Genomic DNA, 288,358 nt, shown 5'->3' on the forward strand with positions numbered 1-288,358 from the left:
ATCACATTTATTGATTTGCGTTTGTTGAACCAACCTTGCATCTGCGAATGAAGCCTACTTGGTCATGGTGAATTAACTTTTTGATGTGCTGTTGAATTTGGTTTGCCAGTATTTTGTTGCTTGTATTAAGTACTTGCTTGTATGCTCATGAGGGATACTGGCCTGTAGTTCTCTTTTCACATTCTGTCTTTGCCAAGTTTTGGTATCAGGGGGTTGCAAGCTTCGTAGAATGAGTTAGAGAGGAGTCTCTCTTGATTTTTTGAAATAGTTTCAGTAGAATTGATAACAGCTCTCTTTGTATGTCTGGTAGAATTTAACTGTGAATCCATCTGATCTGGGGCACTGTTTTTGGTTGGTAGGTTTTTAAAATTATTGATTTAATTTTGGACCTCAATATTAGTCTGTTCAGTGTTTTAATTTCTTCCTGATTCAATCATGGGAGATTGTGTGCTCCCAGAAATGTATCAATTTTCTCTAGATTTTCTAGTTTGTGTGTATAGAGGCATAAAATCTTTTCCAGAAAATCAAATGCTGAGGGAATTTGATACCACTAGATCAGCATTACAAGAGATCCTTAAGGGAGTTCTAAACACAGAAACAAAGGAATGATATCTGCTATCACAAAAACACACCATACATAGCCTGCAGACCCTATGTTAAAACAATTTATAGAAACTTTGAAGGAAGCAAATAGCTGACAACTTCACAATAGGATCAAAACATCATCAATATTAACCATGAATGTAAATGGTCTAAACTCCACACTTAAAAGCCACAGATGTCTTCAAGAGACCAATCTTATACATAATGACACCCATAGGCTCAAAGTAAAGGACTGGAGAAAGATCTACTAAGTAAATAAAAAAGTAGAGGTACCAATAGCTCTTGAGGATCTTTGGGCGTTCAGGGATTGGCTAGGCCGTCACCTTTGTCATATCTGATTGTTCTTATTTGGATCATCTCTCTCTTTTTCTTTATTATTCTAGCTGTCATTCTAGTGATTTTGTTTATCCTTTCAAAAAACCAACTTTGGGTCTTGTTGATTCTTTGTATGGATTTTTGGGTCTCACTTTCATTCAGTTCCACTCTGATTTATTTATTTTCTTCTCCTTTGCTAGCTTTGAGGTTAGTCTTTCTTGTTCTTCTAGTTCCTCTAAGTGTTATGTTAGATCATTGAGACCTTTCTGACTTTTTGAAGTAGGCATTTAGCACTATAAACTTTCCTCTTAACACTATTTTTGCTGTATCTCAGAGATTGTGATATGTTGTGTCTCCGTTTTCATTTATTTCAAAGATTTGTTTGATTTCCCCTGGCTCGATCATATAGTTTACCCAAAAAGTCAGTCTAGGCAATAATTTGTTTAATTTCCATGTAATTACATGGTTTTGAGAGATCTTCTTGGTGTTGATTTCTATTTTCATTCCACTGTGGTATGAGAGCATGGTTGGTATTATCTCAATGGTGGTCAGTCTTGGTTCTGTGGTTGATAGGTGGAATACTCTGTAGATGTTTATTAGGTCCAACTGGTCAAGTGTCGCAGCTCTAAGTCCAGAATTTCGCAGCTTTTGGCCCAGTGGTCTGGGTTCATCACTGTCAGTAGGGGTGTTGCAGTCCCCCACTGTTATTGCATGGTAAGTCTTTCTGTAGATCTAGAAATATTTGTTTTATGGACTGGGGGTGCCAATGTTGGGTGTATATATATATTTGGAATAGTTAAGTCTTCTGGTTGAATTTTATTTGACGTAACAATGATGACTTCTGCTTTTTTCTTCCATTTGCATAGTAGATCTTTCTCCAGTCCTTTACCTTGAGGCTATGGGTGCTTGCCACGTGAGAAGATTGGTCTTGAAGACATCTGTATTTTATGGGGAGTTTAGGACTATTTACATCTATGGTTAATACTGGATATTTGATGTTTTGATCCCATTGTGAAGCTATTGCCACGCCTGTCTTGTGCCTCAATGGTTTTGGCTTTTATATATCCTGTGGCACGTAATTTAATTGTGTTTTGTGATAGCAGGTATCATTCTTTTGTTTCTGTGTTTAGAACTCCCTTAAGGATTTCTTGTAACACTGATCTAGTGAGATCAAATTCCCTTAGCATTTGATTTTCTGGAAAAGATTTTATTTCTCCTTCACTTGTGAAGCTTAGTTTGGTGGGATATGAATTCTTAGTTGGAATTTCTTTTCTTTAAGAATGCTGAACATAGGCCCTCAGTCTCTCTTGGTTTGTAAAATTTCTGCTGAAAAGTCCACTGTTAGCCTGATGGGATTCCCTTTGTACATGATCTGCTCTTTTTCTCTACTGTCTTTAAGATTTTTTCTTTAGCATTGATCTTGGACAGTCTGATGACTGTTCTTGGTGATCTTCTGTTCTATATGCCTTGGTGATGTTCATTTTATATAGTATCTTGCAGGTACCTAGAGTTCTTATATCTGGATGTGTGCCTCTCTAGCAAGATTAGGGAAACTTTTTTGAATTTTTCCCTCAAATATATTTTTCAGGTCGTTTGCTTTTTCTCCTTCTCTCTCAGGAATGTCAATAATTTGTATATTTGGTCGCTTTACATAATCCCATAATTCTCAAAGACTTTACTCACCTTTCAAAAATATTTTTTTCTTAATTTTTGTCAGATTCAGTTAGTTCAAAAAACCAGTCTTCAGGCTCTGAAATTTTCTTCTGCTTGGTCCAGTCTATTGATAAAGCTTTCAGTTGTATTTTGAAATTCCTCAAGTGAGATATTTTAGTTTTAGAAGCTCTGATTGATTTCTTTTTAAGATTTTATCTCTTATTTCCTGAATTGTTTTTAGAAGTTTCTTTGCGTCGATTTACAACCTTCTCTTGGATATCAATGAGCTTCCTGCAATCTATGCTTTGAATTCTTTGTCTGGTATTTCTGAGTTTCCATTTTGGTTAGGTACCATTGCTGGAGAGGTAGTGCAATCCTTTGATGTGGTCACTATGTTCGGATTTTTCATGGTGCCAGAATTCTTGCACTGGGGTTTCTTCTCATTTGGAGATGCTGGTACTTCTAATTTTTATAATTATTTTCATGCAGGTAGGATTTTTCTTTTTCTTTCTCATCCTATACTGTTATGATTTTTCTTTTTTTTTTTCTTTCCCTTTCTCTTTCCCCCAATTCCTAGGAGGCGTGACTATAGAGAATTCTGGGTAGAATCTTTTGACTTTGCTTCTATAGTCATATGCACTTCTTTCAGCAGGTTTTATATTGGGCTGTGCAGCTCATCCTACAAGCCTATAGGTAGCATTTATAGGTATGAGCCACCTGTGGGCAATGTGGTTGGGTATATATTTGATCCTTGTTTACTGGCAGAAGCTCTCTGTTGCCTCAGGCAATGGGCTGATTTGTGAAATGTCCAGTGGTCTGAGGTCCCTGCTCAGCCTTGAAGGGGCAGGAGCCACAAAGTACAGGGCTGGACCAGGCAGGTCCTCCTGCAGTTCCCCTAATGGCAGGCGTAAGCACCAGTGTCAAGGGAGAATCCAGTGGTTAGCCACCAGGCACCCAGAGGTGTGTCTAGGCGTGGAGCTGGAAAACCTCCTTGGCTCCAAGTTCTCTGCATGGGGGTGGGGGTGTGTAGTAGCCTAAGCTAATCCAGGAGAGTGAGAGCTCCAGATGCCTGGAGATCTGCCTGGACATGAAGCAAAGAGGGCCTCCTTGCACCAGGATCTATGCACAGGAATGATAGGACTGGTTAGGGTGTTGATCCAGGTGAGCAATACTCCAAATGCCTGAAACTGCCTGGGCCTGAAGCAGAGAGAGTACCCCCGAAACAAGATCTCTGAACAGGAGAGGTGGGGCATCTCAGGCTGCTGGACCAAGCAAGCAGGTGCCCTGAACGCCTGGAGGTCTACCTGGGCATAGAGCAGAGTCTTGCTTTACCACAATCAATGTCTAGTAAGGGTGGGGCAACTTAGGCTGCCGAATGAAGCGAGCAGGTACTCTGAATATCTGGAGACCTGCCTGGGCGAGGAGCAGAGAGCCCCATTGCACCAAGATCTGATGTCCAGGAATGGTGGAGCAGCTCAGGCTGCTGAACCAAGAGAATGAGTGCTCCTAATGCCTGGAGATCTGCCTGGGCATGGAGTAGAAAGGGCCCCACTGCACTATGATCTCAGGAGAGCAGGGTAGAGGGCCCAGCAATGGCACACACAGATCAGTTTCAGGTCTCCAAGCTGGCTGTGACTACAAGTCTCACCACCCAGCAGAAACTGCAGCTGTAGCTCTCCTCCCACCCCAGGCTTGCAATGAGGGAGAGCACAATTCCAGCACCTACTGCTGAGGTGCCTTCCACAGTTCTGGCTGTGGAGGCTCCTACTCTGCTCCAGAGCAGGTACTCCAATCTCTGGCCTGAGACTGCAATGCCTGCACAGCCAGACTGCTGGGTTGCCAAGGAATGGCTGACTTAGTATGCACCCAGATTAAAAATGGCATCCTGCTCTAAGTCCCAAGTCTAAGAAAATGTCTACAGCTTTTCTTGGTGTCTTTACCTCTCTGGATCTCCATGCATCTCCCCAAATTAACTCCAGGGCTTAGGAGAAGCAAAGTGCAATCTCTTGGCCTCAGTTGCTCCGATCCCCAGGGGAAGGATGAGCCACAGATGAAGGCTTTCCGCCTCTCTCATGTATGGGGCTTCACTCACTTTTATCAGCTGGATGCTGTCACAGGGGCTGTTTGCTGCTGTTCTCCTCTTTGAGATCTGGGGTGTCCATGATTCTGGTACATTCCCAATTTCCTTTTGGAATTGAAGCTCACAGAGTTCATCTTTATGTTCTCTTTTGCTATTTCCAAGTGGCTGAGGCATTCTAAAAGCCTCTAATCTGCCACCTTGGGAAAAAACAAACCAACCAACCTATAACTGTGCAGTTGTCTTTTATGCCTGTTACTAAAATATTGTCAGCATTCGCCTGTGAGTTCCAAGATTGGGTGGCATGTTTGTTTTCTTCTCTGTGCAGCAGGGAGCCCTGACACACCTATCATGGCCATTTTGCAGGGCAGCAGGTAGTGTGATCTGACCTTGCACAGCACTGAGAGTGAGTTTCTTCTGTATTTCATGCCCTCAGCACCTAACTTGCTGAACTCCAGCCCTAGCCTCTCACCACTGCTCCCAACAGGGAGATGGAGCATCTAGAATAGACTCCAGGAGACAGAGGATGTGGAGAAGGCGGGGAATCACAGGGGGAGCCATGGCAGCCCTTTTGTTTCCTAGAGGCCAGTTCAAATTCTGTCTTAAATCCTAGCTCAGGTTGGGCACCAAAATACCTTGTACCAAAGGTCAGGTATTTGCAGTTGACTACATTCAGCCATACTGCTTATGCTGCCAACGCTTGGTCACTGCACACAGGGCACCCCTTCTCCCCACCCACCTCTGATTTCCCTTTCTCTATTGTCCTCTTAACCTCTTGCTTCTCCTTGCTTCACCTGTGGCTCCGCTCCCTCTTTTTTTTTCTTCCCCAACTGTTGCCATTGCAGTTTTAGGAATCTACAGTCAAGCCTTTTTCATCATCCTCTACCATTACAAAGACCACTTGTGACGGTGAATTTTGTATGTTAACTTGGTCAGGCCATAGTGCATGGGTGTTTGGTTAAACTTTAGATGTTGCTGTGAAGGACTTTTGTAGATTTTAGAATTTAAATCAGTAGACTTTGAGTAAAGCATATAACCCTCCATGATGTGTTTGGGGGGGCCTTGTGCAACCAGCAGAAGGCCTGGCCTCAATAAAAAAGACTGCAGTCTCCAGAGTAAGAAGAACTTCTGTCTCCAGACCACCTTCAGACTCAAACTGCAACAACTCTGTGTCTCTCTTAGGTCTCCAGCCTCAGGCCAGCCCCTACAATCGCAGGAGCCAATTTCTTAAAATTAATCTCCCTCTGTGACATAGTTTGGCTGTGTCCCCACCCAAATCTCATCTTGAATTGTTGTTCCCATAATCCCCATGTGTCATGGAAGGGACCTGATGGAGACAGTTGAATAATGGGGGCAGGCTTTTCCCATGCTGTTCTCGTAATAGTGAGTAAGTCTCATGAGATCTGATGGTTTTATAAAAGGCAGTTTCCCCACACACATTCTCTTGCCTGCCACCATGGAAGACATGCCTTTGTTCCTCCTTTGCCTTCCACCATGATTATGAGGCCTCCCCAACCACATGGATCTGTGAGTCCATTAAACTTCTTTTTCTTTATAAATTACCCAGACTCTGGTATGTCTTTATTAGCAGTATGAGGCTAGACTAATGCTCTCTCTCTCTTTCTCTCTCTCTCTCTCTCTCTCTCTCTGTCCTATTGGTTCTGTTTCTCTGGAAAGTCCTGTGTAATATACCACTCTCTCCACTCAAATATTTTAATGGAAATGCACTTTCTCGTGGGAGGATACTCATTTTCGGATTTACATGCACTGGATCCTGGAGTGGAATATTTTCTCAGTACCCAGCACTCCCTCCAGATGTTCAATTTTTTTTTCTTAATAAAAGTTCATCTTCCATCATGGCCCATACTCCCCAGTGAACCAAATTTCAGGTTGTGTTTCCTCATTAGCTGAGAGTTTGGACCTGTCTTAAAATCTGCTTCTCTACCTTAACTCCTGTTTTAGATCTAGCACAGGGCCTGTTCTACCAGCCTGGCTTCCCAGTCTTGACCTCCTGCTCCAATGACCTGCGTCTCCTCTCTTCTGCTTTCCAGCCCCAGAATCCTGACCTGGATCTTGGCATCACTGCTTCCCATAGGAAAGTTGATGTTCTAGTCTTAGACTGGTCTCTTACTCTTTTAGTTTTCTTATAAGTAAGACCGGTCTTTGATCTCACAGATACCTCTGATCCCTTGGTCTCCCTGCTTCCTTCTTGTCTCCCCTATGGTTGATCATCTGGACCACACTCCCATCAACATTACCCTTGGCTTTCTTGGGTCATGATCATTCTTCACTGGATTTTATGGCTTATAAGGGCAGAGTTTGTATTGCTGTTTTTCACCCTGCATATTCAGAGTAGTGCATTGCAAAACCAATAAATATTTGTCAACTGAATAAATTTCATACACATCCAATGAACTCCCAAGCCTGGCTCAGTGCTACAAGTCATTGCTTTTGATCTTACACCTAGAGAAGCAGAATAGGGATAAAACAAATCACACAACCATGCTGACTTAAAAAAAAAATAACTGTAGTTTTTTAACAACTACAACTTTACAACTAAAATTCATGGTCTTTTAACTCAGCTAGAATTCAGAACTTCTCATCAACTCTTTCACTTGTTCTAGGTCAGCTTTTTCTTGCATGACCCTTACTACCTAGTTCACACCTCTACCCCCTCACTTCAGACTTTCTTTTACTATTTCAGCCCCTGTTCTAACGGCTCTTCTAATTCCCATTTCATGAAAAAAAGTGAGTCTATCAGGAATTGTCTTTTCCATGTGTCTACTTGGCTACTGACACACTTTTTTTTTACACTGTTCTGCACCTATTCTGGCCTCTTAACTCCTAATAAGTGGCCACTCTACCTGTTCCCAGCCTGGCAAGAACCTTTGAGGCTAGACCCCTTCAGGACATCAGGGAGCCTCATTTTCTGCTCCTTCCCGGAAACAGAGCTGTCACTGGGCAGTCAGCATTATGACGCAGCAGGGGTGGGGACCCAGGGAGGCAGCCCGCGACCTGACTTGGAGCCCCTGCATGGTAACAGGAGTTTTGAGGCCATCTGCTTTCCTCCACTGAGCTTGTGGGAGAAGACAGGGTGTTCACGAGGCTGACATCAGTGATGTTCCAGGTTTCGGGTTATCCCCGGGGACTGGAGGCAGAGGTTTTCAGGACAATGGTGCCGCTTTCTAGACAAGCAGAGCAACCCTCTGGTTGGTTCTTTTTGCCAAATAGACTTTCACTCTTCTCTCATGGACCCAGGCTGCCCAGAGCACAGGAGGCAAGGCCCAGAGCCCAGGGAAGCCCCCAGGGGTTATTGCAGGACCAGAGACTTGCCAGAGCCTGCTGTGGCCCAGCCCCAAATAAGCTGGGACTTGGGCCTCTGATTCCATTGGGTCTCATACGGACCCTTGTTTTATGGATATTTAAAAATCACAGAAATGCTAAAGGTCAGGCCTGGGACCCTTGCGACTTCTTTACTGGCCCAGCAGTCACGTCTTCCATCACAAAGGTCACTGAGTGTGGCTGGGCTGATGTGATTTACCTACCTTAAAAACCTTATGTGCTGTGAAGGAGAATGTAGTAATGCCTTTTTTCTAACCTCCTTTTTTTTTAACCTTCTCCACCCCTGTTTTGTTATAAACCACCTCTGAGTTGGACTCTGGTCTCCCCAGAAGTCCTGGGTGGGGGAGGCTTTTCTTGTGGTGATTATGGGCTCTCAGTTAGAAATTAAGAGAGGCCTCCATAGCCAGCCCCTTTGGTCGTTAAGCCATCATCTCGTCCTCTGGAAAGAGGTGATAAATGACACTCAAACAGAAAACTAGCTCTGCGGGAGGGCCCGGCCCTGTGACTCCTTCTGTGTCATCCCAACCTCAGGCCAGGTGTGCACATCCCGCAGGAGCTCCAGTCATCCTTGTGAATGGCCCTCATTCTCTGAAAACCAAACAGCCTGCGCATGACTAATAGGACAAGCTACAAACCCCCCAGAGGACTCACAGGGCCCTTTCCAGTCTGGCTCCCCACTTCCCACCTCATGCCTCTCCTGGTCCCTGGGAGTCCCCACCCCAGGCCTCTGTGCTCTGTACCCTCTTGTCTGCACTGCTCCAGAGCAGCTCAAATAACTCCCCTCTGGAAGGGTCCTCGGTGTGACCCTCTGCCGCACATTATAGGCATGTACTCTCAGTGCTGTCCTGCAGCCTGCTCTGAGTGGCCCATGGAAAAGGGGCACCACCTGCTCATCCGTGTGCCCAGCAGCTCCCAGCACAGTGCCTGATGCCACACGGGAGCCTGGGAAGAGTTTGCTGAACATTGCAGGGGCCCTAGGTGTGCATGTGAAGGTCTGAGCAGTGCCCGGACTTGTCAGAGACTAGAGGGGTCTGCCCAAACCCAGGGTGGCTTTGGGTGTCTGCCTCTTTCCCTGCATCTTTTGGGAGATGCAGCGGTTAGCTGCATTGCACCACCAGCATTTGGGCAGAAGGGGTCTCTGTAGGTGCAGGACACAAGTTCTCAAGGCAGCTACAGTTGAAGGAAGCTACTTCTTAGTTGAGTAGATTCAGACTTCTTGAAAACCCAGCTCGTGCTCATTAACTGCTATCCTGGGAGGCACTCAGCACCTTTAGTTTCTTGAAAGCAATGCCCCCCCTCCATTTGGTCTCCCGTTGGAAGATATGTTTCAAGATCCCTCTGCACATAGAAGACAGTTTTGCCCCTCTCCTCGCATCCCAAAACTCACCTGTCCTTTTCTTTAAAATATTGTATGCAAAGGAGTTTCTCCTTGTATTTGTTTCTCCTTGCATGTGTAACAGATATAATTGGAAAGTGCTTCCCAAATTAACTTTTTCTCCTGTTGTTAACAGGTTAATGTCAACAGTCAGAATACTAAGAATTTACAGTAAGAGTTAATTACTTTTTTGGATTCATATATAATTTTTAAGTGGTATGCCAACTGTCCAAACTATGTACTGGTTTTCTTGCCCATTAATTTGATACTTCCTTTTCATATAATTTTTCTCCATAATGAGATATCACCTTACACTCGTGAGGATGGCTGTTATCAGAAGAATGAAAGATAAAAAGTGTTGGTGAGGATGTGGAGAAATTCAAACTCTGGTGCAGATGGTGCGAATGTAAAATGGTACAGTCGCTATGGAAAACGGTAGGGAGGTTCCTCAAAAAGAGAAAAATAGAACTACCATAGGATCCAGCCACTCCACTTGTAGGTATTTATCCAAAAGAACTAAAATCAGGATCTTGGAGAAACATTAACATGCTCATGTTCATTGCAGCACTGTCAATATGAGCTAAAATGTGGAAACAGCCTAAATGTTCATCAACGGGTGAATAAAGAAAATGTGGTGGATACAGACAGTGGAATATTACTCGGCCTTAAAAAAAGAACGAAAATCGTGCCATATGTGACAATATGGATGGACCTGAAGGACAGTATGCGAAGGGAAATAAGCCGGTCCCATGAGCGTTAACTGATTTTCCTACACGCAGTAAGCATCCTCTTAGTCATCTCTTCTTACTGATTCCCTGCCTCTATGGTAGCTTTTATTAGCATGGTCAACCAAGAATGGGAATAACTATGGCTACTGTTTGTTGGGCATTTATTCTGTGGCAGTCCAGGGCTACGTGGTTGACATTTCTCTTTCTAGTCCTCACGGTGACCCCGCCTGGTAAGTATGGGCATCAGTGTGACATGTGGGGGTGAGTCCCGGCTCTGGACCACACCACATGGGTTCAGCCCTGTGTTTTTCAGTTAGCAGCTGTAAGGTTTCTGACTCACTCTAGGCCCTAGTTTTCTGATTTCTACAAAGTGGGTACTAACAGCACACAAACTAGAGGGTTTTAGCAAGGACTAAATTGGCTAACACATGCTAAACACTTAGGACAAAGCCTGCCACATAGTAAGCAATAAAAAAAATTACTTTGTATTCTACATTATACAGAAAAGGAAAGTGAGTTAGAGAGATTAGGTAACTTGTCTGTGCTGGAATTCAATCCAAGGCCCTTGACCTGTTTTATGCCAAAGCTCAATCTCTTCTCAACTATGTGGGAACATGCAGAAATAGCTTGTTGGTGTCAGAACTGGGTTTTGAATGCAATTATTGGGTTTTGCTACAAGCTGACCTGCCTTTGGGCCTGGATGGTGGTTTGTCTTGGCTGGTCGGAGAGGGAGGGCTGGAGGTTCCTCATTTTATCTTCTTTTACTGTACCCCTCTATGTTGGCCTTCAGGGGGCGCCATTGAGCTGTATTCACTAGGTTCCAGGAGGAAGGACTTCAGTATAATCTGAAATTACACACGATGAAAAGAAAAACTCGAAGGCCGAAATCCAAACTGCTAAGACTTTTGTCTTTATGAAAAAACAGTTACTAAAAAACAAAATTCCTCCCCTGCAAGAATGAGAGGACTTTTCAGAAGTCAAGGTTCTTGCAATTTTTTTTTTCTGTGCTCAACATACCTGTACTAAAAAAATAAAAATAAAAATAAAAATTTTTTAAAAACCTATAAAATTACCTTAAAATAGAACAAAACAAAAAAGCACCGAAGACACTGAAACACAAAAACTCTGGAGACAGGAGATAATTGTCAGAACCTGCAGCCTTAACCTTGTCAGGGAAGATGTTCTAAAACCTGTCTCTCCACCGACAGAATAAAACAAATGTTAATAACTCTGGTTAATGCTAACAAGGATCTAACACATCAGAGAGCATGGAAGCCCTGGAAAATAATTGCGACCAACTTTCCTGTGCTGATTTGCCAAATCTGAGGTTCCAGACGGTGTGGTTTAGCTGGAAGCATTCAACAGGAAAGCCCACCTGTCTCCATGGTCAGCCTGAGCCCACCTGGGGCCTTGCCACACCTACTGTCTGACCTCTGGCCTAACCCCAATGCCAGCCTGTGAAGCCAGCCTCTGTGTGGAACTCGTGCTCTTGGAGAATTGTCAGAGCCCTGTGATGACCCTTTGTCCACAAATGGTGGACAGTCTGATCATTCTTCGTCCCTCTCTCCTCTCAGGCATACACTAAGTGTGGGAGAGAAATATCCTGCTCAAAAGAGAGTGCTCCCTAGTCTGGCACATCTGGAAATCATCTGGCAAATATCTTCTGACCATCTCTGAGTGAAGAAGCCTTCAAGTGCATCAGCCCTTTTCAGCTCCCACAACTTTCTCTTGTGATCATCCCCGTTTTACAGGATGTGGAGGGGTAAGGTGACTTCAATGTCACCTAGCTCCTGGAGTCACTATGTTGAGGTTCCGGCTCCTCCGATTTAAGTCCGGGAGTCTATAAATGACCAGATCTTCAAATTTTGCTGCTCAGAACCTGGGGCTGAAGCTGAAATTCACTCAGCTTCATCCTTCATTGGCTGGCTGTCTTCACCTTTGCAGGACTTCCCAGGGCTGTGCTGAAAAGAGAATCTTTGCTCTGATGCCCTCAAATCCCCCTCAAATCCCCCCTTTGGCAAAATGGTTAGGGCCTATCTGATGGAATGTGAGGTACACTCAGGAGGACTCTCCAATCTCCCCCAGGGCCCCCCATTTTGATCTTAACCTTCCTGGTTTCATGCTCACCACTCACGTCCTGTAGCCCTGACCAGAATCCTTCCATTCTGTAGAATGCAAACACCTTCAGAAGGGGATGGCTACTTTCTTCCCTAAGGTCTTAATGTGATCTGGTTTAGAACTCTTTTCTTTGCAGGAGGGGGAAAAATAGGAGTAGGAAGCAAAAGGAAAAGGGTCAGGAAGCGCTAAGGGGAAGGGATGGGGTGCCGCCTTTCCATGTGGCTGATGGCCGACCTTGGTTCTGGGTGCGTGGGTTCTGAGACCACCCTCAATGACACAAAGTGTTAAATACAGGGTGTCCTGATGCGGGATGCAAAACAACACCCACTGTCTCCCCCAGCCTACCCCTCATAAGGCGAATATTAATTCTACGCCCCACAAACACTTTGATGGCATCAGTGCGGTCTAACAGTACGTTCTGTTTTCTGCCATGCAGTGTGGGTAATCGCTCAGCGCTCTTCGGTAGCGATGAAAGAATCAGACTCCACTGCAGAAAACACCTCATTCTATTCTCAGAAGGTCAGTCATGAGAAATGGAGCTTTCTTTAAAATGGGCTTACAAAAAACAAAAAACAAAACAAACTTTATAGCTTATTGACTGAAAAGCTCTCCATATGCTTAAAAAAAAAAAAAAAAAGCAGAGATATAGTTAATAGTTTACAGATTTTAGCTGGGGTTTTTCCTTTTTTGTTTGTTTATGAAATGATTTTGCTTCTCAGTTTTAAGAAGACATTTCACACCTCCCTCTGAATTTCTCATGACTTTGACTGCTGAACTAAACTTGACACTCTTGTACCCAGGGCTGTGCTGATAAGAGAATCTTTGCTCTGTAACCCTCAAACACAAGTATCTCCCAAATGTGGAGATATTTCAGGATCTCTCCACAAATATGATCTTTAAGACTTACACTTTGGCAAATCTTCAAGCCCCAAATACCTTGCAACTCCATCAGTGACCCTAATTCAGAGTGTATACCTCTCTGAAGGCCACCGGGCTGTGACCATGTGGGAGACATCTGAGCAATCACCAGGGTCACTGAGCAACCCCCAGCACACACAACCTGCCCAAAGGGGCCTGGTGTATTTCTTCCCCAGGCGGCAGCTGGATTCTAACTTACTGCAAACAGGTCACATTCAGTGACTTGACGCACAAATGGGGCATGGTGATGTCAAGCAGCACTCTTCCCTCATCACTGTCCCTATTCCTTCCCTCAGTGTTTCAGCCAGTGTGGTCCTGATAAGAACTCTGTGGGCAACCAAGTTCAGCTCCTGAGCTCATTCCGGGTAGGTGTGGAAAGAGCTAGATGAGGAAGTAGGAGAGCAGGCTCTGGAAGGACGTGGCAGCCTCCCTGTCATTCTTTCTCTCTCCTCCACTTTTCCTCCCTACTATCCTCACACGAATGGTTTTTCTGGGTTTATCCTCTTCTCTCATAGGTGATAAAATATCCCCCACCCCTCACAACACCTCCAGTACGGATAAAGGAGGGCTGGCATGCTCCTTCTGGTGGTCATTTGTTGCAGGACACCAGTATAGACCGTCACCCAAGTAGCAAGAAGAGAAGGGTCTCTTGATTTCTGGGGCGGGCTGGCACTGATCTGGCTGGCTTACATGAGTCAGCTGGGCTCAAGCTCCCTGGGGTCTCAGGGCACGAGAGTGTTTGCAGCTGTGAGTAGATCCAGTCACAGTGACCCCAGCAACGCCAGATCAGGGTGGGCGGTGGAGCGGAGGGCGGGGGCGGGGGCGGGGGCCTGACAAGCCCCAGTTTCTGCTGTTGCATCTGCGGGATTCGAGTCTTGGCAACGAACCCCACCCGCTTAACAACAATTCATGGCATCTAATTGCTCTTTCCTTTCCATTTTATTTAGTAACTGGGTTCAGCCCAGGAAACTCTGGCTTCCAATCCTTGAGTGTTTTGACTTGGGGACCGTAAACTGTCTGATTTCTTGGACAAACATAATCTTGAGGAACTTTTCTCTTCACACAATGGCCGGGCTCTGTGAATGTCATGGCTCCCCATTCAGGTCTTGGTAGATTTTTTTTCCCCCTTCCTACAGACGTCAAACTACTTAAAATAAATATTCCCTTTGGTTTTCGGGGCTCTTTCCTTTGGATTACTCACCTTTATCTTGGATTGGAGGGCAGCTGGAAGGCAGAGATAGGGTTCATGGTGACTCCCACACAGAGGAGGAGTCGCCTAGGCCGGGGAACCCAACCTAGGATTTTGTTTTTAGTGATTCTGGGGTTCACCTTTGACGCTGAAGATTGCACTGTTTTGCCGATGGTACCATCTATGCATGTGTGACTTTCCTCTTTTGAGTGACTGCTAATCGTCTCCTTGCTCCAACTTCCCCTCCTCTGTGTCCCCCACCCGGCCACCATAGTTCTTTCCGGAGCAAATCTGGTCATGTCTCCCCACTCCTGCTACCAGGAACCTCTGAGGCCTCAGAGATAAAGTCCCATTTCTCAGTCAGGCAAACCGAGCCCTTCATGGTATGGCCCCTCCTACCTTCCCAGTCTCTTTTCCCACACTCCCCTGGGCGGCCCCACCTTGAGCACCCCTGCAGACATGGGGTGTTGGCTTACCGTGTGTGAGGCCTTCTGCCTGACATTTCCTTCCTTGTCAGAGTCTAACTCATCCATAAAGTCCTATTTCAGGTGGTACTGTGTGAGGTCTTCCTATACAGAGAGTGCCCTCCACCCCTCCTCTCTGCCTCATATATATATATATATATATATATATGTATGTATGTATCTACTATAGCAATTACGGCATCATATTGTGGTTTCAGCCATCCAAATAGCAGCTAGCTTACTTACTGTTACAATTATTATTTCGGTGCAAATAGACTAATTACCTTAATTCTTTTTCTTCTCCTTTTTTGTCCTCCCTTTTCTCATTCTTTTTGGTGGCTAGTAATATTATTTTCGCAAGCTTTGCTGAATCTGGTATCGTGCCTGGCATTCTGAAAAAAAAATACAGTTTTGCATGCTAACTTTTGCCCTATCAAATACCTGCAATGCCTAGCTGCAGACCAGGCATTTTGTGTTTGCTGCTACCTCATTTAAATATCGCACACACTCCGTAACTAGATGTTTTGTTTTTCTAATTTTCACATGAGAAAGACCAAGGCTTAGTGAGTTTAAATCCATTTTTCAAGGTTAGCAGTGGCATAATGTAGACTCAGGTCTCTCTGATCCCAAATCCCGGGTTGGGTGGGACTACCCCACAGAATTGCACAGGGACTGTGTGTGTGGGAGCCGGGCCAGGAGGACTGTGCCCCAGAAACATACGGTGAAGGTTGACCTTTCTGTGCCTTCATGCTCCGTTTGTGGGATGGAAATGGAAACATTAACTTATAGTCCTCAGGATGGTTGCTAAGGGCAACAGGTTTGCATGAAGGCACCTGCAATTGTTAGACATTACAAAAAAGTAAGATCATTGGGTCTTTGCCACCCTTCTCCAGTCTTATTCCCATCCCACCCTCAAATGTATTGTGCTTTCCCAGTACGAGAGATTGCCCCCTGAAGAAAGTCAGCTGCGGTTAGACTGATTGCTAGGTAAAACCAAGGGTTTCGTGTCTTTAAATTGGGGGCAAGAGCGAGTGGGTCTGGTGGACTTACGTGTGGGAATGTCAGAAACCACGTGGCGACCAGGTCACACCGAGAGTAGGGTGGGGAAAGCCTGTAAACAGAGCATCCGAGGAAAAGGGAAGTTGGTGGGGGAGGAACGTGACTGCAAGGCAGCATTCTCTGGGCTGAGGCAAGCCGAGGTCCAGGCACAGGGTGTTGAGCGAGCATCCTAAGCGTCAGGATCCTGGTGACAGGCGGGTTCTCTGTAACACTCAGCATCACTGAGTGTGGGACCTCCTGCCCTCTGGGATCCTGTCCTTTGTTCCTTTCTTTTCATCCAGGCCTAGGATCCACTGGAATTGATCTGTCAGTGCGTGTTTATTAAAACACCTACTGGGTACAGGACACTGAGAAGAAACAGAATTGTATAACTCTGATCCTGGGCCTTATTCATGAGAAGCTTGGCTGGAAAAACATAGATAATAGATTCCTACACTGATTCACTCTTTTAGCCATTATTTATTGGATGCTTTTTTGTGTTTCAGAGTAAAATGGAGGAACGCCAGTGAACAAACAACACACCAGGGGTGTGGCAGTTGTTGCTATTCAGAAAAAGAACACCTGCGGGGGGAAAAGGGTGAGTGGAGGAGGGGATCTGCGAGCTGTTTGGTGGAGAGTGGTTGCTGAGCCGGGGGCACCCCCATGCAAAGTCAGACCCAAGCTCACACCTTTATTGCTGCCTATGGTGGTGGCAGCCTCACTCTCGTTATTGAAACAGGACACGTGGTCTGATTGCTGGGTTTTATTGACGGAGGTATTTGAAACTGGGTCTTACTGAAAAAATTCAGTGTGGGTTGTTGCCCTACTGAGCTGATTGTGCGCCTTAGTCCTGTGGTCCCTGCAGTGAGCGGCCGCCCTCTGTGAGTTCCCCTCCGGCGATTAAATGGGGGAATAAGTGCAAGAAAGCCAGCTGCGGGCAGTAGCAGCTAGTGTGTCTCTCTGATTCTCAGTCACCTTCTTTTAGCACTGTTTTTTGGTTTCCTGCTGAAGAAAGACAACTGAAGTCAGTCACCCTGCAAGTTCACCGGTGCCTGACACCTCCCTCTCAGGCCCGGGAGCCCCGCCTCTGCATTGGCATCCCCCCACCCCGCTCCCCGCTTTCCTGAGCACGTGGCTCGCCTGCTTGTGAAACTTCTTGTTTGGGGAGTAATCCTATCTCGCCCTATCTGCCCCAGTTACGCTGAAGTCAAGCGAGGACTGTTTTGTCAAAGTCGACTGGTGCCCAGAACCCATCTCTGAGCTGCTCCCCACCTCTTCTCTTCAAAAACAGGAAGTCACCTCAGGCCAGAGTAAATCAGTCCTAATGCCTTGGGGTGTGCATTTTGTTAGAGCTCAGAAGGTTGGTTTAAAACTTGGCAAGTGACATCCCTGGATGGCCTGGCCATGTTCTTTTTGTCTCCTCCCAAGCTTCTTGATTTCTCCTTCGCCCTGATCTTTACTCTATGATTCGGAGTCAAGCTTCTTGGGTGAGACCTTCAAGAAAAGTCAACGGTGGGTTTAGAGCCCTCCCAGGGATTTGAGGAGCCCATCCTGCAAGTAGGCAGTTGACTTTGGGGGTTGGAATAAAGGATAAGGCCCCAGATTCTGGAATCCTTTTTTTTTTTTAAATCTTATTTGGTTTTTATGTTAGTTTTATGTTAGCTGACACTACTGCCTCAGAACCAAAGTGATACACTTATTTATTTTATTTATTAATTATTATATAATGTAGAACAGTCTGGTTTTGTTGCTTTTAAGTGATGAAGAGCCTTTCTTTGCTCCCCACCAACCTTTTTTCTTTTCTTTTTTTAGGACTTACATTAAGTTGTGAATCAGATGTTAAGCGAAGTGGAGACGGAAGGAAAATTGATGACTTCATAATGTTTTTACAACTTTACAACAAATATAAGTCTGAGTCTGTCGCATGTACCAGGGTCTAATAAGGGCAGAAAGCAAAGGCAAACTCAAGTTTATGAGCCCTCCCCCTACACACAGAGGTGCTGGGGGACGGGGAAAAATTCTTAAATGCAGAAGACTAGCTCAATACATGTGGGCATTTTAGGGTTAACACTGCAAGTAATAGGTTGTGGAAAGCAGGAATGTGGGATGTAAGTTTTGACACAGGTCTCCTTAGCACAGCTGGGGCAGTGATGGCCACAAACACGAGACAAGACAGCAGCTCAAGTCAATGGTGGGCGTGGCACCTTCCGAACTCTTGGGAGTCAAACACAAGGGGCAGGGTGGTGTCCACCCATCACTTTCCTAAATCCTGCATTTCTAAAGACAATTCAAGGAAGCAAACAATATCTTGGTTTCTAGAAAAGATTTCAGGGTTCTAGGGGACAGAGTTCATAGGATGTGAACATTGATTCCACTACAAAAACAAGTAAAAAAAAAAAGAAAACAAAAAAACAAAAAAACAAGTAACAACAACCACCTAACCTAAGCAACAGCAAAACTGCAAGGAGCTTTTGGAACAAAGGGCTGTGCCCTCAGCCTCCAACTACATACTCAGGCCTCAAGGTGACCTCTCTGGTTACGGAGGCATCACCTTTTCACTGCAAAGTGATACATTTATGTATTTCATCATCAAGAAGGAAAATACCAGTTTTACTTTTTAGGAGGCATGCTGTTAGCTTTATCCTAAGCTGCTATTGTAATTCGGGGACAGATCAAGACACAGACACAAGGACTCATGTGACTGGTGATCAGGGCCACCCGAATGGAGTGTGTCCAGGGAGTTGCCTCTATAGCATCGTTGACTGTGTTCATGTCCACACAAGGACACTTTTCGTAAAACCCCTGCACACAGAGGTCCCCCAGCACCTCTGTGTGTAGGGGGAGGGCTCATAAACTTGAGTTTGCCTTTGCTTTCTGCTCTTGTTAGACCCTGGTACATGCGACAGATTCAGATATATATTTGTTGTAAAGTTGTAAAAATATTATGAAGTCATCAATTTTCCTTCCTGTGCTCACCCGTGATGCTGCCCAGCACAGATGTCTGATACCTGGAGCTCTTCCCTTCCCTGTCTAGTGTCTCAGCTGCATTGCCTCCCGCTTCCTGTCTTCTTCTAATCGTCATCCGTTCTGATCTCTCTCCCTCTTTTAAATCTGAATTCCTTCCTATTTGGAAATAAGAGACCTTTAGGGCTGATAGACTTAGTGAACAATGAATGAATGTGTTCTCTTACTCCATCATTGATGAGATATCCCTACCACCCTGCCCGCCATGTGATTGTCAGCTGCTGAAGAATGTTGAAACCTAGAAAGGAATCCAATGGTGAAATCAGTTGCTGGGGAGGGGAAGGTGGAGTTTAAGCTAAGACCCAACGAATGCAGGACAGGAGTGTCGTGGGAGGGACTTGTGCTGGGTGACCTCCAAATCCGGCCACCTAGGAGTCCATGCTTCTCCCTCCTCAGCTTCGTCTTGGAAGTGTCTTGGGCACCGAACATCCTGCTCCAAGCTCTTTGCTGCCCCTTCGTCTGCCCCAGGAACATCCCTGGAACTCCCAGCATGTGGTTTCTTGGAAACACACGTGTGGCATTTCCTCGAGGCAAGAGCTCTGTATTTCCCCAGGCTCTGACACGTGTCATGGCCAGAAGGAGGGATGCTGGGTTGGGTCCTGGAGTTCCCTCTGCGAGAGAAGTTAAGAAAGTTTACAGCTTTGTCTTGGGACATTTGCTGAAGTCATGTTTCAAGAGGCAAATCACATCTGCTGCAACATGAACCGACCACCAGGCAGTGAGATGCATAGGTTCTCAGGCTCTGAGACCCTATGGGAAATTGCCTATAGGGCCCCACAGCCTGGGAAACTGGCCTAGAGGTTTTATGGAGTGACTAATATCCTACAGGGAACAGCCGGGTCCCAGGACTTGCATCAAGGTCAGCAGACCGGCCCCTCTCTGAGCAACACTCGTGGGATTATTCATGTCCATCTGGAAGAAACTAGTCTCTGAGTTTGATTCAGGGCTTCTTTCTCTTTCCCACCTCTCACCCCAGCCATGTAATTTACACATCGTTTTATATTTTCTGTTGGGAGATCACAAAGCATCTAAAAGGCAAGCAGTGGTTCTCAAGCTGCAGCCAAAGGTGTATGTGTGGGGCCAGAGGAGGGAGAAGGGCATTGCTGTTGAGAAAAGGGAGGGAGGGAGAGAGATGGACAGAGAGAGAGGACATGGGAGAAGGGGCCAGGAAGCTGGGTCTTGTCAGTTTGACACTGTAATCTTACACTTGATGATCCTGTCACATTGGACACTACATGACAAAATTCAAATGAATTTACTTTTAAAAATGTGGATGATAGAATTGGGTGAAATCTTGCCACAGACACAAAATGGTTTTTTCTCCATTTGGAAGCGTTGGCCGGCAGAGATGCTTTGTGTCTAGATATTTCACAGGCTCAGCCAAGCGTGGGGTCCTGCTTGGTGACTGTTGTCCGTAGTGTGAAGGCTCTCCACATCCCTCATCACTCTGAGCTCCCCAAACACTGAATTTTACCCTGCCAGCCGGAGTACCTGGCAAGTGGGTAATTGTCTAAGATTTGGTTATTCTTTCTTCTGCAATGAGGGCAGGTAACGATTGGGGCTAGAAGAGGCCCAGGGAGAGTGAGAGGTGGGGTGGATATACTTGGGATTTGATGACACCAAAATGATTTTAAATCCGGATTTCTGGGCCATGCGACTCTATTAATAATTTGAGATCCAGTTTCTTCCTGTGAAAGAAACGTCAGTGTTTCTGAGTATCTAGTATGTCACGTTGCATGTGGTAATTGTTCAATAAATACAGCCATTATTATGATGTACTAGGATCAGCTGGTTTAACTCAGGTGAAACCAGAACCCAGGCTGGAGCCTCGCAGAGAGGAGGGATTTGGAAAATACTCCTTGAGTGGGATTAAGTGATTTGCTTAAGGTGACAAGCCTAGAACCCAAGTCTCTGGCCCCCAGTACAGGACTCTTTAGAAACAGTTTCACCTTGCTCATTTTCTGAACTGGCTTGCTCTCTGTTTTCAATCACAGAAACACCAGAGGCTTTCGCACGATCCCTTTTTCCTGAAACTGACTCTGCTGAGGATGTGATGTGGATACGGGTGAGTTTAGCTCAAGTTGCTGCCCCAGAACAGCTGGCTTCTCTGACTGAAGCCTCCTGGGTTGGAGCAGCTGAAGGCTGAGCTGGAGGTGGAGGGGAAGAAGGAAAAATGTCCATCCAGAAAAGAAACTGTCGGATAAAGCTCTCTCCCCTGTAGGCCTGGCAAGAGGTTGATAAGCCATCTTCAGGGATGTGCAGGGAGTGTCTGGCCCTGCTTCCGTGCAAAACCATGACTCAGGAATATTGTTCACATCCTCAGGATGGCACAGGGGCTAAAAATAAATCATGAAATGCCACCCAAAAAGACCTGATGAGGGGGCAGTGGCGGTGGGAAGCTTCAGAGAGTCTAAAGCTAGGAGCCCAGATGGACGGTGCCTGTGCAGCTGGGAGAAGGAAGAGAGAAAGAAGCAAAGGAGACAAGGAGGCTGTGCGCTGGACCAGGGGCACGTAGAAAGAGAGGGAGAGATGGAGTCAGACAGAATCTGATACAGGAGAGGCAGTGCAGGAAGCACAGTCCCGAGGAGGAGATGGTGTCTGTGGCACTGTGTAGCTGGCATTTGAAACGGCAAAACAGGGTGGGTGGTTAGTGGGAGCCTCCCCACCACTCAGCACTGCACCGCCTCTGTCCTTCTGGCTGATGCCATACGTGTCTTTGGTTATCAGCTGCATGCTGGCGACCCCAGATCTTCATCTCTGACCCTGATCTCTGCCCCGGGGTTGGTCTGCGACCTTCAGCTGCGCTAACAGGGACTTTCCAGCCTTGTTCTGGGAAGTCCTCGAGATCTGAGTGTGAGGGTGGGGGACTAAGGGCTAGGGCTCATGGTGCCTTTACTTTCAAACCAGTGCAGCTCCCTTTAGTTTATTTTGTGCGTTGGGTTTCCTCAAAAGTGACCCTTTCCCCATCTGCTCTCCTGGCCTCCCCCAGCCCTGCCTGCCCTTCTGCACTGAGACTGCCCATGGCTTCACCCAGTCACTCAGACCCGGGAGCCAGCTTTCCACCGACACCCCCAGTCCGTGCTACTGCTCGGAAATGCTTGGACTTGGCACTTTCTCCCCTGCCTGCGGTGGTGCACCCCCTCAGTCCCATCCTGCCCAGCCTAGGCTGCTGTGACCCCTGGCTTGCCTCCCTCCTCTCCTTCCCTTTCGGGCTGTACACCACTGTTGGATTAAACTCTCCCCCACCTACACTGTTTTGCTGCTCACCTTTCAAAATCCTCCAATGGCCCTCTTTGACCTCTCGTGGACGTCCCCTGACCAGAACTCAAAGGCCCTCCTTGCCCGGCGCCCTGCAGGTCCTACCCATCCCCCTGACCAGCTGCCCCCTACACAATCCGGGTGCACCCTCCCTCAGGCTTGCTCTTCTTACCCCACCCAAGAATACCCTCCACCCCATTTACCATCCTTTGGTTTTCTTCAACTCCAGTCTTCTCTGCTTCCTTCTCCAAGACTCCCCTACTTATTTGAGCTCATTCCTTTTCCTGAACACTTGCCATCTTTGCAGTCTGGGACACAGAGCTGAAATTGGCTATACACAGCCTAACTCAATGGTGAGTGCAGAGCCTGGACTTGCTCTCTGCATCCCCTGATGCTACAAATGCTGCTCCCAGCCCCTAGCTGGGTCTTCCGGCTCTGGTTCTGTGGTGCCCACCTTCCTTCACTCCCCACCTTTCCTAAGGCACAGTGAGCCTCCTCCACCCAACTCATATTTTTCCTGAGTCACTACAGGTCTCAGGTGGTTTCACGTACACAGGCCTCGATTTTGCATGTATGCAGGCCTATTGCTTTGGGTCACTATCGGCTTCCAGGGCGGTCTTTGTGTCCCCAGCCTTTCTGTTTTCTCAGTCAGTGGAGCTGCCTAGGCCCATTCTTATCTTTACGCTTTAGCCATAGCAACCTCTTTGTGGTTGAGGCAGGCCAGGCTTCCTCCAACCAGGGCTGCCTACCAGGCCCGTGCCATCCCTTTCCATCATCTCTGGGCTCCTCCTCCTTGCTCCTCAGCCTCTTTCTGAAAGTCACTTCATAGGAGATGCTTTCCCCGACCTCCCAGGTGGAGCCAGGTGCCTGTTCTGTGCTCTCAGAGCTTCCTGTGCTTTTCTGCCACAGTGCTTAGCACAACTGCAGTCCCGCATCTCCCTGCAGGCCATATGCACCACTGGGATGGGGACCTAGGCTGTCTATGTTGCTCTCTGCCCCGATCCTAGCACTGAGTACTATCTGGTGTAGCTCAGGTCAGAATATAAATTTGTTGAAAAACCACAGTAGCAGTGCCTTGGATTTGGGAGTGAGGGGCCAGTTGGTACTGGACCCAGGGATCCTGCCTTTCAAACACACCACTGGTGTCTTGACATCACTTTCCACTGCTGCCTTCTTTTTTTCATGTTGAGCCAAGGGTCAGCTTGGAAAAGACATTACTGTCCCACTACATTCTCTCCCATTCCTTGCAATAAAAAGGCAGTCTCTGGCTAAAATTCTCTACTCCTCCAATATTCATAGAGCCCCTTCTCCACCTCCTACCTCCCATCCCTCTCCCCACCTCCCCGAGCTGGGGCACAGATTGGAGGCAGCAGACAAACGCAAAGGCCACACTTCTGCCAACCTTGCGCTTCTCGTCTCTAAGACAGATCTGGAGGCAGAGCTGGAAATCAGGAGGGAAGAGAAGCAGCCCCATACACACAGCGCAGAGCCTGGCGGGGAGTAGGGGTGGGACCCCTGGGAGAGACCTGTGGAGGATCAGTCATGTTGGATGAAAGAGCCTCCTGCATTAATTTGTCCATCCACACCACCGGTGACCCCTGAGTGCTGACCTGGGGTGTGAGACACACCTACTTTCTCATAGAGCTCATGGGCTGGTGGGGAACTCAGGCACTATAGAGGCCCACAAACCACAGCTTGCAAAGAGATTGTGCGGCTATGAAAGGGGCAGCTGGGGTCCCAGGCTGGAGAATCGTGTGCCCCTGCCTTGGTCCAGGAGGTGGAGGACAGGAATAAGGTGGGTTATAGATGTGTCTTGCTACCCACCTCCATCCTGCTCACTGTTCTATCTTTGGTGACTTTTCTCTCTTACTCATCTCAGAGCCTCTCTCATGTATTCACATCCCCATTTTCTGCTTTCCACATTCTCCCCGAGATGCTCCTTGTCTATCCTAACCCTAGAGACCTAGAGGCTTCCTTTTCTTTCATGCTTGGCTTTTCCCAGTGAAAGCCCTGGAGTCCCAACTTCTGGCTCACCCTTTCTCCCCTAATCAGCAGACCTCATACACGTGGGGGGCTGGAAGAAGCCTTCAAATGAAGCATGCCTGGTCTCCTGGCCTTCTGGACCTACCCTGTCTTCCCCAACTCTCTCCCTCACTCCATTCTTTCCACTCCTCCCTCTGCCTCTCTCCACCTCCTGCTGCTGCTGTTTCTTCTGCCGGGGCGGGATGACGAGTGGTCTCAAGGCAGGAAGGAGAGCCCCTCCCCTGGGCAGGTCCTCTTTCCAGGCACGCGAAAAGACCTTGCTTCAATCATTGACTTTCTGACGCGGGGCAAGTTGATCAGCCATAGTTCTGCGGCTGTCACTTCATCCTTCCCTGCTTTTGTCCTATGCTTCTTTGTTCTGTCAAACTCACAGGAGAAGGAAGTAGGCAATTTACTGTCTTTCTGGAGAAAGGAGAATGCAGGGAAGTGGGCACCCAGAGATGTTTGGGCTGCGCTTTTTGATACGTGGTCTGTGGTTTTGTTAGATCCCCCTCCCTTTCTTTCTTGATGCAAAATGCTTTAGAAGGAGGAAAATTGCATTTAATGTTTGAGTGTTCTCTTTCTCCACAGATGTCCGGGAAGCTGGTGTCGGTGGCGGGCCGTGTTCGCAGGCCCAGGGATGCCGTGGCCGGGGCTGGATGGGAATGCAGGGTGGCCGTGTATTAGCTGTGCAGCCTTGGGAAAAGTACTTCATTGTGCTGAGTCTCATTTTCTTATTTGTCTGTTCTGATTGCCTTTCAGCGACACCATAGAGGTTATTTTTCAGCTTGCTCCTCTGTGAGGATTAACTCTATTGAAGTATCTAAAGTACCCGGCACAGGGTCCTGCACATACACCTCATTTAAATGATCAAGTGTATACTAAGAGCTCATGTTCAATTCTGAAAACTGTCCTGGGCCTGGGCCATGTGTTCGGAGTGTGGAGAAGAGGGAGCCAGTAGTCCCCTCCCCTGGTCAGGGGGCCTGGGTCTCTGCCAGGGAACAGAAGGGCCGGCAGCCAGGCCTCCGTCCCCAAGAGCTGGGGCGCACATTAAAGCCTGTCATAGCTCAGGAACTGGGCCCGCTGCGGCGGGCATCTGGATGCTCTTAGATCTCGGTCTGGATTCCTTCTGCTTGTCTTGTGTAATTACTTATCGGCAGTAGGCAGACCAGACCTTGGGCTTTCCTCTCCATGACCCAGCCCCAGGCCTTCCTATCCATAAACGCTGGTGCAGGGGATGGGGAAGTTGCTCCAGGACCTGTGGATGAGGCTTCCCTGTGTGCTCCTCAGCCCCCTACGTCAGCTGCTGCTATCTCTGTGCAAAAGCAGGACCTCCAGCCTGTGCCCAGCTGCCCTCAGCAACCTGCATCTTCAGATGAGAGACGTATAGGAATTGGAAGGGAATTTCAAAATTATCTGGAAAGTGTGACTGTTGAGGGCTGCCACTTGTGTCCACTCCCTGGACCATTTTTCCGCCACAATACTCATGTTATCACCCTCTTCCCTCAGGGTTGATTCCACTTTCTGTGGTTAGACCCATGGTGATATCCCTTTGCATTTGTGAATCCGAGGTGGAGGCAGGTTGGTGTTGGAAACCACACCCTGGACTTTGCTGTTCTGTTCCAATCAGCAATTCTAGGCAGGAATTTCAGGGATGCGGGGAGGGAATTACCCCCAAACAGGAAACTTCTGGAGGTGGAGGCCTTTGGGCAACCCTCGGATCCCTCTGAAATGAGCATGTTGATACTTGGTCCTCATCTTGTTTTGGTATTCTTGGTGGCGGGTGACGCCTTCTGTCTCGCTCTCCTGCTGTGCTTCCTCAGTGGGCCTTTGGGCTGCCACTCTCCCTGGCTCTCCCTACTGCTTCTCTGGTCCCTACTCAGCCGCTTCGGCTGGTTCCCGGTCTTCTCCTCAATCTCTTAGCTTTGGAGCATGCTTGGTTCTCTGTCCTTTTTTCTCTTCTCCTCTAGTCTGTGGGCTTCAGAAGGCATCTATGTGCCAGTAACTCCACATTGTAACTCCAGCCCCGACTCCCTCTGACTCCACACACAGGGAACTCACAAGACAGTCGTCTTGGAATTCACATGGCCACAGCTGAACGCCTGGTCTCCGCCACACAGCGGTTCATTACAGTCCTCTCCTGCTCTGCAATTTCCCTTCCAGGCTCCCAGTTTCTGAGGCCAACGCCCCTGCGGTGGTGCTCCACATCTCTCTGTTTCTCACAACTGACATTTGTCAGTGAAGCCTGTTGGACCTGCTTACAACTCTCTGGGGCGGCCAGTGGCTTCTGGCTCCTCGTGGCCACCCTGCCAGGCTGAGCCCTTGCTGGGCCTCCCTGGGAGTTCTGCAGTGGCTCCGTCGCCCTTCTCAATACCTTCTTGATGCAATTCCTGCTTTCCTAGCAGCTGCTTGTCCTCCAAAGAAGCCAGAGCAGACAGATCATGATTTTCTTCTTCCCTCCCCATCTTCAAATCTTTTCTCAAATGCCACCTCCTCAATATGCCTGCCTTGACCACCCTGTGAAGTTGCAGCATGCTCCCCCGCCCCTCCCATCTGCCCAACTCCAGGACCCTACTCAACGCCCATTGCAGTTTCTTATGCCCTTGGTTCGTCGTCTGTCTCCCCTTACCAGGTTGCAAGCTCTACTTTGAGTCTCAAGAGCCTGGGGACACATGGCAGGCACTCTGGAGTGTACACAGCATTGTCACTTTTGACAGCTGTCCCCTTTGTCACCCTCGGGTTGTGACCCGAATGTCCCTTCCTCAAGGACTGTCCTTGGCAGAGCCAGGCCTCCCTCTGCCACCCTACTGCTCTGTCCCAGCGCCATCTTTCAGAGGTCGTTGTCAGCACGTGTGAATGCACATTTGCCTCATGCTCACGTGTTTATTGTCTGTCTCCTACACCCGCACCCCCAGCCGCAGTGTTTACTTCATTCTCTAGGGTCTTCCTAGTGCTTGGCATAGACCTACATGGAATAGATGTGAATTAAGTAAATATTTGTTGACTAACTGGGAAGCACTTTTTATATACTCTTGTATTTGATGATCACAGCCATGCTGTAAAATGAGTAGTATTTAAGTGCCTATTTTTGTTGCTGTTGTTGTTCTTGAAAGAATCTGAGGCTCAGAGAGGCTGAGCAATTTGCCCATAGACACAAAGCTAGGTGGAGGAGCCAGCCTGAAGGCTGGGGCTGTCTGACCGGGGGGGTGAGAGTGAGGAAGCGAGTGTGTGTGCATGCACGCATGAGGCTCTGTGCTCTTGCTTCAGCACTGCACTGTGCAGGAGGCTGCCTCCCCTCTACGGAGGGCTGTCCGTGGCCGCCTTCTCTCCTTATCGCTAGATTTAAGCCCAGTCAGAAGCCTGCTCTGGAGGGCCCGATGCCCATTACTGTGAGGTCCCAGGCTGCCTGCTGCCCTCTCAGCCCTATAAGCTCCATTGCTTCCAAGAAAATGCGGGGTCCAAAGTCCTGCCCCTTTGCACACACAGCATGAGGGCTTGGGTGAATTTGAATATTGCATGGCACCCACAGCCACCTGAGCCCCCTCTGAATGTAGGATCCATCCCTATCCAGAACTCACAGCTGCCGTGGTCTCGCTCAGTCACGCAAGCCCACCAAGGGCGCAGCTGAGACGGCCCAACCGTCCTCCCCTTTCCTTCCTACCCACAGCAGGTGTCTTGGTCACATCTGCCTCCCACAAGGAATGGACTGGTCTTTTCTACAGGAAGGGAAGGGTGAGGCAGAAGCAAAAAAGAGGGCTCCCTAAAAGCAGTTGGGGAGGACCCAGGGGGCTGCACTCCCAGGCCAAATGCAAAGTACCCTGAACCTGCTGAGGAAGGACAGATGAAGATGAACACTGCGCCCAGAGCCCACCGCCAGACCCAGCTGTGCCTGCTGTTCCAGCTGCCTAGCCACAGCACAGCAAGAGCAGCAGCAGGCCCTTGCCAGGGAGGCTCGGCCTGCTTCCTGGGGTCCGGGGACAACTCCACGTGTGTCTTGTGCACATCACAGCCACAGCTAGGCTTGCTGGAGCACGGCAGCATAGAGGCTGGGCAGGAGGGCTGGCTGGGACAGGAGCCTGGGACCAGAAGTTGGGCAAACCCAGAATCTTACTCAACTTTATTGTTATTGCATGGCCTAATATAATATTTGAAAACTGGGGGCCGATCTTTCGGATCCCTGGATAGGCAGGATGAGAACCAAATGGCAAACTGACTGAATTCATTTTAAAATGATCATCTGTGAAGCTTTTCCCCCAGTTACAATATTGGATGCAGCCATTTTGGCCCACCTGATGCCCCACTCCTTTCCTCTTCCTGGCTAAGCTTTTGCTTTACTAGTAGCTGACATGCTGCGCTCATCAGAGGCACTATGCAGATCCAAGTTCTGGTCTGGAAGTCTGTGCATGGCTGCCAGGAAAGAGTGAGGGGTAGGTTTTGAATGGGGTGGGAACTCAGGAGCTATGAGCACAGTCCAAGCTATTCATTACTGCATCCCAAGTTCACACACACACATGCGCGCGCGCGCACACACACACACACACACAGTTCATTTGCAACAGGCAATCCCTAAAGCAGCCCATTCAATGCTATTCTATCAAATAAATATAGATCTATAAATAGACCTCACATTTTGCTTCAAAAAGTGACAAGTGTGCAGAAATAATTTCACAAACAAGCTAAAATGTTGGCAGGCTTTGCATCCTTTGCTCAGATGTTGCGTGCATCTCCTAGATGATGCCTTTTTGAGCAAATTTGCACCATATCTTCTGGTAGCAGTAGCTTTAAGTGAAGGTTTTCTTCACTGTGTCAGTGTATTTTCCTTTACCTTAACTGTTTTTTAGCTTCACTGTTTTGGGTAAAATGTTAATCTATTTTTTAAATTAAACTCTTCTCAGAGTGCTACTAATAGAAACTGGCATGAGATAGAGAATGGAAGGAAGGAAGAAGGGAAGGGAGAGAGGGCGGGAGGGATGAAAGGAAAAGACAGAGGGAGAGAAGGAGATAGGAAAGAAAAAGAGAAAATGAGTCAGCATCTCCCCTGTCATGACCATTACCTGGCTATGTTCAGGGAAAACCCACAATGACAAGGACGTGTTCACTCCCACTCCTCATTTTGCTCTTGCAATTATAGACCTGGTATCCACCTAACTGTATTCACAGATTACAGGGACCATCCTCCATTGTTTTATGAGTCTATCACAAATTATGACGGACATGGAACATGGAAACCAGTTTCTACCAAAGCCTGTGAGGACCATTCTGTACAAATTGGGAGAGAGTGCACAGAAGCCTGGAGAGCTGACCTGGGAGGAGGGTCACAGTGCATCACATCCAGCCCTCTTCCAGCCTTGCACTCCTAGCTGCTCTCATCCCCATCTGCTTACACCTTGCTTACAGGTGGGTTCATCTCTACTCTGAGCCAGCTCCGACAATGGCATTGAATGTTTGGTGACTTTGTCCCAGTCACCCGTTTTAAGATAGTATGAAGTCTTGGGACCCAAAGCATGTGCCATGTGAGACCTACAGACAAGCACCACAGATACACTCCCTGTGCTCTGGAATCTCTCAGCCACGACAGGCCCTCACCTGTCGTGCTGGCCTCTTACTCCTTGGCATCAAGAGGTTGCCTTGATGTTTTTGACCTAATCCTCAAGTTCACTGTACAGACTGAAGTCTTATCCTAGATTAACCAGGCATTCTAAAGCCTGTTTTCTCCCAGGGGCTGGATCCAGTTTCATGTGTCCTCAGCCCCTGATTGGGTCTTGTACACACGGACAGGGGTCTCAGCTCTAGCACTGCCATTGACTTGCATGTCCCTCAGCCGACCTCCAGCACTGAGCTGCTCTTAGTGCCTGACTGCCTTGGCCCCAAGGAGTTCCTCTGTCTGCATCGTACCAAGGCCTGGCTTCCTCCTGCCGTATACAAGGCCCAGCAGTTCTCGCACTGATGCCTGCCACACAGACAGGGTCAGGGAGAGAAAATGTCTTGCCAAAGACGCTTAGCTACTTGGAAGCACAGTCTGAACAGAACCTACTAGATCTTTCGACCTTGTGTCTGTGAGTTTTCCCCTGGACTTGCTCAGGTTGCTGCACACCCCCATGTTCTGTGCCACCTGAGCAAATAGGAGCCCAGTGAACAGCACAGACACAGCATAGAGAAGGCGCAACCATACAGCCAGATGCCAGTCCACCCCCACACTCACTCCACATGTGTGGCTGCCCCTGCCAACGCAGGATGAGACTTTTACCGGTCTCTGCTCTCTGCCAGCCCTGAGCTGCACAAACCACACCGCCCCACCACTGCAGGTGGTAATTTGCATGGGGGAACAGAGCGTCTCCCAGGAGGCTAGGCCTATCTAAGTTTCTCTTCTGTACTTGGGAGATGAACAGCCTCTTTTAAAAGAGAGAAAAACAAGACACTAGTAACTCTGTGCTTGGACCCGGGCCTTTAGGTGTTTCAAAGCCTCCTGTGGCTATTTCTGGCCCCATTGTCGTCTGGGTCTGAGAGGAAGGCCTGATGGCGATTCTGTACTTTAAAGGCAGAAGCAGAACATTGTTTTTGCCAGCTTTGATTTAATGGCCAAAAACAGTTATAGGAAACTGTTCAGCAGATGTTTTATGAAACTCAGAAAAGATTGGGTCTTTTAGAAGGGCTATTTTTAGACAAATGCTTCCTACCATTGCGGGGTTGGTGCTCACAAAAGGGACAGAAAATGGGAGAGAGACTTGGAGGGAGCTTTGAACATTTTGATGATCACATTTTATTTTTCCTTGCGTTTTCAGCATGAATTAAACGTACCTGGGAATCTCTGGAGGGTCAGATAATTGCAGAGGTAGTTCTGGGAGGAGGAGTTGATTTTAGAGCTCTCCTTCTAAAATGAGAGTTTCTTGGGTGCTAGGAAAATCTATATTTTTCATCATTTTCCACCTTCTGATGTTCCAGCAACACAGAAATGCTGTTTTTCCTTACTCCATTTTCTGAATTAACTCTTTGCCTGAATTAACTTTTTTCCTCTCAGCTCATCCCCGCCTTTATTATTTATTTATTTATTTATTTATTTATTTTTTTGAGACAGAGCCTCACTCTGTCACCTGGCTGGAGTGCAGTGGTGCAATCTCAGCTCACTGTAACCTCCGACTCCCAGGTTCAAGCAATTCTCCTGCCTCAGCCTCCTGAGTAGCTGGTATTATAGGCACACGCCACCAGGCCCAGCTAATTTTTTTATTTTTAGTAGAGAGAGGGTTTCACCACCTTGGCCAGGCTGGTCTCTAACTCTTGACCTCAGTCATCTGCCTGCCTCAGCCTCCCAACCTGTTGGGATTACAGGCGTGAGCCACCGCGCCCGGCCTCATCCTTGCCTTCTTTTCCCTCTGCCTTTTTTACCTATTACACTCTAAGCTGTCATTTCACGCCCAGAGCAGGCATTTCCTCACTCAGGATGCCCTTCCTGAGCTCTCTAGGTGCACTGTGCTTCCCTTCCTCATCTGCTGGGCTGCTGCTTTCAACACCGCAGCCACTCTCCTGCTTTACCATCTGTTTCTCTGTCAGCCTCCTTCCCAAGGTCTGAATTCTCTTTCAGCTCTCCTCACTTAGTGCTACTTAACACAACAGTAGGCTCAGACTACATGTTTATTGAGTGAATGGATGGCTGGAGGAATGAATGGAGTGAGCTAGTTAAGGAATTTTACCTGGTTAAAAAAGTTTTGCTTCATCTACAAGAGCAGAAATCAATTCTTCTTGTCTCTGATGTTCAAATCAAACCCAAGTCTGTTAACTACTATAATATAATAAAATAATTACCTACTATGGGGTGGTTATTGCTATGTCCAGGAAACTGAGGCTCTGGTGCAATCAGATAAGGACTGGCATGTGAACGCGTTCAGATTTGGATATGTGTCTTTTAATTCCAAGTCTCTTGTTTTCTCTACTCCGCTGGAGGGAATAATTGTCTCTGGAGCAGAACTTCAGGAAACACGGGGTGCCCGGGCGCAGGAAAATCCCCTGGTAAGGGAGGGGGCACAGAAAAGGGAGGTGGGGAACCTCAAAGCACATGTTTTTCCTTTACTGCTATTTCTGGGGCTACTTCCAGCTGGAACAAAAGGACACTGAGGCTGTCCCAGGTGGAGACAATAGACTTCCACCTTCTCCCTGCCTGTCCCAAGTCCTGTGGCCAATGTTCAAAGTCAGCTGAGCAGACCGAAGACCAATCACTTCCATCTCTCTGGAAAGTGCGGGAAATTAGCTTAGACAGAACAAGGCTCTCACGTTATTTGACATCTCCTCCATCAGGGTCTCCTTGGTTTCTCAAGCCCTTGTTGAATACTTTCCAGAGCGCACTTTTAAGTGGCTGAAGGTTCGTTAGGTTCTGATATCTGGTAAAAGGATCATCATGGCCTGCGTGAGGTTCCAAGGGCTACATCACGATGCTCTGGGCAAGAGTTTGAGAGTTTCCTGGAAGCTGAGCCCAGGCAGACCCTCTTTTATGTTCTGCAGCCCTTCAGTGAATGTTTCCACATCCTTTGCTTTCTTAAGCTGTCATTTTTTGAACACTTTCTATGTTGTCGTTACTGTGCTAAGTGCGCTGGAAAATGATCTCACTTCTCTTTATTTAAGGCTCCTTTTAAAAGCACATACTATAAAAATGCGTCCTTATTATTAAGGAAAATTACTTTCCTATGTTGTCAATGGCCCTATGTTTGACAGATGAGGAAACTGAATTGGATAGAAAAGTTCAGTAACTTGCTCAGTCACTCAGTAGGTGAGTGAATAGCTGGGATTCAAGGTCAGGTTTGGCTGATGCCAGAGGCCAAGCTCCTAAAGGCATCAACATCTATCTCAATTTCCTAGTGGTTTTTGACTGCAATCCCTGGGAAGCTCTGTCTCGGCGGAACTTTTCCTTTCCAATCTTCACACGCTTTTTCAGACAGTCTCTCATCTTAACTCTTCCCCAATTGTCTACCATTTTCCAGGACTGCTTATTGCATTGTCTCTTCTGACTGCAAAAGTCTTGAGGCAAAGATAGAGACATTCACTGCTAAGGTTCACAGCAAACTTAAATCTGAGTTTGAGCAGCCACAAAGCAGCCTCAGAGTAGAAGAAATGCTGACAGAGATGGAATGTCAATGGCCTTTTGTGGTGCTTTGCTAGAAATATGAACAACGGCATATTAGAAAGAGCTGGGGAAGTATTTTTTCAGTGGAGGTAGCCTTCTCCTAGGGCTGCTGCCAACTTACTTTATTTACTTCCTTACCTATCTGCTATAATCGAGGCATCGGTACAGAGATCAGCAACTATTTGTGGAACACTTCTGCACCAGACAGACTGGACTAGGTTACACTGTGGTAACAAGAGCCAAACCTCAGTGACTTGAAGCAACACATCTTACTCAGCTGCACCAACACTAGGCTAGCAGGGGGTTTTGTTCCATGGTATCAGAGTTACTCCAGGCCCAAGTTGATAAGCAGCTGTCACCTGACACGTGCCAGAGAGAAAAACAGAAAGGCCGAAACTCTTCAGTGGCCCTCTAATTTTCTGCCAAGTGACCCTGTTCGGATTTCATCCTAGGACCACCTCCTAGGACCACTCCCAATTTCAACAGGGCAGGGAGCGGGATTCTACCTCATGTCCAGATTGGGGAAGCACTCGTCCAGATTAGTGAACAACTTTTGATGTGCTTAATACTGGGTGAGGTATCGCTGAACAAATAAACATGAGTCTTGATCCTGCCCTCAAGGAGCTCCTTATGTAGTTGGGGAACTAGGATTTCCCATGCATCAGATGGGTAAAGAACGTCATGAGTTGGTATAAAATAATGTACCCTGCCAATCCACATAGAACACACATATCGTATTTTTCTCATCTGGTGTTTTGCAAATTTCTGCTAAAAATTCACATCATTTCTCGTTACTTGTTCCTCGGATAAGCTCTTTAAGAACAGAATCTTACTTTATCTTTTATTTTCAGTTCTTATCAAATATCTGGAACACAAAAGAGCTTATTACATGTTGTGTGGATGGATTAAGCTTGCTAAGCTATTTGGAAACAGGAAGAAAAAGCGTGCCCGGAATTCGGAGACCACCCATGGAAAGGCACGACCTCCACTGGGTGTTCAGGACTTGAGGTGGTCAGTATTTCTGCTCCTTCCCAGCAGACCAGCTTGCTCCCACTCAACCCCATGGCTTGCCTTCTCTCCTTGGAAATCTTACATGCATCTTGTTGACTGACCATCCCAGGAAGGAAGCACCCATGTCTTCTACAGTCCCAGCTGCTTAAAACAAATATGCTTCCGCTGCTCAGATAACAGTCAGCAGGGCTAAGGATCCTACAATCCATGGGTTTTCAATACTGGGAAAGTGCTACTCTGTAGGGATCCTCTAGCCCACCATTGTTTCCTTTATGGAAACTGAGGCTTGGAGAATGTAAGTGGCTCTCTCAAAGCTTCATAAAATTCACTGAGATCTGGGCTGGAGTCCAGGTGTTTTGACTCATTTGTTATTGCTCTTTATAGCCTGGATTTATAGATGCATATTTCTGTGTAGACTTGTTGATAAACTTTACATTGACACCTAAGATCTTGTATTTCCCTTTCTATCAAGACAATGTTTAAAGCAAGACAAACAACGAAAGAAAACCAAAATAATGTGGTTTACATGCTAGGAGAAGAACAGTCTTGTAGCCAACATAAACGAGCTCTCGTGAAAACCTCTGCCCACCAAGAACACTTAAACTCCACGAATGACATCTGTGCCACAAGGGTGCAGCTCGAAGTCCCAGGTAAAGTAAACCATCTCTTTAGGGTGGCATGAATGGGGCAGCTTCTCATTCTCAGAAAAGGCTGCCATTATTTTGTAGAAAACAGTTGGGATTTGAAACCGGATCTGGCTCAACTCTCAACTGCACCTGCTTTCTGAGCTTCAGTTGCATTATCTGTAAAGTAGTATTATCTGACTGGCCTAATTCATATGGTTGTCCCACACATCAAAGATGACAACGAGAGTGAAGATACTGGATGAATTGTACCCAAATATTAGTTGGTGCTAGACCCTGATTCATGGAAGGTAGCATCCCAGAGATTATTTTCTTCCCTAATCCCTGTTTGAGGCAGGGGTTGAAAGAAAGTGGAGTTATCCAAGGTCATTGGTCATGACGCTTCTTAGTTCAACCATCACTTAATGTTCTGATGGGAAAGAGGCTAAAGAGATCAAGTGGGCGAGGGGAGCCATGGAGACAAAGTGGGAGTCGATTGAGGACCAGGGAGGGTGGAAAAGGAAAATAACTACCTCTCAGAAATAAAGGCAGAGTTAAAATTATCCGATGAATAACAGCAATAATATTACCTCTCACTTTTCTTCTCTGACAGCACTGGTTCTCCAAAAATAAACCAAGAGCAGAAAGGCAGTATGGCATGTGGTCAAGAATACAGGCTCAAGAGTCAGATTAATTCCAGTTTGAATTCAGGTTGCCCTTTACCTGTATCTTTACCTGTATGTCACCTTGGGCAAATTGTTTAACCTCTTGTACCCTCATTTTTTTCTTTCAGCAAAATAGAAATAATATCACTACTTCCCTTAAGCGTTGTTAAATGTTATGATGTATGTTGAATATTTAGCTCAGTGCCTGACAAGTAGTAAGGGTCTAATAAGTGTTAGCTCTTAGTATTATTAACAGTGCAGCTATTAGCAGGGAAATACTTCTTGAATTTAAGGTGAGACATTATTCAACTTAGCTTGCTTCATACAAATGAGCCAGGAATCCTTTGTGCATTCTCTTTCCCTTCCTTCCTGATCAACTGGCTCTTTTTCAATCTGTCTTTTTTGTTTGTTTCTGCTTTTTATCGCTATGTAATTGTTGTTCAGATTTTGGGGTACATGTGATAATTTGATACATGCATACAATGTATAATGATCAAATCAGGGTAATCGAGATATCCATCACCTCAAGCATTTATCTTTTCTTTGTGTTGGGAACATTATAATTCTTCTCTTCTAGGCATTTTGAACTATACAATAAATTATTGTTAGATATAATTTCCTTACAAAAATGCAGTTAGAAGGAGTAAGTTCTAGCATTCCATCAGTCTTAATTAAACATTTTATTGAGTGTATCTTAGTGCTGATCCCAATGAAAGGCAAATGGAACAATTAATTTGCCCATAAGGAGCTTCGTAAATTAGGACCAATCTAAGAATGTCACAAGCTGATATAATTATTTTTATTTCTCATAGCCCTAAGGGATGTGAGAGCAGGAGTAGCCAGTACTCCCAAGGTCCTATGAGGGTTGTCACAGCGACACACTTCGGCTCCCTGACAACAGATGAGGTTCCAAGGTAGCCTTGTATGGAAATGCAAGCTCTGCTTCCACAACGCCTCCACCTCATTGCTATAACTGGTATCATAATCAACAAGATGAGACTGTCTTTCCTGTTTTTTGAAGTAATGTTTGCTGTAACCTAGGATAAATAAACCCCGACTCAGTCTTTAGACCAGGAAACACTTTCAAGGCCTATATCCTGTCCTGGCAGGGAGATGGGATCAAATGAGCGAATGGGTCTTTCCATGGCTAACTGCTGCGACAGCTGCCGTGCTAAGAATGGCAGGAGCCTCTAAACAGCAAGCTGTCCAGTGAGAGGAGGAGGGAAGGTCCACTAGGCTATGTGGAATTTTCATTTCCGGCAGCATTGGAAAATGAGATCTTGAGGCAGCCATGTTTATTCTGATCATGTGGAAATTAAAATTAGAATAGGGGAAATTTGAACCCACCTGGTCTAGGGTATGCAGCAGACTCATGACCAGAGGAGATAAGTAACAAAAAACAAAAGACAAACCATAATAATAATATAAAAATAAAGCTATTGGAATAATATTTTAGTCTGGAGGAAAAACGTGTAGTCTCCTATCTGAGGCAAAGCCTCAGTGGGATTGAGGATCTGGGAGCCCTGAGGGGTCACAGAATCTCTGTAAAAGAGAAAGCAGGCACCGTGTGGGGAGGGCACATGAGGCCCAGGTCCTCAGCTCTGGGTGGGGCAGAAGCAAAGGAGCTGGGCACACTGGCCTTGATTCCCTCCATCTCTTGCAGATGCTCCCTGAACCTGAACTTTCAGCCAAGTGGCTAGAATTTCTACTGTCTGGCATTTGTCTGCTGGTCAAAGAATGACATCTACTGGTAATGTGGTCTAGGAGAAAGACCCTGAAGCGAGAAGGCCAAGGAATAGAATCTGGTGCTATCTATGCAAACTGACTATGATCCAAATCGAATCTGAGCCTCAGTTTCATCATTTATTAAGTGGAGAAAATACAGCTTGTCCCACAAATTTACTTGGAGGAGAGATGATTTAAAAGCGTAAGTGCTTCGAACGTAGAAAGGAATCACCACACATCTGATAGGATTCATCTCCCTCCCTTTCAACCCCACAGTCTTGTCTCCAGTTAAGCTCTTGTGCTTGCCTGGACTGTGGGATTCTCTGGCTGCTTTCTCCAGCTATATTTTGGCAGCAGGGTGCCTGGGAAGCACAAGTTTGGCATTCAGAGAGTGTATCTAGCCCATGGCTGTGGGTGGCATAGAACAGAGCCAGGAGAATTATTTCTCTCTCGGCTCCCTTTCTCAGTTCCCAGGTCTGTCCATGGGACCATTTCCCCAGCTCCTTTCCCATATTTTGGTGGGGTGTAAAGGCACTGCACAGAGTTTGCCCGTTTCATAAAAACTGACCACAGGGTATCCAGCTGTATGGTCATCTTTCTTAATCTTTCTGGCCTGGCAGGAGGAGAATGGACCTTGGGCAGATTTTAAAGCCATTTCTGTAAAACTGATGCTGCAAGTCAATGAGAAGCCTGCACTCAGCTTTCCAGGCAGGGTTTGCCAAAGAACAAAGATCCGATTCATACTAACTCATTGACTGCCTTATTTGTAATTTCCCCGCCCCCCCCTTAATATTATAAATGCAGGCAACCAGGAATGCAGGCTTCGCAGATGACGATTTGCACAAATCAGTTTTGTTTTCCATTTTCTGTATATTTCTTATCTATCCCCTTCCCCAACCCAATATAACCCATGGAAATACCATCAGTGCAGGGGTAGAGGAACCGGGGTGCCCTTGTCTAGAATAGAGGAGAGCCATGTGTGTGGAGGATGAGGCTGGCTCTGTAGGCCTCTGCAAAGAAGGCTCCCCATCCTCCACCCTGCCACCTCGGTGTTTTCAAGGTGTGCTGTGAGTTGTGTGGGTGTCTGGCTGCAGAGTGTTCAGTAAGTCAGCAGTTTCCTCAGATCTTCATGCAGAAATTTGATTCTACCACAGGGAGCACTGAAGCTGCTGACTTAGAAATCACACAGAGTAATTTAAACATTTGGCACATTTATTTGCATGCCAGAAATGTGTAAAAACTGCCCGGCTCTTGTCCATAACTCGTGGCTTATCGACTGAAAACGACCACTGGCGGGGTTTCCTATAGCTTAGGATTTGAATGCCTCATCTCCTTGGGACTCAAAGGAGTAAAACTATGGGCAAGAAGCCCGTTGAAGGGTAGGAAAACTGAGGCACAAAAATTTATTAAAAGATTTTTCTGCAATTATCCTGTTTCTTTTGATTCCAAATTCTACAATATTTCCAAAGGTCCTCGTAGCCTCTTTGTAAACCATCTCAGAAAAAGAAGCCAGGTTTTCATGAAAAAAAATGTTGTGGTCTGATTTATCTCATCCCAACATAGCAAGTGTCATAGGAGAAGTGGCTATGGGTCAGCAGTTTCCAATACAAATAATCTCTTCCTTTAAAAAGCAGATTTAAAAAAAAAAGTGTAAAAATTTATTTAATTAAAAAAAGAACAGAATATTACGAAAATGTGCAAGTTAACTTTCCCATACTACAGTTGGTCAAAAGGTAACCACTTAAACCATTTCTGTTTTTATTATTTGGTAGTTATTTACATATTTTATGTATTTCCACCTCTTGAAATATATACTTATATATACTTTTTGATATAATTACTTTAAATCATATCAATGAACCATCAGTACAAGACATAAAATGTGGCTCAATTACTCTACACCCAACCCCTTCAATTTCCAAATCTTTAAGTTATTTTTTTAAATTTTAGTTTTCTTTTAGCTATTATTATAACTTTAAATAATATACTTTAACTTTTATTTCTTGATTTATCATCTTTAGATAATTTATCTGATCTCATGTCATGTAAAATGTAGAAATTAGCACCCCCATATTTCTTTCTACTTTTTTTTTTTTTTTTTTTTTGAGACGGAGTCTCGCTCTGTCGCCCAGGCTGGAGTGCAGTGACGCGATCTCGGCTCACTGCAAGCTCCGCCTCCCAGGTTCACGTCATTATCCTGCCTCAGCCTCCTGAGTAGCTGGGACTACAGGCGCCCGCCACCTCGCCCAGCTAATTTTTCTTTTTTTCTTTTCTTTCTTTCTTTTTTTGTATTTTTAGTAGAGACGAGGTTTCACCGTGTTAGCTAGGATGGTCTTGATCTCCTGACCTCGTGATCTGCCTGTCTGGGCCCCTCAAAGTGCTGGGATGACAGGCGTGAGCCACCGCGCCCAGCTCTTTGCACCTTTTTCCATATATCTCCACCTACTAATATCATCATTATATTTACATTTCATTTTGTAACCAAAGTTAAGCCATTCATACTTTGACTGTAGGTTGATTCTAAAAATTAAAATCTCATTTAAGATACTTATGTATTCATATTAAGATTATTCACCACAGAACCAACTTGTATAACTAGACTTTACAGAAAAAGGTATAAATATGTGTCACTAAACTTGTGTACTGATAAAAAATACTCCAAGTTTTAAGGTCAAGTGGACTCTCTTTCTTGTACATTATGAATTGGTTAAAATCAGACCACGTTCTAGTTTTTTTCATATTACTTTCTTTCATAGTTTTTTGTTTTCCCTGGTGTTTCTAATAGCTTTTCTTTCTTCTTGTTAATTGAAGCAGTTTATGGCCTCACCTGTCATCTAACTTTTTAATAAGTATTTGCTATGGGATAATCTACCTTCTTTTAAAGACAATAGACAATTTGCTGTTCTAATTTGGATGACTTCTTTTAATACCTCTTATATATCTGTCTCTGGGATAAGGTTCACTGTTACCTGGATTTCATTTTCTTTTCTTTCTTTGTTTCTATTTTCATTTTGTTAAACAACATCATCTTATTTCTTTAGACCTTATGGAAGGTAAACTTTCATATTCACTGTGGGTCTTAAAATGTTTGCATTTTATTCTACTAGATTGATGGTTTAAGAACAGAATTTTAGGTTCAAAATTATTTTTCTTCAAAAATTTAAAGATATAACTGTCTTACCCCTTAGCATCCAGTGCTGCTAATGTAAAGGCTGATGCCAATCTAATTATTCTCATTCTTTTGTAGGTGACTTTCTAACTTTTCTCTAAAAGCTTTTTGTATTTTCTCTTATCCTTGGCTGAAACTTCAGTTTTAAGATTGGTGATTTTCTTCAGCTCGCACAAATTTTCTTCTAATATTTTTCCCTATTATTTTCTCTCTTTTTTGGAAACTTCATGAAGGGAATGTTGGCTATCCTGGATTAATCTTCTATGTCTCAGCTTGTATTATTTCACATTTTGTATTGCAAACTTTTGCTCTTTGTTCCAAGAGACTTCTTTGACATATTTTTCAATCATGTTATTGAATTTTTATTGGGCAACTCTGTGTTATTTAGTTTCAACAATTCTCTTATTCACTACTCAATTGTTGAGTAAATGTTTGTTGAGCCCTTCCTTGCTCCTTACTGTGTGCCAGGCACTCTTCTAGACCTGAGGAAAAAGCAATGAGTGAACCCACAAAGTCTCTTTCTGCCCAATGAGAGGGAAGACACACAGTGAACAAACGAGCAAGTAAACACAAGGTATGTCAAATGGCGATAAGTGCTATGGAGAAAAATGAAGCAGAGTAAGGTGAGTAGGGAGTGCTGGGGATGGGGATGGAGATTTTATTTTATATAAGATAGTTCGGCAAGAACTCATTAACAACTTAACATTTTCATATGACCTTCGTGAAGTGAGGGAGAGAACCATGTGGAACTGCAGCCGGAAGAGGAAGTACAAAGACCTTGAGATAAGAGTTTCCTTACTCTGTGCTCCTTTTCCATAGTCTTCCAAAATGGCATCTTGGGAGATTTTTAATGATATCTACGATTTTAAAGATACTCATGTTTTGTTGCATTGGAGACTGTCCTCGAATCCATTTGTAACTAACCTCAGCTCTAAAATAAAGCAAAACATATCCATATTTTCAACCAAATAAACCTATACTGAGAAGTTCCTAAGAACTTAGGCACCAAACAAAATGCTAAGAATATGAGGATGAGTAAAACATAGTCATCACTCTGAGTGTACACAATTAAGTAATGTGCACAGTAGTAATTGCTCATTGGATTTATCTATAGGGTCATCAAGAATGTTACTGTCTGATCCCACAGTGATGCTGCTGGTGATTCTCAGAAGGGTGAAGTCAGGCAGAAAAAATTCTAAGTGCAGAAGAGACAGAGACTGAAAAAGATTTTGCTGGCCGGGCGCGGTGGCTCAAGCCTGTAATCCCAGCACTTTGGGAGGCCGAGGCGGGTGGATCACGAGGTCAGGAGATCGAGACCATCCTGGCTAACATGGTGAAACCCCGTCTCTACTAAAAATACAAAAAACTAGCCGGGCGAGGTGGCGGGCGCCTGTAGTCCCAGCTACTCGGAGGCTGAGGCGGGAGAATGGCGTGAACCCGGGAGGCGGAGCTTGCAGTGAGCCGAGATCGCACCACTGCACTCCAGCCTGGGCAACACAGCGAGATTCCGTCTCAAAAAAAAAAAAAAAAAAGATTTTGCTATAGGATCAAGTTGGAGAGGGCATCCTAGATGGTAGTAGACATGTAAAACACCCACGACAAAGAAAAAATTCCTCGTTAAGGGTTTTTATTCCATTCAGTCTAGTTTCTGGAGGCCTGAGATGAGCTCACGCATAATAACTCAGTTTTCCCCCTGAGAGAGAGTCTGAGAAAGGAAGCAGTTACAAGGGAGCAGGGTCGGACAAGGATTGTCAGCAAATGGTCACTAATGTATGGCTTTCCTCTAATTTTTAAAAGACTATTTGCCAAGTGAGTGAGGCCTTAGATTGGAAGGGGTATGTGAGACATGGAACTCAGAACAGTATGAATAATCTAGAGTTTGAGGTCTAACGCTGGTGGATTAGCTTTGGTCAGATTATTCTCACATCTACCTGATTTTGAAAAAATTAATTATATGGCATTTCTAAATGCCATGAATATTGTGAATATTGTTTCGCATTGTGCCAAAGTTCATCTTCCTATACTTTCCATCAACTGGGCTTAGTTGGATGCTTTGAAAGAAAACACTTTCTCTTCTACATTACCACCTTTTACCTATTTAAAAGCAGCAGTAAAAGTCATTGTGGTAGTGAATTCCCAGATCCTTACTGGGATAGAATGATAGATGTTGTCTGGTCCAGTGCAAGAAACTTTTCTACAGCATCCCTGCTAGCTGGTCCTATAGCTCTGTTTCAACTTACACAGTGCTTTTCAGGCACTCACTTCTTTTTTGAATGGCTCCAAATGTTCAAAAGCTCTCTAAATGTTGAAAAGCACTTCACCATTTTGATTTGAAATAGGCTTCCCTGTAGTGTTTATCTACTGATCCAAGTCCTATGACACTTGTCTATTATGAGGCAATTTCAGTTCCAACAATGAAATATTATAACAGGCTGCTGCAATGAGACAAGGCAGGATTCATCTGAGCTATCATAAACAAAATTTCCAACTCTTTCATATGCAAAGTGTTCTTCTTTCAAAGCATTTTCTCTCTCTATTATCTCATTTTATTTTTCACCATCTCAATGAGAAGAGATCTTATGCTAAAAGCCCAGGCCAACAGTAGGGAGTGGTGCCTAGTTCAACGAGTACCATTGCTGTGTTTGGTAACAGTGACAAGGAGGGGAGAGAAGTAATAAAGAACAAAATGTCTCAGAAGATGTTCAGTGATCTGATGTCATCATTCTTTGGAATACTCCTTGCTGATACGTGGGAATATCAGCACCTACTGAGATAATTAAATAGCCAGGACTATTCCCTCTCCCCTCCTATTTTACACCAGAATCACAAGTTTCCAGGGTCAATGGAATTCATGATAAAAGTAAAACATCAAAAGCTTCTTGTATCTTCCCTGTGGATGTGCTTCAGAAGACTCTGGTGAGAGATGTCGAGTCTTTTTGAGATACCCAAATTGACAGACTCCGGAGATATGCAGAGATAAAATTCAAACCTGTGCTTAATCTCCTAGCATTTGTTAGTCTCAAGTCAGTTATGTTAGTAGCTTAGTTAGCCTGGGGGCAGGGAAGAATCCTTTCTTTCAAGCAACTGGCGTGAAAATTTTCTCAAGAATCCAGTTGTTGCCAGGTGCAGTGGCTCACACCTGTAATCCCAGCACTTTGGGAGGCCGAGGCAGGTGGATCACCTGAGGTCAGGAGTTCAAGACCAGCCTAACCAACATGGAGAAACCCCATCTCTACTAAAAATACAAAATTAGCCAGGCGTAGTGGCGCATGCTTGTAATCCCAGCTACTCGGAAGGCTGAGGCAGGAGAATCGCTTGAACCCAGGAGGCGGAGGTTGTGGTGAGCCGAGATCGCGCCATTGCACTCTAGTGTGGGCAACAAGAGCAAAACTCCATCTCAAAAATAATAAAAATAAAAATTAAAAGAATCCAGTTGTGCAGGACTGCATATGGAAGCTTTAGAAAACCCCATAAATGTTTCTATGAACTACTGTATCCGACCTGAGGAATTTCTTTATCTTCCAAATTGTGGGCAAATTGAATCCTCTATCCATTTTTAGAGACTACAGTGGAAAAACCTTGTCTCTTTGATGTGGAACACAAAATCCTACTGCTCTTTTTAAAACAGGAAAAATCAACATTTCTGTTTGAGTGTGCCTTTTACATTTCCTCCTAGTCTGTCTCTGGCTGGAGCCCTCTAGAAGGTAGAGACCTGCTTGAACTTCCAAGAGTCAATTTTCTACACCGGCAGCATAGCGGTCAGATGAATCTGGTGCAGGAGCACCTGTAAAGGTACCTGCTTATCCCTGGGGCTCAAAACAGGCTCTCACTTTCAGTAGGAGACTGGTGCCGAGTTTGCAGAAGCAGTGGAAGAAGAAGCCAATCACCCACCTTCTAATAAAAGATAAAAGGCATCACATGTCATTGTTTCAGGGAAAGAAAGAGGAACCAATTAGAGAGAAAACAAACCAAAGGATGAAGGGGAAGAGGAAATGCCTCTCATATGGAACAGACATGGAGGCAAAGTTGAGCAGGTAGGCAACTGTGCATTATGTGATTTATGTGTCAGATACTCCTCCTGGACATTCAAGAAATCGTCCATGCAATCCTTTACTTCTCAGATGGGACACCTTGCCCCCAAGCACACAACTAGTTAGTAAAACTAGAAATTAAATCTAGGGCTGATGATTCTTCTCATTACTAGAAAAGTTAATACGAAATGAAGCCGCTGTCCTGTGCTCAATTTCTGAATTACAGAAATACACGTGAGAATACCAGGCAGCTATATAAAAATACACTGCAGAAGGCCCATTTAATGATATTATAAGAAAAAAATAGGTTAAAATACCATGTATGATATAATCTATTTTATTTTGTATAATGTAAAAAATACCTATCTGCACAGAAAAGACAGCAAAGACACTATCCATCAAAATGTTATCGTTGGCTACCTCTGGGTGGGGAATTATGGGCGAATTTAATCTTCTTGTTTTGATTTTTTCATATTTCCCAAATCTGAAACAATTTACATGTATTAGTTTTAGGTTAAAGAAGAATGACTATTTGGAAAAAGAGATAGAAGGCAGAGTTGCTTTTGGATTAAAGATGGAAGTCCCTACATTTCAGTCTTGGAAAGTGATTTTAAAGGAAGTGTGTAATTTCAATATAAGTTATTCACCCTAAGCTTCTTTGAATTTTGATCGCCTTTAGGGCTGACTTTCTCCACAATCTAGACTAATATCAGTCCTTCTGAACCTCTCACATATCGGAAGATTTAGCTCTACTCTGAGCAAGGGGCAACAATACCTTTTCCACTGTTACTCTGTTTCTGTTCCTTTGGCTCTCTCTCTCTCTCTCTCTCTCTCAATCTCTCTCTTTTTCTTTCTCTCTCTCTCTCTGTTTTTTTTTTTGTTTTGTTTTGTTTTTTTTTGTAGACAGAGTCTCACTCTTTTGCCCTGGTTCCATCACAGCTCACTGCAGCCTCAACCTCCTGGGCTTAAGGGATCCTCCCACCTCAACCTCCTGAGTAGCTGGAACTACAGTTGACAGCCACCATGCCTGGGTAATTTTTGCATTTTTTTGTAGACAAGATCTCACCATGTTGCCCAGGCTGTTCTCAAATCCCTGGGCTCAAGCAATCCTCCTGCCTCAGCCTCCCAAAGTGCTGGGATTACAGGCGTGAACTATAGCCCCCAGTGGCCCTCTTTAAAAGTATCTGTTATCCAAACACCCAGAATTTCTAAAAACTATTTTTTGAAATGGCACCAAATATGATTAAAAGTACTGGACTGTATCACGTTGTGCCTTGGCCCGGGATGAGCTGTGATACAAGTTGCAAAAAACAGCCTTAATTGGGAGTTTAATTCCGTTAGATAATGAGCCAAATTCTCTCCAGGCACAAGCTGCTCCTTGGGAACAAGGTCAGTATCCCTGGCTATTCCGGATGCTTTCTGGTTGGTGCAAAGGTTGAGTTCAAGTTTATGTGATTTTCTCAGCTGGTTAAAAAAAAAGTGCCTTTTTTTTTTTTTTTTTTTAACATTTCCAGTTAAAAATACTGGAAACCAAAGTGTTTCTTGCCATACTCTATGCTTGTTCCAAATCAGGACTGGGATCCCATCTCTACATACGTGTACAACGTGAAAAGTTTCTCGTAACTGACAACCACTGATAAGAATGAGTAACATATTTCAGGTGTTTTTCAGTCTTGAAACTCGGAAAATAAGCTAGGTGGGCAATCAAACCCTGAAGTCTAGGTTCAGTCCAGAAATCACAAGTCAATTTTTTTTCTATTTTATTCCTCCTCAAGGAAAAATAACATGAGGGATGTATTGAGACAACTACTCAAATAGAGAAGGAAAAAGACACCAGATGTAGACTGAATTACCCAGATAACAGACAAAAAGAAATCTGGTGTGAAGTAGTGACTCATTCTGTCTGTTTATGCAGCCTGAATTTTCTGGTTAATTATCAGCTCTTCACTTCACTTTGTGCTACGTAAAAGATAAATTATTCTCCTGACAGATTTATTTCTGTATTGACCGGAAAAAGTTCATGCTAAAATAGTTGTGTGATGTGTACTAAAGAGACAGTTAGGTGACAGCATTTGGTGTTATGTTGTGGAACACCAGCAGAAACAATGGGAAAAGGATGAATGCTCAAAGAACCAAAAGTTAAGAAACTGTTAGATAAATTAGATCACATATATCCAACATTCAAATATCTATTTTCCATGTCTCCATCCATGCATCCATCCATGCATCCATCCATCCATCCATCCATCCCTTCTTCCATCCATCTATTTTTACCCATTCACTCATCATTCCATCTGTTTATCCATTCATCTATTCATCCACTCATCCATCCATCCATCCATCCATCCATCCATCCATCCATCATTCTAGTCATGTATCTATCCACCAAATATTTATTTAGCCTTTATGTTTCATGCACAGTGGTAAGTGTTGCAGGAACAATGGCAAACAAAGCTGATCCATTCCTTACCCCCATGGTTTTACAATAAACAAAGAAAAAGGACAATGCACAAATACAATGTAATTCTTGCTACAAAAGGGAAAGTATTACACTACTGAAACATGTGGTAGAAAGACAGAATCTAGTGAGAAGAGGGAGATAGGGGTAGTCAGTGAAAACCTCCTTGTAGTGGTAGAATACAGGTCAAAACCAGATGTATGATTGTCTGATACATCTGGATCTTCTGAGTTTGTCCCTGAGCCTCTGAGTACACAGATAGTCTTGGCTATGTTGAGGAAGTAAGGGAAGTATCCAGGATAAAGATGTCAGCAGCAAACCTGGCATTTGGTTGAAGTGGTGTCCTAAAAAGGCTCAAAAACACACCATTCTATATCCAATCATTCATCAGCATCAGGTCAATATAATGAGTATATTAACAACTGATGAATGTGGCTTTCTATAAATCTCTCACCACATTCATGGATGCAGCTGACTGTAGTTACTGGACTTCTGGCCCTAGGCATGTTTTGAAACAGCAAAATTTATGATGATTTTTTGTGGTACATTGAATTGCTCTATCCTCTTCCTGGTCTACTGGGGACTGAGCTATCCACTGATGCCCAGAAATTTAGTGTGAAAATGGGAGAATTATTCCTTTGACAGGTCAATTAATCTGAATGTTGCTTCTTTAGTATGGTTACCCTAGTCCCAAACATAGACCAATAGACTCACGGAAGGTACTCAATATGCAGCCCAGCCAACAGGCTAACCACTTAGTGTTGATGACATTTGGCAAGTTGATTTATCCACTTCCCCTTAAGGGAAAAGAGATCAATCTCTCTGATTCTGTTTACTTTTCTGAAGGGTGATGAGGTTGCAGAATCCGTAACGATTATTCCCAGCTCACAGACTATGGCTTCTAGAATTCTTGGTCATGATGTTCTCCCCTGGAAAACGTATCTTATCTGAGCAGAAGCTACTGAGTTAGTTAGTCCAGGTGCAGGGCAAACATGGAAAAGTCCAAGGCACACATACTGTGAAACTGGAACTAGGGCGGTGGCTTCCTGCGCACCTTGGAGAAAGGGGAGCCCAGACACCTCCCAGAAGCCCTTCTGGCCTCCCATGCATGTAGAAGGGGAAGTTTAGGACCAGTTTATCTAGTACAGGCCCGGTAATGTATTAATGGTTTTCGTGTCCCTCCAGTGAAAGTGGGCTGCCTTCTAAAATTGGGACTAGAAAACATGCTTGGGGAAACTCAAAAGGTTGGCTCTGTTTCAGTTGCGTTGGGGAGGAGGGCTTGACTCCAAGTCTGGGTTCCACCTGTAATCAGTGGACTGCTGCATAAGGAAAAATTAATGCAGTTGGCATGACTTGGTGTGAGCCACTGAGACATAGCTGCAGCTGTCTGTCCTTCCACAGACTCAGCAGGACACCCTTCCCCAGAAAGTGTGTCTTAATTATGTTACTGGGGACTGCAGCTGTCTTCTCCCTCTGGATTAGCAACCAGCATTCCAAGTAGCAGGGACCGTCAGCCCCTGGGTTTTTCTCCCGAGAAGATTCATGGATTATGGTGAGAATGACTCTGAATTGGGAAATGGGAGCCTTGGGTCCATCCCTGGCTGTGCCATTGATAGTAACAGTCAATAGTCATTGAGTATCAAGTCTGTTCTAAGCACCGAATTAACAACTCAGGTCTCACTACCTCTTTAATCGTCACAATCATCTCAGAGGTGTACAGTGCCGTTATCTTCATTTTATATATGAGGAAACCCAAAATCAGAAATCTTAACATGTCCTTGGTAACCAAGAAAGGACAAAGGCTAGGATTTAAATTGGGAAGTTTGATCTCAGAGCCTGTGCTATCGCTCTATGATAACCTGTCATCTTCTTTGGACCAATAAAGTCATGTACTTAACTGTAAAATTTAGTTTTTTATTCTTGTTACTGGTGCAATACAGCATTGTACAAAAATCAGAAAATACAAACGTAACAAGAATAAAACAAAAAATCTTCCATACCACCAGAAATAACCTCTCAATATATAGTTGATTTATGCTTTTAGATTGTAAAAATGGCCTTATGCTGTACACAATGTATTTTGAGCTGTCAAGCCCTACCTTTTTATATTTATCCAGTCTTTTATATTTATCCATAGTATGTTCAAGGGAGTGTGCTGGGGAGGCAGTTTATGTGACTACTGGTAATAAGGAAATGTCAAGAGCACAGACCCTGCACCCCCAGAATCACATTCTAGTGGGGGAGATAAGGCAGGAAAGACGTGGACAGGAGATACGGGAACTTAAATAGCTCATTGTGACGACGCAGGAGCGAGACAATGGCTGCGTGGAAAAGCGCAGGGAGAGAAAGAAAGAACTGGAGCTGGAGCTTAAGGGATGCCACAGGGGATTACGGGGGCTGGCTGAGATGATTGAGGCAGCTCTGAAGGGGCCGATCTGGAAAGATGTAGCTGCTGAACGTACTGCCGGATGCATGGTAGCAAGTCCCAGAGCAATACATCGAACACAATCCCATGAAAAAGGCATAGTGCGGGTATAAGAATAGAGGAAAGACTGGAGACTGCATATCAAACCCTAAATAGTAGTTAGCTTTTTGGTGTTAGATTGGGTGGAAGGTTGGTGTGAGATTGGGTGGAAGGGGACTCGGGGTGGTGATTCTCACTTTTGAATTTGTACCCTTCTGTATGGTTTGAATATGCTACAACCACATACTCATCCTGTAATTAAACTGAGATTGAAAAATAACTTTGGAGGAGTTAGATTGACAGAGAGAAAAAGTGAGAGGTATTTCGAGGGAGAAGTGACCAGGGAGACAGAGTGACAAAAAGTACATAGAAAGGAATGGGGGTGGGAGGAGGGGGTGGTAAGAGATGGGGTTTGCGGTGGGCTATCACGCATCCCACAAGGGTCCGTTCTGCTGAAACCCTCTGAGTTTGTGGAGTCCAGAGGATGTTTAACAGGCCCAGTGGAACCAGGATGGAGAAGAATTTTTGACTGACATTAGCTAAGCTACTTTGCAGGGAGTTTAGCTGGGGCCCTGTGCCCAGCTCATTCTACTTTCTAGAGAGGAAGAAAAAACCAGAAAGTTGGTGCAAGGACTAATTGAGCAGCACATCAGGGGTCGTGGGAGGACTACGCCAAGAAATCTGGGTCTCCATAGGCACTCTGGCGCACACAGAAGGATGAGCACCTGTGTGCCAGATGTGTGTACACGTATGTGTGCCATTGCAGTCTCATCTGTGGCTCAAGACAAAGGCTTTGCTTTTGATCATGGAAAGGAGAGAGTCATTACAAAATACAGGCTAAGAAGTTCCAGAGCTGGAGTGGGAATACACAATGGTTCTCTGCTCTTTGCTTTATTCTCAGTGTATTTTCTTGTTCTCTTCAATATTCAGTGATAACCACACTTATAATGGTATCTGGGTTTCACTCCACTTGGTCTTGGTAGTTTATTTCGATACTACTTCCCTGCACGTGTGAAGTCTTCTGAATTATCATGAGGCTTTTTTCTGAGATGGAAGGAAAGTTAACATGTAAAATGCAGTACATGCGTAATGTTTTGCTTTGCTTTTCCTTAAATTTAATGCCATTTTTAATTTCAAACTTCACACTTTTCATGCAGTGGGTGGTTTTAAAGAATCATTCTAAGTCGCTCTGAAGGGGACTTGTGCACTTTAGGGAGTTGGGGTGGCAGTGAGGGAAGGTTGCTGGTGGGAGCGTTGAAGACCCTTGCAGAGCTAAGATTCTGGGAACTTACTTCCATTTTTCCTCTTAGGACATACGAACTTACAATGTAACTTGTTATACTGAGAAAAGGAAAAAGGTTTCCTTACAGTAAGAAAAACTATTCTAGAAATTCCTTCATGCCCTGTCTCAATTGTGTCCAAACTATATTGAAACTACGATTGTTTAGGTGAGGCTACAGAGATACTCCTTCAAAGAAGCAAACAACTCGTTTTGCATGCCCCTTTTACATGGGGTCAACAGGTACCCATGTCCCTGGATCACTGAGTTTTAATTTTTTCCTTGAGAATCATAATGGTCATATTGCCCTGTCAACTGAGGTCTTTCCTCATACAGTTATCTGTGGACATGGAAAAGAAAAGCATTGCTTCTACTGTTTACACAGTCATCCAATCACATGGTGATTTCAGCACCCCTGTGAAGTTGGGCTGGTATTACTACACCCTCTGGGGACCACCACTGTGCAGTGGAGGGATCCTCCAGGGACTTCATATCTTCTTCTTTTAGAGGATAATTTTCTTTTGTCCTATATCATCCATGTGGATCAGAAAGCATTCTTCTGCGGAAGCCTACTTACTCCTAATGCTATGTATGTATTTTTTTTACCCTTGGGACAACATATTCTTTTATTGTGGTAGAATACATGTAATGTAAAACTTACCATCTGAACCATTTTTAAGTGTACAAATCAGGGGCATTCAGTACATTCACATGTTGTGCAACTATCACCCACATCCGTCTTCATTCCTTTTTTATCATCCCCAACCGAAACTCTGTCCCCGTTAAACACTAACTACCCATTCTCCTTTCCTCATCCCCTGTTAACTTCTATCCCTTTTTCTGTCTCTATGAATTTTACTATTCTAGGTACTTCATACAGGTAGAATTACACAATATTTGTCTTTTCTCTATTTGTTTTATTTCATTTAGCATAATGTCCTCAAGGTTCATCATATTGTAGCATTATTGGAATTTCATTCTTTTTCAGGGCTGCATAATACTCCATTTTATCTACATACCACATTTTGCTTATCTATTCATCTGTGGATAAATAGTTGGGTTGTTTCTACCTTTTGGCTATTGTGAATAAAGCTGTTATGAACAATGGTGTGCAGACATCTTTTTGAGTTCTTTCAATTCTTGTGGCTATAGATGTACAGGTTGAATTGCTAGATCAAATGGTAATTTTATATTTAATTGTTTTGAGGAACCACCACACTGTTCTCTACAGTGACTGCACCATTTTACATTCTCAGCAGCAATGCACCCTTGTTCCTGTTTCTCCTTATTCTTGCCATTATTTTCTGTTTCTTTGATAATAGCAATCCCAATAGATGTGAAGAGGTATCTCAGTGTGGTTTGAATGTGCATTTCTATGATGACTAATGATGTTGACCATCTTTTCAGGTGTTTATCGGCCATTTCTGTATCTTTGGAGAAATGTCTACTCACATCTTTTGTCCACTTTTAAATCAGGTTATTTGTCATTGTTGCTGTTGAGTTGTAGGAGTTCTTTATACATTTGGGGTATTAAGTCCTTATTAGATATGCGATTTGCAATTTTTTTTTCTCATTCTGTGGACTTCCTTTTCACTTTCTTAATAGTGCCCCTTGATGTACAACATTTTAAAACTTTGATGAAGTCCAACTTCCCTATTTTTCTTTTGTTGCCCAAGATTTTTTTCCTGGGATAAGCTGTCATATCCCAGGAAATCATTGCTAAATCCAATGTCATAAAGTTTTCCTCTTTGTTTTTATCTAAGAATTTTATAGTTTTCGTTCTAATGTTCAGATTTTCATCTATTTTTGTTAATTTTTAAGTATGGTGTAAGGTAGAAGTCCAATGTCATGCTCTTGCATGTGGATACCCATCTAATGTTATATTTTTGACGATACTGTTTAAAACCAAACTTATTGTTTTCCTGGGCATTCTCTAGGCAATTTATGACAGTGGTGGCTTACTTTGCACCATTAAGATTTCTTATGTTCTACCACACCATAAAAGGCAGTGGCAGACGAGGGAGCTAAGGTCCTGAAGAGTTCCTGTCTATATAAACTCAGCATAGACAAATCCAGACTTCAGAAGCCCTCGACAGCCACACTGTACACCCTTATAGAGCAAGAATCCAAGTCTTCTCAACTTTGTTGTTTTCAATTCTCCTGCAAACACAGTGAATACAATTGTAATTAGTTATGATTGGTATAATTGACCATGGGCTCTTTAAATGGGGCAATGTGCTGAAATTGACTGGGCTACAGGGGCAGGCTGAAGCTTCCCTAGCTCTCCTCGTAGACTTCTTTTGTAGCTTGTATTACATTTTTGGGGGGAGATGGTTGATTTATGTGTCTGTCTTCTCACTGCAATGCAAACTTGCTATCTTTCTAGTGCCTAGAACAGTGCCTGGCACAGAAAATTCATTAAACTAAACTGAACCAATAGCACTACCTTCTTTCTTTCTTCCAAGTTAATGTGCAAAGGCGGAAGATGAGCAGTAAAATCTTCCTTTACTTACAATGTCATCTTAACTGCATTGCCAGCTTTATACAATGAAGGCTGATGATGATGTTGCTCCAAATGACAGTTATTAGATTTTCATGGATTTTCAAAATTTGTATCTTCATTAAAAAGAGAAAGAAGCCAACTATGACAAATCTTAACTCCCGCCTCCTACTCAAAGAAGATGGAAGCTTTTAGGATAAAAGTCTTAGATTAAGCAGCCAAATACTGACTTTTCAAAAAAAGAATTGCAATAACTCCATTCATAGAAATGAGATTATGCTGTAACATTCTTACCATAGTCCTGAATATGTGAATAAAAGATGCTATGTATTTTCACTTAGGACAGATGTAAGATTTTCATATTGTTTACATTTTCCCTAAATGAGAAATGTATGAACACTTCTGCCCTTTCATTCCTACACCACAGACCATGAGTCAGGGCTGCTAAAGGTAGCCTTATTTTAGAGATTGCCTGAAACCAGACTTACATGAAAAAGGGATTTTAGCTTTACTTTTCAGAAATCACAAGTCCCCATCCAGTCAGCTCTCTTCCACAAAATTACTTTATTTTCTTTAGAAAATATCACATTTCACATCAAGTTATTAGAGAGAAACGGGAAGCCTGAGCAGGTGACTGGGTGGTGGACGTCCTGTTCGCTGACAGTCTCCAGATCTGTTTCTAAAGCAATCCCTTTCCCTCACCTGAGCCCTTGCCTAGGTTAATGGGGGCTCCATTGAGAAAGTCAAGGAACACGAAGCATGAATATTTACATATTCAGTAGAGACTAAATGCATCAGCAAATGATGAGGCGAGATACAGTGTTATCCCACTGAGCTAGTTCCCTTTTGCTCATCTGCCTCCCTGTTACTCTCCAAGGCTGAGTTATATTCAGTTGAAGTGTAATTTGAAGAATAGAAAATAAGGTGTGGTTTGGTGCCGTCACCATCAATAAACACTGCTTTCCACCTAGACTGCTGCGCCTGTCCCAGTGGCTGCTGTCCTGATGCCAGGCGCAAGAGGAAGACTGCCTTTTTTCCAGCTTTCCCTGCCTTGACCACACCCCCCCAATTTAAGGAGGCAGCACTATTAGAAACATTATGGTCTTTGCATCCTCTTAAGCTACTGAGCAGAGGATTCCCGCAGGTAGTTGGAAAGAGACCACAGACTTTGAGGGAAGCTCACTCAGGATCTGCTCTCCGGCAAAGTAGTAAGTGAGGTGTGTGTCAGTCTCTGCCTAAAACTTTTCAGTCCATTTTCCTTTTCCTGCTTTAAAAAAATTTCTGCGGAATTAAAAAGTCAATAGAGACATTCAGGATACAAGTGAGTTTTCTCTTTCTCTTTTCACATCTTTCTGTATTCCCATTTAATTGCTTAACAACAATTTTCAAAAATACTTCCTAACCTTGTCAGAATAGTCTGAACGCAAGACCATGTTTTTAAAAATGTTCCCTGCTTCATAGAAGCAAAACCATGCACGTTTTAGATACCCGTAGATTACTTGTCAGAAACCCCGATTTTTTTTTTTTCAAATTGGAGCACTTCCAAAGAAATAAAGCTGTAGTTAAACACAGAAATTTCTTTTTTTTCTCTTTAACTCCTAGTAAACCTATGGTTTTACTCTTTTCCCCCCTAGTAGCTTAATGAATTGCTTTTAATAGAGAGGAAATTGCTACAGGTTTGAATCTTGCAAGCCAAACTAGCCTGTTTGGTGTTTTTCTCTGTCTTGGAACTGACTTGCAGACGTTCAAGGATCTACAAGTTCTTAAGTCTGTTGTTGAGACGTGGTGTGGGTGTGGGCTGGGGTTGTCTCAGAGTTAGGGAGGTATTTCTTCTCGCCACGGTAGAGCTGGACTCAGTGGCAGGAGATGTCCACGGCAATTCCTCTCCCTCCAGTGATTTTATCTGGCCATGACACTTTGTATGTTACTTCTCATCCGTGGTTAAAGGCCTCTGTTACCAACTTTTAAAGTAGCGTTTGCTTTGGGCAAACTTGAAAAGGTGCTGGGTCAATGAAATCAATGCATTCTATTGCAGGATTTCCTTATTACCTTTTGGGTAAGTTTTTGTTTTTAATCTCAAGGCCATTTTCCTTCTTACTTTAGACCACTGCTATGCAACTGAGAAAAGAGGTATTTGTTAAACAGCCGGAAATAACGATTCTAAAATGATAACTCGCGGCAGCTCCATTTGATTTGTAAAATTACTGATACTATAACTCTTTCATCAGTTGTGGTTCTGGATTGCGGGGCCTCTTTTTTATCCGAAGAGAAAACCCTTTTTTTTCAGGGGCTGCGGGCTGTGCACGAGGGCGGCAGGGTGGCCACGGTTGCTGTTGAGAGTCTTGCTCACCTGTTGTTCCTGAATGGAGGGAAGGGAGAGCTAATGAGTTAATGTCTGCAAAGTGCTTTGAAGATGAAAAGGTCTTTTCATGTGTTCGGTAGTGCAGTTATTAATATTAATATTTGAAGAAGCGTGCTGCTTCTAATTGTAAATCAACTACTTCCATCCTTGCCAACTCAGTAGTGAAATAACAAACAGTTCAGGCAGTCATGCAGCCTCTTCCGTCCTGGTTCCGCTGCTGAGGATGTGGGAAGCCAAGCCGAGAGCCTGATTATGAAGGAGGCATCTTTGCCTGGCAGGCTTCTTACACGGAGGTGCTGGTTGCTGGCTGTGAAAGGATGTCCTGAGGCAGAGCCCGGGGGAAGCTGGTAGAGGGGTGGGATCCTTTGGCATCTGGCAGTCTGTGGCCCTGGAGAACAAGGCAGAGCATGGACTTGGGTCAGTGGCTGGTCCCAGATGATAATGGAGTTCAAAGGCAAGTAGGGTCAGAACTTGAACCAGCACTGGGTCAGGGTAGGAAAAGTGGCTGTGCACTTGGATTGTGTCAGTGATTAGCTTTGTAGCAGAGAACAGGGATTGAACGTGACTGTGCCTCTTTCCCTTCATCTCTAAAAGGTGAACAATCATTTGCGCCCTGCCTGGTTTACAAAGATGAGAGAATAGAAGTAAACAGCATAGGGCTATGAAAAATCATAGTGCCACGAGGTCAAGGAATGTCTGAATAAATACTGCAACAAACTGGGTGTGTGAGTGCAGGTCCTCTCACCTAGGGGAGGGTGAGGCAGAAGGCAAAACACTGTGCAAACAAATAATCAACACATTTCTCTCTTTGATTGCACTGGTGAATTTCTTACTGATAACTGAGGTTCTGACATACCTTGTGATTTTATTTATTGGTGAATGGATCTGTTCTCTAATTACCGGTTCAAAATTCCCAACTGTTCACATCAAACAGCAGAAGAGAATGATTACATCCCACAAGCTGAGACATCCCTTCCTTCCTTCCTTCCTTCCTTCCTTCCTTCCTTCCTTCCCTCCTTCCTTCCTTCCCTCTTCCCCTCCTTCCTTCCCTCCTTCTTTCCTTCCTTTCTTCCTTCCTTCTTCCCTCCCTTTCAATCTTTCTTTTCTTTTCCTTCTTTCTTTCCTCTCTCCTTCCTTTCTCTTTCTTTCTTTCTTTCTTTCTTTCTTTCTTTTCTTTCTTTCTTTCTTTCTTTCTCTCTCTCTCTTTCTTTCTTTCTTTCTTTTTCTTTCTTTCTCCTTCCTTCCTTCTTTCCTTCCTTCTTTTCCTTCTCTTCTCTTCTTTTCTCTCTCCTCCTTTCTTCTTCTTCTCTCTCTCTCTCCTCCTCCTTCCCTTTCCTCCCTTTCTTTGTTCATTATGGACATTATAAAGTATTTAGCATTTGAGCAAAATTAATGTGGTATGCAGCAACTTAGTGGCATTTCAGGCAAATCTTATATGTTTCTTCAATCCTGGGGAAAATTAGATGTGAAGACATAACTTACTTTTTCTTTCCTTATCTCCTTTATCCCTGCTGTATTGAAAGTATAGCTTATCGGACTCCACCTTTTAATTTAGATGATTCTCTGGTTATCATACCCATTTTTCTTCATTTCACCTAAGGAAGGATACTCAGCCCTAATGTTTACTGAGCACTTAGTATATGTTCCAACATCCTTGCTAGGTGCTTTGCAGAGACTGCTTCATTTCATCTACAATGAAGTTTTGAGGTGGGCACTCCACTCTTGTCATCCCCATTAACCAGGTGGAGACTCTGAGGCACAGTCATATGACCACCTTAACTCATGGTGAACCCTGATTAGAGCCAGTGGAATGTGAACCCAGAGCTTGTGACTGGAACTGCATGTCATAGGAATCTAAGTAACTCTGAGACACACACATTTAGGATAGATTTTTCTGCTTAGACTGATTTGCTTGTCTCGGAGAACCCTGGATTAAGCCTGTTTTCTGAAGTGGTATCTGTGGATTACTGATTCATTGTTATGAAGATACTGACTTTGAAGAAAGGCTACCCAGGCCTAGTTTCCTGGGTAAGTCAGTCAATCCCTTCTGTGACAAATATCAGTTTTATTTCTACTCCATGCCCGGCCTTGTGCTGGAGACTGTGCCAGATACAGAATAAGCAATATGTAAGCTCCATTTAAAAAATTAACACAATTATCTTTACTAGAAAAGAGGATAAACATGGAAGACAATGTAAGTATTAAGTGGTGTAGTATCATCTATACATGCTTTGGGGGTTTCGGTAGAAAAAAATGGCATCTAGAGCAGCGAGGGAAGGATGCTTCTCATCCGTCTTTTTCTCAAAAGAGGATAGATTTCATATTCCAGTGATCAAGTGTTGGTGCTGCCTTCAGAACTCAGAGGGAACAGACTGGGTAGTACTTACTAGCATGAGAGTAAGCAACAAACATTTAGTGCAAATGTCAGGAAAATATTTTCAATGGGGAGGAAAAAAATATACATTTTCAAGAGATGTGGAAAGGTAGAAAACTCCAGAGTTTTAGTCTTTTTAGAGATTTAAAAGAGATTTATTCTTTTTAGAGATTTAAAAAATAACTTTTCACTTTGAAACAATTTCATATGCATAAAAGTTTGCAAAACAATGTACAAAAAGTTTCCAAAACATTTGAGTCTTTTACAATTGTAAAAAAAAACATAAAATGCAAATAACTCTTTGAAATGATCTCTTGGTACCTCTGGTAATCCTTAATCCAAATGACTCCTGTCGATGGAAGACAGCACCATTGCCAGTTTCTTGATCAAAGGGACCGAATAACTAGAACCATGTCTTCTTAGGAAGAGCAAGAAGCCTTGGCAGATGTGCATCTGGCATACGGCTCCTGAGACACCGACAGGTCCTGAGTTACTCAGTTCTCCCCAGCCGGGTTTGCATTGCACCTGAGGTTATCAGCATCTGCTCAGCCTTGGCCCAGAAATCTTGCCTGTTCTTCCTTGGGCTCTGCCTCCTGAACACCTACCTTGTTATAATCACTCATGAGTTTAACCAAGTTAGTCCAGCGCTGCCTTGCTACTCACAGTGAAGTCCTTTGACCTGCGGCATCAGCACCACGTGGGAGCCTGTTAGAAATGTGGAATGTCTGGCCAGACCTCAGACCTACTGCAGCAGACTGCATTGTAACAGGATCCCTGGGTGATTCACATGCACATTACAGGTTGGGAGGCACTGCTCTAAAGAAAAAGCAGAAAGAGACAAACGAAACTGCAAAAACAAAAAAAATGAACAAACAAGAAATTGTGCACTATTTTCCGCAGCGCTTTACTACTTCCTTATATTTGTATCTAGTTTCTAAAGCGTTACTCCACAAAAGATTGACATTATATCAAAAAGATGTTGGTTTAACTCAGGAAGCTGCAATATTTCGCCATTTGTGCTATGCAATCTTTCAATGAGTTAGTTCCCCAGTGTAAGAAAAATGCTTACTTCTTGGTTTTATGCATAACAATGGTACAAACAGACTACCATTAAACAGAAATTGTGGCTCTTTTCTCCTGCAAAATTCTTGACTAATGCTACTCAACCTATGATTATGAAAGAGAATCCTGTTTTCATGACTTGAATACAAGTCTTTAGAAAAAGAGATGAGGGATTTAGCTATCCGTGTTCTAGCTCTAACACTTAAATAACCTCTGCCATGTTGGGCAGTAGAAAAAAGTAATTAATGTAAATCAGTAGTGTTACTAATTAGTAACATTAGTAAGCATTTATTATTTATTAATTATTATTAGTAAGCATTTATTAGTAAGCATTTATAATTGCCAGGTACTATTGATAAAACAGCAATAATAACAATTATTATTTATTGACCATTTTTACTATGTATACAGCATGCTGCTAAGTATTTGTGTTTTGTTATAATCCTCCTCTATAATCCTGAAAGGGTTGGTATTATTATCTGCATGTTATAGTTGAGGAAACTGACTGTGAGGTTAAGAAGTTTGCTCATGGCCATGCACTCAGCAAGCAGTTCTATGTTCACCCATAGTGTGTAACTCCAGGGTTCTTGATCACTGCTAAGCACGTAACCTCTTGGGCCTCAGTTCATTGAAATAAATGAGAAGATTGATGAAGGTTTTCCAACTCCAAAAATTCATTGGATTTATACAATCCTTCTTTATATAAGAATGCTGGCAAGCTGTTTAGCCTTATACTGAGAAATTGGAACCTTACAATTTGGGTAATAAAACAAATGAAACTCCACCATGAAAATCACAATCAGACCTAGTCCAAGAAGTTGCTTGCTGGATTTGAGAGATCTAAGGCAGCTGGTATCTTGTAGTTCAATTTTAAAGGGGTGTTATTGCAACTATCCAGTCCCTTCTCATTGTTCTTAATAAAATCTCTCTCTATTCATGGTGCCTCTCAGTTTTGTTGAGAATTCCTTTAGAGCCAGAACCAAGTCTAAACTCTGGATTATGTCTGACATGCTTCACAGGCTAAGAGTCAAAATGTGATTCTTTAAAATTCTAGGCTCTTCAGAGGTTTCATTGGCAGCAATCATTGGGTTAGAGTTGACATGTTTAATCTTGTGGCCCTTCTTTGCGTTTGACTTGGAAAATAATCTCTTATTTCATGGCCTCTACTACAACCATTCTTGTGAAGCACAGCGTACTTTACATTATTCCTCCAGCTTATTCCTTTTTCGTTTTGAGGTTCTAAGCAAAGCACAATCCTCATTTATTTATTCAGTTATTTATGAGTACTTACCATGCTCCTGTCTCAGGACTACATCCTAAGGCCAAGTGTGATCATTTGTTGAATTTCATGGTAAAATACAGGATTTGTCTTCCCTGACATAGCATAGCGTTTGTACACAGGCTATGGCCATTTTTACTGTAAGGCAGTGTATTGAATACCACCTTTGATCTTCAGGAAGATGTTCTGACAGAAGCATGATTGGCTAGAAAACTAGATTGTTAGTATTTCAAAGGTTTCAGAGACTAGAATTGGCATTTTCTTAGTTAGATTCCTAGACCTAAGAGTTGGCAGGTTTTAATGTATTTCCTTGATGCCTAGGAGAAGCAAGACCTTTCTGTCCATTGTTGACAATGCCGTTTCAGTACTGTATGGTGAGGGATTTGTTTCCACTGAGAGGGAAATGCATAAAATAATCCATGAAGCATTCCTTATTTCTTAACTGCTGTGGTATACCAGCGTAAAACATCTTCTAGTCCTTCTCTTTTTCAGGAGACAGTAGTGAGCTACTCCTCAACGAAGGGTAAAACAATATACTCTTTAAAATTATAGTGACATGAGTTCATTTGAATATTCTAAGAAGGATTCATTGAGCTATGTCAATTCATGTAGGACTTGAAAGTGTTACGCTTAATTAGGAGATGAGTTTATTTTTAGAGAAATAGGAGATGGATATGACTCATTTCCATTTAAGCAAGGGTTGGGGGAATAATTATAGTGAAGTTGGGAAGAAACAAAGACTGAGATGTTAATTGTACTGTGAGTTGCTGCTCTGTGACCTTAGTGAAAGAATAAATGCACTTAGCTTAAGACACAGAAGCCAGTAGCCCATAATTCGGAACACTGCCTTCATTTGTCAGTGCTGGCTACTTAAAATAAGAAGGAATATTTACTACTACTGTAATGTTGGATTACTTAGTCAAGCAAATGAGGTTCTTATAGATTTAGTAGTGAGACAGAAAAACCATCTTCAGTTCTTCTAATCCTTCTTCTTTTCTACGTGTTGTAACCACAAAATATCCATGGGGAGTGAGGAATATTCAGCTTTCCTAGATATGATGGATCTTAAACTTGAGTTCTTAGAGAATTGGACTTGAGAGCTTTTGTTACAGTGACAGGTCAGGGAAGACATCTACTCAAATGATTTGAGAAATACGTGGGCTACTCACGAGAATCAGAAAGAACACACTGAAGGAGTATAGATGAACTCATCAATCTGGTACATCCTTCAGTTTAGAGAAAAGTGCCATCTTGCTTGTAGTTAATGCTTGAGAAGCCTAACCTCGGGGTCACACAAGGACACACTTCATCATAGGGATAATTTTTTTTTTTTTTTTTTAATGTCCAAACGATACCTTCACTCTCTTGGATAAGCTCAGGATGCACAAGGATTGTACACACCAACTCTGTTTCAAGTACTTTAGGTACTTTTCCTCACTTAGTAAACAGACACTTGTTGCATGGCTACTATGTGTCATCCGAAAAGACACCATCCTTACTCTCAAGTTACTCATCATGCAGGAGCAGAAACAGGCATAGATACGGGAAGTGTCATGAACTTTGTTACATTGTTACAGTAATCCCACAGAGGGGCATCAAGGAGGTGCATGCAATTGTCAAAGAGGGTAGGGGGGAGGGGAAAGCTTCCTGAAAGAGGAGATACGCTGAGTCTTCAAAAATACATTTCCAGAGTATTCAGAAAAAATAAAAGTCTATACGTTGTAGATTAAAGATGTTGCCTTGGTAACCCAGGTGTTGCCTTTAGTTTGGCAAAAGCACTGTTGTTTGGAGCAGGTTTTCTTTACATGGCTAGTTCTTTTGGAAGCCAAATTCTTTTTTTTTTTTTTTTTTTTTTTTGCAATGGAGTTTTGCTCTTGTTGCCCAGGCAGGAGTGCAATGGCAACATCTCAGCTTACTGCAACCTTTGCCTCCCAGGGTAAACGATTCTTCTGCCTTAGCCTCCCAAGTAGCTGGGATTACAGGCATGCACCACCACACCTGGCTAATTTTGTACTTTTAGTGGAGATGGAGTTTCACTATGTTTGTCAGGCTGCTCTTGAACTCCTGACCTCAGGTAGTCTACCGGCCTCGGCCTCCCAAAGTGCTGGAATTATAGGCATGAGCCAACGGGGCCGGCCCTGGAAGCCAAACCTGTATTCCAAGCCAAAAGGACATGCTTTTTGTTTGAATTGATAGGAATCCTAAATTATTGACATTAGGATAAATGCTCATTGGAAATTTATTCAAATTTTGCATAGCTTTCAAAGAGGAAAGGCTGGGGCGAGGCGTGGTGGGGAGAAATCTACATTTTCTGCCACAGCTTTATTGTGATTTTGAATTCCCCATGTGCCATCTTCATATCCAGGATATGTTTTAACCATAATTCCTTGCCTATGAAGCTAACATGAAGACCAGAGGGCAAGTTGAAATTTAAAACACGATGCCTTTGTCAGTGGGAGTCTAATTTTGGCTTGTCTATTATGGAATGCAGTTAGTCAATATGTATTCAAATATGGAATGCACATTTTCTTTGTCCCCAAAATGCTCCTTTTGGGCATTTAGTGGGAATGTAAAATATTTTAGGAATTTTTATAATGACAAAGAATTGGGGACAAATTAATTATACAATAATAAGAGGCTTGTTAAAAGTATGATACATACATACAATAGAATACTTGGCAGTCGTCATCTTTAGGATAGAGAGCCACATTTATCAACAGAGAAAAATGTCCATAGCATTATGTTAAATGTCAGTGAACAAAGCAGGTTACAAAAGAGCATGTGGAGAATAATCTCATGAAGGTAAAATTGTAATCACGTGTGTGTGCGACATCTATGTTCGTTTAGATACATTAAAAAATACTCATAAGAATATTGAACAAATTATTAGTATAATTATCTCTACATGCCGAGGTTTCAGGTGATTCTAATATCCATCTGTGACTTCTTTGTATTTTAATTTTTGCGGTAACATTGTATTAGCTTGACAAAAACAATTAATTTCAAAAGAATTTTTTTTCAAAAGAAAAATATTTAAGGGTAATTTACTTGGTATTTACCTAAAGGCATAGTTTTTCTTTTAGGAATACATAACCCCAAATGAAAAAGGCTTAACTGATGTCAAAGTTATCTAGAAATACAGCCAAGCAGGGTCAGAGTTGATGTGAACTGGATCCAGCCTTGGTTCAAGCCTGGCCTCTTTGGGATTTCTTGATCTTCTGCTGCCTTGGCCTGAACCGTCCCTCTCCTCCGTAATTTTTCGTTTATTCTGTGTCTCTCTCAACCTGCCCTGCCCTGGCAAGCCCCGGGTGAAAAAAAGTGACATCCTACAGGTCCCGGCTGGGTTGCCAGCTTGGGGAGGGTAGAAAGTTGGAGAAGTGGTCACTTGCTCTATGAAGAATAGAATTCTGGAGAATCAAACAGAACCACAGTTTTAAAGTGATTTTTTGGACATGAGACACCCAGGTAAGCCAAAGGGTTGACTTTTTTGTCTTCTCCATCACGTGCTTGTTTCTGTCCCTGCCATCCAGGGTGACGAGGGTGCTTAGAGAAGCATCTTCTCTCTTTCTTTTTTTTTTTTTTTTTTGGTTTTTTGCCAGAAGAGAATTCCCTCCCACGTGACAACTGTTTGAACATCAGCAGCATCAACATTTTTCTTAGTATTGCACACATTTATTGCATAAGTACCAAGCAACCGTGGCATCTGAAGATTTACTCCCCAGCCAAGAAGCATCCATGAGACCTGTTTGGGTGCAAAAATGATTTGGACACTTGGTAACAGAGGGTCTAGAGAAGCATCTTCTCTAAGCACAGGAGGAGGCTGAAGACCAGGAGTCTGGTCTCAGCTTGGCCAATTAGCAGCATCGCCTGTCTTCCTCCTCATGTATAAAAAGAAGGGCTTACACGAAAAGAGATTGTACAAGTTTTCCAACTTACACTATTTTATTTAGCAGTTATCTATGTGCCAGTTACTTTCCAACACCAGACTAGGATCCAGGGATCTGGAGTGAAGAAATGAACTAAATCTCCTCTCTGGGGAAGCTTAAATTCTAACAGAGTGGACTTTGGAGAAGATAATGCACAAACACCTAGGTGTCAGAGTCGGGAGAAAGGTACTGCTATTCATATGCGGTGATGGGAAAAGCCTTCTTAGATGAGGTGGCATTGAATAGCTATATGAATAGAAGGAAACGGTTTTCCCTTAGAAACGGATCATGAAGCAAATGGATTATTTCAAGTGGTTCTTTATCTAGACCTGCAATCTATTCAGATTCTCTATTTTGAGGAATAAATATATTCACATCTGATCTACCTCTTACATTTTTAGTCTTGTGAGACCAATTCATTCATTTATTCATTCACTGATTTAAAAAACAATGAGTTTCCATTATGCCCCATGGTCTGTCTTAAGTGCTGAAGACAAAAAAATGAAAAGGCATGGTGCCTGCCTTCGAGTAGCTCAGAATTTAGCAGGAGAGACAAACAGAAACAGATGGTTATAAAACAATGTGATACGCACCGTGATAGAAATACACTCTGGGAACATGGACAAGGAGCCGCTAGCCCTGGCTGGGGTGAAAGGTGGCTCAGGAAGGATTCCAGGCTGCAATAACCTCTGAGCTGAGCCTAAAACCCAGAGGAGGCAGGGTTCACTCATCTTGAGGGTGGGTGGGCATTCCTAGCAGAGGGGGGAACACGAGAAGGGCAGGGGCGCGAGACATGGCACCACATGCCTAAGAAAGCAACAGAGTTTATGTTGCAGTGGAGGGTGCAGGGGGCACGGCGAGACGGGGCTGTAGAGGTGGGAGGGAGCACGGGGGGCACAGCAAGCCACAGTCCAGAGCAGGGCAGCCTCATTCCGACCCACTTATCCTGCGGCTCATGTGGCGCAGGTCCTTTTCAAGAAAAATAAACTCAGCTCTGCAAGACCCTCTGTTACCAAGCGTCCAAATCATTTTTGCACCCAAACAGGTCTCATGGATGCTTCTTGGCTGGCGAGTAAATCTTCAGATGCCACGGTTGCTTTGTATTTATCCAATAAATGTGCGCAACGCTAAGAAAAATGTTGGTGCAGCTGATGTTCAAGCAGTTGTCATGTGGGAGGGAATTCTCTTTTGCCAAAAAGCCAAAAAAGAAAAGAAAAAACAAACACTACTAAAAAAAAAACCACCTAAACACTTCATTTACTTCTTCTGAGAAGGTTTACGTCTCTAGCAGCTGTTCTGTGTCACAATCTACAAGTGGAAAAAGGGCGGGTTCTTTTTTTCTTTCTCCAAAAAAATAATAAAGCAGCAATCCATTTCTGTCCCAGAGTTATTTCCTGAGACGAGAGCCCTTGAGAGCCCTGGCAACTCCCTCTTGTCAGTTTCCTCTCTGGGCAAAGGGCTTTTCCCCAAGGGAAGTGTCATTCATACAGTCATAGCTTCAAGAATACAGTCCAGCACAGAGTGCACCAGATGTTGGGCCAGAGCTTTCCTCCCTCACTCTGTCAATGAGAAGAGAAAACATATTTCCACTGAACCCTTTTCCAGGAGTGTTGCTATGAGGGGGAGTGTTGTCTGGCCGGCAGACAGAAACCCTTGGTGTCTTTGAGCTGGGCTTCAGGATGTGGCTGCCAATTCCAAAAGTCCTTTCTCTTACAAATATGTAAGTAAAACAGACATTTGAAAGGTGAAGGTCCTTTGCCGCTTGTGGGACTCTAGGGATGATTTATAGGGCCATGTGGTTACACCTTGCTCTATGCAATCCTTCACAATTTCCTATTCACTGCACCCAGCAGAACTGACTGCTTCCTATTTCTTTTTCCATATTGTTGGCCAACTACTCATCACATTATGCTATGGTTATATGTGAGCCTGTCGGTTCCGCTGCCTGAAGATAAGGACCCTGTCTTTCTCAGCTTCTTCCCCAGTCAGATAGAATCTAAGGGCCATGAGGTCAGGAATCTTTGTTTACTGGTGTGTTTCAAGTGCTCAAGGCCGTGCCTGGCACATAGTAGGTGCACAGTGATTATTTACCAAATGAATAAACAGGTCACTAACAAAGGACGCCTATTACATGATTGTTGGATGAATACAATCGTACTCCCTTATCTGTGGTTTTGCTTTCCCAGGTTTCAGTTACTCTCCCTCGACCAAGGTTTGAAAATAAGTGAGTACAGTACAGTAAGATATTTTGAGAGACAGAGAGAAACCACATTCAATAACTTTTATCACGGTGTATTGTTATAATTGTTCTATTCCCGTACTAGTTATTGTTAATCCCTTACTACATCTAATGTATAAGTTAAACTTTATCATAGGTGTGTATGCATAGGAAAACGCATAGTATGTATAGGGTTCTGTACTATCTGAGGTTTCAGGTCTCCACTGGAGGGTTTTGGAACAAATCCTATTTGGGTAAGGGGAGACTACTGTAATCTCCTGAGGTCCGTGAGGACTCAGGAGATCCTTGGGGCTTTTTTTCTGGAGGAAATCAGAGGGATGAATGTTTACGTGAAACAGCATTCCCACATCACTGGGGGGAATTCCAAAAAGTACTAATTTCTAAAAGGTATTAGTTGCCCTGCAGGACCCTGGAGGGATGATCAACATTTCCCTAGGGAATTTGATTGTGGTTAAGCCATTGTCAGTATGACACAATCAATGTTGTTAACTTTTATGTCTCCTCCAAAGATCTCAAAGTAGATCAAAAACTTTGAAGTGGGATATAGGGTTTGATGATGATTCATCAGGACTTTAAAACTTGATTCTAAGAGTGAAAATGAGGAACGCTTTGGTGGAAAAGGAGCCATGGAGCTCAGTGAGATGATCCTCACAGTGTATGGTCAGGACAGGCCGACCTAAACCATGTGACATGCATCTTACTCTTAGTTTCATGCTCAGTGCCTAGTACAGAGTCAGACCCATCATAGGTACTCACTGTTCTTGGAAACAAACACTGAATAGTGACCCCTGATGCAGATGTTAACAATGTCCCTGGCCTAGGGTATTTTGACCTTTTCCTACTATTCAGCTTCACCACTGAGGAGCTCTTCCTGGTTTTGCTGTAGCAGAGATCAATTTCCTGAAAAACTAAAGGACAAAATCTTGATTAACATAGTCTAGCTATCCAGACCCTTAGTTAATTTTTAAAAATGAATGTTATTTTGACTGCATTTGGAAGAAAAGACATAAGAAAAAGGCAAAGTTTTAGTTAAAAACACAAGGCGTAGTTCTAGGATAAGATATGTCTTCAGGAGATTTGTAGCTTATATCCCTTAACCATATGATATTAGTAGTTTTGTGGTTGTAACTCTTAGGCAGTATAGTTTTATGTTGCCGAGCCTGTTTAACTATATCATTTAAACATTTAAATATATTTCATATGAAAGAAGGGATCAAGATGGTGAACCAAACTGCAAATTGAACATAAGACATTTCTTAGTACTCAATGTTTCTTGAAATGTATCAATTGCTTTAAATGTTAAGAATTAAGGAAAAGGGCAGACAAATACGAACTGGAAAGCAGTGAAGTTAAAGCGTCACTTCCTAACAATAAGAATTTGGCCTCTGAGTGGTATGCCTAGGAATTTAATCTTCGAGATTATTCAAGAATGACTTTTTAAATGCATAGTATAACGTTTATGAAAGTGTGTAATGCACTTTCGAAAGTATTTAGGTCAACAGAGATGTTCGATATATAACGATGACCAGTAGCTAGCTGGAAAATCCCTTCAGCCAGAAAATTGCTCAAGCATTCTAGTCACTCAGACTTCCAATGTAGAAAATAGCTCTCAACAAGAGTTATTTTAATAGCTCTCCTCCTTTTTTCAAGATGAATAATGTTCAATCCCTTTTGCAGGGTTTCTCTGTTTATCTGTTTCTTGGGGTACTGGGTAACATACCTCTTCAGGAGAGCTTTTTCCATCCTTCCCTTCTCCAATCCTTTCTTTGTTTATTCCTTTATCAATTAATTTATGCCCCAACTATGTATTGTATGTCTACTTATGTGCCAGGCCTGGCTGTGGGTCGGGGAGACACACAAAAACTTGTTCCTGCCCAGAAACCCTACAAAAATGTGCCTCTTGTGCACTGGTTTGCTGCTTGTTGTCTGCAGTGTGTAGACATGATCTGTTATCCACGTTACCTTGCAACCAGGGGACTGGTTCTGTCTGAGGTCTGCTCTTACCGGTGCCGGGAGTTAGTCACTTTATCTTTCTGAATTTCCATTGTTTTCCCTGCCACGCAAAGAAGTGAACTGGTTGGTTCCTAAGGAGACTCTTAGTTCTAAGGTTCATGTCCTCCTTGTGGATTCTAGTCCACAAACCTGTGAGCATCCAGAGGCTCAGTGAACGCCTTCTCTCACACAGGTGCTGAGAGCAGGATGAGCTACTTTGTGGATTCTGCTGGGAGCAGCCCTGTCCCTTACTCAGCGGCTCGTCCTGCAGTGGTGGTGAGTGGTGGCCCCGTCCCCGCCCCTTTGCCCACGCAACCTTCTCCCCTCCTCCCCGTACTTCCTGTATCCTGACTGCCAGTAGACAGAGAAGCCAGAAACCTGAACTCCAGGGTTTGAATCAGCTTTGAATCTTACTCAATTGTAAGATTATCTATGATTTTATCAGCATGTAATAGAAAACCAAATACTGATGAATTTGCTGAAGAAGTTTTAGTATGTTTGAGTTTGAGAGAAATGACTCAAATATGATGAACATTTAAAGCCAGTTGATTTTCACTGCACAGTTCATTTGATGAAGATGTTTTACATATTGATGTACCTTATTCCTATACATATTATAATTTAACTTATTTTTGACCTCAGACATAAAAAGTCAATAATGCAAGTTTTCTAATCACAGACTTTAAAAGTGAAAATGGAATATGACAATAAGTTTATGGGAAAATTTCATAACTCCTAGAATAAGAGGGGACAAAGAAATTTTAAAATAGGACTGGATAAAGTTTATTGTCCATAGGTGAGAAGACCCTTGCCCAAGCTATATGCTGATCAAGAGAAATGCTTTGACAAATTTCTCAAAAATGTATTGTGTGAGGGATCTTATAATGTTGTCACTGATCACTTCCAATGTTAAAAGTAACTAATATCAGCAACTGTGTCATTAATTATTCTTTCTAAATTCTGTTATGTTTTTATCCAAAGATAGCCATCATAAATGTTGAAATTTTTTTATATACTTATAGCAAAATACAGACAGCTAAGTTTGTTTTATTTATTTTTTTTCTTTTTCTTTTTTCTTTTCTTTCTTTTTCTTTTTTTTTGAGACAGAGTCGTCCTCTATCACTCAGGCTGGAGTGCAGTGGCACAATCTTGGCTCACTACTACCTCCACCTTCTGGGTTCAAGTGATTCTCCTGCCTTAGCCTCCCGAGTAGCTGGGATTACAGACCTGCACCACCATGCCTGGCTAATTTTTGTATTTTTGGTAGAGAAGGGGTTTCACCATGTTGACCAGGCTGGTCTCAAACTCCTGACCTCAAGTGATCTTTCTTTGAGATGGAGTCTTGCTCTGTTGCCCAGGCTGGAGTGCAGTGGTACAATCTCTGCTCACTGAAACCTGTGCCTCCCAGGTTCAAGCAATTCTCCTGCCTCAGCCTCCCGAGTGACTGGGATTACAGGTGCCTGTCACCACACCCAGCTACTTTTTTGTATTTTTAGTAGAGACAGAGTTTCACCATGTTGGCCAGGCTGGTCTCAAACTCCTGACCTCAGGTGATCCACCCACCTCGGCCTCCCAAAGTGCTGGGATTACAGGCGTGAGGCACTGAGCCCAGCCACAAAAAAGTTTATTATATTGTTATTATTATTATTAACTTTTCCAAGTACATTTATGGGTCTGAATTAACACCAATAAACACGAACTCATTTCTGACTTGTCTTTGACTCTGTCTTGCCAGAGATTCTGTATAGTTTTTAACACTGGTTAAAGTTAACTATGACACATAGTTAACTATGACCTCTCACTGTAATTGTATATTAAAAGACCCGAATTGTTTGAAGTTGTTTTTTTGGCATTAAAAAAAAAAAATCTCTCAGTAGCTATTTTATGTTCAAGGGAAAAGGCACGTTTTAAGGATGATTGAGACATCTCTTTTCAGTAGCTGTTTTTACCACATTTGTCTTCTTTTTAAAATGGCTTCTGTGTTCATGTAAGCACCATTTACTAAGACAAAAAATTAGAATCAGAAAAAGGTTTTAGATAATAGTATACGTCAGAAATATGTTTAAACTGCCCCCTCCCCAACACTCCACTACACGACAAGTCCAGGCAAGGAGTTACTCAAGTTTGCTTAGTAGCGATTGCCAAAGGACTTGGAGCTTAAGATCATATAGAGGGCTGAAGAAGTTGCCAGAGAAGGGCTCCTCCTCCTGTTTCTCACATAGAGGTCATCATTTAAGGTTAACACAAATGACATTAAAATTTCCTTAAAGATAATATTGTAGAGATTTGCTAAAATAAATAAGGATATTGTGATTTCAGAGCAAAATGTGCCATTGACTTGAAAAACAAGATTTAAAAGCCAGTCCATGTTAATTCTATTTACAGGTATTATAATCAAATTAAAACAGATTAATATCTTGGCTAAGAATGAAATGCCATGGCTGGGCTCAGTGGCTCACACCTGTAATCCTGGCACTTTGGGAGGCTGAGGCAGGCAGATCACTTGAGGCCAGGAGTTTGAGACCAGCCTGGCCAACATGATGAAATCCCATTTCTACTAAAAATACAAAAAAAGAAAAGAAAAAAATTAGCTGGGCGTGGTGGCACATGCCTGTAATCCCAGCTACTCAGGAGGCTGAGGCATGAGAATCACTTGAACCCAGGAGGTGGAGGTTTCAGTGAGCTGAAATTGTGCCATTGCACACTCCAGCCTGGGTGACAGAGCGACACTCCGTCTCAAAAAGAAAGAAAGAAAGAAAGAAAGAAATACCACACAAATATGTACTTAGATACTGAAATAAAAAGCCTATTATAAGTATAAAAGTTGCAGATATAATATAATGTTATCCTGGACAGGGTATCTCAAAATTGTAGGGGAATAAAAAAACCCCAAATCAAATAACTCTAAGTGCATAATTTCAACTAAAGACACCTCCCTGCAATTGAACACCCTGGATATTTTAAATAAATTCTGAATGGTTTCCATTGGTTTCCAACCAAATAATCCATTTACGCCTGCCCATGACAGCCATATCTGAAAAACATTAACGTGTGAGATCCTTTTCACTACAAAGTTCGAAGTTGCTTGAGTGAAAGCAGAAGGTTGCCCAAAAGAGCTGCTGGATTATTGTTTCTCGCACCTGCAGTCCTAACTTCTCTCTGGGCCTCAGTTTCTCTGTCCCTGAAACGATTTAGGCCACCTTCCAGAGCAGGCAGCGAAGCCCTTTAATTTTTTCACATACTCTTTCTCTAATAAAAATTAAGAAGCAAATAACACTTATTAGTATCAACTCAAGTTCAATAAACCAACTCAAACCATAACCTCTAACTTTGGACTGGGCTGTAATAAACAGAGTATCTGTAAATTGTCTACAAAATATAACCTTAGGACATTGGCGCTAGAGACATCAGCAAACAAACCTCACATTCAGTTGCAAACTAAGATACCCTGGAGGGGTGAGCACGGCTTCATTAACTTTCCTAGATAAGACAGTCAGAGCCCCAGGCAACCAGCGTCTTCTCAGTTCTTTTGGAGCCTCCCTGTCTAGAGCTCAACCCATAGTGCTTAATCCAATAATCCAAGTCCTCCTACCTGGTGCCCTAGTCTCTGATTTAGTTAGTCTGACACACCAAAAGAAAAAAAAAAAAAAGAAAGAAAGAAAAAGAAAGAAAAGAAACTCTGTCCCATGTATGGTAAATTCAGAGTGAAAAGAAAACCATGAGAGTAGTGGGGTTTTCAGTAGGGGGTGATTTTACCCCACAAAGGGATATTTGACAATGCCTGGAGACTTGTCTCCTTGTTAAAATTTAGGGTGTGCTCCCGGCCTCAGAGAGTAGGAGCCAGGGATGTAAGTAAACATCCAGTAGTACACAAGACAGCTCCCTATGATAAACAATTATCCAGCCCCAAATTCTGGTGGTGCTGAGGTTGAGAAACCTGGTCTGGAGTAGCCACAGGTCAAGCTTGAGAGCAGAATGGGACTGTGTGTACAGACTGCTCTAAGCAGGTCTTGGTTACTAGTAAATGATTGCCTTAGAAAGGGAAATCTAACAAAAGAAAGTGAGACTGCGTTCCTGCTCCGAGGGGCTCTTATTTAGCAGGCTGCATTAGTTGGCCAATAAACAATATCTTCTAATATAGGATGTCACTATTTTCTAGCGCCTAAAGATAACTAAGTCTGGCAGTCCTTGCTTGTAAATTAGAGGTCACATTAACGTTATCTGGTCATTTGCTGTGGAAGAATGCTTGGAAATCACGGGAGCCACAGTGGTTAAAATCCATGCCGGCCTCAGGTAATCACGGTTTTGCACAGAATTCACATTCTCTGCCTCAGGGTCAGTTTCTGAAAAGCAGGACTCACGTTTTCCCCGGGTGTAAGGTCAGCGCTTTGGGAGGCCGTAGTGAATGAGGTGATGTCACAGTGGGGAGGTGGAGAAACAACACTCTGGGAAGTCGTCTGGCCGTTGTGTGGGAGGGATGACCTTTCCAGGTACTTCTATGGGCTGTGTGTCAGGGACCCTTTCATGCATGGGGAGGAAGCGCCCCTTCCTGTTATGCGGCCTCTGCAAGCCCAAGCCCTCTGCGAGCCTGGAAGTCCCTCGCAAGCCCAGTACTTTTGTCCTCTCATGCGTCATTCTCCCCTTCACAGCACTGTGCTGGCCCCGCTGAGAGTGGCGGTAATGAGCGGGCTGGGCTGCTCTCAGTTTTGGCTGAACGTGGCCCAGCCTGGGCTGCCTCACTGGCAGGGAGGATGTGCGGAGGAGTTCCTGGGGGATTAGTGACCCATTTGGCCATGCGGGCTTTAGGAAACACCTTGGACTATACAGAGGAAAGGAACTGACCACTCACCTCCTCCCAGAGCCACTGACTTTGGGGGATAGAACAACATGCTCAGGCAGGAGTGGCCCACTGTGCTCGGCCTCAGGGAAGGCACCTATGCCTGAGAGGCTAACTGCGTATCCCCAAGTGCCAGAATATCCTATGATAAGACTCTGGGCTTAGGGGACATCCCTGGTAATTCGAGGGTGAAGTAACTGTATTAAAAACTCCCCACTCTTGGTTGGCCGCAGTGGTTCACGCCTATAATCCCAGCACTTTGGGAGGCCAAGATGGGTGGATTACCTGAGGTCAGGAGTTCTAAACCAGCCTGGCCAACATGATAAAACCCCGTCTCTACTAAAAATACAAAAAATTAGCTGGGTGTGGTATAAGGCGCCTGTAATTCCAGCTACTCAGGAGGCTGAGACAGGAGAATTGCTTGCACCCAGGAGGCGGAGGTTGCAGTGAGCCGAGATCGCACCACTACACTCCAGCCTGGGCAACAGAGTGAGACTCTGTCTCAAAAAAAACAAAAACAAAAATGAAAAAATAAAAAACTTGCCACTCTGTCGCTCTCCCTAGATCAAATGTGTTTCTCTGAAAACATGGTCCCTATGTTTTTTGAATGAAAACAGGGGTTCAGAAACTGTCCAACAAAAGGCTGTTTTTTGACTTGTGAATTTATGCCATGAAAGCCTTCAGAGTTGTATAAATGGGATCCCATTTATTAGACACTTAATTTCTTTCATTGTACAGAATAAAATAGTATGAAACCAAGGATATTGCAGACATATGAGCACTGAATGAAAAGTGCACTGGAAATAAGCCTGAGTTCATGCTGGATGTCACCTTGGGAGGTATCCCAGGGAGGCTGTCAGTCATTGCCAGCTCTGGGCATTGGCCTCCAACCTTCCTGTGCAGTTCCAGTGGGACTTGGGTACCTGGGGGTCAGCTGAATCTCTAGTTGGTGCCAGCATAGAGGGTAGTCCTGCTGAGGGTAGTCCTGCTGAGCCATGAGGCTTAGCTAAGTGCATTGCAGAAAAAGAGCTCCAAATTCACCACGGCCCTCAGAACAGCTCCCTGTCACAGAGACTTTTGGGCAATTCCTCTTTTGTACATTTTCTTTCTTCCTTCTATAATTGATTGATCGACTGGTTGACTGTTACACAGAACTCTATTTCTGCCGTCAGGCCCTCTGGTGAGGCAGAAGCCGACCCACCGTACACGGTCTCCTTGACACCAGACATGACATAGAGCCTTTCCTCCTGGTCCAGGCAGCTGTGGAATGGATCCCAGCCAAATTCTAGTGGAAAGCACTTGGACTTTAGAATCAGAAAGGCCTGGATTAAATTCTCTCTGGTGGTCTTTAGCTATTTGATCTTGGGCAAATTACTTACTCCCTCTGAACCTCAGTGTCTTCATCTGTAAAAGAGGCATAGTATAAGGTATGTGGAAGGTCACTGTGACGGTTCAGTGAGAACATGCGTGTCAAGCGCCTCCACAAAGATGACCTCCATCAATTCCCTTTTCCTTTTAGTCACTATCTCATCTCTTTCTGTTCTGGACTTTTTTATTGTGTTAGATGGATACTGGGGCTGGGAAGGGGCGAGGATTTCCACTTGTCCATACAAGGGTGTTGCCAGAAGAAGATGGGGCTACTGGGGTGAAGATGGAGACATCCTCATTGGGAAACCTCCTTGTTTCATCACTGCCCTGCATGAGAAACAGCTCCCTTGCCACCAGATCAAAGTTCTCTTGTCATGGCTGGTGGTTTACAACCCCACTGTGTAAACAGACCTGGTTTTCTTATCTTGAGTAATTGCAGTTTAATTGGGCCTCCTTGGGATGCAGTTCCCTTCTTACCCAGGGCTCTGGCTGTTGGCACACTCACTTCCAGCCCGTAGGCCTCCAGACTCCAGCCATTGGATGTGTTCACAGAAGGGTCACTGTGCTGTCCCTGCACTTCTTGTGCAGTGAGTGTGCTTGCTGCCACGAAGCCTAGTGCAGGCACCCTTTCCTTCTCTCTGGGAATCCTGGAGAGCAATGGGCAAATTATTTGGGACTAGAGAAGTGGGAATCCACAAAAAGAAATTTAAAAACTAAGTGGGAATGAGACTGCTGACACATAATGTTTAGGAAAATTATTTATGCTCATAACTCTTAGTGGTTGTCATAGAAATTGAAGGAAAAAAGAAAATAACCTATATTTTTCCAGCATCTTGGAATGCGGGGCTTCTCTAAGCTAAACTAGGTTCAATCATCACAAGCTAGAGAATTTCAGAGTCAGACCGAAATGTAAAGACCATCTTGCAATATCAGGAAATTAAGATCCTAAGAGGTTAAATGAATTACTGGAGTTTCCTCTGGTATTTTGTTATAGCACTCCTGTCTTGGTCCATTAGTGCTGCTATAACAAAATACCTGAGACTGGGTAATTCAAAAAGAATAGAAATGTATTGCTCACAGTTCTGGATGCTGGAACGTTCAAGACGAAGGCATTGGCAGGCTCTGTGTCTGCTGAGAGTCCTGTCTCAGCTTCCAAGATGGAACCTTCTTGCTGCATCCTCTGGAGTGGATGAACGCTGTGTCCTCAGTGGTGGAAGGGTGTGAAGCGGCCAAACCCACTCCTTCAAGTCCTTTTAAAGGGCCCTAGTCCATCCTTGAGTGCTTTGCCCCGACAACTTACTCACCTCAGAATGCCTCTGCCTGTTACTATTACCACACTGGTGTTTTACACTTCAACATATAAATTTGGGGGACACATCCATAGCAACTCTTTACAAACACGTATAATTAATTAATTAATTAATTAGATATTTGGTGATATGTAAGAACTTATAACGTATTTTCATTCATGTATTTATATGCCTTGTTTATGAAAACTTAGTTTTTCCTGATTCCAGGAAAACAAAAACAAACAAAAAAACCCAAACTCCATTGTGCAGATTGCTGAGCAAATTGAAATTACTGGATAGTCTTCTGGCCATGGCAAATTCTACCAACCGTGTCCGTAACAAGGTTTTGAGTCAGCCTCAGCCTCCATCTCCATACCACAAGATGCCTAAAGCTGTCACCCATGGTACCACTGGGCGTCTGAAGGCTTCATGCTAAGCGAGGGGCAACCTGAAACCTGCAGATCTAGAAGCTGCCAAATGCCTCTCACCTAAGACCTCTCAGCAAGAGAGTGTCAACTGCAGGCCCCCAGGACTGTGGCCTCAAGTCCCACCCCCTCCCTGTCCTTCAGCCTGTTTCAGTGAGTGTTAGCTGTGAGTGGAGGCTGTCCTGGTCTCAGGCTGGTATGAGATGTAGTGCTGGTGTTGGCTGCACCACCTCTGACTTTGTGTGCTTCCCCATGGGGTCCCTAGGGAAGCCAGCACAGCTTTGCATTAAGAGCGTAATTAGACATCCCCTTCTCTACAACCCTCTGTGCTTCAGACTTTTTTCTGCAGAAACCTGCAGTGTGTCAGGCCTGCACTTTCACCAAGGCCCAAGCCCATTACTCTTATTGTTTTAAAAAGAATTTCCTGGCCTTGAGTCTAAAATTAAACTGCCTTTGAGAGTTTCCTATTTTGTCTGTTCCTGCTTCTCCTGGTGGCTGCACCCCCTCACCACCCTCAGGCTTGATCAGCAAACTCCAGAGAGCTGGGGAGTGGTTCTGTTTGCCTCCTTCCCTTTTGCCTCTCAAGAGAGCAGAACAAACGTGCCCTCCGAACAGATGTGCCCAGAAACCACACCCTTGCCCGTGTCCTTCTGAGGCCAAATACGCTCTGACCAAAACTGTTCCTCACCATTGCCAAACAGCCCATCCGTAGAGGGGCTGGCAGGGTACGGAGGTGCTAAAGTGTCTTTTGAGGATGAGGAAGTCCAGACTTTATCAGAAGTGTGTGGAGTCGCATAAGGGTGACTACATGCAACTAGGAGGAAGGGTTTAAGCAGAGAAATGGCCTAGGTATTTCACACACTTTAACTGAGCACCTGGCAGGTAAGAGCCCCTATAACTGTTCAGTAGCAAGATTCTTCCTGAGCTTCACTGTTCTCTACTGAAACGTGGGCAGATGGTGACAAAACTGTTGGAGCGGGGCTTCGGGAGAGAATGAAGACAAACAACGTAAGGCCTTTCATGCATTTCAAGGGCACATTGTATGTCATAGACCCACATGATGACTCTGATAACTTTAGGCTCTCCAGGCTTGCCCACCGTGGTGTGGCTGTTTATCCAATGAAGGTTGTCTGTCATAAGGTCAGGAGAAAGAATGTGGATGGATCAGCAAAAATGACACAGAGTTGTCAAGGAACTTGGAGATCATGGAGGCCGACCTCCTTAGGAAGCAAAGGTTCAGAGAGGTTAAGGAACAGCCCGGAGGTTACACAGCTCCTTAAATATAGAGCAGGACTTGAACCCCCAGGATGCTTGATTTCTAGTCTTGTGTCTTTCTGTTAAAGTGCATGAGCATCTCTGACATTCCTAGAAAAATAATACAAAGTTATCTCCATGGTGCAAATCACAGTGCCCATCCACCCAGTGTTGACTCAGCCTTGCTTCTGAGTTTAAAACATTTTTAGAAAGCACTAGCATCTAGAAATATCTATTGTGTCTTACGTGTTTATGGCCCTGTACTAAGGCTAAGCCCTAGGATTCTGAAGTCAAGCAAGGAAAAGACAGATTTGCTCCTATGGAGTTTAGGCTCCAAGTAATACATACAGAAGGTGAACAATGAGGGAGTTACTCACCGCATGTGGACATTGAAGATGTTCTGCTACAGACAGAAGCGGACCGAAAGACTAGATCACCCACTCCACGGGCACAGACTCCTCGTGTTCATGATTTGCTGTTGTAAAAATATTCTCCTATTTTATTTTTTCAATTTTGGGGGACTTTGGGGAGCGGAGAGAGGGAAAGCTATGAGCAAAAGGAATGACTTTAAGATGTGGCTGGTTGGAGGGGACAGGTGAATAGGCAGTTCCAGGGAGATGACCATGGGCAGTGGAGGAGGGAATGGGCTAGCAAGGTCCAAGTTCCTGACTTTGAAGCACTGGGAAGTGGTGCTAGGGAACAGTCACAAACCAATGAGCGCTTCCTTGCAGGAATGGTGGTGGTGGTCGACCCAGGTGGTAGCTGTGGGGCTGGCTCACCTCAGAGCAGAGCAGGACCAAGGGTGTCCACTGTCCAGCTAGTTGCCAGACTTCTGGGGCTTCATTTCATTCCCAGGATTAGATGGGTGGAGCATTGAGGCTGTGGGCTCATGTCCTCTGGTAGCCTCTTTCCAAGAGGACAGGGAGAGCCATGCTGTTTCCTCCACGGCTCAGCACAAGGTGTGACTAGCAGAGAAGAGGTGTGTGTTTTCCTAAGATGCCCACGGGAACCCCTTGCTCCATGGCTGCCTGGGGACCACCCTTTTCTTTTCTTTTCTCTTTTTTGAGATGGAGTCTCGCACTGTCACCCAGGCTGGAGTGCAATGGCACGATCTCGGCTCACTGCAACCTCTGCCTTCTGGGTTCAAATGATTCTCCTGCCTCAGCCTCCCCAGTAGCTGGGATTACAGGCATCCACCACCACACCCGGCTAATTTTGTACTTGTAGTAAAGACGGGGTTTCACCTTGTCGGCCAGGCTGGTCTTGAACTCCTGACCTTGTGATCCACCCGTGTTGGCCTCCCAAAGTGCTGGGATTATAGGTGTGAGCCACCGTGTCCGGCCGAGACCACCCTTTTCTTAGTGGCCTCTTGTTCACCACCCCCGGTGCTTAAAGCTCTGTACTTGGCTTCCATGATCCTGTACTCTTGCTTGTTTTTCCTCCTACGTCTTCAACCAGTACTTCCTTGTGCTTTTTCCCCCCTTGTTTCTCCTCTTAACTGTCAGCAGCTTTACAGATCCACTTTCGATTCTTACCCTTGTTGTCCTGACTGCCATTTTCCTTGAGCTGTGCTCTAACTCCATCCTTTTTGCTGCTAGATCTAGCTTGACTCTTTCCTGTCTTCTCCCATCGTGCATTCTCCTTAGGGACCCTCCACCAAGTTGCCATCACTCCATCTGAACTCAACCAAAGGCGACATTGTCTTCCACTCTTCTTAGTTATGTCCCCTAGATTCACCATTTTCACTACATAAACATAAGCAATCTAAGTAGCATCTTGGATTTTCCTCTCTTTATCTCCTATGACCAATCAGTCATAAAATCATGTCGATTTTTCCTTTAAAACACATCCAATATTTCTTATTTCCTCTTCACCTCAACACCCATGGCCCACCTCTTTCTTCAGAACTGGACCACAGTGAGGTGAGTGAGGCACCCACATGGGGTGCCCCCAAACTCAGTAGTCAAGTTGAGTAATATCTTAATGTAATATCTTTTAAAAATCAGAATTAATGCAAACATTATTATGAAAAAAATCAAAATTTTAAATAAAGTCAGGAAGAGTGTTACTGATTTTTCCCAATGTGGCTCAGCAAGGCTCTGCTCCTGACCTGTGTCAGCCTCCTCGCCTTCTTGCCCTGCCCCATCTGTCCTATTCAGCACCATCAAATAGGTCTTTCTTGAAGGCATTGCTTCACCATGTCCCAGGCCTCCAGCATGGCCTCTAGTGGCTCTCTCCTGACGCCAGATTCCTGTTTGGACTGCATGGTTCTCTACACTGTGGTCTTACCCTGCCCTCCAGCTTGAAGTTTTACTCCTTACCCTCGACTGATACCATCCTCAATGCCCAAGGGCATACTTTTCCCTTATGCTTGTCACCTCCAAACAATACCGTCTTTATCTCTCTATAACACCTCCCTGAATCTTTCTTATTCCTCCTTACATAGCTGTCTATGTTCTTTTTTACCTTTGGATGGATTATCTTCCTCTTCTTTTGCTCACATGGCCCTTCATCGAATGTTTTAGGGCAAATCTTACTCAATCTTACAGTTATTACCTTATACTGCTTCCTCCAGGAAGGCTTCCCTGCTGCTATTCCCCTCCCCCTACACATTGGTACTTAATTCTGTCACATCCCTCACTGTAATTTCCTGTTTACTTGTCTGTATGCTCCTAAGGCTATGGTTTATTTGTTGCTTATATTGTATTCTTAGCATCTAACATAATACTTGTCATAGACTAGGTGCACCAAATATATTAGTCCATTAGTGAGCATTGCCATAATTCATTGAGTACCTATTATGGAACAGTAACCACCATTCTTGAGCAATTTGTACTTAAGCCATGCAAGCTGCATGTTGTGCATGTAGCAGAAAAGACAATCTGAAATCAAATAGACTTGGGTTAGAATTCTGTCTCCATTATTCTTTTAGCTGCATGGCCTTGGGAAATTTACTTGACCTCTTAAAACCTCAGTCTGCTCTTCTGTAAAATGAAGATGAAAATGCTAATCTTGCAAGATTGTTGTGAGGATTAAAAGTGACCAGCACGGCCGGGCGGGGTGGCTCACGCCTGTAATCCCAGAACTTTGGGAGGCCGAGGCAGGCTGATTACCTGAGGTCAGGAATTCAAGACCAGCCTTGCCAACAGGATAAAACCCCGACTCTACTAAAAATACAAAAATTAGCTGGGCATGGTGGCACATGCCTGTAATCCCAGGTTCTTGGGAGGCTGAGGCAGGAGAATCACTTGATCCCGGGAGGCGGATCAAGGTTGCAGTGAACCGAGATCGCACCACTGCACTCCAACCTGGGCGACAGAGTGAGACTCTGTCTCAAAAGAAAAAAAAAAGGAGACCATCTCTGGTGCAGAGTGCCGGGGGCACTGAACAGGTGTGTGATGTTTGGTAGGTCCTTTGGGCAATCACCTGTGGGATGGGTAAGTGAGAACCTGTCAGATGGTTTTCTCAAACCTGTGGCAGAGATGGGGAGTGTTGCTTGCATCTTGTTGACTCATCAACAGTTGCAGCCAAGAAAGGAAGATGCCAATGAAGAGGACCGGTAAGCAGGGACCTGTTTGGTGTGGTGGCTTTTTCAAGCAAAGAGGTGGGGGCTGGGCTGCCCAGATTTCTGACCTGTTAATAACCTGCTTTTTTCTCCTTAACTGAGGCAGTTTCATAATGAATTGGAACTGGTGATGTGGTTCTCTTGAGTAAAAATATCATTTTCATACTCTATGAAATAGTTATTAAGTCGGTTCATGAAATGTCTAACAAACAGGCAGGTGTCTAGATAACAAGACCATGAAAGGCTTCTCAGGAGCATCCCCTAGTAAAGATTCTCGTGGTTAATGGTAGGTTTTGTACATTATTGCCTTCTCATTCTTAAAAATAGGATCTGGTGGCTCCACAGAGGACAGTTACAGAGGAACTATGCCTTAAAAATATACAGAGGGTTTCATTTATAAAATAAAAAACGTGTTGACCAAGAGCCCAGCTGTGGGCAAGAGAGACTCGAGGAAAAAAACCAACCATGTCAAATCAAGCTGATTCTGTGCATGGTTGTTACTCAAAGGCTGTGAGTTGACCTACAATATGGCTACCCTGTTATCACCCAGGTGTGGACCCACATTATTTTGTACCCTACAAATTTACTGATTATCTACCTTCTCTCTGTCCTCTGCACATTGTTCCCAGATCACTTTTCTTCAGCCCCTCTTTGCCAATTACATGTTACCTTCAAGTGGCTTTTCTTTAGCAGAGAAAACCCAAACTTTTAAATCTGAATTCAAGTTCTTAGGTTCCCACCACCCTAGCAGGGCCTGTAACAAACTACCTGTCTACCTACTTACAAGAACCAACTCATACTACCTACTACCACTTTACAAGGATCTTTTGTTTTTGGCAAACCATGCATGCTGTCCCAAAAGAAGACAGATGTGGGTAACTTGGAGTTCTTCATAGCATTTAGAATCAAAATTTTCTTGCTCAAGACCCTATTCCTACAACTCTGATACTTGACATTAAATTTTGAAAAAGGCTCTAAAGGAATATGAAAAAGATGAGGATAGAAATTGAGACCACAAGGCTTGATTTATAAGACTAAGAAGTGTGTTTTGAATTGATTCAGTTTCAAAGTTTTGTTGAAGACCTGCTCATTGTTGGGAATCCAAAAGAAGTATTTAATGTAGCTGCTTCAGGAGCGTATAGCATTAAATAAAATTCCAGCAAAATGGTTTGAATCCAAAATTAAGGAAACATTTTCTTTTCTTTTTCTTTTCTTTCTTTCTTTTTTTTTTTTGAGATGGGGTCTTGCTCTGTCACCGAGGCTGGAGTGCAGTGGCACGATCTCGATCTCGGCTCAGTGCAACCTCCACCTCCCAGGTTCAAGCGATTCTTCTGCCTCAGCCTCCCTAGTAGCTGGGATTACAGGCACCTGCCACCATGCCCAGCTAATTTTTGTATTTTTGGTAGAGACGGGGTTTCACCATGTTGTCCAGGCTGGTGCCGAACTCCTGACCTCAGGTGATTTACCCTCCTCGGCCTCCCAAAGTGCTGGGATTACAGGTGTGAGCCACCGTGCCTGGCCAGGAAACATTTTCCGACTGATGCTCAGTAGTGTACTCTCGCTGATGGTTCCCCTGTCTCCTGGCCCCACACACGTATAGGTGGCAAGTCTGCCATTGCTCCATTTACATTCTCACAGTGCTCATCAAGGCCCCTGGCAACAGCAGGCTAAGGATGTTAGCCTTTGATGCAACACAACTGGCGACGTTTCCATTGAGTTCCACTTACATCCTCAGTACCTATAACACAGTTGGAAGATAAACAGCCCCAAAGTAAACTTCATCCAGCTCTAGTTTGAATGATTTTATGAATGTTATAGAAAACCAGGTCCAATATCATGTGCATGGAACCTTCTTCTACATTTTGGGTCCATTGTCATTTTTCTCTGTGCCAATATATTCTCTTCTGTTATTTTTACTGAACTTAAGTGAATGGGCCATTGCAAATTGGGGAAGAGAGCAGATAGTGGGCAACTGAGTCTAACATAGTAGTACTGAATTCTTGTATGCTCAGAAGAAGAGAGGACATAAGTTCTCCAATTGGAGAATCTTCCTGGGAGTTGCAAGCTAGTCTTCAGGAGTGAGAATACCATCTTATGAGCTATATTTGTTGGGACCGTAATGTCAATAGATTTAACTATATTAAATTCTAGCAGAGTTTGGTTTTCTTAGTTGCGGTTTTTACAAAGGTGCAGGGGCCCAAGAGAGTAATAATAAGAAAGAAAAAAAGAAAGTTGAGGATGGGCCAGTGTAGATTAGAATCCTACTCTCAGGAAATCTTCTTTCCGTGAATTTGCTGCTTTTTCTTTTGTGTCTTGGTTTTTAACCTATGTGCCCATTTCCAGGAATGTTAAGGATCTCTTAAATTAAAATAATGTCTACCTTATATTGAAGACCAGGCCTTACATACTTATCACATGCATTTCATATAATATATAATTTTATTAAATGCAATTTTGTATTTTATTTTGCTTTATATACAATTATCTCATACATTATTTCATTCAATTGTCCTACTTCATGAGGTAAGTATTATTACTTCCATTTTATTTTTAGAGGTAGGGTCTTGCTATGTTGCTCTGACTGAGCCTCAAACTCTTGGGCTCAAGTGATCCTCTTGCCTTAGCCTCCTGAGTAGCTAGAACTATATGTACATGTTTCCAGTTTCTATTATTTTCATTTTACAATTGCATGAACTAAGGTTTGGATTAAGGATCAGGCCCAGGCTCCATGTTGGTAAGTGGAAGAGCTGGGATTTGAATTATGTATACCTGGCTTCAAAGGCTAGGGTTTTAAACATAGCAAAACATGACCTTCCATATAGCACATTTGTCTTCCTTAAGAGAGTGCTACGTGGATTGGGATCATATATTTTATGGAGTTCATAAAACTACTAAGAGTGTGGCACAAGTCCTCGAAAATTGGGGGAAATGGACAATTTCTGCCTAGCAACCAATGTCTTTAAAATCTATACACACTGATTAACCAAAAAATGAGGTGAATTTTATTACATAGGTCCATTTTTTTTCTTTAGTATTTATCATTTACTTGTTGTATGGTAGTGGAGTAAGTCTTGTAAGAATATCCTTTCATGATGTTTTTACAGAGTAAGGTACCATTAAAAATAAGCCAAAAGTGTATAAATGCAAGATGGTCAGCATTCCACCCTGCTATTAACCATGAGTTCTTATTTGAAGGCCAGAAAAAGTAGTCCTTAAAAACTTGAAGAAATGGAGGAAGATAGATGCATATATAGTCTGAGTCAGAAATTCTTCTCATTCCCTGTGTCTTTATGTGGGGGGTTAAGGGAAGAAAACAATAGTTGGTTCTGTTCATCTATAGATGATTCCTACTTACATGTGATTGGATGATATGAAGTCATAGTTCCTTTAGGGCTACACTGAGATTTTCCTCCTAATAAGTTTTCTTCTATTTTTTATTGCACAGAGGCAAGGACCTAGCAACACTTATGAAGATCCTCGAATGACCTGTGGTTTCCAGTCCAATTATCACCAGCAAAGACCTTGCTACCCCTTTTGGGATGAGATGGCAACTCAGGAAGTTCCTACTGGTCTTGAACACTGTGTCTCAGGTAGGAACATAAACAAAAGCTGGGAGTGAGGATAGAGTTGAAGGACAATGGAAATCTGATGAGGGCTGCATTCTTTCAAATAACAGCTGCCATGGCTTATGCGGGTACGGATGCTATTGTTCTTGAATGGAAAGTCCCGGGCCTTCTCCATAAATTTTGGGTTACTTTATTCCCCGACAGGAAGTCTAAACTCTAGGAATGGGCCCAAGAAAGGTTGCTTTAGGTCTCCACCTTGCAAATAGTTTTGCCTACCCTGCATTTCCTGACACCCGTTTTGGCTGTTGTCAGAGAGCCTAGAAGTTTTGCAGTCACAGAGTCTGAACTGGATAAACAGAGTTGTGTGAATTACTCGGCCTTCTTAAATAACATGCTTTCTTTCCATGGTCATCTGTTTCCACTGTTCCCGGCCTCTCTGTCTGTGTCCACCGGATCCCACTTCTCTGCCTCTGTCCCTCTCTCCCTTCTCTCCTTCCATTTGCTGGTGGCAGTGCTGCCCTCTGGTGAGCGGGAGTCTCCTCCAGAGAGCTCTCAAATCAATGGATCTACATTCCCAGGGACCTCAAGAGTCTGAAGTCCTCATCTCCATGCGGTTTTCAGGAGACGCTCTGTTTCTCACAATTCCATTAGTCCTTGGTTTACCAGCTAGTGGTGTTTTTTTTTTTTTTTTTTTTTTCCTAAACAAAAAAGATTAAATTTGAATTTGGGGATTTTGAAATGATCAATTCAGATATTAAGTTCACTTTTACATAAGACTATGTTATGATAACATATTTGAATTACAAATAGCCAGTCAAAATCTGTGTTTTCTCCCAGGATGAATTCTTAGTATAAAAATGTCATTACTCTTACATGTTGGGGAAACGTAATTCTAGGGAATGACCTGGGCAGGGCATGGCAGGGGGAGTCACTAACTTGAAGGCTACTTTTTGGTTCAGTGTTATTTTACCCCACAACATTCTTTGGTCAATTACTTAAATAACAGTGGAGAAGTAAAATAAATGTTTGCTTTGTTGTCCATGCTTTATTGCTCATCAGGAATAAACAGACAAAGGGCAAGATGCTGTGGCACTCCCTGGGCTGTGAGTGTTGTGGGTGAGGAGGCATGGGGAGTAGCTTTCCATTTGCCTGGTTTCTCTCCGGGGCAAAATGAAATCAATTCCTGTGTCCCATGTTCCCTTGACTCAATAGCCATTGATCTTTGAGGTATTCTTTGGCACTGCCCTGGATTGTAGACATAATAATATTTATGCTGTCACTTTCTGCTTGGTATCTCAGTTCCTCTAAGCATAAATACAAAAGTCTCAGCTACCTATCCATTTCACAAGGGAGCTGGGAGGATTTTGTACCTGTTCACAGGTTAGACTTAAGGAGTAAAAATTTGAGGACATGAGAAAAGTGATCCTTTAAAATTCTAAACAAAATAGATTTTGTTTGTATAAGCAAAAGGTCAAAATGGTTGTGTTTATATTTGTATAATTCTTGAATCCTATTAATGCCACAAGGCTTAAGTCTTATATCTCCCAGTGCAACTGAGATTAAAGCTGCCTTGATTTAACACTTTCAGCTCTGGAGGGTCTCTGCTTGCTACAAGTTACATCTTATTAATGGCTGAGACCTCTATTTGCTCGTAGCCTGAAGATCAGAATGTCTCTTCTTCATAGCAAAGAGACATGGCCTTCCTTTTCCTTAACTGAGAAGTACATGCACTCCCAAGTGGAGATGATTTTTCATGCTGCTCTTTGTTAAGTTTCTCAAAGGTAAAGACGTTTTTATTTCATGGCCTATGAGACAGTGTTTGGGAAGCATATGAAGAACAGCTTTAAAATGCAAGGACTTATAGCAGGATAATAGCATCTTCCTCTCATAGTTTATAGTTGCAAGAAGGAAGCTGGGGTCACCCCGGCTTTTGGTAGATTGAGAAGATTGGGGCATAGAATAACCATTCCTAGAATGACCTGGGTTGCCATCAACCGCAGCTCAGAGATGGCACACAGCTTCCATTGGGGTGTGGCCCCTACCAGTTGGGGGCAATCTCTTCACAAATGTGATGGTTGTAGTTCCCACTGTCCTAGACTCCCTCTGATGGAAATGTTTAGCAAGAACCCTGAGCCTTTCTAGCCCCTCCTTTAACTTTTGAGCTTCCCAGATGAAGGAGTTGGAGGGATTATTTCTGGGCTGTGGTCCAGCTCTCCTCAGCGATGGGTGTTGTTTGGATGGGGATCTTGGGGTTATAGGGAAGGGAGATGAAGACATAGACCAACCAATGATTTCTCCAGCTGTGGTACATTTCCTTGGAGATGTGTTGAATATAAAGAAAGAGAAAAAATACTTGACATTTTTTTCATCTTCTTTTATCCTATTTATAACTTCGGTTTCCTTCCCGTCCTCCGTCTCATGGCTACTGCCCACCCCTGCTCCCCCCTCACGTTTGTGCTCTCAGAAGGGATGAATGAACTTCTTTTCCAACGACTACACATCTGTCAGTGCAGAGAATACTGACAGGAGGGGCCATCAAGGAATGAGCAAGTCTTTTCAGAATGTTGTTCCTATTCACGAAGGGGCAGAGGCTGAGGAGGAGGAGGAGGAGGGGGAGGAAGAAGAGGAGGAGGAGGAGGGTGGCGGAAGGGTGGGAGGGAAGGGGAAGAGAGAATCAAGCAGAGAGAAAGTATGAATGAGGGAAAGCCTTACCAGGTGAGTGAGAGAGAATACTCAGGCGCCAAGGCCTGTTGGGAATCGATTGGACAAAATAGATGATAAAGTGGGTGTGGTGGAAGAAAGATGTGTGAAAATGGACAGAAAATAAAGGTGGATATTAGTGGCGTGGTAGGGAATAATTGGAAAGGAAGATGAAAGATGAATGGGAAAGGGAAAAAAAGTGGGGAGCCCAGAAAAAGACAAGGCAAGAACGGGAGGGGAAGATAACATGAAAGAGAAAAATAGATGAATCTGAGGACATTAGCTATACAGCTAAAAAGGGAAGCCACATTTGCATGCAATTGCCTGTGCAGCTGTACATTTCCTCACAACAATCTTGTAGTCATCATTTTCTTTCATTTCTGCCTCCTCCTACCGTCCGCCTCTTCCCCCTCCTCCCTATCAGCCTGGAGCCATTAGCGAGAGCCAATGGGGCTGAGTGCTGGTGTTCTGCATGAATGAATGGGTCCTTTCTGTCTCAGCTTCTCGTCATCCTTCTGTTAGGGAACCTTGTGAATCAATGGAGCCTCTTACACAAGACATGGCTGAAATGTCTGTTACTGTTTATAGTCTGACTGGAGTGGAGCCACTGACCCTGCCTCCTCTCTGCTCCCTTCCTCTATTCTGTCCCTCAGCCTCAGCCCTTTCTCTCCAACCATCATAACAAGAATCATTTTTATGTTTCAGTCTCTTGCTCCTGTCTCTAAGAGCTCACTGACGTTTTACTGTCATTAACTGTCATAACTAGTTCCTACCCACAGTCCTGTTGGACAGACAGGGTAGTAGCAGTGAGCTTCAGAGTGGTGCCCAGACCTAGCTGAAGTCAGACACTGCCTGTTTTCCAAAACTGACATCAGAGACCCAACTGAGCCCGCAGGACACAAGACCTCAATCCATCCCATCAATGCCAGTGGTCCATATTTGATTTTAGCCTCACAGTTTTGATGCTCATGAGTGGTCATAGTTTCTATCAGAAAATATGATGCTTACTTAGCACTCTTCCAAAGTGTTATAATATCAATTTTTTTTTTCATTTCAAGGACGGATTTGTCTGGAATAAGGCAAACTTACAGATGTGATGTTGTGAGCAAATTACACTTTTGCAAAATACTTGCTTAGAGCTGGGAAGCAGCCTGGAGCTAGAGAACATAGGAAGCACAACTTACCTTCGTGAGGAGGAAGCTACAGTCTTATTACCATGGTCCTTGATTTGAGAAACAAGACAACACTTTTTCTTCTTGTAGAATACAGTTTGCTATGTCTTCGGTCACTGAACACAGCAAAACCTTCACTGAACCACATTCACAGCCTATCTGCCACTTCCCATTCTTCATGAGAAAGGACATTTATTTCGTGTAGTAGGAAAGAACCTAGACACTGGACCCAGGTCGCTTGTGTTTGCATCAGTTCTTCCTAACTGTGTGACCTTAGACAACTTAATCTTTGTAACCCAGTTTTCGGATCTATACCAATGATTCTCCAAGCATGGTCCCCAGACCAGCAGCATCACTATCATCTGAGAACTTGTTAGAAATGCAAAATCTTGAGCCGTACCCTAGACTTATTGAAGCAGAAACTCCCAGGGTACATGAGAATCACTTTAGGGCTTGTAAGACACTGGTTATGGAGTTCTACCCCCAGCGTTTCTGATTCAGTGAGCCTAGGCTAGGGCTCAAAAATTTGCATTTCTAACAAGTTCTCAGGTGCTGCTGATGCTGCTGGTCTAGAGATCACACTTTGAGAACCACTAATACGTGTAAAACATAAAACAGTGCCGTCACTTAGCAAGCCTGATATGAATATTTGCTATTATGACTCATTGTCCCGAAGTGCATTTTGGGAGTCCAAACTGCGTTTCATTGAGTCAGAGAGTGACCCACTGATTGGTTGAACACGTTTGGTGACCAGTGCCACGCCCAGGATACTGAGAAGATATATGGAAAATGGGAAGCCTCAGTTCTCCTTTAAAACAACTTTTATGCAAGTGTGTGTGTGGGTGTACATTTACATACTAGAGCAAATGGTTTCCATATGAAATATTACACTTATTTATGACATAAAGTTTGGCAGTGTTAATGTGTGACTTTGGATCTCACTAAAATCTCTAAAACAAATTTACTAACAAAATGGTGGAACTAAAGAATGTCTTTCCCAAATAAACTTTGGAAGTTCAAATGGGAGATATGCTGAGGGTCCGAGTTCATAGTCCCTCCTGGGGCTCTCTCAGACGGCCTAGCGGCTGGGAGAGATCAAACCTGGGCCAATGTTTGGAAAGGGCTATCCACAACCAGGTGGGACGTCTCAGCAGGAAACACAGATGCCTCCAATTTGGCTTTTAAGTGTTGAGAACGCTGAGGGAGTGCCAGAAAGACTTGTTAAATGGAGACTCACCTTGCTCTGAAATGTTTATTCTTACAGCAGGTCTGTGGTTTTACAGAATGGTGTTTCAGACTCTGTCATCTGCTGCACCGCTCTCTTCTTTCCTCATTCAGGGTGGGCTTTTCTTTTCTAGAGGGTCTGTGTCAGGTTCTTTGTTCTTCAGAACAGTTCTGGTCCTGAGAGTGTGTGCGCTTTATGGATGTTGTAACATTGGACGATTACAATATTGGACTAATGCTGTCCCTGAGAAGAGGCTGGACTGTTCCTCTCGGAGAAGACTTATAGGGAGTCCAGGCGAAGTGAAGTGGAAGCACAACTGGGCCACTCCGGTCTCAGGGTTTATTTTTTATTATTCTTTCAATTTTCCAGCTCAATGAGGAATTGTCTATGCTAATGCCCAAATATTCTCTAGGGAATTAAACTCCTGTCTAAAGTCCAAACATAAAGGGAGATGGGGAAACGTGGACCTTTTTGGATTCTGCCTGGATGGCTGTGCTGTTTGGGAGGAACAAGCTGTAACCCTATCTTAGGTTCCAGCCTTTCACAGAAGGCAGAGGTTGGGGCCTAGCGGCCCTGACGAGCTACTCCCAGTGGACAGTACTGAGAGAAGCCTGATGCAGGAACAGCTTTGCCACATATCCCCATCCCATCTCTGAGAGGGCCAGAGGTTGGAAAGAGGAAGGAAAGCAAGGCCAGCCTAGCCTAAGCAGTCCACTAGGGAGAGTCCACGTAGCTGATGTCTCCCGCATACTCGCTCTGATTCAGTTTGCTCATCTGATACTGAGATTCTGCGAATGCCTGACTCTGTACTCAGTAAGTGGATACTCAGTAAGTGGAGGACGTGCCTCTGATCAGCTGTGGCCTGAAGTTGCTCCTGCTTCCTACATGGCCTCTTTCTTATTCCTCCCACCTCCTGCTGCCTTGGTAGCTTTTGAGCTGGTACTATTTCATATTCAGATTACAAGGACTTTGGGTATACATTTTGAGTATAATTGAAGAGTGTTAAGTCCAAGCAGAGGGTTTGGCCTGGTGTTGTGGGAAGAGCCAGCCTATGCCTCAGGAACCCATCAGTATTGCCCGGTAGGGGCCCTCGGCCTTGGCTTAGTCCACCACTGAGATTCCCAACCCTCACCTTTCACAGGTGAAATACACTCTTTCCAAAGAGTTCTTGTGCCCACTGCATGAGGGTAGTATACTTAAAAGGTCATGGCCTATCACAGGGGACCAATATATAAACGCTGCTTTTCTTCTTTTTCCTTTCACCACCGTGGGAGTGTGGATTTAGGTCAATCAAAGAAACCAGATGCCCACTGACGTCTGAGTCCTGCCCACTCTCACCTTGCTCAAGGCTAATGTGCTAGCATCTGCCCACTGTGCCTTCACTGTGCCTCATTTCACCAGTGAAAGGAGAGGCCAGCCTAGTGAGGACCAGAAAGAGCTGCACACCCAGGTTAGAGACCAGAGACCCCATGCTCTCAGGAGTGACCCCAACAGCCCCAAGGAAGGAGGGCTTGGAAAGGCCTTTACAAATGTAAATCACCCCTCCAGGTCCCCGGGAAGGAAGGAAACCAAGACAGAGAAACCCAAGCCTCCAGGCTGGGTTCGTGGAGTGACCATGGAAAGGCAAGCCTTCCGCAGGCCTGCGCTCGGACTCGCAGCTTCTCGAACATCCTAGGAAGTAACAGCATTGCGCTGGGACTCCCAGGGGGCTGCGGAGAGAAAAAAACGTTCTCTCAACTTTTTCAAACCACAAATATTTAGTCCGAGTTGGGAAAAGGTCCCTGGGGCACCGAGTTCTTATGCGATTCAAGCAGTTTGACCCCTCTCCTGGAACTCCTCGCACGGGGGTGGGACGGTGGACGCCGCTGGCTGGCGTCAGGCCCCGCTCGGCTTCGGTCGCGGCACTGGGTGAATGGACGTCTTCGGGTGGGCGGATGAGGTGGGAGCCGGAGCCCAGCAGAGGGGCGAGGGGCGCGTGAGAGTGGAGGGTGGGGGCGGACTGCGCCGCAGGGACAGCCTGTAGTGCTGTGTCTGGCCGCCTGGAGACACGGGCCCTCTCTCCAGATGTTCACTGTGTTTATAGCTGCCGAGGCAGGAGACCCAGCTCCCTCATTAATAAGTTGCTTTCTTGCACTGCAGCCAGGGGTCTCAGCCCGGAGCCTGCAGCTGGAGGAGGCGGCCCGCTCCCCTCCCCCAGCCTCCCGGTCCCTAACCCCACCCCGCCTTCCTCCCCTGCAATCCTCCCAAAATACACGAGCACACAAAAAGAAAAACACCAGCAGATTTTTTATTTCAGAGAGTAAACACTTGGGCCATGGGGGTCTGGAGGTTATGGGAAAAGAGGAAACCATCAGGCTAATCAGGCAGCACACACTTCCCCTGCTGAAATAAAACAGAAATCATTGCTCCGCAGGGCGGGCGGGTTAACCCCGGCGCTGCCAGCAACGCGGCCGCAGGCGAAGCCGGCCGGGAGCTGGGGCGTCCAGGGACGAGCTTGCCACTCCCAGGAGAGGAGGCAGCAGAGGACGGGCGTGGGCTGCCTCGGCCTGAACCTCGCCCTTCGGCCTGTGCCCAAGCGGGGCTGAAGAAACAGACGGTTGGAACAGAAGAGATTCTGGGCTTAGATTTAGTTTTGCGAGAGGTTACAGGGAGGTCTAGATAGGTTGTGGAGATAGAGAGATAGGTAAGAGTGTGTGTCGTTACCGTTTAACAAAGGATCAAGAGAGCTGGGTAGGGCTGGTTGGGGCACAGGTTTCAGCCCTGCCATCCACCAGCTGTGCAACCCTGGACAAATCACTGAACCCTCTGAGCCTCAGTTTCCTCGCTTGTAATATAATAGCGCCGACCTCACAGAATTACTGGGAAGGGAGAAATTTAAACAACAACAACAACAACAACAACAACACCGTATTGAATGTGGAAATGGCAAAGCACCAGGCATGGCGTGGAGAAGGCTCTTAACTCATGATTTCATAGGTTACCTTTTCATACATTACCGTAATTGCCCAGGGTTCCCCTCCCTTCTTTTCTTCCTTCCTCTCTCACTTCTTTTTCACTCCTTTCCCTTCCCTTCCCTTTGCTTTCTTCCTTCCTCGCTCTTTTTTTTTTTCTTTCTTTCTCCCTCTTTTTTTCCCTATTGAATGCCTCCGGGTTCCATCTTCACTGACTTGTTCCCTCACTGCTCTCTGAAGAACTTAAATAGCTCATGGGACAGAGGTCAACAGTCAAACATGAGGCCTAATTGTACTCTGAGAAAAATCACCTTCCCACTGAAGCATGGGGTAACCTTGGCTGTCCCCAAAGCTGCCAGTGTGAGTGGCCCCTCAGCTTTCAGTCCCATATCTTGATCTAGTCATTTGGCCACACCCTCCCCAACATCCCTATTTTTTAAAATAGGGATATGCTTTTCCCATTCCATTCCTGGACATCCCAGTTAGATTCCTCATGACCTTTGAAGAATTGTTTGCCTCTTTCAACTTTCTTGCTATTTAAGAAAACAGGACTTTGGGGTCTCTGTTAGGTGGAATTAAAAAAACAAAACAAAACGAAAAAACAAAGCCACCAATTTTCAAAGCTGTGTCATCGGTCTTTTCCATACCTCCTGAGACTTGCTGAAGTAGTGCTTGAGAGGCAGAAATACCAGTGATTTAAGTAGCTACAGAGTTCTTTTGCCGTTTTTACTGGGTATCTTACATACCTCATACATTTAAAAAAAAATCAATCTTGACAACTTTTTGCCATATCTTAGACCTGCTGTTTGTCATGGAGCCGGGGTTCTTGCCCAGGGGAGTTTCAGGAAAGTGTGATCCTGCTGAAATTTTGTGCAGAAATTTTTTTAAGGATCTTAAAGTTGTCTGAGACTCCCAAAGAGGTTAAAAACTACTGTTCCAAGGGAAAGGTACATTTGTACCTTCCTGCGGCACTTAGCACATTGTACTTCTAGAGTACGCAATGCATATTTTGTTGAACTGGGATGAATTCTCTGGTATAAACTTCCTTCCTATAAATCCCTTCTCCCTGCTCTGGTCAGTCCCAAGAGAGTGTATTTAAATCTGGAAGTTGTTTCCATTCCATTGTCTCTGAGACAGAAGCATGATGCCTTGCCCAAAGGCTAGCCAGATCTCTCCTTTTTCTTTAACATATTTTTTCATTTCATGCTCCTCAGGATGATCTCTGTAAACACCCCAGGAAAACTGTGGACCTGGGACCTCCTTAAAGTGAGCTGGAGGTAGGGATGGGGAGCTTCAGTCTGTGTCAAAGCACCACAGGAAAGTCACACTGTGACCTGCGTCTCATGGACTTTCTAGTGCACAATAGATTTTCCCCAGCATCCTTATGTCATGTAGGGAAGAAAAGATGTAGAAATAGTGCTGCTAAAGGGAATAGGGGTACAGAAATTCAGAGCTAACCCCTTCCCCACTGCAAACAATGTACACTTGGCTCTTCGTATCCATGGGTTCTGCATTCATGGATTCAACCAACTTCAGAGCAAAAAACAAACAAACAAACAAAACCGTTAATAATATTTGCATCTGTACTGAACATGTACTGACTTTTTCTTGTCATTATTCCCTAAACAATACAGTATAGCAACTATTTACATATCATTCACATTGTATTAGGTATTATGAGTAAACTTGAGATGACTTAAAGTGTATGAGAGGATGCGCATAGGTTATTTGCAAATACTACACCATTTTATATCAGGGACTTGAGCGTACATGAATTTTGGTATCTTCGGCAAGGGATTGTCCTGGAACCAATCCCTCATGGCCAAGAGACTGTATACAGGAATGACTATGGCAGAGAAACTCCTGGGGGCTACAGACTCTCTCAGCTCACTGCTCCTGAACCAAGGTCATTCTTTTGGAGTCTTAGCCCTCATTTCTGATCATCAGCTTCTGTTGGAACCATTGACTGTTACATCTACTGCTACAAACTCACTTAGAAAAGTGGAGGCCATTTTCAGACTTCTCCAGTCTAGACAGATTACCCAACCCGAGTCAACTACTTTGAACTTCCCAGCAATGTCTTAGCATTTTCATCTTTGGTCAGTACATCAGGTGGATATTCTTAGCTGAGCAGGGTTTAGAGTTCGCATCCTGGTGAATGTCCACTGGTTGAATTTTGGGTTTTATAATGAAAGTGGCTGGCTCCTTGAGACAGAAATGACTGTGGGCTGTTCCTGGAGAGTTGAGTAGAGATTAGAAATAATAGAAAGTTGTTGTGCTCACTTCAACCATACCTGAAATATTTGGACATCTCATCAATACTTTGGGTTTTGAAAACTCTGAATTTAAAGTTTCTGAACAATAAAACCAGCTACCATGATGCAATATTTTCTTGAATTTTAATCTTTTGTTGTGTTTTTAACATGGTTTAGATCCCTCTGAACTTCCTGTTAGATATCTGTGCATATTTCTATGTTGCTTCTTAACTGATCAATTATAAATTAAAATATAGATGAAAAATAGCTCATAGCCCATTCTCTTTCAATTCTAGTAATCTTACTCCAGAAAGTCCAAAATAAGGCCTGTTCTTCTAGAGCTGCTTGAGAGGTACAGTGGTTACCATTCATTAAACACCTTCTGTATGCCGAGGATCGCACATATGTGGTCTTTTGCTTTTACAACATTCCTATGAGGGTGATACTATTCTCATTTTACAGATGAGATAAATAAGACTTACCTCCCCAAAGAAGCCTAATTCTGGGAGGCAGATTGGTAATTAAACGTAAATATTCCTCCAAAGTGCATGTTCTTAACCACCATACACATTTTGCCTGCCCAAACATTTGTTCACATCTTCATTGCTGTCTCACCCTTTGTGACAATTGCCCACCTCCAGGATAAGAATAGATAAGATTTCCTAGCTTTCCCACAAAGCAGAGACCCATACAAATGCCACAGGGATGAGAAAGGGAAAACAAGACACTGTTACCTGATTTCTTTTGTATCTTCTCTCTGGTTTCTTGGAGTCCAATATTGGTCACTTAAGGGCACGAGGAAGCCTGATAATTTGCAAAGCTCCTCCAGAGAATGGTTTTTCCTTTGTTGGGCATTCAGTTAGGGTGTAGAGGGTTTGCTTACATCTTCACCTAAGCATCATACTCCCTTTGTCCCCTTACACCGCCTCCCCTTCCCCCAACCAGCCAGCTCCGTGAGCAGACAGAGTCACTGAGCAAGACTAAACCCTAAGAAGTTTCTGAAAGGTTATACCCTTGAAGCTACCCACAGTGTACATAGCACGTGCTGAAGTTTACACAGACTTCCCAGACCTCTGAATAGAGAGACTAATTGTGGGGAAGCTGCTTTTCAGCACACAGGATGGGCTGTTCCCTGTGGGTTTTACTATCAAAAGGCTTTTAAAAGTGCAGTGTAGCCATTGTTGACTATTTCACAATGAATTAAATACCATTTCTCTCCTCGCAGCTGTTCCATGTGAGTGAGTGTAGAGCGCTTTTTTTTTTTTTTTCTCTTTTCCTGGCAGAAGACGTCTGCTGTATAAACCTAAGCACTGGGGTAATGAGATTATTTGTGTGCGAATTCTTTAGGAAAAGCATTTCTTTATTTTAAACTCAATGTGATGCAAGGCTGCTGCTCTGGAGACGGGGAGAGGGAGAGCCTTGGAAAAGAATGGAATTGCAGTGTCTTTGAGCAGAACTGGGAGTAGGCAGGGGTGAGGGGCTCAGGGATTAGGCATGTAGCCTCAGTACATTTATCCACATTTCCCTACATTTCCCTAGGGCTGCCTGCATCTCTCAGCCCTACTAACTGGGCTACAGAAGAGGGAAATTCCATATATATATATATATACTTTTAGTAAACAATTAATCACTTTTCCATCTGCCCTTTCAAAATTCCTTTCTGATCTCACAGGTTTTTAAAGCAATTGAAGAAACAGCTTGCTCTATACCTATTTTTATCTCAAAGAGCTTTTAATATAAATTGTAAAATATACAAGGAACTGACTTTCTTATGACATTTAGGGCAGTTTCCAAAATTTGGACGTACTCAGCTTTAATAGTACCATACCATTAAGTGCTATAACATGTATCCACACATCTCCTGCTTGACTTTTCCTCTTCAGAGTTTTCATTTATTTTTCACAGACATTGAGCTTTAGGTGAGCAGTAAGTTGGAATTAAGTATAAGGTTAATTAAGATTAAATACAAGTGTAGACTTAACTCTTCCTAAAATGTCATTAGGGAGTCAGCAGCTGTTTTTTAGATCCACTGAGGACTAAGAACACAATGAGATTAAATGGAAAAAGAGGGATTTAGATTAGTGAGGGGAAAATATGACTCTGCAATCCATTATTAGAGTTTATAAATTACCTCCCCTCTCAAATATCTTTCAGGATATTTCGGAAGGAGAATGAGTAATTTTTTAAAATTATTATCCTTCTGGTTCTATCACGTAAGATAAAATTTTCACAACCTTTTAAGGGAATTTAAGGGAATGTTTTAAGAAATGATTGAGTGGGAAAGAGCAGGCCAGATGTGAAAGGAGAGTGGTTGAGTTTGAGAGTAATCTTTTAATTCTGCTGCAGCGAGAGAGGCAAAAAGGAGGCATGAGCTGGGCATGCTGATATGAAAACTCAACCAGTAGATTTTTGGGGCTGAGAGAAGGTCTGAAATGTACGTCTGCACCTCCCCCATTGTTACTGGTCACTTACTTTTTTCCTTTTCCAAACTTCCCAATGTCTATGTCAGAATGGGCAGGTGGACAGTGATCATTTTTCCCTGTCTTTAACAGAAGGGAAAGTTCTGCTGCAAAGATGGGGGAGAGAATTTACGCTGTTCTGGTAGCTTTGAAATGCATAATCTTTTCCCTCTTCCTGACTGTGAACTAGTACTTTTCTATGTGCATATATGTCACATTCAGTTTACTTTGAAAAATAAATTATTGTAAAAAAATACCTCTTTAAATAATTTTTTTTTTTTTTTGAGACAGTTTTGCTCTTGTCGCCTGGGCTGGAGTGCAATGGCACGATCTGGGCTCACTGCAACCTCTGCCTCCAGGGTTCAAGCAATTCTCCTGTCTCAGCCTCCCGAGTAGCTGGGATTATAGTCGCTGGCTAATTTTTGTATTTTTTTGTAGAGACGGGTTTTCACCATATTAGCCAGGCTGGTCCTGAACTCCTGACTTCAGGTAATCCACCCGTCTCGGCCTCCCAAAGTGCTGGGATTACAGGTGTGAGCCACCATGCTGGTCCTAAAGAAAATTTATAAACCAAAGAATAATAGGGAGGGAAGGCATTTTGGTGCCATCACTTAACGGTTAATACATGGAGGGTGTCTTCCATGGGTATTTTTTGTGACTGGTGTTCACCTGAGTCACACACAGATACTTCAGACTTAAAACTGAGCTCGCTGCTTTCTCTTGACTCTGTAACCTATAACTCTGTAGCTAGTGGAGGGGTTGTTGGTGTCTTTAACCTCTCTCTTGTTTTGATGAAGGTCACTATCAGCTACCAATCACCAGGCTAGAGAACTGGTAGTTATTGACTCCCTCTCCCGTTTTTTTTTTTTTTTTTTTAAATACGTTCACACTTGTGTTGGCCAAGGAAGGATCTTTTTGTTTGTAAGTGGCAGACGCCTGACTCAAACTAGCTTCAGCGTAAGAAAGCATTTCCTGACTTAACAGATGGGAAGTCCAGTAGAAGAGTCAGCCTGGGGGATTCTAGGGAATCCAATGCTCTTCTCAAGTCTTTTACCCTTCTCCTCCTCCCTCCTCTCCTCTTCCTGCTCTTCCTCCTCCCTCTTCCCCTTTTCCTTTTCTCTCATTCTAGCTCACGTCTGCTTTGGTGGAAGAAGAGAAGTCCATAGTCATAGACCTCATTAAAGAATTCCTTGTTCCTGATGGTTTTATATAAAATTCCTGGTCCGTATGCACATCCCAAAGGCAATGAAAGAAATAATGGGGGTGGGGCACTCTAATTCACCATGTGGGACATTACTACCTTTGTGAATAGTAGGTGTAGGGGTAATGTGATCAGCAGTTCCACCAGAGCTAAAAGAGACAGTTTCCTAAAGGAAAATGGGGGGTCCTGTACTGGAAAAAGAAGGAAAAGACTAGAGAGAGAAAAGCAGCAGACGGCCACTATATTTTCATATTCAGTCGCAAGTCCCATTACTTTATTTTCTACATAGCTCTCGTATGCAGCCCTTATTATACTCAATACCTGTGTTCAGACCCCAATTGTGTTCCCATGATACTGGTGAATACCTGTATTGTAGAGATCATTGCACCATACTACAATCATTGTTTTGTCTTTCCTCTGAGACTATGTACAGCTTGAGGGCAGGGGCTTTGTCCTTGTCATGTTTCTGGTACCTAGTGGAGTGCCTAAATTGCCATGGGCACTCAGTTAAGGTCTGCTGGAGAAGCAAACCAGGTTATTAAATTAATCTGTCAAGGTCATTGGGGGTACTACCCAAGATTTAAAAATCGGTTAAGAAGTAACAAAAATTAAAACAAAACAAAACAAAACACAAATTTTGCAGTAATTTAGAATAACACCCAAAGCTCAGCTCAGAAGACTTTTTGTGTTATGGCTCCTCTCCTTCTAAGGCAAAAGGACTTCACCATTTATTTCTGTATCCTCAATGCTTAGCCTAATACTTGCCACAGAGCAGAGGATTTGATAACTATTTGTATCTTGGTTGTCCAAACTTGTCCCAGCTAGTGGAGGGATGGTTGGTCCTCAATTAGATCATGGGTAATTCCAAATTAGTGACTGGTTTAGGGTGTTAGTGACATTAGAGCATCTTTATTTTGTCCCTTATTAATCAACACATATTTATTAAGACCTCGTTCTTCATGAAGCATTGGGGCTATAAAGTGGGGTTCAGTCTTATCCTCAAGGAACATCACGCAACGTGGCTGCCGTGCTGAGACAGACACAGCCAAGCAGGCAGAGCTGGTGAGCACCAGGGGACTGGGAATGATGAGAGGGATGGTCCTGTTGAGACTAGAATTATGGAGAGACCCTCCTGAGGCCTCCCAATCTCGTGAAACTCAGGGCGAGGGGGTTTGCCTTGAGGAGCACTCATTCATCCAAACTTAGTTGGCAGAATGAGGATAGAGCTCGATTTGGAAAGGGGTTGTTTTACTGGTGTTTGGAAGAGTGGCCACTCCGGCTCTGCTTTATGTATCCTTGAGCGTTGTTATTCTTTCTTCTCTCCCCTGTGTTGATTTTCACCTCCCTCACCCTGGTCTGGCCTCTCTGTGGCCTTCCTGCTGCTTTCAGAGATGAGCTTAGACTCCACACGGGGCTCCCAACCTGAATGAAATATCCCATTCCTGGGGCCGCTGCTCCCTCACTTCATTAGTGCTCCTTGCTGTTTATAAAGCCAGGAGATAATATTTTTAAATTCCATTTGGAGTTTCCCGGGCAGCCTCTCTCTAAGCCACTTAGGAAGTTTAGAAAAGAAGGTCACAGAAATGTTAGACGTTTTTCCACTGAACTTTGGTGAAGCAAATGATCTTAAGACAATGTTCATAGACCCCAGTAGGCAGGCTTTCCTGGATGATACGATATTCTCCCTCTTTTATTTGTCTTGCCTTCACCTCCAGAAAACCAACTTCTTTTTTAAAAAGAATTTATTGAGGTGAGCTTTATTGAGATATAATTCACATACTATACAATTCACCTATTGAAAGTGTACAATTTAAGTTCTTTTTAGTGTATCTATAGTATTGTGCAGCTCTCATCACAATTTAATTTTAGAACATTTTTCTTCTTCTTTTCTTTTTGAGATGGAGTTTCACTCTTGTTGCCCAGGCTGGAGTACAATGGCACAATCTCTGCTCACTGCATCCTCTGTCCGCCTTCTGGGTTGAAGTGATTCTCCGGCCTCAGCCTCCCAAGTAGCTGGGATAACAGGTGCCTGTCACCACACTTGGCTAATTTTTTGTGTTTTTAGTAGAGACAAGGTTTCACTATGTTGGTCAGACTGGTCTCCAACTCCTGACCTCAGGTGATCCGCCCACCTTGGCTTCCCAAAGTGCTGGGATTACAAGCGTGACCCACTGCACCCGGCAACATTTTTATTCTTCTTAATAGAAATCCTATATCCATTAGCAGTCGGTCTTCTTTCTTTCTCATTCCTCCTACCTCCACACCTCAACAGCTACTGGTCTAATTTCTATCTTTGTAAATTTGCCTATTCTGGAATTCTCATAAGCAGAGTGATACAATATGTGATCTTTTGTGACTGGCCACTAAGCATAATGTTTTCAAGTTTCACCATGTTGTAGCAGGCATCAGTATTTCTTTTTATCACCAAAGTAATATTCTATTATATGGCCATGACACATTTTATTTATCCATACTTTGATGGCCATTTAGGTGCTTTTCACTTTGTGGTTATTATAAATAAGGCTGCTATTAACGTTAATGTACAAGTTTTTTGTGTGATATGGGTCATATGGTAACTCTATTTGTGGAACTGCCCAACTGTTTTTGAAAGTGGCTGCTTCATTTTACATTCCTACTAGTAATGTGAAAGGGTTCCAATTTATCCAGTACCCTCATAGTGAATGAGCAGTAGTATTTCATTGTCGTTTTGATTTGCATTTCTTTAATAATTAATGATATTGAGCTTTTCTCATGTGTTTACCGGTCATTCATATACCTTCTTTGGAGAAATGTGTATTAAAATCCTTGGCCCATTTTTAAATTGGGTTGTCTTTTTCTTGTTAAGATGTAAGAGTTCTTTATATAGTCTGAATACAAGTTCCTTATCAGGCATATAATTTACAAATATATTCTCCCATAAAGTGGGTTGTCTTTTTACTTTCTGGATGTTTAGAGTTTGCAGCACCATAGGTTTTTGTTGCGATATAGCCCAATTTATCTATTTTTTCTTTTGTTTCTAGTGCTTTTAGCATTGCACCTAAGAAATTATTGCCCAACACAAGGTTATGAAGACTTAATCCTGTTTTTTTTCTTATATGAGCTTTATAGCTTTAGTTCTTACATTTATGTCTCTGATCCACTTAGAGTTAACTTTTATGCACAGGGGTCCAGTTTCTTTCTTTTTCATGTGTGTATCTGGTTGCCCCCTATTATTTATTAAACGAATGTTCTTTCCCCATTATCTGTTCACTGTTGTGGACAGAGATTTTTAAATACATATGTCACCTACATTTATGAACTGCCTCCTTTATCTACGGCAAAATAATTATTTGTATTAAGTGGTTCCTCAGCACTGCTCACTACAATGCATGAGTATTTTGAGGATATCTGAGTTCAAACCTGGTTTGGGGTGTGTGTGTGTGTGTGTGGTGTTTTGACCTGAATAAAACTACCCCATTCATTCTTTACTTTTGGCCAGACACTGCCATACATTTTACATACATTACCCTGTTTAAATCTTACCAAAGATTCTGTGAATTATTAACTCCATTTTACAGACAAGTAAATTTTTCAGGCAGTGAGCTTTATGTAGTTGAAATAACTTGCCAAAAGCTACGCTGTTTGTGAGTGACAGACTTCAAATTTGAGCTCAGGTGAGCCTGACTTTGTAGCCTAGTATGAAACACTGTACTGGTTCTTGGACATGTTATGTGAAATAATAGTAACCAGGAAAAGGCAACATAAAGCAGCTACTATGTGCACAATTTGTGAAGAATGCAAATCTGAAAATCTAGTTATGCTAAATGGCTATCAATTTCCTCATCTCTAAATAGGAAGGTTAACGCCCCCCTTACCTCCTGAATTACAATCAAATATTTAATTTTTAAGTTACTTCTAGGTGTTTGAACTCTAAGAAGGAAAAAATAAGTCGGTAGACTTTTCTAGGATAATTTCATCATACTTTTATAAATCAATTGTTTAAATCTCATTTAATGCAAGTGTTTCTGCTTAATACCATATTATTTTTTTTTTCACTTTTCTTGTATTTTCTTCGGTAAATTTCAAAGAAAGTCACTAACAGTTGTGTGGCAAACATCCCAAATCTACTGAATTTACCATATACCAGACTTTTAAGAAAATGAATATATTCAATTTGAGGGAATAAATACTGTGAATCCAAGGAAAGCGGAAACACTTCTTGTATTGAAGGTATCAATACATATTATTCCTGAAGTCATCTTCTAAGTCCTCTTCCCTGTCTCATTACTTCTTCTCCCTTCTTGTAGGTGCTTATTTGGCCTTTGGTGAAGAATTTGGGATATATAGCTTTAAAACAATGGAACATTTCCCAGAAAGTATTGTTTTTGTGTTTGTAATGCTATGTCCTATTTGTCCTGAAGTCTTTATTGGAACATGTTATTACGGAATTCCCATATACACGTATAAGTGGTAAAAAAGCACAATTAGAAATATATGTTCTATGACCAGCTGCTCTTATTTAGTAGGTTTTCCAGTGTTTTCCTGCTGCAGCTCATAGGAAGATGTGCACCGGACTTTGAATGTTTTGGGTGCAGGAGTTTATTTCATGTCAGTTTCCCTTGCTTCTTAGTTCCCAGGGGAAGGGAGCTGAGTCCTTGCTTTCCTTTCCTTTCCCCTAATACCCAACTGTGATTTAATTCCTCCTCCAGTTCATCCTTGAACTCAAGCAGATACATCACTTGGGATCCTACTGTATCTACCTTCCAATGACAGCTTTGTTTATTCCCACTCTGAGTGGAGATAAGTAGGAATTAGTGGATTAATAGTCTCTTTATTCACCATGCCATGCTTTCCCTCCCTCTCCCTCTACACATTCTGTGTTAGTGGGAAAATAATATCTCAGGTAAATTATGGTACATAGTGATAAAAGGTCTAATTTAAAAAACCAACAAATGACGACAAAAGACTTGGCAGGAGAAAACCACATTCTAAGGTCTTTGAGTGGTAGGTGAAAGTGATTTTGGACACATGAATGATTTGAAAGAGTTGAGCTAATATGCATCTTCAGATTTTGCACAGCTGACTTGGATCAAAGTTGTGCAAAACATTGGAGAGAATCTCGGAGCCCTGGGCAGATACAGCATACAGTGAAGCTGGGATCCTTTCCCACCTCTTAGGCATTTCTCAGAGGTACTGTGAGGTGATAGTGTTGGAATTATTTTGTGATCTTTCATGCTAGATAACATAAAGCATCCCTACTATTTTAATCAAAAGAAAGAGTTGATGTGTATTCATATCAACTTATTTCTGAGGTTTGACACACAAAAAATTTAAAATAACTCAAACTTTGTGAAGAGAGTATGAAATGAATGTCTCCTAATTGCTCTTCCATGGGATCTGATTTGCAGAATTACAAGGCCAGCTTAGCCTGAAGTCATTGCTTAAGTAACCTGCTAACTGGAATGTATTGACATGAACTGTCAACACGGCTGCTCCCTTCAACCGATTCCAAGCTCTTCCTCCTCCTAATGAGAGTCTGTTATCTTGTGTGTCTTGATTTGTCTGTTATGTCCCTTAACATTATTCACAATCTCAAGTGGATCAGAAAACAGCTTTTTCTAGACCACAGAATGTATGCTATTCTTTAAAATATTAAGATCTCTACAATCTGTTTACCCAATGTATTGAATTCTTGTACCCGATATCTCATGATAATGTTCATTTATGATACATATTTCTTCTTTTCTGACTCTTTGAATAAAGTATATTGATTATATGCATCTTATATTTTTATTTAATACTATGACATTCACACTTTTATTCATTTCAAATCATTCTTCTCTTTCAACCATGTTTTCCATTTATCTTTGTTGAAACAGTTTTATTTCTGCCTTATAGTTTACTCCTTCTGTCCTTGACAAATTAACAGGTGTGATTTTTACATGCTCAATTCTCAATGGCTGCTTTGTATAAATGCCAAGCTGTATCTGGAGGAGACAAATCTATATAAAAATGCAGGTATCTTTGTCTTTACTTATTATCCAATTTTTTATGTATTTAGAGGTCTTAGATTACTCTTCTTTAAGGCAGCATCTGAGAATGGAGGCACACTGTGGTAAGGGAGAGTAATAAAGAACTTACTGCCAGCCAGAGTCTAATTTTACAGGTTTTAATCCATTATGATCATTATAAAGTGAGCATTCCACTTTAACAAGTAGGAACCTTGCCAGAACAAAGTGACTGCCAAATGAATGACAGTGTTTGCTCGCTTCATCTCAGGTTGGAGGTTACGAACTCTTACTGATACAATTACTTATTAACTGCATGATCATGGAATCTTCCTCTGTTGCTTTGTGCCTTAATTTCTCTTTCTATCTGGAAGGTGCCCATGAATATTAGAAAGACACAACTTTTCAAAAGTTGAGATTGTGGTGGTAAAATAACAAGGAAAGAGCTGGCCCTAAATGTCATCCTGCAGAGAGATGAAGGTACACAGGATTCATCAGGCAGTGAGTGATTTTTGCCATAAGACTTGATGTGTCAGGGATGAGACCCACTCATTGACTTTGGTTGTTTTTAAATGTTTGGGATTTGGCAGAGCTCAATATGTATTTGGTCAAGTCCTTTAATTTGTCTTGTTTTCCTGTAAAAACTCTAGAAGAAAATCTAGGCAATACTATTCGGGGACGGGCAAAGATTCCATGACAAAAACATCAAAAGCAATTCAACAAAAGCAGAAATTGACAAATGGGATCTAATTAAATGAAAGAGCTTCTAGACAGCAAAAGAAACTAGCATCAGAGTGAATAGACAACCTACAGAATGGGAGGAAATTTTTGCACTCTATCCATTTGACAAAGGTCTAATATCCAGAATCTACAAGGAACTTAAACGAATTTACAAGAAAAAAAAACCAAAACGAAAAACCCCATTAAAAAGTGGGCAAAGAACATGAATAGACACTTCTCAAAAGAAGACATTTATGTGGCCAACAAACATATGATATAAAGCTCAACATCACTGATCATTAGATAAATGCAAATCAAAACCAGAATGAGATACTATCTCATGCCAGTCAGAATGACGATTATTAAAAAGTCAAGAAACAACAGATACTGGCAAGGCTGTGGAGAAATAGGAATGCTTTCACACTATTGGTGGAAATGTAAATTAGTTCAACCATTGTGGAAGACAATGTGGCAATTCCTCAAAGATTAAGAACCAGAAATACCATTTGACCCAGCAATACCATTACTGGGTATATACCTACAGGAATATAAGTCATTCTATTATAAAGATAACATGCATGCGTATGTTCATTGCAGCACTATTCACAATAGCAAAGGCATGGAATCAACTCAAATGCCCATCAATGATAGACTGGATAAAGAAAATATGGTACACATACACCATGGAATACTATGCAGCCATAAAAAAGAACAAGATCATGTCCTTTGTAGGGACATGGATGGAACTGGAAGCCATTATCCTCAGCAAACTAACACAGGAACAGAAAACCAAATACCGTCTATTCTCACTTATAAGTGGGTGATGAAAAATGAGAACACATGGACACAGAGAGAGGAACAACACACTGCGGCCTGTTGGAGGAATGGGGGAGAGAGAAAATCAGGATAAATAGCTAATATATGCAGGGCTTAATACCTAGGTGATGGGCTGATAGGTGTAGCAAACCACCCATGGCGCATGTTTATGTGTGTAACAAACCTGCATGTCTTGCACATGTATCTGGACCTTAAAATAAAATAAAATAAAATATTTTTAAAAAGGAAAAAAATTTCTTGTTTTCATTGCTAATTTTGAGGTCTATGAGCATTTCAAGGAAAACTTAAATTGTATATGGGATTTTTTTATAGTCTAGTCATCTACTCATCTATATGGGACATCCAAGAAGACTAGGGAGTCTTCCTAAAAACTCTTGGAAGGAAAGGTTTGTATGGTCTGAAGATTAAATGAGCTAGAAACCTCAAAGACTAGTTTGAAAAGTTAGGCTCTAGAACTATTAAGCAGAGTTAGAAAATAGCTGGCCTGGTCTCCCTCCATGTTTATTATTTTAAAAATTGTATCTAAAAAGTGCATGTGTAAACGTGTGTGCATGTGTATGAGATCTGACAATTTCAAACAAAGATAACCATGTCATAAAATAATAATGCCCTTTACTATGCACAAAGGCCATCTGTAGTGAAGCTGGAAGTAGGCCTGAATGTACCATCTTAGATCACATTTGGTATAAAGTGGTTATTTTATTCATTCTTTAAGTCATTCTTTTACTTATTCATTTCATTTACTCAGTTACTCAGTTATCTCTTCTTCCAACACTTATTAAGCATTCACTAAGTCCTTGTGTTTAAAGCTGGAAATTCAAATTTGAGTAGAATACGATTCCTGTTCTTGAGGGGCTCAGACTATTTTCGGTAATGTCAGCGCCCCATTGGAAACCTATATGTGCTGCTGAGCGCTCAGAGGAGGAAGTGCTTGATTTTATCTAGCAAGGCCCTGGAAACCATGGGGGAGGTGATTTGCTGCTGAGTCTTGACAGAGGTGCTGGGCAGGTAGACCAGGGCTTTCCAGAAAGGAAAAAGCCTGTAACAATGCACAAAAGAGCCAAGAACTAGAGTGTGCTCAAGGCATTGCCACAAGTCCAGGATTGTTAGAGAGCAGGGTCCCTATGTGGGGGAGAAGGTGACGTGTGGTCAAAAGGTAAAGAGGACCAATTTTGGCCTTTTGGACAGTGCTTGCATTTTATCTGCTTGGCGGTAAGGAGTGTCTAAGGGAGTTTAACCTAAGGGGTGGTTTTCTGCATCCTGTTTTTAGAAATCTGGTGGGAATGGCCACCTTGGCTGCATCTTGCCCGGGCTCTCTGACTTTCGGGAAAGTCCTCTGACGCTCTCCTGCAATGGCAGCGGCAGCCCTTGTGTACTGTGATGTGGGGAATGCTGGCCAAAGATTTTACACTGTGATGAAAACTTTTGCCTATCCAAATAATTTATTTTAAAAGCAGTATGAACCTTATCCATTCCTTTAAGGTGGAGGTGACTAGCGTCTGGGCTTTGGATGGATATGGAGCGTGAACAAACTCACCAACATTGATAAGGATGGCTTTTCAAAGGTGATGGCTAATTGGCGATGGGGGTGGGGCTTAGGAGAAGTGGAACATTGGCCTGTCTATCACTGGGTTCTTTGCAGAGGTTTCTGACAGAGGAAAGCTAATCAGGAGACCTGCATGGGAAGAGAGGCGTGTTATTTAATTAGCTTTACAATGGGCTGACTTGAAGGCACGTGGTGGTTTTAATAGAGGGAGATAGATGTCCTTTTTTGCAGGGCTAATTGTTGGGGAAAAGCAGGGTCTTTGTTCAGACCCAGCATGAGGGCTGTGATCTCTTGGAGCCTAGGGCTGCCCCTGCTAATAATTTTAGACAGAGCTATTCAAGGCTGCTCTGTAGAGAAAAGAAGAACAAGAACTGTATTGTGTATGCAGGATCACTGCCCAAACCTCCCCAAAGTCACTGGGAAAAAAAGGAGAGCAAGAGGACTCAGCCATGTGCATTTTGGAGTATGTCCCCATCATTTATTTGCTATGGTTGTTGGGAAGGGCAAAGTGACACTTCCATCAACTTGGAGCTGAGGTGGGGTGACTTAACTAAACACCCCCAGAAAACCAATTAAGGCTGCTTTCCCAGTGATACAGCATTCGTCTTGCCAAAATGGAGCGGGCAACTAGCGAGAAGACTATGACTGCTCTCTGCTGCCAGCCTTGATGGCTAGGCGCCAGGCAATGGTAGTGCCAGAATGCAAATTACATAGCTGATGTAAATGGCAAATTCTGTGTTTTTAGAGGGCAGTCCTAAGAGCACCGATGGTTTGACTGGTGACCCAAGGGGCAAGATGAGAAACCTTTCCCTAAGGTTCTTTTGGGCAACTGGTCAGCATAGGTAGTTAACACCAGGGAGCAGAATGCTTTATCTGAATTCCAAGTGGCAAGTCCAAGCTTGCAGGGAGTGCTATCTAGGTTCAGAATTCTGTAGCTAAAATGTATGTGTGTGGTACAATTAGAGATAGATAGAGGTTTGGGTTTATAGCACAAGTTAAACTGTTCATACCACTGCACTCCAGCCTGGGTGACAGAGCGAGACCCTGTCTCAAAAGACAAAACAACAAAACAACAAAAATGACAAAAACTGTTGGCTGGCAGCAAAAGAGACAGCCAAGGAAAATGTAAGATGCGATAGCACAGAAAAAGACTTCTGTGAAGTGAGTGCAATAATATGCTGTCTAATGGGTGCTAGTTTGGGAAGTACCTCAAGCCGAGTGCTATGGGGGCACATTGAATAGCATGTGGGATTCTTCCCAGATTGAAAGTCAAATGCTAAGGCCAGTTGCTTAAGAAGGTCTTATTTTGTTTAGGTTGTAAAAATCAAACGTGCAATCCAGAGAGTGGAGAACCCAGTACTGGAAGGAATTCAAGAGAGTACATATTCTCTTTGCTGCTAATTTGTGATGTAGCTGTGAGTCTATGATTAGAACTTTCATAATTGTATCTCACATCTACATAGTGGGAATCAATCCCCTTTCATCCAAGAGGGATGGTGTCAAGGATTTGCGCGATTTGTATACCTAGACCAAAAATTATCTTTGTCACTATGTCATGATTTTAACAGCATACATGAAGGGAGGACACTGTGTCCTTATTTCTTCTTAAGAATACTATATACCACAGTTTGGATTAACATTCACGAAAATTTTATGCTCACTAAATCCGAAGTCACAATTCTGATTTTTAAGATTAATAATAGCAATGAAGGGTTACTGAGTCCTCATTCTGCATCACGCACAGTGCAAAGCACTTGGCACCCATTCATCTCATCTCAGTTCAACTCTGTGAACTAGGTACTTTCCTCATCTCCATTCTATAGATGAAGAAACTGAGGCTTTCTGAGGTCAAAGACTGACATCTGGAGAGCAGCCAAGCTAAATTCAAACTCTCGTCTATCTACTGCCAAGCTTGTGCTCTTAACCCATTCTACTATGTTGCCTCCCTGGTTATTTTAGAGTTTAAATTTATTCGATAGTGAGGAAACCAAAGCCTGGTAGTTTCTGCTTGGCAAGAAACTGCAGGTTTTTGTATGGACTATTTGGAAACAGGAACACTTATTTGGAATAGCCTTTTTACCTCCACACCTCAGTTCAATTCAATTCAATTAGACAAATACTCTCTAGGAGAAAGCATTAGCTCACTACAAGTGGACAGATATGTAGAGGCTGGACCTTTCCTGGGTCTAGAATTTTGTTGCCAGCCATCTGGTCTCTCTCAATGCTGTGGAATCCCCTGAAAGAAAAGTTTATAATCTTCTTGATTTTTAAAAATTCTCAACAATTATTCAGAATTTTAAATTCCTGGAAAGGGTTCTCTCTTGGGAATCTGCTATGAGAGCGCTGACTGGCCTTTGTTCTTTCCTCTCACAGTCCATTGCCAGCTCCCCACCCAGCTGCACCTCCTCCTACCCCTCCGGGATAGGTCCCTTGTGGTACTTCCTACCCAAGGCCTTTTTGTGATGAAGTCTTTCAAGATGGTTTCCCAATCTGCGGAGAACACATGTTTCTGATCATTCTGATGAAACACGTTTCCATTAAGAAGCAACTTCTATATGCTTTCTGCTTTCTTCATTCTGCACGTTACCTGTCATTACCTATCACTGCCAGCCCTGGACTCTTGAAAGTGTTTCGCAGGCCTGTCTGATTAAATGGCGCCCTCTTGCATGTCACACATGCCCATTTTGCTTCTCTTCTTTTCACCAACTCAATGGAAGAAAGATTTTTATTGTATGGGAGCCAATCCAGATAGATGAGATGTGAGCTGGGTCTGTTCCACCTCATGAGTCATGGGCAGGACCATCCACTACATTCTGACTCCTTCACAGGGCTGATGCAAGATGTGGATTGAGCACAGCTGGCTTCTTGTAAATTAAAGAAGACTTCATTTCTTTTTGGTCCTTAAGAGCTGAGAATCAAATGTGAGCTGTAATGCCGGAGAAACTGACATGTACCTTTTTGAGCTTCTTATTCAAATCTATCAACTTTACATCATTGGCATGCTTGATGCTCAGTAAATTCTAAATATGAATAACTACATTGAATACCCTAAAGTTGTTTTAATGAATTTATGCTCCTGCGTATTTATGAAACTTAGATTCTGTGCACCCTTTTCAGGAGAGTACATACCAGAAAAGAGGATTGAAGCAGCATGGGAACTTAAAAAGTGCTGTGCATTTTATTTCCTCTGTTGGTAGAGTTAGCATTGGTGAAACTAGGATTCATGTTAATTCATTATGACACTGTAATGCTGCTCAATGAAGGATGCCTAAGGTAAGATAGGCATAGATTCTTGAGTAAAATGTTTGTGGATGACTGCAATGGCATACTCAAAGAATGTTATATTTACTGGCTAAGTAGGATGTTCTCAGTGTGACACATCAGTTTTTCTTGGGACTCTTATATGGAACTGGTTCTGGAAGAAGTGATGTAAAATAATGTGTGTTCATGATTCCCCCTCAGAACTCAGGAGAAATGATAAGCCCTCACCAAACCCAATATTTCCTTGGTTTTTAGGCTTTAAGATCAGCTGCCTTTTCTGTTCCAACATCTTGATTACCCATTAGCAGATACAAACCATGAAGTGCAGAGAGTAATACTCTACTTTGACAAGAGTGGTTAGGGTTGCTTTATATGTTTCTGTGCCACCTGCTAGATGGTAGCAGCTCCATTTGATCCTCCCTGTCCTTTTCATTTCCATCTTCACTCTCAGCCCATCCCCATATCCCCCCATTTCTACTTCCATCCTATACCCTTCCTCACTATAGACTCATCTGTATAGCCAGAAGATGTATTTCAAAATACAGTGCTTCTAGAGTCCTGACAGATTAAACTTGAGAAGGTGAAAGGGATTTGTGATAAGCACCCTGGCTCACCATAAAGCATGTAACAGTCTATTCTTTCTCATAAGATGGAGGAAATTGAGTTCATTTCATGTATTTCCCTTATCTTACAAATAATGTATATAGCAATTACACATCTTACCTTTGTGGTAACCAGTGAAATAAAAGATTCAACTGAAAGTTCGGAAATTCCTGAAGACTGCTTCTGAACAGCCATCTGAGAATATGAATAGCATGATGTATAAAATGTCCAGGCTGACGATCAAACAACTGATTTGCTTTGTGCTGAGCCAAATGTCATTTTTTACGTGAAGTCTCAGAATAAAAAATTAGATAAAAAATAAAATGAATGTTGTGATCTTAGCAACATTCTCCTTTAAGGGGATGGGAGGAATGGGAGGAACAGAATAAAACTTTATGAAGACCTTTTTAGTTTGAAATGAGTCAGTTGGTTGGCTCTTTAATTTTAACTTTGGGCAAATTTGAGTCTCACTTTAGACCGAACTAAGCAAAACAAAACTGGTATCTGAGTTTTGTTTTTCTGTAAAAATGTTACAGGATGTTAGGAAGTTAACTGTTCATTAATTAAATAATCAACATAATTTATAGGGCTCTTACTACCTTGAGCTAAACACCATGGAGTGTAATAATGACTGAACCTCAGTTGCTGCCTTTAAAGACTGTAGGAGACTGACACGCATATTCAAATATGTACTAGGAGTGTGCTCTTGAGCTGAGCAGAAAAGTGGCAACTTGCAGGGGTGGGGTGACAGCTTCTGTGAGGGAAATTCTTTGTGTACAGCAAATGTACATATGAGAAAAAGACTGAGAAACACACTCTGTGTTCTGCCTAGATTGTCAGCTTGACCTTCTCTTGCGTCTTCTGTGACCTCCGGAGATCCTTTCACCTCCATTCTATCCCGGATCCTTTGCATGTCTTCCAGTTTATCTGTTTTCTGTAGTTCCATGACTGTTGGCCATGCAGGACAATTAATTAAAGTATGGGATACTTTACTAGGTCTTAACTGCATTTTGAAATCTTGGGGACTGAAGTCCCAGAATGACAAGAACATAAAATCACTGTGTCTCTACCTCTTCATCTCCTCTCCTTCTCTGTCCTCGACTTCCCCTTCCATTGTTCTCAGAGGACTTCCCTTCCACTACTTCCTCCTGTACCACTGTCCCTTTTCCTTTCAGGGCTATTTCTCCTTTTTGTGCTCCACTCATCTCTGCTTCTTGATCTCTAGGGTGGTAAATGTTAGTCTTTTGGGGCAATTGATTTGGCATTTTAAATGAAAGTAGTGGGGAGAGGGGAAAAGATTCCACAGTGAAATTGTCTTAATGTAAGATTCAAACCACAACTGCAGAGAACATCTGTTCTGAAGTTTGATGTTGTCTTTGTAACCCAAGAGAAAAGCAGAGTAAGATCAGAGGAAGGCCTTAGCCTTCCGCCAGGATGAAACCTCCTGCAGCCTTGGACTGTGGGTGAAATCCTCTAGCCCTGGGATGCAGAGCTTCTAGGAGACTGACTGTCCTCTTCTGTCATATTATTAAAGGACGTTGGTCCTCTTGCCATCTGTGCTATTGCCATTATCCCTCTACCTCCTCAAGAGTCCAGTTCAGGACAATTTAAATTGGAATCCCAATTACATGATCCCCAAAGGCTCACAGAGTAACCTGCATTCTGCATTCACAGCAATCCCAGGCAACATGCTCAGTCTGCTTCAGGAAGGCACACAACACTGGGTGTGGATGAGACCTCAGAACCCTCTAACCTTGGGCAGCTCCTTGCCTCTTCCTGTCTGAGCCATGTTTGATTCGCTGCAAGAGGAATACGTGTCTAAACTGCTGGATTTTAAAATGTCGCTTGGTCTGTGGATTAGGCCAATCCATTCCACATTGTTGGGGCTGCAGATGCAGTTGAATGGTTCATAATTATAGTCTAAAGAAACTGCAGACAGCAATAGAGCCAACCCAGGCCCTTTCTCTCCTGATAGCCCATGCCAAGCTGTCTCCCACAGGGAACCATAGTATGGTTATCCTGCAATGTACTTGCCCAGAGACAATACATCCAGTGTAGAGAAAAAGTTGGATTTCTAGAAATTGAGTCTGCTCATCTATCTGCTCCTATGTCCATTGTATCCTGCCTTGTGGCTCAAGGGTGTCTGGTCCTTCTCCTGCCAAAGTGAAATGCAAAGTAAGTGCAAGGAGATGCCGGGGAGAGAACTGCTATCAGGGCATGTGGTTCTGGTACTCGCACTGACTTTTTTAGGTTGTGTGGCCCTGGAAAGAATAATTTCCTCACTCAGACTCATTTTTCTCCTCTGGTAAATAGGAGTGCTGGACTTGGAGAGCACTAATAAACTCCCATTGAGCTCTACTATGTGACGAACCCAAGACCTAAGGTTTTGTCTCCAAAGAGGCACCACAAATGTGATCTTCTTTCAAAATTTAAACTATCACTTTTCTGTGACTCAAAACAAACATAAATCTGTAGTTCTCTTCTTTGGTCAGGTAGTTCTGGAATTTCTCAAGTGAGGCTGATGCTGGGCAGGTTGCCAGTTTAAGAACTGAGGAAGGGGCTTGAGGAGATTTTTAAATTAAATGTGGTGATAGTTGTTCTATCTCTCCCTGGAGATAGTTCAAGTAAATTGAGTATCCAAGCTATTCTGCAAAGGGATGGCTGTAGAGAGACATTTAATGTGATTTCTCACATATTCTACTGTGTACTAGATCTTAATAAAAATAATCAAATACTAATTCACACCTAGACACTGTGCTAAATGCTTTGCATACATTATCTCATTTAATCATTCAAATAGCCTTCACAGGTGTGTGCTATTATTATCCCTAGTTGAAACATGGAGGAACTGAGGTTCAGGATTGTTTAAATGACTTACCTGTGGCAATTCAGCTGGTTAGTTGGTAAAGAATTTGAACCTGAGTCTTATTCCAAAGCCCACACTACTATCCTCTTTGTTTTCTTATAGAGAGCTTTCCAGGGCAAACAGGCTTCCAAGTCCTCCCCTCTCCCCCAACCCCACCCCACCCTCCCTTCTTCCCTCCTGACTGCAGCTCCTCCTACCCTCATTGTTTATTGTGCCTTCTAAACAATAGCCAATGAGTCTGTGTTCCATTCTAGGGAGAGCTAGGGGTGATTTTATTCCCTGAAACAGAAATGAGGTTGTGACACAAAAAGGTTAAGTGGCTTTGGTGAGGTCACAGAGCCAGCCTGCAGTCAGCTACAGTACCATCTGAGTCCCCTGACTTGGGTCCCTTAACCGACCCTAAGGCATTTTGGCATCCAAGTTTAATTAAGAGAGTTATTTTAATTTTCCTTCCTATCTCTAATTTTCCATTTTATTGCTGCTCGATAATGTAGATATTGAAGTGCCAGGCATTTTTCTTCCCTAGTGTGCTTTTTAATGACTAAACTTATCACATAAAAACCACTTGCCTTAGAGGTAAGCTTTCAAAGCCTGTTTCTGTGTATGTCAGAGACTGTTGCCTTTTCTCAGAGAAAAATGAGACCACAAATGCAGCTCAGACAGGTTGTTGTTAATTGAGGGCTTTTTTTTTTTTTTTTCTAAATCTTACATTTATACCAGTAAATCAACATCTGTGAGTCATAAACTGGTTCTGGATCAGCCGTTAGTGGTCTGAATGTTTTTGTACCTACCTTCAGAAAAGCATATTTTAGCTCAAAACTCAGGGATTCTTTGTTTTGTTGAAGTTCAAGACTCAGGAGTAGACAACATGCTAGGACACTTCTGGAGAGGGAAAGCCTGTCTTCCATGATTGTTTAACATTAAGTGTATATTTATATTTCTTTTTGATTGACGTTGGGGTGGAGTTGAGGGAGGAGTATAAATAAAAAAGAAAGTATGCTTTTTACATCCTCCACGTGCTTGAGGAATTCCTGTATGAAGGTGACTATTTTCTTAATATTATTGTCTAGCTCCACTCTTCTGTTTCCCAACTCCTGCAGACTTTTCTTGGCCCTTATTGACTTGAAATTCCTAGTGTAAGGCGATTCAGCACTTGGTAGGATATAATTAGCTGAAGTCTAAGGAATGCTTAAAAATACAATTCTGTTTTTTCCCCAATGCAGGAGGAACAGACTGCTGCAGTACAAGCACAAGCAAAGAAGTATTTCTTTGATTGACTTTTTTTTTTCCTGAGTGCCTTAAAAACCAGATATGGTATTGAAGTATCTTGCCCAAGTGGACGAAAGGCAAAACTTGGCTGCTGTTGTTTGGTTGGTGGGGACACTGAGGCATACATGTAACTGAATTGTTGTGAGTGTTGGGGATAGAGGTTCTGCTCTACTATGAACGGAAAAGGGCACAGCCCCTGACATTTTTTAGTTCATCTTCACAAGCCAGAGCATATCAAACTCACTTAACCATTGAATTAGGAAGCCCATAGTGACCAAAAAGCTGATAGTTCATCATTCAACACATATTTACTGAGCTCTGTAATGTCTTAGGCACTAGGCTAGGCATCTTTTTTTTAGCATATGATAACATAGACGTATCACTTAAAGCCCATATGAACATTTAGAAAAATCTACTTGTGTCCTAAAAAGAGAATGAATAAAAATTTCATTTATCAACATTGATTAGATTAATGAAGCATGACCCTTGCAGACCTGATGGGATTATTATATCTCAAATATGTAAAAAATATTTTAACATGACCTTATTAGTGCTCTTCATCCAAATCCAGGGTTAGATGCATAACTTCTGATGGCATAAATATTCATAATTAATATCATCTGCATGTAACTTTCCTGGCAGCCTGTGGTGGCGCCTGGCTCTCTCTCCAACCTCCTGCTTCACGCAACCCCATTCTTTTATTTGAACATTCACACATTTTGTTTCTGTGCTTCAGGACTGGGTTAGGAAAAGGATGATTGACTATCTGAGTTGTCACCATTGAAGAATTAGAAAGAATAATTTTCCTCATTTCTAGAGTGGAAAGTGTTTACAGTTTAATCATGGCGGGCTTTTTTTGTATCTAATTTTGGTGGATGTTAGCAGCAGTGTTTAGGCTAGTCTGGGGAAGAAAGTTGAGGAGCAGACTGGGGAAGAGAGAAAGGAGTTGCTCCGAGGAATCTGCATTTGAAAATAGAGAAGTACTCATACTTGGATTAAAAAATGCCAACATTTTCTTAATACAACATCAACAAAACAAAATTCCCCAAAGCAACTCTAGATTTGTTCACTTCTTCTCCTGATGAATTCATAGTGAGTAAGGCAGGATTGATTCAAGAACCTTTTTTTTTTGTGGTTCATTTGGACGTGTAAATGTACAATTCATTCATCAGCTGTTTCCCTAGGCTTTTCCCAGGACCAGAAGTGTCTGTTCTTGTCATCTGGAGGCCAGCATTGTTTTCTCATACCTTTTGGAAACACAGCTGGATTGCAACAGTCTTTGTTCTTTCAAAAATTAGGACTATCACATACAAATATTTTCCTCTGGTCACTAAGGAGGGACTTAATCTGGAGTTTAGACCAGGAGTCAGATATATTTCTGTTCCTGGCTTCCTCCCCGATTTGCTGTAGGAAACCTGCAAATTACTAAGGCTTCAAGGGCACAAAACTGGGTTTAGATGAAGGTAAGCATGTGTGTTAAAACTTACCAGAGGCAGAGGTTACAGTTGCAGTCAAATGTTGGGAGTTCAAATGTGCTTAGAAATCAGGAAACATTAAAAATAGCTTTCTCTGAGATTGCTCAGAAAGATTTATGTTAAATCTTTTTGTTAATCAAAGATGGAGCTCAATACTTGGTTCTAGCTATGTATTTAGATATACATATACTAGTTGATTTGTTAATTAGGACAAATTATCTCTATTTATCACAACCAATGTATTAGTGGCAAACCATGAATTATTCGGGTTCATTTTGTTTTATCTCAAGCGCTGGGAGTTCCCAAATGGAACAGAAACTGTGCATTGTGATTCTGTCATGGCTGCCAATGATGTACTCCAGAAATTCAAAACCACAGAGCCTCTGCATCACTTTTTTGGTGGCGGTCGTGGGAGGGTTATTAGTTTTATCTAAAAGAGGAGAGTCTCTGAAAGGAAAGACAAAGCTTTGGCCAATGGTGACATAATTACAGGGACAGAATAATTAGAAATACATTATAACTTCCCCTTCAACCCAACCACTGCTGGACGTAAATTGGAAGCTTACGGAAGCTCATGGCTGGGTTCTAGTTTGGGGTCCCGTTCTGGATGCTCCTGCCAACGCAGGAGCATTACAGAGCATTACATGGGTGGGCTCTGAAAAACTGAAGCCTCCTCCAGAAACACACGCCCTGACTCAGGACCCGGCTGGAGTCCAATACTCCTAAAGCCCTTTGAGGACACGGGCTCACGAATCCCCTGCGCCTGCCCGCACGCTCGCCTTCATCCACATGCCTCACGTCCTGTGTGTCAGTCTTTGTGAATGAATGATGTACACGCACTTGGAAAACTATGCTGCTCCAGGGAGGGGGCGGGAGCGGGTGACCAAGCCCTCAAGAATGCGTGGAGAATCAGACGGACTTTCCCGAAACGGTGGAGGCGGCCCGTGCGCCCAGCCTGCCCACCCGCTCCCGGCCCTTCCCGCCCCTGCCTGGGCTCCGCGGCCCCGGGCTCCGGGCACTGCTCCTCCGCGGCCGCGGCCCGGCCCCGCGCTCGCCCGCCCTTCCTTTCGCTTTGGGCCGCGGGCGGCGATTGGCCGCGGAGCTCGGCCCCGCCCCCGATGCCCCGCCCTGCCCCTACGCCCCGCCCCTCGCTCCCCCCAGCGGACATCGCCGGGCCCGGGGCGCGCGGACCCAGCGGCCGAGACGCGGCACCGCGAGAAACGCCCTAAGGAGGAGGGGAGAGCGCGGGAGGGCGAGAGGGAGGGAGAGCGGCCGGGAGATCGAGAGCGAGCGAGGCAGCCGCCGGCGGAGAGGAGGGAGCGGGCGAGGGCCGGGCAGGAGGAGCGGGCGCGGCGCGGGCGAGGCTGGGACCCGAGCGCGCTCACTTCGCCGCAAAGTGCCAACTTCCCCTGGAGTGCCGGGCGCGCACCGTCCGGGCGCGGGGGAGAGAAAGGCAGCGGGAATTTGAGATTTGGGGGAAGAAAGTCGGATTTCCCCCGTCCCCTTCCCCCTGTTACTAATCCTCATTAAAAAGAAAAACAACAGTAACTGCAAACTTGCAACCATCCCGTCTGTCCCCCACTCCTGGCACCATGAAGGCGGCCGTCGATCTCAAGCCGACTCTCACCATCATCAAGACGGAAAAAGTCGATCTGGAGCTTTTCCCTTCCCCGGGTGAGTGGCGACGGCCGAGGCCCCCACCCAAGCTCTCGGCCAGAGGCCGGGGTCCCCTGAACTTCTTGCCCCTTTCGCCGTTCCCTTCTGGGCGGTGCATTTCTTCAGGAGCGGGGGATGCTGTTGGCAGCTGGATTAGGAGGACGAGGAGCAGGAGGAGGAGGACTGTTGGTGGCCCTAGACCCTTGGTTTTGGGGGTGGTATTTATTTTCACAGCTGTGTTTTTGTGAGTGGTGGGGAAAAGCTTATAGAATTTCCAGTACCCCATTCCTGCTTTTCTTGTATTCCCAAATGAGCGAGAACCCTCTGGCCTTATTCCTTAATGTTAAGGGGAGATGGACGCTGCCTCAGGGGACATCATACCCTGACTCCACGTCCCCGATAGAACTGAGGCTGGGTGGAGGGCCCCGGGCAGTCTAACGGGTTGGCCTTCAGGCACATTTTCAAATGAGCTCTTGCCTCCCCAAGCGTCCCTGTCACATGCCTTGCCCCTCTTTTTCTGGGTTGAGGGTGAGGAGACCGGAGGAGAATTGAAATTATCGTCTTAACTTTGAGAAACTTCCGACTCTATTCTTGTAGGTTACTTACTTTACCCGTGTTTCTTATCTGCCGTAAATTTTCCTTCTGGTACCAAAGGTCCATTGGAAGGAAAGCATCCAACACCCAAATGTGACTTTGTGTCTTTGGTACATGGTGGTGTCCACCTCTTTCTTTTATATGCATTTGAAGAAAAGAAGGATAGGAAGTATTTATTTATTTATTTTTGTCTTTGACACAAATATTGCTAAGCAACTTAAGAGAGTCTGGCCTTACAGAATTTCTGAAACAAATGTAGTTTGAGAGGGAAAGATGCTTTCTTTTAGGGTAAGGCACTGCCAGCTATCCTTAGAGATGAGTGATTTTGGAGGTGAAAGTATATAGAAAGATATAGGGAGAAGGCAGTGCACCCTGGAAAATAATTAATTGAAAGAACAGGCTCCTCTGTTGTATCTGATTATCAATAAGTTTAGTTGCTGCGCCCTGTGGTTAACACTTCTTTGCCTCTGCCATAATTTATTGCTTACTTTAACCCTTTCTTACTCTGCTTAAACTTTCAACACAACCAAACTGATGTTTTGTCATTCTGAGGTCCTTCAGAAATATTAATAAAGACATGTAAGTCATGTCCCCTCACCCTGGGCCCCCTGACATTCAGCTCCAGGACTGCTGTGCACAGAAGGCTGAGATTGTGTCTCCTCGCAAGGATGACGGTGGTGGGAGCAATGCCGAGAGCGCACCTGGAACCATGGAGGCATTTAAGGCATTTAGGCCTACAATTCAGAAATGATGTTTCTGTGATGGTTGTGTTTGGGGGTTCGAGGAAGCTAGAACGGGTTCTATTTGTCACAGTTGATTCAAACCATATATAGAAGTGAAAGGATAGTTCACAACAAAGATATAAACTCAACTAATAGGTCCTTTCCTTAAGAACGACTTGTTTATATGTGTTGTTATGGGTGTTTATGGGGGAAGAGACAGATTTGGGCATCTGGGAAATATCGTGTCGATATGTCAGTCCACATACCTACAAGGGATTTTCATCCTGGGAATGAAAAAGAACCCTTGGCAACACATGTTTCAGATCACAGTGAACAGCCGAAGCAGTTTTTTTGGTAATTTAATATTAAATATTAGAGACAATGTATATGGTGCCCTCATTTCAGTTATTGATTAAAAATAAACTCTGGGCGAGTAACTTTCTTTAGCTTTCTCTTCTGTAAAATGGGGACAATAAAGCCTAACGCTACAGTCAAAGTCCATTGTAATAAGCATACTTGCAATGACTTTCTTTTTCAAAAAAGATTTCCAAGCCACTGGTCATCTTTTATATGTGACCTTCAATACAACAAAATTTCAACTGGCCAAAGAAATTGGGCAGTCTCCTGCCATTCATTGTAAAGAGGTTTGATTTCTAGCACCAATATTTATTATCTTGGAAAAAATAAAGACAAAAACTTGAAAAAATATATAGGCTATAATCAACTTTTTTTTTGCTGGACCTTTAGTTGCTTATATGTGGACGTTATACCCACACCTCAGAGAGGAAAATAGAGTCACAGAAAAGGTAAATAATTGACATAAAACTATGTGGTGAGCCAGTGGCTGAAGTATAATCAATTCATGTTTCTAACTTCGCAGTGTATCTTGCTTTGAATAATGTTGCAAGATACCTTCCAAAAGCTCAGCAAAGAAATCTCGACTGAGACTTAACTTGCAGGTGCAAAGCAAGGTTGGGAGAAACAGTGTTTCTGGCCAGGGCTGTCTGCTTTTGTTAGTGGAAGGACAAGACATTGGCTAAGTGCAGATTTGCCTTACCCATCAGACCATATAGGACATGTGTTTAAAGTTTAACTTCTCACAGCGTAGCTTTTTATCCACAGCTGTGACTTAAATATTTGTCAGAATGATTTCTTTGGGTTGCTTAGTTTCTTATGCATGGAGACAGCTAGTGTGGGATCTTATCTGGCTTAAATGATTAAACCAGAATTTTCTCCCCACCCCGTCCCAAATTCATGAGTTCCAGAGAGAGGCAGTAAGGAAGTGGGGTGTCCAAACAGGAGCCACAAGACCTGGATTATTTGTCTTCCTGGCTAGGACCTGACCAACAACCTTTATGTACTTTTATTCTATTTTGAGACTTCACAGGAGTTTGACAATGTTAAGTACTAAATTAACATATACTCTGAAATAACATTAGAATTGACTTTTCCTTGCAAGTGTAAGAGTAAGGTGGGATATGCTGTTTGATGGCAACAGTGTGATTGCAAGGATCGTAAATAGCTTAAAAACAAACATAGCCATTGGGTTCACTCCTGGTTCTCTCCCGGTGGAGCCTGCTGCGGAGCCTGCTGCGAAGGGACCAGGTGCCAAAGCCAACACATTCCCAAGGCACTTAATTTTTCCTTTCCTTCAGCACTCTGCTCTACCTTCTTGGTGAGGTGAGCTTAATGTCCAGATAAGAGCAGGAGCTCTAATCTGGATACTTGCTGTTTTATAAGAATAAAAGGATGAGCCTCTGGCCCCACCCGCCCTCAGCAGAGGGTGTACATCCATCGGGAACATGCATTATACTTAGAGATAGGAAGAAGCTTTGTCCTTGCTCAGCTTGGTCGGTCTTTGTTTCTTCATCAGTGTAGACAAGAAAGAAGGGCAGAGCTGCCCAGTCTATTAGATCACTCGCTCACTGTGCTCCCAGATCCCCACCAACCATACTCCATTAGTGACTAAAGAGCTCCGCGCGGTTCAGAGCAGAGACTCTGGAGCCTGCCTGTCTGGATTTGAATCTCAGCTCGCCACTTAGTAGCTGTGTGACTTGGGACAAATGACTTAATCTCTCTGTGCTCCAGCTTCTGCCTCTATAAAATGAGTGTAATCATTCTACTTCGTAGGATGAATATGAGGATTAAATCTATGAATATGTGCAAAATCTTAAAACAGTGCCTGATCCATAATAAATCCTATTTAACAGTTGACTACAAAACAAGTCAACAAAAAATGATCCTGATCAGTGTAGAATTTTCAGAGGCCCTTGAATGTTTGTTAGGAGATAAGGTGGCTGTGTTATGCACCTCCTGATAATCTATTATTTGAGAGGGAATGAAGAGTAACGTTAAGGAGGGCCTTTTCACCTGCTTGGCTGAGATCTCATGCCCGTGAAACTTCATTCTGTTCTCCAGGGAGCAAACAGTTAGAGGTAACTTTCAGAGAGTGTCTCGGAGTCCAAACTCTCACAGTTAGAGGCATAGGGGTTTGCCAGTTACTTTGGGTGATGGATATTGTCATTGTTACCTCAGAGCAGGGAGGCTACCAAGTCTAGAGGCAAGGGGAACATTTGCAGGGTTGATAGAAAAGTCAACTTTTCAATTATGCAGGGCTGAGAAATGCATCATGTCCAGTTATTATAAAGCATCTCCTATTTTATTTATTTATTTGGTTGGCAGAGCCTGCATTCCTGGCATTTTTGGTTGGTTTGTGTTGCTGTTTTTTTGTCTGTGTAACTTTTTTTTTTTTTCTCTTAAAGAGGCCAGACCACCCTGTAGGAACATCGCTTCCCTCTAGGAGACAAACCAGCCCGTGGTCAACCTCCCAGAGCCCAGGTCACTCTGGGGTCCATCAAATCTCTGCAAAACTGGGAGCTGGTTAGTGTAGGTCAGGATTTTTCGAGAGAGTCTCCCTGTTTCAGAATACAGCGGATAACTCTACAATGGCTACAGTGACAGTATAATTACAGTTGTCTCTCTGGTTTGTGTAATGAATAATCCACGGCTGTGGTGGAATTCCATGAGCTTGCGTTGAAGGTGGTAGGTTCTTGTCATTCAAAAGTTGTTGGGATATTTCTGAAGCACACATCGAGCCTGCATTGTGTGCTGGGCACAGTCAGATAAAAGAGCACTTTTATGCTTCACACTTACTCTGAGGTGTGGTGGAAATATTATTTTCTCCATTTTTCAGATGAGGAAAATGAGATTCTCAGAGATGCATTCTTGGCCTAAGGCCACACTCTGGAAATTTAGAAACTGATGAGACGTTGTAGGCATTTGATACCTAAAATTTTGAGTGATTCTCAAAAACTTTGGAAATTAGAACACGGGCAGGTGAGAAGGCAATGCTGGTCGGTGCTTTGGGGGTTCAGGAGGTACAGTGGCTCCCTGGTATCCCTGCAAGATCCCCCTGAGCTGGATCAGGTGGCCTCATTGTTAGCCCAGTGCTTTGTATGGCTCAGGGAAAAGGTCCATCCTGTGGGCTGTCCCAAGGCCTGGCAGTCCAGATGTGTTGCTTTAGAACGATGTTTAAAAGTTCCAGCAGTGCTTACCTCAGAATGAGAGGCAGCGAACCAGGGTTCTCGTTTTTGCAGCGTCTTCCAGATGGCCTTGGCTCCCTCCCAGGTGGGAAGGTGATTGTGTTCATCTCCAAGGTCAGTCCTTCACTGAGCCTCCAGATTCTGCCCATTTCATCTCCTTCATCACTGATGTTGCTGTGCATTGACTCTCTCATAAGCAGGATGATGAGACATAGCTTGGCAAACTAGTTCGTTTTCTTCAGGCAGTTAAAATTTAATTTTCCTGCTTGCAGAGAGGCCATAGGCAGTTGCGTTTGCTGCCTGTGCCTCAAATAAATTTTGTTTCCCCCCCTAAAATTTAGTTTTTTCAAAAAGCCCGTTCCATGTGTCAGGGCACATGGTCTGGAGTTGTCCTGGCACAAGGAAGGAAGGACAGCCCCAGGTGTCTACCCACAGGCCTGCCAGCTGTCCCAGCCCATGGCTCACAGACAGGCACACTCCCCTGCCACTTGTCTAAGGTTAAGGCATTGGTTTCTTTATTACTGCATTATGGAGAGCATTTTCCCGAATAGTTAGTATGCTTGGGCCCGCACTGTCACCGCAGAGAGGAATTTGTGTGTGAACAGCATCATCTCCATGTTTTTATTTAGCTGCTCCTTAATGAAAACCTTGGCTCCGTTTTCCTGCTCACGGGGAACCTCGAATAGCATTTGCCTCTATGTTTGCAGTGTTCTAGGTCTATCCTTCGCTCACAGCTGTTAAGCTGTTCTTAACTCAGGGTTAGGAATGTCATGGGTATTCCCAAATCTATCATTTTTACTTGTCATGTGTCTGTAGCTACTTTCTGCTTTTTTTTTCTTTGTTTCTGTTGAGTTGATGATATCTTTTTCAAAACTTCAGTGGATGTTTTCCAAATTGCATAAACAGGCTATTTCTACTTGGCTGCTTTTCTGAAGCCTTGGCCTATCTGCATCCCCTTTTCCTTCTCATTGTATAGTTTATAATCTCCATGCAGACACAGAAAGACATAGGTCTGTAGGGTGGATTGTGGTAGGTCTGGTTTCATTGGCAGAGAGCCATGCTTACAGACATGCTCAAAATATTGCTATTCAAGCCGTAAATATTTTATTGATCACTTGGCCAACTCTGTCATATTTCCCAGGTGCTTTCCAGTGTCTACTGCTCGGGTGCAAGCCTGTCACTTGACACTTCAAATGTGGCTTATTACTGCCCCTTTCACTTTTCTCAATTGTTCTTTCTTGTAGCATTTAGTACTGTCTCTAAGAGTTGTAAAATATTGACCCAGATAGTGCTTTTAGACCCAAAGTAGCATTAGAAATGTTAAGGCTGTTGGACTTCATATCATAATGGTGTAGAGACAGGGAAACCATATAATTTACCACCCAAGCTGGGATACCTTTGAGAGTGTAAAGGGGCACTATTCATAACTGCATCAGAATGATACACATTAACTGGGGCTCTCCCCACAGATGAGGGTCACCCGCGTTAGACACTAAATTTGGTCAATCGTACTTTCTAGAATATCTTCTCTCAATTGCTAATTTTAGGGTTTAGACCATCTAAGTAAGCTAATAGGGCACGATTAAGAGTTTGAAGCCCTTTAAGTTTAGTATGTTTTCCCCCCAACCATGAATTATATTTTAAATTTGTTTCTCAGCATCTGAGAAACCCAAATCAATCTCAAACAAGTTCACTTCAAGCATTCGAAACCTCTTGGTAGCTTTGGGTAGCTGTGATAAGCCATTGATTTTTGCTTTGCAAGGTTCTGTGGAGAAACTGTAAACTCTGCATGTAGTGTGTGTGTGTGTGTGTGTGTGACAGAGAGATAAAATGAACTTTGAAGTAGAGGGACATGTCTTCATTACACAAGTGAAGACAATTATGATTTTTATTTTGTTTTGTTTAAATGTTTATTGAACGTGAGAAATTTTACTTTGGGCTAAAAAGGGGCAAAAAAAAAAAATATTGTGTTTTCTTTTTGTGCCATTAAAGTGGGCAAAAACAAAAGCAAAAATAAAAAACAAGCCCTCAATTCTTTAGAAGGGGAGGAAGGCAACGGTGGATTCAATTGCAAAATTCTTTTTGAATTAAAAAAAGACAAGAATAAGAATGAGGACAGGAAAAGAGTAAGAAAGTATGAAAGAATGAATGAAAGGAAATTGTAAAACTAAAAATGAACAACTTTAAGTGATAGTACATAGATTTTGGAAAAGCCTCCATCTGGGCCAAACATTACACCTGGTTAGGAATTCCAGGCTCAGGTGGTCCCATGGACAGTTTTGGGTCTGTTGTGTCTACTCCTTGCCTGTGGTCATTTCTGAATGCTTTAAATCCCTCATGGGTAGATGGGTGGTCAGGACAACTCAGATGAAGTCTTCCCTGGGTTCCAGGTGCTTCCATGGCAAAAAATTCTGGAGGACCAGTGTTTACATTTATGAAAATATGTGTGGATCAGTGATTGTATTTTCTGTGTCTGTTAAGCTCTCTCTTGCAACAGTGGTAAGTTAGTTTCATAGGTCAGCTTCATGGGAAACAGGGGCACTTCTGAAGCATTTGAAGGAGGTGTAAGAACAGGGAAAGAATTATTTTCCATATAGAGAGCAGCGTGGGAAGAGTGCTGCAAGTTTGGAATGAAAGAGATGCTTAGATAAACATGAAGGAAAAAAATTTACTTGTAGAAAGGGATGAAGGAAGGAAGTAGGAGGCCAGGACCCAAACAGCGTTTTGAACCTCAGGATGAATTTTGCCTTTGAAAGTAGGGATATTTAAGGGCAGAATAGAGTTATTGGGTAAGCTTATGAGATAGGTAATTTTTTTTTTTTTTGGTTACTTTCCCTCCCACTCACACTGTTGTTAAAACCTCTGTATCAGTTTATCAGAATAAGCGTTAAACCTCAGAGAAGATGACAAAATTGATCAGGTACGTATTTTCAAGGTACAAATGGAAAATAACCTCAGTCAGGCACAGGAATCTTCTGAGCCTGGTGAGAGTTTGTAGATACGGGTTTTTTGAAGTATTTAGGGTCTCCCACTATGTGTCAGGTATTATACCTGTTCTCTATGAATGACTTTTTTGTGTGTGCAATTAGAGTTGTGTGATATATTTAGAATTGAGTGATGCATTAATATCATTCATGTTCAAACTAAGAATGTGTTGTTGAGTCTGATTTTCTTTCAATTTTTTGTAGAAATGAGGTCCCGCTATGTTGCCCAGGCTGGTCTTAAACTCCTGGCCTCAAACAATCTTTCCACCTTGGCCTCCTAAAGTGTTGGGATTACAGGCATGAACCACTGCCCCCGCCCAAGTCTGACTTTTGAAATACCCTTTAGGAAACTTACCACAGGAAATTTTCAGTGGAAGAGTTTCCGTGTGACTGACTTTTATACTTCTAGTACCTACACATTTTTCCTATTTGATATCTGTGGCCAAAAATTTAAGTTAATTCCATACCTTATGCACCAGTTGTCTGACATCATTAAGATATGAAATAAATGCACAGAATGCAATGAAGAATCACAGATTATCATATTTGTTCCTTACCAGCAGGAATAAATATTGTGTATGAAATAAGCAGTGTCCACTCTGTGGGGAGAATGTGGGCTGGAGAGCCGGGAATGTTGGTCTCCAGTCACAACTCTGCATCGGTGTCTGTCTGTGTGACCTTAGGCAAGTCATTGCATTTTTATGCACCTCATTTTCTTCATCAGTCAAATAAATTCATTGCAATGATGGCCTGTTAGATTTCTCCTAACACTGACATCCTATGACTTTAGGTAACATTTAAAACAGCCAAGGATTGGAGGGTGCGTAGACTGCCATTCAAGAGGTAGGCAACATGGGGATTTGCATCCGAATCCCCAAATTCTGTTAATAACAACTTAATCATTGAGGAATTTTGGGTGCTTTGGTAAAGGGCTACTTCCACAGAGAAACAGAGATGTTAGAAAGTGTTGCCAGCCTAGCTCACCATTGGGGAAATGGAGGCATGTTGTCTCAGGTAGAACTGAACCAAGAATCATGCCTTCCTCGTGGTCTTCCTTTCAGCTTCCCTTTTCCATGAGCCCTTGCTGCAGTTGCAGCTGAAGGCAGCTCCAGTGCGGGTTCTCACCTGGAGGAGGGAGATGGAAGTCCAGGGTTCAGTAGGTGAAGCAGCCCGTCCAGCTGCTTCTGCAGGGCCGAGCCTGTGGGCTGAGTGATGAGCTTCTTTCATCCAATCTGTGTCTTCTTGATAGACTGCTCTGGTCAGAAACAGTCCCTCCTGCCTGGGGAATGCATTCTGCTGTTAGCCATGGCAGCGCCTCTCCTGACAGACCCAGTGAGTCAGGGCCCCGGCCTGCTGTTTGCCCAGAGGGAAGGGCCAGGCCTGCGTGCTTTGGGTGCCCACAGAATGGTGTCTGGGTGGCCACAGGCTGACCCTGCAGTGGGCACAGGCTGCTTGGCAGAGCTGGAGGCGGACAAGAAACCACCTGCCTTGGCTTCCCCAGCCACCCCGGAAGCTACAAATGTACACTGGGGTGTGGCGGCGGTGCAAGAGCAGTGCCCGCACATGGGTGTTATCTGAAGTCTCATCTGATTGATGTTATTTCTACATTTTGAGAAAGGTCTGTCACAGTTACCCTTCTCTTTCCAAAGCAGGGACCTAAGTTCAGCCTGCCAGTTTTTGGGGAAAAACAAAGAAAACGATCATTGATGACAGTGTCGAGTTTATCTACTGGTGCTTGTGTAAGCATTTCTCATCTCCACCCATCTTTTCTTTTTTCCTCCTGTTCTGTTTATTTTCTAATAGTTATTGGGTGCGAACGTTGTGCCAGTATCCTCATTATTTTGCCCCAATAGTGAAGCATTATTATTGCCATTTCATAGATGAAGCAACCGAGATTAAACGACTTGCCCAAGGTTGCAAAGCTGCTGAATGGAGGAGTTTAGATTCAAACCCACCTGTAGCTAACTTGAAATTTCCATGTCTGTTTTCAGAATTCTCGGAAATATTTGGGTGTTTGTGGAATTTGGGAGAAATACTAAGGTCCGTTTGTGCATATTGTTTGCTAGTTCATCTTAATTACTTGGCTATATCTGGTAGCATTTTACAGTTTGCCATGTGACTTCACCACATTTGAGCTCATGGTAATCCTTAGAGCTACCAATATTTTACAAATAAGGAAAGTGTAGTGCACCAATGCCAAGTTACCCTCCCAAGGTTCCAGGGCAAATAAGCAGAGAGTTAGAACGTGAAGCTCCAGTCAGTTTCTCCAAATCCCCTGACATTTGAGTTCAGCCACATGCATTTCTTTGATTAGATGAGTATCTAGTACATTCACTTAAATATAATAATAATGTTAATAATCAATGTTAGCTTGAGATCAAAGTGTCAACAAGGCATTCTCTTCTCTTTTGGTGGAGGTAGATTTCACCCACATACTTTATGTATCTGTAACAAGTCCCACATAGCTGACTGATTATTAAGCTTTGAGCAGGTAGCACTGGTCACTATGCACAAGTAACTAGGATTACTGAGCTTTGAGCAGGTTGAACAGATCACTATGACATAGGCTCTGGAAAGTTTGTACAGATATGCATGATGCCAAAGCACTGGCAAAATTGTTGGTAGGCTGGCAAGTTAGTTCCTTCTCAAGGAAAAAAAAATGTGAATGATCCCATAGGTTACTAGCCAGACATGCAGTTTCCCTTTGGAGAAGGTTGACTTTGGACTTTGAGAAATACAATTTTTTTTCTTTTGATCTAAAGAGATTTGAAAAGAATAGAGGTCCATTTTTTGTTTACCTATTCTGAACTATAAGGCACATTGCTTTGTTCTTCTGTGCCTCAGTTTACCCCTTTTAGTGAAGGAGTCTATTTTAATCAGTGAGCGCTTCAGGTAACTGGAGGAATGCTTCAGGAAAAAAAAAAATGAAAAAATCATTGAATCTTAAGCTGCATGTTATGGAAAAGAACCGTACCAAGGAGGCATACAGAAATTAATGTCATCTTAGATGAACAATTTTTTCACCCTGCTGATTTCCATTTGGGACATAGGGTATTTGCTGTGGCACCATGTATAGACACTCAGAGCTTAGCAGAGTTATATCAGATGATCTCCCTAAAACAATGTGTTGTTCCTTACCAAAAAACGTAAGCCCCTCTGGCCGGACCTTATTTTGGTCATTATGGGAGCCAGAGCATGCCAAGGTGAAATGACAGGTTTTTGATCTGGGAAGTATTCTTTTGGCTGCTGGTGTTTCCTTGGGAGTGGGTGTAAACCTTAAGTAGCCAGTAGTGACCTTGGGTACCTCTGGATTACTAGGGAAGAGGAGGTGGGGATGGGAAGTTGGGTGGTACACCTGATTATAGCAAGAATGAAGATAATAGTTTGAAGTTGGCTGTTTTAAATCTGGGCACTAACTTTAATGCCTGCCAGGAAAATGTTATCTTGTAAAGCAAATCCCAGTGAGGTCACGAAGTGTGTCTCCTCCTCAAATTGGGGTTCAGCACTATGACTTGGTGCCTCCAGGTAACAATAGTTTTGGGTTAGGCCTAAGGGGTCCTTGGTCTTAGCTTTGCCTGGTTTGAATATTTTTTTCTGCTGTTAACTGGGCAGGGTGGTCATCTTATTACCTTCTGTTGTCTGATGGGAGAATCAGGATACCCAAGTCTGGCTTTACTGTAAGCCACCAGATATGGACACATGTCTGTGTTATCTTTGTATTCTTCTCCAAGAAGGATACTCCTAGTGAGTGAGCTGCCTTTCTTTGAGAGAGAGTGGGAAAGTTAATGAGTTCCCATTTAGAAAGTACTCTGGAGTCTTTGGTGATTCAAGGAGTGTTATTAAATTAGTGGGAGATATGATACGGAGTGGGGATGCTAAATACATATGAGCTCCCCAAGGGTGAGTCGTGTGTGTGTGTGTACAGGAAATGCATCCTTGATTTCATATAAGATCAAGAGTTCAGTCTTACACCTCCCTTGCCTCCTAATGGAAACCAAACATTCTTCAAAACTGCTGGATGCTTGCTTTTCTTTACATAATGCAGTTCAGTTGGATGAGTGAGAGAAGTGAAGCTAATATTTAGAGAGTACCTACTATGTGTCAGATACTTGGCAATGTGCTTTACAGAAATACATCATCACATTCTTTAAACAACCCCTTGAGGTTGATACCTTAATTCCCATTTTGTAGATAGGAAATTGAGTCCAGAATTAGGTTCAGATAATTTGCCCAAAGCCATAGAGTTTTCAAGTCATAAATTTGATCTGAGACCTTTCTAGTTACCAAGGCCTACCTACTTAGACAGAATCCATCGGAGGGAAAACTTTCTAACATTTTTCTAAGAGGTCTTGATTCTTGGCACATTTTTCTGTGTGATGTGTTCTCTGTCAGGCTTGTCATGATCAGGGGTAGGAAGAATGCACTCATTTCACTTATACATATCTACCATTGGGATGTATTAGTAGTGGGAAACTAAAAAACAAAAACAAAACATTTCGCATGATTTCCATGGTGCATTTTCAAATCCAAAGTAGACTCATGAAAGGTGGCTAGCCAGATTTACTAAACTTGTGTACAGAATTGGTGCTTTGGCCCCCACTTTCCACATTGGACAATTGAGGAACGAACTGAGAGCTCCACCCTGGCTTGAGAATTCTCCAGGGAGGGGATGTTCAGAGGCACAAGCCTAGGACGTGAAGCTGCTTGATGCAAGAGGGACGTTTGTAGAAAAGTAAACACACACACAGAATGAATCAGCGTCTCCATGGTGGACCCGATGTTAACCTCTGATTCAACTGGAGATTTTTAAAAATAAGGAATCTACTTCCGGATTTCTGAAGGTCTGTCTTGCAGGGAGCTTTGTGGCTTTTCCATGCCTTCCACCCATCCTCTTCTGTAATGGATGGTCTGATGAAAGAACTTTGAAATTTCAGGCTGACTGCAAAGTCTCCAAAGGATCTGGGGTGCTGGGTGAACCAAACAGCGATTTAGTTTTTTTAATGAGATTGGGCCCTGGGTGACTTACCGCTGGTTTCTCCTGGCTTTGATCAAAATATCCGCCTAGTGGCATGGTGCAGGCAGAGAGTGATGAGCAAAGATGATGCAAGTCTTCAGTTGCCCCCAACTGCCTTGCTTTGTAAGAAAATATTTTCAGTGTTTTTATGGGCAAGCAAGTCCTAAGGAAGTAATACTTGAATTTCCAAAAGCTGGTGCAGAATACACACTAGGCTCTGCCTACACAAGCTAGTCACAAATCTCTTTATGAATCTTCTCTAAATTCCTGTTTTGAGGAGCCTAAATGAAATTCACCTTATTTAGTAATTGGTTCTTGGTTCTTATATTTGTCAGGTGGATTTATTTATGCCACAGGCATCTTACCATGATCTTACGACACAGAGTTTAGATAAACTCTCTATTTCTCTTTGGGTACGTGAGCCCTCTAAGACAAAGGAGAGATATTTACATTTAGAGTGCTTTATAGTAAGTAATTGAGTCCCTGAATCACACAGCCTCACTTTCATTACATTGGTTATAATGATATTCCTCACTGGAAGCAGCACCATGTCCTTTGAAAGAGCAGAGTTTTGAGGTAAGACGGCCCTGGGTTTGAATTCAGGCTTGATCTTTACTAATTTTTCCTTAGACAAATTATTTAACTTCTGTAAACCTTTCCTTTCTGATCCTTACAAAGGAGATAATAATAAAGAGCTTTCAGGGCTGTTGTTAGGATTAGAGATAATTCCTGTGAAATACTTTTATACTTTTTCATTGCCACAGGGGCTCAATAAACCATTATCTTGTAGGTCACCAAATTCTGTACAAAACTTCATTGCTGCTGTCGCTGTTATTACTTCAGCGGTTGTTAAAACTGTGGTTACTGTTAACCTGGTTACAGAAAATTTTCCACTTGACACCTCCATCACCAAGTGGGCCAGAGCCGTCCCTGTGGCCAGTTCAATTATTTTCAAATGCCTCTCACGCATTTTTACCAAACACGAGTTAGGGCTTGAGTTATGATTCCAACTCTAAAGCATTATTTTTAGACACTGCCCTTGCCAGTTCAACAAGGCAACTTTTTGGAATTGACGTTATCAGGATTTAAAATTATTTTAATTGCTGAAGTACTGTCCTCTTTGCCCTGCAGTCCTTTCTTTTCTGGGAGGTGACCTAGCCATTCAAGGTTTAAGAGAAAAACTCTATACCTGATAATCCAGCCAGGCAGGATTCAAACTCCTGTTCGCTCAGGTGTCACTTCCTGAGCCAGGCTGCCGCCGGAAGGTCCAGGTCAGTGAATTCATTTGGCAGCTCCCTGAAGATAATGAGATTCAAGACAGAAAAAGCCCACCGACCTTTCCTTCTTCGCCACAGCTGTACCTCATGGGCCCAGAAAATGGCCATCCCAGTTCTAGCAGGCGTCCCCTAAGGAAGACGTCTGCAGGAACCGTGCACCTCTGGGTATGCTGGTTGCTGATTGCAGTGGTTGATTTATAGCCAGAATCTGGCACCTAGAAAAGGGGATCCTGCGTCTTTAAACAGCTGTGCGCCACTGTGTGTAAATGTGCTTGCTAATCCAGTGACTAATTCAGTATATTATAAAGCAGCACTGAGCCGGCTGCCAAGGCAGGGCTGGATCCCAACTGGAGTGGTGTGTAAGGCTCAGAGAATTATGTCTTGAATTCTGCCACACCATCCGTCGCTGAAATCTCATCTGGTGTGTTCTCTGAACCAGAGTCAGCCCTGGCCTTCTGGTTCCTGTCTGCCCACTCTGCTCCCTCTCCCTTTCCCTCTCCCTCCCTCCGTTTATTTACTCATGGAGGGTGGAGCCCAGCCCCATCTGAGTCAGGGCCGGGGAACCAATCAGTGGTGCTCTGGGGCATTCCAGGGCCAAAATTCATGATCCCTTTTGGAAAAGAATTTCCCAAAAAGATCCCTGGCTTCACAGTATTGTGACTGCACCTTCCTCAGTTCCTGTACAGTGAGCCTTCACCGCCCCCGCACCCCACCGCCCTATCAGCTTCTCCTCTGTCTCCCCCACCAGGGACTGGAGGGGGAAAGCCCTGTTTGATGGAGACTTCTTCCCCATGAGAATCTTAAGCATGTAAGTATAAAGATGCACAAATCACTTTAAATGAGCACTCGGCAGCCTTTTCTGGGAGCATCTTTAGGGTAGGGAACTTGAGGGATTTTGTTTGTCTTCTAGAACCTGTGGCCCTTTCTCTTTTGTCCTCACATAAGTGGTCTCAGAAGTTGCAGATACCAGGTGTCTGCCTCTGGAAACGGCCCTTGCCCAGTCTCTCCCATGGTTGGTCTCCCAGTGAGTATCGTGGGGCTTCCATCTCACAAGGATTTCCAGGTGGCGGAGGTGGCTGTGGGAGATCTCATCCTCTCGTCGTCTTCCCTTTCAGTAATGCCACTATCTGCCAGGGGTGCCATCCTGGACACCTTGCCCCCTTTCTGTCCCTCACGCCCTACACCCAGGACATCTTACATGCACTCCTTCCTACCCCCTCCCCCAGTGCTTCTGGACCCGGCCAGTTCACTCAGTCTGCATTGCAAAACCTTGCGCTTCAGCCGTGATCCCAGCACTCATCGTGTGTTGTGAGCATGTAGCGATTGCTTGTGTACTTAGGTGGTGGTCGCTTCTCCCACTAGAGGGAAACTCTGCCTGAGGGATCTATGGTGCTCATCACCAAGGTGCTCATTGTTGGGCTCATAGCAGTGGGCCAGTAGCTCTTTCTCTCTCTGTCTCTTTAAAATTTACTGTTTTGTTTTTTTTTTTAATTGAGATATACTTGATCCAACATAACATTTACCATCTTAAAATGTACATGTCAGTGCATTCTAGTACATTCACAGTGTTGTGCAATCATCATCAGTGTCTAATTCCAGAATGTCTTCATCACCCCCAAAAGAAGCCCCATGCCCACGAGCAGTCAGTAGCTCTTTCTGAATGAAAGAATGCTGTGCAGCTAGAATGAGAGGAGGTGGGCCTGTATTCCTGATCTGGAGCTTGGAACACACACCTGGGGGAGTGCTGCATCTCCCCAATCTCAAAGGACTTTTTCAGTCCCTCCTTCCTCACCACTAAGCCCAAGGTTTATTCTGAGGGCTCATTGGTTAGGCTCCACTGTGTAGTGAGCTAGTGTCGTCTGGACAGAGATAATGAGCGCTTTCACCAGCTGCATGCAGACAGTTCAGTCCAGGGAGCTTGGGGCTGTGGTGGCTGCAATTTCCTAATGGCTTCCTGATGAGGCAAAGCCATTTATTAGCAGCGGATGAGGGCTGCACATCCCAGTCTCTCCCTTTCCTACCTACCCAGGCAGATGGAGAGTGACTTCAGCTCCCTCCGCCTTTTGCATTGATCACTTTTTCTCTGCTCGCCACCCATTGGTTGGTCTCACCCATTGATCTGGAGATTGGGCCTGCCTGGCGGCTTATCACCCTCTTGGGCTTGCTACTGGGAGAGGCGTCTGAGGCTGTCTGCCTCGGATCCGCGTGGGCGAGACTCCGGGGCAGCAGCAGGAACAACAGAATGCTGAAGACTGGGTGTTTGGGGCCATTAAAGAGAGTCCCATTGGGAAGGAGAGGAAAAAAATCTGTGGGACGTAGAAGAGATCACAATGAGGTGGATCTTTCCTGGAACCCTTAGGTCTCTGCCTTCCGACTGCATTTGTCTTCACAACTAGAGCTGCTTGTGTTGCTTCGGGCCATGGCCTTTCTGGGGTTCAACAAATAGCTTCATTAATTAGATAGATCAGATTCAGCTTACTGGCTAGTGCCCCTGATGTTAAGTTCTGGCTTTGTCAGTGGGGTTTGTCGTATTCCCTCAACCCTATCACCATGGCTCAGTGACCCTATTTGGAATACCAGCAGGACTAGAAGGGTGGTGGTATGAAACCTTTAAATGATATGATGCACTCTGTCTTAGGTGCTTTTTAGGTAAAGGTCCATAGCTCACTGAAGTTAACTACAGTCTTCACTCTTTCTGGATTGACAGGAATAGCACCCTCAAATTTTGGAGCCATCAGGCACCATGGTGTCATGCTATTGGAGTTGACTGTTGAAAGTTGCTTGCTTAATATCCCTGCTATGCAACAGGGATGTTTACTAGGAGGAAGCTTTTCCTCCTTACAGTCTGACCTTGAGTATTCTAGACTTATAACCTGAAATAGGAGTGGATAGCATCATGGGTCTATAAAATCCCATCATGTTTATTAGACCTTTGGATGCCTCGTTCCTCTGTGATTCTTAATAACTTGGGAAGGAGTAGTGTTTATCCAGAATGATGAACCAGGACTTGATGGTAGTGAAGACATGGGAGAAAGCCTCTCCCTCCCAGTCCACTGTTGTAAGTAAACAGCAATGGTGTAGAGGAAAAAAAGATCCCGAGAGGGAGCCAGGAGTTCTAGAATTAGTAGCCATGTGACTTAAGGCAAGTTGATGTCACCTTGAGCTTCATTTTACCCACCAGTCAAAGAAAAGGTTTGAACTAGATGACGTCGAAAGCCTCTTCTAATTCCGTATTCCAGAAATAGTTTAGGACCCCTGACCAGTGGCAGAGCTTGGCTCCTCCTTCTCTCCACTTTTCATTCATTTTATAACTACGTCTGCTTGCCAGGAAAGAGAACATCCCTCCAAGGAGTTGTTAAAGTTTTATAGCAAATTCTGTAAATTCCTGTTTTTTGCTTTTTGGCCCTGGATAAGGCTTTATGCATCATATAGCTAGAGTGAGGGCAGGATAGAGGGACAGAGACAGGGAAATGTGTGAACACACCAGGAGAGGACTCGGGCTGACAGTTATTGCTCCAGGCCATAAAAAAGGCCAAAGCTGAAGAGATATAGAGACCAAAATTAAAGATTAGGTAGGTCTACACAAACCTTGGGGTAGGCTCGGATGACAGGTTTAGCAGTGAGCCTAATGGTTTAGGGAGGGTAAGCATGCTCCCTTCGAAGCTTATTTCTCTAGGTCCCTCCTTTTCAGTGCAGGAAACATGAGCTGGGTCCCCACAATTATTGCCTAAATCCCTGAAGTCTCAGGATTTCTGACTCCTCATTAGGGACATACATTTAGATTTACTGCTCTGTGTGGGACCTGTATTCCATGAGCTGTACCACGCTGGGGCGGCACCATCAGTTTCTGGTGTGTTTAGCTGGCGTGCCGGCATTAGTTGGAGCCTGTGATAGGTGGAGGGACGGCCATCTCGTGTGCTTACCAACATTCTCAGGGTGGAGATTTCTGCATCTTCTCTGATGTCAGCCTTGCTTTAGGGTAAGAATGTGCGTCTCTCTGCCTTCTCCTGACTCCTACCATGTGGTTCCCATGTGGCTCTTGTGAATTACACTGGGATGATTCAGCAGGGCCCTTAGAGAAGGGAATATTTAGTCTGTTGGGAGCAGGGGATAAGGGAGGAGTCAAGGAAGCAGTGTTTGAATGATGTGCGGTATCAGGTCAGATGACCTATGCACCCACTTAGATCTTCGCAGTTTGGTATATTTTAGATGGTCAAATACTTCATCTGAATTTCAGTCTCCGCCATTTGCATAGCATGAAAGATGTACGAGTATGTTTGCTTGTTACGGGCTTGTGCACATTATCTGTTGTCCCAGTAGTTCAAGTTTATGAGAGTACCCTGCAGATGGTCTGGACCCTGAGCATCTTGACACACTTCTGAAGTTGATGAAGAGCATGTGGGGCTGGGGAAGGAATATGATGCATCCCTTTTAACCATTTCTTGGCTCCTAGGGTTCCTTGGCCCTAGCAGTATCCAGCATGTGCCTGCTCTGTGCTTAAAATTTTAAGTTATAAAACATTTAAGTATTTGCTACTAGTTCCCTCCCAATGGGTTGACGTTATCTGAGATATTGTCAGTAAAATATCCAAGCTATTTAAAGGAAAAAGAGGAAAAAAATCTTACTTAGATTTTTATATCTCCTTACATATTGGTTTTCCAGGAACAAGGTGGGAAGTTAGTGACAGGAACTTGAGGCATGAGTGGAAATCTGAAGTTACTGCTCAGGGGATCTCTTTGTTGAGCCCTGAATTTCTTGCCTCTGGAAGATTCCAGCTTTACACTTGGGATTCTTAAGGTTATAAGGTTGGACAGGATCCAGGGGTTGCAGTTGCTTACTGTTGGTTGCCCATTAACCTAAGGGCTAAGGGCTGTCGGTGGAAACTCACAATGAAGGCATGCAGGAGGAGATGCCTGCGGGGGCTCACGGCTGTGCCTCCCTCCCGGTGCCTTCCTCCCGGGTCCAGGCTCTCCGCATATTCAGTTTGGTGTCTATCACAGGCTAATCTACTGGTGGCTCTTTTTAGTAAGCCTGTAGGAGGATTAAGGATACAAGTAACACAGTTTGGGAGGGATTAAAATTGATTATCTCTCCAAAGCCATGTTAGAGCCAAAGGTGAAATTCCAGAAAATAGAGATACCCTCAAAAAGGGACTGAAATAAAGGGAAGGAGAGATTGTCCCTGAGATGTAATGCGCACATATCTGTGAATTTCAGCTCTTGGCCTCTTTATTTGTCTCCAAAGAAATGAGGAGGGAACTTTCCCAGGGAAAAGCTCCTTTATAGTGCTCCTAAACATGTATAATTAACAGACCTAATCAGACTGTTGTTTCAGAAACCATACAGTTGACCTCCATCGATTAGTTATTTTTTTCCTTGGCATTCCCACCTTCCTGCAACCTCTGTAAAGAAAGGCCTTAATTGCTTTGGGCTGGGCAGAGCAGCAGTTACTTTTCTCATCTCTCCCTTCTCAGCAGTGGCTGTATTTTAGCAGAAGGCAAGCAAACTTAAGAGAACCTTTAGGCTAAGAAGCAACTATGCAAGGAAAAAAGAAGCCCATTTCTAAGCAGGCAGCCTTCTTGGTGACCTCATCTTCCTCCCACTTGGGTCCAGTTGGAGCTGTGCATACAGGGCAGACTTCCAGTTCCTCCTGTCTGGGACTAACAGTGGCAGATATAAATAGACCAAGACTTTGTCTATAGCCATTGTTCTCTAACTGCCCATTGTTTCTGGAAGCAAAGCAATGCTGTGGCTGCAGCTCTCTCTCTCTTACTCTCTCTCTCTTTCTCTCCACCCCAACCTCTTTCTCTGTCTGTTTTTCTCTCGCTGTGCAGGGGTCTGAATTCCAGCTCAGCCATTTGCACTATCAGCCACCTTTGCACTTGCCTGATGCATAGAAACTCAAGGGGAGAACTGGCTCCACAACTGGTAGACCAACTGAATATTGTAACCTCATATTTTGATTCCAGTAATGCTTTTGTCTGAGTCTTTCCATGATATATTTGTGGTCAAGACAAAGATATGTGGATCTAATGATAGTAAAGTCAGGAGGATTTGTAACTGGTTGAGCAACTATACCCAACGGGTCTTGATTAATGTGTCAGTGTCAGAGCAATGCACAGCATCTGACATTATGTTATGGGGATCAGTACTTGCTGGTTGCCTTTTCAACATTTTTATTAGGGGCTTAGAATAGAGAAAGATGCAGAAAGCACACTTAGTGCATTGCAGATGGTGCAAAGCTGAGAGTGACAGCTAATAGGATGAGCACAGATTCAAGATATAAAAAAGTTCTTAGAAACATGGATTGAAACAAAGCGAAGTTAATATGGGTAAATATGAAGCCCTCTCGTGAAGTTAATGAAATTCAGTCAATAGGCACAGAACTGGTTCAGTATCAGTTTCTATGGAGAGGTCCTGGCAATGTCCTTTGAGTGGCTTTTGTAGTTAGGCTGTTAGATCAGTGTTGTCTTAGTCTGCACCAATCAAAGCTTATGGAGTAAGATGATCATCTCATTGTTCCTATTTAACTTCTGAGAAGCATGATGTTCGCCTATGAATGCTTATGATACTCTTCAGGAACGTAGGCTAAGAGGAATGCTTCTAGGTGGAGCGAGGGGAGTGGCCAAAAACCATGCCAACATGAATGGTTGAAGCAATCAAGGAGTTTGGAAACATGGATGGAAGTGACGATAGGAGGAAGAAAGCAGTGGAAAAGCTTCCCGAGGAGGACAGATTCGCTTTGTGCTGCTGATCTCTCAACCAGCAGAACAAGGGCCGATTGATAGAACTCATAAGAAGGCAGATTTAAACTCATTGTTTCTAATCATTTTGGCTTCTAAGTGAAATTATATAGCTCAAAAAGGATGGGGCAACCAAATGTCTTAAGTGAGAAGACTTCTGGGGAAGTATAGTGGTCGTTTTTCAGGTCCTGCCCTGACCCTGATGACCATTCATCATCAAGTACTCCTCTATGGATCTGGAAGTTGGGACAGGGTGTGCACGCATACTGTGTTGCTTCAGTGCCTGTGGCTGCCGTATTGAGAATCCTTGTCTGCTGTACTGGGAAAATGGACTTGCATATTCTTATTTTTCATTGTGGTTTCCCTAGGTTGAAGACAGACAGTTGTACTGTGTGAATGTGTATGAGTATGCTTTTTCCTTCTCTGTCCAGATTTATTTATTAAAAGAAAAACACATCTGCATAAAAAAGCCTTAGAACGCAGGAAGAATGTCCACTTTGTTTTTCTTTCTGTAGCACCAAGACATGTGGGGTTTCAGCTTCCTCTAAGAAGTTTTTGAAGACTGGCTTTCATCTCAAACAAGACTTTTTCCCATTGGAAAAACGGTCCTTTTTTGGTTTAAAAATGTATTTATATAATGTATAAATAAATAAGAAAGTTGAGAGAGAATTTCCTTTCAAAATTGATGAAAAAATGTTGCTTTCTGAACATCATTAATTGGGAGTCAGTTGTTGCCTCTTCCCAGGCCATTGCCACTCTGCATTCTGTTTTCTTTATTCTGGTTTACAATTTTCCAATATTCCCTTTCTCTGCTTCCTCCTTTCTTTCCCTCTCTCCTCCCTTCTTGGCCAGCTCTCCTCCTCTCTCTGCACCCAGCTCCAGCCTTCTCCCTTGGCGGCTACCCGCATGGCCACTGCACCGCCTTCCCAGCCCCCGTTCCTCCTTCCTTTCTCAAAGCCTTTCTTCCTTCTGCCCTTCCCGGGCTAGCTTTGAACGCCTGAAGCCCTCACTGGAAGAGGCCTGTCTCTGTGTTTGTTTCCTGCGTGGGAGGGAGAGGCAGGCCTTGAGAAAACAGTTCAAAAGTGCAGAAAAACTTTACCTCTTCCAGCCTAAATAAACGGGCTCTACTCCATTTGTTTGCCCAGATTTTTCCTTTGCCCATGGAGAAAACTCCTCATCGTACACCTTGCCCAGTCTGGCCTTCTTGGTGATTCTCAGCACCACTCTCCCGATGCCTGTTTTGCCCCCCGACCAAGTGCCAAGTGGGCCCCGACCCGAGGTTTGACCGGGCCAGTTCTGGGTAGGATGTGCAGTGGAGCCTGCTGTCGGCAGAGCGTCTCAGGGATTGAGGTTCCTCCCTGCTCCACAAAGAGCTTGTTCTGTAAATGAAAATGTTGGAGAAAATGAAAAAATAAATGTTACCATGCCCCATCATTTTTGCCTCATTTGCTTTTAATTCTGTGAATAGGTGCAGGGAGAAAACATCTGGCTTTAGTGTCTGAAGATGTGGGATTGAGTCCTTGTGTTCTCACTTTACTGGCTTGACAATCTTCGTTAAGTCACCTAAGAAACCTTTGTGAGCTTCGATTTCCTCACCTACCTACATGATAAAGATAATACTACATGTGCTTGTTTTGAAAAATCATACGAGAATATTCAAGAAAACACTTTCTAAAAGATATAGTTCTATTCAAATAGCAGGAATGATAATTATAGGTGGGAGTTAAGTGAAATTAAAATCAATTGGTTAGCCCAATTCACCAGCATCTGCAAGATCTCAGAGGATGAGGCCTCAAAGGCCGTTACGTAAACCAGAAGTAGTGGAAGCTGGGATTATAGCAAGATGCAGTTGTCAGATATTCTCCATTGTCTTCCTGGGTGGGGTTATCGTACGTCACGTTGGTACCAAAAGCCTTATGATCCTGTCATGAGAATTTTAGTGAAGGCAGGGCAGGAGTTGTCTTCATTCAAAAGTGTAAGATGTGGGAAGAACCAATAGGATGCAATGTGGTTCTCTGCAAAGCCGTGGAGAAGAAAGGGCCCAACTCATTCTTTCCTCCTGAGTAATGTAGAGACCATGGCTCTGTGTTTTTCATGACAAAGAAGTCACACTGTTCTGGGACATTTAGGAACTGTAAAATATGTCATGTGGTGGGAGTCAAGTGTAATTATCTATGCAGGAAATGCTTTGAAACATGTGAAGTACTTTGTAAATGACTTGAAATGATCATTTAAGAAGCTTAAATGATTCTTTAATGTACCCTATCGAGGTGGTCTTTGTACACAGGAATCATAATCTCAATAGCTAAAACTTCCTTTTAAATTGCTTGAGTGTCATTAATTTAGAGGCCCATAAATGACAGTTACAACGCAGCTTGGGTTTTGGCAGATTCCAAACACATAGAAAAGAGTTCTCAGCATAAAATTATACCTTCACTTTGTGCCATATTGATTCTAAGGTGGAACTCTTCGGATATTTTTACAACCAAAAGGCATCTTAGGTGCATTGGATTCATGTAGTTCTGAAGTGTCATGGCAAACATATTTTAGATGCTGATTGTTGCAAGAAGTATTTTCCCCTTAGCAGACTGGAGGATGCAGAATAGGTAAGAAATTAGTCTATTCTGTTAGAAAAAAAAAATGCAGTTTCAGGGGATGTCAATTTCCATTTATATCTCAGAATCTGAGTTTTGCATTTGTTTTTCTTATTTTCTCAGTCGCTTGTTTGTACCTGGAGAAATTGCCAGATTCCTTCTTGATGCTTCTGTAGTAAGCATTGGGAAATAAAATCTTTTTTTTTTAAGTCTATATTTTATAAGATGCTTTTCAGTATAATCAAGTAGCCAATGATTTGTTGAGCACCTACTATGTCTTAAGCTTTGGCATTTTCACATACAGTCCACTTAATCCTCACAGCATGGTGGGTAGAGCATCCTAGAGAATGAAAGCGAGCTTCATCTGAGGGGCTTTGAGACCTGGTTTATGTACCTTCACTTGCCAGGCTGCTAGAGAAAAACACATATTTAGAAGCCTTTCCAGCAGGACACATTCATTCATGTATTTCCTATTTTAGGCCAATTGCCCAATGTTTAGGGTGGGAGATTTGAACTAGTCTAAGGAAAGAGCGAGAAAATTTAGCTACAGGACCCAGGGGGCAGTTCTGCTTTCTGGCTCGGATCCTGGAACGGAAGAGCCTCTCTGGGTTTCCCTGAACACCTGGAATTGATTTGGGTTTTGCTCTGACTTCGAAACGTTTGCTGAGGTGGAGGATGGTGGAGGAGGTAGGAAAGAAATAAATCCAGTGATTAAAAATAGCTTGTGCATGTCAGGTGCCTGAACGAATTTGGGAACATGCCTGCAATCCCTTTTGTCTGGCAGGTCTGAACTCCGGCGCTGCCGAATTACAACTGCTTTCATTTGTTTTTCCTGCTTCCCTACCATGTAATGGTCAAGGGCTCATTGGAACCATGTGTGAGCCTGGTGAGTCACCAAATCCTCAGGACTTCAGTGGTAATAATGTGTTAAAACTCCTTTTGGGGGATGGGGCAGGAGGTGGATGAAGGGAAGAGGGAGAAGTCTGAGGTCACTTCCTACAGATGTTCAGTGCGCTGAGCCCTCTCTACAGGCTTCTTTCTCAGGCCTGGCTGCAGGACCTGAAACCAGCTTCTCCATGCAATTTGGAGCTGCCTTGCAGGAGACCATCTCTTTTGTCTTAGGGCAGCTTCCCTCTGCGGAGAGGCATCTCCTCAGAGTTGGCACGTTGTACCCAAAGAGCGTGCTTTCCCTAGCGGCTGTGTGCATTGGCAGCAAACCGAGATACTGTAACTTGAGACTGGCTTGCATTTTTGGTCAATCAGGTCACTGGAGGGTGAATTGGGGATTTTCTATGCAGCTTCTTCTCCCGTCTTTGCAGTGGTTTTTATTGGCTGGTGACTTCGAAAGGGTTAGGTATTAAAAGAAGGTCAGAAACCCAGTTGTATGTTTCCTAACTCATATGAGTCTGTTCCAGGTCCCATTGGTATACTATTGTTTGGGACAATAATAGACGGTTTGGTTGGGATGGGTGGCCTCAGCATGGGCACTGAGTCATTTATTGCTTTGCTCTTGCTGGAACCAAGAGTCCTGCATTTCCCCCATTGTGTTGTCACATCATTGGGTTTATGAAAATATAGCCAAGGGGCTGAGGAGGGACATTTGTCTCCCTTCTTTGCATTAACCTTAACCAGAAACTTTGTGGATTATAGCACCTCCCTGAGCTAGAAGTCCTGCCTGCCTGGTTTCTAGTGCCTCTCACAGGAATCGCTTACCACTCCCTTCTACTCTACTTCCACCCCATATTTATATGAATGAGAGAGGGCAGTAGAGACTGTCTTTGAGATTCCTTTGCACATTATTCTGAGATCATTAGCTTCTTTATCAGGAGAGTCCTCTTGGAGACCAATGACCACTTTCCAGGGGTCATCAACTTGAGAAGCAGAGCTATCCGTCAGTGTGGCTACAGCCATTTCTCTATTTGTATTAGTCTGAAGGGGTAAAGGTGCCTTATCTCCTACACTGGGACTTGTTCTTGGCAGTTCGGCAATGGTCTTACCTTTCACACTGCCCTTTTGTGCTGACCAGAACTCCCAGCCTTTTTATTTTATTTTTTGCATACTTTAGTTACAGTTGTAAATTCAGGAGGATGTTGACCATTAAGATGAGCTATCACTGCAGCCTTCTGCTTGTAGGAAGTGGAAGTCCATAGAACTGACTTACCATCTTGATTTGAAATCATCTCTCTGTGATCTAACATGATCTGACTTTCCAGATCATGACAGTGTTGCTTTGAAAGAAGTTCTGTGGTTCAAATGGGCCAATGCATGAAATATAGACCTAGATTTAAGTACGAGAGAAAGTAACTTGAAGCCTTTTTTTCCCTTTCCTTGAGTTTATTTGCCTTTTATTGAACTTTAACTGTATGATCTCCCTTTATCTAAAAAATATCCTTGTGACAATGAAATATTTGTGGGTGAAATGACTTGTCTGGGATTAGGTGTATAATTCTTCTGCGTGTGTGTATGTGTGTACATGTGTGTGGAAGATGAAATAAAAACGGGTAGTATTGATAAATGTTGAGTAGAGTTTCTCTCTACTTTTGTGTATGTTTGAAAATTGCCAAATAAAAAATGTAAAACTCTATGAGGGATATAGACACCACCTATGAACAGACCTCTTTTAAAAGTGAATTGAGTAAGTGACTTATCCAGTGTGTCTACACTAATGGTGTAAGTGAAATCTGAACCCATGGATTTTGATCAACAAGTTGTCAACAGTGCATGCCCTCTTCTCTCTTTTTTCTTTGTCTTTAGAATCCTATCTTTCAATTTGGAGAACTGTTCTTTTATCCTCTCCATGTGGACCAGAAGGTTTATTCTTGTTTTACTTTTACTTTAAAAAATATATTTCAGTAAGCCTCTATGTAACAAATTAAACTTCTGTTATATGCAAAGTTGCCCATTAGGTTGAGTCAGGGTTACACATAAACAGAGAAGGAAGCCAGGTTGTCACTTAACCCATTTGCTGCATATGGAAGGAAGCCTCACTTGACTGAGTGCCAGGAAAGGAAAAGATTATAGTTGATTCTGTAAATGGCTGTTAATTATGTTCTTACGGGGCTAGCTGTATGAAACCCTGGGTTTCTTGGAATGGTTTTAAGTTTTTAATCACTCCTAAAATCTTTTAAAGTAAGAAAGGAAAAGTCCCATTTGTTTCTTTCTCAGCTCTGAAAATGTTGGTTTTCCTGGATATCTGATCCATTTCTGTTTGCAGTGGAATGGAGAGAAAGGCCCTGAACTTTAAGAGTTAGAAGAGTGGCTTCTAGCCGCTCTTCTAGGTAGTCCCTCATGGCCTTGTGACTTTAGGTCAAGCTCTTGATCTCTCAGGGCCTTGATTTCTTCATATGTGAAATGGGGACCTTGTGATACCTTTCCAGGCCCCTCAGCAGTTTTATGTTTAGAGGATATTTTGGAGTAGTGTCTGTAAAGAGTCTTGGCAAACTGTAAAGCATTTCTCAGGTATAAGGCATATTACTTACTCTTGGTATTTCTTTCATGCTGCTATTGAGTGTGACCATACCCAGCACACATGACTGGTATCATAATCTGATGGGGTTGGGCCCAGTTCAATGGTCATGCAAAACTGGGACATGCACCTTGGATTTCTTGTCCTTGGCTGTATCCCTCATCTCCTAACCCTAGGATCCCAGATGCTCCAGTCTTCCCATGATCATTGATTGAGAATGGTGAGAGAATAAACTTGTGAGGTCAGTAAGGCCAGATGTCTTGAACTTCTTGCGGAACAAAAGCCACCTAGTGTTTAGATTCTGTGTACCATTGTTGGTAAGAGCCATTCAGTTTGAAATAACTGAAAAGAATGGTATGAAAAGACACATGAAACACCCTGGAAAGGTTCTTGGAAACTGAACAGCTCTTAACTTTGAGTTACATGTAAGTGAATGGAAACCCTTGTTTTACATTTCACTTGAAACATCTATGAGGTGGTTCAGGGTTAGGCCACAATGAAAAATGAGCAGATGTTTCCCCGCATTCAAAATGCCACTAGCTTATTCTTCTGCAGATTCGGGGAAAGCTACCTGCTCACTTCTGTCTAAGTACTGTGCAATATTGTAATGGTTATTTAATCACCAGCTTCTGCACAACTGTCCTTTCAGAGGTCTAGGGGAACTCCTATAAATATTAACTGAAATTTGGGGTCCCAAGGAATAATCAGTGGGCAAGAAATCTAATCTAATTGCAATATATTTATGTCCTCATTTTCCAGTGTGTTTAGAATCTCCACTGTGTTGGCATAGTGTTTCTCCAGGGCAGATTCTCAGTGTTTTGAAGCAAATATGTTATTTGAATTTAAGATACTATAATTATTAGCACAAAGGAGATTTCAGTATTTTTCCATAAAATATAATTAGTTAATGTCTGTGGAGGTATTGATTAACTTCCAGACACTGATTCTAAAATTAGAAATATTTTGTACCTAATGTAAAAATATTATAATAGGTAATGAAGTAAAGTATTTTAAGAGTAAAGAGGTATCTGCTTAGGCTAAGTCACATCAGATTTTCCACCTGTGTAATGATGTTATTATTGTTTTTGATGAGTATAATCAACAGAACTGCTACAATCTGCAGACAACATAAAGGGAATTTTTGAATTAGTATTTTCTATGATGGGTTTATTTTCTATTTAATATACACTTTTGAACATGATCAGTCATCATTTAAGTGCAATGCTCACACAACTGAAAAAGACAATCTTTGCCAACTGTTCACTTACTTATAGAGGGGAGTTTGACTTTTTTTTTTTTTTTTTTTAAACTACAGTTTCACACTTTACAGGATAAAATTCTGACTTTTATATCTAAATCCTTTGACTCCAAGGACAATGCTGTGTCTTCTCTGGAGCTGATCAAGTCCAAATGCATGTGTCCTAAGTGGACAGGGATGGTTTCCCTCAGCTGGAATGTGAGCCCTTTTTTTGAGAGATCTAGCACTTGAGTCTCACAGCCAGAGGGGCAGAGCCAGGCACCTCTGACGGGGCCCCAACAGCGCGTGGACTGGGCTTGTGGAGGTGGCACTGAGGTGGAAAGGCAAAAGTAATTCTAGCTGCTTTCCTGGGAGAGAACAAGCGAGAACCCAGAAATGCCTGCCCACTGACAGGAAGCAGAAACCTACGTGGAGAATTGTCAGCTCAGCAGTCCTGTCCAGACCGCACTGTCAGGGCATGTGGAGTTATGGGAGCCAGAATCAAGGAACTTCTTTTTCAGTCTTTCTGCTGTCATCCTTGGCTGTCACCTCACACTGGCATCCCACTGTCCTAGCTTTCATGTTGAGAAGATTCTAGGGGCCTCCTAGTCAGTCTCATCCGTCAGTTCCCGTTGCAGCAGAACCACTGCTTGTCCATTTGGCCTGACCTGTATTTTCCACATGTGTTGTCCTGGCCAATTTCCGCCATCAGTAAGGTCCTTTTCATCAAGTCATAAATCTAATGGAGGGAACAAACACGCACAACAAAACCCACACAGTTCAAGTTCATGAATTCGTGTTGGATGGGGGTGAAGGGAGGAAAGTTGCTTCAAATTTGGAAAAATTTAATTCACTCAACATTTGTTGATTGACTCGTGTGTTTAGCCGTGTGCTGGGAGCTGAGGCGGCCACAGTTGTTTCTTCTCTCAGAAGCAATACTCCCTGGTGAACTGGAGAGCCCTTTTCTGTAAAGTAAAACTGATTTCTACTCTAAGGGAAGACATTTCTGGACCTGCTGCTTAGCTGTTCTTGGAGGTGTAGAGTGGGGATGGATGGGGAGCAGCCATGAGTTTCTTAGTGACTCATTTGATGATTACTCCGTTGTGTGACGGGCTGGATGTTATGTAATCAACACTCTATCCCCTCCCCCAATTTCTTCCCCCTAACAATCTGGGATTTTCCATCATTCTGTCAACCTTTCTGGAGACATGTTGATTTTTTCCACTAGATTTTTTCGGGCATGTCCAGGGCAACCCAAACTCACCGCTCCCTGGAACTTCAGATTCCTCATCATTGGCAAGGCCTGGAAGAGCAGCTGGGGAGCCCTTCTGTTCTTCCAGGGCACAGCCTGGACTCTAGCAGTTTCCTGACAGCATCGCTAAAAGCAACCAGGAGAGAAAGTACCTCCTTTCCTTCTTTTATGCAGTGTAATTTCCACTTAGTTCGACATTCAGAGGCAATATGTTTGCTCCTTTTTTCGGAAATTTATCCTATGTTTTAATTTCATTCAGCCCATAACACATTCTTTATGTCCAGGGAATGTTTTTTAACCAACCAAAGTTTAGAAACAGCCAGTTGAAGAATTTCTGCAGTAGCCTTGCCTGGAACTTAGTCACTTTATAAGTCAGTTTCATGGGATACACTGAAGATTCAGGTTTCTAGAAATCACTTCGGTAAAGTGTATCACTGTCAAAAGGTGACAGGAAAGCTAATGGGGATTCTCAGCTCATGTCTTTGCTTATTCACTTTTTGTGGGAAATTGTGCCTGAGGTGAATTCAGAAGATGTTTAAGTTCAGCTATATTTATGTACCATCACCGTGAACATGGTCCGCAAATACAGGAGGATCTGGATGGACATAGCAGAGATTAAGGTGCATGTGGGTATAGCAAATGATGATACATTTGCAAATCTGCAGGCTGTAATGCCTCACTCTTCTTCACTACTGACACTAACCAAGCTTTATAGATTTTTCATCCTGTATGCACTTCAAATTGGCTCACTTATGTTGTCTGCCTTGCCACTTTTGTAGTCAAAGCCACCATCGTCTCTCACCAGGACTGATGTAGTAACTTTCTAAAATGTCTTGCTCATCCATTCATACTGCCCTCCTAAACCACTCTTTACAGAACAGGTAAGGGGATCTTAAAACAAAATGATCTTTTTTTTAGTTGATGCTGATGTCACTGCTCTGAGGACTACACTTTGAGAACCACTGATCTGGAGTATTCTCTTCTTCCTAAATTCTCATGCATCCTTTGCATCTCAGGTCAAATGTCTCTCTTCTAAGGGAGGCCTTTCCTGTTTCCCTCAGACATCCAGGAATTCCTGTTGCACATTAACATTGCATCATGTACTTCTTCTTTGAAGCCCTTATTGACATTGTATTTGAACACTTAACTGTATAAATAGATTTGTAGTGGCTGAATCTACTGCAAGAATCAGAGAGCTAGCTCCTGTGGAGACTATTTCTGTATTGTTCATTGTTGTTTCTTTGACTCCTTGCACAAAGCAAGTGCTAGATAACCATTTGTTGAATGAATGAATGAATATTGTTATTTTCTTTTCATAGGTAACTTAAAGCATGTGATAATGTTAATATTCTCGGTAAATGTGAAAGACAAGCAGGGACTGTGTATAAATTAGTAGAGGTGTTCAGGAAGAGTAAACATATTTGTTTGTCAGTGATGCAGGACACTTTAGGCCTAGCACAATGTGGAAAGCCCCTTAAATTTTGCCTGCTCATGCCAGCACAGAGGCTCATGTCTATAATTCCAGCACTTTGGGAGGCTGAGACAGGTGGATCACCTGAGATCAGGAGCTTGAGACCAGACTGGCCAACATGGTGAAACCCCGTCTCTCTAAACATACAAAAACTAGCCGGGCATGGTGGCACATGCCTGTAGTCCCAATTACTCGGGATGCTGAGGCAGGAGAATGGCTTGAACCCAGGAGGCAGAGGTTGCAGTGAGCTGAGGTCACGCCACTGCACTCCAGCCTGGGCAACAGAGCGAGACTCTGTCTCAAAAAAAAAAAAGAAAAAATGTCCTGCTGTGGTGCTCTGGTGAGGATGCTAGCACAGTTGTTTCTCAGCTTGCCTTCTTACAGCCCATTTGTGATGTTTTATGAGTGGTTCATTACCTATGTAATTTTTGTTATTCATATGCAATTTTTTTCCTGCAGATATGGAATGTGCAGATGTCCCACTATTAACTCCGAGCAGCAAAGAAATGATGTCTCAAGCATTAAAAGCTACTTTCAGTGGTTTCACTAAAGAACAGCAACGACTGGGGATCCCCAAAGGTATGATTTTGTAGTTGGAAAAAGAGTGATTGGGGTCAGACCCTTTGGGAAGACTCATTTTCTCACCTGGAATGTGTGAGGCAGACGTTACACTAAACACATTGGAGTCAGCAGCTATGGGCCACGGCTGCCATCTGTTAGGGCAATCATGACACACATACTGAGGCTGCCCCATCTCCTGGGCTTGTCCCTGCCATCTTGGTATGAGGACAGTGGTCCTCAAACTTGCCTGCTTACTAAAATCACTTCTGGATCTCTTGGAGCAGCTCTGACGTTGGGCAGTACACCTGCTGTCATCTGAACGCCTAAGCGTCATTGGCTGGTAGAGCCAGGTTAAACCTCAGGTCATGTATGAAGATTGCATGTTATCAGTATTACAGTGCTACTCAAGGCATGGCTTACCATAAGTACAGACTTTGCAGAGTATCTGGTATAATACAGGCACCTAATAATGTTATTACCAAGTGCCATTTGAATGACTTACTACTACTAATTGCTACAATTATTACCACTATAATTGGCTAAGATAAAAAATAATTGAGAATAATAGTCTCAAGTATATTATAAGTTAAGAGCAGGGAGAGGCATGAGCAATCTCTTGTTATTATTGCTATTAAAGAAGCCATTTGTTCTCTTGTTCAGGGCTTTAAAAAAGTCCAATGGGAATAAGGCAGTGAAAGAGGAGATTCATGGAAATCTTTGCCTGCAAGGGCAGAGAATACTCACGTGGTACTTTTTGGCTGGCAGTAGTGACCTCCGAGCTGGTGAAATAGAGAAGGCAGAGATGTTGAATGTGGAGGGGAGGGTTATGGAAGGCACTCGATGTGCAGGCTAGGCTGGTGCTTCCTCATTCGATGAATAAAGATAGCATTCTCAGCTAAGTTCAGCTCCTTCAGTGTCCTCTCTAAGGCTTGGATAGGAGTGAAAAGCCTGACCTGCTGGATCTTCATCTGACCTCTTTCCTCAGACCCCCGGCAGTGGACAGAAACCCATGTTCGGGACTGGGTGATGTGGGCTGTGAATGAATTCAGCCTGAAAGGTGTAGACTTCCAGAAGTTCTGTATGAACGGAGCAGCCCTCTGCGCCCTGGGTAAAGACTGCTTTCTCGAGCTGGCCCCAGACTTTGTTGGGGACATCTTATGGGAACATCTAGAGATCCTGCAGAAAGGTAAATATGTGGAAACAGGGAGAGGTGGAGGTTATGTGGGGTTGCTGTGAGAGTAGGTAGGGGACTCACCCAATGGTGGGACGTCGATGCCTTTCTCTGTGGGCGTCCTATTGTAGGACGTATGTGGGGACGTGCCTGGTACACTGCTCAGCATATAGCAGGTACTCTTAGATGAGTGTTAATTTCTTTTTCTTCTACATATTGGGGGTCCAGATATTAATCTTCTGCAAGATTGTACCTCTGAAGCTTCTTGGATTGCAACATTCCAATCCAGGTCCTTATCTCAAACCCGTGCCCTGTTTGAACAAGCAGTGCCCACAGCCAACCCAAGAATAGTTTGTGTGTGTGTGTGTGTGTGTGTTCTTCTGCAATCTTAATACATACTGCCTTGATGCATGGCCACATAATACCTGATCACATCCCAGGAAAGCTTAGCTTCTGAGAGCATATTAATAAGACAGATTTCTCTGCCCACTAACTGGATTGGAATTGCAGTAGTGCATCATACCTTTTACATCTGGAGCAGGAACTGGGGTTATATCAGGACGCTGTGTTGCAACCTTGTAATGACATGGCCTCCCCTAACAGCCTCTTCCAACCTTTTTGGACCAAGTGACTCATGTACCACAGTCCTGGCTGAGTATAGAAACAGCAGCAGGCGGCAAACTTGGGTGTTTTTGCGCTTATTTTTCTGATTTTTTCTTAAAATAAATTGCAGTTACCAGCAGTCAGCAGTGCCCTCCAGCTGACTGTAAGCCTAGAAGCCCATTGCCCTCTCTAACCCAGGCCCACCCTTTCCCTGTGGTCACCAGCTCTAACTCTTGGCACAGACGCTGGGGGAGGGGAGCAAAACTCAGGATTAGCACTTTTACCCCACATAATACCTTCCTTTGTTTAAGAATATATTCCACTCTACAGTGCTCAAGAGAGACCCAGACTAGATTTCTCTGTGCTCAAAAGTGTTATCTTTGTTCCTTCTCTTCACCTTCTGTTAAAAAATAAGACATAAAGGAACACAGGAAAGAACTAGGTGAGTCTCTCTGTGGCTGCTTTTACCGAGGGTGGCAGGCAGTTGCACAGGCTTCCCCAAAGCACTGGCGTGTTCTCCGTGCACAGACACCCACCCATAGGTGTTGACATAAGCAGCCTGTTTATAGAGGGAAACGATATGGCAGGCTCCTAACAGATCTGATTGGACTGTTGACTTCTAAACACAATAGCAGATTCCATCAGACTGTGTAACCCAATATATTCTACTAAGAGGCTGTTTTCCTCCATTTATCACAGTGGAGCTGCCAGGTGTTTTGGGCTATCTAAGCCTGTCTCTGATCGTAGTTACAATTAATATCTCTATTGTGTCTCCTTGTTTCCAAAGTGCTTTCAAATACATTTTCTCTTTGGATTATCAAAATCACCGTGTGAGATAGTAAGGACAAGTCCTATTATTGTCCTTGTCTGTAAAATGAAGCTCAGGCTAGCAATGTCTTCAGTGTCACTCATCTCCTTAAACTTCATTTTATTTCAACTTTCAATACATGTTTATTTTATTTTATTTATTTATTTTTTGAGACAGAGTCTCGCTCTGTCACCAGGCTGGAGTGCAGTCACGCGATCTCAGCTCACTGCAACCTGCGCCTCCCGGGTTCAAGCGATTCTCCTGCCTCACCCTCCCGAGTAGCTGGGACTACAGGTGTGTGCCACCACACCCAGCTAAGTTTTGTATTTTTAGTAGAGTTGGGGCTTCACCATGTTGGCCAGGATGGTCTTGATCTCTTGACCTCGTGATCTGCCCGCCTTGGCCTCCCAAAACATTGGGATTACAGGCGTGAGCCACCATGCCTGGCCTCAATATATTTTTATTTAACTTAAAATTTAACATCCCATCCTGTGCTTTTTGTATAATAATGTGGACTCACAGGGGCCTTTTGGCCCCTAAGACTGGTTTAGCCTCGCTTAGGGTAAAGGAAGAATGTAAGAAAATTTAAGAGAATTAGGATATAAGTTAGTATGTTTGAGAGCAAAAGCCTTATCATCCCACCCAATATTCTGTTGAGAGAGGCAGAAAGAATTCTCCCTCTTCAGGTTCAGTTACTTGACGAGATGAGCATGATGTTTGTGCTGAGACTACAGCTTTTGTTCTGTAATTAAACTAAAGCAACACAGCACCAAAAAAACATAGCTGTTTGGGGTGGGGTGGAAGGCCAAAGGTACGGGGATGTTTCAATCTGATAAACTGCTAAAGCAAAGTTTAATCATTTTATCTCAACTGGGAACTGTTTTTTCTGTGCAGGCATAAACTTGTTTTCTCATCAGACTTTGCTCCTAACAAGCTATCAAATACCTGAGGAAAAACCCAAACCCATACTCTCTTAAGTCAGATTCTTATGGTGAAATATAATCAGACTACTCCATACAAGAATTGGAGGCCATGGCATTTGTTCCAGGGTGATTAGAGGATCCCAGGCTCACTGCAGTGTCGTGCAGAGCTTTCTGTCCGCAGGTGCACTTCGTCTCCCTTCCTCTCCTTTTCCTAGGGGAGTTGGCATCTGGGGAGGAGCTTGGTTGGGTTGCTCTTCTCTCCCTTTACACAAGCCCAGTCACATTTCACCAAATGGAGTCACCTTACCAGTGTCCTGCTTCTTGTCTGGGCCTGAACTTGAAACCTGAGGGCAATGGGAAAAATACAAAACAAAAACCAGACATCTGTTAGAGGAAATGGAGAACATAAAATCTACTGCCTAAAGACTGCCGTATATTTTTGAAAAGTTTTGAAATTGACCAGTTTGGGGGGGTTGGGGATTGATCCTGCTAACCTGTGATGTACTCAAGCCTTTGGCTCTAGTGTGGTCGACATACACGCAGTGCGAATGCATTGAGAATGAATGCTGAATGCCTTCTCAGCCCTTAGAGATTACTCATGGATTCTCTTTCCAAGATACTAAATCCCATTTTGCAGCTACTGAAATAATAACTTTAGTCATATTTTTTTGATCTCATGTTTAGACAAGGTCACAGTCAGGATAGACTCAGATACCAACTCAGTTAATGAGTATACAGATTTCTTAGAAAAGGGGTTGAGATCATTGTGTCTTTGCATCCAAGATCCTTTTAGGCCAAGCATGACTTGAATATTGACCTCGTTGTTCATTCCCTATCTGTTCATTACAGAGGATGTGAAACCATATCAAGTTAATGGAGTCAACCCAACCTATCCAGAATCCCGCTATACCTCGGATTACTTCATTAGTAAGTTCATTTCTACTCCTTTATAGGAAACTAGGAAAAGACCCCTATCTCCATCCATCTCAGGCTCCTTCATAGTAATTCTATCAAAAATAATATCTTCTTAGATGTAGACTCTTCTTTGTTACTTTCTTTTATTTTTTTCCACAAAGCACCAAGTTTCAACCTATATACATGTTTCATTAACCTACCAAGTTCCTACACACTAAGATCCCTCTCTGATACCTTCAACCTGAAAGTCATGCAGAGAGACTGCAACTGGACTCCCTAAACTTTTGTTCTGATTTGGTACTGTTCACTATGATGGCCAAAAGAGGGTTGGGTTAGGAATTTGATCTTGGCCTTTGTTGTTTCCTTTTTACTAGTGGAGATGACAGCATTTCCTCTAAAATCCTTCTTTAAGAGTGTGCTATGCAGCTTCAAATTCTATTAGAGGAAATACAGCCTTCTCCTTTTTCGTGTAAGATACCCCACCATACTGAAGAGATAGCCTGAGGGAAAGAATGGCTGTAGGCCTGTTGCACTAATGTAAGCTCTGAGATATAGGACCATCTTATCTGATGGCTCTGCTTTTAAAGGGAATATTAAACAGGTTTTATTTTTTAATTTTATCTTTTTACGTGATTACAGTTTTTATTCCAGTAACACAATGATGTTAACTACCCTGTGTCAAGAGCTTATTGTGTGGGGAATGTTGTGGGCATTTTACCTCTATCCTCATTTCATCTTCATTGCAGTGCTCCGGGAAAGATCGCAATCTCCCCCATTTTATAGATGAGAATGTGAAGTCAGGAAGTCAATTATCTTGTCAAGGGCCATAGCTATTTAGTAGTGGACAAGGTTAAAAACCCAAGCCTTTCTGATTTAAAGTATTTTCCCTTTATTCTCTAAAGAGCTTGTTCCACGTCATACGGCCTCTGTAGGCGGTGAAAAACTGCTTTTTTTAAGTACAAATCTCTCCTCTCTTTAATTGCAAACCCTTTGTTTCCAGGCTATGGTATCGAGCATGCCCAGTGTGTTCCACCATCCGAGTTCTCAGAGCCCAGCTTCATCACAGAGTCCTATCAGACGCTCCATCCCATCAGCTCGGAAGAGCTCCTCTCCCTCAAGTATGAGAACGACTACCCCTCAGTCATTCTCCGGGACCCTCTCCAGACAGACACCTTGCAGAACGACTACTTTGCTATCAAACAAGAAGTCGTCACCCCAGACAACATGTGCATGGGGAGAGCCAGTCGTGGTAGGTCATACTTCTTCTCTAAAAGCTCTTGGGTTTACAAGAGTTACCTGACTCTGTGCGTGTTTTCAGGTTCCATTTTTTTTTCTCATTTATTAGACATGTAGATTCCTCAGTTTCAGCCTTCCCATCTTAGAGTGTCCAGATACTAAGAACTTTCCATCGTGGTGTTTTAGCCAAGTCCATTATCATGGCAAAGGCCATGGGGTCCACAGTGAAATCAGAATCAGGCAATCTAAGAAATTAAATGTCTTACTTGGGCAAAATGTTTCCCTCAGTTAATAACTCTGGTTGAATTTGGTCACTTTGAAAGGTATGCTCTATTTTCCTTGAGGAGGACATAATCAAATAAAAATGGTTCAAGTGACCACCCTGGAAAACCCTTGAGCTTAGCATGTGTCCTGGTGCTCCTCCCAGAGGACTCCTGGGTCTGACCGTAGATACTGGCTTGGTACCTGGAATGACCTCTGCTGGCCAGCCTGGGATCTTTAGCCTCCTGTGACTTTTTTGGTTTGGGAAGACACAAGATGGTTAACCAACGGTTTGTTTGGAACCAGTCATCAGCAGTGTGGTGAAAGTGTGTATTTAGCTAGAGGACCAGGGAAGGAGGTGGCCAGGGGTTTCCAAAAGAAGGTAGTTTTGTTAACATGACTATTATAATAATGATAAAATGTTCACTGTCAGTGAAGAAAATGTTTCAAAATAGAGCTGGTTGTCATAGAGCAAAAAAGGTAAAATGCACCCAATCTTTAGGAACAGGACATAAATGCTCAGAGATACAACCTACCTAGTAAAGTGTCCAAATTGTTTTGTTTCTGAGAAAAATGCAGTCTATTGTAAGGAAGCGTTTGTCTATTTAGCAAGAGCTAGATGATTTCTAAAAAGGTGAAAAAGATGACTTTTCTGGTGGGTAAATGGGAAAGAATTATAAATGGGAAGAGGAATGGGAGAAAGCTGACAGGTGGGGCTTGGGTCGGATGGCAGGCTGGGGCTGGCCTATGAGTGATTTCTGCTCAGTGACTGACCGTATGTGGTACCTACTGTGAGGCTCTTGGAGGAGAGCCCAGTGGCACCTTTACTTTGAAGAATCGTGGGTCCTGCACAGTGTCATCTTCTTCGAGTATTCAGGCTCACACTTCCTCCCAGCAGGCCTAGGGATCACCAGCAAGCCCTGCAGAGGGAAAGTCCCTGCACAATCAGAACCCCTAATCTTCCTTCTTAAGGCCCCAGGGTGTTTGTGTTACAGACCGAAGGGGATGGGTGGGACCAGTCGGCCTTCCCCTTTCTGACTCTTTTTATTTTTGGGTGCGTGTCTATTTAAATACATACACATGAGTGTGTGTATATGTGTTTCTCTTTTATCAGGGGGGTCACAGTATTAAAACAACTTTCTTCCTTGTGGGACTTTCTGTACATCTACACGGTGAGGCCAAGCCTGTGGGTTTGGGCTCGGCCATGTTGTAACTTTGGGTAGATCTCCCGTCACATTGTTTTGAAATTGCATCTGGCTTTGCATTTGTGTAATTGTCTCTTTTCCCTCTCCTTTCCTTCGTTCTTGGTTTTGGTCCCCGCCACCCCTCCAACCCCAAACTAATGACTATGGACCAAAAGTGACCCTTACAAAGAGACATGAGGTATTTCTTTCTGGCTCCACTCTTCTTCCCTCCCTCCAAGTTCAGGCCACAAAAACTTGAGGGGAAGACCATTTTGTGCAGGGCTGTTTTCTGCGTGTTAGAAGTGCTGCAAACAGGGCCTATGCAAAGGGCCAATTGAATCTGAGATGCTGTGATTGGTCTAGACCGAAAGCATTACTGTTAACCGATTGTTATTTATACGAATCATAGTACAGTATTCACAGGCTGCATTACAGCATACAGAGTGCTTCTATGCCCCACTTATGTGGGCCCTAAGGACTGTCTTTTTATGAGTCTGCTCAGTGGGTGGCTGGGTGCTGTCCCATCTTCTGTATTGAGTGCTCTGAGGTCTGTTCAGTGGAGTCAGATAGCTTTGGAAGGAGTTTGCCGAGGCCCTTCTCAGAAAGTCTGGCTGGTGGACAGTTTAGAGAACACAGGTTTCCCTGCATGAGCACCGCAGCATAACTGAGTGTCTAATCCAGTTGGATTCTACCCATTTTTGGAGAAAATACCCGTAAATGAAGGTTCCCAGCACCAGGGTTGTGAAATCGAGCTAAAATGAAAGCTGCCTACTGCTGTAAACCACAACTCTCAACAGGGTTGCATTTGCCTCATGTTTGGGGGGTTGCCAGAGACTGGTTCTGGCTTGGTTTAGCCCCCTTGCTTATTGGGAGTCCTTGGAAACTCTACTATCTTGCTTGTGAAAATTGTGATCTCCTTCTTCTCTAAGTATAAAATTGGCTGATAGAGATGGAATCATTTCAGAGAGACTTTAGCATAAATACTATCAACTTGGTGGGGTGTTGATGAAAATATAAATTCTCCTTCTTAGGCTTTTGGTATGTTTGTCTCAAAGAGAAAATAAATGGCCATGAAGATCAGTAGCTGGTATGAACAAATACCTTTTTATGAGATGCCACAAAATTTCCTGTTCTGCTAAAACAAGGCTTTGACATTCTGGTTGTAGGCTGTTTCGTTGAATCATTTAGTGTAAATTTCTTGAGAGAAAATTAGATTATTTCTAAAAAGGTGAAAAAGATGACTTTCTGCTGGGTAAATGGGGAAGAATTATAAAGAAATATGTATTCATTTTTAATAAGAATGAAGAGGTGCCCTTTTGATAGTGGACTGGGTGGGCCAGGCTGATAACTCCATGAAGCTCTTCAGTTTACTTTCCCGAGATAACCCTCCTGTGAATGGATGAGTGGAGGAAGGAATGAGATGAAACGGATGACACCACCTTTCTGTTTAAAGCAGTTCTGGAGGGGTCAGGAAGTAGAGAAAACCCAGAGCAGTAGATTTTACAGAAAGTACACACTCAACCAAATGCGTTTTATCCGGATCTTTAAACAATGTTGGGAGCAACATCTTTTCCTATATACTTACTTTAGGTTTGGGCATCTGTTCATGTTTGATTTTTATTGTTTTAAGCAATCTCCACTGTCATGGAGAGGAAAATACACTGGGAGCACACTAATATGAAATTGTATGAGTCAGCCTTATTCTGGGATTTGAAATTTATAGATCAATCACCCCTGAACAATTAGGAGTTGATTTACGGATATTTCTATGTAAATATTTGTCACATCCCTTTGCCTGTTGGCCTGTGCTGAATTGAGGTGACCATCTAGTCTCCCATGATTTAACTTAGGTTACTTGAAAAGTATCTGAAAGTTGCATATAAAAACCATTCCTGTGAGCCTTTTTAGCTCTTAGATGCGTTTGTTTTCCTCCAAAACATTTTTTTTTTTTTTTTTTTTTGCTAGCCTCCTTTTTAGTGGCATTTTTACCAATGGAAATTTCTCCAGGAGCTATTGTGCAATCATAGCAGCTGTTTATAACCTGGTTTGGGAAATTAATGAACTTGCATGATCTTGTGGTCAGTTAAGAATGCCTTAAGCAACTCACACAGTAAAGGATTTCTGACACTGCTGTGGACCTTAACTCTTTAATAAACCATTTAAGTATTGCCTATACTTTTCCAATGAAGTTTAAATTTCAATACATAATTTTACTTGGAGAGGATAAAGAATATGGTTTTCTGTTTAGAAGAGTAATAGTGTGTGTGATATTTTAAAATCTCTTGGGAAAAGCATCTTATACCATCTTACTCTATTTGAAAAGGCATAGGGTCAGTTCATGTATTTTATGTTAAAATAGTATTTGGGAAAAATGCTAAGAAAATAGCACTTCAGTTCCAAGGTCAGAAAAGGCTAATCTGCTCTTAGTCTAATGGGATTCTTTTTTCTTATGACCAAAATATTTTCCAAACTGGGCCTTTTGAAATCATCTCATTGGCTTGAGTTGGAGCACGGAATTCATCCTGACATTGCTCCGATTTCTTCATTTATTCACTGGGCCTACAACATCAGCCAGAAATCGTATCATAACATGTGTGATCCTCAGCTTCTAGATTTCTGGCTTTAGAACTCTTGAGGACCCAAGCATTACTCTGACAGATGTGAGCAGCGTTTGACTCTGACTCTCTGTACTTGGAGTTCTCAAACCAGGCAGCAGAGTGGCCGTGGACCCTCAGATGGTGGCCTGGTGCAGCCCCTTTCCCCAGAGTAAACCCATGACCCCTGAAGCTTCCGTTCCCACTCGCCTCTCCCTTCTTCTGTCCCTCCTGCAGATCTGATTAGCAATCTGTCCTCCATAAGAGGGTTTTTACAGTTTTTTTTTTCCCACTCCCTCCTCCCCTGTCCTCTTCCTACCTCCTCCTTTACCTCCAGGTAAACTCGGGGGCCAGGACTCTTTTGAAAGCATAGAGAGCTACGATAGTTGTGATCGCCTCACCCAGTCCTGGAGCAGCCAGTCATCTTTCAACAGCCTGCAGCGTGTTCCCTCCTATGACAGCTTCGACTCAGAGGACTATCCGGCTGCCCTGCCCAACCACAAGCCCAAGGGCACCTTCAAGGACTATGTGCGGGACCGTGCTGACCTCAACAAGGACAAGCCTGTCATTCCTGCTGCTGCCCTAGCTGGCTACACAGGTAGGCGCCCTCCCGCTGCTTAGGCCAACTCCGTCTGCACGTTTCTGTGGGTGGGATCCTTCCTGGAAGGCACTGTGCACCTCTGACCAGAGACGACGACAGACTCCCTTTTGCAGGGCAGCGGGGAGAAGTCTCTCTAAGAATTCTTTAGTCTCTCCAGCCACTCTGCTTGTGAATAGCCATTGATTTTTGGAAGCAAATAGTATCATTCTCTTCAAAGGGATCATTTGCAAGAATGGTAGGAAACTTATATTTTGGTGTTTTTCCATGTCTGGGGGAAGGGAACTGTGATGACTTGGTGTTCCTGGAAACTCTATCTAGTGGCCTGGCATCAGGGGATTTTTCCTGGGCTGCTCCTGAGGTCTTTCTCAATACAAAATCAGCAGTAGCATCTCTCAAAGGCACAACTGAATGGCCTCCACACTGGACTCTTCTGCAGCACCGTTCTCCTTAGGCCAGCTGTTCAAATGTGGGAGCAGTGTCCTCAGTGACACTATGCCCTGTCCAGATCCATCCCGGCCTATAGAGAAGACCGCTTCTCTCACTCGACTTTATCATCAGTTTTCTTCCAGGAGCGAAAGCTGTAGTTATGACAGTGATGAGTGAAGAAAGGCCATAAAGAAAGGAAGATGTAGGTTGAGAGCTTGAGCTTTGACTGAGACTCTGGTAGTAGAGCAAAACAATTCTTTCTTCAGATGGGTTGTAGCACATCATGCTGCTTTACCAGAAAAACATGTGGAGAGTATAGCTGAGAAATAGCCAAGGAGTATTAATGTGTTAATCATCAGATCTCTCTAGTGTTTTCTAAAAATTAGAAAGTGTACCGTGAGTAGAGCTTATTTTAAAGTAGCTTTGATTACGCAGATGTGGTCTAGGCCTTTATTCTCTTATAATTCTCTCCACTCTGGATGCGTTTTCATGTAGGGACCCTTTGTGTGGATGATGACAAACAGCAAGATCTGTGTTTCTATTGAGGTGTCTGTCTCATCTTTAGAGTATGCTGAATCCTCATTTTTGCATTCAGGGAAGCCTTAGGTCTTTTACGAAGAAAACCAGTGACCTTTGAAAACAACTCAAATGCTTGAAAACTTACTCCCCCTTCAGAGATCAGGAGTGTCTCTCTTATGTTGCATTCCACATAGCTCCCAGTGCAGTTCATTGCATGAGTAGTGCTCAGGAATTATGTCTATATGTTGGGGTAGCAACAAGGTCAAGGCCAGGAATGGAACTCAAAGGCCCTTACTTTATTCTTTCTACAATACCCCGGTGGTCTTGCTTGAACATGGCTAGCATGTAGGAACTTACTACTTTTCAAGGGAGTCCTTTCCCATCTCTGGAAGGAGATTATTAGGAAGTATATTCATTTCCATTAGAAACATCTGGGGTGAGGAAAAGTATATTAAGTCACTCTCAGGATGTACAAGAGTGTCAGCTCATGCAGTTATACTTGTTAGGAGTTAAAGAACTAGACTGCAGTTGAATATAGTGATAAAGGAAGGGAGACGTGCTGCTTAATTGGGAAGAGAAAGGAAAGGCAGAGGTAGCTCTAAAATGACTTTGTGGCCTTGTGAGGTAGACTTTATCTCTAACTGCCAGTGCTTGCTTCTGTTTTTGTGGTGCAGGGGAAACTATGCTCTAGGTCTGAGTTATGTCTGGATAGATTGATAGTTGCCTGCCCACCCTCTCCTCTGCCCGCCCTTCCTTCCTTCCTTCCTTCCTTCCTTCCTTCCTTCCTTCCTTCCTTCCTTCCTTCCCTCCCTCCTTCTTTCCTTTCCTCCCTCCCTCCTTCCTTCCTTCCTTCCCTCCCTCCCCTCTTCCTTCCTTCCTTCCCTCCTTCTTCCTCCTTCCTCCCCTCCTTCTTCCTTCCTTTCTTCCTTCTTCCCTCCTTCTTCCTCCCTCCTTCTTCCTTCCTTCTTCCTTCCCTCCCTCCCTTCTTCCTCCCTCCCTCCCTCCTTTCTTCCTTCCTTCCTTCCTCCCTCCCTCCCTCCTTCCCTCCCTCCTTCTTCCTTCCTTCCTTCCTCCTCCCTCCTTCTTCCATTCATTTATCCCTCCTCCTTCTTCGGCCAGCCATCCTTCTCCTCCTTCCTCCTCCCCTCCTGGCACAACCATTATTCCTTCCATCCTCCTCCCATCATTCCATCCTCCATCACATCATTTATCACTCAGCCTAACCATTACAACATATATATATATATTTCAGACGTGGGATAGGGGGTAAAACGTTGGTGGTGGGGGTGGTGATTATCGCTTAAGAGGTCCGGGACTGAAGTAATCATTTTAATGAAAAAACGTTTTTGAAGCATCTTGCCATTCAATTCTTTCTCCTTGACCATTGCAATTTCACTTTTTATACTATCTCATGTGGTGGCGAGAACAATAGTCCAGAAAACAGAAGTCCTCTGTGTTTCCTCCCAACTCTAACACACTGTGTGGTTTTAGGCAAATTTACCTTGTTACCGTTTTCTACTTTTAGTGAAGTAGAAGTGTTCATTCTTGTCTCGGTGGCAGGAAATCTGTGAAAATGTAATTGAATTAAATCAACTAATTAAATAAATGAATGCTGGACATTGTGCTAGACATAGAGGGAAAAACCCTCAATTATAACAATTCAATTATTTCAGCAAATGTCTGAGCGTATATTGAGTGCAGAAAAGCGAATATGAGGGCTCACTGTCTCCTTGAATTCAAGATATTTTAAAAATCCTTAGACTTGAACTGGATTCTCCTATTACTGTGGTCTGAATGAAAGTTGGGATTTGTTAGGTATGTGAGGAGCAACCCACATTTTAGTGTTTATTTTTTTCCTTTAATGGATACCTGGTGAACACCTCCTGCCTGTACTGCAGACTCATCCTATGAGGGTGATCTCACACCCTCATGGTGCCCCCGCCAGCCTCATTTAAGATGCGTCCTAGGGAATAGGGAAGCGGATGAAATGTGCCCATACAGCCTTGTCCACCACCTGAGGCAGTCACTAGAGTGCCTATAAATGGGTGTCTAGCTTTATGCAGACATGTTAAGATGAGCTGAAATTTGCAAAAGTACTATGGAAAGCAGAAATCATTGTATACACTTGTTGGCAATACATTTTATTGCTTGTAAAAGTTACACTTACTTGCTCAGGTTCTGCTCAACTTTTCTGTATGTTCCCTTAAAATTTGATTGCTCCAGAGTATGTTTGGCCACACAGTAGGGGTACACATAGCTCCACGTCACTGTTACTTGGCCTGAACTAAAGGGTGCATGCTTAGATTCTCCAAGCTGGGAAGAGAATCCATCTTCCTGCCGTTGCACCAGGAGTCTGGGTCTTTGTCCATATCATCTCCAGAGGAATACATTTTACTTCTTGATAGGAAGTCTTTCTTACTGCACTGTAAGTGTGGAAATCAGTTAGAAACTGAATTTTCACATTCTCTTGCACAGCTACATTCTTCCTCCAAAGATAAGAAAATTGCATCAACCTTCGCTGGGCTCCCATAGCAACTTGTTAAATTAGGTCAAGATGCGGGGGCAGATAACATGGCTTGAAAGCCTGCTTGTTAGCTGAGTTAAGAATACATCAAATGCAATGTTGGCTTCCGCCAAAATGTACCTCCTTACCTTACTGTGAACTGTTTACGGTTATCAAACTGATACCATCAGAAAGCTCCATTTTCTTTTGTTCGAAGATACATTATGAACCCCTTCTAATTACAACACAGTCCTAGAGAAGTAGCCCAATGTTTTCTATATACATTTTGTAAACCTAAGCAAAACGCTTTCCAAGTCCTTGAAAAACATAGGCATCTCTTCTTCCTCTTGCTTTTCCGTTTCAGTAGGTATAGAATAATATAGTAGGTTGTCACATAGTAGTGTCTCTTCCTCTCAACCCCTCTAGTCCCATTTCATAGGTGATGAAACTGAGGCACAAAAAAATGACTTATTCAAGGCCATGTATGTAACTGCATTCTGCACAGAGGTAGCTTCTGAATTGAATCTTAAGCACCAAATGTCTCACCTGAATAGAAAATCTTTTCTTCATATTAGAGAATGAGAGTACTCCTTGGTTATTGCAGTTGCCTGCCTAGACTGATTAGGACCTTGTCTGCCTCTTGTCACTAATGAACACTATGTGTATGTGGGTTAGGGGTATGTGGGAGGGAGGAGAGCTGGCCTTGGCTTCCGTCCAGAATTATTGACCTATAAATCACCTTTATTGAACTTCATTCCAGATTGTCAGACATACCCACAGATAAGGAGTCCTATCACTTCTGCAGCTGTTTTGGAGCAGGTCTGGTGGTAATGCCCTTATCAATGTCTAGGTGTGTTCTCAGTCTTTGATTTGCAATTGTGAATGAAGTGGTTTTCTTGTTTTCTAGGAGCCTGAAAAAGGCTAAACCCAAAGCCATTCATTAACCATAATGAAATTATGTTTTATAGTGTTACACAGATTTATAAGTAGGCAGTCCTTCAGTTTCCTTAAGGCTAAATTTGGGACTATCTGGAATTCAACCTCCAAGTTTTTTTGTGTGTGTGAGACATCACACACACGCACACACACACACCACACACACACACGCACAAGGTACTAGTCTTGCAGAAAAAGAAGCCCCGTACATTCTCCTCTAGGTCCTCTCAAATTGATTCTGCCCTGAAATAAATCCTCTTCTTGTCATTTCATAGATGACTTTAGAGCCAGTCTAAAGTCACACAATAAGAAAGTCCCAGGGCCAAGTCCAGAACCTTAGGGTTCTGGCTCTTAGTTGAGTTTTAGGGTTCAGTAACCCAAAACTACTGCTAAAACATGTTTTTGAAGATAAACAACTTTACTGCAAAAGGAAGTGCTTCAAAGCCCTTCAATTCAGAATGAAACCTGAGATTTGGCAGCATTAGCTGAAATCACAGTTTTCTGAAGGAAAGCTCGATTGCAAAATAATCTCAACGTATTCAGGTACAGACAACAACTGAGGAAACTTTTAGTATGAGCCTAAGTTAGTGATAAGGAAAGAGTAAAAGCAGGTTACTAGTGCAGTGTGAACTTGTGCTGCGGGCATGTTGATTAGGAACAGTGTAGAGCCTTTTAATTTGGGGGGATTACTGGGGCCAAGTTCTGGAATCCAAAGTCTCTCCATGTAAATGCTGTTGCGTGAGACAGTGTAAACTGGCTCAAGTCAGGCCCCGAGAAGGTAGGGCGCTTCACTGAGGTCTGCAGGCCAGGCAAAGCCGCGACTGGCTTCCAGGCTTGCTGAAGCCATCACAGTCTCAATGCAGAGCATCCCTGGGCAGCCCCTGGTTGGATAAGAGGAAAAGAGCTTGGGAATGAGAAGGACGGAAACAAAGTGTCTTCCCTCTGTTGCTCAGAGGCTGCTGTAATTAACCAGTTGCAGGAAACTGGCAGCCCCCTCAGCTTCAATAGAGCCTTCATGTCAGCCAGCAGCTGAGACGCTGGCAGGGATTCCATTCACTGTGCTGGGTTTAGCTGTGGATCCTAAAGGGGTGCCAGGCGTGGACCTGGAGATCTCCGTGGAGCAGTAGACTCACATGCTGCTCAGTTTTGTGATTGATGGGAAAGTACTTTGGAGCACCGAGGAGGAGAATTCTCGGGAAGATTTGAACTGGTTGGGAGGCAAAGCTCTTTTCTATTGCCTGTGAGTAATTTCACTGTTTCTGCCTCCTAACTAATTAGTTTTGCATGAATTTTTCTTCATCATCTGCTACCAGTAGAAAAAGATCACGTGGTAAAAGGATTCGTCCTTACTATGAACTTTTTTTTTTTTCTAAATGTCTTTTTAAAAACGTGGAAAGTGGTGATTCCCTATTTCTGTCGTGGCTTTTGAAGATCGCAACTGGCCGAACTACCTTAGTGTCTTGATTCAGCTATGGTAATACCTTGCAAGCAGTCTTTGGACAGAAGAGATCTATTCATCCTGTACAATATATCTCGAACCCTGGTGCTGTTTACAACTCTCTGAGGCCTAGGGGGTGCCTGGATTTTGGATACCAGAAGACTCACAGGTTGACCCCTCTGTTCTGGGTGTAGCCCACTGCCTGTTTTAGGGGAGGAGTCTCTGAGTCTTAGATTTTTGGGGTCACTGTTTCTTTAATAAAGTCTCACTACAAATAATGGAATTGGGTGGTGACTGTTCTGGAATTCCACTCTGTCTCCAGTTTGAAGCTCCACCTTTGGAGGAAGCAAAATGTTTCCATTGAGCAGAATGCAGCCAGCGTGCTGCTGAGACATCCACACCAGTCTTCGCTGCCTTTAAACAACAGGCCTTGGAAACTCCCCATCACCTCTGTTGGGAAAGGCCCTGCCAGGTGTCCCAGATGACCCTGCTTTTGCCCCCTTGGTACTTCTTTCTTTTCCTTGAATGGCCTCCCCTGCTGCAGAGAGTAAGCAGCTGCTGCTCTGTGTAGAGGCTCATTCAAGAGAAGCTCTGCCCCTCCTGTCCTCCCAAAGTGACTTGCATGTGACGCCTGCAGGTTGGAGCGCTCCTCAGCACCCTGTCAGTCACTTGGGAATGCCTGCAGGTAGAAGTCCAGGTTAAACACAAGAAAGGGTGGTCATCCCATGAGGTTTTACCAGGGGCAACATTCAGGGGCTACCCCTGTAGAATTCAGAGCATGGAGTCAGACCCTGCCAACGAGCAGCTGTGTAACCTTTGGCAAGCTAACATCTCTGTATCTGTTTTCTCATCTGCAAAATGGCAGTAATAATAGTTTCTATACCATAGGCTTGTTGTGAGAACTAATGAATTCGTTTATGGAGAGCACCTGGAGCAGTGCTGGGTATACAGAAAGCTAGGCTCTAAGTGCTAGCTGTCACCTCCATCCGTAGTATTCTCCAACCCTTTTATTTTTCCAGTATAATTCTAAGTTCCTTGAGGCCAGGGAACAACGCATTTTACTTACAGAATTGCAGTAATTGCTGGCAGTGTCACGGGGCATAGCAGGTATTTAATAATAGATTAGGTCTCTTCATTTCTTTAGCTCAATCCCGGATCTATTAAGTTCCTACTGTGTGCTTAGACTCCTTCATATACACTGACTTTTTAAATCCTTCACCAAATATCACGAGGAAGTTTCTGTTATGCCCACTGTGTAAATGAGGGCATTGAGATTTTTGGTTTTCTTTTTAGAGGAGGAGGTCTAGCCCAATGTCGCACAGCAAACGACAAATAAGATGACTTTCAGGGTTTTCACAATGTCAGAAAATATTCAAAATACTGTGTTAGTTTGAGTGTGCCGGAAAGCAGGTGCCAAGACATGAGTAGATGTGCAAGGCGTTTACGGAAGGAGCATCTCTGAAGGAAAAAAAGGGAGGAGGCAGCGAAGAGAAGGCAGGGGAACCTTCAGACCATGCTGCAGGTCTGGAAGGAGGAGGTTTGGGTAGAAAGAGCCCTCAACTGTAGCTCTGTTCCAAGAAAACTTTGACTGGGCCCAGGGGATCCTTGTGTCAACGTTGTCTGCTGGAGGAGCTCTGTGTCTCCCAGAAGTGGACCTGTATGCCCTCACCATGCTCTGTCCCTGGCTGGAGCAGCCCCCAGGAATGGTGGTGCTGGTGTGGACATGGTAGAGCCAGTCAGTAATGTTCCTTGAAGCGGGAGATCTGAGTAGACAGCCACAGGGACCTGACCTATAAACATGGCTTGTTGAGACCAGCACAGCTCTTCCATGTGGCAGGACTCAAGACCATGTGTCCCGGCACTCTCAGTGGCCCGTGATGGGCTTCTGAGCTCAAGGCATGTTGTTGACTGTAACTCCCCAAACTGTATTGTCTTTTGTGTGACTCACCTCTCCCTGAGAGATAATGAGAGTGAAAGTTCTCCTAGAGTGATTGAATGTGAAAGTTTAAACTCTGAAACAAGGATGGGACTTGCTTTGTTGGAGATGCTGTCAGGGCACAGGTCTGTGGAGGTGTTTGACATTCAGAGCCGAGGCGGTGGAGTTTCTTATGGAGGCCTCTCAAGGCTAGGCTCTCTGTTCGTTCTTCTTTAAAGGCGTAGGTAGGACACTTTCAGCTCATCACATTATGGTGAAACAAAAAGTATTTGATCTGCTACCTCCATGCTGTTGTTAATATTGTGTTTTGCTGTTCAGCACACTCTGGCTACATTTGAGGAGTGTTCAGAGATTATATGCTGGATAAATGCTTACAAAATTCGGTGTGCAAATGATCCCTTAGGATCTAGTTCAGCTACCTTCCAAGAATTCTAATACGCCTGACTAGTGATTTCTCTCATTCTTGACATGCAGGGAAAACTTAACCCCTAGGATAAAATAAATTCCAGAGATCAAGTTGAAAATCCTACTGAGAAAAGACTATAGTCTTCAGACTTCTAAAGTTCTGTTTTCTAACCCTGATCAGTGAACATACCTTTCTTTCTTCTCGTTACCTACATACTTAGGAAGATTTTTCTTTGTACATTTATAGTGGCTGGAAAAACCATTTCTTTGGTTTATAACAAAGTTCTTATCCCGTTCCCCCAAATCCAAACCTAACGCATCTCTGGTGACTTCTTAAAAGAACTGGTTACCTAGAAGACATCAGGAGGAAAGAGCTATAAAGAAACCCACTTCCTGACTTGAGCTTCACTGGCTCACTGTCCAAGTTTGTGTCTGAGTGTTAGCTTGAATGTGTTAGACAGAGTTATTGGTGGGTTTAGAAGAAAGGTGGTTGCATTTGAATAGAGACTGCCCCTTTAAGAGAGGAACAGTCCCCTTTCTCCTGCCGCCGCCCCCACACATGTGTACTTGAGCACTTGCAGGTGTGCAGAGCCAGAGCAAAAACAAAGGTCTTTCCCTCATACCCTAAAAATGCGTAACTGTCTTGTTCTCAGACGCAAGTCAGACTGGCCAAATGAGCCTCGCTTAACCCTGTTCCAGGTGAGAGGACTCCACTGGCCAGTTGCCAGCCACCTGGCCTTGCTGTCAAGCCTGTCTTGGGCACTGATGACTGGACAAGAGGTTCTGCTTGAACCCCAGTTAATGCTGGTGGGACCCGTCTCTTTGGGCCCAAACTATTGACATTTGTGGGGAACGGTGCTGAACTTGCTCTGGGTGAGCTCTGTATAATAATTAGGTGACGAATACTTGGTGAGGAACATGAATGACTAAGGAAAAAGGTGCATCAGGAAAAGAGGATCTAAGTCCATCTGTGGCCAAGATTTCCCTAAACCGTATATGCCTGTGATACTTTCACTTGCAAAGCAGTTTGCATCTGCTATATCTTTTTGTGCATATGTACTTTTAACATAGGAACAAGGATTTCAGAGTCTTTCCTAACTTAAAAAAGTCCTAAATGGTTATTCTCATTTAAAATATTAAAAATTTTTAGATTTGTATACTTTAACTTTTTTTTCCTTAACCTCCAACTTTCTACTTGTTCAAAGTCGCCATACAAAAGGCCAATTTAATCGTTGGAAGTCTAATAAGATTTTTTCTAGTGCTTTTACATTTTTTTTAAATGCATCTTTTTTCCCTCTTGTCTTTTACTGAAAATTGTTTTTAAAAATATATTTTCTGTTGTTTCATTCTTCTTTGTAATTCCATTATTGTATATTCAGTTGCTCCTAAATTGTTCACCTCTTTTAGTCTCTTTCTCTCTCTCTCTCTCTCTCTCTCTCTCTATATATATATATATATATATATGTATATATGTAGATTTTTGTAATAAGGACTTAATTTACATTTTTATAAAGTAAAGAGAAGCAGAGATTACTATTTCCATTTTAGGGAAGGAAAAAGTAAAGCCCAGAGAGATTAAATGAGTTGCATAAGATTGCAGGGTGATTCAGGGAAGAACTGATATGGAAGCCTTGTACCCTTAACTCCCTACCCGGGGCTTTCCCACAGGCATCATATATTTTAATTTTATAGGATGCTGTCATCACTCAGTACTCCACTGCCTGACATGTAAAATGGCTTTTATTTTTAATGTTTCTGACACTCTTCCTTCTTTCGTTTTTGATCTAACATGCAAGAGACATGAACTCGGCACTCAAAGACTGGTTTTAATTGATTTGAGAGCTGTTTTCTTACTCTTTTTCATGGTTAGATACTGGCTATCTCAGCAACAAATACAAGTTTATAAAGTTGTTGTTCATCATTGTGTTCAGCAAGTATGCTTTCCAAACACCTGTCAGAATGTTCTTTGTTGTTAGAGTTGAATTACTGGAAGTTATATTCCCAATCACTGCCCTTGAGTTACTAGCCATTGATACAGGAACATGTTTATAGAATATACTGACACATAGTGAGTCTTTAAACCAAGGCTGTATTGGCCAGTTATAGAATGTGTTATACATGGAGTGTGTTAGAGATGAGATAAGATTGGGTCAGGGTGGGGCAAAGAAAATGTACAACTCAGAAGAAATGAGAGGCATAGAACGCAGCCAAAATATCAAGCACTCCTGACCCTTACTCTTCTTCAAATAATTTCCCCAGTGCCTTGATTGCCAGTCAGTCCAGCAGTACAGTTTCTTGAGTTACTCATCCTCAGGCAACAAGACTTTGTGCAGCTTCAGGTTGAGCTTGGGCCAGAGGGCAAGAAACTGTCCGGATATTTTCTGTTTTGTCCTCAAACTTAATGGAAATCAGGAGATTTGGGGACCTTTCTGAATGGTAATTTAGAAGAGGATTGACAGAAAGGGGGGGTGATGCTTGGAATGGGGAGTCATCCACCCCACCCTCAGAGGTGCGTCCTCCTGTGGTAGCATGAAAGGCAGGTTGATACACTTGTGAACAGATGGGTCATTTCTGGATTCGAATGTTCTGTTTTTGCCATCATCGTTTGGCTGTGGGTAGAGACACCTGGCTGGAAGGGAGGGGCCAGCCAGGCCTGTTCCTCTGTTTTAGGGCCACCTGCCAGATGTGTGCTATCAGGGCAGAGTCAGCCCTATTGCAAGGGTGACCAACCATGAGAGTTTCATAGGTTAAAATAAATGTGGTGTCCTGCCCACACTGAGGTATTTGATTTGACTTTTAGAACAGAGCTAAAGAGATTCGCTTCTTAAAGTAGCAAACTAACTCCCAAAGGACAGGTGGTCGTTTTCATTTTTGGGAACACGTTGATGAAATGCAGCTTGAGGGTCACCCATATTATTTGGCCCCAAATATAGTTTAATAGAGAGAAGCCATTTGAGCGGCCTTTCTAATCCTTACGCCTTTCTTCAGAGGAGGTTTGTTTCAGTAATGTAATTTAGAAAATCTTTATTGAGTACCTGCTGAAGATAAGCTATCATACCTGGCATTGAGGATATATGGCTCAATAAGATACAGTCTGTGTTCTCAAGGAGAACATGTCAAATGACACAGGAGTCATTCAACAGCAAATAATTTTTTGTTTGTTGGTGTTTGTTGGTGAGGCGCAGTTCTAGGCTTTGGGTTGAAGCAGTGAAAAAACAAAGTCCTTGTCCTTAGAGCGTATATTCTAGTGATGGGAGAAATGGACAGAGACCAAACCATTGGGGTGGTCTTGGTGTGAGCCATGTACAATGCAGACAAGAGGAGACTGCCTGGGAAGTGCCCACCCAGCGTTGACCTCCATCTGTTTGGAAGAAAGCTCCTGTGTTCGCCTCTCAGCAGAGCACAGGTGACAAGAGTGAGAACTTGTGGTTGAAATGGAAATGAGGAAGGAGTAGAAGGAAAAAGTGAAGTTCAACCTGACCCTCTTCACTTGCTGTGAGGATGTCCTTGTCACAGGCTCCCAGACCTGGAAAATGAGAAGAATGATACTGACAGATTGGCAAATGGAAGGGATTGCCATCAAGAGCATGTTACTAACGCATTGTCCTAGCCCACTGATATATATGTATTTATACTGCTCAGTTCTTAGCCTCAGGGCAAGGGACCAGAATAGCAGGGGATTTTTAATAACCAGCTCCTCATTGAGACAGATAATGGGCCTTGCAGCTCCCAGACAAGGAAATATGACCCAAATGAGCAGGAATTTACTTGAAGCTTTACGTTTTTTAAAAAAGTGAGATTGTTGCCTTAGGTTTGAGGAGCCTTGGGGGTCCCCTTAGGGGGTGAACATCCTTGGTGTGATTTGCTTTGTGGGCTTGGGAGCTCTCCAAGTTCCCACCTGGTATTTCTTCTTCTGAGCTTGTACCATGTTCTTCAAATCAGGCCTGTCAGTGTGTAGTAAGAACTGTCCTCTTCTCCAGAGGCTGAGAAGAACAAAGTAGTAGAAGGAAATTCCCCTGCAGCCGCCTGAGAGGGAGGGTGGAGAGGGAGCAGACGGCAGGGGGTGTGGAGGCTCCGTGCCATGGGAGATGGGTGTGTGGAGTGTGTGTGTGGTGCTCTCCCGCCCGCATGGTTCTGGAAAGAGACCTCCTTCTAACAGGGACCCCTCTGTTGTTGTGGCTCAGAGCTTCGACTTGAGAAGCATACTTTCCCAGTGATGCCACTGGATTCCTGATGTGTGACACTCCCGGGCAGCATCGTGAAGGGTGCTGTTGACTGCCTTGGAGATCCCAGACAGGGATACCATTGTGAGTCACATTGAACATGTGAGCTCCCCTTCCCATGACTGGCGCTATTCTTAGTACCGTTTTCTGCTCTGGGGGACAAAGGTCACTGGGACCGCAGTCCATTTGGGTAGGTGGAAGGGGCTGGGCACAGGGATGAGGGGGAGTTGCAGGGGGAATGGAGGAAGAGGCTTTACAAGTTTAGGATATAAACTTGGAGCAAGGGCAAGGGATGGGACCCTGGAGCCCTGTGGGGTTGGGCAGACCTCTGCTAAGCAGCACAGAATCACCTTCTAGAAGAGTCGTAACTGGGAGTGCTGGACTCATTCATTGTCTACACCAGTTTTGGGTGTAAGAACTTCTGATGGGCCTGGATGTGGGTGTCGCTGGCGGATCTGTGTAGCCAGTGTGCCTTCCAACCCCAGAGCTGCCTCTAAGCTTTGGGTTTCCAAGTGGCCCCGAAGTCCCCTCCCAGACCTGAAGTGAGGGTGATGTATTGCTGTGGAAACAGGCTCCTGTGTTAGCCTATCCATTGGCCCAGCCAGGACCTGAGCCCACCCCGGCCCAGTGTTTCTGGCTGGAAGAACGTTTCCATGTCTTTCCTAGTTCTCTTGCTCCCCACAACAAAAAGGCAGTTTAGGAGTCAGCCAAAAGGTGCTAGAGAGGAAGCTTCAGCGGCTGTCATGAGCTCCTCTCACTTGGTACAAAAATGTGGGCTTTCTGAGGGGTGAGCCCTGTGTGTACAGGTTAGGCCGGAGTTTGCCTGTGGGGTTTCTCTGCAGGAATCGGGGGAAGGAGCCTGGAACTGACATCTCTGTTATGTTGACTGTCCTATTGTGAAGCCAATGGGAGAGAATTCTTCCCATTCATATTCCCATTATTTCTTTAGGTATCTGCTTTTCCTGTCTATCCTCCCTCTTTTCTTGGGTGTAAACAGAAAAAAAGAGTTAGAGAGCTCTGCACCTAGGACTTGGGCTTCTAGGGCCTGAATTTAATTTTTTTTCATTCCTTTTGAACAAAGGAAAAGTCACAATGAGGACAAAAGTCCTCCGGCGAGTACTCACTCTGTCCCAGACTCACTGGGTCCTATACGCTGACATCACAGAGAAAGGGCAGGGCGGGGCATCTACAGCCTATGACTGCTTGACATTTCAATTTGGAAAATGCACTGGTAGAAAAGGAAAACTAACCATTCCGTCAGAGGTTCTTCCTCTGGGAGCCGGTGCAAACCACGGGAATCAAAGGTCCCCTCTCTGCATTGTGACTACCAAGTCCCAAGGGCAGGAGACTGCAGTGCGCTCCTGGGCCCTGTTTTCCAGCATGGGCAGATGTGCTGACCGCTCCCCGCCAAAGACTCATCTGGCGGAAGGATCTCGATCTTTCCATCCTTTTCCTCGGCTTGGTGTCATGAGACCCTGTGCCCCAGAGAGATTTCAGATAGTGGAAGAGAGGCTAAGGTGAACACCGGGAAGAAGAAACAATGAAGTAACATAACATAACGGCTGCCACAAGAGGATGCTGGAAACATCAGCTGTGGAGGTGCAGGCGGGGGCGGGGGCGGGGGCTGGCGCAGCCACTGGTGGTCAGATGACTGGGAGAACCGCTGGCTATCCCATGTCCTGCAACTGCTATGAGAAGTCGGGGAGAGAGTTTTTAAAGTCAGGTCCCCTTATCCCTTGCAACATTGCACTTAGGCAGGCAGTTTAGATGCCAGGCCTTTGGCCCCGTCATGTCCAGGGGGACAACGGTAGCATTGAGATGAAGAATCTGGGGCCAGGCTGCCTGGGTTCCAGTCCTGGCTGCTCCACTGCTGATCTAAATGGCCTCGCAGTGTGTCAGTTTTCTCTGCTGTGAAGTGGGGGAAACAAATAGCACAACAGTTATATCCACCCCACAGAATTATCGCGGGGAATGAAGGAAACGAGTGCAGGGTGTCACAGTGTCTGCAGCGCAGTAGGTGCCCCATCAATCATAGTACTCCTTCGTTTTTCTCGGTCAGGGTCTAAAGCAAACCCCTCTCCTCCGAGGCTGCTTTGACGTAGCTTTGGGGTAGGTGGGTTTTCTTCATGTCTCTCTTCAGTCTCTAGAGTTATTGTGAGTTTCTCCAAGAAACCTGTTCTGTGGCCACGGCTCTGGCAGCTGCCTTTCTTGAGAGCGATTTACTGTTTTACCTCTTTGTGTCTGTTAGGATGGCTTCTCAGTGGGTTCCTCTGAGAATGTCACGGTTAGTTTGGTGAACCCAGGCAGAGAATGAGTAGCTCACGCCTTTAGGCAACTCCCAAGAAACCTGCAAATGTCCCTGAGTTGAATACAAAATGGTTTTTACTGAATGAAAGTAGAAACAGAGGAAGCTAGGGCTTTACCAGGGCAGCCCTCTGGGCTGTTGTTCGAATGTTCCTTTATTTTGTAGGCATTCACTGACTCATTTTATTCTGGAATACATGTAAGGTATTTCTTGCAAGATGGTTTTAAAGAGCTAATGGTCCATTCTCAGAAAGAGGAGGTAGAGCTATTCCATGTTTTCATATTCAGCGTGGCAAGTGCTGAGGAGGAGCCTTGGAAACCACCATTAGGAAGTTGTTACTGGAGGAGGACTTCCTTTGGCTGTGCGATGATAGCTCGCGTCAGTAGCTGTTTCTTTACTTCACTGGAGGTTGCCCTGGTCCTTTGAGTCTAAAGGCCTGGGTGCTAGACCCAGCACCATCATTTCGCTAACTGTGGCTCGGAGCAAAGTCACAGTACTTTGCTGAGCACCTTTTCCGCGCCAACAGAAAGGAAGCCGAAAGACCGCTTGTGCTTCTCCCTACAGCAGAGGGTTGGGTGTGGATTTTAGGAGCAAGCACAATGATGCATGTGAACATGTCTTGTACAAATACGAGATTCCACAAGACATTACCCTTATAGATTATGAAGGCAATGTCTTTTTTAGATTGAGGGGGAACCTAAAGTTTGTTTCCTGTTAAATCTCAGTTTACTTTGGATCAGACAAATTTGCAACTCTGGTGAAAAATTAGAGCCTTAGTGAGCAGAGCTTTCCTGTATGAGCTGGAGCTTCCTGGGCTATCTCAAGAGATGTGGACTGGTTCTTTCCCAGTCCCGCTCTGCCCAGTTTATGTTATAAGGGACAGTGTAGACATGTAACAAGCAACACGGACTTTTGAACCCCTATTTGTCTCTCTACCTACACCTATAAATTAAGAATCCCTGGGGCATTGTCATTTCAAATGAGAAAGTTATCCTGAATGGAAATCGGTGTGAATATAAACCTTTTAGCATAGAATAAATTGACTGTCAGGGTATTGATGGCTAAGACAGAAAAGTGTGTGTGTGTGTGTGTGTGTGTGTGTGTGTGCGCGTGCGCATGTGTAATTTAGAATATACTGAACCTATGTAGAATTTCTGAGGCAGTCCCCATCTGACCTCTGAGGATTTCCTGGGTGAAAAGTTAATCCCTCAAATAGTAATGATGCTTTTTTTTTTTTTTTTTTTTTTTTTTAGTTTGGGTGCTTTCCTGTAAGTGGACTGGAAGGGAGGGTGGTGGCAGTGGAGGGAAATACTATGACTGAGCAGATATTTAACATCTATTTCCTTGTGAGAGGGCCCGAGGATAGTGACCCTTCTTCCTCACAAATCAGGGGCCACAGGCTGCCTACCAGAGAGCAGTGCTCATGAGCCATAACTTCTGCTCAGAAGTGGCAAAGACGTTCATTCCGTCGTTAATATGTTTCTTACTTCTGAAGGCAAAAATAACGACTTAGCTTTTGAAGGTGTAAAAGATGATGCTACCTTAGAATACCCCAGAGGATAGGCACAGTATTCTCTTTCTAGAATTTGCTTAGCAATAAAAATGAACCAATCCTTAAGTTAATCAAAATAAGGCACTTGACACATTTTCTTCCATGCTTTTGTTTTATAGGGAGGCCTTTGTCTTTTCTATCTGTTAGAGCTCATAACACTTCCTCTGACATGTGCACTATCTGTTGCCTTCATTTTCTCCTGGCTGGATGGGCTGAGAGAAGAGGGATGTGGGAGTGCCGTGTGTGGGGGGATTAGCTGCGTAGAGTGCTGAGTATCTGGTGTAATGATTCACAATGGCTTGTGTTTCTAGGCAGTGGACCAATCCAGCTGTGGCAGTTTCTTCTGGAATTACTCACTGATAAATCCTGTCAGTCTTTTATCAGCTGGACAGGAGATGGCTGGGAATTCAAACTTTCTGACCCAGATGAGGTAAGGAAGGAGGGGCTTGCGAGTACTGTGCTGAGGAAGGATGAGAGAGAACCCCCTGGAAGGGGTGGTGTGGACCTGAATGACATTTTCCAGGACTGCGATGCCCAGCTCTGCCACTTGCCACTCCCGGAGCAAGCTAGGTAGCCTGTCTGAGCCCCAGTTTCATTATTTGGAAAATAGAGAAAATATCTATGTTACCCATTTGTCTTACAGGATTAGCTGATAGGAGGCACTAATGTGCCTGGCAGTAGGTCGGTTATCACCCACAGAGCTGCCTCCTGCGACTTAGCCTCTTCCTAGCCCCGTGGCTCTGTGAGTGTGAAAGGGGCTAGACAGTTCAAGAGGCCTTGGGAGATTGGCTCATTAGTTTCTTATTTCATTACACACATGCTTATGGAGTAGTGGTTCTGTGCCATGCCCAATTCTGAGGATAAAAAACAGTGAAGAAGAGAGACAACATCTTTGTTCTGGCAGACATGAGAAAATATTTGTGCCCTGGTATGGAAAGAAGCACTTCCTGTTGATGAAAGACAGCTCAGCTCCTCCACTTCACACTTGCCTGTTAGATTTCATGCTTGCAAAGCAAGGAGATTTTACTAATAATATGGGGAAAGAGGAGAGCGTATAGTGTGGCTTTTCATTTATTTTTTAAAGTCAAATATTTAATCCTATTCCACAGAAGTTCAGGGTCACTCTGTTTTCATCAACTTAAAGAATCACTGTGACTCCCATCCCCGCCCAACCCATGAAAAATGGAATTCAGAAGCGACAGGCCGGAAAACTATTTTCTATATGTACGTGAATCTCAAATCATCTTACTGGGGCATCATGGGTCACCGTGAATGGGTATAGCATAGGCATACAAACATCTATATTTGGTCTATCTTGTAGATTTTTGCCTACTCCTCCTTTATTTTTCTTTTTAAATTTCAGGTGGCCAGGAGATGGGGAAAGAGGAAAAACAAACCTAAGATGAATTATGAGAAACTGAGCCGTGGCCTACGCTACTATTACGACAAAAACATCATCCACAAGACAGCGGGGAAACGCTACGTGTACCGCTTTGTGTGTGACCTGCAGAGCCTGCTGGGGTACACCCCTGAGGAGCTGCACGCCATGCTGGACGTCAAGCCAGATGCCGATGAGTGATGGCACTGAAGGGGCTGGGGAAACCCTGCTGAGACCTTCCAAGGACAGCCGTGTTGGTTGGACTCTGAATTTTTAATTGTTATTCTATTTTTTATTTTCCAGAACTCATTTTTTACCTTCAGGGGTGGGAGCTACGTCAGTTGCAGCTGTAATCAATTGTGTGCAGTTGGAAAAGGAAAGCCAGGACTTGTGGGGTGGGTGGGACCAGAAATTCTTGAGCAGATTTTCAGGAGAGGGAGAAGGGTCTTCTCAGAAGCTGGAAGGCTGTGGCTTAAGAGAGAAAGAAGACTAATGTGTCCAATCATTTAAAAAAAATCACCCATGAAAAAGTGTCTTGAGTTGTGGACCCATTAGCAAGAGACATTGTCACATCAGAACTCATGAAACTGATGTAAGACAATTAATTTGCTTTTGTTTTTAGGTCTGGGAGGGCAAAAAAGAGGTGGGTGGGATGAAACACGTTTTGGGGGGGATGCACTAAAAGCTGAGAACTATTTACCTATCACTCTAGTTTTGAAACAAAGATGGACTTCAGTGGGGAGGGGCCAAAACCATTGTTGTGTTACAATTTATTTTATTAAATTTTGTGCCAGTATTTTTTTTTTCTTAAAAATCGTCTTAAGCTCTAAGGTGGTCTCAGTATTGCAATATCATGTAAGTTTGTTTTTATTTGCCGGCTGAGGATTCTGTCACAGTGAAAGAAAACTGTTTATATAGACCCCATTGGAAAAGCAAAACGCTCTCACTGAGATCAGGGATCCCAAATTCATGGGACTTATATAAGAAGGACAATTAATGCTGATTTGGGTACAGGGGAATTATGTGTGTGAATGTCATCTACAATTAAGAAAATATTAGTACATCCCTTTACTTACTTGTTATTAGTGGATTCTCGGGGTTTGGACTTAATGTTGAGCTAAGAAGCATTAAGTCTTTGAACTGAATGTATTTTGCATCCCTGGTTTTGGACCACAGTAAACGTAGGAGCACTGTTGAAGTCATGGAAAGGAGATCGAAGGAGGAAGATTGACTTGGTTCTTTCTTAGTCCTATATCTGTAGCATAGATGACTTGGAATAAAAGCTGTATGCATGGGCATTACCCCTCAGGTCTTAAGAAATAAGTCCTGAACGCATGTCGTTCCAAACTAACACTCTGTAATTTTTCTTTTATGTCTTATTTTCCAAGAATCATCCATTTTTTGCACCCCTCACCCCCAACTCTGTTATTCAGTAGAGAGAAATGTATGGCTTTCTGATTGGTGAGTGAAAGAGTAACTTGAGACATGACCTAAGTTGAAGAGTTTAGACTTGCTGAGGTTTAGAAGTGATGGAAATGAAGAGAGCATTTCAATAAAATGTGACTTGGCTGTCTTTGGAAGAGAAGTGCAAGGCTTTCCTTTGAATAATTTAAATTAGTCCGGTAGGATGTCAGGTGAGACTGTGTATGCAAAATGAATGGCACAGGTGATGCTAGGGCCTCATACTTGGGTCTGATGTCTTGGCACAGGGTAAGTAAAGGTTAATTCCAGAAGAGAGGAATGACTTGAAGGCAAAGGAAACAAAGGAAGGCGGTTCGGTGAGGAGAATAAGGTTGTCCATGAGATTTGAATAGATTTTTAGTTTCCCCAATGTTTAAATACAAACATAGTCAAGCAAGGTAGTCATCTTTCTGCTGGTTGTGAGGGGGAATCTGAAAATGGAGTTTTGGGGGAAAAGTCAACATCTAACTCGTGAGGAAAAGTGCCTAATACAATTAGAACCTCCCTCACTCTATAGTTGCCCCGTTGAAAGGACGAGGAGGAGGGGTGGCGTTTTTGGACTTCCGTGAGAGAAGGAAAGACGTATTTCAGGTAAGCTTCTCAGGGCTGGCCCTTTTTGGGATTTGGATGAGAAATTGGAAGTACTAACTACTTTCTAGTGTATCTTTAAGAAAATTGATTGTTGTTTACTCCCAGATCCTCTTGCAGACGCAGAATTATCAGGAACATAGCTCTGTGATTCATGAGTGTACCCATACTGATGAATTGGAGCATCCATGTGGAAAGCGAAGGCAGAATTATCCCAGCTGTGTTATTTTGATCTTTTGGATGCAGGTGCCTTAATGAAGCTCTCAAAATATTTTAGGAGCTGCTCAGGGAGTGTTGGGTGGAACTGTTTGGACTACATTGTTTTCTCTTAGATTATGTGATTTTTGTTGGGCACTGGCAAAAGGTGTGTGTGAATGTGTGCATGTGTGTGAATGGTGTGTGTGTGTGTGTGTGTGTGTGTGTTTGCAGACATGCAAAACTGCAGCTGAAATAATACCTGAGATTTCTAGGTAAGTCTTTCCACATTTCAATAATGGGTAAGAGTAGAACCAAGGCCGGGTATCAATTATTGCTTGCTGTTTGCAACCAGGCATAAAATCACTTTCTCAAAGCATCCACCGTTCCTGTTAAATTTATGTTGGAAGCTCTCCTTCTGTGAGTGTAACTCCTGCAGTTCCTCTAGCAGATAAGATATAAGAAAGTGCCTCCTAGTGCTCCTCCGCCCGCTTGTTTGCTAAAATTCCCTTTCTCTCTAGGTCCACCATTTTCAGGATTTGTAGATAGTGTATTAATTAAGACAGCTTTGTCGATCTGGCCAGATGTTTTTTCTCCTTTGTCCAAAGGCCAGAGACCATCCCAGGAAGAGTGGTGGGTGGTTTATACACTGGAAATGTTGCGTTTATGCTTTTTAAAAACACATGTTAACTTCAGAGGAAGGATGGGCAAATCTGGTCTAGCTGGGTGAAACCCTTATTTTCCCAGAGATGCCTTAACCTTTGTCGGTTTTGGCTTTAGGGTTCAGAGTCACTTTTGTTCCCTTCCTCATTCTGGGGAGGGACTTCCCTACATAGAGCCCTGATTTTGTGGCTGTGGGGATCGGAGGTAGCATTCAAAGATCAGATGTGCTTTTCCTCACTTTGGAGATGAACACTCTGGGTTTTAGAGCATTAACCTGCCTAACCTTCATGGTGAGAAATACACCTTCTCTCTTCTAGTCATGCTGTGCATGCCGCTTACTCTGTTGGGGTCTATATAAATTTGTTGAACTCTTACCTACATTCCAAAGAAGTTTCAAGGAACCATAAATATATGTATACATATACATATATAAAATATATATATTAAAATAAAATTATCAGGAATACTGCCTCAGTTATTGAACTTTTTTTTAAGAATACATTTTTTTTTAAGCTGAGAAGTATAGGGATGAAAAAGATGTTATATTGTGTTTGACTATTTTCCAACTTGTATTTTCATATAATTTATATTTTTTAAAAGCTGAAAATTTAGAAGCAAAATGAAAAAAAGGAAAAGCAGGTGCTTTTTAAAAATCAGAACTGAGGTAGCTTAGAGATGTAGCGATGTAAGTGTCGATGTTTTTTTTTTTTTTTTTTAAATGCAAAAAAATTCTTATGGCGGAGTTTTTTGTTTGTTTATTTTAGTAGCTGATGCTGGCACATCATTTTGCTGGAGAGTTTTTTATATACTGTAGCCTGATTTCATATTGTATTTTAAACTGTGTGAAATTAAAAACAAAGAATTTCATTCATAATGCTGTGGCTTTGGCTTGATTCTTTCTTGTCTGGATCATGTATTAAAGCAGAACAAATCAACCAACCAGAGGCAAGCACAGAGGGATGCAGTTTAGTCTTTCTGATCTCACTAGCTCAGGACCATTGGTGATAAAGATTTCCTAATAAGGTGAGAACTATAATAGGAATATAGGGAAGTCATCAAACATCCCAAACATTGAATATATTTTGTCATCCTTTGTAGAATGTCCCTGGCCTTGTCAGACCTAATTTCTTCATGTCTGAAGGACTAAGAGCCATGTGAAGAAAATTTTTAATGACTCAACAGATAAACATTTGATTTCAGCTAGGTACCGTTCCTGATATGAATACAGAAAGTTGAACATCTTTAGTGGATCCTGTGGGAAAGGAGCAGTATTCTTGTGTCCACCATTGATAGTAATTTTGCTCTGTGGCAACTTGGGCCCTTCACATCCATCTCCTTGGCCCCAACTCTTTCACTGGGGCTGAAGATTGGGAATAATAATATCTGTCAGAACCCCTAGCAACCCATGCCATAAATAAAATCATATTTATAAGTGCTTTGGAGGGGACTGCTTAGGAACACATCGTGCATGGTGCTTTTTCCTTGTTGCTGAAACTGTAGAAGGTGGATGTTTTTAATTAACACCAACATTTGCAACATGAATCCCAGCTCACAGCTGGAAAGTGAATTTTTGCTGAATTGTTCACAAAGAGAGCTCTGTCTTTGGAAAATCTGTTTCTTCAGGCCTGGAGCTTGAGGTTTGCTGAGTACACGTTAAGCACGGACTGTGTGGTCTGGTGGTCAGGGAGCAGGACTGGCCGCGAAGAAGCCTCCAGCCCCTGAATCCTGGTCAAGCCACTAACATTTACTGGAGACTTTGGGAAAAATGGCTTCAGGTCCTTACATTTTGTTTTTAGTTTTCAACTGCAAACCTGGGCAAAGCCACAATTCCTGAGCCAACCTGAGGCCACATTTGAACTCTTCTGAATAAACAGCACACAGAGAATAGGTTTCTGCTTCAGTCAAGGATTCAACCAGAGAGCTTTCCTTCAATGCCAGGTTGCTGTTATCCCTCCAAGTACCTGACTTAATGCTCACCAGGGTCAAAGATGCAAGATGTACTTGAATGAAATCAGCTTAGGCCTACCCTTCTCCCACTAGGAGCTAGAGTTCAGATGAGGAACCCTCAGGCAACCGGGGTTTGGTGATTTCTCTTAACAATACTGCTGAGACCATGGTTGAAGCTGCAGTGGTGGAGGTCTGGAGGGGAGACTATCTTTCAAAGCAACTGCACAATTTGGGAAGATCGGGCAGGGTGAGGATAGAAGGAGACACAAGGGAAAGTGGAGGTGATGATCACACTCTGTAGATTTGAACAGCTTTCAGGAGGTGATAGGATAAGAAAATGAACCAAGTCTACTCTGACTCGACTGCTATAACTTTGGAGCAAGCTACAGCACCCAAGACAAAAAGAAAAAAGAGTGGATCGGCAGAGGTGTATGAATGAAATGTAACTATTTTAACCTAAAAAGGGAAACGATTGTGATTTGTGCTTTGGGTACAATAAGGCAAACAATGTGAACCAGACGTCACACACAGGCTGCTTCCATGCCATAGAGATGTGCACTTCAGCCTTCACAGTGTAGGAAACCCAAGAGAAGAATGTACTGTGGTAGGGTAATGGGATGTCTTTGGATTCTAGCATATTCCTTCATAGCAACCACCATGGGCACTGAACTGAAGCTGCTTCCTTTAGGTGCATGTCAGTCTCCTATTTTATCTCTCATAGGCCAGGCCCACACATTGACATTCCTGCCTTGTCCCTGTAGAATTTAATTTTGTGACCCCTGTGTAGATATCTATCCACATTCCAGGTTTATTTGGCATGAAGCTCATTTTATTCTAGAGCCTACAGTGGAAGAGAGTACAAGAGGTCATCAGGTTCATCAGAGAACCATCTGACTTCTAAGCCCCGTTCTTTCCATGACGCCGTATTGCTGGCCTAGAACTCTGAAAAGTCCCTTTTGATGATGCTGGCTGATGGCTCACCAGCTCTGGGAGCCACAGGCCTGGTTACTAAGGGGTACATTTCATACATCAAATACGGGACAAGGACAAAGTCTTCTTTCAGTAAGTAAGCCTTTAAACTTCCATACTGCTTTTTGACCTCTGCTTTTCCCCAGGGGCTGCTCTGGAAGGTGGTTTGCGACACAGTTCTAGTTGTACAGAATCCCCTCTCTGGCTTGTATACAGGGATCCTTGACCCTCCTCGTGGCTGGATTAAGGACTTGGCCCTTGCATTTATGGGCATATTGGCTCGGCATGCGGCTGGCATCTCCTTACTCTGTGAGATCCCTCCATGCCAAGAGAATCCTCACCTAACTAACAGAAGAGAAAAGCATTCCTCTTGGCACTTTTTGCAGTGAGGCAGAGATTTAAGGAGTCTGATAAAGGCAGTTGTTGATCAATTGGTGAAAATGCCACAAGATTTGAAGTTGAGGAAAAAAAACTTTGATGAGAATTTAGAACCCCAAATGAGGGGTAAAGTGGCTCTGGCCTCTTTGTCCCTTGGTCAGTGCCATTTCCTGGTTTATTCAATGTTCCAATCCCTCTCCCTGTTTCTACTTTCCTGGCAAATGCTTCTGCCCTGGGAAAGCCAGTTGCATCAGATTGCCTGGTGTAGCTCAGCGTCCTGACATCCAAAGTAATGATAGCGATGATCATCTGCCCACAGCAACCTAGGAAATCAACAAGGGCCAGCCAGGCTTGTGACAGGCTGCACAATCCCCAAAGCCTGTTTGAGTTTACAGTCCTATCTCTAATCTCTCTTCCCTGCCACTCAGGCTCTCGTGCTGTCTGGACCACAGCATTTCTACAGAGCTTTGATATCAGGTCAGCCCTGGTCATTCCATGTGATACAACTTAACAGCACAAGGATGTTTTCAGCAGGCTCTTGTGGGAATTAGTGAGGGTCAAGAGAGAGTCACGACCTTCTCTCTCCACTCCACATGGTCAGCCTGAGCCGCTGGCCCTGGACAGTAACAGGCCCTTTTTAACCTTTTTATAGGCAAACCTACAATTTCAGCTGTGACTCTTCTTATATCTTGTCAAAGGCTGTCCCCCAGATGTACCTAGAAATAGCACATGTCCAGGTATACTCAAAGAAGTGGCAACTGTCTTCGCAAGCCTGAAAAGCTAATGATGAATGCTGGGTTTGGTCTGGGATTGCCTCTGTGGAACAAGGATATTCCTAACTTTAGAAGAAGAGATGGGACCGGGAGCTTCCAGATGGTTTTGGAACTGTGTTGTGTTCATCAGAAATAGTCATTATTCTTACAGATCTCAGGGGAAGGCAAGATCAAAACTTCAAGTGTGACTGAATTGGGGGAATCCCTCTGCCAATCTGCTTCTCAGGTAGACCAACTTTGTTCCATTTGTTCTGCCTTCCATGGGAATAAGGAAGTTTGCAAATACAGTGCAGCCAGTGCACCTGTAATGTGAGATGCTTATCCATATTTGAGACAAGGTAAGAATGACGGTGAAGACAATGACCAGTATGACCAGTGTTTAGGGATAACAGATATTTCATTCAAATATCTGTTTTCTCTATGGCTAAGTTTTCATCATGATAGCACAGAGCTGTGCACATGAGCCCAAGGGGATATGTTTTCTTCACTGGCTCATCATGGAACACCGGCAGGCTGGGGTGGGTGTATGAACTCAGCAGGGTATGGATGGAAGGCTGTACTAACTCTGAGCACAGATTTCCCATTTAGAGCAGGAAGGGCCCGGGTGTGCCATGCGCATGATGGTGGCATGTGTTAGCTGCTCTAGGAACCCGTGCACGTGGCCTCTGAAATCTCAGATCAGAGCCCTGATCACAAATTCCAAAGAGCCTTCTTTCTGCAACTACAAGTGACAGTCCAAAACCTGAAGCCCAGTCCAGAAAGAAAATTAAAATAAGAATGACCACACATTCTGGTGTACCTGGAATCGTCTCAGAGTCCCTCCCTTGTCCTGGCATAATTACTCAGCAGTTCCTATTGGTCCCATGATACTTTACATGGTCTCCTAATTAAACCCAATAATGGCCTAGAGGATGATGAGATGAGGAGCAAATGCCAGAACTCTAAAATTCCACATTTTAGAGTCAAAAGAGACCTTAAAGATCATCTGGTGCAACCTCTTCAATTAGGCATTCATGAATTCAAGGTTTAGAAAGGCGAGAGGACTTTCCCAATGTCACCTCATTAATGATGGCACTGGTACTGGAATGCAGACCTCACTCTTCCCTCAGCACTGTCTCTAGTCCCATGCTGTGCTAAATTTAATCCAATTTCTAGGCAATGCATCCTGGTTTAAAGCTGATTCTAGCTGATTCAGTATCGGTCACGATAATTATTTCTATTAGTTCTGATGGACATAAGAATCTGCTGAATAATGGTGCTTAGGCTGGGAACGGAGGACTAAGAAAGTTGGATCATTGGGTGGTGGGAGGCCTTATCTTTCTCAGTTTGCAGAAACTGAAAATGCAGAGTCACTGACATCTCAGTTTACGGAACTATAGGATGTTATATCTAGAAGGTGCCCTACATAGTGAAGCCACCAAGCAAATTTATTCAGATAACAAACATCCATTGAGCATATGCTGTGTGGTTGGCATTGGGTTCAGTAGCAGGGAAACCATAAGGAAGAAGGTAAACACTTTTTCCTTCACTCCGATTCTAGTAAATTACAATTTATAGACAAATAAAAGGTTAATACCATCCAGTGAAGTAACATTATGATTTGACACATAGGAGGAACCTAACCTGAAGGAATGTGTGGCCTGCAGGTGAGTAGCAGGTAGTTAAGTGGAGAGGGAAAGAGGTTCTGGTGGTGGGGAATGCATGTCCAAGGGCTGAGAGGTGAGAAAGTGTGTACACTGATGGAGAAACTGGAAGTAGTTTTATGGATCCAGAGCACAGTGTGCAAAGGAGTGTGGCTGGGAGGAGAGGACAGCAAGAACGGGTGAAGATGATCCAGGGGCCTGTGGGCTGTATGAAGAGTGACGTGGAGTCCTGAGGCTCTTCCAGCAGGCTAAGTCACATGATCCGACCTGTACTTAGGAAAATCATTCTGACTGTGGAGTAGAACGTGAATCAGAGCCAGACAAGGGTGGAAACAGGGAGACCAGTTGGAAAACTTTCATGCTCAGAAGAGATGCGTACAAGAGAAGCAGCAATGGCACATCAGAGAGGTGTGGAGAACACAGAATCACCAGCCCTGGGTGACTGGTCGGTGTGGATGGGTGGCAGGCACTGTGCAAGGGCGTAGACCTTGGGTGGCATGCAAAGGCAATGATCAAAGTCCCCGTCCTTGGTCTCAGTATCATCAGAGTGTGGATTTCAGATCCAGAGAGAACCTTAGAGGTGTAGTCCAGTGTCCTCATTGTATAGATATAGGGTTTCAGGTTAAGGGAGTTTCAATGATTTCCGTGAGATCACATTACTAACCGGTGACAGAGGCAGAATTAGAATTTAGGTGTAGTAATTCTAAATCCTATGCATTTAATGAGGGTTGGCAGCTTGTTCTTCCAAACACAAGAAAGAAATAGCCTCTTCCTTTCAGCCCTTCTTCCCTCCTTCTGTCTCTCTCTCTTTTCATTCCTTCCTTTGTTCATTTGTTCATTCCTTTCTTCCTTCTCCTCGTTCCTCTGGGGACAAGAGCTCTTGGGTTAGAGGAATGTGACAGACCTCCCTGCATGACAGCCATAGGCCCTCTCTTCTTATCAGGATCTGTCTCTCCCAGGAGCCCTGGCCATCTGCCTCCACTGCGGCTGTAATTGGAAAGAAAGAAGGTGTTTATTTCTCTATTTTTCTGCTCCAGCTACTGATCCTCAGTTTCCCCCAGAGCTGTGTGAGCCCCCTTTGCCAAGCAACCTCTTCACATTATTTCTGGAATCCTGTTTCGGACACAGGACAGAGCAGGTGTCTGTCTGACTCGTACTGTCACACCTTCCAGCCCCAGTTCAGCATTTCCTGCCACTTCTGTACCTCGGTCTCACACTCCTTCTCCTGGGCTGATGGCCTCCTGCTTTTTAAAGAAATCTTTTGTATTATTCTAGTCCTTGGTGATTCTTCTCTCTCTCATTCATTCCCTTCACTCTCCATCTTGAGTTTCCTCTCTTTGTCTCTCACATCTGGTATTCCTAGAGAGGAAATTTGATAAGCTGAAGAGAAAAGGCAGTCACCTTTAAGACTGTAAACTAGGTTTTAAATCTAAAACCAGGTTTTAAATCCTGGCCCTGCCATTGTTGAGCACTGTGATCTTGGGTAAGTTATTTGACTTCTCTGTGCCTGGCTTTTTTCATCTGTGAAATGGGGATGACAGTACCAGCCTCGCAGGACTGACACGGTGATTGCCAATTCATCTGTGTTGGGGCTTGACATTTCGTAAGTGCTATGTAAATGGTCACTATTAGTAAATCTGAAACTACAGTTCAAGAAAGTCTTTTTCCCCCTTTTTTGAGAACTATTTTTTCACTGGACTCCTGGAACAAGAAAAAGACCTCAGCCTTCAGGGCGAGGACTCTGGAGGGCCTGTCTGAAGAGAGAGGAGTGTCTGTTCCCCGCCCTCAGCCCTGGACGGGCTCTGGTGCCAAGGTCTCCCTGCCTGCTGCGGCCCTGCTTGCTGTTGCAGCTGCAGGTGGGCAGAGCGGCTGGCTCCGGGCGTGGAAAGGCGAACGCTGTTCCGGCCAGCTCCAGGACTCAGCATTTTCCACTACTCCTCGCTCTGTTTGTTTTGCTCTTTGGGCTGCCCCCGCTGAGCGGGGACTTCTGAATGATGTCCAACAGCAACGCCGGGTCTGCCCGAGGTCCTCGCCCACTCTGGAGCTCCCAGCGCCTCGCGTCTCCTCCCGTTGGCAGGCGGAGGACAGGGGGCCCGGCCGGCCCATGCAGCGAGCTCTCTCACAAAGTACCATTGTATGGGGCCGGTCTGTGGGAGACAAATGAAAGGGATTTCAAAATCAACAGCAAGTTATTTTTATCCGTGAAAGGGCTGAAATGCCTTTCTTTTCCATCTTGGAAAACAAATCTTAAGGGACCATTGTGCCGCAGAGTGTTTTCATTTACTCTGGTATTTGAGCATTTAGGAGAGAGGCTTCTGGAAGACCTGGACTCAGAAGGAAAGAAATCCAGAAAACTGGGCTGCTGCAGCCGACGCACCCCCTCCCCTAGGCAGGAGTCCCCCGGGGATGGCCCAGAACGCAGCCCTGGTGTGGCCCCATGCTTTCGTGCCTTTCTCTTGCCCTCCAGAGTGGGCACCTCCTTCCATCCACCCCACCCACCAGCTCCCCCATTCACTGACCCACTTTTCTCATCCAAAATCTTAGCCTTCTGCATCTGAGTGGGGTCCAATTCAGGAATATGTGACTCCTTCCTGCAAGGCAGGAGTCTCCCAGGCTGGGAGTGCCGGCTCCAGGAACTGCACAGAATAGAACATGAGATGAGAGAAGAAACCATTAGAGCTTCCATTCATAGGTACTTTCCATCTAAAAATGGGAACTACGTTTCTATGTACTAATACTGAATGTATATATAGATCCCGGTACCCTCAGACTCCCACCAATCATTTGCATCCATGCGAAGCTCTGTGAGGAAAGTGAAGTTCTGCAAGGTGGGTGGGGGAGGTCCTACTGGAGCCCTGATTTCTCTTTTCGCATATAATTATGTGTGTGTGTATATATACATGTTTGTTACATAGGTAAACAGGTGCCGTGGTGGTTTGCTGCACCCATCAGCCCATCATCTACATTAGATATTTCTCCTAATGCTCTCCCTCCCCTGACCCCCCACCACCCGGCAGGCCCTGGTGTGTAATGTTCCCCTCCCTGTGTCCATGTGTTCTCATTGTTCAACTCCTGCTTCTGAGTGAGAACATGTGGTGTTTGGTTTTCTGTTCTTGTGATAGTTTGCTGAGAATGATGGTGTCCAGCTTCATCCATGTCCCTGCAAAGGACATGAACTCATCCCTTTTCATGGGTGCATAGTATTCCATGGTCTTGCATAAACACAGCGAGTCAATTTACAAACCATATTATCTCATTTTAACCAAATCACATTTACAAAATGGAAAAATGTCTTAAAATAGCTTCTGTAAGGAAACTGGAGATTGGTGACAATAGGAGCAATTCAGGCCCAAGAAGGTAAGAAAAATGCCATATCATTTCTTCGACTCCTGGAACAAATTATTTGCCAGCCGTGTATTAAAGCTAAAAAAAAGTAATTTAATTAGGTTTCACAAGATCTGGCCAAAAAATTTTCCAAATCTTGAAGACTACATTAAACATGGATATATATTTATTGTCATTAATGACAATTAGTGCTCTGGGGTATTATATTACCAGGCAATGCTAACAGATATTAGCTAGGGCATGGAGTTTATAAATAAATAAATATGCCTGTATTGAAGGTGGTTCTTAAAAATATTTACGATGGGAGTATAGGGTCAGAAAAGTTTTGAAATGACTGCTGTAAAGGAATATCTGCTGAGGGCCAGCAAGATTTTTGCTGGTGGTGGTGGGAAAACCCCAACGTTTGCAACCGGTAAAAATCAGAGTTTAAATTCTGACTCTACCATTCAAGTCGAATTTACACACTCAGTTTACTATGTGACTTTGGGAATATATGTAACTTCTCTGAGTCTCAGTTTCCTCAAAATCACAATAGTGACACTTACCCCACTGATCTATTGTGAGGATCAGTGAAATACTTTCTATTGAGGGTCTAGGGTAGAACTTGACATGTAGTAAGCAATGCTCAAGAAGTGTTTGACTTATCCAGTCTAACCTTGCTTCTGCCGGGAAGCTAGGGAAGAGCCGCGGGCTCAAGATGAAGCCCATTCTCGGCAAAAGTCTGCTGGTGGGCCTGGGGAGCTTCCCTCATGGCCGAGAAGGTCAGCTTGTATTTTCTAACACATCACTAACAGCCTGTTCTTGGCTCTAAGAGGAGAGGACTATGTGTATGTGTTTAAAACCACTTTGGGTAGGCCTTCCTGGTGGCTTCCTAACCAGTATGAAACAAACGGTTATATGCTGGTTTCAGTCCAGTTCCCAGCAATCTTTTTTCAAAAAACGTTTGTGTCAGAAGGTATCACACAACAGGGCCACAGTTGGCAGGAATTAGCCCCCCATTATGCAACTGAGCCAAAGGTCTCAGAAGTAAATGAGCCTTGGAAACTTAGAACCCCCCACTGAGCCTGGAGCCTGGTCTCTGCCAGAACATTTGGACAGCCAAGCTATGCTATAAAAGAGGAAAAAGTCAGTGTGTATGTATTGGAGGGATGGTGTTCAGTTCTTCTAGTTCCTTTCCCAGGCTCCCATTTTGTACACAAGGATACAAGAAGGATGCTGAAGACATCCAAGCGTGAGAACCTCCATCTTCCCCACTACCAGCTCTGATCCATGTTGCTGCTCAGACTGGGATTCATATTCTCTGGAAAAAGCCTCATGCAGGCTCTGAGAGAGCACCAACCAGCTTGTACATATGGAGGTCCTTACCTCTCAGACTCCCCATTCTCAGCAGTGCTTCAGGCTCCAGCCTTAATCCTAGATCCACTACCCCCCTGCAGTTGGTCCTGGGAGAGATTTTTGGGAGTCAGAGGCTCCATTCCAAGCTGAAAGAACTTGATCAGTGAGTGTTTCCTTCACAGTTGTCAACTGGGAGATGAAGGAAAACAAATGAAGCTGTTAAAGCCCAGAGCTCAGAGTACGTTTTCGAAATGGAAAGAGACTCTCTTTACAAAGAAATAGCAAAAGAGGAGTGATCTGGTCTGACTGCAGGGTCTTACCTGAACACAGTTCACAGGGAAACTGCTGTGGCCCGTTGCTCTCTGGGCAGCCTCCTGGGTGTGCTCTCCCGCAGCCCATTCCAAACAGGTGACCAACCTGTGAGTCAGGCTTGCCTGGGCTGGAGGCAGCTGATACAGGGAATTCACCGTTTCCATTCCTGTAACCTGACAGCGTTGAACTTTGGTCTTGAGGTTTTACTCCAAGAGGGGACAAAACAACCCTTGTTTTTATAACTTGCCTACAGGTTATAAGGAAGGAACACTTTTCTTCCCTCTCTCACCATGCTTGATCTAGTTTTGTTTTGTTTTGTTTTTTTGGATTTTCTCTGAGCCACCCACCTCTTTCCTTGTCTCAGGTCAGACTTTCTTGGGTTTCAGATTAACTGTGCTTGATTTGTGACTCTGACATTTGGATAATTCACTTTTCCATTTTAACAGTTAACTCCCAGAATCCAATGTGCCAATTCCTATGCTCATAGACAGTAATATATTTCTGGGATTCTTCCATCCTGCCAAGCATTCTTTACTCTCTGAATATCAGAAATCCATCTTGAGGGCTTAATTCTCTTAGAATCAAAATACCGACTTCAGAAGCAGGCAGACCTAAGATCAAATTGAGGGTCCTTGGACACGTAACTACAAGTCTGAATCACGATTTTCTCTTTTGCAAATGGGGTAATACCTACGTGATAGAGTTGTTATATTGTTTAAATAGAATCATGTAATAAAGTGACTTTCAAAGGACCTGATACATGGCAAATGCCCAATAAACATTCTACAAGGTAGAGAGTCCCCTTTAAATGGTTTCATTAAATATTAGTTTTATGTATTTTTAGAAGATTATATATATTGAAAATTTACATAACATGAAAATATTCAGAAGCCAATTAGAAAACTACCTGATATTCTTCACTATTGAAATTTTAGTATAAATCTTTTCAGCACTGAATTATGTACACATATATTTGATACCAAACTTGATTTTTATTGAGGTAAAATGAATATAATAGTGATATGCACAGATTTTGAGCAGTTTGATGAATTTTAATAGGTATATTTGTATAAGCAATATACCAGAAAATTCCAATATCCACACCCTACCGTCAATCACTATTCTGATTTCTTTTGGCATAAGTTAGTTTTGCCTGTTCTTGAACTTTATAATTTATGGGCATTAGGTATAGTACTGAAAGGTTTTGCCTCAATAGTAAAGCAAAATTAGCCCTAGGCTAAATACTGTTCTGTTCCTGCCAAATAAAGCTTAAAAGCAAGACTCGAAAGGGTCAAACTATTTCCAAGTAACTTAACTCAAGGGTATTTTTAGGAATACAAAAATATCCAGCCAGTCCACTATGTCTGGCATCCAATAAAGAGTTACCAGGCATACAAAGAAGCAGGAAAATATGACCCATAATGAAGGAAAAAATCAGCCAGTTGAAAATTTCCAAGAAATGACACAGACGATAGACTTAGTCCACAAGGAATTAAAAGAGAGTAACAATTTCACACGTTGAAGAAGCTAGAGAAAAGACCGAACATGCCAAATGCAATGCAAAAGACCCAAGTCAAAATTCTGCAGTTGAGAGCTATATAACATATGACATGAAAGATACATTGGATGGGATTAATGGCAGATTCAACACTGTGAAGTCCTAGCAATGAAATGACCCTTAATAAAGCACACATAAAATAAAGAGTGAAAAGAAAAATGAGCAGAGTGTCAGTGAGTTGTGGGACAACTCTAAGTCTCTGAATAAACATGCAGTTGGAGTCCCCAGAGAGGCAGAGTGTGTGATAGAAAAAAAAAGGAAACTTTATTAATGGCTGAAACTATTCAGAATTTGATGGAAACTATAAACTCACCCATCTAAGAAGCCCCACAAACCCCAAGCACAAGAAACATGAAAACAAAATATGCTAAGTACATCAAGTTTCTTAAAGCCAGTGATAAAAAATAACTCTTAAATGTCTTAAAAGATAAGATATTTTACATACAGAAGATCAAAAGAAAAAATAAAAGATTCCTTGTCAAAAACAATTCAAGGAGGAGGATAGTGCCCAACATCTTTAAAGCAGTGAAAGTGAAAAAAAAAACAGGCAACCTAGAGTCCTATACCTAGTGAAAATAATCTTTTGAAACAAAGACTTTTTCTGACACAAAATATTAAAAGCTTTTATCACCAGCAGAACTACACAAAAAGATTATAAAAGACATATTGTTTTCTTTTTTTTTTTCCGGCATGGTCCCATTTTTTTTTTTTTTTTTTGAGAACCTCTTTTTTTTTTTTTTTTTTTTTTTAACTTTTTTCTTTGTTTTTATTTTTTATTATACTTTAAGTTCTAGGGTACATGTGCACAACGTGCAGGTTTGTTACATAGTTATACATGTGCCATGTTGGCGTGCTGCATACATTAACTCGTCATTTACATTAGGTATTTCTCCTAATGCTATCCTTCCCCTGCTCCCCACCCCACTGCAGGCCCCCATGTGTGATTTCCCCATCCTGTGTCCAAGTGTTCTCATTGTTCAGTTGCCACCTATGAGTGAGAACATGTGGTATTTGGTTTTCTGTCCTTGAACTCATCCTTTTTTATGGTTGCATAGTATTCCATGGTGAATATATGCCACATTTTCTTAATCCAGTCTATCATTGATGGACATTTGGGTTGGTTCCAAGTCTTTGCTACTGTGAATAGTGTCACAATAAACATACTTGTGCATGTATCTTTATAGCAGCATGATTTATAATCCTTTGGGTATATACCCAGTAATGGCATCGCTGGGTCAAATGGTATTTCTAGTTCTAGATCCTTGAGGAATTGCCACATTGTCTTCCACAATGGTGAAACTAGTTTACACACCCACCAACAGTGTAAAAGTGTTCCTATTTCTCTACATCCTCTCCAGCATCTGTCGTTTCCTGACTTTTTAATGATCACCATTCTAACTGGTGTGAGATGCTATCTCATTGTGGTTTTGATTTGCATTTCTCTGATGACCAGTCATGATGAGCATTTTTTCATGTGTCTGTTGGCTGCATAAATGTCTTCTTTTGAGAAGTGTCTGTTCATATCCTTTGCCCACTTTTTGATGGGGTTGTCTGTTTTTTTCTTGTAAATTCTGGATATTAGCCCTTTGTCAGATGGGTAGATTGCAAAAATTTTCTCCCATTCTGTAGGTTGCCTGTTCATCTTGATGGTAGTTTCTTTTGCTATGCAGAAGTGCTTTAGTTTAATTAGATCCCATTTGTCTACTTTGCCTTTTGTTGCCTTTGCTTTTGGTGTTTTAGTCATGAAGTCCTTGCCCGTGCCTATGTCCTGAATAGTATTGCCTAGATTGTCTTCTAGGGTTTTTATGGTTTTAGGGCTAACATTTAAGTCTTTAATCCATCTTGAATTAATGTTTATATAAGGTGTAAGGAAGGGATCCAGTTTCATCTTTCTACATATGGCTAGCCAGTTTTCACAGCACTATTTATTAAAAAGGGAATCCTTTCCCCATTTCTTGTTTTTGTCAGATTTGTCAAAGGTCAGATGGTTATAGATACATAGTGTTATTCCTGAGGTCTCTGTTCTGTTCCATTGGTCTATCTCTCTGTTTTCATTGCAGTACCATGCTCTTTTGGTTACTGCAGCTTTGTAGTATAGTTTGAAGTCAGGTAGCATGATGCCTCCAGCTTTGTTCTTTTTGCTTAAGATTGACTTGGCAATGCAGGCTCTTTTTTGGTTCCATATGAGATTTAAAGTAGTTTTTTCCAATTCTGTGAAGAAAGTCATTGGTAGCTTGATGGGGATGGCATTGAATCTATAAATTACCTTGGGCAGTATGGCCATTTTCACGATATTGATTCTTCCTATCCATGAGCATGGAATGTTCTTCCATTTGTTTGTGTCCTCTTTTATTTCATTGAGCAGTGGTTTGTAGTTCTCCTTGAAGAGTCCTTCACATCCCTTGTAAGTTGGATTCCCAGGTATTTTATTCTCTTTGTAGCCATTGTGAATGGGAGTTCACTCATGATTTGGCTCTCTGTTTGTCTGTTATTGGTGTATAGGAATACTTGTGATTTTTGCACGTTGATTTTGTATCCTCAGACTTTGCTGAAGTTGCTGATCAGCTTATGGAGATTTTGGGCTGAGATGATGGGGTTTTCTAAATATACAATCATGTCATCTGTAAACAGGGACAATCTGATTTCCTCTTTTCCTAATTGAATACCCATTATTTCTTTCTCTTGTCTGATTGCCCTGGCTAGAACTTCCAATACTATGTTGAATAGGAGTGGTGAGAGAGGGCATCCCTGATAAAAGATATCTTTCAAGCAGAAGAAAAATGATACCAGATAGAAGTCTGATATACTGAATAGAATTAAGAGCCTTGAAAAAAATTATATAGACAAATATATTTTCTCATTTTAAACATTTCTTTGAAAACTTGATTTTTTTAAAGCAAACACAGAAACAATGTAATATAGGTCTTATTACATATGTAGAAATAAAATGTATGATAACAGTAGTATAAAATTTTGGAGACAGAGAATGGAAGTACATTGTTGCAAGGTTTTCTAATACAAGTACAAAGTGGTATAATGTTACTTGAAAGATAACTGTGATAAGTTAAAGACATAATCAATGACCCTATATCAACCATTAAAATAATAAAACAAAGGAGTAAGAAATATTTTTAAAAGTATAATTAACCCAAAAGAAAGCATGGAGGAAAAAGGGAACAAAGAATAATAGTTGGAATAAATAGAAAATACTAGCCAGCTGGTAAATTTAAAATCAATCATATACATATTCACATTAAATACAAAAAGTTTAAACCCTTCAGATTCAAGTCAGAGGTGTCATTTTGGATAAAAAGAAAGACTCAACTATATGTTACCTACAAGGAATGCACTTTAAATACACAAACACATTAAAATAAAAAGATGAAAAATTATATACAATGTTAATAGTCATCAAAATAAAGCTAATAAGGCTATATTCATATTAAAAAGTAGGTTTTACAGCAAATAAGATTACCAGGGATAAAGAGGACCATTTAATAATGATATAGTAGTCAGCTCATCAAGATGATATAACAATCCTAAATATTTACACACATAATAACTGAGCTTCCAAATACATGGAGCAAAAACTTAAGGAAAACAAACATATTCACAGTTATAGTCAGAGATTTCAGTAATTGATAGAACATATAGACAGAAAGTCCATAAATATTTAGAAGATTTGAATAACACTATTAACTAAATTGACCTAATTGACAATTATAGAACATTGCACCCAACAACAACAGAATATACTTTATATTCAAGTATTAATGAAACATTTCCCAAGAGAGACCAAATGTTGAATGAGAAAACAAATCCCAGTAAATTTAAAAGGAGTCAAGTCATAGAAAATCTGTCCTACAGTGACAACAATGGAATTAAATCAGAAATGAGTGTATCAGAAAGATACCGGGAATACTCCAAGTAGTCTCAAGATAATATTTATAAATAATTCATGGATCATGGTTGACAAAATCAAAAGAGAAACTGGAAAGTATTTTGAACTCAATGAAAATGAAAACAAAACACACAAAAAAATGTGAGATACAGCTCAGGCAGCACTTAGGGGAACATTTATAGAACAAACAGGCTTCATATTAAAAAAGAAAAACATCTCCAAATCAATGAACTCGGTTTCCACCTTAAGAAACTAGAAGAAGAAAAGCAAATAAAACCCAAAGAAAGGAAAAGACATGAAATGATCAGAGCCTAAATAAATGCACTGGAGAACAGAAAAACAATAGAAAAAAAATCAATGAAATCCGGAGATGGTTCTTTGCAAAACTCATAAAGATCAATAATCTAGTTAGACTTATTGGGAAAAAAAGACAAAAGACAAACTACCAATATCAAAAATGAGAGAGGGGGCATATCTAATTTCTAAGGATATTAAAATATAACTAACCAAATGGTACAAACTGTATTATTCCATTTATATTAAATTCTAGAAAAAAGCAAATTACTCTGTCCTGAAAGAAAACAGATCAGTAGTTGCTGAGGATGGAGGTGCAGGAAGAATGGATTATAAAGAGACACAAAGAAACTTCTGGAGTTGATTAAATGTTTGTTATTTTGATTGTGGTGATGGTTTCATGAGTATATACATATTCAAAAGCTGATCAAATTATACATTTTATACATGTATGGTTTAATGTACTTTAATTATACCTCAATAAAGTTTCTCTGTAATGTTAGCAGTGGCTGATTAGCTCAGTTGGTTGTTGTCCAGTGTTAATGAGGCCAAGACCACAAGCTCAAGTCATTCATAGCCCAGTTAGCTTTTCTATTCCCAGTAGCAAGAAAATGCACCTCTATTTTCCTAAATTTTAAGGTCATTGGGTTAGAGTGTGAATGGCTCAGGGAAACCCATAACCACTACAAGGAAAAAATAATTTCTCAAAGTAAATTGTTTACAGATGATGGATCTTACCAGATTCTTGGTTTACAATGGTGAGCACTGTTTCTCCTTTTCTCTAAAATGGTCTCTAACTAATCCCACTTAATTCTGAATTTCACTTTATCTCTTAACAATAAAGACCAAATTGACACATTAAGAGTAACTATTACTTACATAAGTACATATAAATATTTTCATGTCATTTCTTGGCATCTAAATATCTGTTCTTCCTTTTCCTTCTTTTAAATAAAATTTAAAGAGTTTTGCTGAAGTATAATTGACACACAATAAGCTGTGCAAATTAAAACACGTAATGTGATAGGGTTTAACTTATTGTACACTGTGAAACTATTACCGCATTAAAGCTAATGAACACATGATCCAAAGTTCCCTCTAGCCTTGTGTAATCCCTTCCTCCCACACAGCCCCTCATCTCCATCTCCTGTCCTCAGACAACTGATCTGAATTCTGTTACCATATTTTGGTGTATTAGTCTATTTTCGCACTGCTATAAAGAACTACCTGAGACTGGGTAATTTATTAAGAAAAGAGGTTTAATTGATTCACAGTTCTGCAGACTGTATAGGAAACAGCCTGTACAACAGACTGGGAGGTCTCAGGAAACTTACAATCACGGCAGAAGGTGAAGTGGAAGCAAGCACCTTCTTCACGTGGTGGCAGGAGCAGGAGAGATAAGGATATATACACATATATATGTGTGTGTGTGTATATATACATATATGTGTGTGTGTATATATGTGTGTGTGTGTATATATACATATATATGTGTGTGTATATATACATATATGTGTGTGTATATATATATGTGTGTGTGTGTGTATATATATATATAGAGAGAGAGAGAGAGAGCGCAAAGGAGGAAGTGCCACACACTTTTAAACCATCAGATCTTGTGAGAACTCACTCACTATCATGAAAAAGCAAGGGGGAAATCTACCTTCATGATCCATGACCTGCCACCAGGTTCCTCCCCCAATATTGGGGATTACAATTCAACATGAGATTTGAGTAGGGACACAAAACCAAACCATGTCAATGAGTTTTCATTTTGTAGAATTTTGTATAAGTGAAATAATATACTATGTGTTTCTTTGTCTGGCTTCTTTTCCTGAGCATAATAATTTAGAGATTCATTAAGTGCATTTATAAATGATTTGTTCCCTTTTATTACCAAGAATAGATAACCCTGCCCCTCCCAACACATTTATCTGTTGATATATATTTGAATTGTTTTCAGTTTTTGGCTATGAAAAATCATGTAAAAGTCTTAGCACAGACATATGTTTGTTTTTCTTGGGTAAATACTTAGTGGAATTGCTTGGTGATGTGGCAGATGTGTGTTTAATTTTTCTTGTGACATTAATTTTTCATTTTAGGATAAATTTGAGTTTACAATAAAGTTGAAAGGTAGTACATATACTCCCACAGCCAGATTTTCTTGCTATGAAGGTACTGTGAGAGTATGGTATGTTTTTCACAATTAATGAACCAACCTTGTTACATTATTATTAACTGAAATCCATATGCACTGATATCCTTGGTTTTCACTCAGTGTCTTCTTTCTGTTCTAGAGTCCAATCCAGGATACTTCATTACATGTGTCTCTAGCTCCTTTTGGCTGCGATAATTTCTCAGACTCTTCATGTTTTTGATCACCTTGACTACTTTGAGGGGTACTGATTAGATATTTTGTAGAATGTTTCTCAATTGAGATTTGTCTGATGTTTTTCTTATAATTAAATTGTGGGTTATACAGTTTTTCAGAAGATACATTCAATTTTTCAGAAACTTGTATGCTATTTTCCATGGTAGTAGTACCATACTACATTCTCACTAGCAGTGTTTGAGAGTCCCAGTTGCTCTTCCTCCTGGTCAACACTTCATATGGTCAGCCTTTTTACATTAAGATCTTGTAATGAATATGATATCATTGTGGTTTTAAGCTGCATTTTCCTAATTACAATGGTATTTGGCACTTCTTCACATGCTGATGGGAGATTCTTATATCTTCAGTATAGTGTTCAAACCTTTTGCCATTGTCTTCTCATTGAGTTGTAAGAGTCCCTGATACATTTTGAATACATTTTTATTTTATTTTTGTCAAATATATGTGCTTAAATGTGTTCTCACAGTCTGTGACTTGCCTTTTAATTTTCTTAATGGTATCTTTTGAAGAAGAAATTTCTTTTCATTTTAACGAAGTTCAATTTATTGATTTTCCCTTCTGTGGTTCAGGTTTTTGATACTATATCCAGAAATGTCTTGCTTAATGCAAATTTTTCTACTCTGTTTACTTATAAAAGTTTTACTATGTTTACTTACAAAAGAGTAAGGTTTTACATTTAGGTCTATGATTCATCTGAATTAATTTCCATGTATGGTTAAGTACAGATCACATTAATTTTTTGCATGTAGATATTTAATTGGTGTACTACTATTTATTGAAAAGATTTTATCATGTTTTTCAGAAATCAATTGAATAAATATGCATTAGTCTATTTCTGAAGCTTCTATGCTATTCTGATCTATATGTCTACATAGTCCTCTGACTGATTTGTCTGTTTTGTTCACCAACTCCAAACTATCTCGGGTCATGTCATTTTATAGTAAACTTTGGTATTCAGTAGGGTAAATCCTCCAACTTTGTGTGTGTGTGTTTTCTTTTGTTTTAATGAAAATTGATTTGATCCTCTGCATTTCCATACAAACTTTAGAATCCACTTGTCCATTTCTACAAAGGACCCTGATGAAATTTTGATTGCTATTACATTGAACCTATAGACCAATTTGCAAAGAATTTTGATTTTAACAATATTTGGTCTTCCTATCTATATGTATGGTACACCTTACTATGTATTTTAGTCTTCTTTAATTTCTCTCAGGAACATTGTAGTCTTTTCAGTATAGAGCTCCTGGGAATCTTTTGTTAGATTTATTATTAGACATATCTTCTGGCAACAACGTAAATGTAATGTTAAAAAAAATACTTCCCATTATTTGCTGCTATTGTATAAGAATAACATTGATTTTTGTGTGTTAACCCTGTATCCTACAATCATGCTAAATTTATTCACTAGTTTTAAAATTCCTCAGTTGTTACTGACATAAAAAGTCATATAATCCACAAACAGGGACAAGTTTGCTTCTTCCTTTTCAATAATTACATCTTCTTTTTCATTTTTTGGCCTTTATTGCAATGTCTAGGGCCATTGATAATTTTTGAATGTCATTTTTATGATGAAAAATGAAGTGCACTGCCATGTCTGTTGACCATTTGTACATAGTTCATTCCATACCTTGAATATAACTTGTTTGATAGCCTTTTGAAATCCCTTCATCCTGACTTTCATTCAAAATACTACCAAATAAATTAAAAGCAGTGATTAAAAATTAGTCTCTCATACTTAGAAATGTAAGAACATGATAGTGCACAGATTTAGTGCAAAGATGGACAAATATTTTTGTTTTGCCAAGAATAGAATAATGGAGTGTGTAGCAAGTGATATGTTACTATCTACTATTTGCATGCTATTTCATGAATTTGAAGATGCTTTTGTATCTCACACGTAAGTGTACATAAAATAGTAAACAAAAGATTCCAGGGAAGTAGCCACTTTGGCGTTTTAAAAATCCAGCTTCTGGTGGCAGTGTAGACATTTTTCATAACAAGTCATGGGGAATAACCATTAAGTGATACCATTTGGTGAAACAAGGAAAATCCTATGGTCTAACTCAGTATAAAATATTCACCCAAAACTAAAAACCTCTAGCTCTGAGTTGCAGCACTAATAAAAGAAACAAGCAGTCACAGTAGGCATACTCCGAGTTCTTAGAGAGAGTTACATTTCTAGCACTTGCTCATATTTCTGCAGTAGCTTATTAGAATAGAGAAATCAATCTTTGTTTTGGGCACTTGCCAAAAGGTTTTTGCACTTAGTACGGCCTTATTCAAAGAAATGACCATCTTGACATGCATTAGTAATGATCATCATGAGACACAGAAGAAGCTTAGTGGCAGTGAAAAAAAAAATGGAATCAGAATCAGGACACTGAAAGTTCCTTAGCCAACAAGCAAGACTTGGTATTAATTGCCCAATCTGTGGCTATATCTGCTGTTATTGGTAGAAAAGTGCGTGTGTGTTTGCTGTCTGTCGACCAGTACATAGTTCATTCCATACCTTGAATGTAACTTGTTTGACAACTAATTCTTTTTGTTGACTTTTACACGTTTGAATTACTGTATTAGCCTCTAACACTCAACCTAAGTACAGCGATCTGATACTTGCTGTCAAGATTAACAGTGAGGAGGGGGTACCTGTTAGGTGCTCTGCCTGTCTCACTTCCCCACACATCATTACATTTTCACACTATATGTTTCTGAGCACCTTTGGATTTTTGGCTATAAAGCTGAGAAAGCTCTGTAAAAATTTTCATCTGTAAAAATTGGAATAATAGTAGTTAGCTATTTTGCAAGTCCTGCTATATGCAAAACAATATGCTAAACACTTTATATGTTTGTCTTAAAATAATAGTACCCATCTTCTAGGGCTGCTGTGAGGTTTAAAATAGACGTATGTGAAGCACAAAATCCAACCCCTGATACAAAATGAACATGAAGTAAGGCTTAAGCATGAATTAATGATATTAATCTGCTTCTGCTATTAAGAAGGTTTGTTTGACAAAAGTCACATTAATATCCAAATTGATCATTTTATCAAAATTACATGCAATGCTGTGGTGTTTATCTTTACATATGCAACTGCATGTCTGAAACTGTTTCTTAAGTTTAAAACTGTTAGAAATGGAACTGCTGTTCAGACTTTTTTAGTTGCAAGTAATAGGAAGCATCTTGAACTCTCCTTGGGAAAAAAAAATATTTTCTAGATTCAGAGGTGAGTGATGGGCCTCTGTGATTGTAAGGAAGGCAGCTGGAACTGTGCAGGTTCCAGAGCCAGGAACTGAAAAACTGTCAGAACTTCCTCTCCATCTCGTTTCTCCTGCCCAGACCCAGAGCATTCTCCTTCCCTTGGCAGGCAAGTTTCCACTGTTTTTCTTGTTCCACATGATAGGAAGCATGACCTTGCAGCAATTCCAGAATTTATGCATCAGTCCTGCAACAAGAGGCCACCCTCTCTTTCTCTGTTACAATATAAAAATCCCGAGGACAAGTCTCAATGCTTACTCTTGCCTGTGTAGCTGTGGCTGTGGGGAAAGACACCCGTCATTGGGGAGCCTTCTCGAGGGTGTGGGCAGACAGGGTCCACAGAGCGCCCTGCAAGCAACCTAGCTCTGTCTCCCTGCTGGGCTTCTCAGTTCATAACACTTTTTTCTTTTCTTTTTTCTTTTCTTTTTCTTTTTTTTTTTTTTTTTTTTTTTGAGTTGTGAGTCTCCTCTCTTGTCTAGGCTGGGAGTGTGGCCATGATCTTATTCACTGCAACCCCCACCACCTTCCGTCTACATTCTCATGCCTCTGCTCTCTGAGTAGCTGGGATCATGCATCACCACACTCCAGCTAATTTTTTTTTTGTATTTTTAGTGAGCTTGTTTTAATATATCTCAATAAGCGACCGAACTCCTAACCTTAACATCCACTCATCTTGGCCTCCCAAAGTACTGGGATTACAGGCGTAAGCCACACTTCTAATGTGTATTCCCAGATTTCTCTCCAAAATGATTTCTGTCTATATTTCTACTAATGGTATATGTGAGCAGCTGTTTCTAAATAAAAATAACAGCTCTCCAGTCTGTTCTATTACATTCGAGTCTTTCAACTGTAATTGTCAGTGATGGTAACTAATATATTAGAGAGGGAGGATCTAATGTTATGTCTTTTTCCTAAGGCAAAACATCTCTCCTACATCTTAAACTCCTGCCTCAACTCCTTTCTTCACGTCTCCTTCCCTTTTGCCCCTACTTTTGGGCAACTTCAAGGAGCTAGGCTCATCCCTCAGCCCCAGCCGCTCTCCCAAGAGGTTTACCAACTCTCAGAATTTCATTTAGCACTTTTGTAATAATGATCTTCAAAATCTAACTGCTCTTCTCTTATGTCATTAATAACACATTCTTTTAATATTTATGGTCAGAAACTGAGACATCAACTTCGACTTCTCCTTTTCCCTCCTTGGCTATATCCAATCTCTTACCAAGATGTTTTGGTCATATACATAGGTGTCTTTGTTTCTTTTTTGCCTGCCACCTCTCTCTGTAATCTACAGGCAAGCAACAGACATCAGATCCTCAGATCCCAAGTTTCAATTTTACGTTTGAGTCATACACAATAACGGACTCTTTTAGCCCCAATTCCAAATTCTCTGAGTGGGTCATGCACTTATTTCTAGACCGATTGGGTATGGCCAGGGGTGAGGGTCACACAGCAGAAATATGAATGGTTGTTGGCTCCTATAGGTGGGATGTGTTGTTTCCAGAACAGAGGGTCTGAGAGGAAAACTCCATAGGAGGCCATTACCTCAATCATTGAAACATCAGAGAAAGAAAGTCAAATGTTATCAGTTACCAGCATTTGGGAAATATTCAGTATCCTTTTGATGAGCTTTCAGTTCAACTATAGATTTCCTGAGTAAATAAAGCTTAATTTTTTGCTGGAAATTTTTAATATAATTATTTGATGAAAAAATAATAAAAATGATAATAATATTTTTTAAAATAACAAGATAATTTTTTTGAAAATGAAAATAATACAAATGGAAAAGGATACATCATTCTATCTTCCTGTCTTTGGATTAGACAGAAAATCGCACCACCAGTGACCAGCAGCCTTTGCAGATCCACATTTTCTTCACATGGACACGTAGCTTGTGACTCCTCTGCTGCAAAGGTTTATGGCCTTCACCTCCTTGTTGTTTCATGCTGCTGGAGGGACATTAGCACTCTGGGTGTTCTCAGTTGTGAAAGGATCTTAGTATGAGTTGAATTAGGATCAGGAATGGTAAGCAGACAGGTCTAGAAGAGGCTTCCCTGCAGTTTAAAATACTACCCTTACTACATTAACAACCAAAGTTAAGCTCAAAGAAAACAATGAAACTCTAGGAGACAGTCACTCTTTTGACTTTTACATTTTCAGGCATCCCTATTAAGTATTCCAGGGTAAAGAAGTACATCAAGCTTTTCCTGCCTCATCTCTCATATTCTATACTGTTTTCCTGCAGAATTTTTTCACCCAGGGCTTGCTATACAATTTCATGCCTCAGGGCTTAAGCAACTGCTGTTGCCTTTGTCTTTTATGTGTAGCAAGAGTCGATTTCTTCTGTGTACTAAGGGTCATGTGGCAAGAGTCTACTGTTTCCCCAACATCTGGATCAAATACCACTTCTTCTACGCAGCCTTTCCTCAAATCTTTTCTCCTCTTCCACTTCTACTGGTACAGCAGTTCCTTTCTATGTGAACCCACCACGTTTTGATTCCTCACTCTTCAGTATTTAACAAACAGGTTGAACATGTACTTCGTGTCAAGTATAAGTAGTTGACTTGCGTAGGATGAAAATGTAAGATGAAAAAGCACTATTGTTGCCTACAAATAGCTTTTAATTTCATCAAGAGACACAAAAACAAAAATACTACATAACATGTTGGCACTTTTCTTCTTTACTCCTGGTGTTTCCTTTAATGTGGAAGGAGCTCCATTGGTGTGATATTCCCAGCTTTTCTCTGCTCCTTACTTGCTCCCCTCCCAGAAATGGGTGTTTTTTAATGGGTGGCTTTTGAAAGAAGAAATTAGTCCTGCCCATGAGGGATTTATATTTGTTTTTGTTAGGCCATGCCATAATTCTCACACTAATATAAGCCCCCGACTGGGGAAGGGTGACCAGTTCATCTGAGCCTGCATTTGGGAGTGTAAGTTAGCCTAACCTGGAAATATCATTAGGAAGCTCTCTTGTCCAGTTGCCGTTAGGTGTAAACTCATCGCTGTTACATCAGCTTCCTCAGTAATAAGGGTAATATTTTGGTATCCTGTCTCATCTGCTTTTTGTTTTTATTTTTAATTACTTTTTGCAGAGCTTGGGTAGAAAAGGAGAGTGCTATTAACATGTTCCGCTCCTTCCAACCCTCCCCGTCATTCATGTAGACAGGTACAGAGCACAAGGTACTTGAGAAAGGGAGACCCAAAGGAATCAGAGACATTGTCACAGAAGAAGTGACATGAAAATTCTTAGTGAAAAAGTTGGAGTGTTTGGTGGACAGGACAGAGACACTGTTCCTGTCATGGGAGACAACGTGTCACAGCAGGAGGACGGTGGTTTCACGGAAGAATACATCCACTGGGTGGAGGCACTGAGGGTGTCTAGAGCTGAGACTGGAGAGGAAAATAGGAATCAGTTCACAAAGGGATCTGCCACGTTAAGGAATTCGGTTACTTTTCAATAGCCTGTGAGGGACCATGAAAGAATCTTAAATTGAGGAATGCTATGAGAAAATTTGGGCATCAAAAATACGATGTGAGCAGCAGTAAGAACCTAACTTGGCGGGGATGAGAGAGGGCTGGGGGTTGGAGATGGGTTGTGCACCAGTCCTTATGAGAGCTGACAAGGAACCCGAGCAAGCAGTGACAATAGGAGAGAAACAAAAGGAAGGGACTCAGGAGACCTTTGAGAGGTAGAGGCTGGGATACAGCGACTAAATGTGGGAGATAGGGGAGCTGAGAAGGCCCGTGCTTGCTCCTAGATTTTAGGATTGGGCATCTACAAGTGGAAAGGATGGGGCGTCTCTAATCATTCCATCTATCTTACCATCTAAGATGTTGCATCATAATTCATTGATAATTCAATCACACTTGGTCATGACCTCTTCTAAAATGATGACTTTCATTTGAGTATCCACATGGCCTAGCATATTGCTTGATATATAGTGGGCTCAAAATACTTCTTTCATTTTTCATGTTTTCTGAAAAACACATATAGTACTTACTATGTGCCAGATACTATTCTAAGTTCTTTACAAGTATTATTTCACATGCTCTTTGTAGCAATCCTATAGGATAAACATTCATATCCTCCCTTTGCAGATTAGGAAACTGAGGCACAGAGTTGAAGTACCTTGCTTGATGTGATACCATGATAAGTGGCACAGCTGGGTGTCAAGCTCAGGTAGCCTAGCTTTGGGAATGTTGCTCTCAACCCTTGTGTTACACTGGATCAATATACAACTCTCTTGAAACCTGCTAGGTTAATACCTCCAAAGTGGCGTCTGCCTACTTTCAATTGATTTACATCTTTATAACTCAGCTGAGCTGTCCTCTGACCCTCCAGTGCCTCCTTGAGCCAAGGCTGAGTTCGCTGCCACTCCTGTGGGTTTTCAGGGTCCAGTCCTTGCCTCTGTCGGAGGTCAGACGCTTGTACCTGCTTATTCATTTGGACGCATGAGCACCTTGAGGGCAGCAGATTGTCTAACCTGTGTCTATGGTCAGAGCACCTAGCATTCATTTATTTCGCTAAAATCAGAAACAAATCACCCAACAAGGTTGATCGCATGTGGCAGGACCAGGAAGACCCTTGAAAAGTGACACTTGAGAGAGCTGGTGGTGGGGGAAGGAGGTGAATTGCAGGTAGAGTGAGAAACTGCTCATCAGGGCCCGAGCCTTCTCATCTCACGAAGAAAGGGAGTAGAGGTGGAGAATTCCCTTCCAGTGAAGGCTCCAAACATCTGTTTCTCATCTTACTATCCATTTATGATTTTCTTCCTCTTCCTCCTTCTGACTCTTGGGATTGGCTGCAGCTGGAAAGTCCATGTGGAAGTAAAATTCTCGGTAAATCACCAAGAAGCCTCCAGGGCTTTCAGGCTCATTTTTCACTGGAAAGGGCCAAATCCAGCAGAGGCTGGTGAAGGCTGGTGGAGAAAGCCCGGCCTGGGGCACCTCTGTGTCTGGTTTCTGCTCTGCACAATGAGTGGAGAGTGAGGGCATGGGAGTGTGTGCGCAGGTGCTGGCCCCCATGCTTCCTTACTGCTCTTGGCAGGAGCCAGGGGTCCAAGCCTCTAAAAGGCCAAGTCTGAGAGACCTTCGAGGGTTATCCTGCTGTATTCCACTGGGGACAAGCTGTTGTGCTTCCATGAGAAAGTCTCTGTAAATGCCATGTCTGCCCCGAGGCTCTGCGCTTGCCACCCACAGACTTCACAGGAAAGGAAACAGGGGCTGGGAGAGGATGCCCAAATGACTTGGCTGTAGTGGGAGTTGCATCAGGCAGAAGCGGCTGTGACAGCCTAAGAACCAGGTAATAGGAAATGTCATCTCCTAGACAACTTCTGCAGCGCAGATGGGAAAACTTCACTTCTGTATACCAATATTGCTCTTTAAGTTTAAGCTGCTTTCTATTTAATTAAGCTACTTTCACATTTGGTTGGAGAGTCAGGTTATGGCACAAAGTTCCACAGGCAGAGAAAATTGCAAAGTACCTGTTATGACAATCAAGTTCTAGGTTGAGGTCCCGGATACATGCAGCAACTTTGTGTACATCATTTAACCTCCAAGTCTGGGTTCATCAGCCTTTATAATTCAAGTGATGCTGTATTCGGATAATAGATTTTGCTTTGAGGTTCTCCAGGGATGATGGTAGTAATGACTTTCTGTTATGAATGTGATCATTCTTGAGGGAGGCTTTTACTGGAACTTCAGGTGTTGGTGGTTCTTTCTGGAGGTCTTGGACTCCTCTGGGAGGGGCCTTTGTGGTATAGTGCTGGGCTTCGGATATTACCTGTAATTTTTTTCTCTTTCTTAGCCCATTAAAGTCCTCGAGTGACAGTAGAATAAATTCTCAGTCCAAGGTTCTCTCCATTAATGAATTTGCCCAATTTAAAGAACTAAATTTGAGACTCACATGGAAATAGAAAAGAATTTCTGTGCTACATCCAAGTGTGAGAAACATCCTGGAAAATGGAGTTTCCAGAAACCATTGAGGGTTTATGAAAATAACAAATGAGATGTTTTGAATTGAGGCTGTACTTGACAGCCCAGTCCTCGAGCTTCCCCTTCCCTGTTTGCTTCTCAGAGTTCCAAGGAAGAACTTCGCGCTTGCACATCTGCTCCCAAATTTCCATTTAACACTGAGTATAGGTGTCTCCACGCTACTACAGTGGGGGGATGATCATATTCCGGTGGAATTCACACTAAGAGGAAAACGGCTAATACCGGAGCCTGAGGGAAGTTGAGAGGCAGTTTGTGTGTCTGAACTGAACTGAATAGATAACACTGACCCCGCTACAGACAAAGGTGGAAGGCTCATTAAAAAACACCGCATGTTCTCACTCATATGGGAATTGAACAATGAGAACGCTTTGGCACAGGGCGGGGAACATCACACACAAGGACCTGTCGTGGGGTGGGGAGAGTGGGGAAGGATAGCATTAGGAGATATACCTAATGTAAATGACGAGTTAATGGGTGCAGCAAACCAACATGGCACATGTATACGTATGTGACAAACCTGCACGTTGTGCACATGTACCTTAGAACTTAAAGTATAATAATAATTTTTTAAAAATGAGACTTGAGGATCTCCCTGCCACTTTGTTTGACAGAGCTTTGTTGTTGGGACAATTCACCATACCTAGCTCTAACTTTTCTTAGAACGAGCTGTGCCAGAGACACCACAGGGCTAAGAGAAATAGACTTCTTTTTTGTATACTTTCAACCGTGAATTTGACAGAAATGCACAAACATGTTGAATCTGGCAGTATTGTCCAGTATACTGAAGAATAGTAACAACAACAACATCTAACATCTGTAGAGCCTTTGCTATGTGTCAGGCATGGTGTTGGTCACTCTGCATAAATTATATCATTTCATTGTCACAACAGTGTTAAGAGCAATGTACTCTCAATATGCCCATTTTGCATATGAGAAAACTGAGGCAAGGTTGGGGAGTGGTTACACAACTTGCCCAAATTCACACAACTAAGTGGCTGAGTTTGTTCTTGACAAGACTGGTTGGTTGACTGCAGAGTCTATAATCTGTGGTGTCTGCTGCTTCTCTGGAAACTGAGAGTTCTACAGTGTAAGGCAACTTTTAATTCACAGCTTTCTCAGAGTATCACCTAACATACCCTCACTCCCATAACTAGTGAGCAAGACTGATGTTCAGGGTTCCAAGCAGGCAGGTACCCAGGAGTTGGATGTTTAGTACTTTTCTTCTTCCATCTTCCCAGGAATAACTACTGGCAATATATGTAGTTCTGGTAGTCTTGTTAATTCCATTTCAGTGGCTGGATGTAGGTGGAAATGGGAAAGGGAACTTGGTTATTATTACTACTGAAAATGGGCAAAGGCATAGTAATACTCCTGGGAATGTCAGGATATGACTTTTTCTGAGCAAACCCAAAGGCAGAGGGAGGAGAGGATAAGCGATTCCCTGGCTTTAACTTTCCCTCTCACTTAGAAATATGTGACAGAAAGAATGAGAAAACAAGGCATGACAGAAAACAGTGACAAAATGGTCCCTGCCAACCAACAGGGATGTCCTAGGATCAAACAACTCAGCCAGAAGGGAACTGGATCTTTCATGGTACCCTGAGAGCTCATTGGGGCCACTCATAGGCAGTTATCCCTGTGCAGGGCCTGCCATTCTCCTTATTTGGACTGTGCTCATTAACAAATCCTGTGCTTTGGAGGAGGGATGTCCCATTCCCTCAACCCACACATGGGCTTTAGATCTGTGGTTTCCTCGCTTCCTTTGCCCCCAACGCTGTGTAAGTCCAAGTGGATGGGGAAAGCTCTGTTGACATTTTGGAGGGAGGAGAAGGAAACGAGTGGGTGAGTAGGCTCCAAAGCCTCTTTCCGCAGCTGTGACCTTTAGGCAAGCTTTGATTTCTCAGGGCCCAGAGCTCACAGTGGGCTCTCTGGGGGCATGTGTGACTTGCATATCTTTTCCACCTCCTTAAACCGAATGAGGCCAGGGGAGGAGGAATCATCAGAAGGTGAAGCAGCTGAAGTGCAGGGAATCTGCGTCAGCCAAGATGATACCAGTCGGGAACCCAAGCTTGAAGATGACCAGGCCCTTCCACCACAGCCTACTATGGGGCTGGAATCCCCATCTCCCGTCATTCTCCAGGGGGCTCCTAAAGAGGTGGGCATATTTTTTTCCTGGTTTGAAACATGAGATGAATTGAAGGCAGGGAATATGGATGGTTCAAAGAGCCCCAGTCTGGTCTGGTTGCTTGGAGGCCGGGTTTCCAGTCCAGCATGAAGCCATGTCTCCCCTAGCTCCATCTACCAAGCAAAAATCATAATGCTGGCCATTTCATAGGCTAGTGTAAGATCATGATTCATGATCCCACTTGATTCAAAATGTCTTGTAAATGGTAAGGAACTATTCTCATGTAAGAGGTGACTATTATTACTGAAACAAAGTTGCAAAGACTTGGAACCAACACAAATGCCCATCAGTGATAGACTGGATAAAGAAAATGTGCACATATACACCATGGAATACCATGCAGCTATAAAAAAGAATGAGTTAATGTTATTTGCGGGGACATGGATGAAGCTGGAAACCATCATCCTCAGCAAACTAACACAGGAACAGAAAACCAAACACCACACATTCTCACTCATAAGTGGGAGTTGAACAACGAACACATGGACACAGGGAGGCGAACATCACACACCAGGGCCTGTTGGGGGGTGAGGGGAAAGGGGAGGAGAGCATTAGGCCAAATATCTAATGCATGTGGGGCTTAAAACCTAGAGGATGGGTTAATAGATGTAGCAAACCACCATGATACATGTATACCTATGTAACAAACCTGCACATTCAGCACACGTATCCCAGAACTTAAAAAAAAAAAAAAGCAAAAAGCAATCAAACGAAAAACCACAGTAGTATGTTTTTAAATAATAATATATGTTAACTATGTTATTACTTAATAACATAAGCAACTAATATTTACTAGATACCACATTAAATACTTTAATAAGACATATATACACACACACACACACACACACACATATGGTGCCTACTGTGTACAAGGCACTGTTCTAGAAACTGAAATAAACAAGATCTTTGCTCTCCTGGGACCTACTTACTCCTGGGAGAGACAGACAAAAAAACATGAAAATAATTAAGATAATTTTAGACATTAATGAATATTGCAAAGAAAATTGACTGGGTTTGGTGGCTCACATCTGTAATCCCAGCACTTTGGGAGGCCCAGGCAGGCGGATTATTTGAGGTCAGGAGTAAGACCAACCAGGCCAACATGGTAAAACTCTGGCTCTACTAAAAATACAAAAAATTATCTGGGTGTGGTGGTGGGTGCCTGTAATCCCAGCTACTTGGGAGGCTGAGGCAGGAGAATTGCCTGAACTGAGGAGGCGGAGCTTGCAGTGAGGGGAGATGGAGATAGTGCCACTGCATGCCAGCCTTGGCAACAGACTGAGACTCCGTATCAAATAATAAGCACTTATTTACTAAATGATGCTGGGAAAACTGGCTAGCCATATGTAGAAAGCTGAAACTGGATCCCTTCCTTACACTTTATACAAACATTAATTCAAGATGGATTAAAAACTTAAATGTTAGACCTAAAACCATAAAAACCCTAGAAGAAAACCTAGGCAATACCATTCAGGACATAGGCATGGGCAAGGATTTCATGATTAAAACACCAAAAGCAAAGGCAACAAAAGCCAAAGTAGACAAATGGGATCTAATTAAACTAAAGCACTTCTGCATAGCAAAAGAAACTACCATCAGGGTGAACAGGCAACCTACAGAATGGGAGAAAATTTTTGCAATCTACCCACCTGACAAAGGGCTATAGAATCTACAAAGAACTTAAATAAATTTACAAGAAAAAAACAACAACCCCATCAAAAAGTGGGCAAAGGATGTGAACAGACACTTCTCAAAAGAAGACATTTATGCAGCCAACAGACACATGAAAAAATGCTCATTATCACTGGTCATTAGAGAAATACAAATCAAAACCACAATGAGATAGCATCTCATGGCAGTTAGAATGATGATTATTAAAAAGGCAGGAAACAACAGGTGCTGGAGAGGATGTAGAGAAATAGGAACACTTTTACACTGTTGGTGGGAGTGTAAATTAGTTCAGCCATTGTGGAAGACAGTGTGGTGATTCCTCAAGGATCTAGAACTAGGAATACCATTTGACCCAGCAATGCCATTACTGGGTATATACGCAAAGGATTATAAATCATGCTACTATAAAGATACATGCACACATATGTTTATTGTGGCACTATTCACAATAGCAAAGACTTGGAACCAACCCAAAAGTCCATCAATGATAGATTGGATTAGGAAAATGTGGCACATATACACCATGGAATACTATAAAGCCATAAAAAATAATGAGTTCATGTCTGTTGCAGGGACATGGATGAAGCTGGAAACCATCAATCTCAGCAAACTATCACATGGACGGAAAACCAAACACCGCATGTTTTCACTCATAGGTGGGAACTGAACAATGAGAACACTTGGACACAGGGTGGGGACCGTCACACACTGGAGCCTGCCCGGGGTTGGGGAGCTGGTGGAAGGATAGCATTAGGAGAAATACCTAATGAAAATGACGAGTTCATGGGTGCAGCAAACCACCATGACACATGTATACCTATGTAACAAACCTGCACTTTGTACACATGTACCCTAGAACTTAAAGTATAACAAAAAAGAAAGGAAAAAATAATATTACACAGAAAATGGGCTAGAGAGACCTGGGGTGGGGAACATAGCAGCTTTAGATTCATGGCTCCCTGCTGAGGAGGTGACTTGTGCTGAGACAGAAGACTTGACAATGGGGGTGGGGGTCTCCCTGAGAACAGAAGACCTGGCTGACATTCCTGCGCAGAGCACACTGGAAGGCAGAGAGAGGGCCTAGCAGGGTGGATGGTCAGAGCAGATCCACCAGTGGACCAGGGCATGAGTTAAGTTTTTGCTTTTGTTTGTTTGTTTTTGAGACAATCTTGCTCTGTCGCCCAGGCTGGAGTGCGGTGGCATGATCTCGGTTCACTGCAACCTCTGCCTCCCGGGTTCAAGCGATTTTCCTGCCTCAGCCTCCTGAGTAGCTGGGACTACAGGCATGCGCCACCACTCCTGGCTAATTTTTTGTATTTTTGGTAGAGATAGGGTTTCACTGTGTTAGTCAGGATGGCCTTGATCTCCTGACCTTGTGATCTGCCCGCCTTGGCCTTCCAAAGTGATTACAGGCATGAGCCACCCCGTCCAGCCATGAGTTGAGTTTTATGGGCCGCCAGCGGGTGTGGCTTGTGGACCATGGTTAGGATCTTATTCCTGGTGGTGGGAACCTGTTGGAGCGTTTCAGTGGGGCAGCAACTTGATCAGATTCATATTTTGGCAAGAGTGAACATAGAAAGATCTGTTAGGAGGAATCCAGGTACATGATCTCAATGGATGATCATAACCCTGCCAGGGCTGGCGTGTCTTACATTGGGACACTGAGGCTTTAGGGATCCCAAGTGGCTTTTGTAAAGCCACACTGCTGTCGAGTTGTGGAATCCAGATTAGAACCCAGGTGGCTAGGGTTCCAGAGCCTGCTTTCATAACCTTCAGCACAGCGTTTCTCCCATCAAAAACTCGTGTAAGCCGCTGCCAGGACCGCTGTTAATTGTGGCTCACCAAGGCTTGGAGAGAGCTGGATGAAAGGGGAGCAGAGTCCAGTGTGGGTGGGGCTGGACTGGCAGTGGCAGAGGAGAGGCAGCTGCTGTTCACATCAGGATCTGGATGGCCTTGTCGCCGCGGGAGGCTGCGCCGCTCCACCCTCCCAAGGGTTTCCCGGCTCCGTCACAGGGTCTCCGTTCCCACCACAGTGTGTCCCAGCAGTTCCATTTGTATTTGTACCCAGAGAGCTCCACTGAGGCCTGTGGTCACAGAATGACTCCCTTCCATGTTCTGCCACAGGTTGCAAGCCATAGGGTGAAGGTCACACAGCTCTGTTTGGCCATAACAGCTGCCTCCATGGCAACAGCGTGTGATATCACTGGAAAAGCCATTTGTGGGACTCCAAGCTGGAAGGAAAAGGCAGAGCAGGAGAGAGCTGTGGGGGGAGACAGAGAAAGGGTGGGGTCTCTCCGGGCGCTCCAAGGTGCTGGACACACAGGTCCCTTTCTGTAGTCCTTGTCACGGAAGATCTTTTCACTTAGGCTAAGCAAATCCAGATGTTCTTCCAATAATTCAGGCATATTTGGCCCAAGCATAAACTTCTCCTCATTTTTCGTCCAATCTGACAAATGTTTGCAATCGCCTCACTCTGTGAGTACCAGGACACCTTTGGGCTGGAAGGGGTTAACGAGAACAAACCCTCCCTAGTGGCTTCCCTTTCCCTTGGTGCTGCCCCTCGGCCACTCCCAGGCCAGCAGGATTCGCTGTCCAAAGGCCCTCAAAAGACATCCAAGCAGTCTTTTCTTAGAAACAGGAAACTGTCTTCAGCCAAGTACAAATGAAGTGAAGCACCCAGAAACCTGAGGACCGCTCCAAACTGAGGCCTGGAGGCAGACAGGGAGGGCCCAGCTCCTGGCAGGAGGACTCAAGCTCTCATGAATGAGATTGAGCTCAGCTGCGGCCTCAGCCATTCTTCATTTGCACTCAAACCATTATGTAGTGATGGTAACAAATTAATTGAACGACCTTCGGTACTTTTTTCTATATATGTATATATAGACACACACAATGTTTACACAATATTAGTTATTTGCTACTTTTTATAACCTCATCACCTTTTCATTGAACAGACACTAATCACTAGCAGGATTGAAAATGTCACTGACATGCTGCGTAGGAAGTGATTTGAATACAGGAGGATGGAATACAATGGAGATCATGTTTCTTTCTAAATACAGGAGGAAGAGTGATGGGGGAGGGGAACAGTGCAAAGGTGGGTAATTGGTATCTCTTTTGTGTTGAGCTGCTTCACAATTCCGTAAACTATCTTTTAGAAGGCTAAATAAATCTCTTCCATGCTCCTTGAGGACTGGGATCACGTTCTGTTCACTGTGGACTCCCTAGCACCTAGCTTGGTGCCCTTGGAATTGGCAGCTACTCAATAAATAGGTTTTGGATGGATAAACAAATAAACAAATGAATAAATTAATGAACTTAATTCTTGATTTCTCAAGATCATAAAAAGATTATATTGAATTGGGGAATGTTCCTTGCCAGAGATTCAGGAAGAGGAATAGAGGAGAGAAAGAGAGTTGGTATGCTGGTGGAAAATCACTTTCTCCCACGATGTTAGGAGAAGGAATGTTAGACTTGAAATCAGAAGACCCTGTGTTAAATCCTGTGATTGAGTAGCTGTGTGACCTCAGACACACTCTGGGACTCCATTTCTTCATCTCTCAAGGAAGACTTTCCAATGCCTACGGATACTATCTTGGGATTAAGAGAAACCAGGGTGGAAAAGAGTATGATAGAGCGTCTAGCACACAGTGCTTCTGCGCTTTTGATAAGCTGGCATTTCAGCAGGCTTGGCTCTGGAGCTCAACCTCTTTTAAATGTATGCTGTCATTTATTTTCCCACGGATGGAGTTCACCATCTGTTTTCCCAATCAGCCGCAGTCCTCCTCCCCTCTTAGTGTTCTTTCTTACAGGCCAGGAAGTCCCTCCTGTCCCAGGTATGCGGCTTCTCGTGGGCAGGTGGCGTGTCCAGCCTTCCCTGCATGGGGACTGTGGCTGTCAACACCATCAGTTTGAGTAAGCTCCTCATCATAACAGCTTGAGAAGGCACCCTCCTGTGTTTGGAGCTGTGGAGCATCGGCCACTGAGGAGAGGTTTTGTGTGCTTTTCCCTAAAATTGGGCCTGGGGATAAGCATTCATTACTGTGCTGGGCTCACCCATCTTTTATCAGTAACAATTCATGCAGAAGGGAGAGCAGGCACCACTACCAAGCCCTCCTGTGGCTCTGCGCCCTTCTCTCCCCGTCCCTGCTACCACCTACACAGGGCGCCTGGGTGACAGCTCCTCTGTGGCAGCCCCTCCCCCTCCTGTGGCACTGGGCTTTCCGACAGGCCTGCCAGCTGAGGGAGTGGTTTCTGTGGTAGGGGCTGCCTCCGCTCATTTTCCATTAGGGTCACCAGGCAACCACCAGACAGTGACAACTCCGACGTAAACTCTGCTGCACCCAGCGACGAGCTCTGTATCCCATTACGAGGCCTGGGCTGGCTTACAGGGCTGGCTGTGCCAAGGGCATCTTGCTTGACAGGGCGGACAGGAGACCTGCAGCCACACTGTCTGCAGAGCTTGTGTGGCTGCCAATCTGGGACCAGGGGAGCAAGGTTGTGTTGGGTGGGCCAGGTTGATGCAGCAAGGTTTAAAATCAGATGTGGATCCCAAATGAGGCATTCTCCTTTGTTCCCATACCACGTGGGACAGTTCTCTATTAGGATGTTACCCAGGAAATTAACTGCTAAGTTACTTTAAAAAATCCAACTTCTCATTTTCACATGATGAGTTACAGTGTTCAAAGCAGATTTATTTCCATGTTTGAAATCTATCCTCCAACCAGCTGTTTGAGGTTAAGTATGGTAAGTGGCATTGTCTCCTTTTTTGAGACGGGAAACTGAGGCTCAAGAGCAATTGCCTAGCCAATGTTATATCAATGAGTAATTCACTGACAAAGACCATCTTAGGCATTCTCCTATAGCAAGCTGTGGTGTTATCTATCCTTTCCCAAGGATCCCACTCTCCCTTGAAATACTAGTTAATTAGTCCAGGTATTTACTTATTCATTAATTCCAAATGCCTACAGAGGGCCTACTGCATGCCAGGTACTAGTAAAGAGGTGAATAAACCACCCTGCCCTCGTGGCACTTAAATTCTTAGGAGAGACAGACAAGTACATGTGACATTTCAGGTGGAGATAAAGACACGGGGGAATGGTGAAGCAGGGCGGGAGGCTGGGGAAACCCTTTGTACATGTGTGTTGGGCCGGAGGAGAGCCTCTGCTGAATACAGGGTGACTACGACAAGGCTGTTACTAAGCTGCCATCCCATCAGAGCCTGGAAGAAGTGAGGGAGGGGGCCTCCTGCCTGCTCCTGGGCGTGTGCAGTATGACATCATGGATTAGTATTCGCACAATGGCTCTATAAGGCAGGTGTCACTGCCCCAGCATCAGATGAGAAACCGAGACAGTAGCCTTTTCGGAATCCCACAGGGGAGGGAGGGTCCAGACCCAGGTCTTTCTTCAAAACTCTGCTCGTAGCCACCACCAATTTCAGACAGAGGTGCCTGGGGAGATAATTTGGAAAAGAGCTCTTACCAGCATCGCCCATAAAACACTTTATATCTGCCAATAGCACCTAGGTGACTTCAACAAGGGACGTTCTAGCAGTGGTCTGTTTTTATTATTTGACTTCCTTTTAATTTTGTATTTCACATCAGGCAGAAGACCAGAGCTCAGGGACCTCAGTCAACTTCAAGTGTGTTCTGGTGAGAAAGACTGAAATCCTGTTAACATTTCTTCAAATCTCTCTTTAGTCAGGAACTATGCTAAGTCCTTTATTTGTAGTAACTAGCACTCTGTGTCTCATCTAAGATTCAACTCAACTTTTACATCACCAGCGAGATCTTGGCCAATTGTCCTAAGCAATAGGCAAGAGAAATTTTAAGTGGCCAGAACTGACGTAGAGGAGATATGGGGCAAGAGCTGGGGGCATTTATGTGGTGGCTTGGCTGGGGTCACGTATGTGTCTAATCTGCCAAAGTGAAGTAAACTGAGATTAGCTCTACTTGAAACCTTTTTTTCTCTGGAATTAAACTATAGGGTTATAAGAAGCAACTCACGGGTTAAGAATGAGGGGGAACTCCCTGACATACTTAGTGGTTCATTTGTAAATTTCCACTGTTTTGATTGTTAAAATAGTATGCTTATTATCAAAAAGGCAAAAGTGAAAAAAGTAAAAGCATTTTTAATTCTACCACTCAAAGACCATCGCCACTCTGATTCATTAGTGTTCTGCCTTTTTTCTAGGCCATATTTTAAGTATGTAATTTGGTCAAAATAGTTCTTTACGTATCACAGCGTTTCTTGAGAACGGAGCTCTCCCTCTGTTCCCACGAGGCCGTATGCACACGCAGAAACAGCTCAGGTTCAGGCTCCGATGGCCCTCCTAGCCCCTAAGATGTTTCACCTTTAATCGCACAGGAGTTTTTAGGGAAAGCCAGGCTATGACTGGGTTCTGCAGTCTCTGGAAGGATTTTAGTTGACTCCCAGACTTGGCACAGCCCAAGGGCATCAGCCTCTGCCACTGAGCTACACAGATCCCCTGACAGCAGCTCCCCCTAGCCCTTCCTAGACTGTGAATTTGTGAGCAGACAGCAGGATTCATGGCTGTCTGGCTTCTCCCTGTCCTCCCCCAGATGAGTGGAAGCCAGATGTCAGAGCACCAGGCAGACCTGAGGAGGATGGATGACGAGCCGAGATGAAATGGACAGTATCTCGTCCCACCTTGGGCTTTGGCTTAATCGCAACCACATGAGAACAATCAGAGCTACAGGGTATAGTTGGGATTAGAATAGAGATTCATTTTGGGATGAGAGCTTTTCTGCATGAGATACTGTACTGCCTCAGACATCATCCTTTTAACAACAACCATAGTAGTTAATGTTTATGGAGTGCCTATCATTTGCCTGGCATGATGATAAACGCTGTATGAGCATTAATGCATTAGTTTTTATAATGCACTGCTAAGGTAGGTATTATTGTTATCTCCATTTTGGAAAAGAAGGCTCTGCAGCACAAAAAGATGAAAGAATGGACTGAGGTTCCCCCATCAAGTACAGCTTGTAAGTGCTGGAGCTGTGATTTGAAACAAGGCAGTCTTCCTACAGATCCTAAATCTCTCCCTTGGAGTTTAATTTTATTTTATTCATTCATTCACTAAGTAACTACACTCATTCAAGCTACTGTCTTCTCTCACCTGGATAACAAGTGATAACAACTTCCTAAGTCTTGCCTTTCTTTTACACAGAGAGTTTCAACCTTGGTTGCACATTAGTATCACTGGAGAAAATTTAGATAACTCCAATCAGCTCCCTTTTCTGCTTTAAACATTTCTTCAGATAAAGGATGAAAATCCTAACAAGGCCCACACTACGTGGCTCTGCAACATCTGGCCCTTTCCTTCTTACCGGCCTCATTTTGTACCACTCACCCCTCACTCTCAGCATGCTGCCGCCCTCGCTTTCTTAGCTTTCTGGATGACTGCATGCTATTCCTTGCCTCAGGGCCTTGACAATATGGATTCACTAAACATTTACAAAATATCTTCTATATATTGGGTACCGTCTAAGATTCTAAAGATATAAAAATGAATAACGCATTGTCCTTGCTGTTCAGTTGTTCTCAGTTTAAAAGCTGAGACACGAATGTATAAACAAAAATTATAAACCAAGTTGATAAGTGTAATTGAGGTTGTATTTAGTGTTGATGGAAATAGGATAGAGTAGAGTTTGAACACCTCTGGAGGAAAGATTTTTCTGGAAAATCCGTGACAGAGGAAATGTTTGAGATGATGGTCCCACATCTGATGGGTGTACTGCAATGGGTATTCAAATACCAAAAGTGGTACTTCCACTGGTAACATGATGTTTCACAATGATAAATGAAGCTTGTTAAATTTCCATATGAGGCAAAACACAATCTTTCTTTGATTTACATAACAGTTGCAACAATTCAAACTGTACAAAATCATGTATTTAAACTGTACAAAAACTAGATCCTGGGTGTTTGTATGTAAATGGCATTAAGTGTTAGGCTCAGATAAGTATAAATAGTTTTCATCCACATAAATGCATGGAGGGACATTTGAAGACCAGTTAGAATGTGGGGCAATTTTTCATTGCACGAGAATGCCTTACACATTGCAGGATAGCTAGCATCCCTAGCTGTTTCACAATAAGTGGCAGTGGCGTCCCTTCTCGATATTGGGACAACTCAAAATTTGTTTTCAAATTGCTAAAGCTCTTTTTACCAGGGTGGTGCCACATCTGCATAGAACTACTGATTTTAAAACAGTTGCTTTGACTAATTAACATTACCGTTTTATGCAACTGCATTATTTGAAGGAACTTATGCTGTCTGTACAAATGTTCTAATGCTTACAAATTACTTTGGCATTATTGCCAAAAGATGATTCAACAGAGTTTCTTGACAGGGAAGGAAAGAATCTAAATACTCCCTTTCTATTTCTGGAAGCACGTAACCTTGAAATTTAAGCTGCTCACAAGAAGGATGTAGTTCAGAAGCTCAGCAAGCCCGTATTTCCTCAGGACTGGAAAACCAGCTACAAATCTGTTTCATGGTTCTAGGCAACAGCAGCACAAAAACACATGAAACGTATTCTGAATAGAGCACATCCTCATTAATTTTTACTGATGGAGCTAGTCTGGATTAGTGAGAAGTCCTAGTTGTTATATATTTATAACATTACATGAATAATTAAATAATTATTTAATAAATTATTTTAAAGGGTAAATAACCCATGAGCCAACATATGAACACCTACATTATGTGAAATCACTGCACTAGTTGCTTTGAGTGTATAAAGATGCCTAACAAATGTTTCTGATCCTCAAAGAACTGAACATCTCAATTTGGAGATAGGATATAATTATGCAAAATTAACGACACCAACTGCAAATGCCTAAGATACAGACAGTAAGGACTTCAGGATTTCAAGGGCCGAGAGGCCTTTCAGAGCTAGAGTGATACGGGAAGGCTTCACAGAGGCTGGAACTGGGCGCTAAAAGATAGATATGAATCAAGTAAAACAATTTAAGAGGGCATTCCAGGTGGAAGCAATGGCCTTGGCAAAGACAAGGAGGCAAAATTTAAGTGTCGTCTTATAGAGGTTATAAGCAGACTTATCTGGCCAGAGAGGAAGAGTCATACGAGGTAGTAGTAGTCTAGTGCCAGAGAGTGAAGCATCTTTAATACCAGGATGATATCACAACTGATTTTTTTGAGGAAAGAGGGGTCATTTAACATTTTAATCAGGAGAGCAAAAGAATAAGAAATTATTTAGGTGTTGGAGGAAAACCTTTCTTTCCCCCTGCCCCATGTTTATATTTCATCACGGATAAGTCTCTAGTAGAGAAATACTCCTGGCTTTTTAGTCTCCCAACTCAAACCTGTCCAGGGAAGAAGGAATAATGTTTTCCAACTGGGAATTTGGGAGAAAATCTTGGGCATGTGTAATTCAGCCCCCTCCTTCCTCATCTCCTGAGATACTGCTGCAGAGCGGACACATCCTTGTTGCTTTGCACTTTAACTTTTACCGACATAGGTCCATGTGGAGAGGCCTGTGTCCAGATATGCTTGTGATTGGGTGAGCAGGTCTGTTTAATTCAGAATAAATTACATGCATGGTCACTAGCTATACACCTCAGCTGGAATCTCTGAAATGGATTTTATCTATAATAAAACTGACATTTTAATCCCTACTTGTCTAACTTCTGTGTTTCTCTCTTAATTCCAACTTGGGTAGAAGATGGCTGGTGCTTATTAGCCTCTACCACATAGGAGATAAAATATCCAATTAGACAGAAGTAAAAGAAAATAGTTTCACCAATACAAAGGCCCATTAAAAAGTCCTCCAAAGAAAAATTATGCTTCATATACCTTGGACTTGGAAATTAGGTTGGCCCTGAAATAGTCAAAGTCCCAGGGTAGCAAATAGAAAAATTTTAGGATGCTTTAGATCAGATGTTGACAAACTGTGGCTTACTGGGTCAAATCAGGCCCATCACCTGTTTTTATAAATAAAATATTATTGAAACATAATCATGCTCATTCGTTTGCATATAATTTATGGCTACTTTAGTATTTAGATATACTTTCCAGTATGTTGAAAATTTAGATATATTCATAAGAGTTGACTAGTTGCAACAGAGACCATATGGCCTATGAAGCATCACAATCATTTCTAAATTCTGAGTGGTCATTGAGAATCAGCTACCATTCACAAATGTTTAATTTTAGTTTGCAAAACCAGAGTTGGTTAAATTGAAAGTTTGAGATAGATTATGAAGGGAAAAGAAAGGTCTTTCCATATTTTCATCAGAGTATTGAATATTAAAAAGTAAATAATATGCCGAATCACCATAACTGAATCTTCTTTATCAGTTCATTCTGTCCTGTAATTAATTCTTGTGCTGCTATATATGGGGTAGCAGTCTGTGTTGATGACATCATCTGCTTTTGAACTAAAACGATTCCTGGAAATCCCCACTCGGGCCAGTGGTACAGTCTGACAATTGCCTAAGCCCTGTAAACCTGAAGTTCTGAAGCCCATGCTTATGCATTTCTACTCCTTGAAATATCAATTATTAAAAGTACATGGCATAGTCTTTGTATGAGGCTGTAAGATTGTCCTTTGCTGAAGACAGAACAGGTAGCGAGCATCAGAGGAAAGCAGAAAATATTTGTGGGTGAGAATAAATTAACCACATGCTGTGTTGCTAATTTATTGTAGTCATCAATAATATCCAAATGGAGGAACATAAAATTATCTGTTGGGGGGTAATACATAACTATTTCATAAGGTTTGATCAATGTTTCTCCTGAGGATGAGAACATACCATGAAGAGTAAAGACATTATAAATCTCTAGGTACTTCCAACCCATAAAGGAAACAATTTGTGAACATTTATATTAATGACATTTTTACCTACATAAAATTATTCTTTGATCTAACAACTCTTCCCACATAGCTATCTGGACAGGGTACATAGTTAGTAAAGAATATTATTTTCTACCTCTCGTTGAGAGAAAACTAAATATATAAAGATCAATTGTAATTTTAATAGAGTGAAAACTTAATTCTAGTTTTTCATTAATACAATAGTTAGCAATAAAGATGCACAATCTCTCTTTAAAAAGTTATCTTATGAATAACAAACAACCAACTTTGTCAAAAATTTAACACATTTTATTGCATTTTTCAGATGGAAGTTTGCAATTATTTTAGACAAACTCAAAACTGAATTTCTGGAAAACTTTTACAAGTTTATATGTGAATTCAATTTTTAAAGATACATTCAAGTCATTCAAGTTTTTCTTTTGCTATCCTTTGTTGTATTCTGAAAACATCAGACACTTCAGTTTAGGATAAAAACCACTATCATGTTTTCCTTGATAAACTAAAGCACATTCCAACACTTTGCAAACATAATCTTATTTTCCCACTAGTATCTCTGCTAGAATAGTATTAATCACCCATACTACTATAACTTGCCACTAAATTGGCTATCTTCAGCTTTCATAGGAAAAACCTGGGAGGTAGGTGATTGATAATTGTCTGTTCATACACAAGCATTTTAGCAGACTTGCAAGGATATGACATACACAATACAACCCCCTATAGCCACAAAAGCCTTTCTAAAGCGGCAGAAAAGAGCATATTTATTAACATGACTGAAAGGTATAGCCACTCCATGACATATAAAAGTAAGAAACTATCTATCTATCATCTATCTATCTATCTATCTATCTATCTATCTATCTATCTATCAATTTTGGAGTATTCTATCTTACTTGGAAATTATCCAGGCATCCAACAATTAGCCATTAATTAACTAGGTTTAATATTAGTCCGTCTTAAAATTAACTAAGGATCTTGGAAGTTATTTTTAAGCAGAAACATTATAGAATGTGTTAAAACTTGTTAAAATTGTATTTCAATTTGGTTGAAAACATAATTTTACAATTTTCCCAATCGTGATTATGTAGAAGTCATGTTAGCTAATTTGATCAGTAAGTCAATATAAGAAATGTAGGAAGTTCAGAATAACTAGTCACTTTATCAGGAAACACCTCAAATCTTATCAAACTAAAATATCTATTTATACTTAATACACTAATAAGATCAGGGGAACTCTATATATGGCTATTTTGAAATAAAATGGCCAAACAAACCAGTCTGACCTAACAAAAAATTCACCTTGATTCAGTAAACTTGGATTTTTATGTAAAAATGCTTCTGGGCTAATTATTTCTATAAAAAAGACTTTTTATACTTAAAAAAATACTTAAAGTATAGTCTTTAAAAATATATTTAAAATATTAAAATTTTAGTTTAGTTTAGGAAAATATTCTGAATTCTGGGAAAATAATAGATTCATTTAAGCACATATTCTTTCTAAGCTAATTATGACATAGACCATAATTTAAAATACTTTATGATGTAATTTCTTAATAGACTTCAGAGGTAGAAAAATATTTCACGTTTATGTACTGAGAGGTAAAGTCTTTCTTCACTTACAGACGTAGAGAGCCCATGGCTGCAGTTCTACGACTTCAGACATGAGTCAAAGTAGGCTGGATCTAAAGATCTGTTATCCATTTTGGAAGACATACAATATTTATGTGAGCTCATGTGTGGCCAAAAAGACAAACAAAAATTAATTAACCATATTATCTACTGTTTCTCACCTTAGAGAGACTAGATTCTTGTTATCCAAGAGATCATCAAATGGTCAGATGACAAAACTAGATTCTCAACCATTGTTGCCGTCTATGGGGAACACCACCTCAGTCACAGATAAATCACACCCAGAGCCAAACTTGGTCAAGTAAAGAAACAAAAGTGAAAATACAAGATCAGGAGGAAAAGACCAGAAAAAGTCAAGACAGGTGAAGTTGTAGGTGCCACTTGGGAATCAATCCAGGAACCCAAAAAAGACATTCCAGGACTTCAACAATTTGTGAGATGCACTTTTAGGCAACACAGTTTAACTGACTCTGGAAGATGAGTTCCGTGGGTAGGTCAGTGGCACCTACAAAACAGTTAAAGATTAATTTTCAGAACGTTAAAAACAGTACTTTCATGCAAATATGGATGGACTACTTCTCAAATATATATTCATTTGTTATTAAGGGAGTCAGTAAGATGCTAAAAGTACTCAAAGGGGGAAGTTTTGAGGAACCAGACATTTTACAGGCATTTAAGTAAAAGAAGTAAAATAGGTATTAAATTGGTTAATGTTCTACAGGGGAATAAAACTATAACCTTTTGGATTATCTTCTCTACTGGACTGAAATATGCAATTTAACCTGAAACTTTACAATGTCTGTGCTCTAATAAAATTATAAAAGGAAAGACAAACATAAACAAATTCCCCAGGAAAACGAAAGAATCCTTGGGTGGGCCTATTAAACAATGTTCCAGCATGATATCGAAAGGAAACACCACCCACTCTACTTTGATTTTTTTCCCCTATGTTTGGATAATTTTTCTTGATACTTTATTGCTCTTCATGTTCTCTTCGTATGAGTGAAACGTGTTTGTTTCTCTGTTCTCAAACTACTCCATTCTTAGATTTCTCTGAGCAGGCTTGATTCCTAGACTGCAAGTATTTTGGGATTTAAATTTTGCCTCTGGCCTTCAGGTTAACATAATTTCATCATTTTTTTCCCCTATATCATTCCAAGATAACGGTATGTTTAAAATAAGGACCCTCATTTTTTTTCTTCTTCGTTTACTAAAACAATCTCCTACTTTTCCATGGGAAAAACTGTAGCTTGGAATTCTAAAGTCCAAGGCCTTTTTCTAAACTTAAGTAATTAACTAAAGCAATTTACTCTGTGGTGACTCATGGATCTGTGGATAAACCACTTGAATTCAAAGTTATTTCTTCCCTACCTCCTCTCCAGGCTCTAAAAGAGGTTCAAAATAATATCAACAACGAATAAAATTATGGGTACTTAATCTAGGACTAACTATTCTTGGTTTAAAAGTGTAAAGCTAGCATCTCATGTAACAGTGCTCTGTAGCACAAACACAAAGTAGCTACCTTTGAAGTTTAAAATGGAGAACTACTTTCTTGACTGAGACACACAGTTGAAACAGCAAACAACTGTTCTGTGGCATCCCAAGGGCCTCGACATCCCTCAGTTCCTCCCTGTTCTACCACAGTGCCTAAATGTGTGTAACAGGAAGATTCTTTTCCTTTGATCAGATCCTTGCCAGAAATAACATGGCTTGCACATGTTTACTAAGCCCCTCACCCCATTTAGTTGGCATTTGCTTAGATTTCTGAATGTTGCAAAAGGTTATCATTTGCAAACAAAGCTGCCATTAACTATAGTGACTTATAGAGGTCAAAATGCCATATGGTTTACTTCTAAAGCCTAAGGCCTTTACAAGGTGCACTAGTTAAAAGCCAGTCACACAACTACAGGAACCAACCCCGTGACATAGAGTCAAATCCCACAATACCCAAAATTTATAGCCTAATGCCTATAATCAGGGCCCCACAGGAAGCCTTAAGGTAAATATACTATTTAATTTACCAAATTTCAATCCTTTTCTACTTCTAAAGGTTTCCAACCATATGTTGGCCTTCACAAGGAAAATAAGTAGTATCCCATCCCTTAGTTTATAACCAGCTAAGGGACGGATAGCCAATGGAGTTCACAAACTGAAGAGTAAACTATTGCCTTTATTGCCACTGAAGCTCTTGGAAAATAAGGCTTTGGTACAAAGGTCTTGTGGGTTTCAAAAGATTCTCTATATTGCATGAACACTTCCTCTCCTCATCACCTCCAATCAAAGTGCAGACTTTACAGGAGTTGTGCAGTGGTGGAGGTAGGGTGCATGAGGAGTTTGCCAAGCTACACAGCTAAGGCATAAGTTTCTCTTCCAGGGAATGAGGGAGTGCAAACATTGTGGGAAGGCTCCCTCATAGAGCTCTTTCCATAACAGAACAGCAAGTCTAGGCACTGGGAACTAGACTCATTTTTTTTCAGATCAGGATCCTGGAACAAAAGGCCTGATAGGGGTTGGGATCCCAGAATCTCTCATTCATTCATTCATTAAATTCAGAAGCATTTTATTGATATTTCATTATGTGCTCCACATTGTACTAGAAAGGAGAGAAACAGTGATAAATAAGACTCATAGGGTTCCAGCTTCCACGGAATTTCCAATCTGGTATGAAAGAGATGAAAATTGAACAAATGCTTACCCTTGTCGTGAATGCCAAAAAGCGAGAAGACTCAGGGCACTCAGAGTGTGCAACAGAGAAATTTCCTTTTAAAATGAGAGAAAATCCATGTCAAGCTGGCTTAAGCAAAAAAAAAAAAAAAAAAAAAAAAAAAAAGAAGAAGAAGAGGAAGAGGAGGAATTTTATAAGTTGAAGCCTTCAGGCTTCCCTGGCAACAGTAATTCCATAGCCATTTGTATCTTGTTTCTCTTTCGCCATTTCAAAGCTCTGCATCTACTGTGCTAATGCCATTTTCAGAGGGTTCTTGTAGGTACAGTGGCATTACAACTCACATCTCAGCTCCAAGACAGTAAGAAAAAGTGAGATCTTGATTCCAACATCCTCAGGAAAAGTATGATTGGAAAACGAGCCCATCTTCATACCAACCACCATTTGGCATAAGCCTGTGCCATGTGGAGCCTCACCAAAATGAGATGTGGTTCAAGAGCGAGGGACACAGAGTCCCCCAGGAAGGAGGAAATATGCATATTAAGAGAAGACTGAATGGATATGTGGGAACATAAGTTGCAGTTTCTCACCAGCAGCGAGTTAGTGTGGAGATGACCAAGGAGCTTCTGTGTGGAAGATATGGTGTCTCTGTAAGTGAAGGATGTGTAGGAGTTGCTTACATTTTAGAGATGGTGAAGAGCATCCCAGGCTGAAGAAACAGTGTGTGCGTGAAGATTGTTGGGGACTGTGGTAGGAAAGAACATCAGGCCACCATCATCAAAAACTGATTAAGAGAGAGAGAGGGATAGAAGAGGAGATTGGAGATATAGACAGGTGCCACGTTATATTTGGACTTGTAGGTTATAGTAGAGCCTTTATTCTTTTCATTTAAATCTAACCAAAAGGATCAAGGGATGGTAGAGAATGGATTATATAAAAATAAAAATGGAAGGAAATTCATCTGGGTGATGATAATATCCACAGAAAATATTCCATTATGATCTCAAGATCTGTCCATTTTAAAAAGCATCCTTGAATGCAGATCTCTCTACTTCTTGACATAAGGGGCCGTTTAGCTGTGCATTAGAAATCAGCTTGCTCGGCCGGGCGCGGTGGCTCAAGCCTGTAATCCCAGCACTTTGGGAGGCCGAGACGGGCGGATCACGAGGTCAGGAGATCGAGACCATCCTGGCTAACAAGGTGAAACCCCGTCTCTACTAAAAAAATACAAAAAACTAGCCGGGCGAAGTGGCGGGCGCCTGTGGTCCCAGCTACTCGGGAGGCTGAGGCAGGAGAATGGCGTGAACCCGGGAGGCGGAGCTTGCAGTGAGCTGAGATCTGGCCACCGCACTCCAGCCTGGGGGACAGAGCCAGACTCAGTCTCAAAAAAAAAAAAAAAAAAAAAAAAAAGAAATCAGCTTGCTCACCAGAGACGTTTGAGATAGTGGTAGTGGGAATGGTTATGACTTACGTATGGAGAAGCAATGTTATCATCATTCTGTTTTAACTTAGACTCACATATCCTTCGTGTAACTTCTCTGTCTCCCAGTGGTTGGAAGGAGGCCAAGATTGAAGCAATAGTATTATAATATCAATGCTAAGGAAAAAGGAATGAGTGTGCAATGTCTCAGCACAGATATAATTTCATAAAACATGAGGTGTGAGGGCTGTATCATAAGGTGAGTGTTTGGCTTCATTCCTCCTGGGGATCAAGATATTCCAGAAGACAGAAAAATCTGAAAGAGCAGAAGGGCAACAGAAATATCAGCCAGAATCTCTCTTCCAATTGCTGCCACCTTCACTTCACCACTCTCTAGATTATTAAGAGATCAAAAGCTACTATGGACGTCAGGGGACAAATCGAGAATGTGTGCTACTGATGCTGCAGTGAGAAAGCTAATGGCTGGAAAATGTCTTCATCCTAGCAAAACTGAGATGAATTCAAAGTCTCTTTTCTAAGAGAAACAGAAGAATCAGAAAAGAGTGTTACAGAGCCAAGCTGGAATGATATTAAATCATGGAGTGAATCCTCTTATTACAGTAGGATTAGCAAAAGTGATTTGACAATATTTTTCTAAGTTTTTCTTTTCTGGGACAACGGCAGAAAACATTAGGGAGTGGGGGGGGGGGTTGCTGAAATTGACAGAATCTATCATCTTTCAGAAAACTAGGAAGTGACAAATTGAAAAATAGTCTTGTTTGTGCCAGATGTGTACAGCTGCTGATTCAGAGATATACAAAGTCTTGGACTAAGAAAAAAAGAGGAAGAATGTATATTAATAGATAGACGTCCATCTTAGGAATAGGGAGATGTTGAATGAAGCCGCTAGCTTCCCGAGAATAAAATGTGTATAAAATATTAGTAGAAGTCTTAGGAACAAAAATGTAACAAGGCACATTTGAGAGCTGTCTTAGTACTGATTCAACACAGAAAAAAAGGTAAAGATGACCCTTGGTCCTTGGGCTTGTGTCTGCCAGGATTTCCAGTTCAGAATATTTCTGAAAGGGAAACCTAGATGGTCAGTGGGCCAGATTTAGTGTTGTGTGCAGAAGGGCCTTGCTTTAAAAACAGGAGTCTCTTTGCTTCTTGGGGTAATACTACCCCTCCTCCAACTTGTGAACCAAATAAAGTACCTATTCTAGCATCAGGTCAGCTGTTTCAGAGTTGGTTAGTAGAAGAAAAGCTGGAAAAATATTAGGCTGAACTGAAAGGAAATCAGGCTGTGGTGTTTTTAAATTTGGGTTCAATTTCAGAGCTTTAGTATTGAACTGCTTTGGGCAATTTCTATCAGATATATCATTGTTGGCCTATGCCTAGTGTCAGAAGAGATTTGTAAGCATTCTGTGGGCTGAGCTGAAAAATTGCTGCAAGATTGTTTCAGTCAACCTCTCAAGGATAAATGATTTTTTTTCATATTTCTTTTGGGATTCAAAATGCCATGCAAATGACCAATACTAGTCCCTTAATTGTTTGGGGTCAGATGAAATCTGGCAAGGCAGCAATGGGCTTTGGCTCAGCAAACTGATGATTGCACAACTTGAGGAATGGATAACATCTCTGCTCCTAAAGAATGGCTTTCTCAGCATATGGGAACCACAAAAGATTTGAGAAAATCTTGAAGCTAACTGGCTGGTATGTGCCAAATGCCTAGAAATAACACAATGAATCACTGGGAGCTCTCCTTGCTATAAGTAAGGGTGTATACAACAGTACCCATCAGCTAATTATAGCATTGCTAATCTTTCTTCAACCTCTTCTTGGCCTTGCTAAAAAATCTGAAACTTCTGGTCAGTTGCTGGGTCGCTGGAATAGTAGTTTCTCACCATTCTTTTTGTCTTTCCCTTCTAAATAGATTGAAAGAGACAGGCAGAATGAAGCCTTTCTGCAGTTAACGTGACAGTATGAACTGCTCACATCTGTGTAAGGATATGGGGAGGACACTAGCCACTTGCTAACATGGTTGCTAAGAAATGGAATGGGGAGATGTGCGTGGTTATGGGAGAAGGAAGAATGGCTGGGGTAAGACATGGTGAGAGGGGGCAAGGGCTATGGACAAGTCCAGTCTACTTTGGGGTTCTCGGTAAGGCACAAAAGTACCTTTCCTGTCCTGTCCAGGTAGAGGAATTCTTCCCGTGGAAATTTTCTCTCTCTCTTTTTTTCTTCTCCCAATTCTTATTAACTATTCATAAATTTCTCAAGATCTGTGCCTTCTGATCCCTTACCTCTCTTCTTTGTTTTTTCCATCATTACCCAAGGCAAAGGCAAGGAGTATTTAGAGGCTGTTTAACGGACAAGGCAGTCAGAGTTGGGGTGTGGAGAGGATAAGGGACTTGGTGAGAAAATGAGGGACCCTCAGGGGCTTTTTTTTTGGAGTGGAGGGCCCCAACTGCTCATTCTTTTCTTTTCTTGTTTTGCCCGTCTACATCAAACCTTGCTGATTATGCTTGTACATTTGAGTGTCTGCTTATGGGGTAAGGATGCTTTTTTTTTTTTACCTTCCTTACCTTTCAAGGCACATGAACTTCTCTCTGCAGTGGAAAAAAATAATTATTCCTGTCAATTACTAGGCTGAGGTGTTCCCCAGGGGCCTAGTCCATGGCATATGTTTTTCCATATTAATGTATGAAAAATACTCCTGTAGATATGAGCAGCTACCATTGCTTTCCCTAGCCCTTTCCTCAGAAGTAGGCACCAGTCCACTGGCTGTTGGGCAAAGGCCTGCTAAGAAATCCAATGCCTTGGCCAAACATGCTTTGAAGAAATAGTAAGTGAGGCAGCTCTGACCTCTTCTTATAGAACTCCCTGATTCATAAAATCTAACAGCAGAGACTCCTAGAGACCACTGAGTCCCAGTCTCTTCATTTTATAGAAGAGAAACTGAGGTCAATAGAGCCCTTTTTTATAGCATGAGAAGGAAAGTGACTTGCCCAGGACTCCTATTACAGTAGAGTTGGGACTGGCATTTATATCTCCTGCTCCTTTACTTAGTCCTCATTGTAATAAACAGCAAAACACTCAGGGGTCCTTCTTTCATCTTTCCAAACCCTGGAGGAGCTGAGGGGGAAGACACGGGGGCTTTACTGCCCGTGTTGTTTCAGACTCAGACTTCTCAGCTTCCACAGTGAGAGACTATTTGCAATTGCTTCTCCTTGTTGCCCAAATTCCTGGCTGGCAGTCCAGACTGACACCAGAGACTTCCTTCCCAGGGACATCCATCCTGGGCAGGTCAGCAGTTTGCATCTTCCCTGGGGCAGAAGTGGCAGAGTCTCAGAACTCTTGCTTCTTAAGACTCAGCTCAATCTCCACCTGACTCAGCAGAGGTTTCTGGAATCTCAGATGGGTCCTAACCAGAAGCAGCTAGGTTGCTTCTCTGTTTCTGTAATGAGAAGACCAAAAAAGCTGACGATGACCATTGAGAAAGAAAATGCACCCATGTAAACACAGCAATCTTTACCCTATAAATAACCCTAATTAAAATGAAAACACCCGAGTGCTCCCATCATTTTGATTTTTTTTTTTTCTGCTGGACACCATGGGAGGTCCTTGCAGCAGAGCTCTGCAGCTTGCCAACAATAACTAGGCTCTGAGAAGAAGCTTTTGTGTGCTTCTCTTGCCAGCTCAAGTCTAACTCTTTTCTAAGGCTTCCTTCTGGTTCTTCTTTCCTTTTCTGTCTTGTGAGGTGATTTTTAGAGCTCCCACCTCTAACTCCATATTTCCTCCTGAAGTTCCAAGCATTGTCCAGTTGATTTACGAACGCAGTTCAGCAGGGCTTGATTCATCATGCAATTTAAATAGTGCTATGAGGGTTTCCCTTGGAGGGAGGAGCTGTGGCTATGTTAGTCTCATTTTCAGAATGGTCCAGATAATATTAGACATAGCACAGAAATCTCTCTTATAAGCTGGTAGGAGTGGGAGAAGTGGCTCAGCTGGCTGCAAGGGTTGAGAAAAGCCCGGGGACTCAAAGCTGGGCACTGGGCACTGGGACGGTTGGATCTCTGCACATGAGCCTGAGGATGTGCTGCTGCCTCAGGCCAGCTTAAGAGTCAGCGGACTGTTTGCACAAATACCAAGATCCCGCCCTGACTCTCCCCTCTGTCTGCTGAAAGAGGGGCTTGAAGTTTTTACATTCTGCCCTGCAGGTTGGGAGACTTATAGGGGTACACACCATACAGCCCTAGGACACAGGGCATGAAAGGCAACAGGGAAAGGGGTCTGGAACCAGGGAAATAACAAAGCAATCAGGCATAAAATGCAAGTTTTTCAAAACTTAAACTTAGACATCATTCTCATGCAACTCCTAATTTTATCAACAAAAGAAACATTCTGAGAAGGATTACTTGCTCAAGTTCATGGAGCTAATCAGTGGCAGGGCCAGGGCTGCTCATAAATGAAACAATTCTACGTGGTCTCTTTAAAACTAAACTCCACATTTGTACATCTCATGCTACCTTTAGATCTCCAAACACTCCCACACAGTAAGGCCACAACTATTTATCGAGCATAAATATTTAGTGCCCCTCTGCGTTTCCAAGCTTCCCATGAATAACTCTATCATTTAAAAAGATGACATTGAACTCATCTGTTTCTAGCTCTGCCTGTTCTACTAGTTGTGAAGACCGGAACCATGTATGAATCATCTTTATAATGCTGGTATCCATGCTTGCTGGATTTTACTGACTTTTTCAAACCGGACTCTATTCTAGAGGCTTAGGAAGGTACAAAAGATATAAAAACATATTTCCCATTATTTCAGCAACTGATAGCCTAAGGGAGGTATAAAAGGGGGAAGGAAGGAAGACCTTACAACATTTCTACAGAAAGATCTTTACAAATCCAACTTAGTAAATAAAATTTCAAAAAATTAACCTTACATGCCAAGTGATTCTTTATTTGGTCTGGTCATTTTCTCACATCGGCTAATTCTCTGCATGTTTTTCAACTATTTGGACAATTGTAGGTGCTGTGAACATTCTTGCACTCCCCAACTTTACTCACTTTCTGTATAGAGTGACTCCCTCCCCCATACCCTATGTTGAAATCAAACCTATCTTTCAACATCCATTTCCAACGCTACTTCTTCCCGATCACTTTCATCAGAAGTGGCTTTGAAAGCCTTTCACCACGTGCTTTGTCCTTTCTCATGATGCTTATCACATGGCCTTTTATTTCCCCAGTATCTTCCCATCCTCGTTCTGCAGGGAACTTGCATCCCATAGATTAAGAGTCACAAGCTGCCTACATTCAGACTGAAAAGCTGCATGTGGCTGGCTTGACTGAACCACTTTTCACGCTGTCACCATTGACTGTACCTTTGTGGGCCTTCTGGACTCCAGTGAAGCTGTCAATGCCACCCTCTCAGCTCCCCCAAGGCGGGGAAGCTCTTATATGATCTGCAGTACTGCTGGGACTAACCCATCCTTCCAGGAACTGGCAGATTTTGGAGTCTGCAGTGAATTCTTGACCCCTGTGAGGTTCTTTCCCTTATAACCAAATACTACTCTGGGATTAGTACTCTGAAAGGTGACTGAAAGATGTACCTTTCCAGATATCCAGATAATTTTTTACCACCTAAATTGAAGGAATTTTCAAGTAGAAAGAAATGTTGGTTCTCGCAGTGAATTTTTGTGGTTGTATTTAACCCATTTTATTATTTTTGTTGATAATTTTGACAATGGCAGATTGAGTCTGTTATTAATAGATTAGAGCATCATCTCTAGTGCCCTACATAAATAAACAAAGGAAAACTGTTGAAGAAATGTGTCAGTATATGTAGTATCAACACTTTTGGGTCTAAATTTAATTTGGAGCCATGCTGTCTTTTGTAACCTAGCTTTGTGACTTTCTCAAGTTTAGCAGGCACATTCTCTGGGGCTCTTTCATGAGAAAGGTCCTGGAATCTCACCTTAAATTAGATGAAAAAGAGAAAAGGAGGTTAAAAAATACATCCAAACTCTCTATATAAGTGTTTAAGAAACACTGTTGTTTATTTCCTTCTGTTATAACATAGATTTCTATATAATTATTTTGGTTATAGGGAGAGTATACTGGTAAATCAAATAGAAAAGTTCTAGCAAACTAATAATTTCAGTTGTATCATTAGAAGTTCAGGTTGCTTCTGTTGGAGTTACACAGTGAGTACAGGAAAGGGTGATAAGAGTAGAAGCAACACAGAAAATATAAGGAAAACAAATTTTCATACATAGATGAAGAAATAAAAGAATGAATTATCCATAAGCAGAGAGGAGAAAATCAAAATTCTGTATGTGGCTCAACTGTGTATTCACTGTGCAAGAATCTGAAATTTCCCTTTCTTAATCACTGGTCCGTCGAGTATCCTCACCAGTCTTTGAAAGGTCTCTCCCTGATACATGAACTACCTGAAGTCAGAGGAGAGTGTTTAGGACTTCACTATTGCCTGGGCAGGGTACAGTCAGATTGTGTGGCTTTGTACTGAGCAGACTAAAATATCAGGGCCCTTGAGTGTTTTGGATGGAGGGGGCCAGCCCTAACTCTAGAGCGAGTTGGATCAGTAGTCTCTAAAACATTTCCATTAGCTCACACTCAGGGTGGGAGCAACCTAGAGACCACTCCAGAGTCGGATCATTAGATAAAACATAGTCAACTCCTGTTGAAAACTATGGGAAAGGAGTAGAAATAAGGAAGGGGCTATTTATCGTCAAGCTCAGTCCCCCATTTGACTTGTGAGGTAGACATCAGAATCAGAATCAGAAGGATTTTTTTATGAGAGGATCCCAGATAGTCTCCCTGCTTCTCAGAACCTGTGGGAGAAACCAACCTGATCCTTCTCAAGCTGATAGATCTGTGGAGTCCTTTTTTGCTTGTTTCTAAGCTTGATTATTAACTTTTCTTAAAAAATTTAGAAAGAATAATGTGTCAGGGTCATGCATCTCCTTCCCTCTCAAGCCACATTTCTTGACAGGTAGCAATGAAGATGAGAAGTCAGGCGATTAGAGTCATTAGGTACATGGGCTTTGGAGTCCGCTCATCTATACTTGAGTCCTACTTGCCCTTAAAATCTGTCTGAGTTTGGGCAAGGCATTAATCTCAATAAGCTTTCATTTTCTCATCCCAAAATCAAGGTCCTGGTAAAATTAGTACCCACCTCAAAAGGATGTTGTGAAGATTAAATTAGATAATGTATGCAGTGCTCAAAATGTATTAACTTTTATTATTGCAGATGTTGGGCCAAGTTAGAGCTGCCTTTGTCTCATTGTTTCTAAATAATTTAGCTGAGGTTTAGACTTGAGGTTTACAACTAGAATCTGCAAGTTCTCTCAATGGAAGACAATTCTGACTGGCACCAGGCACACTTGTGGTCTTCAGGCTGGCTAAAAATGTCCTACAGCTCTCTTTGAGGGATCCTAAACTTGTTTTTCAAGACCATCTCATGAGTAGTGTGGTTGTTGCTGGCTGATGTGGACCTATTTCCAATCTGAGTAAGTATCTTACATAATAACAGGGTTGAAAAAAATTAGCTGAGAGTTTCATGTGCATCAGTAGTGATTTGTGAAATCAAAAATGGCAATTTAAACTCAGATTGTATTAATGGACATCTGAGAACTCGAACAAGGTAATGATGCCCCTGCTATATTCTGTGCTGGTCAGAACGCATCTGGAGTAGCTGATGAACTTCTGAGCGTTGCACTTTAAAAGGAACACCACTGAAGCAGAACAAGCCCAGAAATTTGGAGCCAGTGTAGTGAAGAGCCTTGAAAACATGTAACTAAGGATGAATGTAGGAACTAAAAAGACAAGGCCAAATGGGGTACTATCACTGTCTTTAAATATTTACGTGGGAGCAGAACTAAGTACTTTTCCCATGCCGAATGAGAGGACCTAGAGGGTTGTAAGTAGCTCAGTGGGGAAGGTTAGGTAAGATCAACTTTTAGCTTGGCTTTGTGTAAGGAAAGCAAACTTCATGAAAGTAGGGATTTTTTGGGGGGGAGAGGGTGGGGTGCTTGTTTGTTTACTTTTTTTTCCTATCATCTAAAACCAGGCTTGGGCACTTAGTTGGCACTCAATAAATATTTGTTGAATAAATGAATGATGGTTTTTCAAATAGTTAGAGTTGCCTCAAAATGAGCTGGGATGGCTTAGGAAGCAATGAGTTATTTATTCCTGGACTTACCCAGGCATGATCTTTGGTGAGATGTGATAGAAAACATTCAAATGTGAAGTGGGGGCTGGGCTAGGAGAGCTTCAAGGTCTGTATTAACCTTTAGATAGAATTATTCTATAAATTATGGAAAGGACCAGTGTGCAAGGGAACAAACATGAAGTTTGGTGCCCTTCCAAAGCAGTCGCTCAACAATTCATGTATCTCTCAACACCCCATCCTGCCCACTCCCAGTTTTGGTTATAATAAACCCATGGCTAGCCAAGGAGGTTCTTTCATCAGCTGAGCAGTTGTCGTGTCCTTCCACGGATCTGCCGAGCACACAGCTTTCAGCTCTGACTTCCATCATTTCTCTTAAGTGTTCCTGAATACAGTCTGGTAGCATCAAGAACAGAGGATACATTTTTCACCCAGAATCCAGGACTAGGGAGTCCCTCTTTCATGGGCCCATCACCCTACACCCCAACAGCCTGTGAAATGCCTGCAACTCCCTGCTTAGCTGCTTGGCCTCCTGTCTACACCCCCCACCCCCCCCCCCCCTTTTTTTTTTTTTTTTTTATCAGAGCCGGAACCAAATTCTCTGAGACCCTAACTGGTGTATAGACTCAGAGTATAAACACGATCCCTGGCATTCATCACGGGTAATAGAAACCAGAGATGAACTGTCACGTAGCTGGCTATCCTGTTGCTGAGTCAATGCAACCTTTTTAAAAACACACTAAAAAATACACACACAGGCTGGGAACAGAGCATGAAAGAAATTCCAAGGAATAGTTTCCTTTTTTCCTTGCTGTTCTTATTTTAATTATATAGAAATTCTGTAACCAGAAAAACATAAAGAATTAAAAATAGAATCCGGACTTCTAAGGATCTGCAAATAGAGTAGTATGTGGAGAAAAAGCTTCTTATTATTTATAGGCCATTCTTGTCGCAAGAGATTTAATCATTTTAATATGAAAAAGATGCATGGTCCCTCTGGTGGCTACCTCTTCACCTCAGTTGCTGCTCTCAGCAACCATGCTGTTGTCATATATTCTAGCTGCACAGATAACTAGTTTTGATGTTAGAAGATGTTTTAATTTTAATTCCTTTATTACTTATGTGACTTTGAGTAAATTACTTTTTTCTTTCTAAATTTTAGATAACTCACTTGCAAAATGAGAATCAGAATATCCATTATGCAGGAATTTAACGAAGATTCAATGACATAGTCATCTGTCCAGTCCAGACCCTGAACCATATCAGGCCCTTGACAACGGTTAATTGATTCTAGATCTGTTTGGAGTTAGAAAATAGCTCAGAAGCATAGGCCTTGGCACTACTCAAAAACATAGTAGCCATACCAAAACCACGTATCCACAAATAAATAAATATATATATGTAAGAATAAATGAAAACATAAATATAAATATATATATGACATCAACATATATAAGTTTTTTTGTTATGGCATTTCACACTGACAGAATAATATTTATAATGATATGAAACCACTTTATTTTTGGTTAGGTTAATACCCCTTTGTTGTTAGAGTCAGCAAATGCACAGCAAAGCACGAGAAAAATTAAGCATCTAACCCCATTGGTTCATGATTGGTACTTTGTAAAGATAAGACACTTACAAGATAGATACAATTAAAATAAGACAAGCAACAAGGCAGAAATTAGAGGTGACATATTCATTTGGACGTCCATCAACCACAATCTCCTCAGCTATATTCCTAATTAGTACTTAAGCATCTTAGTTTCTATCCAGCTTCTAAGCCTAATTACTTCCTTGACCATTATTTATTGCCTGGTGTGGTAAGACTGATGCAATTATTCCCATTTCATAGTAAACATGAATAAGCCAGAGAGAAGCTAAGCAATTTCCTGAAGCCACCCAATGTCTGCTATGGAGTTAGGCTGGAATTCAGACAGGCTTTGAGTAATTTTAAAATAAAATACCTTTAGCAGAGTGAAGCTGGGTTTGCCTAATAACCTCTATTAAGCCGTGAGCACGGGCCATGTGTGAAAGTGGCTTACTGCATGTTGAATGTTAAGTGAGCGAGCACACTCCACATGGCTAGGGTAACTATTTTATCTCACCGTTCAAAGAGGAACACCTCTGATTGTGAAAGAGAGCACTATCATAAATATTCTGAAGCAACCTGTATAAACAAGACTCTCATGGAAATTTCGAGACATGTGATCACCCTACGTAAAGCAGACCACTCTGGTGAGCTGTCTGAGGTTCTCAGACAGAGTCATTCCCTGCTAGCGGTCTGCAATTTGACCCTGGAACTTGCAGCCCAGGCTTTCTTGAACATTCTTGGTTTAGAATCATGGAAATAACATCATCCTGAATCAACTGATCATATCCTCTTTTGTGCCATATTCTGTGGGTACCATGTGCTAAAGGGAGAATTTCATGTAATTACAGTTGATTACGTAAATGGTTATTGTCACCTTAGTCTACATAACTGAAGTCAGAGTTTCTTGAAAGTAGCATAGAGAATCATACAAATTATTTAGTGAATCTCTAGAATATGGTATTTCTTTCTTTGGGTCAAAATGCCTGTTTCTTTCTCTTTTAACAAGTTTTTGAAGAAACTGGTTTTAAGCTTCTGAATCAAATACAGATTTTCTTAAACTATTTGCATCTTTAATTTCCTCTTTTAGGTCTCCTGTGAAAGTTCATTTGGTGATTTTGTAACACTTCAGTAAACTTAGCTCCCGGTATGTGATTTAAAGAGAACTATTGAACATTGTATTGTGATATAGTGGAAACAATACAGGACCAAAAAGAATTGTGTTTTGTGTTTTTTAAAAATATATATATTTTATTATACTTTAAGTTCTAGGGTACATGTGCACAATGTGCAGATTTGTTACATATGTCCAACAATGGTAGACTGGATTAAGAAAATGTGGCACATATACACCACGGAATACTATGCAGCCATAAAAAATGATGAGTTCATGTCTTTTGTAGGGACATGGATGAAGCTGGAAACCATCATTCTCAGCAAACTATTGCAAGGACAAAAAACCAAACACCATATGTTCTCACTTATAGGTGGGAATTGAATAGTGTTTTGTGTTTTGATCCAAGTTTGCCATTAAGTTGCTCTTGACTTGAAATAAATTATTCAAGCTTTCTAGGTCTCAGTATTTCTCTCTCTCTCTCTCTGTGTCTGTCTCTGTTTGTCTCCCCACCTCCACATATACAGTAGTCATGCATCACTTAAAAACAGGAATACATTTGGCCAGGCGCGGTGACTCATGCCTGTAATCCCAGCACCTTTGGGAGGCCGAGGCGGGTGGATCACCTGAGGTTGGGAGTTTGAGACCAGTCTGACCAATATGGAGAAACCCTGTCACTACTGAAAATACAAAATTAGCTAGGGGTGGTGGCGCATGCCTATAATCCCAGCTACTCAGGAGGCTGAGGCAGGAGAATTGCTTGAACCCGGGAGGCAGAGGTTGTGGTGAGACGACACTGTGCCATTGCACCCTAGCCTGGGCAACACGAGCAAGACTCTGTCTCAAAAAAGAAAAAAAAGAAAAAGAAAAAAGAAAAAAGAAAAGAAAAACAACAACAACAACAAACAGGGATACATTCTGAAAAATGTGTCACCAGGCAATATTATAGTATGCAAACATCCTAGGGTGTACTTACACAACTCTAGATGGTACAGCCTACTACACACCTAAACTATACGGGTAGCCTATGGCTCCTAGGCTACAGACATGTACAGCGTGTGGCTGTACTGAATACTGTAGCCAATTGTAATACAATGGAAAGTATTTGTGTATCTAAACAGAGAAAATGTACAGTAAAAATACAGTATTATAGTCTTATGGGACCACTGTGGTTGGTCATTGACTGAAATGTTATGTGCAAATGATTATATACACATATACATACAATACATAATAATATATATGCAGTATTTTATATATATATATAATACACATGGTGTATATGTGCCACATTTTCTTAATCCAGTCTATATATATATATATATATATATATATATATATATATATATTCACGTACCACACAAGGTGTGTCCATTCATCAGTCTATGAACCTTTGAATTGTTTCCACTTTTTGGTTATTATGAATAGTGCTGCTGTCAACATTCTTGTACAAGTTTTTGTGTGGACATATGTTTTCCTTTCTTTTAGGTATCTACCTACTTGGAATTGCTGGGCCATTTGGTAACTATGTTTAAACTTCTAAGGAACTTCCAGACTTTTCAAAGCAGCTGTACCATCTTTAATCTCACTAGGATGTATCGGGGTCCTAATTTTCTCATATCCTCCCCAACACTCGTTATTATCTGTACTTTTGATTCCAGTCATCCTTGTGGGTGTTAGGTGGTATCTCATATAGATTTTGATTTGCATTTCCCTGGTGGTTCCTGTCACTTCTCATAATCATACAGTTATTTATCTTGATTAGAGTTCAGAACTACAGAATGCTGCAAGTATATTGGACATTCCTAATCCTGGGACTGAGTGAACAATCAACAATGGAAGATGTGTTTAAAGTTTAGCTTTAACCTATGGAGGAAAACTTGATTTGCTGGGTCCCTGACTGTGCCAGAGGCTGGTGGTTCCTGCTGAGAAAGGAGTGAGGATCAGCCCTTCCCTCTGGTCTGCAGCCTCTGCTGACAGCTGGCTGGTGTCCATCAGTGATCGTCACACTAGCAGGGTGCGCCTGGTCCAACACCTCTACACTTGTCCCAATGGTTTATTTGTCTAATGGCTCTTCACAAACAAGAGAAGGAGAATCACATCTCCCTTGAACATGCATCCATCTTTCGGTTCTCAGGATTACATTTGTTTGCTCTGACCTTGGCAGTCTGTCTCAGACAGCTTCTTTCTATATCAAATGGGTTGTGTTGAAACCTAGTTTGTGAACGAAGAGTAAGCCAGGGAAAAATGCGTCACTTTGCAAGGTTCGAAACCAGACATTTTAAAGAACTAACACATCAGTGAAGACAAAAGATAGGGCAATGGATTTAGAGAGCCTGTGTTCTCCCAAGCCCAATTTGAGTACTCTGTGTGTGTGTGTGTGTGTGTGTGTGTGTGTGTGTATACTGAAATTACCTGGAAAAACTTTTTCAAAACATGCATGCCTGGACCTCAGGGTCTGATGATCTAATCCAGATGGAGCTTAAACAATTTTTTTTCTCCCTAAATAAGTCCCATCATCCCGTGTGTTGCTGAAATTGAGTAGATAATCAAAATTAGTGAATAATTCAAAGTTGTACCTATTTGGTTTCAAAATATAGATTATTTTCTGTACAGTAGATTTGCTTTTTATGTCGTGTTGTGTTAGCACAGTATTAGAATTATCTCTTGTGCATATGCTGGCAGGGGGAAACGCTAGGGATTATATTCTCTATTACATGCCTATAGGACATGATGCAAATGTATTATATTTGTATTCAAAACCTTCCATGGTTTACTCCATGTCTATTTCTCCAACCTCATCTCTTGCTACTTTACCACTTGATAATCTATGTATTATTCAGTGTTCTGCAGAGAAACAGAACCAAGGGGCTATATAAAAGTATATAAGAGGTGATTTATTAGGGCAATTGCCTCATGTGATTATGGAGGCCAGAAAGTCCCATGATATGTCATCTGCAAACTGGAGAATGAGGAAAGCCAGTGGTGTAATTTAGATGGAGTCCAAAGACCTGAGAACCCAGGGTAGCAATGAGGCTGGGGTAGAAGTAGTGCTGGAAGAGGGGTGGGCACGGGTGTTAAGTCCTGGACTCCAAAGGCCCAGGAACCTGAAGCTCTGATGTCCTAGGGTAGGAGGAGTTGGATGTTCTAGCTCTAAAAAAAAGAAAGAATTTACCCTCTCCTTGCCTTTTTGTTCTATTTGGACCTTCAATGAATTGGATGATGCCCATTCACTTTGGTGAGGATGAACTTCTTAATCCCAGGCAAATTTGAATCATTACAATTTATACCCCAGACATGTTAAAAACTTACATTTCTTTGAATGTTTGTTTTCTTTCTTTTTGGTTTTGTATGTGCTGTTTGTTTTTCCTGGAAAGTTTTTTTTTTTCCCTAAAACTCATCCAGCTGGTGAATTTATGTTAATTCTTCAAGATTCAGTTCAATAGTCTCTGTGGAGCCCTCTCTGATACTCCACTCCAGAACTGACCTCTCACTCCTTTATACAGAAACAGTTGATTTCTTCTTTCCACATTTCTTGAGCACTTGTATGTTGTGCATTGAGCTAGGCTCCCAAACAATTGTAACATGACTTCATTCCCTCTTAGCTTTCTCAGTAGAGTAGAGGAGAAAGAAAAATATCCAGAGAATTACAATGTTAGGTGTGTGAAGGGTTTGTTGGGAGAATTTAAGACATTCTTTGGGAGCTGATGGGAGGCACACATAATCTATGGGGAGAAAACATCATTGTCAGCTTTTGGATAAACTGATCACCTGAACTGAGCCTAGAAGGATGAGTAAGAATTAACTGGGAAGAGAGGGCAGGGTAGCAGACCAGTAGTGAAAGGAGAAACAGGGGCCACATCTTGAAGGCAAAGGATGATACGTTTGTGAGGTTTCAAGTCATCAGGTGTTTGCAGAACGTAGTGTGAAAATGTAGTGGGGGGCAGAGGTCATCATGGTGTTAGTAAAAGCTGGAGAGGTAGACTAAGATCCTTCCCAAAATAATTCTTTGTTTATATCCTTTATCCTCTCCTCTTCTTGAGAAAAGCAGTCTTATTTTATTCAGGTTTATACTTCAGTGACTAGTACAGTACAAATTTATGGAAGGCCTTCACACAAAGTGTTCATTGAATGAATGAATGGGCAGATGAGTGAGATGAGGCCAGGATCACAAAGTAACTGTGAACAGACCACGAGGAAGAAACATGGATCTTCACAAAGCATTTGGGTGACTTTGAGAAAGGATGTTGATTTCATTCTTTTTACTCCTCATTTCATCCATTTTATTACCATATATTTCCTAAAGAGAAGGTCTGGCCAATATCAAAACAAAGCAGACTACTCTGTTTTTAATTACCTTTTTCAAGGCCACACTGGCAAGGCAAAGGCTGCCTGGGTCTAACTTGAGCCACAATCAGAAACATATTGTATGCTTTTCTTGTAAGCGCTGAATGGAGTGCATGAAGCTTATATTGATAAGGTTGAATTTTAGGTTTTATCTTTTAATAGGGGTGATAAGATTCGAATGCCTCAGCCCTCTGTGCTATCTGGGTACTGATGGTGGGAACGGTCACCAAAGTGATGTGCTGGTCGGTGACGGGGGCCCTGGGCTAACCTCAGAAAAACACAAATATGAGTGGGTGGAGTAGTTGCTTTCCATGAGAATCTTTCTCCCTCTCTTTCACAGCCTGGCCCACACGATTGGGCCCTTTGCCAGCCAGCAAAGCAATGGATTATTTTTTCCATTGGTCAGAGGATGTTTTCTTTCTTTTTTTTTTTCTTTTTGTGAATGGAGATAAAAACCTTTCATTTTAAAGGAGAACTTTAGGAATTTCATTTTAGTAAAATGAAAGACTACTCAGATTCCCAGGAAGCACTGGAGGAAGGAGCAGAGCCTGGGGCAGCAGGGGCTCTTGGAATCACGCAGATGTGAGTGTCAACCCCGTTTCTGCTGCAGGCCAGCTGTGCTCCTCTTAGAGTCCCTCTGGCTTTCAGAGCCTCCAACCTCTTGATAATATAGGAAAATTTTTAGGTAAATAAAATGAAATGAGTGCGAATAACATATTTAGTAGACACTCAACATGTGTTATTTTCCTTCTTTTGCTCTCGAATGAAAACAAAGGATGACACGGTCTTCCCATCAGTCTTCTGTATATTTGGGGGTAAAATCATGAACACAAATCTAAGAATCCCAAGGGAAAGCTTTGCATACACAATGTCTCGTCCTGCTGGCTGATCTCATTCACTTCAACTCACCAAATATTTATTAAGTATATGCTTGTGCTTACAACTGCTTATGATTGTGGAGTTTACAGTTGGATAAGAGATGCTTACTGAGCTTTGTCTTCAATAAACATATCTCTTTATTTACAACAATGGCAGAACTTTGTATGCAGGGCAGGTAAATAGTACAGGGCAATATGTATGTGGGTGTGCGTGCGTGCGCGCGTATGTGTGTTGTGTGTGTGTGTGTGTGTGTGATCATGCACATAAGTAGTTTTGTGAGGTGAGAAATCAAGGGCTGGCAGAATGAAGGAGCTTTTTAATTATTTAGACTGAATTGGGAATGGCTGTACAGTGAGTAAAAATGTCATCCAGACAACTGTTTTTCCATACAGGCTATACTTGGGCCAAGGACAAAAGACTCTGGGTTTCATAAATACTTGGTAAATTTCCCTCTTCGTATTTCTTGACATGTCCAAAACATTGGTGCCTCCATGCCTCTGGGCACGCTCTTCCTTCTGGCTGTAATTCTCTTCATCGGCTATGGAAATTGAACTCATTCTTCCAACCCCAGCTCAAAGCACAGCTTCTCTAGTAAGCCTTCTTTCCTTTTGTCTATTACCTCATGTAAACACAACATACCTATTTTAGGAGTGAATGAAATCAGTCTTACAAGTGGTTTCGAAAGTTAATTTCTCTCAAAAAATTTCCATTCATCCCCAAATTGTCCTGGGATCTTTAATAACTCCCCAGTAGCCCATCAGTTCTTGCTGTCATCTTCTCTCACATCACCTCTTACCAGAGTCAGAGAACAAAAGCTTCTACAGAAACATAAAGCCCCCTCTGCCCTTAGCTTATTTTTTTTGAAAGTCAACAGTCAGAAGGAAAAACAGAACACTGTATGTTTTGCAACACATCTGCCCCTCTCAGCAAATTCATTGAGACCACACAGCTTAATAGTGCAAATGCTGGACAGACACAGAAATTAAGGAAGGACATGAAGAACATAACGTATTAAAATAATAGTGGGGCACATGCCATTTATCTGCTTCAAGAGGGTGTGGACAAGGGAAAATTCACTCACCTTGTAGCAGTATGATACTAAGCCAAGAGACTGAAATCAGAAGAAATCCAATGCAATCATTTACCCAAATCATTAATCTTGCCAATTTTCTCCTTTGACATGTGGGAATCAATTTAAAGTGCTTTGATTCCACAGATAATATGAAACTGCCATCCCACTATGGAAAACTCTATAAATGTTCCTTTAGTTACTCCTCTCTAAAGTGGGAATAATCTCTAAGATGTGAGTAATGATCATCTGACCAGAAAGGACCCATGGCCTGGCCAGGCCTTAGGATCTTGGCTGATGAGATTCCCAAAATACCCTAAAAATACTGATTTTCAGTTGTCCCATTGGACACAATAAAAATATTGAATTCTTAATAAAAATATTGAGTCCAATGGGACAACTGAAATTCAGTAGGAAGCCCTTGAGTCTTCTGGGATTTACAGAGTGTTCAGAAGACAAATTCAGGGGGAACCCACAGAGTGTGGCTGAAATTTCAGCTTGGTTTCTGGAGGAGCTGAGTTCTACTGAAGCCACACCCACCTCTGCTCTGGTCTTCCCTTTTTTACCCTGTTTATCCCTGTGAGTTGTGGATAGTGGCCTGGGCAGGATGATCTCCTAACAGAATGGGTAGCCCATTCTCAGCTCAGCATTCACTTGCTTCCATTGCTTTCTGTGGGATTTCAGTTTCTATCAGGTCTTGTTTTCAGTCTTTATCAAAAAAAGCTCTCTTGCCCCTTATTCAATTTGTCAGGTAGTGCCAACTTTTCTTAAAAAAAAAAAAAAAAAAAAAATTGGAGGCAGCTCTGAACAGCTTCCAGAGCAACAGACAGTGGTTGTTACCACTTTGCTCACCAAATTCATAGCATTTTCTTTGCCTTTTGCTCCCCAAATCAAATGGAAATTCATTGGCAAGGATATAAACGTAAGTTTTTTCCATCTCTTTTTTATCAGGAAAAAACACTGGAAAAACAGATTGCATGCCTGGGCTGTTGGCCCTTGAAATTCCCTGCCTCGTCAGACCTGTTATCTCAGTAACAAGAACAGTTTAGATAATAGGAATCTAACCAGCTTTCACTTCAATTAGCTCCAGGACAAGTAGGCTGGACTCTCCCTCCTCTTCAGGGACGAGAACTGGGCATTTTAGGGAATTCAACTCTATCCGAGATGGAAGAAGATTTTGAGCCATACTCTGTCAGTCATTTCCAAGTAAAATATATTTTCTTCTAGAAGGGGCCAGAGGCTGCACAGGGACACACATTTGGAATTCCTTGTCCAAATGGCCTCTAGCCACTTCCAGGGTATTCCCATGCCCCTTCCTAGTGTGTGTTCTCTGGAAGGCAGGTCCTGGGCACATCTTAATCTGAAGGATTGCCAAGGCATGGCTCTTTATGGGAGTGCAGATGGAGATTGAACTTCCGGTCTGGAAGACAGAGGTGACGGCGGGTGGGTGGGCCAGGGGTGAGCTGACTTCAGGCTTCCATGTTCTGACAGAGAATCCATAAGAGACTGAGAATTCTGAGTTTGGGCCAAGCCTTGTAGATGGTTATGAAGGTAAATTGACGGGTAAAAGGGTAGGATTTTTTTTAGTTGCTGGTCAATTAGCTTGATGCATCGTGTTTGAATATTTAGACTCGTGGTATGTGACTCTCCATTTCTGTTATTGCCCAAGGCCTCCAAATGTTAAATTAGAGCCTGGAGAATGATACACTGTTTTTACTTAGGCTCCTCAATTTGAGGAACTAGGTCAGTAGGGACAGGTTGAGTATATTTGGTGGGTGTACCTATCTCTCTACCTTCTCTTTGGAAATCGGGAGGAAGTCTACTGTTGTGGAAAGTACCTGCGATTGGAGCAAAAGAGAATTGGATTCCGCAAACATTTATTAAGCACTTATTGTATGTCAACCACTGAGCTAGACACCAGGATAGGTAAAACACAACAACAATTCTTAAGAAATTTATAGCAAGAAAAGGGATGTGTAAAAAAAATGACAAGGCAATGTATTAAGAGTCACCGTGAGCCGGTATACTTTAAACAAATAAGGGTGGACAGTTAAAGAGGGAGCAGCTCACTGGGGGAAAAGTTTCAGAAACCTTCACAGAAGGGATGTATTTCACCTGGAATTAGTGGATGTTTGGCAAGAGAAAGGAGGAAAGTCTTACGGAGGGAATGAGTAGTGCAGAAGAAAGGAGGCATAGGAGGGGATCTAATTTTGACTTGAGAACTATCTTTGAAACTTTTTTGTTGGGTGACTTTTGGACACATAATTTCTCTTAACCCCAGTTTTATCTTCTGTGTAAGTGGGATAACAATATAATGTCATGATAATTAAATGAAATAGTGAATGGGAAACAGATATCTTAAATTCTGAAGCACTAATAAAATTTTAATTATTGTTGAAAGTGAGATTTCAGGCCCAGATCCCTCTAAACTCCAGTTGGGGAACACTCTGTTGATTCTGGCATGAAAGCTGAGATACCTCCTGGGGGCCCTGTTAGCATGCATCCTGAAAGTAAACAGTCATATCTGGCCTTTCTTACAGAAGGAACACTGGGTTCAGAGTGGGGCAGCCTAGGAATGCTCCTGTGGGTTGGTATAAGGAGGAAAATCAGGAATGGAAGGACTGCTGGCTCTTCACAGGGATCCGTCTTTGCTTGGAAGTAAACCAATGCTTTCCTACAGCCCAACAGTGAGGCTGAGTATGTGACCTGTGTTTATGCAATATAAATTATAGGATCTTCTAGATTTGGGGTCAGGCTTCTCCAATCCCCGCTTGCAGAGGCCTCACCCCTAGGTCCAGTCTTCTGCATCATTTTCGGGTGAGAGACAGCGATTTTGAGTTCTTCTTTTGGCACTAGTGTGGCTGATTAATAAATAATCTGAAGACAAAGACTGTGTCTTTTATAATTCAGCGTCTCTGGCATCCTGAACCGATAGTGAACACAACATAGATGTGTCACATGAATAAGTTACTGGGAAGGAGGCTGCTCCTCCAGGCTCTAAAGGGGCCTGTTCCTTTCCCTGCTGATGTAGAAAGACAATGTGTGTTGTGTGCTCTGGCCAGTTGTCCAAGAGCATGACTGTCTAGCCCTAATTGCTGAGTGCCCGCCCCACTGAAGACACAACAACAGTGCATCTTACTTGGGGTCATCTCCTCCAGGGCAGATCCCCTTGGCCCCCAGGACATTGACAGCTTCTGTTTCACATCTGTTTTTACTTCTGGCCGGGCCTTCTGGGTCACTGCCTTGGCCCAGCAATCTCCCCTTTCACCTCCTTCCCACTCCAGGTCAGGACAGAGAGCCCTCCTCTTCTCTTCCCATCCCCAGGGGCCTCCCTCTGCTCCCTGACCAGACTCTGTGGGCCTGTGTCAGCCATCCTGAGGCTGCGGAGTCTGAGGTTGTCTCTGCACTTCTGCGCTCAGCTCTCGCCAGCCTAGCCTGCTCTCACTCCTCAGTCAGTGCCTGTTTGCCGCTCACATGTGCTCATCCTGACCTTTGACTGTTGCAATGTCAGTGTGCACATGTAGCGAAAGAATCCAATCTGCTAGAAGCATTAGGTCTTCAAATTGTCAGAACTCTGGGCGACTTCTTGACATTAGCATTGTATCAGCTGTGTATTTTCCCAGCTTGTCATCCTCTCCCACTTCTACTCAGTCGTTTGGGTCAGAGTTGATGGGACATGCCTAGATGCAGGGCTGAATTGTTTTCAGCAAAAGGGAGAGAGAATAGAGTCTTTTCCCTTCCCTTCCTTTTTTTTTCCGGAAGCTTCATTTGGCACCAATGCATCATTTATCCCAAAGGGCTTGCATAAAAAACATGTTCACTACAGAAAAGTACTGGATGGAGGGGTAAGGGAGCCCACTGCAGCTATATTAGTGGTTGTTAAGGAAACACAGTAGGAATGAAGGTTGAAGGTTGTGGGCTTTAATCTCAAAAAGTTTATACTCTATTTGTGAATACAGAACTCACCCATATGAAGCCATGGCAAAGCATCTGAAAGAAATGACTAGGTGCCTAGTTGTGGAGCACAGACCCTAAATGTCACCAGCAAACAGAAGTAAGAGACTGTGGAAGCTGTGAGGATCTGGGAAGGCTTCCTGGAGGAGATGGAGCTTGAGTTGGTCTGCAAGGATGGAGTGTGTGTGTGTGTGTGTGTGTGTGTGTGTGTGCCCTTATTATATCCCCAGCACTCAATACAATGACTGACATCCCATAAGTGATTGATATGCATTTTGTAGAAATTAGTGAATACACTGGAAGGAGAAAAGATGAAGAGAAGATGTGAACGTGGAGATGAATGGGGCGTGTTCGTAACCCAATGGACTGGTGTGGCAGGGAGAGAGGGATGGGGCCAAGTGGGTTGCCATCAGGCTGATAAATAGGGGGAGGGGATGAGCAGTAAAATCTTGCAGTTGTCCAAACCTCTATTCAGTGGGAGTTCACGCTGTCTGATGTTGCTGGTGGTGCCCATCAGGGTAGAGCGTGCTGAGCTCAGATCACTTTTCACTTTATGAGCTGGTTTTGTCATTCCAGGGGGCTATGGGAAAATGTTGCCATATCACAGAGATCAAAAACATGGTGCTGCAGATAAGGAGGGTAGGGTGACTGCAGGTAAGCAGTAAGGGTCACTGAGATAGGTCTCTATTCCATAGCAAAGCCAAACAATTCAGACTTTCACACCCACTAAATCAAACCCAAACAAGACTATAAAATGAGAGGGAGGGGCAGTTGGAAGGGAATTCTGTGCCCAATGTACACAAATACAGCTGGGCGAGAATAACTGCACAGGACACATTTGCTTTAATGTTATTGTTCCTCTAGTCATTGTGCATATCTGTGGAAAATTTCGCCGGATTTGTGAGATTTAGGATGTAAGCACCAGAATATATCGGCTGCTCTGAGACCATACATGTTTTTGTTTGTTTACCCTATAGACATTTATTAAGTGTCTATTATGTGCTAGGCCTGTATACATATACATTGATCATTGTATGTGGGCTATGGACTCTGTTCTTATGAATCTTACAGTCTACTGGAAGGAGAAAAAGAGGCAAATTAAATAAGTAGAAAGATGTAAAAAGTCTGTCTTCTATTGAAAATATTCAGATGGGTAAAGGATAAGGAACTTCAGAGCACCGAAATATAGCATAGCTGATGTTCTCTCTAGAAAGGGGCCTTTTCTTGCAATAGAAGTAAGTTTAAGATAAAAAAAAAACACATACACAAAAACCTATGGTATAATGAGCTGGGACCAGAGCTGGGGGCTGCTTTCGAGAAGATGATTTCTTCCACCTGAAGATGAGAATACACAGAGAAGCATAACTGTGCTTCTAAAAAGAATGGTGCAGGGCATTTGACAGCACATACTCTCTAGAAAACACAGCTTTATCGAGATAATGCATCCACAGGAATAAATGAGGGGGATTGCAGAGAAGTGGTACTGTGGAGTGGTTAGCTCTTCAGGCAGCCTGGGTCTTTTTTGACTCTTCAGAATCAGAAATATTTGAATTCCAATCAGCCTCCTGCTTTCTAATTGTGTGAATGGAAATACGCTTAATCTCTACAAGCCTTGGCTTAGTCATCTGAAACATAAAGATAGTCATACCTTTTAGGTGGTTCGGTTCCATTATTATGTAACATATGTAGCACAGCGTCTGGCATAGAAATTATATGTGTCACAGATTGGAACCATTTCAGCCTATATCCCTGGAGAAGCAGTGGGTGACAGGTAGAGGTTGAAGAGTTCGTCACCAGGAACAGCACACGGGGAGCACGACGTAGAATGACATTCTAAAAATGAGAATTGGGGTGGGGGGTGGGAACAAAAGACACAAAATCCTGTTTGCTGGCTGAGAAGCAAGGGTGAATCTTCCAATTGTCTGGACTCTTCTCCAAGGGACATTGCTTTATGTAGCAGTATGTTTGCCCTTCCTGAAAGTAAAGTGGATAGGTCTCTTAGGATCTCTAAACAAATTGAGCCCCAAAGGCTTGGTCCTATTTGTTAGCATGGTGGAAGGTTATGTTATTGCATAATCATGGCTGTATGTGTGTACATAAACACACACATGTAGATCAATCCCAAATTTATGCAGTGTATTTTCATGGATAGACAATTATTCTTCTGCATGAGTCACTGTTCATTTAGTAGGATCTCTCCCTCTCTCTCTCTCTCTCTCTCTCCTCGTTTGTGTGTGTGCGTGTGTGTGTGTTGCCAGAAAATGCGTTAGAATTCTGGTTTAAAGAGTTGGACTCTTTTATTTTTTATTTTTTAAATTTTTGGTAGATTATCTTTCGGGTAAGTACCTGGTCTCCCAAGATTCCCTTTCTCTTTTGTGCTTCTCCTCCAGGTGGGGTAAGGAAATACTTGTGTGACCTCATTGTGGTGGGAAAAAAAGAGCCTCAGGTCTCCCTTTTGGCCTTGATTCTTGCTGTTCCGTTTTGTGAAGAGGCTGGTTTGAACAGGTGGGGCTGGTTGTACACATGGACTGATGTTCACTAGGCAAGCCTGGTTCTTTTCGTCTCCTGAGGCTTCGTTCTGGCTCCCCTTGCGAGTCTATAATCCCAGCCATTGCCTCTGGTTGTAATGTCCACTTGTTAGGGGTGAGAAGCTCATATTCTTCCACTTCCTCACTCCTCTCCCCCTGGAACATGTGGTCCTCAAGATTTCTGCATTCTACACACACGTTCTGGAAAGAGCCAGAGTGCTGCTTCAGAGCCCACCTTTCTAGCCAACCACCTCCTCCAATGCTGCACTCTCTCCCCCTCTCTCCTGTGCCACCTTGTATGTGACCTTGAGCTGACTTCTTAAAGAGCACTGGTTCTTGACTTTGGTGCCATATTGGAATCAGTTGAGATTTTTTTTTTTTTTTTTTTCCAAATACTGATGCCTGAATCCTATGTCCAGACATCATGCTGTAAGTGGTCTGGGCATGTAGAGACAATTCTGGTAGCCCAAAATGCCCCAGAGACTTGCAGTCTCCCACAGACTAGGAGATGGGTCATTAACCCTTGCATTTTGGAGTCTGTGTCCATCCAGATGTCCCCGATAGGGCCTAATCTACTGCTCAAGGTTCTGCACCCACGGCAGGGAGAGGAAATTAGGACATAGACTGTGACTTCTTTATCCCACATCTTCCTTTTTCTTCTCTGAAACCAGAAAGGAAGGCACTTGTACTTTGCTTTGCTTGTCTCTCCACCAGACTTCCCATTCATCAACACACCTTGAGTTCTTCACCCTTGGCTTTTGGTAACTTTAATATTTAAGTTGCTTAGGTACTGATGTATCAGTGGAAGCTTAAAAATTTAGAAGAAAATTTGTTTTTTCTCGTAACTAAAAAATTCCATTCTGGATTTCAAAAGCTAAACCATCTTTCTTTATATTTCTGTTATAGAAATTCTAAACCTTCTTAAGGGAAATGAATGAAAATAGAAGGAGAAAGAGGAGTCAATGTTATGTGTGCGTATATGTGTACATATATATGTGTGTATTGTGATGGTGAATCCTGAGTGTCAGCTTGATTGTATTGAAGGATACAAAATATTGATCCTTGGTGTGTGTGTGTGAGGGCATTGCCAAAGGAGATTAACATTTGAGTCAGTGGGCCGGGAAAGGCAGGCTCATGCTTAATCTGGGTAGGCACAATCTAATCAGCTGCCAGCACAGCTAGAAAACAAGCAGGCAGAAAAATGTAAAAAGAGACACTGACCTAGCCTCTCAGCCTACATCTTTCTCCTGTACTGGATGCTTCCTGCCCTTGAACATTGGACTCTGAGTCCTTCAGTTTTTTGGACTGGTTCTCCTTGCTCCTCAGTCTGCAGACAGCCTATTGTGGGACCTTGCGATCGTGTGAGTATTTAATAAATTCCTCTCTCTCTCTATATATATATATACACACACATATATTCCATTAATTCTGTCCTTTAGACATATATGGCATAAATAGCACATTTCTAAATAACATTTCATTGAATCCCAACAAATTTATGTAAAGTAACTTCTTTTATTTGAGGAAGAGAAAACTGAAACACAGAATCTAGGTGACTTTGTTCAAGGTCACTGATATGTAAACTGTAAGAGAACTTAAAAGAAATGTGTGTATGCATGGATGCGTGTGTTTCGGTGTGTCTGTGTCTCCATAGTGTAGGTCAAACAATAGAAGGCTAAAATAATTAAATAACAATACCTTAGCCTGTATTTTTTTTGAGGGGGAGTAGTTGAGAAGAATGATTGATACAGTTGTAGGAATTTAGTAAAGGCCCTAATGCAAATGACAATCATACACCCAAGCTCAGTCTAAAATAGACATCAGAGTGCATTATAGAAGGGGTTCAGTGAATAGTAAGCAGCTAGGACCATGAAAATAATCCAGACTTAACTCTATTGCCTGATGCTTTACATTAAAGGAAACTCTTTAGGATGAAGAGAAATACCTAAACAAGTAAGACTAACTATCTGTTGCAGAGAAGATTCTTTCTCTAGCCTGGATAAATGAAATGGAGAACACAAAATGAACTGACACAATTTGCGTTCCACCAGCTTTTTATAGCGTTTTTGAGTGAACTATCTCATTAAATCTTCATAGTGTTCTTCTGAGAAAGTTAATATCATTATTATCTTCATTCTGTTTTTGAGAAAATTGAGGCTCCTATAGCTTGAAATGCATTGCCGAAGATCAGTCAGCCAGTAAGCAGAGCTGGAACTAAAATCCAAATTGTTTTTTTCTTTGACATTCTATGTTATTTACAGTGCACTATACTGCTATGCCTTTAAAACAATTCTTTACTAAACAGAGATTTTTAAAGCAGGCCATGTGTTTTACATATGGTTGTATGCCCTATGGCCACCACATTGCCCAGAACCTAGTACATTGTTGATGCTAAATAACTTTTAAAAAATAGATGAATTAAGTGAGGAAAGGAAAGACTTCTATTCAAAGACAAAGGCCTAACTGCATGGGTTTATCTATTTTGTTTCTTCAGAGCATATTAAATTTATGATAAAATAGTAATAATAATAAAGATAACAGGAGCAGGGTTATAGGAGATTTTGGCAAATTTCTAGAAGATGAAAAGTATAATATATTGAGGGATAATTAATGAAGTCAGGGATGGGCACTGCAGCTTATTACATCAATGGATAATGCACCAGGACACCAGGATGAAGTCGTCAGCCATATGGATCACAGAGAGTCTCAGGTATTGGAAGTGTGGTGGAAGAATGTGAAATAGAGGCTACAGAGAAATTAATTTGTAGTTTGTATACAGAACAACCTCTTCTCTTCCCAGGTAAATGCAGTCTGAAAAAAACAGATGTTTGCCTCCCTCAGAAAACAAAGAAATGGTGGAGGTATTCTTTTGTAAAGAAACTTGATTGCCCTATTGCCAGGGTTCTCAGCTTTGGCATGTTTGGCATTTTTGGCTGCCTATTCTGTGCTGTTGAGGGATGCTCTGTGTACTTAGGATGTTTAGAAGCACCCCTTGGCCTCATTCACTATATGCCAGTGGTGTCCTCTCTTCCTCAGATGCAATAAATAAAAATATCTCCAGATATTGCCAAATGTCCTCTGGAAGGCAAAATGACCCCTGGTTGAGCCACTATCTTAGAGAAACGATTTCCACATCCTTTCATTTAGGAGACCTCCAGTATAATGTCCAGTTTGTGCATGAGTACCTTAAGCAAAGTTCAATAGCATTCAGAGTATCCAATCAATTTCTAATGTCTGTATTATTAAATATGAACAAACAGAAACATTTGAGAAAATACAGCATTATACAAGAACAAGTGTGATGATAAGGGAAAATAATCAAAGAATAAAAAATGCATTACTTAGAAATATAATTTTGTGATAGCACAACAGCATGGGTATAGTCAATAATAACTTAACTGTACATTTAAAAATAACTAAAGGAGTGTAATAGGATTGTTTGTAACACAAAGGTTAAATGCCTGAGAGGATGGATACCCTTTACTCTATGATGTGATTATATTACATTGCATGCCTGTATCAAACCTTTTCATGTACTCCATAAATATACACACCTACTATGTACACACAAAAATTAAAGAAAATAAAAATGTCATATTTATAAAATATATAAATACTTTTATATAGCAAATTGGAAAGTAAAGTCTATGAGACCAAGAATGCTTAATTAAAATGTAAAGTTATAGAAAATATGAGAACAAAATGTCATAGACATAGCTGATTAGTCCAGGAAGTCAAATATCTGATTAACAGGTTCCCCGAAAGAGAAAACTGCATACGAAGAATTAATTTAAGACAAGGCACAGTGGCTCATGCCTGTAATCCCAATGCTTTGAGAGGCCTAGGTGGGAGGGCTCTTGAGGCCAGGAGTTCAAGACCAACTTGGCCTACATAGTGAGATCTCATCTCTACAAAAAAATTAAGAATAATAAATAAATATAAAAAATTAGCAGGGTGTGGTGGCACATACGTGTAGTCCTACCTACTTGGGAGAGTGAGGCTGGAGGATCTCTTGAGCCCAGGAGGTTGAGGCTGCAGTGAGCTATGAGCACAGCACTGCATACCAGCCTGGGCAATAGAGAGAGAACTTTTCTCTAAAACAAATTAAAAAAACAACAAAACCTTATTAATTTAACTATCTAAAAGAAACATGTAAATTATAATGATATCTGAATGTCTCACACAATGAATGAAAAAATACCATACTTAAACATATGGTCAAACCACAGAATACCAAGAAAAAAGAGAAGGTTCTGAAAGCCCACTGAAAAAGAAAGAGAGACACACAGAGAGAAGTGGTGGTAGGGAACAGGAGAGAACACATTGGAGCATTAGCAAAATGAGTTTTCAACTTAGAATTCTATACCCAACTAAACTATCACTAAATTGTTATGGTGAAGTAAGGGTTTTGTTTTTCCTTATAAGGACTCAGAAAATTCACTTTATACACTTATTTTAGAATGCTTCCTGAAGAAATGCCTATGTTGGATAAAATTACTCAATGGAAGAATAGAGAGCTATAACTCAACTGGTTTACACAGAAAGACACTGATTATCTCAAATAACAAGAAGTCTAGAGTGGATAGCTATAATGTTGACTCAATTATGTTACGAACATTTTAAGTTCTTCCTGCTTTGCTTTTCTGTTGTTCTTGGTGAGCTGCATCATTCTGGCGATAGTTCTCTTTGCGTTGGAGGATTACTTGTACAACCAGATATCATGTACAGTTATGAAAATGACCAGAGGAATAAAGGACATTCTCTTCTTGTGATTATTTTAAAATCAAAGACTTCACCAGAGATCCTATGACAACATTTCCCTTTCATTGTCTAGAATTGACAATATGTCAATTTTTCAACCCATCAGTAGGAAGGGAAAGGTTGACACAATTGACTTGGTGAAGTTCAAGATCATTAATATAGGGTGGAATACCAGCACGAAAAATAGGATATGTTAGAAAGAAAGAGGGATGACCGGGCGCGGTGGTTCACGCCTGTAATCCCAGCACTTTGGGAGGCTGAGGCTGGTGGAACACGAGGTCAGGAGATCAAGACCATCCTGGCTAACACGGTGAAACCCCTCTCTACTAAAAATACAAAAAATTAGCCAGGCGTGGTGGCGGGCGCCTGTAGTCCCAGCTACTCGGGAGGCTGAGGCAGGAGAATGTTGTAAATCCCGGAGGCAGAGCTTGCAGTGAGCTGAGATCCGGCCACTGCACTCCAGCCTAGGCAACAGAGCGAGACTCCGTCTCAAAAAAAAAAAAAAAAAAGAAAGAGGGATGTGTGTTTGCCGCGATGCTGCCACAGACCAGGGAGTAAACCAGCAAAGAAGACATAGTATCTAGATATGGTGGAACTGACCCAGGAAAAGAATAAGAATTCCCAGGAAGTTGAATGCACATGGCCTGACGGCACAGCCGTCGATTAGAGCAGAAGGACAAAGGGGCCTAGGCAGGAGAATTGACGTAAAAAGAGAGTGGGAAGGATTTTTGATATAAAATTTTGAATTGTGATAAAGGCAAAATTTTTAAAAACTGGCATCTAGAAATCTCAGAAAAGTGATAAAGCATTACAAGAAAAAACTGTAATCATGAAAACACTACATTATTCTGCTTTGTGCAATATTGACACAGTCATAATAACAGGGATATGGTTGGTTGACTTTAAACTTCTGTAATCAGCTCAGGGATGCAAGTTGGCTATAGAATAAAATGTACCTTCCCTCCTCTGTGATAGTATAAAAGAAGTGCACATGTGAGAATTGGGAGGTAGCAGGTGGTGTGGTGGGGAGAGCTGATAGTGGAAAGAAAGGACAGGGATGCTAAAAGATGTCTTTAGTTGGTAAAACAAGAAACAAAAGTATGATAATAAGTAATTACAAAAGAGTGAAGAATAAATGACATAATTTTTATTTACTGCGAGATTGGGTTTAGGGTGAGTTTGTGTGAGCTAAATCTGGGGATTCAAAAGATAATGTATAAAATGAATAAATTAAACGTTCTGGCAAAAACATGCACTATCTAGAAAGATGGCACTAACTCCCAGAAAAATAGCCAAAAGAGTTAAAAGAGTTTTCTCTGGGGAGGGGAAGGGGAAGAGGGAAGTGGCAGAGGACTTTCATGTATAACCCTTTTACTTATTCTTTATTTCAACCATGTGCACACATATTATTTGATAATTGAAAATATATTGTAAAAAATAATTTATTTTTACTTTCTGTCCTCATAATGCAAATGTATTTTATATTATTAATTTTCTACTTACAGCTTTAACATAAACATTTTCCTTGATAGTACATGGCCTTTATGATGACTCATTTATATGGTGATGTAATATTTTGTATTGTTTCTCTGGCAGTCCTGATCAATTCATATTCCTTCTCACAGTCTTCCTGTGTCTATGAATACCTGAAAGAAGTGGTTGAAGCTTGGAGGAGCAGTCTATGGCCAAAGAACAACATTGTTTTTCTCTTTTTTTTTCTCTGAAAAGAACTAAATGTTGACCTGGGCCTCATTAGCACTGTGCATTAACCAAGTTCAAAGCACCAGGCAGAGCTGTGTAGAGGTCTCGCTTATTGCAGCAGCCCCTGGGTGGTGCACACACACCCTGAGACCTACAAGGTTAGAGACAGTTGCATCCCAGCCTGGACAGCATCAACCCAAGGCCGCCCTTTGCACTGGCACTGCCCCCAAGTTCATTTGAAATGGGAACTGCCAAAAAGACAAGGCTTCATTTGCAAAGCAAGAGCATGGTTTTAATTATCCTTTAGATCCATAAAAAAGCAAGGGGGGTGGGGATAGATTTATGGCTTTAAATTCTCTTCTTTGCCATTTATAAAACAGTATTTATCAGGTGTGGGGCACATGGCAGCTCTGGGGAGTGCCAGACGGGGATCAAAAGCAAAGCATAAAAACCTTCCTCTTTCAACATACCTAATCTCTTCCTTCTATCTATAAATGGCCACATTTACCTCCTGGCTCAGAAAAGCGATTCATTCTGGCACTTTGCTGTTTGAGGTATCAGGAGTGAGTAAGAGGCTGGCTTCTGTGTGCGGGGTCTGTACTAACTGCACTTTGATGTTTCCTTCAGAAGAACAGAAAGATGGCCAACAGCCCCTGGTGGGTGTTGGCACTGCCATTGCCTTGGAGAGTGTCCCTTTCGTAAGGAGGCATTTGCATCCCTTCTGCTAGAGCATCATATAGGAACACAGCTGGAGAAATAGCAATAAATCATTCATCCTTTCAGTGTTGTTTAGTTGTCTCCTAGGTACCCCCAACACTGCCAGGTCGCAGTAGATTCCAATGAAGTGTAAGATATGATACCTTAACTTCGGAAAGCATCAATGTTTGTTGACAAGCAAATCTTGTACATAGTAGATTCATATATTATTAAAACAAGTTTTGGTGGTGTTGAGTTTTGGGAAACAGACGATCATTGGTGGGGCTTCAGATTGACTTGGGTTTTGCCCAGAAAGTATGATGTGGGCTGAGCCTTGAAAAATGGCTTTATGGACTGAATGTTTCTGCCCCTCCTCCTGCCATTCCTATCTCTAGGGTTGAAGCCCTAACCCTAAGCATGGCTGTATTTGGAGATGGGGCCATTAAGGAAGAAACTAAGATTAATGAGGTCATAAAGATGGAGTCCTGATCTGATAGGATTAGTGTCCTTGTAAGAAGAGATACCAGAGAGAGACCTCCCTCTTCCTCTCTGCCATGTGAGGACATAGCAAGAAGTTGGCCACCTACAAGCCAGGAAGAGAGCCCTCACCAGAAACTGAATTTACCACAACTTGATTCCAGACTTCCAGCTTCCAGAACTGTGAGAAAATATTCTGTTGTTTAACCCCCTCATCTGTGGCATTTTGTTGTGGCAGCCAGGGATGACTAATACAGATTGGTAGGATTTCAACAGAAAGAAAAAGAGAGCATTCAAGATGGGTAAAATGCAAACAGAAGCCTGAGACCAGCATCAACGTGGCATGGGTGAGGGACAAGAGGAGAGGGCACATATTAGAATCACCTATTGGGCCAGTGGTTTCTGGGTGTGGTATGCCCCATTCTTCTGAATTGTGGCTTGCTGGCCAATAAAAACCTGTAAAGGGCAGATTTAGGAAGCATAAATACATTTGCTTCTAGAAAGCAAAGCAGTTTTCCTTCATTCTTCCTCCATTTCTAGGAGATATTTTACTTTACCTCTTTATGCAATTAGAGATATACCTTCCCTGAATTAGAGTATCACACTGTGATATCTTAGAATTGTAGAAATCTTGAGGTTATCTAGAATGCAAATTTCATTAAAGTAGGATTTTTTGTTGGTTTTATTTACTGCTGAATCCTTAAGGTCTAGCAGACTGCCTGGTTAGTAAGAGCTTACTAGACCTTAGTAAGAGCTCAGGGAGTACTTGAAGAAATAAGTAAACGAAAGCCTGGCTTCTCACACAGTTCAGAAACATCTGGCTCCTGTACTGGGACTCAGTTTTCAGTCTTGACTTTGAAGCTTATTCGTTGGAGACACATCACCACTTGTAACTCAGCTTTCCTATCTTTAAAATAGAAGATATTAAGACATAATTCACTGATCCCACAAAATTGTAAGGATTCGTTATCCTTTAATGTATTATAATTTATTTCATTACTGTGTATTAGACTTTGGGAATATTATGTGGATTTATCCTTCGAAGAACTTAGAGTCTAATGGAGAAAGCAGAAATAAACAAACAAAAAACAATTGTAGAGCCATGTGGTAGCTGCTATGGTAGTGACATTTTTCTCCTGCTGTGAATATTCTCTACACAGCAGAGTAGTGAGTTTTCCAAAATCGAAATCTGATCATGTACTTCCACTGCTCAAACTTCTCCACTTTTTCCTTTATCTTTAGAACAAAAATGCAAACTTCCTTCCTTGGCATGACATGCTCTGCCTACTCAGATTATATCTCCCACCGTGGGCGGTTATACTCATGGCTCTCAGTCATACTAGCCCGTGTTGCTTTCTGAAGATACTAAGCATGTTATTGCCTCGAGGCTTTTTTTTTTTTTTTGGCAACTGTTACCATTACCTGAAATTCTCTTCCTATGACTACCTGTGATTATAATAAAACAAACTTTTCCCTTTTCTATTTCTTCACATATCACAGTATAAGTTACTCAATTTCAAAGACTGCTTTCTTCACTGCTTTATCCCCAGTACTCAGAATAGGCCTGGCACATGGTAGGTGCTTAATAAATATTAGTTAAATGAATGATTGAAACTCCAATTTAGTGGCATTTCAGATGGAAGTGTCAATTAATGCATGTAACTGGACAATAAGCAGTTTTAGTACAAAAATTAATCAGGCGGTGCATGGTGGCTCATGCCTATAATTCCAGGACGTTGGTAGGCTAAGGCGATTGGATTGCTTGAGGTCAGGAGTTCAAGACTAGCCTGGTCAACATGGTGAAACCCCATCTCTACTAAGAATACAAAAATTAGCCAGGCATGGTGGCACGTGCCTTATAATCCCAGCTATTTGGGAGGCTGAGGCAGGAGAATCACTTGAACCTGGGAGGCAGAGGTTACAGTGAGCCGAGATCACGCCACTGCATTCCAACCTGGGGAGCACAGAGAGAAACACACACACACACACACACACACAATCAAATTAATACAGAGCTGTAATTTCAGCTTCTGTTTGAATGCCCGAAATCATGAGAATTCCCTAAAAGATGGTGAATCCCACCTTTAGGAAGAGCTCATGAGTTTTCAAAACTGCCTTCAGCATACAACTCAACAACAAAAAACCAAACAACCTCAATACAAAATGGGCAAAAGTCTTAAGTAGACATTTCTCCAGACAAGAGATACAAACGGCTAACAAACACATGAAAAGATGCTTAACATCACTAATCATTAGACTCACCCAAAGTAAAACCACAGTGAAATACCCCTTCACTCCAATTAGGCTAGGTACCATTCAAAAAATAAAAATATAAAATCCATGAAATAATAAGCGTCAGTAGGGATTGATATGGTTTAGCCATGTCCCCACCCAAATCTCATCTTGAACTCCCACATGTTGTGGGAGGGACCTAGTGGGAGGTAATTGAATCATGGGTCAGGTCTTTCCTGTGCTGTTCTCATGAGAGTGAATAAGTTTCACGAGACTTGATGATTACATAAGGGGGAGTTTCCCTGCACAAGCTCTCTTCTCGTCTGCTGCCATGTGAGACGTGCCTGTCACCCTCTGCTGATTGTGAGATCTCCCCAGCCATGTGGAACTGTGAATCCAATAAACCTTTCTTTTGTAAATTGCCCAGTCTCAGATATGTCTTTATCAGCAGTGTGAAAACGGACTAATACAGGATTTAGAGAAATTGGAACCCTTTTTATCTGTTGATGAAAATGTAAAATGGTGTCACTATAGTGGAAAATAGTATGCTGGTTCATGAAAAAAATTACCATAGGTTCCACAAATTCTATTCCTGGGTATATACTCAAAAGAATGGAAAACAGAGGCTCAAATAGATATTTGCACAGCCATGTCGATAGCAGCATTATTCACAATAGCAAAAGGGTGTTAGCAACCCAAGTGCCCATTGAGGAGTGAATGGTGAAATAAAATGTGGTAGATACCTACAATGTAATATTATTCAGCCTCAAGAAGGAAGAAAATTCTGATACATGCTACAATGTGGATGAACCTTGGGGACATCATGTTAAGTGAAATAAACAAGTAACAGAAAGTAAAATATTTTTGTCCGGTTTCAATTATGTGAGGTACCTAGAATAATCAAATTCATAGGAATAGAAAGTAAACTGGAAGCTTCCAGGGTCAAGGTAAGTGGGGAATGGAGAGTTATTGTTAATGGGCTCAGAGTTTCAGTTTTGGAGGACGAAAAAGTTCTGGATATGGATGGTGGTGATGATCGCACAACAATGTGAATATACATAATGCGACTGAACTGTACATTTAAAAATGGCTAAGATAGGCAATTTTATGTTATGTGTATTTTATCACAATTTTAAAAATTGTGTTCAGCTAAAATATGCTGGTCAGAAAATGTTATCTGAAGGACCTCGTTTTATTCCTCTGGTTACAGGAGGAACCTCTTAAGATATTAATCGAAACATTTGAAGGCAGTAATCAGTGACTGAATCAGGAAGTTCCAAGTCATCTATTTTCCCGACTAATCTTCCCCATTCGAGTGCCTGTCATCTTTCCTACTTGAGCTGGTTTCTTGGTTGCTGTTCTCTGTCTGTCATCCAATTCAGGAATGCCAGAGACCCAGAGCTGCTAGCAGTGTTCAGTGGGCAGCAAGTAACTTTCTCTGTGTTTGTTTCATGGAAATGTTAATGAACCTTGAGACATTATGGGATATTTTCAGAAATGATGAGTTTTGTGGTCAAAATGAGCTAAATAGGTTTTTTTGTGTTATTGTTTTTGCAGAGCCTGTAATAGGCGAATATGCACGGTCAGTTTCCAAGAGCAGGACACAGTATGCAAAAGGCTCTCAAACATTTTTGATCGCAGCCTTTTTCTCCACCTCAAGAGAGTGGAATATCATTCAGGAAATTTTTCAGTAGTGTAATTGCTAACTGCTGCATTTGCTGAGTTCCATCAACTCATGAGTTTTTATGTGTGTACTCCAAGCACAAGAATTGTTTCTGGATCTAGGCTATGGTGCTTTTCAGTTCTTGGAAAGAATTTTCCTGAAATGTCCTCTGAGAAAGTCAAGAATTTCCCAGAAATGTCCTCTGAGAAAGTCAATGTGATTTCTTTTGGTATGGTAAAGAACATATGCTCTGTACGTATAAGAGACATTGCCACTCAAAATAGGCTCAGTGCCTAGCTGCAAGACTTAAAGTTGAGTTAGATCATCTGATTTGAGTGTCACAAATCATGTATTGAATTTTTCCAAGGCTCTGAAAGCACACAACTTTTATACAGTACAGCTCTACGTTTTCTTATTCAAATCCCAAATTGCCAGATGTGTCTTGTAATTTGAGATTTTGTGAATCTTAGAAATCTTAGAAATACCACTACATTAGCTCCCCCGCAGGGGCTGAAGACACACCTTTTAAACAAATGCATCAATATTTGCTGAATATTCATACTTAGTAAGATAAATAAAGAGTATACATAAATATATCAGTCTATATCAGGTTTTATTGCCAAAGGAATTTCAGTGACTCATTTACTAAAAACTAACTTTTGGTTTCAGATTATTTTGGGTTTTGGAATGGAGGCTAAAACACTATAGGCACCCTAGTGGAAACCAAGCTGGGTTAATTAATGCTAACAGACTTTTGCTAACATCAGGACTTAATATTTCTCAATGTTCTGCTCTTTGGAGGAACAGTGGAAAAATTCCCATAGAAAAAAATACTTAAAGGAAAAGAGGTGGAGTAATTTCTCTTAAATCTACTTTCCCTGGCCCCTCCTGCTTGACTATCTCTAATATATTCTCAACATGAACTAACTTATTTGCTCTAAATCTCCAACTTTCAACAAGAAGGTGAAAACCTCCAACTTAATGCAAAAATTAGGTGGTAAGGATCCTAAGGCCATGTAGCAAATGTAGGATGGAAGACTGATAATGGAATTTCCATGAGTAAGTATCATCTAATCTATGGGATAAGACAGGTTACATTATGTTATGATACATATGAGAGCCAGAGCTGGAAGGCATGACTATGTCACTAACCACCATGTGACCTTTGGTAAATCCCATATCCTTAATGTTTCAGTCTCCCTGTCTAAAAAATGGAAATTGGACTGTCACTTTATGGTCCATGTAGGATCTGTAATTAAAATAGCTTTATTCACTACCAGGTGAATATTTGGTGTGGTAACAAACAACTAACAATGGTATCCTCTAGTTCCTGGAGGATATCCTTCAAGAAAAAAAAAATGCTACCCTGAAAGACACACATGGAAATTCATTTCCTCTATCGTTTTGGACATTTTATTCTACTCATAGCATATTGAACTATATATTAAATGTCTCCAATAAGGATTTCATTTAGATTTAATATGTCAGAATTGTAAATGTTAATGAAATGCCAAAAGAGTGATTAACAACATATGCTTTGAAGTCTCTCAAATATGTAACCCCCCAGAAATTTTATAAGAAAAATGTCCAGACATAGAACTTTACCCTGCAGTTTGTTTATTTTTTTTTCAGAGTCAAAATATCTCTCAAATGCTCAGTTCTGAACTAACAGAAAAACAGCAGGAGGATTAAAAAAAAAAAACAAGGCTGAATTTCAGTCACACAGATCTCAGCAAGAAGCAAAAATAAACTCTTTAAGTGATGTTCCTTTTGCTCGGCTCCCAGAGGCAGGTTTGGTAAGAAATAGTTTGAAAGTATACATATTCATCCCCACTTCCCCTACCCTCTACTCTTTGCTCTGCTCTGTCTCTGTTGATCTTGTAACTTTTTCCATATTAATTAAAGATTCCTGGGACTTTGCTCTTTTTTTCCCTTCTCTGGGAGCCACCTAAGAACACAAATATTGAAACAGTAGCTGTCAGCTAATTTTGCATTATTCTAAATTAAGGAAAATATTCTAATTTAAGGAAAACTTCTAGATCACCTAGGAGTTTAATGGTTCAAGCTCCCCCTTTATCTGTAGAATCTAGAAAAAAAGCAGTGAGTGTCTGTTGACACAGCTAGTTTGTAACAAAGCTGTGGTGGATCATAGGTCCAAGACCGGTACAGTTGTCCCCGAATCCCCCATGCTACCCTTTCATCCCAAATTAAAATAAGATAGTTTCCCTCGTAACTCACCAGTGCAATAAATCCCATACTATGGCATAGAGTGAGACAGCTTCAACCATGACATGAGCTTCATGTCGTTGGTTTCTTACAAGTTCAGCACCTGAGAAAAATTAGGGGGAGAATTGAAAATTGTCTCCAGCTGGGCGTTAGCATGTGTTAAACAGGGTTTTGATGTTAAAGGGTTTTAAGTGCGTGACTGGTACACCTCAGGGCAAGGCCCAGTCTTCCCCGATAATCTGTTCTTGCTTTTCTTTCTTTTCTTGTCTAATCAGTCCCATTCAGTTTTCAATTCTCTTTCTCACTTTGCAAAGTGCGAGACAAATTACTGGTATCCTCTATGAACCTCTGGTTTCTTTTTTGATTTTGATCTCATATCCCCTTAAGATTATTTCAGTGTAAGCATTGCTCAAAATACATTTTATAAAGTTTTAGGAACGTAATTAAAGCAAAGACCTCTATATAACTTTTATGGCTCTTGATCTTCACATTCTAATTCTTTTCGGGTTGTGCATATTTTCTTAATGTTGTCCTCTTATTGTTTCTCTGAAATTCTTTTTACTCTTCAGTTTCAATGTTGATCTTTTGAACTATAGGTTGTTTTAAATATTAGGATTGTCAGTACAAACTTGGTGATATTCAACTGTTTTTGAACTACAAAGAGGGCAACTTCATTAGGTTTAACCTAATATTTTGTAAAGCCATCTGGAATACACATAGTCTCATTTGAGCAGAACATTTTTTAAAGTAGAGAAACTATGTAGAAAAACCGTGACCTTTACTGAACATTGTAATGTAGAAATTCAAATATTTTAAGAAAATTTTTGTTTAAAATGCATTTTTGTGGTTTGCTTATGGTAGGTAATATGGTTTGACTGTGTCCCCACCCAAAATTCATCTTGAATTGTAGCTCCCATAATTCCCACGTGTTGTGGGAGGGACCCAGTGGGAGGTAGTTGAATCATGGGAGCAGTTTCCCCCATACTGTTCTTGTGATAATGAATAAGTCTCATGAGGTCTGATGGTTTTATAAGGGATTGCCTTTTTTCGCTTGCTTCTCATTCTCTCTTGTCTGGTACCATGTAAGATGTGCCTTTCACCTTCCGCCATGATTGTGAGGCCTCCCCAGCCACACTGAACTGTGAGTCCATTAAACCTCTTTTTCTTTATAAATTACCCAGTCTCAAGTGTGTCTTTATCAGCAATGTGCAAATGGACTAATACAGTAGGAGTGATATACATCTCAGTTTCAACAGTCTCCAGGTTTTGCCTTTTGCTCAGCATCCTGGCTAGTTTAGCATTAGCTCTAGATTTTTTGTTCTCTAACAAAGCATTAGTATTCATGGCTGCACTAAACTGATAGGACCACAATGTTGGGTTGAGTTTGGGAGACCTCCACTTTGTACCCAAGGGTTCTGCTGTGAGCTCTTGTAGTCTATATGAGACTCATACATAGTGAAAGGAGGTCTCAGCTTAACATGTAGTTAAGGTCCTCTTTCTGGATACAGCTAATTAATGCTTCCATCTCAAGGGAGGAAAGCCAGATGCTCAAAGATATAATAAAGCGTGTTTAGATATTAGCAGTGTTGGGTAGCTAATTCTTTCTGGCCATGAGTGGAGCTGGGAGAAGCTCTGGAAGTTGCTGTGCTCATGGACCCTTGCTTCACTGGCCAGTTTTGACATGGCCTGAGAGACATGTGAGGCTGTCAGGCTTCCAGTCAGCAGGATTGACTGCAAGGGTGGGAATTTCTATTAGACAGACATGATATAGAAGTCAAGCAGTCCTGTACCCTCTACAGTGTATAGAGAATGGAGTGAGTCGTGTGCATGATTTTGCTATCGTATTTTTGTCACTTACTGTATGATATAGATCTATAGCTATTATTTCATTGCTTGGTAATACTTTTTTATTTTTGCAATAAACCCTTTTGATAGAAATAAGCTTAAAAGGAATCAAAATGCCTGCTTAATAGCAGTTTAAATACTAAGTTTTCATTCTCAAGAAAGTTGGTGATGACTCTGTAACTTGCACCAAATATTTGTCCAGGTTTACCATCTATCCCGGAGGCTGTGGTGCTCTCCCTGACCACATGGAAACAAGAAAACACAAATCTGCTGAAGTGGCATCAGCATCTCCTAGAAAATTAGTAGTTATTTTAAGAAGATGGTGCCTGAAGACAATGATTTAATATCTGTAGTTCTAGAAGGTGCTTTTTACGTATAATGCTTGAAGCTTGTCGTTTCATGTATGGTTTTAAATGACTGTTCTTCCAATTTAATTTCTTTTAGTTTTTAATTCCAAGTTTTTCTGTGGGCATAATAGAAAAACCAAAGTAATAGCAACTATTGTGTTGGTCCCATGTAGAGAATAAAATATTCACTAGTAGTTACATGTTGCCAATTTTATATTAGTGTATTCTACCAAGTTTCTTACCTGAATGACAGAAGACAAAAATGTTATTTTAGAGCTGTTTTCTCAATTCTGCCAAGGTGATACATAAGGAATACTATTCTCATGTTCACAATAAAAGTTTATTTGATGCATATAATGAATGCCTTAGAGCATTAGAGCTTCATTCTCTTAAAGTACTCTGTTTGAAAAAGGCTGAGTTGCGTGCTTCAAATGGAAAGTCCATAAAAACAATACCAAAAGTTATTTTTTATTCATTGTTAAAATCAAGTAAAGTTTTGGAAGTTCATTCTTTCAAAGTGAAATTTCTGATATTATTTATTCTGACATTATTGTAAGTTCAGTTGAAAAGTTCAACATTGAGAGAAAATTATATATTATTTATTTATTTATTTATTTATTTATTTTTTATTATACTTTAAGTTCTAGGGTACACGTGCATAACGTGCAGGTTTGTTACATATGTATACTTGTGCCATGTTGGTGTGCTGCACGCATCAACTCATCAGCACCCATCAAGTCATCATTTACAACAGGTATAACTCCCAATGCAATCCCTCCCCCCCTCCCCACTCCTAATACACAGGTAAAGTTTTTTGAAGAATGCCATCATGGTATAGTCAGTGCTCTTACTAAGTGAAGAAATCTATGGTATAGAAAGGTATGTAGAATTAGCAGTGAACACATCATTTAAATTGTGTCTATACCCAATATTCTATTATCAAAATAGGAGCTATTGCTGACATTGACAACAATTTTTACAAATACAGTTAAAATAGGTAAATTTAATTTTTTGTTATAAATTTTACTTATAAAAATCTATAAATAAAAAGATGACCTTTTCTACCTGCCATCAATTTTACAAATGTTTAAATTTTATATTAATTGACCTGAATGTCTTATATAGTTATTATACCATTTTTTGTAAATAAGTTCTCTGAAATTTAATTGTGTTTTGGTCCAAGTCACTTGGGAATCTTTCTTTAATTAAAAAAAATTTTTTTGAGACAGGGTCTACTTTTGTGGCCCAGGCTGGAGTGTATTGGTTTAATCAAAGTTCACTGCAGCCTTGAACTCTTGGACTCAAGCCGTCTTCCTGACTCAGCCTCCTGAGCAGCTGGGACTACAGGTATATGCCACCATGCCTGGCTAATTTTTTTTATTTTATCAAAACTTTTAATGATTTACATACAACAAAACTACCCCTTGAAGATTTTAGAAAACTGCAATTACTAAAAACAAAACCTGCAAGCAGAAAGATCTTGAAAATAAAAAATACAGGAGAGGAACTGACTTTGAATACAAATGCAGGGGCTTACCTGGTCAAATGAGACTGAGAGCCCAAATAGAAGCTCTAATTCTGAAATTCAATGGAAATTTGAAATATGCCTTTTTGGGTGAAGATTTTTTTAATGGAACTTTTATTTTTGATTAGATGCACTTATATTCTCTAAAATAATGGAATTAAGTTGAGATGACTTACAATGTTACAGCATTTACATTCTGCGAGACATTGAAAAATTATAGAGAGATGTTATTTGAAAGGTTTGAGCCTATAAAATATTTGTCAAATAAAGTAATTTGAGCCAGATGCATTGGCTGCCACCTGTAATCCCAGCACTTTGGGAAGCTGGGACAGGCTGATCACTTGAGCTCACGAGACCAGCCTGGGCAACATGGCAAAACCCTCGTCTCTACCAAAACGAAAACGAAAGTGAGAACAAAAACAAAAATAAAAATTATCTGGGGGTGGTGGTGCGTGCCTGTCATCCTAGCTACTCGGGAAGCTGAGGTTAGAGGATGATTTCCGGGAGGCGGAGGTTGCAGTGAGCCTAGATTGCACTCCCGCACTCCAGCCTGGGTGATAGAGCCGGATGTTGTATTTAAAAAAAAGAAAAGAAAAGAAAAAAGAAAGAAAGTGATTTGGTTGGAAACCAAAAGCAGAAACTTTAAGAATCTTTGAGCTGAAATACTTACCTATTTCGTTATAAAAAAATTAGAATTGCCAGGCGCAGTGGCTCAAGCCTGTAATCCCAGCACGTTGGGAGGCCGAGACGGGTGGATCACGAGGTCAGGAGATCGAGACCATCCTGGCTAACACGGTGAAACCCCATCTCTACTAAAAAATACAAAAAACTAGCCGGGTGAGGTGGCGGGCACCTGTAGTCCCAGCTACTCGGGAGGCTGAGGCAGGAGAATGGCGTGAACCCGGGAGGCAGAGCTTGCAGTGAGCCGAGATCCGGCCACTGCACTCCAGCCTGGGCGACAGAGTGAGACTCCGTCTTAAAAAAAAAAAAAAAAAAAAAAAAAAAATTAGAATTAAGAATATCCCCTCTTTAGCAGAATTTGTTCTTACTTCCCCAAAGCACTTACAGTGTTTTCTCAATAAAAAGTAATGTGGGCTAAAAGAAGAGTTGATAATTCCGGTAACTACAGGTTGATGAAATGAAAATTCAGCTTTTAAGCAGATTGTAGAAAACTTTCAGGAAAAACTAAAAAATAACAGTACTAACTTAATAAAATATATATTCTTCAAAAAAATACTCCTGACACAGTTTTAGAGGCAGCTATGTCTAATAAACTGATTAAAGTATGTAAATGTATGCCAAGTATAAATTACTTTGCTTATGTTTTTAATATTCACAAATTAATATAAAGTTATTTCTATCTTTATTTTAATTAATTAATTTTTTGAGACAAGGGTCTCACTATTGCTCAGGCTGGCCTTGAACTCCTGGGCTCAAATGATTCTCCAGCCTCAGCCTCCTGAGTAGCTGGGCTCACAACATGCACCACTGCCTCCAGCTAATATAAAGAAGTTTTTAAATTTTTACTTCAGTGCATACAAATATATGATATTTTTGTCTTTTAGAAAGATTTTTTGAAAGTCTTTTTGAATTGAATTATGTTTATATATCTACCAATATTATACAACCAATTGTTAAATCAAGGCATAACCTGTGGAACAATTTTCCTCTTCCTTCCCAGTGGGCTATGTTCTCCCCTTTCTTCACTGCCATTTCCAGCCTGATCTGACCTGGAAGAATTTCTGTGCACCTTTTATCCATTATGGAGCGTCCATCATCTGAATCACACACTGCCTGTAGCTTTTCAGACATGTTTCATAGCTTTTGCGTCCTTAAGTAAGGTTGATGCTCAAAATAATGTGTATTGTTGACAATATGACCACACCATATTGAAGGAAGAAATGATAGACAGTCTAGGTTCTAGATAAAGGGCGGGCTGGTAGACAAATAAAATGTATGGTTGTGGCAAATCATGTGTTGTTAAAATCTTCTTTCTAAACAGCAGTTAAAACTTGAAATGGTTTTAGTGTTACAGATGACATGAAAAGTTGGGTGGTGGGAGGACTTCTTTAGTTGGCCAAAAAGGATGAAAAGCAGGGCTAGGAAAAATATATGTAAGAATATAAGAGTTGAGAATAGATGTGTTCTAGAATAATCACATTGGTAAAGATGGTATTTTTGAAGCCTGTTAGGAAAAACAATGTCAAAATCAAGGACATCAACAAAAAAGAAGAAGAGCTTTATTGCAACAGGAAAATGGGGAAGAGAGGAAATGGAAATGAATTTTGAAAAAGCATATTTATTTTGACAGCATTTCACCTTAGCAGAGCCTAAAATGTGATGCATTAATATTTATAAACAAAAACTGACTCAGAAAGAAAATTGGTAGTACAGTGGTAATGCAGAAAGGAAAGGATGAATTGCTGTAAGTAATGTTACATAACAGTGTGTTTAAAGGGGCTCCTCGGAGTACATTAATTCTAGCATCAGCTTTCAGAAGCAACAACAACAGAAGGTCCTAGTGATTTTAAAATGCAGTTATTGATAGAAATATGTGCTGGAAATCAAGGCACAATTACAGTTCAAAGATGTATTATTATGTTAAGAATACTTTCAATCAACCATATTTATGTACAAATCTGATAATGTCTTAAAGGGAATGTAATCTCCCTTTTCCTGTATGTGAGGCACGTTACTTGGAAATACTGGTTTTCTGACATCTTTATGTCCCAACTATCTACAGACATATAAAAAACCCCAAATATATAAGTCGATAACATGGAGCGTTTTAACCTCATCTAGGCATGGAGAACATGGAAAGAATGGCACACGTCCCTTCTTGATCACGGTTTCTGATTACGAGGGGTGAGCGAGGAGAGAAAGTTAACTCTGGCAAATAAATATCTTGAAAGTCTGATAACCTTCTTGGCTTCTCTTATTTTTGAAAATAATTATTAGAGGGAAGCTAGGAAACCTTGGTATGTTGTAGAGAAGACTTTCAGAAACAGACTTAGGAGACCTGAAATTTTTTTCCTGCACTAGGTAGTGACCTTGGACAATGTAATTCCCCCCTGGGTCCTAATTTCTTCACCTCTCAAAAAAGGAGTGTGTGCCCAATGACAGTTAATATGATTTCTGATACATGATTTTAAAACCTATGTAGCGATAATATGACGCATTTATCCCAATGGGAAGATTCATGGAGTAGAACAGATGAGAGCAAAGGAACTGTCCAGGGTGCTTAGAAACACAGGGGTCCATTCATACTCTGGAGCTATGACCAGAAGCCACAGTATGACTCCATCTGTTATTGATCTAGCATTTCTACTATGTTAAACACACAGTAAGTGACTTTGTCCGTATCAAGTGGATATAATTCAATAAGAGATCAATTTCCTTTTGTTTAAGGGGATAAATTACATATTTAGAGTCACCTCTGTTCTGTCTCCAATTTGTTGCAGGTCTTTAGACCAGTCATTTCATTTATTCATTATTTGGAGCAGGGAATCATGATAGTTTTCATGGCAATATTGATTTTTCAAGAGTCATACTTGATTTTTCAAGAGTCATCTTAGGAGATATGAAAATGTGCACTTCACATCCTTCCTCTTGTCTAACCTTGTTTGAAAAACAGACATTTGACCACGGCTTGAAAATAAGGATAAAGGAAAGGGGAAAAGGAAGGCATGTACGGCAGATGAGGAGAGTTAATTATAATTAAGCAAGCCTCCGTGGCCGAACCAGGCTATGTTGAAAGGGGTTGTGGGTGTATGGGGCAGGGAGTAGTTAAACTAGTTTGTCACAGCACGACCTTGTGCCCCAGCACTTGCTGCCACAGCCTCTTTCTCATAAGCTACCTTGCAGCAGGAGTGGAGAGGAGCCATGAGACTGTGATGCTGGCAAGTCATAGTGAAATGTAAATCTGGGTGAAAGGGGAGGAGGCGTGAGCTCCTTGGAGCTGAGATACTTGTACCAATTCTCTGTCCTGAAACTGCTCTTGTGCCTGTTGCTTCTTCCTGGTTATTCCTTCATCTCATGCCCTTCTGACCTTTTTTTTCTGTGTTCTATGCTGAATTTTAAGTCACAGTTTTCATCCCATGGGCTCTGGGGCATTGGGTTGCTGTGAGAATGAGTGGCTTTTCCCCCAGTTAATCCTCTCACTGGCCCCAGGCCTGAGCTGCCTTTTCACTCTTGCGTGCACACAGTGGCAGCCAGGAATTCAGTCCAGTAATTATCACAGCACCAACAGCCTCTAATTAACGCTTCTCCATTTCAGGCCTTATAACCGACTCACCATTTTTGTAAAACTCACATAGAGGGCTCCATGGTTTGCTGGACTTGGAGGGATATCCAATGCACTGATACCACATCAAACTCAGTTATTCCTTCTTTTCATTGACTGAGACTTTATTTCTTGGCCAGTGTTCACTGCCTAGCTTTCTTCTCTTGAGAAATGTTTTCTCCCAAGATGCTCATGAAATCCTCATGCAAATAAACTTTGAGTAGGCAAAGTTCGAATACATCAGGTATGCACCCAGATATATGTCCTGAGATACCAGCATCCCAGTAATTGTCTAGTTCAGGTTCAAGGTGTATCCCCGCATGAAAGAAATATTCACCTCCAGGACAGAGCAAAAGGCATGTTGACAGCAGACTTTCCAGTTGCTAAATTTGCTGGGATCAATGTTTAAGCTAAGGGCTATAAACCAGGAATCTGGCTCTAGGTTCAGTGTAACAGAGGATATATTTAGTCAAGTGTGATGCCCCAAATAACAGTAATATCATTGAGGTAATGCTGTTATGACACAGAAGACCTCACAGAAGGGTTTGGTAAAAACTAGACAGTGTCAGGACACCGGCTTCTTAGAGAAGGACTTTGGTCTCAGGAGAGGATTTAGAGAATGCACAGGGTAAAGAATTCTAGCCGCAGGGACTTAGGAAATGGAGAAAATGAATAGGAAATAACCAGATAGACTCATGGGTACCAGGACTCTTCCCAGGTACACTGGATTCCAGGTTACAGCAGGACCAAAGAGAGGGTAGGTAAAAGATAACTTAGAAATTCTGGGAATGTATGAACAGAAGACTCGTGATTCCGTGTGCCTAGGCTGGGAACAAATATGAAGAACATTTTGAAGAAAGATATTTAGCTCATTTCTCAGCGCATTGAGCTTAAGCCTTTTATAGTGTAGTCAAAGGAGGCTGTATAGTAGGTGGTCAAAAATATGGCTTTGGATTTTGCTTGAGAAAAGACTTGGGATTATTTAATAGCCTGCATTCTAATTTTAAAAATTTTCCTCCTACTTCCATGTCTCTTGGTGTTTTGGTTTTTCCCTTATTTAAACTACTTTGTGTACATTTACCGAGTGTTTCCAGGTATTTTGTAACTGCAAGGTTTTCAGATAATGAGATTGCTATGTTGTTGGACGTGGCTTTGGCTTTCATGGACACTTAATAATAATACTATTAGATAAGTGAATAAACCAAGGCTGAACATAAGGATTGCACATAAGGGGAAGATTCAGACGAAAGTCTCGGCAAAATGGACTGATAGAAAAGTCTAAATAAGTGGAAGGCAACCAATGCTGGGTTGGATGATGGAAAGTAAGGGGGGTGCTGTCAGATGGCAGAAGTGGTCCCTCTGTTGGGGGTCTGAAGGTGAGCAGGAAGAGATGTGAGAGGGAAGAGGTATTTGGAAGCTCTCAGATCACTTTTAAGGAAGCAGTTTCCATCAGTGATGGGAGCAGAGCCCAGATTATGAAAGGTTGGGGAATGCGTGGGAGGAGAACATGAAATGTGTCCCTGAAGGGCAGGTGGGGGGTAAAAGGGTAGTTTGAATTGGAAGTGAATTTGATGTTTCTTTATGATAGGAGAGATCATACATTTGAAGTTTTATTGACACTTCCCCTAGGCATTCTCTAGGGTTTCTGAAATAAGCTTTCCTTATTAACTGACTCCTCCGATTACCATTGGACCTTATGCTATCATCAAAAGTTTGGGGTGTTATATGTAAAAACAAATTGACACCCTAGATCATAGATTAGAAAATAGAGGCTGGGAACAGTAACTCATTCCTGTAATCCCAGGACTTTGGGAGGCCCAGGGGAGAGGATTGCTTGAGCCTAGGAGTTTGAGATGAGCTTGGGAGACCCAAGTGAGACCCCCATCTCTACGAAAACATAAAAAGAAGTAGCTAGGTGTGGTGGCACATGCTTGTAGTCCCAGCTACTCAGGAGGCTGATGAGGGAGGATTGCTCGAGCCCAGGAGGTTGAGGCTGCAGTGAGCTACAGTGTGATCAGGCCGTGGCACTCCAGCCTGGACAATGGAGAGACACACTGTCGAGAGAGAGAGAGAGAGAGAGAGAGAGAGAGAGAGAGAGAAGAAAATAGGTATGCTTATCTGAAACTTTTAAAGCTTTATGCCATTTATCACCATTGCATAACTTATAGATGATTATAATAACGTAAGAGACTGTGGTGAATGAAGCTATGAAATTAGAACAATTTTAATTTTAATGTTAAAATGCATACACCATTGAAATGCCAGTGCCCTAATGAGGCAAGAGCCCTTTAAGCAAGAGGGTTTGGAAGGTGGTTTGTATAGACATCCCTAGAATCTTTTAAGGACCATGAAATATTTATTCAAAAAGTTGTCATAACTCAATTTTATTCGGGAATATTTAGTTCCACTTAATGAATGCATTAAGCTCAGCTGTGTTTCTCAAAGAGCCAGCTGAAGGAAGTACAGAAGTGGGAACAGAGAAGCAAAAATAGACGACGAGCAAAGGTGAGAAGGCAAACGCAGAGCAGGAGGGCTGGCGGCAGCTTCACACTGCTCACAGCATTTGTTTACTCTTGCATCCCAGGAGTAGGTGATTTATTAAACAAGGCCCTCTGCAATCACACCGCCAACGTCTCCACTAAAAATAGGAGTGGGCTGGTTTGAACTTCAGGTCAACCTCATATAAACTGGCATCAGATGCGTCTGCTGTCCTTTGACAGTGTGAGGCTTGGGACTCTCTGGGGCTGTCCATCCCTGTGCACCCCTTGGTTGTGGAACCGGTGCACTCCCTTCCACCCGCTTCTCATCAGCCCAGCAGAGTCCAGTTCCTGGTGGGCTGGGATGGCAACAAACAAGGCCAGGGTGATGAGACTCATCAGTGACCTGCGTGGCTGCCAAGTGGCCTGAGGCATCAAGCTGCTTGTGGCAGTCTGCGGTTTGCTGGGAGGAGGTTAATTAGGGAATAGAATAAACACGCACATTGGTTTCTGATAAGAAGAGGGCAGCCATTTCAGGACAGGCATACAGCCTGCCTCACAGTCATCACTTCCCCCGGGCCCATGTAAACACACGCACTCACACGTGCTGATGCAGACTTCTCAGCCCCAAACACAGCCAGCTGAGAGGGAGGAAGGCCAAGATATAGGAAACATTTCTTTCCTCAGATCCTCAAACTCAATTATACCCATCCAAGAAACAAAATAGATCTTCTTATAACATGTGCTTAAAACTTGATTAACAGTAAGTTGAATTGGCAAATACATTTCTGCTGAGGATGTTGATTGGAGAAAATATTTAAATCATTTTGTACATGAAAAAATAGAGTTGGAGAGTATATGACTTGTTTCAAGATTATCCAACAGTAGTGCTAATGTTTCTTTGGGAGACATGGACATTTTTGTGAATCTGATGAAAGCTAGAGACAGTGTCCCCAGAAAAATGAGTGCATGCTCGCGTGCGTGCGTGCACACACACACACACACAGACACACACACAGCTAGAGAGAGAGAGAGACAGAGACAGAGATAGACCTTCCAATGCCATTCCAGGAGGTTTGCATTGTCTCTGAAGCTCATTTGGGGACTCCAAAATGAGTTCAGAATAAAAATCCTCACCTAGCGTATCATGGAAAATCTCATGTGGTTTAGTGTAATCTGAAAATTTGGTGAGAGTTTCCTGCTAGGAATTTTGCTAGGTACTTGATGGATATTATTTCTACTTTTAATAACAATTCTGCACGGTAGGCACCATTTACCTCCCTTTTACCAATGAGAATATTGTGATTGAGAGAGGCAAACTGACTTAGGGAGACGGGGTTTCCTAGTGCTTAGGAGCCTGGGCTCTGATGTCAAATTACATGGTTTCTAATTCTGTTTTTTCCACTGATTAGTTAGAAGATTCCAGGCAAGTTTCCCATCCCTTTGTGCCTCGGGTTCTTCAGTTGTCAGTGGGAATAATGATGGAACTTATTTCATAGGCTCTTATGAAGATTAAATAATATAAGACAGACTAAGTGCTTAGAACATTGACCCGTGCACAGTAAGCACGAGATACATTTTGTTGTAATGGCTGTTTAGGTCAAAGGTCATAAAGCTATAAGTGGAGGAACCAAAAATCAAACCAAGTTTTGTCTGGCCTTTCCGCCACACCTCACAAGTTTCTAAAACCTGTTTTACATTTGGCCTTTGGCAAATCATGTAATGTTTCCAAAGTTGAGTTTCTACATCTATAAGCTATAGGCAATGATAATAATAATAAAACACTTTCCTACTTTTTTGGAAGGATTAAATATGACAACAATAAGTACATTTTAGTAAACTGTCAGGAACTGTGCGAATATCTATGGTTGTTACTATTAATGATGAAAGGATAAATCTAACTCAAACAAAGGGCTTTGTGTCTTCACTTCTACACTTACGTTCATAGAATTAAATTTGTATCATGTGCAGTCACCTTCAGATCTATCTTGGATTACACAAGTCATTGGGCAGGGGGTGGTCACAGTTCTGAAACAAAAATTCTATGACCTTAGTGACTCTTAAGGAGACAAGGTAGGGTTTAACCACCCCACTGGACTTTCAATAACATTTGGCTAAGGTAGGAAGAAAAAACACGCACACGAAATGTTTTTATTAAAATAAGTGTTTAGAAGTCACATTTATGTTTATTCCAAAATTGAAAGAACATAGTAGTAGCCAACAAGTTCACTATGTTGGCACAGAAGCTTACACTTCTTTAAACATCAAGTTCATTGTCCTCAACTGGAATGCGTGGTTTCAGTTACTTTTCAAAAGGTCAGTTTATTTCTGTGAGTAATATTTCTGTAATGCTAAGAATCAGAGGCCAAAAGGGGAAAGAGGACAGGGCCTGGGGAACAGATTATATTCCTGTCTGGGATCCCTTAGGGAAACTTAGAAACCAGAGATTAGCTATCCTAAAGTGGAGACTTCCACTCTGGAATGGAATTATGATGTTGAAAGAGACCCATTTAATCAAATTTAGTTCTATCTTGTTCATGGAGTCTAATTCCCTCGATATCAATTCAGGTCTTCTCTCTGCCAATTCATGTCTATCAGCTCCTTCAAAAAGTAAGTCAGAGTATATCATCAGTTGACCAGGCACCTACTGAGTGCCTAATACTTACTAGGCAGAGGGCTTATGTATACACTATTCTCAGACAAAAGGCATGGTTTCTGCTTTCAAGCTGTCCATCCTGATCTGCCAAAAACCGATCACAGGACCTGCAAGGTGGAGCTCAGTAAATATCTGTTGAAGGAACTGTTTCATGTTAGTAAAAGTACAAGGTGTTATGGGAGAAAGCTGCTCAGAAATCATCTCTTCTGGTGGTAGGTGGTGGTCAGGGAATAATTTTCGAGAGAGATGCCAGATTTCAACAGAAATGCAGGAATCTTCCGGGCGGGAAGGGCATGAGAGCTGTGTGAGGAAATCACAAAAGTGCAGGTAAGCTGCAGTGTGGTCCTTCAAGCAGCCCTGCTTTATTGAGGCTTCATGTGGGAGCAGGGAAGAAAAGGCAGCTGGCAAGGTGCACAGCGTGCAGACAATCCCAGCTTTAATTTGTCTGTACTGCTGAGAAAGTCAGTCTCTTTCTTTCATTCGTCCCCTCAGCACTTCACACTCACGGGGATGACTGACATTCTGCCCACATGAGCAGAGCCTTTAATACAGAGCCTAGGTGGTTTAGGTTTGTTCTTCATTGCAAGGCTACCTTCTTCCATGCATGGCTGAGGGCTGGAAGGCCAAGATGGGGGGCGGGTGGTTTTACTTCAGCTGTACCTGGTGTGCATGGTGAGGAGGCAGAGTAGGGGTAGAACTCACCTGAGTTGAAGAGGGGTGACTGCCTGAACTGCCACCCCAAAGGAGTGAATATATAAACATAACAAACAAGGAAGGGATAAAAACAGAGACCGGAGCCACAGAGCTGAGCCATGGGGACCTACAGGAGGATTGATGTAGATGCAGGGAGAGGATGGCAAGTCAGGACCAATGTCCTGGGCTGCTTCAGATCCTTTTGATGGCTTTTAAAGAATAGTCTGTGACTTCCTACAGGGACATGCTGAGATGAGTCCAAGGGAACATTGTGTAGTGGGAGATTCCACCTCCCTTATGGGTTTCCACGCGGTGATGTCCTATGCATGCCTATCAAGTTTGTTATAATTTTTTCAACGTCTGTAATTCCTAACTGGATTGTAAATTCCACAATGTAGGCATTGTGGCTCCTCTTCTGATGCAGCATTGTCAGTACTTAACTTAGTAGGTGTTCAATAAATACTACTGAAAGAATCATCACATGAGTGTACAGGTGGTTGCCCTCCCCTTTCTGGCCCTTCAGAATATATCATTCGTAGTTTTGGTGAGACCGATAAGAATGAGTGAAATCTTGATGAAAATTCGGATCCGTGGGAGTTCTTTCCCTGAAAAAAAAAAAAAAAGGAATTGATAGGCTCTTCTCTCTTGAAAGGAGCTGCCGCCTTTTGAAGCCGTGCCAGGGGAACTGAAGAGGATCTTGCCCATTCGTCTACCAAAGAACACCATCCTCCCAGAACTTCTTTTCTCACACTGGCCAGCCCTGGGTATTTTGTGCAGCAGACACTCAGGAAATGCTTGTTGAATTGACTTTTTAATGTGCCGTACGAGAAAACAAAAGGCAAGACATTTCAGATTTTTCTGAAATGAAGGAATAAATTTGCATAAATATCATAAGAATGAAGAAGAATTTTTTTACAAGTATAAATTTAGATGTGGAGCTTCGCGCTGCCTTCATTTTCTCTCTGGGATCCTGAGCCCTAGTGGGTGAAATACCTTGTTTGTCTGTGGAATGGAAAGACCCAAGGCTTGAACTCAACTCTTGGAGCCCCTCTCCCACTCGGTATTTCCCGTTTTCAGGAGAGGAAAGGTAAGCACACCTGTCCTATGACTGGAAAGCAGGCCGAGTTCAGGGAAGCAGTTGAATAAAGAGCCCAGGGTGTGCACCTTATGAGCCTTGATTTCCTCTTGGCTTTGAAGTTGTCTCCAAGGCTTTGAGAGTTTTCTTTTATTCATGCACACGCAGCTCCATAACTCCAGACAGCTCTCCAGCTACACACACATATCTATAATTTCCACAGCCAGCTTTGATGGATATCCATGCAGCCACATGTTCCCCCATTCATGCTTTTTCTTTCTCTTAAATATTTATAAAGGTTCACAAGCAGAAATAAAAGCCCTTCAGATTCAGAGCCAACTAAAAATAGCATTTCTATCCCGTGCCAGGCAATCTGGCATCAATCAGGCCATTGGAAAGATGCGAGAGAGGAGAGAAGAGGAGCTGATAACCTTTTATCCAGTTTTCTGGTCATCCCCCTCTGTTATTAATAAGTTAGCAAGATTGACAGCTCGGGATGCAACCCAGATGTTTTTGGATTCCTGCTGCTGAAGATAGCTGCTGCTTTTTGGGTTCTCTGATAGCATGTGTCTATGAGGAGGGAGGGCTTTGAACTAGCTAATTGCCAGAGCACTTTGGTTGTTGGGCAAAGGGAAGCATGGGTGGAATCTTCAGGATGGGATGGGTGGGGGTGCATCATGAGCTCTTTAGATAACTGCCATTTCTGCGGAGTGGATTTAGGCTTAGCTTTAGGCAATGTGCGTGGGGCTGGCATTGGCTATTCCAAGTGATAAACTGTGCCTCTGCTTACTGTCCCCAGGAGAGGAAGCTGGGCTTGAAGTGAAGGTGCAGAGGATGCAGAGGTGCAGAGAACCAGTAAAGAGGACTTCTGAACAGGAGGAAGTGTAACTGGGTTTTGGATAGGAGCTTAATATACATTTAGAGAAATAAATGTAATCCAATTTTATGAGCTATTTCTAGGGCTTGTTTAAGAACATATAGAAAAGAAATGAGAAATTGTAGCACTGATTCTTTGGGGGAATTTACTAGTGTAGAGTTATTTTAATCTGTGCATCTTCAGCCCATGCTGTGTCCCACCTACATAAGCCCACAGCTATGACACCTGTCAGTACTTCTCAAATTTGTGGAATGTCTACCCTCAGTCACATTCAAGGAAAACATCAATAAAGCAAATAGGCAATGCAATTTTAAGGCTTAGATCTGCCACTCAAATGTGGTCTTGGAGAAGTTACTTTCCCCTATGGGCCTTAATTTCTCTATTCTCAAAGTGAGGTGTTGCACTGGAGACTAATTTTATGTTTTTCAACATGTACATTTAACGGTTTTGATTCTCCAGGCCGTGGATCTCTGTAGGCTGCCTGGCATCCATGGCACTGACACTGGCTGCTCAGGCCTGCAGGGAGCCACCTGTGCAGGGAATGCCAACCTGAGACAAAGAACCAAAGGTGGGAGAAAGCCTTCATGCTTCCCAGCCTCTCCAGTCACGTGTAGAGCTTCTCCTCTTCCCTTCACTCGTATCTTTACATCCATAATTCTCACAGTTCTTTCACAATGATGCCGAAATTATCTAGGAAAAATTTATTTCCTAGATTGAAATTACCTAAATTTGGAATTATCTAGAACAAACTACAGCCTGCAGGCCAAACCCAGCTGCCTTCTTTTATAAATACAGCCATGTGCTGCACAACGTTTTGGTTAACGACAGACCACATATGTGACAGTCGTCCCATGGGATCATAATGCCATGTTTTTACTCTACCTTTCTTATATTTAGGTATGTTTAGATGTACGAATACTTACCATTGTGATACAGTTGCCTACAGTATTCAGTACAGGCACATGTTGTATGGATTTATAGCCTGGGAGTGACAGTCTGTACCATACAGCCTAGGTATGTAGTAGGCTATACCATCTAGGCTTGTGTAAGTACACTCTGATGTTTGCAAATGATTATATCGCCTAAGATATGTTTCTCAGAATGTATCCCCATTGTTAAGCAATATACGCCCGTAAAGATGTTTTGGAATACAGCCACACCTATTTGTCTCTGGTACTTTCTAACTATAATGGCAGAAATGAGTAGTTGATAGAAATGGAAAGAACAACAATGTCCAAAATCTTTTCTATCTCGTCTTGTACAGAAAAAAAAGATTGCTGATATCTGGTCTAGGATAATAGTAATTTAGGGATTACACAGGTCCTCTAGTCATTCCATTCCTCCTCTATCCCGCGTTCCCTGGAGGTGGGGGACATTTAGGCCTTGGTGAATGCCTCCTAGACATGCAGCTCACAAGCCCTCAAAGTAGTTATTGCTTTATGGCCTAATTCCAGTTTTAAGAATTTTTTTCTCCCTTTGGACTCATATAGTTTCCTCTTCTGCTTTCCATGTGTTTGTGATTGACCTACTTCTGAAACCATGGGAAATAAGTTTGATCCTTCTTCAACATTGCACTGTCACAGTTGTTTCAATATTTGGATTTTTCTCAATAAAACTCCATGCTTCACTGTCTGTGATGCCTAGCTTTGCTCCTGGCCATCTTTGACTTTGGTCACTAAAGCTGACTGGGCAATCGTATTTCTTCTTTGAGAAAGAATTAAAGAGAACTAAAGGACCTCTTTAGTTTAGGAGCAGACTGGGAAGGGTAGACAGAGGCACCAATCTGTTCCTTCCAATGACAGCCAGAAAATTGGGCCCGGGGCACTGGGGCAGTGAAGGGAGGCAAAGATTCCCACTGTGGGGATCATGAAGCTCAGGTGTGAATGGAAAGACTCTGCTGGAGAAGGACCAGGGCTTAGAAATCAGGGAAATCAGAGTTGAGACAAGAGGATATAGACCAAAACGATGATGTGATTTCTGGAGACAGAAGGCAAAGATTGCAACGTCTCTGGTAGAAAGAACCAATGGAAGCCCAGGTGCTGCCACCACTGCAATTCAACTGAGAGGTCGTCTGAGCAGAAGTTGAGTCAGCAGCCTCTGGAGTCCTTGGTTGGGTTCCAATCTCATTTCCTACCCTGATCTAGAGCAAATTATTGAATGCCTTTACTCCCTCACTTGTGAAAGTGAGGATAGCATTATCTATCCCTTAGAGTTGTTGTGAGGATTACATGAGTTAACACATGGAAAGCGCTCCGAACTATGTAAATGCTGGCCAGTATCCTTTAATGTCTGATGATGTATTAGGCACCTCTTGTCTCTTTCTGTATTTACTGGAACCCTACAAACAATTATAGAGGGCGCAGTTTTCAGAGACACATGCTTAAGGGTGCAAATAAGTTTTTCTTTATTTCTGGGCAACTGAACTTAGCTCCTCAACCTCTACTCTGCCCAATAGATCTAATCACTTCCCATGTAAACTCTGTCTTACTAGAATTTAAACCCACTCTCTTCAGGCTCTCTCTTCTTTTTTATTCCTTCTCTGTGAAGTAATCTCACTTTGGGGAGGGGGTAAGCTGTTTTGACCTCGAGGGTAAGTGTCTTTAACTGTCTTTCTATGGACATCGCAGGCTGGTTTCTATTGAGGTGTGTGAATTCCACTGGCTTGTTGTCAGTTTCTGTCTCTGTCGAGCCTTCCCTGAGTCCTACACTTCACTCCCCTCCTCTGATACTATATCCTTGTAGATTATGCCTCATTCATTTTGCCTCCATAATGAGACATCTCCAGGGCCACCAGTGACCGCTGAGCCACTTCCATTCCAGATGAAAATGCCTGGTGCTCGCCTCACTCCACTGCAGTGCATTGGATTATGGAAGTCTGTTCTCTTTCCCATTTGTCCAACACTCAGTGATAACTACATTACAGCTCAGGTGCCAAGAATTGGCTACTTTGGAGTCTTGCAGCTCTCCATGGCTATAGCATTGGGAAAGTAGGTAATCTTTTCTTCTGCTCCTGGATCCTCCCTCCATTGTCCCTGACAAATGGATCTAGATCTCTCTTGGGGATTCTCTAGACTTGTAGTCTGTCTATGGGCATCGTTGCAAAAAAATGGTGTTCTTTATGTAGACTTACAAGTACTGAAACTCTCTTCACATTACTGATTTTCTTCTTCCTATCCCTGGTCAGACTTTTATCTTCTTTTGAGTAGGAAAAATGTTTTTTAGATCATTTTCATCCATGTGTGTTGCTATAAAGAAATACCTGAGGCTGGGTAATTTATAACAAAAAGAGGTTTATTTGGCTTGTGATTCTGCAGGACGTACAAGAAGCATGGCGCTGACATCTTCTGGTGAGGGGCTCAGGTTGCTTTTACTCATGGAGGAAGTAGGAGGAGGAGCTGGCATGTGCAGAGATCATATGGCGAGAGAGAAAGCAGGAGAGAGCAAGAGGGGAGGTACCAAGCTCTTTTTAACAACCAGCAATCATGGAAACCAATAGAGTGAGAATTTATTCATTTCTCCCTGGTGCATTAATGCGTTCATGAGGGATCTGCCCCCATGGCACATACACCTCCCATTTAGGCCCCACATCCTACACTGGGAGTTAAATTTCAACATGAGTTTTGAAGGGGACAAACATCCAAACTATAACATTGATCATAATGCCTTCTTTTCCATTTTCTCTCCCTTTCTTTCCAAACCTTAGTTCATGTGTTTGAAAGTCTTGACTTTTAAGAATTTTACTACTGATGTGGGTTTTAAGGACAGATTTTCAAATTCAGTGCCTTCAATTTGACTGTTGGTTTTCAACTGAATCAATTGTTCTCCACAGAGTAGAATATACTGAAAATTATTACTACTGGTAGAATTGTAATAAAGACAATGGAAATTGAAGAAGGGTATAAGAGAGAGCTGTGGAAAACCATCCAAGTTAATAGTTTAAAATTTTACCTGGTTACACAATTCATAGAATCTTTCTGTCATCTATTTACTTTTTCTTCCTGGATGTAGTCTTTGGGAGGAGAAAGGAGAAAAACCATCTTCAAAAATGGATTTGCAGTGGCAAAAATAAGGATGCTCGAAAATGAACTCATGTCAGAACCACACAAATGAGTTTATTAATAATCTATAACATCCCTGTTGTGTACACTGGTTTTGCTCTTAGAAAATTTTATTCCTTTGGCTTTAACTGAATTGACTTGAGGAAAGGGGAAGAGATAGCTGCATTGTTTTCAGTATTTAATTAGTCTGAAAATTCAGAAGACAAATCCCATTCACTGACACAAATACTTTATAAAGGAAATGTACAAGAGATTCCTAATTACAACCAGTGTCTATTTTCTTTTATATTCTTCTTTTTTAGGTAGAGATAACATGGTTGAGTACTTATTTTAAGGATCTTTTTTATTTATTTCCCAATATTTAAACAGAACCAAACATAATGTATAAGACTGTTGTGAAATTTAAAGGAAGAAATGAATCTCAAAGTGTATCATAAGAAATATAAAATATACTAATGGAAGAAAAATATTTTTGGTATTATTGAGGGAGATGATAATGAAAAAAATATGATGTACACTAAAATATACTGGGACAATCCCACTATGTTACCCACTGTTACCTTACTGACTAATTCCAGCTCACACAGCCCCTCAGTATCTTCGTGTTATTTTTCAACATTAATATAAGTTATTTTCACATCTGTGCAAATATAGGTTTCCCTTTCCTTAGACTCCTGGGGAGTCAAGTGATGTCAATTTCTTTTTTTTTTTTTTTTTTTTTTTTTTTTTTTTGAGGTGGAGTCCGGCTCTGTCACCCAGGCTGGAGTGCAGTGGCTCACTGCAAGCTCCGCCTCCCGGATTTACGCCATTCTCCTGCCTCAGCCTCCCGAGTAGCTGGGACTACAGGCACCCGCCACCTCGCCGGCTAGTTTTTTGTATTTTTTTAGTAGAGACGGGGTTTCACTGTGTTAGCCAGGATGGTCTCGATCTCCTGACCTCGTGATCCGCCCGTCTCGGCCTCCCAAAGTGCTGGGATTACAGGCTTGAGCCACCGCACCCGGCCGCAATTTCTTCATGCAAATCCAGGACCCATGACCATGTTCCTTTCAAGAACAGTTGATACTTCCTACTGTTGTAGATATTCATTCAGTCAACATAGAGTTAATACCTTAAAGCTTCCAGACACTATGTAGGCATCAAAGGAGATATAAAGATGCATAAAATGTAACTTTTGTTAAGTTTCTTTCAAATTTAATAAGGAGAAACAGATATAAAAGCAACTGAACTTGTATAATAAGTAACATTGGAAATGCTAAGTAAAGTTGCAAGCAAGCTGCTGGAAAAATCTAGCTGGAAACATTGAAACATTTTATTGAAGGGATAAGATTGGGGACTGGATCTGAGTCTAATGTTTTACAGATGAAGTTGATGCCAGAGATAATCCTCACTCTAGGCC

General features: G+C 42.3%; 1 protein-coding gene and 2 long non-coding RNA genes across 18 annotated transcripts; 2 read left to right on the forward strand and 1 right to left on the reverse strand.

The window, feature by feature from the left end:
• Positions 1–7,541: 7,541 nt before the first annotated feature.
• On the forward strand, positions 7,542–45,318 carry LOC110741301. 9 transcript variants are annotated; one of them, XR_002517304.2, is made up of 9 exons: positions 9,969–10,143; positions 12,648–12,730; positions 16,327–16,418; positions 20,839–20,909; positions 29,285–29,521; positions 34,088–34,247; positions 34,720–37,462; positions 40,898–41,003; positions 44,106–45,318. It is a non-coding gene; the product is annotated as an uncharacterized LOC110741301 (long non-coding RNA). The 9 variants fall into 9 exon arrangements; XR_004177300.1 differs by lacking the exons at positions 9,969–10,143; positions 12,648–12,730 and adding an exon at positions 7,542–7,857; XR_002517303.2 differs by lacking the exon at positions 12,648–12,730.
• An 8,954-nt stretch (positions 45,319–54,272) lies between these two features.
• Positions 54,273–182,036, forward strand: ETS1 (ETS proto-oncogene 1, transcription factor). 7 transcript variants are annotated; one of them, XM_003910944.5, is made up of 10 exons: positions 54,277–54,378; positions 68,589–68,671; positions 84,579–84,723; positions 150,237–150,356; positions 151,324–151,524; positions 154,693–154,770; positions 155,759–156,007; positions 160,371–160,631; positions 177,189–177,307; positions 178,241–182,036. In XM_003910944.5, exons 2-10 carry the CDS (start codon positions 68,603–68,605, stop codon positions 178,454–178,456), a joined length of 1,458 nt encoding a protein of 485 aa, XP_003910993.3. In that variant the 5' UTR covers positions 54,277–54,378; positions 68,589–68,602; the 3' UTR covers positions 178,457–182,036. The 7 variants fall into 7 exon arrangements, with proteins under 7 accessions (XP_021782432.1, XP_021782431.1, XP_003910993.3 ...); XM_021926740.2 differs by lacking the exon at positions 160,371–160,631 and having other exon boundaries at positions 54,273–54,378; XM_021926739.2 differs by lacking the exon at positions 151,324–151,524 and having other exon boundaries at positions 54,274–54,378.
• Positions 92,066–96,065, reverse strand: LOC110741299. 2 transcript variants are annotated; one of them, XR_002517295.2, is made up of 2 exons: positions 95,737–96,065; positions 92,066–94,981 (listed from the first exon to the last, which is right to left on the reverse strand). It is a non-coding gene; the product is annotated as an uncharacterized LOC110741299 (long non-coding RNA). The 2 variants fall into 2 exon arrangements; XR_002517294.2 differs by having other exon boundaries at positions 92,066–95,041.
• Positions 182,037–288,358: the final 106,322 nt, after the last annotated feature.

This window comes from Papio anubis, chromosome 12 (assembly GCF_008728515.1).
Source record: "Papio anubis isolate 15944 chromosome 12, Panubis1.0, whole genome shotgun sequence".
Lineage (NCBI taxonomy): Eukaryota > Metazoa > Chordata > Mammalia > Primates > Cercopithecidae > Papio > Papio anubis.

Bases quoted from the DNA above. Each gene is read 5' to 3' on its own strand.
- ETS1 (XM_003910944.5), top strand. From the start codon at position 68,603: ATGAGCTACTTTGTGGATTCTGCTGGGAGCAGCCCTGTCCCTTACTCA. The intron at 84,724-150,236 runs GTAGGAACATAA...TTTTTCCTGCAG, and splicing joins TCTTGAACACTGTGTCTCAG to ATATGGAATGTGCAGATGTC. The intron at 177,308-178,240 runs GTAAGGAAGGAG...TTTAAATTTCAG, and splicing joins AACTTTCTGACCCAGATGAG to GTGGCCAGGAGATGGGGAAA.